This window comes from Xiphophorus couchianus, chromosome 2 (genome assembly GCF_001444195.1).
Source record: "Xiphophorus couchianus chromosome 2, X_couchianus-1.0, whole genome shotgun sequence".
NCBI lineage: Eukaryota > Metazoa > Chordata > Actinopteri > Cyprinodontiformes > Poeciliidae > Xiphophorus > Xiphophorus couchianus.
In genome coordinates this window covers 33,154,511-33,395,074 of record NC_040229.1, presented here as the reverse complement: position 1 = coordinate 33,395,074, position 240,564 = coordinate 33,154,511, and the positions used below count along the sequence as shown (strand labels likewise).

Here is a 240,564-nt window from a genome sequence, read left to right as displayed (position 1 = left end):
GCCCAAAACGTTCGCTGGAGATAGGCACCAGCTGACCTCTCCTGACCCCACTGGGGACAAGAGTGTAAGAAAATGGATGGATGGAAAGTCGGCTCTCTGAAAAGAGTCGAACTTCCTTTCACTAGAAAAGCTGTGGTGGCGTACACCTGCTCAACTCACCTCCAAAAAGCCCACCAGCGCCCTCTAGGGAGGAACACCTAGAGCAGGGGTGCCCAAAGTGGGTCCTCGAGGGCCGGCATCCTGCATGCTTTAGTTCTCTCCCTGGTATAACGCACTTGGATCCAATGATGGCTAGTCAGAACACCTAAGAAGAACATTGACATGCTGAAAAGCTTGTTACTACCACCAGGGAGAGAATTAAAACATGCAGGATGGCCCCTCAAGGACCAACTTTGGGCACCCCTGACCTAGAGGAACACCCAGGACATGCTGGAGGAACATCAGGCTGAGGAACAAGACGCTGGGACAGTGAGGTCTGGGCCCCCCTACTTGGGGCGCCTGTGACCTGACCTGGATAAGCATAAGAAATTGGATGGTTGGATAAACTTTGTTTATCTTTATAATCATGCAAAGTGAAATGATCCCAGAGAAACAGTATGTTGTATGTTGAATGCTATTTGCTGAACAATGAAATGAGAAGAACTGATTAAATAACTGCTTAGGTTTTCTGTGATCTATGCAAAGATGACAACATTCTTTAAAATAAAACCTTTATTATATAAAAATGCTTTTGATACAAAAAAATTCAGGACTGTAAATCACACAAAGCATTCAAAGCTGAGACAGCATGTACAGAATTTTACTGGCAGTGGTTTTTAGCCCTTGAAGGAAATGAGTTGTGCTGCTGACATGGAGCAGCAGCTAGAAACTGATACCAGGTCAGTCGGCGCCTGGCAGCAGCTTCAATGTTTCTGGGTAGGGAAGGATTAGCATCAAGCTCATGCTAAGGCGCGGACGTTGCTTTATTCAGAAATGCTGGTGAAATTCCTTATTGTATTAAAGTATTTGCCCCTTATCAGTTTTTTTTTCACATTAAAAATTTTAAGATCATGAAGGAGCTTAAATATCAGATAAAAATAAGCTGAGCAAATACAAAATTGATTTAAATGGTAATTTTATTTATTAGGAGGAAAACACTATGAGGAGAGCGTGTTGTTTAGGGATAAATGAACAATGATGGAGGCTAAAAGATATAAAACCCCAACATTATGCCCTGAGCTGATCTGATCTGAGGCAACTCAAGAGCAGATGTAATGCAAACAGACCAGATACGGATCTGAATAAGCACACCAACTAGACTACAAAAGCTGAAATAATGGTCTTAGAGTGGCCTGAACAACGTTTGGACATAAATCTGACCTTGAACAGACTGGTCATGGTCAAGCACCCTCCAGTGTGGCTGAATTAAAACTCTTCAAAGACAAGGGGGCCAAGATTTTTTAACAGTGATGAGGATGAAAGACTTGACTCACCAACACCTGACAGGCGTTTAGGGAGCAACTACTCTTCCCACAGAGCCAGGTTGGTTTAGACCAGGTTGGTTTATCTTTGTCTGACATTAAAATTGTTTCATTATGTAAATCATTTTAGTGGGACAAAAAAAAAGCAAAAACAGAAGAAATCTGTGAGGGAGTAACTGATGTCTGAATGTGTCCAATGTAGCTAAACTATTAGACTGAGGCTGATGTTTTCCATGAAGAAAACAAAATGAATTAGAGGATTTCTTCCAAAATAACTTCTTTTTTACAAAAAGTAACAAAAGTAAAGGTCACTGTGAAGCTAACTGTTAGCGGTGAAGCGTACTTTGGTTGTTGCAGGATGTTTTGTGAGGAGTCACCGCAGGATTCTCACAGCTGCACTCTGAGATGCTGATTCTGAGATCTGTGTGTGATGAGACAAACATAAAGACACCAACATGGCAACGCTAATGTCCTCAGAGCAAACACTGACAGACAGGCTAATACATACTGAGCTAACATACAGATATACTAATGAGACAAAATGCTATAGGAATAATTAGTTTTTAGGTGTAAAATAGCTTCATAATCTATTGTCAGGATGACAATATGATCAGGTGGATCATTTTGGCATTTCTGTGTAATTACATATCATAGTATCTGATTGATTCTGTACATAATAGCAGCAAAAATACTTTTGGTAAACAGGACAATGAGGAGAGGGACAGACAGGTTCACTGACTTCATTCCACATTATGTACAAAAGCTGAAGCTGTTCCTGCTATGATGGTGGTGATGCTGCCTCCGTCTCCCGCTGCCACCATTCACTCCTTCCTCCACCCATCATGTGATGACATCCACCTGCTTCCATCCATCCAGCAAACATTCACAGAAGCTCCTAAACAGGTCTCGTCTACATGTTGCAGACTTAACGATAGCAGTTCTTCAGGTTCATTTTAAAATAGTAAATTCTCAAGTTCACCTTGAATTTAGGACAGATTTCCACCGTGATTAGATTTATATATGGAATTCACAAAAACAAGAAAGTAAGAAAGGACCGGAGGAAAGAAGATGCAAAGAAGGAAGGAAGGAAGGAAAGTATGGAAAGATGAAAAGAAGGAAACATACAGTACAGACTAAAAGTTTGGACACTCCTTTAAATTGAATGAGTTTCCTTTATTTTCATGACTATTGACATTGTAGATTCACACTGAAGGCATCAAAACTATGAATAACACATGTGGAAATATGCACTAAACAAAAAAGTGTAAAACAACTGAAAATAGCCCTTATATTCTAGTTTCTTCAAAGTAGCAACCTTTTGCTGTGATTACTGCTTTGCACACACTCTGCATTTTCTTGATGAGCTTCAAGAGGTCGTCACCTGAAATGGTTTTCACTTCATAGGTCAACCTGCCCTGTCAGGTTAATAAGTGGGATTTATTGCCTTATAAATAGTCATGAAAATAAAGAAAACCCATTGAATTAGAAAGGTGTGTCCAAACTTTTGGTCTGTACTGTACATGGAAAGACAGAAGGATGAACACAAGGGAGAAAAGGAGGAGAGAAAGAATAGAACAGAGGGATATGAGGAAGGAACGGGGGAGCACAAAAGATTGAAGAATAGAAGAAAGGAATGAAAAACACAAGGGACAATGTTTGTGTTCCATCAGTAAAATATGACTCAGGTGAACTTCCTGTTAGCAGCCTAATGCTTCCTGCTGCTGCCGTGTCTGCCAACACTGACAGAGGAGCAGGACAGTGGTGAAATGCTGGGGCCAGAGGGCCAGGGGGGCAGGAAGAGCAGGGGGGCAGAGGCCCTGGCCAGTGGCTTGGCTTCAGTCTCAGTGACCTTTTCTCTTCAGCTGCTCAGTTCAGATTTTCACACTGAAGAGTTAAAGGAAGAAATGGCTAGGTCAGGGTTTGTCAGGAAAAACAGGTCCAGGGACCAGAGGAAGGAGCTGCAGGCTGAATTCTCTCTTTTCTGAGGCTTGAGGCAAAGCAGGCATCACCTCAAAACTCCAACAGCTCCTCAACAGTTCTCCTCAGGCCATGGGCTCAACAGGAGCCTTCCTGAGGACGATTGGAATATCAGATGGAGGATGGGCGGAGCTTGAGGAAGGCACTTCACCTAGTTTGTAGTTCATATAAAGTGGCAGGTATGAGACAGCCCTCGCACCCCTCCACCTGTCAGGCTGACTGTTGGCACATTAGTTTATTTCAGAACAAAGAAGTGAGTCCACTTCATCCCTTTGATTCCCCCGGGCAGTTGGAGGGTCATGATGAGTCGGTGCAGGGGGAGGGAGGAGGGGGGCACAGGTGGAAGTAGGAACGTTCAGTGGAAGGGGACGGGGGGCAGCTTTCCTCAGCAGACATGTACTGAGAGCGTGGGGTAGGGGGTGGAGGGTAGGGGTCTGAGTCTGAGTTAAGGTCCATGTAGTATTTAGTAGGTTTGCCGTGAGCGGCGTGGCCCGGGGCCTTCCAGCGCCCCCCCGACAGCGGCATGCCCGCAGGGGGATGATGGGGGGTGTAGTCGCTGTCACAGACGTCTGTGCTGCAGGGGGTCGTAGGAGGGGCCCCTCCATGGACTGGATGGTAGGGCCTGTGGAGGAAAACATAGAAAGGTAATTCATAACAGAATGGATGGATGGATGGATGGATGGATAAAAAGCTCTCTGCACAGGTGAAGACTCTCATCAAGTATTGTGAATATTTGGAGCGGCTCCAACTGACAACATTCTGATCTAAATTCAGATTTATTATTTATTTAATTCATGGAAAACTGAACTGTCATCCCAAAATGGCCTGTTGCTACTTTGTTATGGGAAAAAAACAAGATGGTGATTCCAGGATAAACAATGCAGTTTGTCCTAACAAGACAAACATGAGTTTCCTCAAAATGTGCCCCCTTTCCTCACCATTAGTGCTATAACTAGTGTTTATAGCACTGGTAAGATATGGAACGGTGAAAACTAAACACTGAATTGTGAGTAGGTTACCTGTATGATCTGGTTGTAGATGGACTGTTGGAGGAATAGAAGATCTCTGTGTTGTAAAGAGACCGATCTGTGGCCGGAGATGGAGGAGGGTTCAGGATCTGCAATCATAAAACAGACATGTTAACTAAGTTAAGTAAGTGAGGCATGGAGTGCAGACTCACAGTGCTGCTGTGTGTACCTTTGGGTAGAAGGCTCCTTTGGTAGATGAGGAGCTGCTGGATGAAGCTCCAGTCACATGGTTCCTGTCGTAGAGAGGGGCTCCACTGCTGCTGCTGCCCATCAGGCTGACTGAGCTCAGGGTGGACTTTCCACAGGAGATCCCTGCACACACGCATCATTTATTAAGACCCAACATAACTGCTGATGGAGCACAAGTCATAGCACTGCAGCTGACAGACTGATCCCACCTTGGTAGGTGCCATGTTGGGAGCTGCTGGGGCTGATGAAGTTGAGAGGCACGTGGGGCGTCCCACTGATGTACTCATGAGGAAAGCTCCCATTAGGACCCTTGTAGCGCCGACACACCACACGCTGACAGACGAAGCACGCTCCTCCCATCACAAACATGAGCAGAATGATGGCAATGACTGGTCCAATGGGGTTGGTGGTTTCATTACTGGGAATGAAGCTTGAGGAGGGAGAAATATAATCTGCACAAGAAAAAAGAGGGAAATGTACATTGCAGGAGTGAATATGATGTGAATAAAGTGATGAGGGAAACTGCTGCTGCAATGTAGAAATATTTACCACAAGCCAGCTCATCAGAGCCATCCAGACAGTCTGAGTAATTGTCACACTGCTGTTTCTTAGTGATGCAATGGTTGTCCCCACAGCGGAACTGGTTGGGAGGGCAGACAGCTGAAAGACAGGAGGACAGGTGGGTCCAAAGGAGAACTGGATCCAGACACTCAGAACCACAAAGTCCACACTTCAAAGTTATTTCAGGTGTGGAAGGTAAATCCCTACTACAGGCAAAATGTTTGGACAAATACTTAAGACCTAAAAAGTGTACATGTCTGCATGAAGTGTGTCTGAACATGTGACATTTCACAGAAAGTTTCTCCTACAATTGTCCAGCAGGGGGCGCCCCGCCCATCCAATGAGACCGTCCGCCTCAATATAGTAATACAGTATATAGTAAGTGAAGATGTTCACAGTTAATATTGTTGATTATCCTGTCTAAGTGCCACCAGATCCCTTCATCTGCTGTTTCTGTCTCTACATGGTTGTTCATCTACTTTCAGCTCTCAAGCTCAGTTCATAGTCGGCACATTGAACTGAGCGCAAGGGTGAGCTCACCAAGTCACACCGCTTATTGTTACCGGCGTTCTTATAAGCATGCTCTGCTGCTTATATGCAGCAGAGCATGAAACCTTTTGACTGTATCAGATTGAACTTGGTAAGGAAAAACTTACATGATAGTTAGAGGGACAGAGATAGACATAGATTTATTGAAGAGATATATAAATACAATTCGTGGAAGATGAATAGAAAACATTTTTGACCTATACTGATTTGTTTCTGTATTAAATGTACCGAAAAAGTTGTAAAGTTGGTAACACCAGGCAGGCTGTTGTTGAACACGACCCTCTATCAGAGTGTTGGTGGTAGAATAGATTAGTGGTTACCATCGGTTTCACAGGTAGGTGTTGACTGATTGTCCATCACCCAAAATGAATGAAATAAGGTGGAACAATCTGTGCAACCGTGTCACACACCACACTGTTACATCATGGTGTTGTGTATTCCTTTCTCATTTTTAGGATTTAGGCAGGAAGTGGTTTAATGTCTACATTTACTTAAATTGTCATATTACATTTATAGTCTTTACATGTAGAAGTAGTACTACACCACAAGTCTAAAATAATTTTGTTTTGAGCAAAAGCTAAACTAATTTGATGAAAAACTAACAATAATAAAAATGAGGTTAGAGAAGAACGTTTTGGAACAACACAGGACAGGTACTACAGGTCAGCTGCAGGTGATGAGTGTTAGAGTGTGAACGTACTGTCACATTCATGCTCATCAGACTTATCAGGACAGTCAGGTTCTCCATCACATCGTTTCTGAGCATCGATGCAGTTTCCTTCATCACACTGGTACTGGAAGGCAGAGCAGATGGGGCAGTGCATTTCATCGCTGCCGTCATCACACTCTGGGAAGCCATCACAACGCCAGGCCATGGGGATACAGCCAATTTCTCCCGTGGAGCAGGTGAACTGCTCTGTGGAGCAGGTGGGGGGCTCTGAGGCGGATGAAGAGGCAGCAGGAGATGAAATTAGTAAAACTAAAAGCTAAGAGAAGACACTGAACATGCACAAGATACATTTTGTCCAGAGTCTGTGTTTTAAGACATCTTGGATTTTTTTCCCGTTGTTACAACTGCAAACCAAACCAACACAATGTAGTGTGTAGTGTGTGATTAATGAGAATGATGCAGAGTTTTCACTACTTTTTATTAATAAGTATCTGAACAAAATGTTTTTGTGTTCAGATAAAAAATAATTTTTTGTTCAGACGCTGAAACTCTTGCCCATTCTTTTTTGCTAAATAGCTTCAGCCTACACAGGCACACCGGTGTGCAGAGCTGACAGAGGAGGAGAGATGGAGAAGTTTGACAGAGAAAACAGGAAAACGTCAACAGAGGAAAGTAAGTGACAGCAACCAGCAGAAAAACACCAGCAAAAACAACAAAGCCATTGTAGCCTTTGGGCTTATTGTGAATGGAAAAAGGTTTGGCACTTTTACTCTCTTCTGATTAACTATAAGATGTTGAAAATTTGAGTAAATAATGTTAATAAGTTACATGCTTTTTGGGCAGGAAAGAAGCTGACAAGGCTGGCAAGTAACTAATGTTTACAGTTTAAGCTTTGAATGTTACTGTTCAGTCTGCAGTAAATGTTACAAAGTAAGTTCGTACACTGCTGTAGCTCATTTTATCAATCTTTTGATAATCAAGTATGCAGAATGCTGGCGCCAGTGTTTTGCACATATAAATAAATATCATCAGGCTCTCAAAAGTATTTCAAATGTGGGTGGAGGAGGATGCATGGCCATCCGATGCAACCTTCCTCAATTGGTTGCATTGGATTATATTTAGAGGCATCAGTGTCATAATCCTTTCTTACTTTCTATTTATTTCAGTTATGCACAAAGTTGTGTTGGTCTGTCACATAAAATCACAATGAGATACAGATATATTAATGGTGGTACTGTAATAAAATGTGGAAAAATTCAATAAGCATCAACTCTTTTCCAGGGCAGTATAACAGTGAATTTCCTCAGTATGGCCAATATTTCTCTCCACATTCTAATCAACACCGGTACTTATTTTGTCCTTCAGTACGGCTGTGGTTATGTGAGGTTTACCTCCACAGTGCAGCAGGTCTTGCAGTAAAACCAGATGCATGGGACAGGAGCAGGTTGATGTTCCATCACCCTTTGCAATGCAGATATGAGAACAGCCTCCATTGTCTCGGGAACAAGGGTGGGATGCTGGGTAGAAGAAACAACAAAGACATTTATCATAACATCGGTCTGATGAAGTGTGCAACAAGAAGTTGATGATAATGTCAAAGAGCATTAGATCTCTACCAAACTCTGATGGGTCCATCTCCCATGCTGCGTGGATAGATGTCAGGTATGATATCCGTCCCTGAATGCGTGTGCGGAACTCTCCAGTCAGTTTATCTACCCTTTCGATCATCTGCTGCTGCCGGTCAATCCAGTAGAGATGATCCCCCAGAACTGTCAGCCCCATCGGCTGAAGGATGTTGGAATCCTGCAGGACAATGCGATTGGCCCCTGAGAGAAAACAAGAAATGGACTTCAGTGATGGTTTCTTTTCTCACTCTGAACAGTTTATTTATATAGATCATTTCAGCAATAAGGAACTTCAAAGTGATGAAAACATAAAATAACAAACAGGCAAAAAACATTACCTCATAGTGTTATAATAAGTTTTGATTTTTTTTTTACATATTTGTGAAAACTGTCATGCGACAGACTGGCGACCTGTCCGGGGTGTACCCCGCCTCTCGCCCGGAACGTAGCTGGAGATAGGCACCAGCAACCCTCCCGGCCCCATTAGGGACAAGGGTGACCAGAAAATGGATGGATGGATGGATGAAAACTGTCACTATGTCTTAATTGTATAATATGAGACAAATGATCATATGCTGATGTGGATCATCCCTTGCTTGTTTTTACATTAAATAGGTTTTTTAGTAACAGTAACTAGTAATTATCTTGAATTCAATAAAAACATGTGAAAATAATACTCTATGCAAATGATTACTCACCTGTCAGGTCGCTGCTCTCGATGCGTTTGAGATCAGCATCAACCCAGAACAGCTTTCCCAGCTTGTTGTCCAGAGCCAGAGCTACAGGTCTAATCAGACCAGTGGAGAACAAGGACTCTCTCTCTGTTCCATCCAGACTCGCTCCTTCAATCTTAGCAGAGTGCTCCTGTACAGTAGTGAAGTACATGTACCTGTGGAGAGGGGTAAACCTTAGACTCTTGTGACTCTCCGTCACTCTGACGTGCTGCGGTGTGTTCACTACAACAAACGTTACCCTTTTTCTGCGTTGACCACGATGGCTCTTGGCTTATCAGTATCATCCTTGACAACCACACCGACGATGCGACCGTCCATCTTCTGAACTGTGATGGTATTGGTGGTCTCACAGGTCCAGTAAATGTGGCGACTGTAGGGGTCAAGGCTAAGGTCATGAAGCTGGTTGTCCACTTGTTGAGCAGGACTGCTAACTATGATTGAAGACTAAAGGTGACCACAGAGAGAACACAACACCAACATTTTAGTCATATGAAACTTCAGCAACTGTTTCATTGTCAGGGTTGTTAACAGCTCTTCATTTAAGTGTGTTACCATGGTGCCATCATCTCTGGCCCTTCGTATGTTCTGCCGTCCATCCAGCCAATAGACCAGGCGCTCCAGCGGATCGTAGCTCACAGCTCGGACGTTCCTCGTGACATGAATGGGAAGGATTATGTCCGGACTCTGGTCTCCTAACACCATCCTGCTAATGCTGGCCCTCTGGCTGAAGAGCAAGAAACTTGAAGGTGCTGCAGACAGAGACGGAAAGGAGGGCTTTGTCAAGAGATGAACAGCAGTTAGGGTCCATCTTTGAAAACAAGAGTTGGACTTTGCTCAGTGCGAATCGGTTAAAACAACAAATAGAGGCTGATCACATTACATGTCAATTACATTACATACATACATACTTGATAGCAACATAAAAAATGATTTAAAAAAAAAATTCACATCTTTAAAAAACTTAGAAGTTTTAAAAAGTACATTTTGGCCATAAATTAAAATTGACAATCATTCTTCTTCTCTAAGTGCTGCAGTTAAACCATTTGGCTTCATTTCAAAGAATTCTTATGCAAAACCCATTTTTCTATGAACTTGTTTTTGCTCAACAATCTTCAGCTTGGAGCACCAGAAAGTCTAAGGAATATTATATACATATTATTATTATTATTATTATTATTATTACATACTATCATTTGCAAAAAATGTTTTGCACTATTTAAGATGAAGCCACACTGCTGTGTGGAGTTTACCGTTTATTATTTTAAATCCTTGCCTCCTTGTACTTACAACTACAGTTTTTCCCGTCAGGGTTCAGGGTGTAGTGGAAGGCGCAGCGGCACTGAGCCCCAGCAGGAGTGGCCAGGCAGAGATGGCCACAGTTCCCATTGTTCTGTGAGCATTCATTGGTTCCATCCTGACGGGAGGAGTGGAACACCAGGATGTCCAGCATCAGCTCCAGCTGACCCTGAGATGGAAACAAGTGTGATGGAAACAAGGTCAGCAACTCCGCGTAGAATTCTAGTTAATTATAACATTTAAAATTTTAGAACTCTCCAAAATGGCTTCCAACTTGTTCAGTACCTGCAGGACCACGGTGCGGTTCAGCCCGCTGCGTTTGTCAGCCCGCTCAATGCTGCGCAGGTTGAAGTCTGTCCAGTAGATGAAGTCCCTATACTGAGTGAGTCCGAAGGGGTGAGGAAGGTCATCCACGATAATCTCCCTCTGAAGGCCTGGAGGACCAATCATACATTAATGCTGTCAGCCCGGTTCTGGGAGTAAGCAGTGGATCTGGCTACCGAAGCACATCTCAGTTTTCCAAAAATGTGGTTAATGATGTTTATGGAGGAATTTTTCTGCCATAATCTAGGTGCACGTACTTTCAGTCTGAAAGCAGGATTTCATGTCTTTTGTTCTCAATGCTTGTACTCAAAACTTCTCCTCGCGCTCAGACATAGTCTCCGCTCGGATTCTCTGCTTGCTTACGAAACATATTCTGCTTGCTTCTGGAACAAAAAATGCACCGTTGCCTGGGAGAAACCACGGCCTCAGCTTTCTGCTCCATGGTACACTCAGCCAGCAGTGTGCTACTGATATTAGGCAGGAGTTTGTTCACCCAACCAACTCAACCAGAGAATGTTTCATAAGGGAACAGAGCTCTGCAAGAGTGCGAGGAGAAAGGTTTGAATAAATATTACAAGTTTTCAGAAGAAAGACATGAAGCCCTGCTTTCAAAATGAAAATGGAAGCAAAAGTATTAAAAGTTTTGATAACAAAAGACATGTAATCCTGCTTTCAGACTGAAAATGTGTGCTCTCGAATTATGACAGAAAAATTCCCCCATAGACGAATTCTTTTTTTCACAAAGAGCCAGGTTGGTTTTGCATAACTTTTATTCCTTTCATGAATGAAATCATCACATGAAAACCGCGTCTTGTTTTTACTTTATCTTAGTCTGATATTCACGTTCACTGGGTAATGTAAAACATTTAAATCTGACAAACTTTTTGCCAGCTCTGTATGCTGCTTGCAGAGTTCAATTGTGTTACAGAGGAATGGGCCGAGCTCAGATGCTCCATTAATGATGACTGATGTGTGAAAACAAACCTTGCATGTTGGTGCATTCAATCATACATGTGTCCAAATCAGTCCAGTAGAGTCGATGCTCCACATAATCAATAGTCAGTCCGTTGGCACGGCCCACCTTATCCACTAACGTACTGATGGTGCTGCCGTCCATGTAGGCTCTGGCTATGCGGGGACGACCACCCCACTCTGTCCAGTACATGTAGCTGTGGAGATAGCACACAGCTTTAGGACTCGGCCTCAGACAGGGCAGTACAAAACACACCGGAAAGGAAGGACAGAAAACAGACCAAGACTATCATCAGATTTTGTGGAATGTATTGCCATAATGATAAAAGTGTTTGTTAAAGTATTTTTAAAAATTGCAGCCGTCTTGTTGCAGCCACATATGTCACTATGTACAGTCAGAGCCTGTACATAGTGACCATCCAGTATTCGATGATGATTACACTTGATTTTGATGATGGCATTTGATAAAATGAAAAAAGGATAAGGGTGGAAACATGAAAATAAAATATTAAGGAAAGAATTTAGAACATTAGAAAAAGAGAAAAGTAAGAAGAAAAAGGGACACAACAAAGTATACGTAAGGAAGAAAGGCCAGAAGGACATATTTACACTACTATAAAATGTATAAATATAAATATTTTCCAAACTCTTTTTTTTCTTTTTCCATATTTCATGAGACCTTGAAAAAACTGAACTTGTGTTCCATAGTTTCTATACTTAACTAGACTTAGCAGGAACACTTCCAGGTGACTTTCTCTGGATCATGTCAGGCAGCTCAGTAGGTTTCACTGATTTGGGCAGGTTTTTTTTTTTTGGTACTGAAGCTCACTTGGTTCGGCAAATATGTCAAGTAGTTATTAAATATTGGATTCCTACCCATTGGCAGGATCCAGAGCTAGAGATCGTGGGTTATCCAGCAGGCGTGGGTTATCCAGGTCTTTACAGACCAAAACTTGTCTGTACTGGCCATCCAAGCGGGCCACCTCAATGCGGTTAGTGCCAGTATCCGCCCAGTAGATGTTACGACCCATCCAGTCAATGGCCATGCCTTCAGGGTAGTCAAGTCCAAACTCTAGGACGTGTTCCACGGAGCTGCCATTCATGTATGCTCTGCTGATGGTCTGGTAGAGAGAATGGAGGGAGGATGAGACAAGTGTTTGCTTTTCTCTTCATCAAACATAACCTATATATAAGTGGAACCATGTCTGGTACCTTGGCCTGTATGTCTGTCCAGTAAATTCTCCTTTCTGAAACATCAAAATCAAGAGCCGAGGCCTCTTTGACTCCTGTCAGAGGGATGGCCACATCATTGCTGTTTGTGCCCAAAGAAATGCTCCTGATGCTGTCCCTTTGGAGAACATATATTCACAGCAGTCAAATAAAACCAAAGCTGTTGCTGAGACACTCACATGTTTTGTGGGACATTAAACTCACTTCTTCATTACTGCACATTAGAATCATCTGAATCATATTTAATATCTTCTCAAAAGTAAAAAGGGAAAACATGAAGTTTAAGTGAGTACAGAAACACAGAGGTTGTTACTTTAAGCTCAGCAGAAGCACAAGTTAGAAGAAAAAAACATTTTACAAATAAAAAAAGTCAAAACAAACAGCGAGCATGAGCCGAGTCAAAATCCTTTATTTATTGTATAGCTGGGATACCAGAATATTGCATTACATTAACGATATTTTTTTTACCTTACACCTTACTGACGTGTTTCTTCATTTTCTTTCATCGCATGAACTAAAGTTTTAGCATCTCAGTCACTTAACTGATAAAGTATGGGCATCAACAGAAGGGAAAGGTCTACACTAAAGGTCAAAAGCTCTTATCAAATATTACACCAAAGCAGTCATTTGTGAAATTAACAAATCCCCAAACTTTTTTGCGCTAATGCATAATTGTGAGTTTACTGCAAATGTTCCAAAGAAAATCACTTAAAATATTGGTTAAGTGATGCTAACTCCCACCTGCAGGTGGTAGTAGAAGTTTCTCACTTCTACTACACTGCTGCCTCTGACTTACTTCATGTGAAATTGTACAGTAAATTTGAATATGCGATCGAGTCATGCCCATTTGTCAGATTAAAAGTGTCTTTTGAATATAATAATTTCAAAGCAGGTGTTAAACATCCCATTTATTAAACCCATAATTCCATATAACTAAATAGGTTTTTTATTGGTTTGATGTAATATTCTAATTTATTGAATGTAGTCTGGAATCAATTAGACCAATAGTTTGCCGTTTTGTCCTACCTGTTGGTAAACAGCAGGAAGGCCTCCGGCACCACGCAGGTCCGGAGGTCTGAGAGGAGCTCCAGCCCCATGGGACAAGCACAGCGGACCGCCTGCTCACACCAAAAACACAGATGGCTGCACCCACCATTATTCTCTGCACAGTCGTTTGTACCTGAGCAGAGCAAAAACACAAGCGTTCATGTACGCTCAGTTTATCATTTTCTTTTGTATTCACTCTTCAAAAATCTCCCAAAATCTGCAAATCCTACCGTGGGTCTCTGTGACTTTGGTAGCCTTTAACCCCATTAAATCTGGCAGCTGATCGATGATGATCTCTCGCACGGCGGTGGCCTTGTGGATCCTCTCAATGCTGCGGCTCTGCCAGTCGGTCCAGTAGATGTATTCACCCAGCAGACTAAAGCCAAAGATATGAGGCAGCTTGTCCTCCAGCAGGGTCTGCCTGTTACTGCCGTCCACATTGATCACCTGAGGTAGAGACAGAAGAAGACTGTATTATAGTTTCTACATGCAGGTTCAGACAGAAGCCATAGACCCTACGCCAGTGGAGTCCTTAAACTGAAATACAAGTCACTATCATGTCACTGCTACTATTACAATATGCTTACTGATATGTTACAATGTGCAAGTTGGTGAAGAATGACTTCAGTAAGTTTAAAAGGATGTTTGGATCAAATTAAAGACAGACACTTGTATTGCTGAGGAGACAGCAATACAAGTGTCAACAGGTGAAGCAGGTACAAGAACACACAAAATCCATTCACTGCCTATACGGGCATATCACTGCAGGGTCAAGAGGTGAGACCAGAGCCCATCTCCAAGGTTACTGAACCCCAGCATGTAAATTCCATGCAGAATGACCCCGCACGCCTCAAACCCAAGACCCGACTGAGGACTGAGGATTCAGAAATCACAGAACGGTTCACAGCAGCTACAGACTAAGTTCACCAGCAACTTGGTGGAAATGTGCAGCTTTAACACATTTGAAATGAACCAGGCTGATACACACTTCCATGAAGGCCTGTAGTAGCAGAGAGAAAGAGAAAACTAACATCTGGAAAGCAATGGGCTGAGTCAGACCCATTAACGGTTGGTAAAACCCTTACTTCTTACATTTCAAGTCACAAGTAAAACTAATCAACAAAGAATCTCCATCATTAAGAAGTTTAAAAATTAAGAAGTGAGGAGGAGTGTCTCCTCTTCAGCATCCAATGGAGTGCTTCTTCACCAGATGGTGTTAGGAGTTCAGGAGGGTTAGTTCCCACCAAGACTGCCCATCCAGCATCATACTCTTTTGAGTGCAAACACACCAAAAAATAAATTGTTGTTTTCTTTTCTTGATTAGACATCATATTTGATTCTATTTTTTCCTTGCTGTAGAGATCATGCTATTGCACATTTTAATTAATTTTTGAGTTCTGCTAACCGGTAAACATTGAAGGTTACACAGTATGGTTGAAAACCTTTCATTCTAAACTGACTCTATTCTGATGGTCAGGTTAAGAAATAGAACCATATTCTATCTTAGAGTCTGAAGGATTAAGATAATGTACTTTGATTGCGACAGCAGTTCATCGTTTATTCATCTCCAGTTTATTTGTATAGCACATTTCAGTCATCATCAAAACCATCGAGCAAATATACATCAAATATATTGATCAATGTTCTGATTATTATGAAGCAAAGGCAACTCTAAGCAGTTTAAAGTAGACTGATTAATAACACCTGCAACATTGATTAGTATATTTGATGATGATTATTCTTGATGATTTTGATTATGGTATTTGATCAAATGTAATGTTTACTATTGTTTCATAATTGGTTGCTGTACTCTATTTTTATGGTGCAAAGCACTTTGAAGTGTCTTGTTGCTTGAATTAAATGCTGAATCCCCAGTGAAGTCTAGTTCTCCAGAGTTTTTCTAATTTGTTTAATTGAATTTGTTAATTTTTATTTGTTTTCTAATTTGTTTTTTCTAATTAGTTTTTCATTATATGTCTCAGGTGTGTTGAAGCTGCAGGACACCAGCCTTGTAGGCCTGGAGCTGAAGACCCCTGCTCTGGGGAAGGCTTGTAAATCCCTCCTGACATACTGAATTTTCAAGCTTTTGTGTCTCAGTATTTTTGTGTGCTGGACAAAGTCTAAGAAATCTGAACTGTCTGAGATGTGGATAAGGTGCTGTTTTGTAAGATTCTTGCTGCAGATCCCGTGATTCATTTGCTCTAGCTAAAAATGAACAAGTCTGCATGTCTGAAATCTCCACAAACAGCAGTAAATCTGTCATGATAAACCATTTAAAACTCACTGGTGGCATCAAAGAGTCGCCTGAGCTTCCAAGGTGTTAGCACTGGGAGGAATCTACAGCCACCCCCAGAAAGGCTGCAAATCCTCCTGGGTTCTCATGGCTGATATCTTACAAATGTATTTTTTCATTAGCTATGAACAATATTATTGAACAAAAACAATATACAAACATAATCTGTTATGTTGAATTTTTTTCTGAGCTCTGTTTTTTTTTTTTTTTTGCCTGCTGTTTGCCTCTAACCAGTCAGCTGATTCAGAGAAATCACTGGAGAGTTTTCAGTTAAAACCAAAACACTGCAGTCTCTCACTTCATGCTGACTGTGTGATTGCAGCCATAAATAATTCATGTCATCTTCCCAGAAACATACACTGGCAAGCAATAGCTGTGGTATGTCGGTCTGGGTGGTTTAGATTTAACCATGTCCGAATGTTTTTCACTTTCCCGTTACCTTGCACAATACTTGGTGTGCATGCTCTCTAGGTTAACGGCCTGCCCACTCAGCACTTCTCTCTTAACGGTTTCCGTCATAACACAGAGCTCTACAGTCTTCTACGCATTTTATTGAGTAGCACTTTAAATTCAAAATAACATTTAATTAATTGAAATTTAACAGTAGTAACACAAAATGTTGTGTTTTTATGACTTATGTAGCAATATTGGACTTTAAGAGAGTGGTGGTGTAGTGGTAGATCTTTTTGAGTTAGGCAACAGCTTGAGACATTGTGTACTTTAAGCATACATATCAGTTATGCTTGATAGAAGGTGACAGAATTGTGCCACAAATACTGTAAATAATTTGCTGAGAAATTTTCTTTCATCTTTTAATGTAGCTGAAAAGTGATAAAATCATCATGTAACATTTTAGCTGCCCCAACTGCAAAACAAGCAAAATGCAAACTATGTCACTTCTTGAACAAAAATACCACACAACTCCAGAAAATCTGCTTTTCAGGAGTTGTGTGGCATTTGATTCCATTAAGAACCGAAGATATGTGTGAAAACACAGCCTGTCTCAATAGAAAGTGGTAAAAGAACTGGAAATGCTCTGATCAAAAACAATTTCTCACACTTTCCCACAACCGGTCTTTCATTTTATGTAGTCATCAAGTATTGACTTTGACATTCACAACATCACATGGTTCTGCTTCTTCAAGAATAACCTCTAAACTAAGAAATGCGCCCTAATGGAGTTAATGTTGTGATAGGCAGCTGTGGACCCGGCTTTATGTTTAGTGAATGCTCATTTAAATATCCATTCACAGGCTATGAGTGAGCAAACAGAAAAAAACAACAGTCACTTTGATGGACCTCTGAACCAAAGGGGTTCTTGACCCTTCCACAAAAAATCCATTCATTTATCTATTGGACAAAATTAGACATGGCCATCTCAGTTAAAAGATGGGAGAGGGACTCTCTTTTTATTTCCTCTCCTCATTCTTTCTCTGTTCTGGCTTTTTTCAGGGAGAATTAGGCGCTGGCAGGGTAATTTTCACTCCCCCCCTTTCTGATTCAATTTTGGGAGATAGAATGCTTCGTTTCTTGATGGACACGAGGGAAAGGACAAAATGGCAGAGAAAATAGGCAAAGAGAAAAGTAACAAAGGTCTCATCAGACACGCAGAGAGATGTCAGCTCATCACAGAACACTTCACATATGGTAGCACATGGAGATTATCTGATGCACACAATAAAACAACAAGAATCCAAAGAAAAACAGATCCTACAGAGCCCAGAACCGTTAACCCCATAACACCACTTCATTCTTAGTACAAGTATCTCTCAGATTTTTAACTCCTTACCAGAGGTATTTTCCTTTAAAGCCTGCTGTATGAAGGAAATATGTAGCGAAATATAGCATACATATGAACATTTCTGTGTATGATGATCTTATTGATGCAAGAGGCAAAAAAAGTTAGAAAAATTCAACAAAATTTAAAAATGTTTTAAAAATGTGTTTTATTAAATGCATCCAATATTGTTCAGTTTTTAAAATTGTAAACTATCAGAAAATGATTTACTGTGTCAAACTTTAAAGGGTTAAACCAAGCACCAGTCAGACATTCATTAAAAGGCTTCCAACTGAGCTGTGTGTATGTGTGTGTGTGAACCAGGTTTTTACATCCTTGTGGGGACCTATTTCTCTCTACATTGTGAGGTTGTGTGTAGGCGTGTGTGTGTGTGTGTGTGTGCGTGTGTGTGTGCAATAAGCCTACTTTTACTCAGCCGCTCTTATTCCCGTTCTAGGTGCGCAGAGATCACAATTAATGTTTGTATTTTCTGCGACATGCTAACATAGTAAATACCTCATGGAAAAATAAGTCATTACAGTAGAGAGTGAAAAAGGCAGAGCCACTTTCACTAAGTGACACATCTGTTTATCTAGAATTTATAGACATATATACTCTTCTAATGTATGCTAATAATTTTTTGTGAGGCAAAAGTAGAATAATCATTGAAGATTTTTTCTTACATGAAATACTTGAACAGTTTAGTTTTCAGTTAATGCAAGTGGGAAGTATGGATCCTGTGGAAGGAGAGGAAATTCCACAGTACACACCACCCTCTTTAAACCTCATAGACAAACACACATCTACACACTGAATGGCCTTAACCATATGGCTCAGTGGTGTGGCTGAATAGAGCTACACATTCTCAATTTGCATAACCACAACAAAGCTGGTGCTTCACATGCATCTGGGTGAGTGTGTGAACACACAAAGAAAGCAACACATTGGGCAAACAACCTACACACACAATCTCTTTTTAAAAGAACGGTGCCTGTTCCAGAAGTTTATGACAAGGAGGTGGAGGGGGAGTTTCACTTTTAAAGAGAGGGGCCAGGGTGGGGAGGGGGGCAATGAGAGAAGCAGACAAAGTTAGAGCATTCCAGGCTTTATTATTCACTCCCCTCACTTTCAGAGCCAAACATGTTGAATGCTGTTCAATTTTCTTCTTGCTTGTGCATTCACACAAACACATGCATGAACACATACACATCAGAGAACAAAACACAGAGTAGCAAGTTTCTGAAACTTTATCTCAGCCACACAACCAGGACACAACCGTACCCTGACCTTTGTCCTTTAAGACGTGACACAACAAAAAAAAAAAAAACACCCCAAAAACGTTTACATTTTTGGGGTGTTTTCTTTCGTCCCTATCAGCCAGTCTAAGGCTTTCCAATTTAAATTTCCTTTAAATTTAAATCAGTTCTTGTCATGGCACAATCTGTTCTGGAAGCAAGATCAATGACATCAGATCCAAGATATACTTCCAGATTATTCTTAAAAAATACATCCACAAGGGTAGCCTATTTATTTATATTAATTAAAATACTACTTGTTTTTAGAGGACCTATTTTCATAGACAATGTTATAATTCTTTTAATGAATAATGTCTCCGATCTCATACTACAATATAGATGGAGTGTGTACACCATGTAGGCTCTAAGCAGCCTGAAATCCATAGACTCATACAATCAGTGTTTCAACAGCTTTGCAAAGGACGTCCAAACTCTTCACGTGAATAACAAGGTTCTAATTACTGGCACAGTGAGTACATGTGGTAACATCCACATCTTAGTTTGCAGATAAAAACTACATTAGTTAATTTTGCTAGTTTAAAAGTAAACACTAAAGTAAATGTCACTGATATTTGTCTTAGTATTACACAGAGGTGGGTAGAGTACTCAAAAACTGTAATCGAGTAACAGTTGTAATGTACTGATATTGTTTATAAGTTAGATGGGAATGAGGCAAGAGCTGTTTCTAATAGGACAGCACCGATTGCAGTTTTCTGGCAGATCACTGATTACTCATCTTTAAAAAGCCTGACCTGCGGATTTCGATGTTGATGAATACCAATTTTTTTTATCTGAAATGTCGTTAAATAAAGCACGAAAGTCATGGAGTTTGTAACAGTGGGATGATTGTTGTTAACTAAAAACATGCAGACATGACCTGGGTGTAATCTTGTCCTGATTACACCCAGTGCTTTACTCCCTCCGCTCATCCCCACCCTTGGTCACGGCCCTCAGTGTCTCTTGACACCACCCACTTTGGTGGAATTTAAAATAAAATTGTTTGTGTTCAGGGTTATGCGTTTACATCAGTTTTAGTTACACTTAAAAGGTGTACACATACAGTACAAAACAACAAGGGTAAGTTGCTCAAAAGTTATTGGTTTCAGCTGAGAGGCTTTGATCCATGACTTTTGTGTTCTGATCAGGATATCTCATTTTTAAATATCTGGCGTTATTGATATTTCTTGATCCAGGGTGTTTTTATTTAAACTGACACAATTTACACCCATATCATGTTTTTTAATATTTTTTTATTTAAAACACTTCACTATCAGGAGGATTCCAGTGTCCTCAAGGACACATCTAAGTGTTTTAAGGATGACTGTTAAAGGGTTAAGATTGATCACTAAATAATAAGCCTTAGAACTGTCCTTTCACACTCATGTCAACACTATAACATTTTGGCAGCATAGCACCAAAAATCTTGCTACACTCCTACAATGAATTGTAAGATTTGTTCCAGATTTTAAAATGTTTTTTAACATAAACTAGTATTTATGAACTCCAGATACTCGCTCTGCTGTATTTTAGTACCCTGGCCATTGCGTTCTGGTGCAATTCCACTTGAAAAAAAGGTCTCACTTCCAGCACAGTCTGGATTTTCTCCCCTTGACTTGGATTCTCTCCAGTCGATTTCCTACCAGGCCAGTCAGCAAACAGAAGAAGAATTTGTGTACAATGACATTGTTTTTCTGCGTTGATTAAGAATGTAGTCTGCTTGTAGTTCTAGCAATGGCAGCGGAGGACTCAACAAAATATTGAACTAACATTAACAGCTGCCTTGTTTGGATCAGCACTTCTCTCTTTGCAGTGTAGGACAGTTCCTGTAAGCTTCTTAGCGTTGAACTGGCATGCTACACATGTCACGCCAACATCACGTTAGAAATTTGGTAAAATTTAAAACCTCAACACAGCCCACGCCTCCAGGAAGTAATTGTTTTTCAATAGGAAGTGAAAATTTTATTAAACCACAAGTATCCTTCTTCAGCAGGACTGTAAACAAATCACACCTTGGGGTTTTAGTGCATAAACCTTAACAAAAATCAGAGAAACCCATAAACACCCACAAGAGTCAAAGAGTGAAAATATCGTCACCTTTATCAGCTATTTCATTTCAGCAAGATAAAACAGGGTTAAAATGTGGGAAAAATGGCTTTGAAGTGGCTCCTTTCACCCTGACAGAGGATGGGAGGAAGGGTGAGACGGAGCAGCCGCCCCTTTTCAATTGGTAAGCATTCAGCCAGAAACTTGGCTATTCACTGTTTTGTTGCACTCTTCTCCCTTCCTCTCTCTGCTGCTATGCAAGTAGCAAACATTAACACAAGCAAACATTGAGAATTATGGTCACAGAGTTACAGGGACACCACAGCCAAAGTCTGGGTAAATGAGAGAAAATGCAGGGGGAAAAAACGCTCCAACAGGAACAGGAGTAAAGCGAAAAACAAATAGACAAACGAAGTGTAAAACATGTTGTAAAAGAAGAGAAGATGCAGTGATGTTGGCAGAATGAAGGAGAACAGAGATCACTTGCTCAAAGGGATCTAGAAGCTTTGGAGCAGGAGGGGGAGGGCACTATAAAAAACTCCCCAAACCCCACCTCAATTTATTGTTCTCTATTTTCCAAACCCCTTTCCCTATAGTTAACAATCCCACTAACATCTGGCTTTTAGTGCTGTGGGAAAGTTTTCAGTTGGCATTTAGTCCTGCATCAATCAGCCCTGCTATATCTGCAGGTATTTGGCTACTGCTAACGTTGTGACATAGCAAACAGCACATTTTCTTCACAATTATCCAACTGTTAACTCAACACACACAATAGGTGCAACAAAGAGACATAAATAGCTTACACATTTGTTACCAACATTGCTGGGATTCAAATTTCAAATAAGGCATGATATTACTTCATATTTGCACCTACTAAAAATACTTTTCAAAACACATCAACTTAAGTGGCAAAATAATCAGTTTGACACTGTCATCCCACCGTGTGTCAGAATTTTATTTCTGCTTAACATCTCAGTGTGTGTTATCAAGATCAGATTGAGAAAGAGTTGAAAGTGATGAGAAATGGTTCAAACTTAAACTCAAATTGTTTAGTAAATGCTCGTACATTTTCTGCAAAAACAGAGAAATGTCTTCTCTCTCTGTGGCTCCAGGAACATTTGCTTTTTATTTATTTTGATAGTTTGTTAACAACTTATCCTTGACACATTTTCTGGCCAGCACTGTCTTCTTGTGCAGTGTCTGACAAATACTGTGATTAGAAAGAATTTTTAAATGGATATGTTTACCACTAATAAATCAGTTATAAATGGGTTTCTATGGCTGAAAACCATAAAAATGTGCATACCGCTCCAATGGTATAAACCCTTTAATGTCAGAGAAAGTTCAGGAGTAGAAATAGTTGGCAGTGAATTCTCAGAAAAAAGAAAGTGCAAATGATTCACTGGAATGTACATTTCAGACTATGCAGTAACATTCAAAACTTTTTAAAACTGTAAACTTGGTTACTTGTCAGCTTAAATTGTTTATTCCTTTTCAAAAAGGCATATAACTTTTTAACATTTCAGTGCAAAAATTGCAAAATTGCACTGCTCATATTCTAGCTAATCAGAAGAGATGAAAAGTGCAGACATTTTTTCACTCACAGTAAACCCAAGGACTGTGCAAGCTTCGTCATATGTCCTGGTCTGTTCTTGCTGACTACTGTTGCCTTATTTGCTTCTGCTGCGTTTTTTCTGTTCACTCTCACAAACTTCTCCACCTCTGTCAGCTCTGCACACCAGTGTGCCTGTGTAGGCTACTTCTTCTACTGTGTTCAACAGTTTTTGTTCAGCCATGAATAAAGCAACTGGCACAGAAAAATTCTCCTGCCTCTCATCCCGCCTTTCTCTCGTGAACTTTCTCAGTTCCTGTGGAATACTTCTGGAGCATTTTAGTCGTTTCTACTTTTTGTCCTGGGATTCTCTGAAAGGCTCTGCATTGGTTTAGAGCTTTCTAAGAAATCAGTTAAATAAAAACATTTGTATTTATCGGACTCATGTTGAGAGAGTGATGACATTCTCTAGAGCACAGGTGTCAAACTCCAGTCCTAGAGGGCCACTCCCCTGCAACTTTTAGATGTGTTTCTGCTGCACCACACCTGAATAGAATAATTAGGTCATTAGCAAGGCTCTGGAGAACTGATCTATACAAGGAGGAGGTAATTAAGCCATTTCATTCCAGTGTTTTGTACCTGTGGCACATCTAAAAACTGCAGAACACCGGACCTTGAGGACTGGAGTTTGACACCTGTGCTCTAGAGTGATGTTCGCATTTCATGGGTATGTGGCAAATTTCATAAGCACTTTTCTGGAATCTCACTGACCAGTCAGAGCACCTCAACACTACAAGGCTTTCACAGATCAGTGGTCAGTGTAAACTTCAATGCCTGGCTGAGGACATTTACCAGGGACAGCTGGATTTGATCTTGAATCTTCCCAAGTGCCAGACAATTACTTTTCTCAGCTGGTCCTGGTCACTGTGGTACACTAATATACTCAACGCCTGCTGTGAAGGGTATTTGTAATTTTGAGTGTGCAGTAGGCTGACAGCAGTAAATCACTGCAGTTTATTTGAGTCACTCAACTGTTTTGCCATTTCCTCTCATTCAGTTGGAGTTAATGACAATCAAGTTGAAATTCAGCTTTCTTTCCTCTTGTGCTACATATATTTCTTGACCAGCTAAGCAACTGAAAGAGGCTACATGCTGATGGACTTACCTCTATCTTGTCAGTTTTAGCATCTCCCCAGTAAAGCTTCCCTGCTGTGTAGTCTATGGCTAATCCATTGGGCCAGCCAAGAGAACTGTTGAGCAGAACCACCCGAGCTGTTCCATCCAGGTTTGCTCTCTCAATCTTAGGATGCTGACCCCAATCTGTCCAGTACATAAAACTGAAAAAAAAAAAGAGTCAATGTGAGAAGACAGACATCAGTTAAAGATATCAGCAAATATGCAAACAAGAAAGCCATGTTTTTATTTTGTTATTTTACTGACTTATTTCTGTCATTCATCTTGTTAGTGTATTTTAAATCTGCTTCAACAGGCAATGAATGGCATTTTTGCAGGAACTTTTAGTGTTAGGATAAGGAATTATTTGGAAAGGGATCAAATCAGAGCTGTTTTACTTAAATAAAGATAGAGAGAACCAGCTGTGACAAATTCAGACAAACAACACCTACCCATTAACAGGATCCACAACAATGGCTCTGGGTTCCTCCAGGTCATCCGAAATCAAAATTTTTCGTGATGTTCCATTTAGTCTGGTAACCTAAAACAGCATACAGCAATAATAAAAAGAAGTGCAATGACATGTTTACTGTCACATGAAGTGTCATCTCTGTCCAGTTGTAAAGAACAGAGATAAGAAATTGTTCTGTACCTCAATCCGATCAGTGCCGGTGTCAGTCCAGTAAAGGTTTCTGGCCACCCAGTCAACAGCAATGCCATCTGGGTGGTTGATGTCCATGGTAACCAGTATCATGGCATTGCTGCCATCAATGTAAGATCGTCGTATGGCCCGAACCTCATCATCTGTCCAGTAGACAAAACCTTCAACTGGGTCATAGTCTATAGCTATAGCATGTCGAATGTCATGAACCTGCATGAGAAGAGTGATAAAAACCTCAGAGCCTCATTCTTATAACAAAGTCCAACAGTTTTGTTGGTGTGTGTGTGTGTGTGTGTGTGTGTGTGTGTGTAAGTGAGTGTATTCACCTGTAGCACTATGTCAGTGAAATCTGGCAGATCAAGTGAGATTCTCCTCAGGTCTGTCCTTCTAGCCAGCAGCAAAACCTGCTCTGCACCTGATCAAGATACAAACGATCTTCATGTTGAGGACCATCAATGTGTAACCAGCTCATTCAGTTCAAACAGTCACCCTACATTACATTTGCTTTTTATTTATTTTGATAGTTTGTTAACAAGTTCAATCTTTATATGGGCAATAAGTCCTAATTAATAACAGTAACAATAATAATACGACATAAAATGTAGAAAGTCTTTTTTGAAATGCATTTTAGAAAGGAGACCTCTGGAGGCAAGTTTGAATTTATTGTGGATTTCAGATTCTGTCAAAACACCCTGTTACTTCAAACAGCACCTTGATCACATGCTGTTTGTAGTTGTCACTTACCCTGTAAAGCTTACACAGTTTTATATTCTTCTGTTCAAATCACTGAAAATCAATAATTTGCAACAAAACTTTATGTCTGTGTCTTCAAAACATTAAATAGCTCTAAGCCACAGTATACACAGCATTTCTGCAAATTAAAGGGTTTTTCTTGTTCTGACTGGCCTTTCATAACTAATTAAATGTAGGCCAACAAGATCCCAATCACAGTCCACACAGAGAGGTGAACGATTCGGCCTAAATGAGGAAAACCAGCCAGGAAATATCATGGGAGACAGTGAATAGAGGAGGAAAAGCTTCTGCACTTCAGCCCTCATCTTCGCTTCACTTCCTTTTAAGACCCTTCAAGACCACTGACTAAGAGTCAAATAAACACGCACGCACACGCACACGCGCTCTGTCTCTGCTGCCAGAACACTAACAAACACTTCAATTTAACCAGCCAAGCAAAACAAATTAGAGGCACATACGCAACAGACGTTCGCCCAAACTACAGGCTTACACAATAAAGCATTGTTGTTTTTATTGTTAACAGTGGCCAGGCGATTGGTTGGCATGCTTCATTCAGATTTATTGCCTAGCCTCAGAGACACACACACACACACACACAAACCTTTACTCAGTATTTACTTTTTGCATAATAAGGCTCCATTGTTTTAACATCGTGGGAATCAATATGGCAGCTGGTCAGTTAGAGATTCCATGTGTCTTCTGAGATGTCTCTGTACAGATTTTCAGGATGATGGTCCCGGTGCCGCATCACATTCCAACACCAAAGACACCTCTAAGTTCAGCGATACCACACACTTACACACCGATTATTTCAGTCATCTCCACCTACGGCTAAAATCAATTTTATTCCTTCAAAGAAGAATAATCTTGTTCCCAGAGCTTTTCAGCTACTTCATTATAAAGTTCATATGTTAAAATAAGTTTGGGAGCCAGATGACACAAACACACACTCTTTTAGAGCTTTAGAAGTGGCAGCAACTACAAATATAGTCTGCATAGACAATCCTTCAGTCATTTTCGTTTCTAAAAATGAAAACATTATAATATGCAAGAGCAGCTGCATTGGGTGTTAGACCATGCTAACATACACTTAAAATCATAGAAAAATATTAAAATAGTGCAAAAAAGCTGGCAAAAGCAAGGTGGCATATACTGAGCAATGACGTCATCGGCATGCTTATTTCTGGATGACACCATGATATACACTGGATGCGAACTTGAAATGTTTAATTTTTTATCCTGGGAGAGCTTAACTTGCAAATAATTCTTATTCAGGGAAAATAGCTACAGAACTGCACAGAAACAACCCATCATCATCGATGGCCTTCAGGAAGCAGCTCCTGTTCAAATGCCACTTTATCCCCGCAGGAGTTACAGCAGGAGAACCTTCTCTGCTCCCAAACAAGCCTAACTGTGTTTCTATCCAGCAGTCCAGAGTTAGAGCAACACTGTGCTCAGGTCTCTCCCACATGGTGGTCGGATGAGCCTCAGCCAAACACGTCACCCAGCACCGAGGCAGAATCAGTAACACTGTAAAGGACTAAAATCTCACAGATTGTTGGATAAACCATTAGTTATGCAATCAAATGAACGAGAAATGAACAGGGCCCTCCAAACGCTCTGAGAACACTCCCTCCCAACTCATCTCTGCTGAACTATCCTCATTGTTGATCATCCTCCAACCCCTTCTTCATACTCCTTCAGTCTTTATCATCCCTCACTGTGAAACTACTACAGAGTCAATAAGCCATTTAGCTCTTATCAACATCATTTTATCCATTCTTCCCCGTTCCTCATTTTCTTTTCCTAAATGTTTTAGGAAACACAGATCTAATAAGTGGAATGTTTTAGTCAAACTGCCCTTTTGAAGATTTATCTGATTACTATCGTGGTATATAAATAGTTTTTGCTCTTATAATCCCGTCATGTTTTTTAAGCTTAGTGCATTCATTGCCTCTGCCATATCTGTAGCAACCACTTTTTTAAATGCAATAAAGCAACTCTAAAATAACAAAGTTACTACTGAAGTGAGTGGACTTGCAGTTTAGGTTTGTACTAATGGACATCAGACACATACCTGGCTTGCATGTTTTTCCATCTGCTTTAAGCTGGACTCCCGTCGGACAGGCGCAGCTGTAGAAAGGCTGGAGCGGAGAGAGCAGGCAGAGGTGACTGCAGCCTCCGTTATCGTTGCTGCATGGGGTCTGGACTGAAAGAATACAAAAGAAAACACAGAACTTAACGACTAAGAAAGATTAGGCTTGATAATGTGAATATATAAACTAGGGTGCAATATGTTTTTTTATAATGTGAATAGTCATTTATAGATAAATGATGAACTTCTGTTGTTTTTTGTCAAAAATCTGGAAAACTTAGATTTCATCAGAATTTCAATACATAATTTATGTCCAAAGAAAAATCTAATAATCCAGACCAATGGTCACGGCTACTCCTGAATCCCAATTAGTGCCAAAAAACTGAACATCAGAATAGTTTCTGAGGAGGAGGCTCTTGACACACTAAAAGTAAAAAGCAGGGAGGTTTCTGGTTTGGTTTTAAAAAGAGTGTTTAACTTTACTTAAAAATAACAGAGACATTCTCCGGCCTGACTTTGTACAAAATTCAAATATAAACATTAATTTTGTGTTAGAAAAACTGCTTCACTCCTCAGTCCTATACTGCAAACAACCAGACCAACCACAGCAGCTGTCTTTTCTTCCTAATCACAGCAGGAGGCTGACCCAAACACAAAATAACAGCTCATCTATCATCTCTAATCATTAATATAAGTTAGGATCAATAGCAACATTTCTCATTTAGAAAATAATTAATCAAGTACTTAATATGTTCAAACACTATTACTCGATTCAGTGTTATATTGATCGTTAAACATAGGTATTACAATCCACTTACTGTAAGGCTGTCGATAAGGCTCCAGAACCTGGATGTCCATTGGAGAATAAATCCCACCGAGGATCTCTCTGGTTTTGTCTCCACTGTGTTTGTTACAGGCATGGATGGAGCGAGTCTGCCAGTCAGTCCAGTATAACGTCTCCTTAGACAATGTTAGTGCAAAAGGATGGGTCAGGGTGCCCTCCACCACTGCTTCTCTGTAAGATGAAAAAAATAAATAACACTTGATGACAACAGAAATTTTTGTGGTGGAATCTACCTAAACTACTTAGAAATATGGAAACATTTCCTTAATTTGGAGAATAAAAATCTCTACAGATGTTAGGATTCTGAGTCGTTTTGTGGATTGTTTATGTTGTTTTCCTTAGTTTTTTCTATTAGTTCTGCCTTGTTTCTATTTTTACTTCAGCATCTTAGTGACTCTATGTTTATTTCTTGCGTCTAGTCCTTTTCTTAGTTAATCAAATTTTTATTATGTTTCTTATGTCTAGTTATTTTGTTAGATTCATTTCCTAGTCCCCAGTGTATTCTCCATCAACCCCATGTGTCACCTCCTCTTCCTCTCTCTCTCTCTCCTCAGCCTGCCTTCTCCTCTCTCCCCTCACACCTGCAACCCGTTAGTTCATTAGCCCAGGTCTTTTGTCCAGCATTCAACCTCCCAGTACGTAAGCACCTCATTCTCAGTCATTCCTTGCTACTCTTCTTCTTGTCTACACCCGTTATTTTTCCCATCTGTTCCCTGCCCTCTCTTCCAACCCCCCCGCCCCCCCCAGATCTTATAAGGCTTGTTTTTTTTTTTTTCTTATAAGCTTTTGTTCTTAGTTTTTTTTGTTTGTTTTTTTTTCAACACTATCTGACGTCTCAAGTCTGCTGTATTTGATATTTATGAAACCTTTACTTTATGGAAACAAAACAATAGGGATTGTTTGTATTTCTAAAATGTTATCTTGTCTCCTTGATGTGAGCCAATATGATTGCTTCATTTATAAGGGTAATTCATCATCACAACCCTTGTAATAACAGACGTTTTCACACTTCTTGATGGTGGGTGATGATCCTGGCTAATAGTTAGCTAATACAAGCAGAAAGGTCCTCTGTTTAACCACACAGTCTCATAAATAATGATGGTGTTGAATATCTGGCATATATATTAGATATAAATAATGCTTGGATGGATAAAGATCAAATATTATATCACGGTACATAAAACACTAGAACTGAAAGTAGGTATATTTCACTTTTAGAATAACTGTGTAGTGAAAATAATAATGCAATAACATTACAAGTGGATTTATGTTTCCTTCTCAGTAGAACTAAAAGTGCATCATTAATGAGAAAGTACACAGTGATAGAAAAAAGTAACAAGTAGCTAAACAGACAAGTAAAAGCTATGCAAAATCAACTATGTAACATCACTGTGAAATATGTTTTGTTGCTACGCAGAAAATGCTGATGCCGCCATAAAGGCTGGAAAGCCCAGATTTGAGCAACACGATTTTCTGTAACCAGAACTTGCTATTGCTCACTAATAGTATAAACAGTGGTTGTGGAACTACTGCTGTGCCTCTAAAGGAACAGAGGCTAACTTGGTCAGACAGCTCCAATATATTGGTTTGGACTCAAAACACCTCCACCACATTCCAACATAATTTACAGGCAGAAATCAGTTCCACAGAACAGATGCTTTATGCCTGACTCTGCAGTATAAACACATTAAAGACTTCAAAAAAGGAATCAAAGCTTTAAGTGCAGGAGATTTTTTGCCTTTATGTATGCCTTTTTACTGACAGCAGATATCACATAAAAGGCGAAAACAGACATGGTGAATGATGTATGCCAAGCAGATAACAAAGGTTCCAGGCTAGATATGGAAATCTTACCTGATCGCAACAGATCAAAGCAAGCCTAAATTTTCACTGTTTTCATTTTCTTATTTGAAAACTGTTGACCTCAGCAAAATCATGTGCTTTGATATGCTGTGGCATCATTGATCTTATTAATTTGGTGAAGAGAGATAGAGAAATATGTCAAGATTTAGAAAAACAGATGTGAACGATGCACTGGAGAAAGGAAACTAAATCCAGAGATGAGTGTGTGGAGCTGTGTTGGTTTTAACTGAGGCCTTCATTCCACAGCTCTGTTTGTCTTGGACTTTTCTTTATTTTTCTTTAAATCTGTCAGTATAGCTATTCTGTTTCTTACTCCATTACCATTATTATTTTTTTATTTATTGTTTTTTAAAAAGCAGCTCACAGAGGAATATTAAATATGGGTTTTCTAGAATTTAAGGTTTTAAACCATAAAAACTGTGTATCTTGAAATTCATCTTTTAAACCAAATGCACAAGTTAACTTTGCCCTTCATGTTGAGATAACACCATGTGAAAACCCTCAGTACACAGTGTACTACACAGAAGACTATAATGTTGTCCCATATTACAACAGCTTCAAACATGAGTAATGCAAGAGTAGTTCACTGGTGAAAGCAGCCATAATTTAGGATGAATCTTCTCTGGCTGGATTGTATTAGAATGAACTTGTATGAACTAAATTAACCAAATGGAATCGTATTACAAGTGCAGCAAAAGCTCCGTATTCAAACTCAATCTGGAGGAATAGGTCTTTTGCATCTTGAATATTTCTATGTGAAAACAAGTTTGTCCAATGAAAATAAAGGGAATTGAAATAATCCACAACAACTCTACCAAATGCAGTCCATAAATTGACAATAATTTAGTCATTCATTTTATATAAAATATGACTACAGGCATTGTTTGTTGAAATATTAATAGAAAATGAAATGATAAATTCAATGTACGCAGGTTTTATAAGACACCTACTTGTTTGACATGATTGGAATAAATGCTAGGTGTATATAGATATTTTTTAAGTAGAAACCACTTCCAGAGTAGAGGGTCTGATGTGGTGGTGATGTACACTATATTGCCAAAAGTATTTGCTCATCTGCCTTGACTCACATATGAGTTTAAGTGACATCCCCTTCCTGATCCACAGAGTTCAATATGACGTTGGTCCACCCTTTGCTGCTAGATCAGCTTCTACTCTTCTGTGAAGGTTGTCCACAAGGTTTAGGAGTGTTGATGGGGATCTTTACCATTCTACCAGAAGCGCATAATGAGGTCACATACTGATGTTGTACGAGAAGGCCTGGCTCTCAGTCTCTGTTCTAATTCACCCCAAAGATGTTCCATCAGGTTGAGGTCAGGACTCTTTGCAGGCCAGTCAAGTTCATCCACACCAGACTCTCCATCCATGTCTTTATGGACTTTGCTTTATGCTCTGGTGCACAGTCATGTTGTAAGAGGAAGGGGCCAGCTCCAAACTGTTCCCACAAAGTTGGGAGCATGGAATTGTTCAAAATGTCTTGGTATGCTGAACTTTCACTGGAACTAAGGGGCCTGAATAACAACCCCACACCATAATCCCCCCTCCACCAAACTTTACACTTGGTACAATGCAGTCAGACAAGTACCGTTGTCCTGGCAACCACCAAATCCAGACTCGTCCATCAGATTGACAGATGAAGAAGTGCAATTAGTCACTCCAACGAATGCCTCCACTGCTCTAGAGTCTAGAGTGCTTTACACCACTGCACCCAACGCTTTCCAATGCACTTGATGATGTTTGACTAGGATGCACCTGCTCCACCAAGGAAACCCATTCCATGAAGCTCTCTGAACACTGTTCAGAGAGCTGTGTTCAGAGATCTGAAGGTCACATGAAGTTTGGAGGTCTGTAGTGATTGAATCTGCAGAGAGTTGCCGACCTCGTCGCACTATGTGCTTCAGCATTCGCTGACCTCGCTCCGTTAGGTTACGTGGCCTACCACTTCATGGTTGAGTTGCTCTCTTTCCCAAACACTTCCATTTTCTTATAATACAGCTGACATTTGACTGTGGAATATTTAGGAGAGAGGACATTTCACAACTGGATTTGTTGCACAGGTGGCATCCAATCACAGTTCCACAGTGGAATTCAGTGAGCTCCTGAGAGTGAACCACTCTTTGACAAATGTTTATAAAAACAGTCTGCATGCCTAGGTGCTTCATTTTATACACATGTGGCCATGGAAGTGATTGGAACACCTGATTTTGATCATTTGGATGGGTGAGCAAATACCCATTTGCTCACCCATCCAAATGTGGATATTTTGTGTGATATTTTGTGGAATCAGCCCTCTACAGGGTTTATTGATATGCCTCGGCTGTGAGGGATATCACCAACTCCAGTTGGGATTATTGGCTAGCTGTGACTTAGCTTGTCTTTGAAGGTTTAAGATATAATTGTTTTATGAAAAAGACTAGTGAAGTGAATCGGAGCTCCATATCTGTGCTACACTAAGGGGCTGCTTCCACTTTAATCTGATAGAACTGCATTTATTTATCTCTGGTCGAACATCTAATCTACGTCAAGTGATCAAAACTGACTTAAATTATTTTACATGAAACACAGATTCATTAAAACACTAATTTATATTATTAAAACTTTTATTCTATTTATGAAAACACAAAAGGGCAAATTTTAAATGTTTTTCACCCTCAAATTGGATTATTCTAAGGTATCCAAATTCATGAAATACATAGATATATACAGCCTTCAGTATGGGAAAGTCAAACCTGTACTAGATGATACATTAATTACACATTATTTAAAACGCATTTTGTGATTTTAAAAAACGTTTTCTATATTTATGTCAATGAAACAGAATTCTTACGTTTCCCAAAATCTTATAAAATGTTGGTTTCTTCTAATAATTATGAACCAAATATCATCTTGTCTTATGAGCTATTCCCATGTCCCAATTAGCTACTGTTCTAAATAGATACTGGAATCTCTAAGGGATCTGACTAAGTACTGCATACATTGGTGAAAAGAATTTCTCAAACATGCATGAACGAGTCAAAGCAACACTCTGGGTATGTTTATGACAAGACAAAGACATCATAAGATGATATAGTATATATAGTATTCCATTTTAATATAGATATATTTAATATAGATATAGTATTCACTGATTAGGAGTTTGAAAAATTTATAGATCAAGTCAAATCAGTTCAGTCATTAATAAACAAAAAAACACTGACAATTTTATCTTTAAACACTCACCCCACTCATTTGTATGTTAAGATATCTGGTCATAATTCAGATATCTGAATTTTAACTATTATTGAGACTTTCATTTTCATCCAGCCTTATGTTACATAAAGCGTACCGTACAGATCCATCCAGGTTGGCTCTGTGAATGAAGCTGAGCTTGGCATCGGCCCAGTACAACTTCTCCTCCACCAGGTCTATGGTGAGACCATTGGGCCAGTGTATGTTCTTATTCACTATGACTTTCCTGTTAGGAGACAGCAGAGCACAAGTAAAGTTAGTGTCCTTAGCTTATTTTCATACATTTGCGGAGTATATTTGTATGTAAATGCATTTTGTTTGCCTTTCAGCTTGGTCATTTAGACATCATTTTTATTTTAGTCATGTGATGTCGCCGCCACAGCTGGCTGCCTGCAGACGCAGCTCCCGTCGTGTGTGTTAATCTGTGTATATTTGCTGTAACCGATTAAGAATCCGTGCTTAAAGAACCCATAGATCATCAGTTAAGCTTTCCACAATGGCTGGATGTGGTTCTGTCGCTGTTCTCCGCGTTCTTCTGCTACTTTTTCTACTCTTTGTTACGGAGAACCTCGCGGAACGGAGTAGCGGCATTGTTTACTCGCGTGAACAGCTGATTGCGCTGTGTAAGCCTCTGCTGCTGCCCGGAGACAGGCCTGTGGTCCCAGAGGAGTTACGGAGGAGACGACGGGGCTGCAGGTCTGGAGTTAAACGGAGGGAGAAGAGGAGACGGCACAAACCAGCGGTACCGGCGATTATTGTGGGGAACGTGAGTTCTTTAGGAAATAGGACAGACGAACTCACGGCGCTGGTTAAGACCCAGAAGGAGTACTGGCAGTGCAGTATCTTCTGCTTCACGGAAACCTGGCTGCACTCGCTTATTCCGGACTACAGCGTGGAGGTCCCTGGATTTTCCTTGGTGCGGGGGACAGGGACTTTTCCAAGAGTCAGAAGAAGAGGGGCGGCGGGATTGCACTTTATGTGAGTGAGAGGTGGTGTAATCCCGGTCATGTTAACGTGAAGGAACAGATTTGTAGCCCGGACATTGAACTTCTGGCTGTGGGAATGCGGCCGTATTATTTACCGAGGGAGTTTACATCCGCCATTTTGATCGCTCTTTACATTCCCCCATCAGCTGATGCAGCGGTGGCCTGTGACGTCATCAGCTCCACCGCAGCCAAACTCCAGACTCAACACCCGGACGTTGTTATTGTGTCTTGTCTCTATGCTGTAACTGCGAAGTAATTTCCCTGCTGGGATGAATAAAGTACTTCTATTCTATTCTATTCTAGTCTATTCTATGTCCAACATTCTAGCTTCAGTTTGGTAAATTGCCCCAGGGCAAGCATCTTATTTACATGCATGAGTTATTTACATGTATGTGTTCTCTAGCTTGTTCTACAGTCAATAGTCTGGATCTGTCAGGACTCAGACTGATCAGCATGAGAGTACAGGACCACAATGAGAGGAGCCAGTGGCCATTTTTGATATGGGCAACATACCCCCCCCCCTCCCCCCACGCTGTTGACAACTTCTTGGAGGGGAGGGGGGAGAGTGCTGGAAAGGGGGTTCACCCAGGGCACCAAACAGGCTAGGACCGCCCCTCAGAGGAGTGCAGAAAGAGATCTTGTACATTTAAGTTTCAACCCCAGCATGAAGGCTCAGATCTGCCTGTTATTCTACACTTTGTGGTACCTGCTGCTGCCATCCATGCCAGCGCGTTCTATCCGAGGTTCCTCTCCCCAGTCTGTCCAATACATGTATCTGGAAGAAAACAGTTTAATAACATGGTAATATACAGTTGCATAATGACGTCCACCATACCTTTATTTTATACCCGCAACTGCTTTTCTTTAAGTGTTAACTAATAAAATGTTTTAATTGTCTCTGATTGAAAATCAGAGATAATAGTGATGTGTGCCATCTCAGCATTTACTCTGCCATTCTCCAAGAGGGGTGGGGCGCTCTGCCCTGCCAACAAGATAGCCCACCCTCCCTCAAGGAGATCATGGCATGTAATAATTGTGTTAATACATGATACGTGTTCACAGTTAATGATATTAATGATATTAACTGTGAACTCCTCTACTTTTAGCTCTCTTGTGAAACACCAAACTTTACAAATGCTGGCTAAACACATGCGCTTTATATGCTGTCACCAATGCTGGAACATGAGCTCACACGAAGGTGACACACGCTCTGAGCAGCAAACAGAGAGAGTATAAAAAACATGTCACACAAAGTTGTAAAATCAGCCAATGATATCTAGTTTTTTTAAACACACCAAATCTTGTTTTGATAGCAGGATTTGCGTTCCTGGGAATAGCAGCAGAAAGAATTCTCCTCCTGGTAAATGTGGCAAAGGTACAAGTTTATGAAATAACCCAAATGCTTCATGCCCTGACCCTGACCCTTACACAAAGCAAAAATCACTGAAAAAAATGTTTTCACATTTCCCATCAACTTAATGTCTTTTAATACAAAAATACAGTGAACCGCCTTGGAGCATCGACCACCGGGCTTAACAGGTTTTCTGAGGGAAACCCTGAATGATGGATAGATAATAATATGTTATCTATTGATAGAAGTTGAATGAAGAACATTTTCAAGATTTTTTTCCCCTAAAATATTGGAATAGGAATATTCCGAGCAGTATGTAGACATATTCAAAGCATGCTCATGTTCTTTTTCAATAAAAGACCAAATCCCTGAGAGAAGCACTGCATCTTATTACATTTTGACAAAAAATAACCGAGTCACCATAAACAGAGTCACTGGAAAACTTCCTCCATAAAACAGAAACTGTATAATATCATATACAGTCCCACAAAAAAGGGTTCTGAAAAAAGTTTCTGATCAAACAGCTACTGACACCTTCTGACACTGCACACAGCAGCCTCTAGTAGTATGTGTGTGCATTGCTTTATGGGGTTTAAAATAGTAAATAGCATACACATGTACATTGTTTTATCAAGTCCAGAGGACTCCAAAGCACTTTACACTATATTCAGTCAGTGGGACCCTCTGACCACCAGCATCAGGCAAAACGGATGAAGTGTCTTAGCCAAAACAACAACAGAGGCAGACAGAGTAGGTATTCAAACCAGCAACCCACAGATTGAGGGACAAACTCCTACCACCTCCGCCATCTAGACATTGTGATTAACTTGATTACCTTTGTCCAGGATTAAGGGCAATAGCCCTGGGCTGGTCCAAGTCCATCCAAACTAGGACTTTCCTGGAGGTGCCGTCCAGGTTGGCGACTTCAATCCGATTGGTCTCTGAGTCTGTCCAGTAGAGCTTCTTCCCCAGCCAGTCACAGGCTAATCCATCAGGACTGTTCAGCCCAGACACAACCACTGCTTGGCCAGTTCCCAAAGCCTCCTTAAGAGCTGCAAGAACAACACACTCTTAGGAGTAATGTTACCAGGAGATAATACATTTCCAGTTAAATCAAAGACATGTAGCCCACAGAACAGGAAGTACAAGTTACTGGGGCTCAATTTTCAACTTGAACTGTGAGCAGCAGATCAGACACTTTCACATCTGATTTCTTTCTTCCAAGTCAGAGAATTAACACCAACAGGTAGAAACTGTTGGCACTAGATGTTATCTGTTTATTTGTCAGGTGTTAAAAATTATGGCAATAATAATTACTAATTAAATTTTCTGTGGATCTGCTTCTATGTGACATACATGTAAAAGTTCCTTATCTGAAGCACAAACCGGAGCTTAAACATCCAGATAGTATGAAATCTGTTCATTTTGTCTGATCTGTAATAGGAAGCAAAGGAAAACCCACAAATATTGATGGTAGTGTAAATTATCATTAGTAATTTGCGATTTACAATGGATCCTGTTCCATTCTGTATTGAACTCCGACTGAATACAAATGAAGATTGGTTTAATATTATACACAGTCATGAAAAAAAACCTAATTAAATAAATATGCATTACCTCCTTAAGAAATGTCCGCCTATTAATGTCTAATTTTGTTTTATTTTGCATTAGTATTACTTCCTGTCAAAAATAAAATGTTGGATATGTTAAAAAAAAAGTATTTTAAACCTGAATCTTTCAGTTGTATGAATAATTTTGGATCAAACTCTCCTGGTTTAAAAAACAGATATGCTTTCATTTCAGGTATACAGAAATTAGTAAATTAACCCTTACTTTAATTTACTCTTATTGCAATATAAATAACAGTAAAAACTATTACAGATCAACACAATCTTTTTTGAACAAATCTATCACTGAACAGTCTGGAGGCACATTACACATTTATATTAAATGTTGACATGTGAGCACAAGTTTAACTTATTCTTGTCTGGAAGTAAGCAATACTGTCATACTGTTCTAACCAGTTCTTGATAGTTGTACATCTCATTAATTTGAGTTTATCAATATTATGGCAGAATGATGAATTATTATCAAGGTAAAATGTTTTCCAGGTAAACACTGGGAACCCATCCCAACGTTTTAGCTGGGTCTGGTTTGGAAAATATCACTGCTTAGTAACTAGAAGCTTTTTATAGATGTAGTTCTTTCAGAACAAGAAGAGAAGTATCAGACTCTAGCAAACAAAACTGTGAAAATGACAGTTTTTTATTAGAAAAGTCTAAATGAACCAAAATGAAATGAGGAGGTTATGGTTTTAGAAAATAATGCATCTCAAATGGGCAAAGAACACTGTGACACCTGTTATCCTGCTCCAAGGCTTCAGAGAGAATGTGCTTACATGAGAACATTTTGTCTGAACCGGTAAAAAAACAACCCAGTGCCTTACAGTTGAACGACTGATTCCAGTGGGTTTGTTTGATGGCCTCCTCACTGACGTCAGTCCAAAAGATCAGGCTCTCATCAAACAAGAAGTCCACTGCGGCTGCATCTTCAAGTTCACTGACAACAATGGCTGACTCGCCCCGCACACCATCACCATCAACCAATCTCACGTCTCTTCGGTTGGCAAAGAGAAGGAGGGGGGAGCCTGAAAAAGACAAAATTATTATGAGTTCACAGCACTGATGGAGTTTTCTACATCAGGTCAGCTAAGAGACAAAATGTTCAAAAATGTTGTATGAAGTGGCTGCTAAGTGTACGCAGAGTTTTTATTTAATCTTAGATTTTATCCAGACTCTCCTTTGAATTTCAGCTTTATTTTCCATTACTGGTCAACTGCTAGACATGACTAACTCAGTGTCATTGTGCCTAAACCTAGAAAATGAAAAGACTGGAACTGAATTAACAATGTGATGAATTGTAATTGTAATCAGTTTCTGCAATATCACAATTGTAAAGAACAGCTTGGATCTGATATTTACTGTAGTAGGATATCTTATTAAGTGCTTTACAAACTCTATCTGCCAACAATACATATCTGGCTTGTTGGTCACTGCAATATTCAAGTAATTTTGCAATTACACGTTTCCTGATATTGTGCAACCCAAGAAATGACAAAAGTGCTTTAAACCAGCTTTTAAAATATACTAAGAATATAAACGTTACCCTTTAAGTTACATTATTCAAAGTCCTTTTAACGAAATGGTTACTGTTTGAAAGATGAAAAAGCACACCATCCCCCACACCTTTATCTTTTTTATTTGTATGTATCAGCAGGTTTATTCAAACAAGACTATGAGGCTCTTTAGGAAACATTTTGGTGATAAATGTGATGGTGTAGAAATGAAAGGAGCACCTGTCACTCTCATTACGGTGACGCTGTAGAATGTGACATGGGAAGGAACGAGGGGATGTCTGTGAGGCAGCTGACCTGAGCAGACAGCCAGACTAACTAACCAGCTTCATATACTGCCAGGGTTATTCTATAATCAACTAGAATGTATTATAAACTGCACATTAACTCACAAAATGTAGTGTCTGTTTATTTTATGTTTTTGGTTAAGTCTTTGTGTCAAAATCAAAATAATCATCTATTACAAAGTTTGATAATGTTAGAATAACTGTTATAATAAATACTTATAAAAATATGTGTACCCTGTACCACTAAATAGAGATGATTTTACTCGAGGCTGTCACACTACGAGTCTCATAGCAGCCCTTTCTAAGATTGGAATACAACTGAAGTTATTCTTGGTCAAGTCGTTCTCTCAGACTTTTCTGCTTTACCGCCATACTCTACCAAGTTCCCATAGAAGAATACAAGATTTTACTGAACAAATTCTGTGGTATTACATCACTAAACTTTTCAGTTGATCGTTCAAGGATCAAAGGTCAAAGGGTGAAGTAAATAATTAATGCACACAAACTACTAAAACATAGCTCCAACACACCAAATAACCTGAATTGATTTAGGAAGACAAAATAATAGCTGCTAATTAACAAACAAAAATGTGTCTCCAATTTTATCACTTTCATTTCCTACTACTCTCTGATTTGCATTATTTGCTTTTATTTCAACTGTTAGCTTTTTGTTTCCTCTCAGTTTTTCTCTCTGTAGAAGCTACACCTGGTCTAGTGTTCAGGTTGGATGTGATTCATTCCTGCAGGAGGTCATCAGCTGAGATGATGCTGCTGCCAACTAAATGTTCTCCCTCTTCAGCAAATCACTTTTTACTTTCTTGAACATCAAAAATGATGACGGTCAGTAGTGGCCAGTGGCTGATCCGTGTTCTGGTTCTCCTGGAGGTTTCTTCCTGCTAAAGAGGAGATTTTCCTCTCCTCTGTCGTTACATGTATGCTCAGTATGAGGGATTGCTGCAAAGTCAACAATAAAATGCAAGTGATTGTTTGTCCAGGAGGAGGGAATCCTGGAAGTCAATGACTTGGTGCTCTGCTGGGTTTCCTTAGATAGAAACTTTCTAAACTATTTTGAATAACATAATAAACTTACTGTACTGTTTGATGACAAGGATCAATTGGAATGTATGTATGACTGTATTGAGAAGATTTTTTGTAAAGTTCCTTCTGACAATATTTTTGTTAATTGGTGCTACATAAATTAACTGAACTGAATTGAAATTAAAACACATCAGAAATCATATTGACGACAATATGATTCCAGAGTCTAAACTTTTTGTCAGCGTTAATTTAGTTCAGTAACTCGGAGAGGTTGACCTCTTTCTGCTGGGACCACTTCAGCTGCAGCTTGTGGTGCCAGCATCACTATGCACAAGCATGCAGGTCTAGTATGTCTCCTGCTACACTAGAACACAACCAAAAACAATAACTCATGTTTAAGGGAAAAAAGGAGATTCTCAGGCAGATAAAACAGAGACCAGTTCTCAACATGTGACGACGTGACGTCTTTATTTGAAATATGGCTACAGACGACAACAAGAGCACATTGGTCACATGTCTTTATCTGAGAGATTCAGCAGTGAGTTTTACAGACTTCTTGTGACATTTAGATAAATTAATAAAAGAGAAAGTCAAAGTGTGGAGTTAAGCAGCTGTGGGGAAAGCAGACAAACTGATTAGTGCAGAGAACTCATCCTAATAGTTATTTGCTTTGAAAGCTTTTGTAAAATGTTAGACTCCATGCCTCCAGCAAGCGGATGTTTCTCAAAAGTCGAGGGTCCTCCAGACTCTATGTACAAAGTGAAGTGTAGAGGGGCTGGTTATTACCATACTAGAAAAATACAGGCAACTAATCCAAATAATTTTAAACTTTTGACCAATGTTGAAGCCATAATCAAGATCATCATTTCACCATGATAAAGCAGCAATAGGAATAAATAATCAGAGTTGTTCAAGAAACTCTGACAGAGTTTCACAAAGAGCTGGAAACAGCAGCTCCAGTGTTTTCAATGAAAACAAGTGAAGTAATCAACTGCAACTACCTCTATTGATATTCACAGTACAAGACTCCACTGTTGAAGAAATTACATGTTGATGCTTGATTGACCTTTTCTGCATAAGGTTTTAACAATCCATTAACATGCTATTTAGTATAAAGTCTTGTCAAATGAGGTCAACGTTGGTTCTGCATACAACCTCAAAGCACCATGACAAAAGAGGGAAGATCAGTGTTTGGGTTGTCTTATAGCATATGGTGCTGACTTCATATGATTGAAAGAAAGATGAATGGAGAAATATACAAGGGAATTCTTGATAGGAATCTGATGATGAAATGAGCAAGACAAGTGTCCTAAATACAAAGTCGGGGAAACTCTTACTCTGTTTCAGAGAAAGAAAGTAAACCTCTAGAATTGGCCACTTTATCACTTGACTTGAATCCAAATGAAAATCTGTGGAACTGATCATAGTGTATAAAAAGAATCCTCAGAATGTTTGTGTGGAAGAATAGGTCAATCTCACACCAGAGCAATGCATGGGATTAGCTGCTCCACACAAGAAAGGGGATGAAGTTGTCATTACCCAGAAAGGCTTTTCCACAAAGTGTTTCATACCTTTCTGTAAGTGTTCAATAATTATTCCCTTTGACATTCCATTTTTTTGCCCATAACTTTATGTTTGCTGTGATTTATTTGACATCTACTAACATCTGGTGTCAATTTTATGTCAATAAAATCATCAGACCTATTTAAACTGAGAAATATGTTTGTGTGTTAAATACTTATTTTACCTACTGTATGAATTACAACATAAGGTATACTGTAATACATAAGGAGAAACTGGCACAGGCCAAAATTGGTGTCAGCAGGTCAATGCTTTAAAATACCAGGAGAGGAGAGATTGGCTACAACATTAGGATTGGTGCATCTCTACTTAGTTTGTCATTTTTGAGGCATGCTAGAATTAGAATCCCATTAGGACTGGAGTCAGACATTCTGTCAGGGAACTAACAATCATTAAACACTAACTGTGACCTTTGGCCATTTGGAAGCATGAGGTTTTATGGCAGATCTATGCAATCTGTGTAAACAGAAATAACCTTTCATAAAGCACAACTCTACACTATTTCTCAAGGATAAAACAAAAACAAAATCTGGTTAAACTTAGGGCCTTCACCTTCACAGAGCTTCAACGTACTGTATATACTTAAAAGGCTTGCTCTAACACAGGACAATAATCTAAGCAAATTAAGATTTTAATTGAATAAAATAAAGAAGTCTGATGTTTGTATAAAAAGGAACTTTAGATTATTGTAGATCCAAAACTAAAAAAGGAGTTTTGCACATTTGTCTTCATAAAAGAAAGACACCACTTTGCAAATTTAGGCTTGATGGAAAAAATAATAAAGGTTTAGTCAGTTGTCAGCAATAGAAATAGGATTTGGGTACCTATTTTGAATCACATATGTTGCATATAGCCAAATTTAATAAATTAATTAAAAGCAGATTGGATGAACCAAAATCTGCTTTTGAGTAAAAGTCGGTGGATAGATTATTGCCCTCCTTACTATAAAATTCTTGTGCAAATAAAGGGTTATGAAAAGAGTAATAAGAATAAAAGTGTTACACTTAACATGTTCCCTTTTAAGAAGATTTCATTTGCACGGTAATAATATTTCCCTAATTAAAAATAAAGCATCCTTATCTGCATCAACCACACGTGAACAGAAACTTCTGATTATGGGTTAGGAATGCTAACAGCCCTAGTCAAACCAAAAATATACAGTTTGTAATAACTTGTTCCTTTTTACAAAAATAATAGAAAAATTCTGTTTTCCAGCAACTTGTTAGGATCCTGAGTTTGAGGTTTTGTCATTTTGTGCTCCTTAGTCTCTTTCTTTGATCAATCATGTTTCCATTTCTTTTTGGTTCAGTCCTTCTTAGTGTTTCCTAGGTGTAGTTATTCTTCAGTATTTTATTTCCTAGTCCCCAGTGTGCTCTCCCTCGCCCCCTGTGCCACATTCTCTTACTCTCTCCTCACACCTGCAACTTGTTAGCCAATCAGCCCAGGTCTTCAGCATTCATCCTCACAGTATTTAAACCCTTCTTCTGCTCACACTCCTTGCTGGTTCCTCCTGTTAATCCCATTATATCCTGGTTACTTCCGCTTTGGTATTCAGCTTGATTTTTGTTCCTGGTTCCTGTTTTTGTTCTGCCCTGGCTCCCTGAATTTCCTGTGATTTTTGTAAGATTTCAGTTTTTTTCATTAAAGAACAGCCAATATAATCTGTGCTCCCAGCTCCCAGGAGTTTGGCCAATCTCCTCCTGAAATCAGCTAAACTCGGCAGTTTTGCCAATCAGTAATCGACAAAACTGCAATCGGTGCACCCCTAGTTTTTATGACAATTGTTCACATCCAGCCAACTCTAGCAAGTCACTTTTCACCACAACTTTCTTCAACATCTTTATTAATTTATAATATTTTACCATTTGCTACAGCACTGAACAACTGTATCATTATAAACTAATGACAAGAAAGAAAATGGTTCATCATTTAGGAACTAGTGTAAAATTCAGTCTTCAATTGGAAGAACTGTGATTGAAAATTGAAGAGTATCAAGTGACCAAAACAGTTCAAATATGTGAATTTTGTTCTGTATCTGCATAAGTTTCAGAAAATGAATGATGAAGAAAATGATTATGTATCTATATTGCCTTATGTGTTTGTTGCTTTAGTATGAATCTGAGGCAGACATAACCAAAACATAAGAGGCAAAAGGGGGAAAAAAATCATAGATGGGAAGTCATGTACACATGTAAGCTAACACAGATGGTAATATAACAAAAGGAAGCCTGTGGCAGTCTCCTTTGATTTCTCCGGGTTCAGATCACACATAAACTGAAATATGCTCACACATATTTACGGGTCCCAGTTGGAAAGGCGTGAAGGAAATCTCTTCCTTCCTTTCAGCCAATACGCCCCATCCCCCCTTGCAGGGGCATCTACATGCATAAACTAGTCCTCCCAGTTTCAGGTTCTACATCAGTCACATTATACATTATATATCTCTTCACCAGTGTGAAGAGGAATGAGTGACATTTGGGAACAAGTCTGTTCCCAAAACAACTCAAAATCTGTTATGACTGGATGCTTTCACAGCTATACAACAATTCACTGGGATTATTTACAAAGACATGGTTTGCACTTTGCAGCATTGTGTTATGCAGATGACTATTCACAGAGATTAGAGGCGCAGACATATGTTTATGAATGGAAAATGTTAATTATATTATAATCATATATTATATGATATTATCTACAGTTCAGTGTGTGTGTGCGCGTGTGGGTGTGTGTGTGTGTGTGTGTGTGTTCTGGGCTTATGCTTTGCTGCTTAAATATGGAATACATTGTTATCAAATCAATTTCCAACATGCTCAAAAAGACTACTTCTGTCATGGAGTGGATAATTCATCATATGAATTAAATGAGCATAAGTGATGTATGTTTATCAGAATGAAATTTTAAATAAAAACACCAAGAACATCTATCACACAAAGGTTTGACAAGTTATATTCTAATTTAGGATAATTGTTTGCAACAATATCAGTCACTCTTCAATTGAAGAGAGGGTTATATATTCAAATTGAAACAAATTATTTGACTTATTTCAACTGTCTGTGTTTTGTTCTTATTTGTTGGTCAGGCTGTAATTTACATACATATATGAAACGAGGCATACACAAGCACAATATTAGTGGTAGAGCTGCCTTTCAGTGAGGTTGATGGAGAAGCTTTGCTGCTAAATCAGCCACAGAATTTAGCTTGAGACTAATCAAACTTACCAGTTCTTCACATTTTCAAGCACATATGAACTGATGAGGCTGCAGACTGTCTACCATTTGCATTTACAGCTACATGAGCATGCAGAGATTAACAGCAACAAAGCATTAGTGGCTGATCGTATCAATATGCACTGCAGTGTACGCTTTCTATGCTAATTCTACAACAGATTATTGTTTTCAAAATAGTTATGCAATTAATAACTAAAGCACGGAGACAGTCAGCTTTCTTTGTTTAATAATCCCCTTAACTGTCAGGAGGTCACTGGTTTTCTCATTGATGGAAGTTTGATGTTTGTTTGGTTAAAACAATCTAAATTTATTCTTTGTGTTACTTGCCTTATATTTATTCCCTTAGACAAAAACAATTTCATATTTTGTTCTGTACCTGGCATTTATTGGAAATGCTGTACAAAGGTGTTTCTAGATTTGTCATGTGCATCAGTGTCTTTAATGACAAAAAATAGCTTCAAAAATGACTAAGCTTCACATTTGCTGTGTTACAATTGCCATCCCAATCAATACTCATCAGAGAAAAATTTATAATAATAATCTTTATTGTTATTATAGAAATCATGCAATAAAATTACACGAATTATAACGTTAATAAATTTTATAATAAATCATAAAAAACAAAGCAGTGAATCAATTCTGCAAACCTCTATTTCCAGATTGTCAGTTTAGAGAACCAAAAGAAGCCAGTACCCTGCAGCGAGCCGCCATCGTGTCATAGTATCAGACTGACAGGTGGATTATAAAAAACTGTTTTAAAGCACATTGCAGTTAATGCCTTCATTCCATCGGGTTTCTTGGATAGAAAATATGTTCTTATCGAGATCCCCAAGGAAATATTATATATTAGCAAAATGTTGGGATTTATTTTTTCTATACAAACCATTCTCAACCTGAATTTCCACCATACAAACCTTTTAATTACTGGAATGTTTCGCCTCTTCAATGCCAGTCTTATTAGAGCTTGTTAGAACTTAATATACGCGAGTTATTAAAATACCTCAATCACTACAACTGTAAAGATAACGTTTAATGTGCAAGCGACAATTAAATGAAAAATGGATCTAATCTGAAGAAAATCTAACCTCTGCATACGGTTTCACTGATTGAAAAGTAAAACCGCAAATCAGACTCAGTCGGGAAAAAAAGGATAATATAGGAACAGATCCTGGGAGATAGCTTTGCTGTGCCTAACAGCGTTTTCTTTTCCAAATAAACACGCCGAGTTCTTTTCATCTTTAACGCAAAAAGGCTGTCTGACACCCGACACCGAGCAGCAATGGCTGGAAGCTGAGAGGCCCGAGAAAACAGCCAAGCTGCCTTTAAACTTCAGATTCACTAAGACAGAAAGTCCTCCACCGACCGCGCCAAGTACCACGACAGGTTATCTCCACAAAAACACTGCTTCCAGTGTGTGAAAAAACAGCAAAGTAAAGTTTGGGTTGGACCAGTGGAACTACAGTAGCCCACCTTGGTGTTGTACCCTTGGGACACGAAAACCTCAACTTTCTTACAAGGTATGGCTGAGGACGGTGCCGTGTACCAGTTAAGGGGACACAGCAAGAGTGCAGAGCGCACTGCAGCCCAACTAAGAACAGATATCGCCTTACAAAGTTCAGATCTACAACCCCAGAACAGCAAAAACAGCACAAAAAAACTCTACGTACCATCAACCGCCATCAGCAGGCAATTCCAGAGCAGCAGCTCTGCCAGCAGACCACCCATTTCAAGTCCTCTCTGCTTTAAATCCATAATTCCCACTCCATTTTAAGATGGTTACTCCTGAAGTTGGAAAGAGGTCCGTTTATCCTGATGGACATGTAGTTCAGTATCACAAGCGACAGATAGCTAGGAGGAAGCTTGCTTCTGTCCGCGCGCGGCAGGTCATACAGAATCTACTTTTTTTCCACTGATAATAACGCTCGCGCTTCTTTATACTTTGGACTGTCGAGCTCGCGCACGGAGAAGAAGGCAGGCCGTTGTGGGCGGCACTTTTTACTACGTCACTTATTTGAGGCGGATACGGTTTTTTTTACAAGTTTCACTTACGTGTTACTGGTGTCTGTTATGAACCCTGCATAGCTTTCAGAATTCAGTCAGATTTTAATATTAGAAAAATAATAATTTTTTGACTTTAGATGAAATACGGGCTATGTCAACCCAAGATTGTTTGCGAACCAAGACAAAATTTTATTTGGAGGCCCACTTCTGTTTAATGCCATGGATTCTTAAAACTGTGCAATTTAATTATTTCAGAGTTTACCAGTTATTCAACAATAAAATAACCATATCACTGAATACGTTTAGCCTGAGTCTGACTGTTATGGATGCTTAATTCTGTGTCCTTCCACTCTGTCTTCTTTCTGCTTATGCACACTGCTGCATCATGATAATAACCATAACATGTAAGGCTGGCAACAGCCACCCAAAGATAAAACTAATAGCAACAGCTTAATACCCCTTAGCGAGGGTACAAAGCAAGGAATAGATGAAAGCAGAATGTGCGCTCCATTCCTTGCTTTGCTCCATGTCATCCTTGAGGTGTGCTGAGTGGAACCCAGTGCTGGACAGTGACTGACTCCTTGTATTAACTGTATCTCTGTCCCAAAATGAGTTTGTACTGTACACTTCATCATTGCAGTGTACAATACAAACTACACTGCACCTAAGGTTTAATGACAAATACAAGATCTTGGGGTTACGCAGACTAAAATATAATAATTCAGTAAATAGTTGAAAAGTCATACAACTATTGTTGAAAAATATTGAGTTATTTCTCTGACTTGTAGAGCTAATCATTAAAGACTTGGTGGAGCAGGTGCAGGGGGAAGGCGCTTCGCCCATGTACGGAGGGAGACCTCCGTCCTCAACGCAGCCATCATGAGTTCGAGTCCTGGCCCAATGACCCTTACCACCTGTCTATCTCCTCTCTCACAACCACTTTCCAGTCTGACATCTGTCGAATAAAGGCAGCTAGAGCCAACAAAACCTTTTTTTAAAAAAAAAAAAGAAGAATTGGTGGAGCCAGGAAAGTCTTGGCCATGTTTATTTGGTTATATATGATCCCAGCAAAGATACAGGTAGCAGAAATGAACCATGATAATAATCCAATAATATGGGTTATTATTGGATCTGATAACTAATTATTACCACTGGCTTACTATTCATTACTAATCATCAAATCAGTAGCACATATAGTTTGGCACATGCAGTTCCTGTTTTAGAGTTTGAACCCAGTAAGTATTTAGCTTATAGTTTAGTTCAACTCACAAAAACATAATCACAAAGCACTTCACTAGAAAAAATAGACACAATTTTGTTGAGAAATCAAATAAATTCAATCATATAGACAGATTCAAAACAGATATTATACAATGCAGTCAAATTCAGTTCATAAATCCAATCAAGAAGATTGTTATTTAAGGATACTGTGCATCTATTGCATTGATGCACAGTAATCCCTCCTCTTCACAATGCATAGGGTGACAGTGGAGAGGAATATTCCTTTGCCACACCAAGAAACCAGAAGCAAGAACTAAACAGGATGAACAGCTTTCTCTCATCACTGATTGGTGGTTTGACAGGAAAGAACACACACAAAAAACACAGAAACACTCCTTTATTGAGTTTATGCACAAAACAGACCGGTCTCGACATAGAACAGGGCCAAGTGTATTATGTCTAAAAAGCAGTGAAGAATACATTATTGTCAACTTTGTTGCAAGCAATAGTTAGCTGAGTCAGTGAGCTGATTATTTACCAAATCCCACAGCTTCTCCAAGTAAGGCAAAGCAATGCATATCTTTCAAGTAACATGCAATGTAAATATTGTGTATCTATTCATTTTACTATCTAGTGAACATAGCACAAAACACCCTGTTTGTGTGTTTGTGTGTTAAAACATTGCCTATCGTTGTGTGGACTTACTCTTGACAAAAAAAACAACATTGACATTTTGACATGTCCACACAATGCAAAAGCAAAGTTTTTAGGTTGGGGGTTAGGTTTAGGACGAAGGTGTGAATTGAGTTTAGGTTAAGGTTAGGTATATACTCAAGGTTTTTAGGTTTAGGGAAAAGGTAATGGTTAGGCTATAGTATGAAATATAATGAAAGTCAATGCAAGTCCACACACGTATGGTGAGACGGGGGTGTGTTTGAGTCTGTATGTGAGGGTGTGCATGTGTGTGTCTGTTTCTGGAGATGTAACCATGTTGGAGAAGGAAGAAAACAGTTTATTCATCTATCATCTTATCATCCAAATCCATTGGACCGCTGCTTGACACCACATCTGCATCACATACTAATAAAATTTCCATTCCAACAGCAAAGAAAATCATGAGTGTAAAATATGGCAGTTTGAAAGAAAGTGATTATATGGAACAACAACTCTGGGTCCATCCATTCGTCCATCCGTCCATCCATCCGTCCGTCCGTCCATCCGTCCGTCCGTCCGTCCACTTTTTACTGTGGAGAACACTTCACACAGGCAACCACACATTAAACAAATATGGGATTCCTGTTACTGTATGGTAACAGGAATCCCATACACTAACTGTAATAGTGCAGTTACTATTACTGTTGCCTTTCCACAGCAGGTCCCGCATTCCGGCCTGATCTTTCTGCATGGAGTTTGCATGTTCTCCATTTGCGTGCTTTGGTTCTCCCCGGTTTCCTCCCATAGTCAAAAAACATAACTGTGAGTTTAATTAGTCTGCCTAGTTGTTACAGGGCATGAATTTATGTGCATGATTGTGTCTCCTTTTGTCCCAGACAGACAGAAGGGACAAACTCTCCCCATGACTCTGTGAGGATAAGCAGGTACAGACTATGGATAGTGCTTCTATGATTAAGATAGACATGTAGTGTTGCCTCTGATGAAAACAAACTTTTAAAATCACAGATCTCTGTCCTCACACACACCTACAGCTAAGCCAGTTATTTCTTTTCTCCTTTTTAAAGGCATTTCTTTTCTTCTCCAATTGGCCTCCACTTTAAAGGCCCTGTAAACTCAAAGCACATGTTTTCCCCTTCTGATTCTCTCTGTACGTGAAGAGAGCCAGGCAGCTGTTCCTCACCACAATCCAACACAGAGCAGGTATTATTGTTTTTGTTACAACACTAGCTGTGAGTGTAATTTACTTAACTCGAGAAAAGCTTTTGTCCTGTGGTTTTTATTTGATAAATTATTCCCATATGAAACAATCTGTGCAAAACGAGAACATACTGCAGTATATGGAGAATTTCATGATTACCAGATTACTAGTTTGGGTTTTGTTTCTCAGTTCTGCATTTTTTCAGTTTAAGTAAAGTCTCCAGAATATTTCAGATTTCACTTATCGGCTTGTCTGAAAAGTGTCCTATGTTGACCAGTTCTATTGTTCATGAATAGGTTAAGAGTGAAGCTGGGCTAGCAGTGAACCAACGGGGCAGGGGAACGACTTGTTAATAGTGCATCAAATCAACATTAAGGACCTAGAAGGGATCCAACGATTTGTACTGCAGCTGATGGTGTATAGTTAACCTGAAGAAGCCTGATGCAGCCATTCTACTCCTCCAGTTTCCACCCTTCCAGCCTCAGCCTGTTTCTGGAATGCTGCTATGAAACATGTTTTCTTTCAGCAGTCGCCACAGCCACTGGCCTTGCTTTGATCTCTACAAATATCAAACCCGTCTCTGCGTTGGTCTGCGTTCCTCAGTCTGTCCAAGTCCAGGCTCAGGAGTAATATAGCTGTGTGGGAGAAATACCTTCATCCATGATTAACAAGGAACAGGTGGGTCTTCCAGATGTTTTCACGCACAGAGAATCATTTCTGAGAAGAACTCAGTTTGAACATTTCAAAGTCCAGATTTTAAATTTCACAGGTGGAATATTTATTCCAGTTTGTGTCTTCATAAATATTGAAAAAATGTCTTTGCTTTGATCTCTTTGTCTGACATCAGAATGTGTCAGAAAAACAGTGCAATTTTAGTGTCAAAGATCATCTGAATAAAAACAAAAAGCTGTTTTCAAATGAGGATTTTTATTTACTAAGTGAAAAACAAAAACAGCCCAACATGAAAACGCAACTACCCTTAATCCACATAACTAGTTGTTCCTAATAAGGGGAAGTTTGGCTCTTTTGGCTCCCAAACAGCTCTTATTTTATCAACTTAAGTACAGCCTTGTACTTAAACATGATTTTACAAATATCAATGCCTTATATTTACATAATTTATGTATTCTGTCATGCCTATGATATGATGCATATGTTCATCATATGTCTCTGATGAACTAGTGACCTGTCCAGGGTCCAGGGTGACCCCGCCTCTCACCTGTTGATTGCTGGAGATAGGCAGCAGCACTCCTCCCAAGCCCACTAGGGATAAGTATGTTAGATGATGGATCAAATGATAATCAAACTAAGAAACAGAAACAAACTGGATTACTGTTTGGTTAATACAATTTACCAAACTGGATAATAGGTGTCAGTGTAGAACACCTATACTTAGTGTCCTCAGTGTCATTCAAATAAATGTAATGCTTAATTTGGACAGGTTGAGTCAGTTCCTTTTCTTAGTATTTTTAAGAAGACAAGTTGCTCTTAGAGTCCATTCTGTAACTCTGGGAGGCCGGCAACTCTTGCTCCATGTTTTCTCCATTTGTGCATAATGGTTCTCACTATAGGTTTCCAAAGTTCAAAAGCCTTTAAAATGATGTTGTAACCTTCTCTGAATAATAGATGTTACTGACTTTATTCTTATCTGTTCTTACATTTCTTTAGATTGAAGTATGATGTGTTGTTTTTCTTTTAGATCTTTGAATGCACATCATGTAGACAGGTTATACTGTATATGTAATTTTTGTCTCGACAAGTTTGGAAGTAATTCATTAAATTCAAAACTACCTCATCTCAAAAAGAAATGAAATATTGTATTCATTATTAAAGAATTTTCAGAGTTGTGGACGTTGATGCAGAGGGCAGAAAGTATAGCAGTCAGAGGTCTCTTACTGAGGACTGTTGCTCAAAGGGGTTGTGGGTGGGGTATTCTTGGTTGACAACAAAGCTTAAGATTTCTCCCACCTCCAATTTAGTGGATAGCTTTAGTAACTGGTCCTGAGACTCAAGATGAAGCAGACAGAAGTTCCTGAGATGTTAGATAACTAAGACATATGGGAAGGATGCCTCAGAAAAAATACATAATCTAACTGACTAACTATCCATCTATCTATGTGTGTCTCTTTAAGTGTTAGCCCCTTATCCACTGTTCATCAGTTTTCAGTTATGTTCAATGCACCATCAGCAGGAAGACCCTTAACCTTAAGAGGATGTCAAGCTAAATTCATTCCAGAAGAGCCACCACACAGACAAATGCTAAACATGGGCTACAAACATGGCTTTCCCCGTGTCAAACCACTCCTGACCCAGAGACAATGTCAGAGGTGTTTTACCTAGGCTGAAAAGAAAAAGAAACCAGACTAGGGGTCTTCAGCCCCAGGTGTCCTGCAACCTTCACATATGTCTCTGCTTAAACACACACGAGTCAAATATTGACTCTTGTGTGTCTGGAGAACTTGACTGAATGCTGAGGAGGTAATTCAGGCTTTTGATTCAGTACTGAGTAACTAATCACAATGTCAGATTTCTTTTTTTTTTAAATATGTAATCAGAGAAACAAAAAATTATAAATTACTATATTCAAATCATGGTATTTTAAAGACTATAATAAAAAACAGTTTAGACTCTATATTCACTTGGGTTCAAAATGACAAAACAGATGGAAAATAATATTAGAACCATGAAGCCCTAATACAAGCAAGAAGTCTCACTTTAACATTATTAATATTGTGTTTATGACTGTGTTTGGTGCAGTTTTGGTTGAACCATGCCTGGTTTTCTCTCAGTGAAGTAACTCAACTTGTACAGAATAGCCAGAAATCATCCTCAAGTAAGAGTAGCGTTGCTTTAAAATGACATTTCTCAAGTAAAAGTAAAAAAAATAGTAAAACTATTCCTAGAAGTATATTTTTCCAAAACATTACTTAAGGTGAGTGCCATTAAGATTCATGGTCTTTGTTTACAACAACACACAACAGAAAACACTGTCATGTCAGGATGGAGCAGCTGCTGACCAACCAGGACATGGACGTCCATCTAGACTGACAGGCATTCATCAGTAATAATGACCTAGTCAAACAACATAAAGATTTCTATTAAGTTCTTTATTATTCATTTTCTACAAAGTAAAAATATATCTGAAAAGTGCATCAGTACAATATTTGCTTGGCACATAGCAGGTGACATCATTCCTCATTTCTCGACATCAGTTTTTGCAAACACAGATCAATCCAACACACAACTGTTTCCAACCGACATCAGAAACATAAACATCACTTTATTACAATCCTACTGACATGACAAACACACTGATCTGAAACCTTGAACACAGACTGGCACGACAGATAACTCAGTCTTAAATATGGCTAATGGAGGTTCTCTGCTTCCATGAACAATTTACTGAGAAAACAGTTTTTCGTGCAAAAAACCCGGAAATTATTCAACTCAAAGGCATCTCACATGCACAACAAAAATATTCTGTCACACCAATAACATTCCAGGGTGTGAGCTGTGAGCACCGCTCAAATGTTACATTGGTCACAAACTCATTATGGCTTTAAATTTCCCTTGGCTTTATCAGAAAACAATGTGCTTTAAGCAACTATTTGGCAAACGTTTCTAAAAATCACTCTAAACCATACATACTGCCTTTTTTGGTCATGAAAAAAATATATCAAACAGAATTTGGCACCAGAAAAAGAAGATGCAAAAGTGCTGCATTGTGGATTCTTGATAAGAAAACAATATCTCCAGACAACTAATAGATGTATTAAAAAAGTCAACATTATTGGAAGCACACTCAGTTAAAGAGAAAATAAAAAGGAACAAAAAACAACAATTTCCAAAAATGATAAGGTGTTTTCAAAATCTTTACAACCATGGACCTCTAAACACACACACACACTAATTACAATTAGGTACCTCCAAGACCATGTAAATCTGAACCGTAGTAAGGAACAGAATGAGGTCATTAACACGTATCATATGGAAGAATGAAGATTAAGTACATTCAAAAGCTTCCAGTGAAGTCAAACTCAAAATAAACACAGTTGTGAAGGAACGCATCATCTACTTCAATTAAGTTTAATGGAATTTTACAAAATTTAACAAACATTTTGGAGCTTTGTTTCAAAAAAACTCCTGTGCTTTCATAGACAATTAAACCAGAATGAGATATGTAATCATCTAACAGGTCAAGTAAGACTTAAGGAGACTTTAAGACAAGCTGAAATGTAAAAATTACATGAGGCCAGCAGACGAAACTATGATCCGCTGGCTGAGAAAAGGTTGTAGGAGTGACTTTAACGCCTCCACTGGTCTGCTCCCCCAAACTTCATCTGCCAGGTCCAAACAGCTCCAGGCTTCTACCTGGGACGTACTCTGGGCCTCAAACCATACAGATGGTTCTCACACATTCAGTCATTTCATGCAGATCTAGATTTAAAACAAAACAAACTGTGTCCTTTGATAACAGTTGCATTCTTCCCAGTGAGCGCCTTGCTGGAACTCTGAGTCAGTGGGTCAGCGGGCTGGAACTGAAAATGTTTGTTTCAATCTGTGATGCTGAACCTCTTCAGTGCAGTTAGTCAGATCAACAAGCCACCTCTGCTACAGGCAACATGCACACAAGAAATGACTAAATTAATATGTGTGAAAAAGAGTGTAGAAAACCAAACTGAAAATGTAAGGGGTATGGAAGGAATGATTTGTCCGAGTCCTGGTATGGACACTGAGCTTCATCATGTAGAATACATGAACAGAAGCTTTCAATGTCGTACCAGCCCTGCTTCCCTTTCTATCAGAATATAATGTGTGGAAAACTATGTGAACCAACCCATAAAACATCTGTAGTATTATATGATTTGTTCATAGTTCGTGATATAGTGATCTTCTTGATGTATCAACTTGTTCTGAGAAGAGATTCTGATTTACAATGAAACTTTTTGAAGAGTTATTCTGCTGAGAGGTTATGAGTTATTAAAACTGTCCTGCACTCAAACACCTCCAGACTTTTACAGAGTGAATGTTTGATCTTCTGCTTGTCAACATGATCAGTTATGGTGGTGAGAAGCTCCGGCTCAGTTCGCCCCGTAGCCTGCTGGCAGCTGCATGCATGCAAAATGCATCATGGCGTTCCATGTGGCTCCCTTCAGCTGACCTTCTGTCAATACTTGGTACTAACTGGAGGGTAAGTTTCCTAACAGCAGTTTATAGCAGATAATCTACTGCTAGAGTAAAATTTGTCATTTGTAATTAGTAATTAAAGTTAGTTTCCTAACAAAAATAGCCCGACTGAAAACAACCAAAGTTGTACAAAATGCCAAAGGGGAAAACTGTCCAGAGCTCTTTGTGGTCATGCCACATCAAATACAACAAAATGGACCATGTTAGTATATCCAGCCAGTCACTTTAATACAATTAAGAAATCTAAACACTTTCAAATTCAGGTAAATATTGTATAATGACAATATGATAATACAGACTGATGTTATAAATATCAGTCTTCATTACAACTGACCACATGCTTCCACTTTTATAATCATTTATTAAAAATGGGAAAGTTGTATGATGGTTCATAAAAAAATAAATCTAATGAATTGGTCTAAATTTCTTTAAAATGGAGATTGTTTGATACTGTAGGAATGCTTTGGTTTTAGATTAGCTGTTAGCTTCAGCCTCTGGGAAAAAAATGATATCTGTACTAAAAGGACACCAAGTTTTCTCCTGAAGATAGGATATTACTACTTATAACCTCTCAACAGAATCCTATAAAAAATAAATGCTACTAGATTTAGGTGTTTTTAAAGAGAAACTGTTATCAGTATTAAAGCAGGAGCATTTCAGATGTTATATTTATAGACACATTCAAGTCAATTTTCAGTTTGAAAAGAAATGATGGTTTATGAAATGTTAGAAAATTCATTCAAGACAGCATTTAACAATTGGCTGCCATGCTGGAAAGAGCTGATAGTTTTTTCCCCACATATTTCAGTTCAGTCTGAAAAGGTATTAGAAATATTATGGTCAAAATGATCATACTGATCAACAGAAATGTGATGTGGACAGGATGAATATCGTGTGCCTTCAGCACTGACAGCTGATCTACACATGAACTCATTAAGGCTGCTCTTCATCCTCAAAGTTCAGGCTCGAGTGTTAGAAACAAAACGCTACACAAGCCAAAGGAAAACATGAAGAAAAGAATAAAATAGTCCAGGTTGTTTTCCCATCTGTTCCATTTGCTACTTTATTCCAACTTCTTCAACAAACAGCAGCCACTGTGGTCATATTGTGCAAGATCAAGGTCCAGAACCACGTGTCTTCCTGCATCACACTCCAGAGTCGCTGTACATGCCATTGATCAGGTAGTCGACTTGGGTGTAATCCTTCCTCCTGTAGCTCTCATATGCCTGCGTGACAAACACCGCCACCGTGACCAGGAAGAAGAGCAGGCCAAACAACAGGACAGCTAGTAAAGAAGCTGTGTCCACCAGCTGCTGGGTCAGAGCTGCTCCAGCCACTTCCACCACCGGAACCCTTGTTGCAGAAGCAGCGGACTTACTGCGGCCGCCAGAAGTAGTGGTTCTGCTAGGAGGCATGGCTGTGGCTTCTGTGCTTAAAGATGTGGGTGAAAGAGTTGATTTCCTGGTAGTTAACTTCTGTGTGGGTACCACAGAGGGTGATGATGAACTTTTCTTGCCTGTGGGCAAAATGGTGATCATAGCATTCGTATTTGGAGGGTTTTCAACTGTTTTTGATGTTGTAGGTGCCTTGGTAGGCAGAGATGTTAACGTAGGAGTTGCAGACGACGTTTTGGTGGGTGGTAGAGTTGAAGTTTGAGTTGCAAACGACGTTTTGGTGGGTGGTAGAGTTGAAGTTTGAGTTGCAGACGGTGGTTTGGTGGACATAGGTGTTGTCGTAGATAGTACTTTTTTTGCTAGTGTTTTGGTGGACAGAGGTGTCGTTGGGGCTTCAGAAGTTGTTTTAGTCGATTGTAAAACAGTCTGAGAAGTCCCAACAGGCTCTGCAGGTGATGATGGAAGGGGGTTCTTAGCTAAACCATTACCTACAGACTGAGCATGTATAGCAGTCGTGGGTGAAGAGATGGATGACAACTGCTGAGATTGGTCTACGGTTGTTTCATTGAAGAGGATTTTAGTCAATGTATTATTTGTTTTGCCCTTTTCCACAGTATCCACTGCAACACTGGAGTTTGGGAAGCCTTCAGCTGTTCCATTCTTGCTCGTCATTTTATTACCTTGGAAACAAAGAAAAAGACTGTATACAATCTGCTAGGAGGGAATACCAGCAGCTCACCTGACAGCTCCTGCATCCTGTGGTGCAGTTGGAGTCTGCTGCATTGAACTGGACTTGATGATGCTTACCTGACTCAGACGCAACTAGCGCTGTGAGGCAGATGTTGGAGAGGAGCAGCAGGATGCAAAGGAAGTGAACACCCACCCATGGCCTGAGCTGGAGCATCAAGGAACAAAGGTTCATGGTCGGCTAGAGGAGTGAGCCCAGACAGACACACACATAAAAGATGTTCATTAACTTGACTAGAATAGCTTCAAAGTGACGTTAGCATCTCATCTCTCTTTCTCAAGTTAAAAGCTGTTGTTTTGTTAGATTTTGTAATTTATATAGACTGCTAACTTATGGACCGCCCACTTTAATAGCTTCAACGAAGAACCCAGTCAGTGTGAGGTGTGATGTCACCGTATGATGATTTTTATCATTCGATGTCTGTGTGTGGGGTTTTCTGTGAGAACAACTGTTTGGGGTCAGGGGAGTTGACTGGTTGGCCATCTATTTTTGGCCAAAATAGATGGCCAATTTAGCCATCTATTTTGGCTATTGTGTCCTGATAATCAGGTGGTCCTCCTGACTTAGTAATTTTTATGTAAATGACTAATTTTGTTAATAATCACCTTTGGCACTAAATACTAATTGATAGCCAAATCCAAACCTAGTGTTGTAAATATATAAAAGATCTGTTTCCCCGGTGCTGCTGTGATCTTTAGCATCTCGGTCACCAACGTCTGCATCAGGTATGAGCATCGACTCCAAGAAGAATCCATCCAACAGGATGAATATTAAACTGTTATGAGATAAAAGGGTGAATTCATAGCACTTGCAATAAATTAGCCAACACTATACTGTGCACACTGATGTTGTAATAAAGATATGTTTGCTATACATTGTGCAGCCAAGGAAGCAACTTGTGTTATTTTTACGAATCGTTTACAAAACACAAAGTCTGTTTTCAAGTGACCTAGTTTCTAATAACGTCTGGGAGTACTGAACCAATATCTGCTAACAGTTCTATATGATGTTAGCAGCAGATGTACCACGAAGCAGGCTCACCAAAGCCAACAATGGAGACTGTGAATGGTACTTATCTTGGTAAGTACAGGAAGACGTTTCTAAGATCAGAAAAAAAGTCAGTCATGAAGCAAGTTAATCAATATATAAATTAAAATGTTTAGCAATATCAGTGTAAGTTGATTTGATAGTGATCACAGTGTATTCAGTAGAAAAAAAGCAATGACGTGACATCAATTGAGAAAAAAAAACTAACATGTTAACTTAATATGTTGATTTGATCAGAAAAACTTAAGATTTGATGAACAACTTTTAAGATTTCACAACGACGTTCACAGTGAAGGAGACAGGAGGTACTAGGGGTGTCTCAGTTTGAAGAAATATATCAGAATAATGTTGACACTGCAAAAAATATTTGGAATACCATATTTGTTGGCTATTATACTGGAAGTGTTAGGAATGGGCACTTTGCATGCCAATAGATATTTTGGCTCAGTAAATATTTCCATCTGACCCAGATGACAGCACTTCAGATGCTAAAAGTTGCAGAGTATTGGAGACATCGGAATGTCAACGCAGAAGAGAAGTGTGAGAAAATGTGCATTTCTTCCAAATGATGTCACATCATCTCTGGAATTATTTGTCAACCAACATCATGCAATTCTGGTCTTAATTGAGGGCTTTTCCCTGATGAGTGTCTGAACCACTGACTCATCTCAGCTCCTGTTCTCGGTTCAATGACTTCTGTCTGGAGTATGTGATTTTAGCGATGGTGGATAAATGTGTTTATCTGTATGGAAGAACACCCAGGGGAAGCTACAGGTCCCGAGTCCAAAGGCTGGAGAGGGAACAGCAGGGCAAGTACAGCATGTCACTAATGTCTCTCCAGCCTCTTTAAGCCTCCAACAGGATTTCTATCTTCTTCCAGCTATGGATGAGCAATGATTACAATGATGGTAATGATTACAAAGGTAAAATATCCTAGGATTAGTAATACTGTTTTAAGAATGAAATTACAATTAAAATCATACTAGTATTACTACTACTATTATAATTAACAACCACAACAATAATAACAGACGACTGTAAATGCTGATAAGCATATTTTGCTGCTGGCTTCCCCATTAATGAATGACCTTCATCCTCAAACAACACTTTTTGTATATATTTAACAAAGCCATGATAATATTGATAAATGTGATCAATTGGCACACAATAATCACGACAATTTTCATATGCCTTTTTAACTTTGGAACAGACTCCTGGTCCCCAAAAGAAGGCTCCCGGCAACACTATGCAGCCACCACCATGTTTCACTCAGTGCCAATAAAATGTATTCACCCCTTTGAATGTTTAACCACTTTTGTTGCTTTTATAAATCCATCATGATCAACAAAATTTGGTGAAAATGTTTAATGGGTAAACATTAAACATTTCCCTAACATGCACATGACACTGTACATGTTGGGCATCAGACAACTGAAACTTTGTTACAGTAGCCAAATAAAAACTATAGTAATCATCCCAGAGAGTCCACTGACTTCAGAATCACTGTAACAGACTGGGAAATGACAGGAGAGGCAGTTCTCTGTGACAGAGGAAGACCGAAGCTCAGCTGTAATCTTCTGCTTCAGTGAGGCTGTACAGTAGAGGCAGTCTGCCCCAGCCTAACAAAGCGACCTGCCCTCACGGCAAACTAACAGTGTGGGAGCCTCCCTGTCCACGCGGGCAGCCAACGCGGATACTAAACTCTCTTTTTATTTTGAATACGGGATAGAACTATAAAACAGCAACTCACAGGACTGGACCTCAGCTAACATCCTCACTGTTAGTTAGCTCATGCTAACGACACCGTTTAAAAGAATATTATCTAGAATTCAAATAAATTCAGACACTTACCAGCGAGGGCATAAAGTTGGTTTCCAGAAGACAAAACCTCCCATAAGCTTCAGCTAACAACAGGGAGCAGGAAACACCTGGTGTCTCGTCAAATTCCGTCACTCTTGCTTTCTGGGAACCAAATACTGCAGGAATGTCTAGCGACTGCCCGTACAAAGAAGACAAAAAAACAAAAACAAACTTTAAGTGTTGAAATGTGACAGAGGTGTGTCTGGGAGCAAAAGGGGCGCAACAATATGTAAATTAAGTGATACGGGGAAGAAAAATGGTCATAATCAACTCACAAACACTGACTGGACAGAGCCCACTGGTCTCTTCTTCGTTACTTTTGTTCCGGGGTGCTCAGTCAACTGCTGCATTCTACTGCCCTCTGCTGTTTGTGTAATAATCAAGCAAATAAATAAATAAATTCACATCCCCTAGAACTGGGAAACTGGATCATGCAGAGGCCCTATTAATTCTCATTTGATTTGATTATGTTCTAATTTTGCTTTTGATTTTTCTGTAAAGCACTTTGTGGCCAAAATCTTGAAAAATGCTATATAAATGCAGTCTTACTAACTAACTAACTAACTAACTAACTAACTAACTAACTAACTAACTAACTAACTAACTAACTAAACGGAGATCATCAGCCAAATTTATAAATAGGCCAGGAGAAAAATAAATATACTAAGCATGTTAAACTTGAGCATACTTGAAGCCAGACTAATCATCAGTATACTTGTAGTATGTTATTTTGGAACAACTATTTTTAAGTGTATTTTAATCGAAATTTTAATAGTAATTAAATTGTAGAAAATGACAATTTAAAGTGTACCAAATGTACTATCATACTTTTTTGGAACAACTAAAGTTATAATTTGTTTAGCTTAAGTATATGACTTTTTATGTCATATAAACATGCTTGATTAGTATATCTTAAGTGTACTATTTTGTGATCAAATTGCATTTAAAATAAATTTAGAATGCTTCTAAGTATATAAGCATTACATGTTTTATATATTAGTAGTGTGATCACAATACACTCCAATTACACTTTTGGTTTACTATAATTGCTAATGAAGTACACTTTTCAGTTACTTAATGTCTTTTATTCTTCTTCTTAGCCATAGTACATTACATGCTTCATACACACTACAGTACTGCAAACACATCAGGCTACCAGAACACAGAAGGACCAATTACAACACACTTTCCAGGTGAAAAAACTTACATTGTGCTTTCAATATATTCACATTTTTATGTGAGAAGTAGAAAAAGAGACAGCAATATCATAGAATCAGTTGATGTTGGCATTAACTATGAAGTTATTTTAAGTTTGTAGGGAGACAAACTACCTTCATCATGGGTGGATCAAGGTTTCCATCCATGATCTGAACACGCTGATCCCTGCAGGGTGGGGAGGGGGGCTGGTGGTGCTCGTCTCCAGCAGTCAGGAAAAAAGAAAGCACAGATTCTCTACATTCTAAGGTCTTATGCCTCAGGACATAAAAATCATCAGTCAAAAATATTAACCTCATTTAACTTGTGTACAAAAACTCAAAAGATTCTACATTGCTATTAATTAGCAAATGAACTCAAAGACATATGGAAAAACTGAGTGTAAAAAATTATGTAAATCTTTGCTGCTTCTATAAAAGACAAAGCAGATAGATGCTGCTAACCGAACTCATTGGATTAACCCTCCTGTTATGTTGCGTGTCAAATTGATCCATTTTAAAGTTTCAAAATCTAAAAAGATTGTTAAAAGTATTTTTTATGTTTCTTCCCCTTTCCTCTTTACCTCACTAGTAAACTGTGAGAAGGCAGGTGTTGTGAAGACTTGATGGGGACCTTTTCTATTCCCATGGGCAAACCAGGTCCTGGTTGAGTGGACACAGCAGAGGAGGGGTAAACATATAAGTATCCTCTGTATTAAAGTCCTAAAACACACTGTATTCTATAGTTGTTTTCAGACTTTCAGTAAGTGACTAGCAGAAATAAAAAGGTGATAGCCTTGGATGTGCTGGGATGTTTGATAATGACAGTGAAATACAGAAGGATATGTATGAAGTGTGAGCAGCCATCGGCATACAGGTCAATTCTACATTTGGTGATTCTGATTATGAAACAATTTATGAAAACACTAGAAGAGCAAAGTCCCAGGAACAGCTGAGTCACTGCAAAGAACCTTCAAGGTCCCAGGCCTCTGGTAGAGGACCTGAGCTTCAGATGAAGAGCCACCAACCACGTCAAGAGGAACGACAGCTGTCATCACTTCCATGTTTGCAACCTACAACCTACTGCTGCTGTTAACAAGCTGGTAATTCACTGACTGGAATCAGTACAGCTAACATGTATGTTTTCTGAGTAAGATGTATATATGTATATATATATATATATATATATATATATATAGATAGATAGATAGATAGATAGATAGATAGATAGATAGATAGATAGATAGATAGATAGATAGATAGATATAATATGTATAGAATAGCCTATATATATAATTATTATTTATTTTTTTATTTTATTGTATTTTTTTGTAACCAATTAGACTTAAATACCTTCATGGAGGCATTTTCAATCATGAGTCAGCTGGGTTATTTGGACAAAAGGAAAAGTCGTCTATTCGTCTTTTTAGAGAGAGAGAGAGAGAGAGAGAGAGAGAGAGAGAGCAGAGAGAGAGAGAGAGAAATTAAATGCTTGGAGATTATTTAGAAGGCCCCGACTGGCTCCCTGCCTGCCCGAATGTACTCTCTCCTCTCGGCCATTTATTTCAGACTGGATGGAGAGATACCATTTTAGATTTTAACCTAACAATAAAACTACTTAAAACGACAGATTAATTAATTAATTATCATTGTGTTTTTTTTGTTTTTGTTTTATTTACTAATTCATTATCATTGTGAAAATCCATCATTTGAAGACGTCCACTATTCCTGCCTTGGTACAGAGGCGACATGAAGTGGTTTGATTAGTTGTTGCGCTCCTGCAGCTTGCGGACTGAAATGGGGACACGTCAGTCAGACCAGCCTCCGTTCTGAAGGTGACACAGCCAATTACATACCATCGTTGTAGTGCTGGGGGGAGGAGGAGGGGAGGAGGGGGGAGGAGAGGATGTCCTGCACGTACGCAGACACGCGCGCGCCCACACCCACTTCATCGCACGAGCAGATAAAGTGAAAGGCAGCAGACTTACGGGAGTCAGAATCTGTCACTTGTAGCTGCAGACTGCCTGGTAAGAGCTGTCCCTCCTGTCTCTGTGACCACAAGCGTCCTCTACGCCTCATCATGTCGCTGCCCGCCGTCTCCAGGCTGTTCAGGACTGCTCTAAGGAGCAGAGTCATTCCTGCGGCCAATGTGGCGACCAAACCTGCCAAAGTAAAACTCTCTGCTGGGGTAAGTTTAGAGCCGCGGCACCTGCAGTCTCCATGGGGCCCACACCCCACATCTCTTCCTTCCGCAGGCCGTTGTTAATCTTTGGCATATAGCTTGATTTAAAAGGTGTCTGGGTCATGTGAATGTAGGCTCAGGGGCTTTACTTTAACTGCGCCAAACTTCTCAATTCTTTATTTTTCCCTCTCAGAATTCCTTTTAGCTAAGCTTATATATAGGCCCATTACTGGATTGTTATCTTTGTTCCCGGGAGAAAGACTCGTTGTGTCCCGACTAAATGTTTATCTATATTTAGCCGTTTTGTTTAAAAAAGTGCGTCATTATCTCGCCATTGTTCCGCCCAAATCCATCACGTACACTATCAAATAAATAGCACGCGCCACTGAGTGTGGCGGCTACACTTCAGAATGTCCACTAAACTGCGGAACTTTCACGTTCTGTAAGGAGTCTGTAAATCTAGCAGTAATGTTCTAGCGGAACCGGCCTACCTAACAGGTGGTAACAACGATCTTGATCCCGGACATGTAGCTCTGACCGGCTAGGTTGAAGAGTTATGACCGCTTGTTTTCAACTGCTGCGTGATTAAAAATTCACAGCCTTAACTATTCCTCCCCAGGAGTGAACTTTCAACGACGAATCTCATCTTTATACAGTAATAAAGTTAACAGTTGAGTTGTGCCAGCTTTCAGATGGAGAGCAGAAACTTCTGTTGCAAAATGATATGATCTCATATTCTGTTGTTTTAATGTATTATTGCATATAGTTAGTGTGTGCTACAGCCTCAGAATACTCCTGGGATTTGTTCTTCCAGTCTTTCCAGTTTCCTTCCATCTTGTTGATTTGTATGACTTGAAACAATATTGATAATAAAACAACAGTATGACTGTGTCTCCCCATCCAGGAGCAAGCAATAGGGATGTCAGCCTTTTTCGCCGTCATCCTGGTTCCCTCTTTCTGGATAATGGCTCACCTGGAAGACTACAAAAAGAAGGAATAGGGGAACTGAAAGATGTAGGAGGATGGAGTTCCAGTCAATTTTTCTCCAGCATCTGATGAAACCAGATGATGGTCTTCTTTGTACCCGTTCCAAAATTTGAGTGGTGATAACATTCACCAGTGCTCCAACCAAAAAACATACACATTTAACCACAAGCATTGTTCCGTTCTTGTTGCTGATGGTGATGTAGATGGATTAGATTGTTATAGTGTGCCTTATGATAAATAAAAAATAATCACCAGAGGTTCCCAGAGTCCAGAGTAGTTATTCTTGAAGTGTTTATTTGGATGAGAGCAACCTCACACAGAGACGCTGAAACACTGACTCTTGCATATTTGAAATTATGTTCAAATTTAACAGATTTGTGTGATTTAGTTGGAAGTAAGCAGCTTAGTACAGCTCCTATTTTTTAACGATGGAAAGTGTGGATGTGATAGGCTAACAAACAAAAAAAAAAAATCAAAAACACAATTTTCTTTTATCAAAATAGTCCACATTTAGGCCTCTCCATGTCTGTTCCACACTGCTATATGCTGACTGCACAGCACAGGATCAACTTTCAAATTTAAAATGTAAAAAGTCACTTGATCCTTTAAACCTTAGAAATAAAACACTGATATTTGCCTCGACTGCAGCCCATTCATACACACCCACAACATGGTGTACTGATTAACCAATAACTGATAAAGTTTCAGGATTTCTTCTTGGATCTGTAGGCAAAAAAGTTACTGTAAAAATCCATGTTTACATTTCCTGGATAAAAATAAGAAAGGAGAATATTTAAGATGTTTGCTATCTGTGTTATTAGCCTGTTGGTAAAATCCCGTTCCACATAAAGCACTCTGTGGTTCAGTAAACCTGGACCTCTTGACTGAGTTATGTAATTTCAGTACATGAAACCTGTTCATCTGAAGGGAATAAATAACTGCACAAACTTCACTTAATGAAACATAAACTACATGGCCCACAGAGAAGGAAGGGAATACATGTTGACACTACTTCCTGGTTCTGCGTCAGTCAGTTATAGTTTCAGAATGGACCTTGTTCCAATAAAGTTGTAATTATTAACTAATGTGAAAAAAAACCATTCTCACTGAACTTTGGCAATTAAGCACTGATCTCAGCATTGCATTATTTTTTTGTTCCAAGAATTGTAGTAAATATTTTAATTACTGCTGAATATAATGATGAATTATTTCATTTCAAAAGAATGAATGGAAAAAACTCTATTAGCCTTTCTTCATTATGGCTACTGTTACCGAATCAGTCCTGCGGGTGGCAGCAGAGGCCTGCTGATTGTACATGTATTTGACCACAACTGTTTATGAGTCTTGGCACTTTTGCTCTTTTCTGGATGCAGAAGCTAGATTAAGGGTGTGCAACCAAATTGATGCTCCTTAATTTTTTGTTTTACATTTTCATTATTATATGAAAATACATAATTTTGATGTTATACATGTCATTTTTTGTTGGTCTCAGTTATTCTGGACATTCAAATCCTAAGTGGTTAAATAAAAGGCAACTCAATAATTGAGCAAGTCCAGCTGCTCTTTTTAAATAATATATTTTTTTAAATATTTAATATTAAACATGTAAAATGTTTTAAAATCTTTCCCTTTTTATGTTCTTATTCTTTTATGTCAACAACTGGCCGCCAGGTTGTGCTTCACTTGTTTGCATGATATCCTATAAACAGGTGATGTTTAAAGGTAAAAAAAACAACCATAAAATTACTAGCTAAGTTTTGCTCCAAGAATCTGCTTAACCCATCATCTCTCTGTTGTAGAATCATTTATTTATGTAAGTATATTTTCTACCCTACATTGGTGATGAGAAATTACCATTACTAATCAATCTTTAAATGACCCCCATCATTAAATGTAAGGACCATGATAGTTTTTTTTTTCTTTTTCCAATAAAGAAAATCTGAAGTCGGGAACCTTTATATGTATTAAGCTCCCTTTATTATAATACTGCAAAATAGAATCTAACGCAATCAATTCCCTTTGCACGTGAACTCATCAGTAATCAGTCCAGTAAATAAGTCAGATGTTTGGCACAGGCCTGTGGTAAGACTGGAGGAGAGCTGCAGGGATCCACAACTTAGGAAGGAGAAACTGCTGACATGGCAATTATTTGTTCACAAATTCAGTCTTAAAGGAAAAGTGGACAGAAGGAAGAAATCCATCAAAACACATTTTTACAGGTCACCAAAGGTCACATGGGGAAACCTGTGGAAGAAGCTGCTCTCATCAGATCTAAATCAAACATTCTGGTCTAGAAGTGAAACAAGGGTCACAGGTCGTGTAGCCAAGTTCATATCTAGCACTGCATCAGAAAACATGTAGGAAAATTATTGGTCATGGTGACAAATTATTTTTATTTAAAGCTTAGATTTCCTGGAAAAACTACTAATTTTGAAAAAGGGACACATATTTAGAAATCTGTGACTGAGCTGAGGTGTTCTCAGCAGGATGACTGCTTTTAGATTTCTGAACTACATGTGAACCATATTTACAGAGCTTTCAATAACCTTACCATAAAATAACAAGCATCTGGGATCTAAAGATTTAAGACTGAGTGCTAAGTCTATTTCACCTTCTGAGGCGTGCCATAAAATTCCCTCAAAGTCTAGAAGCCGTTTGAAAGGAAGGGAACCTGTTGGGTTGGTATCACAGCAGCAGCTTTCAGTACATCTGGGAAACGCAGCTGCAGTGGAGCTGCTTCAGGCAGCTACCACTGGACCAACTGGATGAGTGGCAGAAATTGTGACAGCATTTCAATCTGTGCAGCTCTGCAGTGAGACGAGTTTGCAGTTGCCATTATTTGGTTATTATGAAGTATTCTAATAAGCAGAATACATATTTGTATAAAAATGTCCCAAAACAAGCATTTATTCATCAATACAGAGACAACAGCAAATGAGAAAAATATTTTTAACAAAAGCAGATTTCTTTAAGTTACAATAACAACAACAACAAAAAATTGCAAATACTTATTTTCTGTAACAAATTACATAAAATACATTTGTTCAATTGTTAACTCATGTACCTTGATTCACAATTATCAAAAAGCAACATAACATCAATAACACACATGGGGCAGATTTAATAAGCTCTGAAAGGCAAAAGATATTTCTACCAAGCAAAAATATACACAGAAAAATAGAATCTGCAGAAAAATAGAGCCATTTAGATCTTTGTCAGAAAACCTAAAAATGTACAATTAATTTAAACCATTTAGAAAAAGGTTCATTGAAAATCACCAAATATATCAAATACTTGCTTAGTAAAAGAAATATTAAAAATAAAACTAATCACACTCCCAGACCTTCCAACACTAACTGACCTCCTGAAACCGGGCAATACGTGGCAGTCTGCAAAAATCCCCTTATTTCTGTCTGAATGGAACAGCAGGGAGAAAACACTCCAACATACGGAGAAATATTAGCAGACATGAATAAGAACAGAATGGAGAGCAGTGTGTGTGTGTGTGTGTGACGTCACACCCGGAGCTGCTGGTTCTCCACTCTGGAAGACAACCAAGGCCTTACGACTGGTTATACATGGACTCATGGAAGAAAGAGCAAATATGTGTATTAATACCACAGACGCATCTTTAGCCTGCATGCAGAGTGGTTTGTTCAGATTCAGATCCGTAGTCTTACGGATCTGTGAGACGGTGAGAGAGAGCAGGACTTTGAGCAGATAAAAGGAAGGCTGAACAGAGAGCAGATCAGCTGCTACTTTGCTTTGAGCTGTGATGGAACATGCTGGATTTGGCAACGTAATGTCTACTTGATTATGTTGACTGCTCTATGACTAATGTTAAAGATGTTAGGATTTTGTCTGAAATAACATTAAATCCCTAAATGACAGCAACTGTTCTCACACAACTCGGCCTCCGTTATAATCACAGGACATAATTTTCAACCTTATTCTCTATACTGTTATGTCATAGTTCGCCTAGAGAAATATGAATTAGGTAAAAGAAAGTATCCGCAGGTCAAAGCTGTACAAAGTAATCAAGATTAAAAATCTGTCACAAAACTCTGTTAAGTGTTATTTCTAAACTTCAGCTTCTAACAGGAACCAGAATAATCAGTTGATGTCAGTTCTGCTTACATCCAGCAGAGGTTACCATGGTAATAAGCCCAGTTAAAAGGTGAACCAGCTTGGTAGTGCTGAAACATTTTGAACTGAACCTAAACATTGTTTGATAAGCCAACAATCATGCCTCATAGTCCAAACCTCTGGTCACATCTGTCAGGTTACTGATGGACAACTTCAGGATCTAGGGTTAAAGGTCATCTAAACCACTGGAGTCTGTTTATTGTTCAAGCTTGTCTTGCATAGCAAACCCGGAGGCTTCAGTGTGCAACCTGCTGCTCACTGAAGCTTCAGAGAGACGCCTTCAGATGCCAAACAAACAGGAACCAGAAAACACAAAATAAGGCCTCAAGAAATAAAGCAAGTCTTTGATCTGACCACCACATTTTGGTTTAACAGTGAAGCAGCCTGTCAGTCAGATTCATGTTTTACCTGCAATGTCTCACACACACACAGAAACACACACACACACCCTGAGGAAAGAAAAGTGTCATACTACTGCAAAGCCGTAACCCCTCACATCCTGCATAGAGAACGTAAACATTTGTTCGACACCCCCCTGCAGTTTTCCTTTCACTTTGGAATAACGCAATCACTGATGCTGATACACACAGCACTGTGTTATGATCAATAATCCACACTAATGACAAAACGTAACATGGTGCATACTCAAGCTCACACACTTGTACCTTTGACGGTTCAGAAAAGTCTGGCCTGTTGAGATTACAACAAAATGACATCATAGCCTAAAAGCTGGATTTGTTTGGTCCAACTCTGTCCCACTTCCAGCTCAGCTCCGGTTGGGAACCAGCAGCAGGACAGACTCGGCTCTGCTAAAGGGTGGCGAGGATCCTGAGGAAAGAGATGAGGACGACGCAGAATGACTGTCCTACTCCAAAAACAAACGCTTCAAAGGACATCATGGTCTTCCCCGCTGCCTTGTACACCCCAGCTATGGCTGCACCTGAGGGACACAAACAGGTTCATGACTTTATGTAGACCTGCCAACATGAAAATGTGAAACAGAAGATGATGGTGTGAATGAATGTATTGCAGGAATTTCTAAATAATGAGTTTATGTTCTGAAAAACAGACAAGATAAGAATCTACTTGTTTCAGTGAAAATGTATATAAGTTAAAGATTTCTCCTACTTCTTTTATCCAGACAAAATTAGATAATCTTGACTAAAACATCATAAGAGAAGTGCAAACACACACTGAGGTGGAAGGCTTACTGGTGAGAACCCCTCCACAAACTGGTCCCAGAATGCCCATGAGGAGGATGGCGATGGGCGTGAACCGGGCGATCTTATGCTGCCGCAGAGAGGCCAGGGAGATCAGGGCTGCAGGCAGGTGGAAGATGATGGAGGACACGGCGGCCCACAGGAACACACCATACCACATCTCTGCCGGAGCAAGCAAGCACCATTCAATCTGTGGGACATGGCTCACACAATGCTGGCTTTCTGGTGAGACTTTCTTCTGCTTGGAACAGTAAGTGCTTGGAACTATAGCAACAATCCATGGATACATTTTTAAAAAGTGCAGGTACATCAAGAATGAATATATATTATGAGCAAAATTGGTGTTTGGTTATGTTTCCTGGCAATAAGCCGTATATCTGCAGAGACCTGTCTATTTTCCCTCAAATGCTACTTTTGTAAGAACACTGCCTTCCTCACTGTGATAGTTCTCCCACTGCTGTGATCCAACATAAACAGGTATAGAAATTAGCTTGTGAGAGCAAATGTTAACTTTCTAATGTGTTTATTATGTTACAGTTGAACTAAATACTATTAGCAAGTTGATTTTATCATTGTTACAAACTGAAGCTAGCATTGCTACTTACTGATTTGTTTCACTGTGTTTCCCATCTAAAACTATTAAGAACAGATCAACTTATTAGTTCAACAGAATCTTGGTTTTTGGCACCATTTACATACAAATAGTTGCAGATTAAATTACTGGACTGTCTCTACTGCTGGTGAGCAGCTCTACGTGTTTCGTTGGAATATCTTCCTCTGTCAGGTTATCTGTACTAATATGATTTAGAATATGTTGCAGCTCTGCTCTTGTTGCATGTAAAGGGGCTAATTTTTATCAGGCTAAGTTCAGATTTGGCCGCTGTAGAAACTAAACATCCATAGTGAAAGAAAACATGAAATATAGGTTCCACATGAAAGTTTTACAACATATTTGACCTCCACTAAAATGACTTTGGAAAACTGTTACGAACATGATATATATATATTCTTATTATGGTAAAAGTTGTGAAATAATCTAGATTTGAGGGTAAATAGAGTTTACTCAGGTAACAGCCATGAAAACGTATCAACCTTTCAGTTTAAATAGCTCGTGGGAACCTTTAATTACTGCAGGATTCGGGCGCACGAGCGGCTTCTGTACAGCTGACAGAAAATCAACACAAGTTTACTGGAAATAAAAAGTTAGCTAGCATCACCATCCACACTAATGGCGCTAGCGTCCATGAAGCAACATTTAGTCATCAACTCTTTAACACTTGCTTGATAAAGTACTTAACGTATCTTAAAGCCGGCTGTTTTCTTGATGAAATCGGGGACTTTTGCGCCCTGGCACGTAAACACAGCCAGGGCGGCTAGCTGGCTAGCTAGCACACATTAGCTCACCTGAGAAGTCGCTGAGAGATGTGTCGTTGCCATTTGTCCTCGGTACTAAATTCCAGCTGAATATCTGCTTGGCAAAGCCTATGTCACTGTACCTATTTTGCATATTTTACATGGGTATCAATACATATGTGAATATGGCGAAAAGACGTTATAACCCGCAACTTAGAGTAAATTGTGACGCAACAGCAGCGCTCCAAGCACCGCCCCCTGTTTTTCAAAACAAGAGCTCAACCTCCAATTAAAATATCATTCACTTTCCTCTGAGCAGTTTATGACAAACAGTTCTAGGAGCTTGAACAGAAAACAGATAGAGGTCTTGTGACAAATTATGTCCACCTGAGAAAATTTTCAAATTCAAATGTACTTCAATGTGTGTGGAAGAAAGGTCTCCAGTAGCAGACAATATTGAAACAAATTTGAAGAGGCCTTTGTCTAAAGACTGTTACTGTATGACATGCTAACAGCTAACATCTGGTCAGCAGAGACAATATTCCGCAGTAACATCTCCTGCATTACACCAAACTCTTCTAATCCAGTACATTTGCTTTTGCTGGTCCCTTCTATATTTCCATCAGGCTGTAGAAAAATGCCTCAGAGAGATGTTGGAGTTGGGAATATGATCCTTGTCCTGTGTGATGGGTGGAAGACATGATTTGAACTTCCTCCTCTCTCTGCTCCATGAAGCCTCCTTTTCAGCTCATCTGAGATCTGGGGTTGTAGTTTAGATATTTGACAGACATCTATTTTTATATATTATATATTTAGAAAATCACTCAGCAGCAATCAAATTTGCATTAATGTATAGAATTAAAAATGTCTGAACTAACAATTTTGTGTTTGTAGATGGTGATGGCTGAACAGGACAGAACTGTCCTCTAACACAGAGGTTGTTTTCACCATCACTTCAGATATTTTCCCCTTGAAATAAACATCAAGTTTTATTCATCAGTGTTTTAACAAATACTATGTTATGATGCTCAGGAAAGATATACACATCTTTGACATATAAAGTGAAATATCCTCCCCCTATTTGAGATGTTTAATTCATGTAATGTAGAAAATATGTCAAACTAGTGATTAACTGAAGAAAAAAACCAACAAAAATACAGACTCATTTATAATCATTGATTTGAAGAGTAGCTGAATTAAAATGTGCTGTTCAGTAGTCACCTTCAGACATAACATGCTTTGTTTAGTCATATTGATATCTGAGCAGTCAAGTTCTGTCTTAAGCTGAGCCAGGTTTCACTGGAGGTTTCCTCCCGTTAAAGGACGTTTTTCCTCTCCACTGTCGCCACATGTATTCTCGGTAAGAGGGATTGTTGAAAAGTCAACGACACAAAATAAGCTATTTTCTGCTGTCACTACATGCTCCTCCAGAACGGAACACTGCAACCCAATGACTCCATGCTCTGCTGGAAACATTAATTTCAAAAATAAACTGAGCTTAATGTATTTTGATAACTAGGATTATTTGGGATGTATGCAAGATTGAGCTAAAATTATTATTTTTGGTAATGTTTCTCAAGACAACAATTGTTTTAAATTGGCCCTGCATTAATAAACTCAACTGAACTGATTGTATACAAAATAGACCATAATGTATTTGCAAATTTATTAAGAGGGAATGCAAAGGAAAAATAAAACCCATCTGTAGGGGGCAGCACCAGCCACGCTGTGACCCTGTCAGGACCAATAGTGATCAGTGGATGGGCCAGAAATATCAATCAGTTCAAGAGCAGAGGAAGCAGAAAGAAAGTGGATGTAGAAATGTCTGGATTTAAGTTTTTTTTCAGGTATCGGGTTGATAAAAATACTTTTGGCCAAACTCAAGAATAACAGACCGGGATTGGTATGGGCTTGTTTTACAAAGTAGTTCAAAGAACAAAAACATTTCCTTAACACTGCTAAATCCAAAAAGTTACTGAGGAGCCAAATAAAGTTCTGCAGGATTCTTCAGAACGGCGTTCTGATTTGTTCATGTTTTTGGTTGAGGCATTTCATGTTTGGGCAATTACTCCATCTGGTTTTGGATGCTGTGAAGCTAAAGAATTTTTTAACAGTGATGCGCAATCATGGCAATATATACAGTTTTTTGATTTTACAACTGGGAGCAGCTGATTAGAATCACAATAGTTCAAATACCTGAACTATGAGCCCAAATCCCAGATGAGTTGAAAAGGAGGCTTCATGGAGCAGAGAGAGGAAGAAGTTCAAACCATCTCTTGCATCCATCACACAGGACAAGGATCATATCCCCAACTCCAACATGTCTCTGCCTGGCTTCACAACAATACAGCCTGATATAGAGAGGAGCAGCAAAAGCAAACGAGCTGGATTAGCAGAGCTTGATGTTATCCAGGCTCTGCTGGAATATTTTGGAATATTGTCTCTGCTGACTAGATGTTAACATGTCATACAGTAAGTGTTTAGTCAGAGGCCGCTTCAAATTAGTTGCATGACAGACAGCTATCAGATCCTTCTTACTCACACCATCAGAACTCTGAAGATACCCGAGTGAAAACTTTTGTCTTCACAACAAATAAAATATTTTTAAACTGAATTGGGAGAATGAGGTTTTCTCACACTATCTGGATCATAGATTACAGCAGTACTGCCCCTCCCCAGCTGATGCTGTACACCGCTGGTCACTTGGTTGAAATAAGGTCACAATTATGTCATCATAAAGCATGAGCACAAAGACCTGAAGAGTTCAGGACTGAGGTGTCAAAGTGTGTATTAAACACAGGACCAACAAAATGATTCTGTTCATTTCAAAAACTCTTACCAAGAATCCAGCTTCCTTGGATACAAACTAAGTCTTTTGCAACACAACACAACCCTCCTGCTAATCTTACAAAAAAACAACAAAAACATAACTCACCAATGAAATAATTAGGAACATGTGTAGAAAATAAGAGTCGGTGCAGCATCTCTTCTGATTCCTCTGTGATTCAGCATGGTTCAGGATACATTTTCTTTTCATAAAATATTTTATTCATACAATCATGTCTTTAACTATAGCAACATTACTATTTCATTTTGAGTGTCAAGATATCAGTCGCACATCACCTCATAGGAACAACGGTATATAAACAAATGCAGAAAAAAATTATTCTCTATGCGCCTGAGTCCGTCTCTCATTTTGTCGTTTGGGGATCATTCTGTACACCTGTCGGCCTTTCCATCAATAATGACCCAATGGGAGTATTGCTGGTCCTGTCGGGACATGTGATTGGTTGCGCTCTGAGCAGCAGCCGGTCCGTCCTCACGCCGGCCCGTTCACAGCTTGCTCCGAGGAGGCAGAGTTCCTGTCCAGCCTAGGAGGAGGACACACGTCGGTTACCTGGACAACTTGGTTCACAACACTAGTAATTGCAGCAATGGAAAATAAAAAACAAAAAACAAATACAAAATACCCTATTCAATTCTTTCCACATGACATTATCAGTATTTAGTTAAAATCCTTTATGGTCAACCCTGAACAGAGTAATGTGCTGCAGATGCTGATCCTCACCATAGGGTCCACTCTCACTTCAAAAGCCAGAGCACCAAACCAGAACCAGAACCAGGCTGAGTAATGATGTGTCACTATCTCCTCCTGATGCCATAAACCTATGTGAGTTTAGCCATTTTAAATGGGAATGAATGAGGGTGTGATCTGATTTATTCTTCACCAGAAATATCCTTTTTCAAATGACAATTTTCAAAAAGTTTTTTTTTTGGTTTTGCATAGTTCCATCACTCGAGTCTCTCAAAGCTAAAATTTAATGTTACTTAATCCAAAATACCCAAAAATGTCATAAAAACACTCAGGCAGTTGCAGGGCATCCTAACTGTCCTTCATCAAGCAGAGCAGCTAAAACCAGACAGATCGTGAGGTAAGTCTTACTTGGCGTCCTCCATGTTGGACATTTCTTTTAGAGGTCCATTGGGAAGCTCCACCGCGGGCCGACACTTCTCACTGCCGACAAGAACACAAGTGAAGTCAGTGGGATTAAACGACTGCTGAATGTGAACACCTAATGGTCGAGTCAAACGATAGCAGCTGAAAAGAGCCCAACGACTTTAGAGGTTCTGTTAGGATGTTATTAGCAGGCAGTATTCTACCTATTGTGGAGAACTGCAGGAACAAGCAACTTTCTCCTGTGGTAGCAGGTTGGAGTAGCTCTGTTCATTTCATTCTGAAACATTGCTTTTTGGACACTTATCCCCTGTGGTTGGGATGCTGTGCAGCTGGATGGATTTTTGCTGAGAGTTTTTTTCCTTTTGGTTTGTTCTAATGCATAAACAGGATAAAGAACGCTGGTTCTGCTCTAGTACTAGAAGCTCTGGACAAAAAAGATTCTTCATTAAATGATGAACGTTATGGAGAACCTGGAATCCTCTTCATCAGACTGTTATACAACAACAAAGTGTCTGCAGCCAGAGGTGTCTTTAGGACTGTCGTAATACAAACTGCTGCAGGAGACCCTTCCTGCTCACAGCCATCACCATCTACAAGCTGGAACCTTTGTACTGCAAAGTGTTTCAGGTACACCCATAGATCTTACGCACAAGTGACATCAGCAAAAATCAGCGATGGACGACCAAGTCGCTTCTCTTGGCCAGCTGGATTCATTCTTGCCTCAAAAACAGATCGGCTTGAATGCTGGAAAGGATTGTGGTGTTCCAGTTGTGCTAAAAGGAGTTAGCCCATCAGTGAAGCTATTTAGGCCTAAATTAGCATCTCAATGCTAAACATGTAGTAGCAGCACAGACATCCCCAATGCTAACATAAGCAACCACAGTCACATTCAATGAACAGATTCAAAATAATATCTTTGTTGTTGAGCTTATACAACTATTTATTTAATAACTTAGCGACAAAAAGGGTTTTTGGTTTTCAATTAAAATGAAATAAATCAATTACAGAGCCCGCAATTAATTTGATTAAAATTTTGAATTAAGTCTCACTGCTAGTCAAACTTTCTGTTTTTGTGGATTTTATTTATTATTTTTCCAACAAACCCCGACTACCCCATAAGAAGAGGTGCAGTTTTTGGTTATGTGTCAGGTTTAGGACTAAGTAAGGTTAGGCATGCACAATACAAAGTCCCTGTGAAGATAGAAAGACATTGTGTGTGTGTGTGTGTATGTGTATGTGTGTGTGTGAGTGTGGTCTGACCCTGTGTTTGGAGAGCCGGCTGAAGCTACGCTGTTCCCAGTCGATTCGGTGCGCTCCAGCAGCAGGAAGGCCTCTGAAGGACCCAGCTTCTCTTCATCACTGAAACAGACAGGTAGCAGCGTAAGACACACCCACCATGCAGCTCCAGCACAGAAACACACAACACAGCCACATGTGAAACCAGATGCATGCTGAACTGACAGAACACAGTAAAACAAAGGATGATGTATGGAGATGGAAAGACTCTAGGGACATTCAAATGTACAGCAAATGGAGAAAGTAGATCGTTTTGAAACGTTTGGTTCTGATACTCTGTTCATTTGTGAAGCTCCATAGCAAATAGCACACATGGAGATCGTTTTAGACACGGATTGGACCGAAACAGATTGGATCAGCCGTCAGTCTTGCTTCATCTCAGAGAACCACCAAAGATCTTGATGAGGACTCAATCAAAGCAAAACACTAACAAACATCCAGATCTAAAGCAGCGTTAGCGGTAGAAGATGAGCAGTGCTGGGCGGACGGAGCACCAGGCTGAAGCGGGAATGTTCCAGATGGAACCGGAAGTTCATCCATCCCTCTGCTTACAGCCACACTGACACAACATCTGGTAATAGATATTAATAACATCCATAAAAGTAATTTCTAAAACCTAAATTTATGCTTCTTTGCCAACTCCAACAACTGTTTATTTAATGTGATGGTGACCATGGCAACCTGCAGCTCCAGAGCCAGAAGTAGCTATTTGGACCTTCTACAATGGCTATAAGGCTACTGCAGCCTGAAGTGACCCAATTCCGATTTTTTTTTTTTTTTGCCTTAATGTGACCTGTATCTGATCTTTTCATGACAGTCTGAACAACACAGGTCAGATTTTTTTCGAATGTGACCCAGGCCACTTGGGTATCCGATAGGTATCCGACCTTTTCAAATGTGACCTAACGACCAGGTCGCATTCATCTGACCTGAACGGCACTGATACTCGACAAATGTCTCTATTCTGCACCCTGATACACACAAGCAGGAAGATAAACAACAAGCTGTGCTCCATCGTTAGCATCCATGTTTACTTCCGCAAACACTGAGCACTACTTCTTTTTATGGCGGTTGGCAAAACACTCAGGCTCTCTATGTGTGATGTTATTGCGCCCTTTACTGCACATGCGGGACACTTCCAGGTTGTTTGCAGTTCACACTGGAGATCACATACAGGTTGCATATATCTGGAAGTGTGAATGACCACACCAAAAAATTCCGATTTGACAAAAAAGAAAAATCGGAATTGGGTCACTTTGGCCTGCAGTGTGAACGTAGCCTAAGTAACTTTGTAATGTTTTCACATGTGGACAGCGACTGACCGTCAGCAGACCTACAGCTACCTCTCTAACTAACGAGGTCACAGTATCAGCATGGGTCACCAGCTGCAGAGCAGACAGACCCAGAATGGGAGAAACCAAGAAACCATGTTAAAGGTCTTCCACCTATCAGGACTAGCTACTGGTGCTCCTGCTTCCCTCGGCTGCTGAACGAAAAGCCAACAAAAAAAAAATAGAACCAAAACACTTGGACACAGCTTTAGTAGAAAAACATGCAGAATGGAGATAATGAGAAAACAGAGTTCAAAGCAAAAGTAAAGACTGGGAAAGACAAGTTGGTGGTTGACGTGACAACAAGACTACATTACGGCTGCAGGCTCGTCTCTGATTGGCTGTACATACCGATAAGATTTCAACACTCTGAAGACCACACCCACAACGCACAGCAAGAGAGAGAGGGGAAGCTCAGACTGTGAGTGTTGTTCATTAAATTACATCACACTGTGGTTTACTGAGACAGAAGACAACTTCAACAACAGGACAGTGGGACAGAGGACTGGCAGCTGGATAACTACTAACTGGCCCTCATCCGTGTGCAGCAGGCTTTCCACTACCAGAGGGTGTTTTAATAATTCACTTCCGTTTCCAATTACTAGAGATGCATCCAGAGTCTGACCTGACCGGCCCTCACTGGAAAGATAAACCTCTTTCTGATTTTTGGACGGTCCACAGTGACGCTCCAACACTACTCTTCAGTGTTGATGTTGTCACTGTGGGGAAAAAAAACACGCAGTAACGGCGAGACGTTTCACAATGAAGCCACTGAACCTCAGCAGGAAGGACCATCAGACTGAACTTGTCATTTTACTAACACAAAGAGTCAAAGGTCATGTGTCGGGGAACATGCAGTTTACCTTTTGCAATACTTTTGAGGAACTTGTTTTGCTTTCCAATAAGCATTTTGTGATTACAAGTTAATTTTGAATTTTGCCAGAAAGAGAAAATATATTTTGAATCGAATCAATATCTGTGGGGCGTAGTCTAATAACCAGAGAGAGGAAATCCGTCAAAAAATATCTTTGATTGGTGCATCTCTATTAATTTAGATGGATTAGAAAAATAAAATGTGTTCATGGTGGAAGAAATTCAAACACTGGGACACATTCCTAAATAATAAGCCTCTTTCATGATTTGTTGGCAGACTGTGCTTAATGACAACATAATCCTGATAATTGTCAAGAAGAACTGGGAAATGCAGTTAGAATTATATGTGCAGACACAGCAGATAAATTTCCCCTTTATTGAATAAAAAGTGAAAACGTTGATTGACGGTTTTAATAATGGAAAAAGGACATGTAGCTAAACCAGCTGAGCAGTATTAGTGTGTTGTAGTGGGTCAATATATTTAAAGAGGCTTGATTTCTCCTGATGAGGAGGCTGATAACATGACATCCCATCAGTTCAGCCTCTGTCACCAGAACAAGCTGCTGCAGTATTCCCAGAAAACACTGCAGTGTTTCTGGAATCTTCTGTCAGCAACATGTTGGACTTGTTTGACAAGCATCAACAAAATAATTCCACTGTTGTGAATGTTCTCCCTGTCATTTCATCAGGTATTAGAAGATGTAATGGTTGTGTGTGTGGGTGTGTGTCTGGAAGGCGGACCTCTTGAAAACGGCCGTCTCAGTCTTGGCATCGACAGTGAGGCTGACTGTTTCCTTCATGGAGCCGTTGATGACCGTCTCTGTGATGCTGCGCTGCTCCGAGCACGATGACTCGTCCGCCACCGCCGCGCTGCCGCAGTCTGTAGACGAAGAGGACGAGGGCGGAGCCACGTCAGCGCCCAACCAACCATCACATTCTGGAGACTTGGCTGCCAACTTGGCTGGTTCCAATATCAGCTAAAGAAGCAGGAGCAAACACTCTCTCTTATCCACAACTCACCGTCAGGACGCATTGGTGCATTGACCCCCAGAGGGTCTATCGTTTCCATGCTAGTTTCCATAGCAACGGGAGAGTTGCACCTTAGAGGGTCTTTGGGACTGAAAAACAGACATTTCTGTTAAGAACTCTTTCATATTTAAGGTGGTAAAGTGAGCGCTGCAGCCAGATGTGGAGCACAGCTGTCAGGCTGCCGTACCAGACCGGAGAGAAGCTGGAGAAGTCTGCCCAGCCCGTCTCCACGCCAGGCGCTGCTGCGGCAGGAGACGAGTTCCAGGCCGCCTCTGCGGGAGCTGCTGTGGTAGAAGACAAAGGAGAGGATGCATCAGGGGTGCTGGGGCTGGAGGCTGCAGCTGCACCCGAACCCGTCTCCATGGGAACGTCGTCAAAGCTGGCTGTCCACACTGGCGCTTCAAACGGAAACACACTCAGTCAGACAGAGCAGGATGTGTCAGTGTAGCACTGCTGCTAGCTAAACCCAACAGGAAGTCGCTGTTTACATTCTATCATAAACGAAGGGAACAGGGCCAAATAACCCAGCTCTGTGTGTGTGCTGCTACACCAACCTGTGTCCACCTCCATGCGGTCATCAGAGGCGGGGTTGCAGGGTTCAAACGGATCTCTCTTTGAGTCCTCATCCTCTGAGTCTGTGCTCTCCTCGCTGTCGGTGCTGCCTGAACTCCTGAACACACACACACAGTCAGAAAACCACTGACTGTTTACAGGCCGCTATTTGCTGGATCATCTGGAGGTGAACTGATGAATGCTTCAACCATCACATTGTGATCAGAAACTGAACAATCACTCTTTCCTTCTGTTTAATCATAAAGTTGTTGCTTTTGAAGCTTAACTATAACCATTTTTAGACCAATGTCCCCCTGCCGGATCACCTCGGACGTCTCTGTGCCTCTGGAGCGAAGGTGACATCCTTTTCATTCCAGATGTCCTCTTCATCTGAACCAGCATCTTCAAATTGCTGGATTTTCTCCTTACAGCGCGCCTCAAACAAGGCTATATTCGCCTGGAGACACACACACACACACACTGCAGGGTTAGAAACACTGCAGATGCTCAGAAAGCTTTACCAACAGAACAGCATCAGGGCTTAAAGATGGCGACTGTGACTGAGCTGCTGTACTTTAGTTTTCTTTAACTGGACAAACTCAGCCAGGTTAAAGGTGTTTCATGAATGAACCACCAGGTTGAATTAGATCTTTTCCTGACACCAATATTGCTTTAGTGGTTTTCATTCATAACTTCCGATCAGACTCCAGTACAACCAGTCTGCAGCACTGAAGTACATTAGTTGTCACAACAACACACAACACTTATTTCCACATGCTGCTGCCTGTGGAAATAAGACGCTGCACTTCAGTGAGCACATCCATTCTCAGGTAATCAAAAACATTTTTATTCCTTGGCCTTTGAAATGGTGTGAGATTAATATGAAGTGTGTATGTGTTTATAGAATTGTTTTCCTATGTTGCGTTTTAAAAGTGCTTTATAAATGAATTTGTTTTGGTAAAATTATCAGCATTGGTGTTTGCTGTAGTGAAGCAAGACTTGACTGGAAGGAGTCAGACTCCAGTGACTGGACGCAGCATGCTAATGTTAACATGACACTCATGCAATAAGGTGAGCATGCCATTATTAAATAGAGCAGCATTCCAGTCATCAGTCGTGCTGGTTTCTGTCTCATACAGAAAGAGGAAACACTCATAAGCCTCCAGCTGCTCTGAAACATGACATATGTCTGTAATTTGGAATCGTAATTTTAGAAAAAACTGACAGAGATGGGTCACATATGGACTCGTGGTGTAAACATAGAATAAGACATGTAGAAAAAAGAAAACAAAAGCTTTTTTCTCTCAGACTCATTATAGACTTTACATATTTAGGATCAATATTTAGTACTTACACTTTCATTTGTATTCAAGGAAAAGTTGATGTCTGATATTCTATCAAATGGAATACTGCAAGATGAAGAAAAACATGAGTTTATATAATGCAAAGTGTGTAAACAGAAGTTCAGGTTCAACATATGTGGATAAACTTGTTTCATGCAGAACACCACCAGACGAAGACACTTCCTGAATCACACAAGTGACTGAACCAGGCAGCAGTAACTACAGAACTACTGCTGCTTCCACTGATCACTGATAACCAATCAGTCTCACAGAAACATGAACCTCCGGCTGCGCCACAATTAAAGGGAGAGGGAAAAAAAATCACTTTACATGCAGACCTAAATAATAATAGTGATTAAGGCTGCAAGTTATCGCAGAAACAAAGCTGCAAAAACTCCATAACTGAAGTAGTCATTTAATAAACTAGAAATATTTTTTTTTATAAACTGCAGAACACCACCAGTTGTTCTGGGACTTTCTCCCTGTGGAAAGACAGTCTTGTTCTGTAGCAGTAAAAGCAGAGGCGTAAAGTTTAAGAGGTTCCAACTGCCTGGAATGGAGACTTTGTGCCAATCTTCAATGTGTCAGGATTTAGGTTTCTGTGGAACCTATAAGCAACATGTCTGACTCTGTTCTCAAACACTTATTTGGATCAAATCTGCTTCAAACTGTGTGGGGTACGTGGTTTCCAGAGCTCCTGATACATGATCAGAAATCAGCTGATCTGGGTTGTCAGAGACATCCTGTGATGTTAGGCTGGTTATAACAGGACATTCAGGTTTGGTGGAACGCAGAAATAAAACATTTTTTGTATCTCTCCACAAAGATTCTGAATTAAACAGAAAAGATGACCCAACATTTATTAAAGTGACAAACTGACATGATTGAGTTGGATCGATGGCTGTGGAAAATCAGCCAGCCATCAGCGTGTAAGAATCAACATAAGTCAGAAACTAAATTCACTAAAACATTGATGCCATGAACGGTGCAGTAACAAACTGCTTCCTCCACACGCTGAAGTTTTTACAGCTGGATGTTTGTTTTCACAGGAACTCACTTTTTAGAAGCTTGCAAATATATTGAGCAATATTTCGATGAAAAACTCACAAGATCTGAACTTGGTTTCTGACATATTTCTATTAATCTGGAGAGCATTTCACCAAATCGTCATTCACTTCTAAAACCCCCACCAGCTTTTGGACTGTTGATTATGCTGAGCAGAAGGCAGAAACGGGCTTCGGGCAGATCTTCCCCGTCTGAAGAGAAGCAAGTATTCTTAAAGCACCAATCAGCTGCCAGCTCTCCCCACAAGCCTTTATACAACTGCTTAGAATTACATGGACCCAAAGCAACTACCCCTGATATGGGAAAATCAGGCTACAGACGGCAAAAGACAACAAGCTGAAGTGGATATGATTGGTTTTCCATGAACAGCTGGAGCTGCTGCCTTGTTACAGAGGAAGGAGAAATGGATGCTTTTCAACCTCCATTTTCCTAATTCAAATCCAAAATAAGTTAAAATGTTTTGTACTTGTAACAAATAAATTAATGCAATACTTAACAGCACAGGAAACAATCTAATCCACCAGCTTTATATTGCCTCTTGTGTCACAGACAGTTATATTAATGCAGGATGCATACTTACTCCACAACATCATCCTGGTCAGCAAACTCTTCGTCATTGAAGCCGAACTGCTCAATAAAATTGGACGTCATTTGTTGCATCTGATAATCAGAAAAGGCCTGGCAAGACCCAGGACCAACGATAATGATATAGTCTTGGCTCTACACACAGCTAGGCATTAGTTGCAATACAAAACGTTACAAATGTATCACAATTCTGGTTAAAACACAAATGCACAATTCAACTATCTATTCCACCTGAAGTTGTTATTCTGAGTGAAGTGACTGGAAAGGCAGGTGATGGTTTGGAAATTATCTCAGCTCTGCAATCAGGGGCTTCCTGATGCTGCAGTGTGCAGGCTGTTTTCTGATCAGACCTCAAGAATGGCAACTTGCTTCCAAACAGATTTAAAAAAGATTTTAAAAAGGATCTGATATTTGAGGCTTCAGGCTGCATGAGTTTAGGATGGACAGAAAATAAATGGGGTCTAGTTTCCATGGATGTGAAGGGTCAGTGTTTACCATGTTCAGCCAGTCAGAGCTTAGATGATTTCACGACAGAGAGCATCACCTTGTGTTTTCTGTTAGACATCACACACAGTCCCAAACCGGTGAGCATGTGACAGTCCACTTAGAAGTGAAGGACTTCTGGATGACATCACCAGCCTGGGCTTCATTTCAATATGTCTGAAATATCGGAATGTTTGAAATTTCTTCCTGATCACCAGGATTCGGTTTAATCCTTTCCTACAGCATCTTTCAACAGCAGGACAGGAGCTACAAACCTCACTGCTGTCCTTTCAACAGTGGAAGGGACTTTTGATCCAAAACCAAAGCTCAACAAGAGCCGCGCTCATTCCAGCTGTTTCACTTGGAAGTAGAACATTAGCCTGGTGAACAGATCGGGAATAATCAGCTAAAAATCAAACACCAACGACCTGAGCAAGCAGCGGCACTGCTGAGGTGGTAGAAAGAGAGCCGGGCAGTAACAACCCCGCTGAGCTAGAAAACCCGTTTCCAACATCAAGATCTGATATTCATATTGCTGTTATTTCAGATAACCAATATTTATCATTATAATGTATTTCACTACTCTTTCAACAAATTGGAAAAAAAAAAAAAACTTTCACAACGCTGACTTCACTACAGCTTCTCTGCTTCAGGTAAACTTCCCACAACCCTCACTATTACCATCACATGACCACACTCCTCTCTCCAAAAACAAATAGCAACAAGAAGGAAACGGTTTTATTCATCGGACTGACACCGATTTTTTAGAACGTGACTAATTTTGTGCATCTTTATTTCAGGACGATTAAGAAAAACTAAATTCCCTCGTGAATTTGACGAAGATGTGGAATCATTTCTAAGGGAATTCATAATAAGCAAAATCTGTCATTTTGATCTCAAATATGGTCTGAACTTCCATACAGCGTATGCAACATGCAGGTCTGTGTCGGCACCACAAGTCTGATTAACACTACTGGAAGAAAAGCCTGTCGATAAAACATAATGTGATCCGAAAATATTTCATCCAGAAACGTCACTGTTGTGACTAAACAATGAGGCGCCTGCATATATTTGATAATAAATCATTTCTAAATGAAATGTGAAAAACAGTTCCCACAATTTCCCACTATGGTGCTGCCTCTCACGCGGAGCCAGAGAGGAATGTCTGAAGCGGTCGGAAGTGATGCTGTGCTGCAGGGAATGTCACAGGCTCAGCTGGTTGGTACTGTTCACAAATCTGTTTCACTCAACTGAAGAGGTCACATTCACACAATTGGTGGAAGCTTAGTTTCATTCAGTTCTAACCAATTTAAAGCAAAGTTAATAGTGATTGAATTGTTATTGTTTTAAATTATTTGTGAAGGATTCAATCATCCAGGTCTGCATTGTGGCTACATCTGAGTGTCTTACTTGTTGAAGTGAAGAGTCCTGGTGAAAGCCACCATCTTTAAAGTCCACCTCATCATCGCTAGAAGAATGGATGTGATGAGTGTTCACCTAAAAACACAAAATAATAAGGCTCTGGTCACTTTATGACTGGAGACATGAAGGTTGAAGTAAAATCCCTCAACAGGGAGGCAGACTTTATCTAGTAGCTCACCAGGTCAACAGTGTTTCTTTTGTTTGTGTCAGCAAGCTGCCCAGAAATGAAAGCCTCCCAGTTCTCTCTGTCCTCTGTGGGAAGCTCTGGAACACACATCATAAGCAATACTCTGTAGGCTACTGTCCCAAACAAAGTAAAGTCAATCCCATCACCTCCATCAGATTTTTTAAAATTTATCTAATTCTCATGATGTCTGAGAACTACAAATTAAAATGACACTATAATATCTGTTGCTTAAGCCTGTTTTCAATAAAAAGTCAACATTTACACCCAATCACATTTAATAACACCAAATTTGTGTGTAGTGTGGTGTAACAGTACAGCAGCACTCCATATATGGAGGTAATGGCCCTCCACCTGACAGTCCTGAGACATTTTCTGGTTGTCTTCGTCTTTCTCTCTCTGCCCATTTTCCTGTCTGCTAGCTATCAATAAAAGCTCGAGTGCCAAAAAATTCTTTAAAAATCTCCAGATGAACCTAAGAGAACAAAGTAAAGTCCTGGTCCAACTGTAAGTTACAATTGCTCACAAGACTTCAAGTAACTCTTCATCATTTTTACTCTTCAAGTAAAAATTATGTTAAATAATTTTTGCTCGATTTAATAAGTAAAGCTGAAAGGTTTCAGCTGTATGAAGACTGTACAGCCATATTTAAATGTAGTATTATTGCTAGTCATAAACATCACAACTAAAACCACTCCTTACCAGACATGAGGCCCTGTATCTGTGGGCCATTAGGACCTTTGTCACTGTTATGAACAATGGAATTGGCTATTCTGGTCAGATGGCCCATGTAGCCTCGTCGTCGACCGCCCTCATATCTGAAACACACAAACAGCAGCAGAGTTATCCAACACCAACAGATCATCATGTAAGCAGAACGTCTGTGGTATCAAACAGGAAAAACCTACTGCTCTTTCTCATTGGAGCGCCAGGCATCTACGATTCTTTGGATCAGCTGACAGGCTTGAAACAGCTGGAGAGAGAAAAAAAAAAACAGACATGGAAAAGAAATGATGGAAAAACAACAACAAACTCACAGAGTGCATCCAACAAGCAGGAAAATCCCAGGAAAGGAGCCCTGAACCAGGACTGGTGTTACAAGTCACACTAACTAATCAAGTTGTTAAAAGTAGCCTCTCTGAAAAAACACAGAACTTTTACTGGGGATATTAATGATATTTTTTTTTCTAGACTTTCTGGACATGTAAAAGTGACCACACCGCCTACATCGCTTTTCTGCTTCAGGTAAACATCCCATAATTATCACTGGGACAACGGTGGCAGGAGTTTGTCCCAGAATCAGTGGGTCTCTGGTTCAATTCCAGCTCCACCTGCCTCTGTCGTCGTGTCCCACCTGCACAACACCTGCCTGCTGGTGTTGGTCACAATCCAGTAGTGATTTCATTTAAAGCGTCTGGCAAGTTTGTTAAAAAGACCGATTTGTTAAAACATGTCTAACATCGGCTGATACTGATGCAGACATATTATGCATCGCTACTTTACTTCATGCATTATTAAAGATCTCCATCATAAGTTTCACTGTACCTAATCTGAACTGGCCCATTAGTTTGGTGGAAAATGCGTAAAGAAACTAAACCCAATAAAAAATTAGTTGGACACATCTACACACACCTCTGAAAGTGTAAAATCTCTGCTTATGTTTTCCTTATTTAAGATATATATCATGTGAAACAATAGGAGACAAACAAGTGTATTCGGGATAGTAATCAGCTGAAGGCTCCCTGTCAGTAAGTGAGCCTTACATGTCTGATGAGGGCGCTCTCTACTGTGCCACCCGGCTCCCCATCTGGCTGCGGCTCTACCGGAGCTGGAGGCATAGCCAGAATCATCGCTGTGCAGATTTCCACCTGAATATGGAGGAAGTTGTTCCAAATGTATTTGAAATACATATCCTGTTTAAAAGAAGAAAGAGAAAAAGACAAGCCGTTCAGCAGTGAACATATGAAGCCACTGTTTTATAAAGCGCTAAACGAAGTGATGGAAACTTCACTGAAGACAACAAAGCTGCTGCTGGGTAAGCTCTCCTAATGCTGAGAGCTTAACACCTGCACTCTGCAGTCAAATGTTGTAGTCTGTACTCAAACATGATTCCATCTGGAATGAGGTTCATAATAATGAGTGCATTAAATAAACTAACAGAGAATGGAATGGCCTGCCACAATAAACAATAAATCAATTAATCACATGATAAACTAAAACAAACTCAATAATTTTCATTTACTTGGTTTATTGTTTTTCTTGTTTCTCTCTCTTTCTACCAAAACTGGTCTTCAGTCTGCTGCTTTGGTTTCAACTATCCCTTTTTTGACAGACAATTCTGTCTACAGAGACTTCATAATTCATTTTATTTGTTGTTTCTATTGTTTTGTTTATTTATTTTGGATATCTAAAACATTCCAGTTTCAATGTTTAAATGTTCATTAGAATTTAAGTGTGCTGATCTTTGAGAAAGTGTTCTTGCATCGTTCTTTGATTATTACTATTATATTACTTGAAGATTGTCTCAAAACAACATTATCGTTTATCGCAAAAGATTCTGGGACAATTTATCGTCTGGCAATTTGATATTGTGACAGGCCTATGTGTAATAACTGGTACTCACTAGTATGACTCCCAGTGTGTTGAGGTTTATGAGTTCTGCATTGATGCTGTGAGTGTTGCACTGCAGCAGACTGGCCACCAGTCTGACCACATTGAGCCTGGTGTTGCCCACTGGTGGGTCCAGGACCCCCCACGTTGTCTTCAGCACATTCTTCTAATGATGGAGAGCAAACACTGTTCAGCATGCACAACTCAACAGCATGATCAACCTGATAGTATAAACCTTTCAAGGTGAGGAAAAGGTTTTACCTTTGGGGGTTCAAGCAGCAGCTGGTGGAAATCTTTGAGGCGGGGTCTCACAGCCTCCAGGATACTGTGGTTGACTGAGAATGAGGGGTGGGACATCCCAGGAGGGCATTCCATGTGACCCTCGAACCTACGGTGTGCAGTGGCAGATTTTAATCAACTGGCTGTCACACGACCATCCCCTACCCAAAGTCAACTTGAACATATTGAACAGAACATACGCTGGTCTCCTGGTCTCAAACAACGTGAGCAGGATCTGGATGACGCTGACTATAGCAGACTCATTTTTGTCCTTCTCAAAAATATTTGAGAGCAGCTGCTCCACCGTTTCCTGCCTAAGAAAGAGGAGGACCAACAGGGAGATGTGAGAAAAGGTCTTGAACATCACAAGGAACTGAAAGCCTAAAACAGAGTCAAATAAGAACAAAGAAGAAAACATCTACCAAGAAGCAAATAAATACATTTTAGATCTTAAAACTTTACATGGCGATATAAACAATGTAAGGATGAACTGGAACCAATCTGGGTTTCCCTAGCAACCTAAAAGTCCTTTCATATCATAGTGAAACAAACAAGCAGCTACAAACTCCCAGTTTGGATCACTTCATCCTTTTAGAAACTACTGAGAGCACAGGCCCGGCTGTGATGACATCATCAGAGGGGCGTGGCTTACAGCTAGCCTTACCCTGCTGGGAACTTCCCCAGGGATGAGCTCTACATATTTAAACATTAAAAGATTAGATTCATGAACTAGAAGAAAATGATAAAAACTCTGGCTCTGATGATCTGGGGCCTGAACACCAACTTTCATTAGGAGTGAAACTGGCGACCAAGTTAGTTGGTTGAACAGTCTGCAGTCATATGAGAAAAGAATCAGAGATTCTGATCCCATTTTTTTTAAATTCAAGTTTCACTTCAGCCTTTAATGTCATATTCACAGATCCATAAAGAATTGTCAACCAATAAAACAAGTTCAGCTTTATAAGATGCAAATGCAGAGGTATACTTCTCTAGCGTAGCCAGAAGAGGATCGGGCTCGGAGCAGCCCTGGACCTGAAACATCTGGTCTCTGCTCAATCTGATGATTTCACATAAAGACTGAGAGGCGTTGGAGTGTCTCTGTGTCAAAAAAAAAATCTGGTCAATGCAAAGAAGAGTTCAGGTAAAGGCAAGGCCAAATGACTCTTAAAACACTCACATCTTCATCTTGAGAAGGCTGGACCATGTCAACCAACCTCTGAATCACTTTCTCCTCATTCAGCCACTGGAAGGTAAGACGGTAAACAGGGTGTTGCATTATTACACAAAAAATATTTTAAGAGTCACCTTCAGAGAAACAGATTAATATTACAGATGATTATTGGAAAATATACCACCTTAGGAAAAAAAGCATAGAGACAAAAATGTGCAGAGACTGAAATCTGCTCTGAACGACCAGAACAAACAGAAATAATCTGATAAGACTCTACACCCTTCCACATTGTCCATGCTCTTCTAAAATTTCCTAGTTAGCCAGTTTTGGTCCTAGCTAAAGCCGAAGTGCTCAGTGAGAACCTGCAGCTGTGCATTGTGGGTATTAATTTAGTAAAGTGCTAAAGGCCACATCTAAATGTCTTCCAGGTCTTGTGACCGCTGGGCTAATTGGTAATAAAAACTAGACACTATCAAAAAGCTCAGGATGTGTTAGGGAGTTAAAAGTAACGCCTGCACCAGAGAAAAGTGAAAAAGAATCATTATCAGGAGGCACCTGAACAACCTTTCAACAGGCTTTTACAAAATCCAAGGAAAAGAAGAAGAGCCTTCAGATCCTCCTTCCAACCTGATATCAGTATGAATATTATATTGAACTGGGAGGGTCAGATGGGCCACAGTGGCCCCCTGGTCCCTGTCTGGTCTGAGGAATACCAGACGTGCATCTGGAGAACCTGATGCACATCACATGTTGAGGATGACTGTGCAAAAAATATTCATTAGTTAACATCATAACAATTACAGATGTGCTAGAGTTGGCTTTAATGCTTGGTGCGAGTTCCAGGCCTTTTCCTCCTGAGGATATCAGGAACCAGAAGGACTGGTGTTTAGAAGAAGATGAGCAGTCTTTTCTAATAAATAGTTGTTTTCACATTGAAAGGTTTTACAGGAACATATCAGTGAATGACAGCAGAGGAAATTAGTTGCAAACATTTAAAATCCAACTGTAACTTTATGAATAAAGTAAGACTTTTGGTTGTTTTTTGCTCGTAAAAAGCGCAATAAAACAGAGTTAACCTTTCCATGTTTACTTCAGATTGATCTTTCCTTCGTGTTTTTTAAATAAAGCTTGTAGCAGATTTAGAAAACCACACAGTAAGTGATGACTCCTTGGTTAAATAAAAGAACTAAAACAATCCTTTAGTCTACATTCTGACATGAATGAGAAAGACAGTGATGAATGTCAGCAAAGCTTGGTGAGCATGGTGCCGTTACCCACATTAAGAACATCATGCCGTAGTTGCTGGGGTTCAATGCATGTGAGCATTCTGAGCAGCAGGTCCATGATGGCAGACGTCCCGATGTGTTTAATCATCAGATCAACAAAGTCGTCCCTCTTCCTTAGAAAATTCACTATCTGTTAAAAACAGAAGAGAAACCCACACAGATACCATCAGCAGTCTGGAACTCTAAACAGAAAAGAGACATTCAGAGGATTTCTTTCAGTTATTTATTTATCTTAGTGTTACTTCTAGAATAGCCACTGCTGTAACGAGGTACAGTATTTCATCCTGACTCAGACCTCATGTGTTTTTCTCAGAAAGCATTGGGGCCACTGCTACCGTAAAGCTGGGATTTTTCTTTTACACAGAAAGTACTCCAGGTCCAGAGTTGCCATCGCATGGTCTGGTTCTGCTGGATGTCACTTCCTGATAGAATGACTGAGTTCTTTCCACTCTCACCACATGCTTGTTCAGAATGAAGGACTGCTGACAGCCGGTGACTCTATGCAATCAACTGAGCTTCCTTTTACTAACTGGTACTACTGGTACAACTGGCACTACTAGAGATGCTTCAGTCAGGTTTTATGCTGCCAATACAGATACTGATCACCGATACCAATCACATGTATTGGCTGTTCATTGTTCCATTTTGTCATAAACACCCCTGGCTATGTGATTTAGCAAAAGGTCTTTAATTTACCACGCTATGTTAAATATTTGTTTTTGAAATATCGTATTAAATTTGTTGTGCTGATGCATTTTGACATCGAGGTATTTTTCCATCTCAATGTACAGCTTCACATCACTCTCAGGGACAGCACAAAAGTTTCACACCACTTTGCTGCCACTCTTGCACAGCATGAAGGAAAGAGGAGATCTGCTGCAGATGGGGCGTCTGCAGGTCGCCAAGCAGGACAGACATGTGGTCGGCAACAAAAGACAGTGATTGGCAAATACTCATCATATACTTTTTCACGGAGATTGGCCGATAATGCCGACTGATTGGCACACCCCTAACAACTACTACTACTAATTTCCACTGAGTATTTTCCCAGACATACCTGTTCAGGCTTGCGTCCTATAAGAATAGACAGCACTTTGGAGAAAAAACTGGCTAAAAGGGGGTTCAGCGGTGGGTCGTTCTTCAGGAAACCATACAGTTTCATCAGCAACATCTCATCTTCTCCCAATCTGTCATTGATTTGGCTCACGTCTGATGTCAGCAGCTCACATGATATGTTGGGATACCTGTGGGACAAATGTTGCCCTTTAGACTCATGACAAAGTTTTCTTTACTGATCGACTCATGCTGACAGTATTTCACTCCAGGAACAGCAACCCACAATCTCTATTGTCGACTTCATTCACTTGTTTAAAATTATGTCTTCTGCATTATAAACTTTACGATGTTTTCAACAGGAAGATTACAAAACATCAGAAACAGTGTTATTCTTTTTCCAGAAGGCAGTTCTTACTTGTATTTAACCTTTTCTTCTACATCAGCACTAGGCTCCTGGGTGATGAAGGTGACCAGGTCCTCCATGCACTGCGCTCTCAGGAGGAAATCCACCAGCTTGTGGTTCTGAGCCTTGCACTCCTGCAGGACATCATCCTCATCCATGACCTCTGTCAGGGTCACGTCCTCCTTCTCCAGGAGTGTGTCAATGTGGGATGTGGTGTGGAGGTCAAATTTCCAAAACATGGTGGATCTAAAGACAGAGCAGACTAAATTAGCTGAAAGCATCTCCATAGTTGGCAGGTGTGTTTCTGTGTGTGACGAAGGTGCCAAAGATCCGCACAGACACAAAAAGCTATAAATGGTCTTACAAAGGATGTAATCATATATTAAGTTGACTGAAAATGATTATGGAAACTGAAGACCAGGGTATTTTTAAGTATCTATGTCAGTCTGCTGCTTTATTATCTTTACTATTAAATTTAATATAATTTCAGATTTTTGTGTGATTATTTTTCCAGGTTACCTTAAAAACTTGCTATTTTTGTTACAGGATAACAGAAAATTGGGTAACACTATTTGAAAGGAGCGTGCATAAGACTGAGACGTCACTGTCATAAATATGACATGACAGCTGTCATTAACACAAAGAAGACTTTATGAATGTTTATGACTGTTGTCATGAAGTATCATTTACTTTACACTTTTAATGCAAAGCTGCTTTAAAAGTCGCATTAAAAGTCAATTAAAAGTGAAAACTTTGCATTGCAGTGTCATTTACCAGTCTGTGTCAGTGTTATTTACCAATTAATGCAAAGTTTCACTACAAATAAAGTGTTACCAAAAATTGTTAGGGATTCACAAATATGAAAATTTGAGCCAATACTGATCTCCGATCATAACTTTGATGTTATGGAAGAATTTCCCAAAGTTTTATTTTATTAGATTTTTTTTTTATTCGATCACTGGATTATAAGAATAATAAATAGATTACTAAAATAATCATCTACAACAGCCTATACTGAACAAAAGAATGATATTAAAACTGAGCGTGGCCCTCCTGAGAACAAAGGCTCTTTCTTTGATGATTTTAAACCTCTGTCATTTTTCTCCTGAGCAGATTTACTTCAGACTAAATCTGACAGAAGGCTGGGGAAGCTGTCAAATAAACAGCTGCATGACTTCTGTGATGGAACATCCACACTCCTTTAAAGGGAAAAAATAAATACCCAATATCCATGGAAACACATGACACTTTGCCTGCCTTTTGGCCCTCGTGTGACCTTTCTCCAGGTTTGTACTCCAATCAGCCTATAATGTTTCATTCCAGAAGTCTGAGTGATTATATCCAAGAGAACATCACTTTACCGTTTCTACAAAGTTGCCTCTGTACTTCAGTTTCTAATTCTTAAAATCTTTTGAACAACTATGAATTCTGACGGCCTCTTTGTAGTTCAAGTGGATTTTTGTTTTTTTTTTGGTGCCAGCTTACCAAAAATAAAGAAGCTACTTTAAATTAGTCAGGTTTTCATAACTAACTAAAAGATTCGAGAGGTTTGTTAACCTCTCTATCAGCCAAGGTTGACAGTTCTCAAACTTAGAACCACGCACATGAAATGCTGCATGTCTGACCGCTCCCTGTGCGTGTTAGCTGTCTGTCAGCACACGGTGCAGATGGAAAGTCATTGCTGTAGATCAGGGATCCTGAAAGGCCGGTGTCCTGCAGCTTTAAATGGGTCTCTGCGTCAACACACCGGAGTCAAATAATCAGATGACTAGCAGGCCTCTGGAGAACTTGACTTCACTGAGGACATAATTCAGCCATTAGATTGAGGTGTATTGAAGCACATGTAAAAGTTGCACCGGCCCTGGAGGCCTGGATTTGAGGATCTCTGCTGTAGACGGTGCATCAGTGCGTCCTTCAGTGAAAGTTACCACATATCCACACGTAAATGATTCCAAATGCAACCATAAATGTGATTTAAAGGTTTAGAAAATGACATAAATCTGATTTAGTCTTCATTGCATTGAGTCGAGCTATTACCTTCATCCTTCAAGGAAAGCATCTATAAAAGAATATTTAACTGATCATCAGCTCAAAAACCTTGCAACAACCCCTTTTACTGACCTGCTGTGTGTCAGGTCAGAAAAGGCAGACAGTCTGAGTTGACTACAAACCCTGATGTTCTGTCACTATACTGATGCACAATCTTTTGTCTTCACTAAGCAACATCTTAGACTGAGTCTTGTCTCACTCTACTCATTCGTCATCATTATAAGGCTTTGGTCTAACTCTTGACTGTAACTATGTGAAACACAGCAGAAACTGAAGAGTCTGTCAGCTTGACTATACCATCCCACATCCACCAATAAAATGTTCGTAAATAAATCTGAGCAGCTTTACAAGCGCATGCATCCTAGTAAGCTAGCAGGTTCCATGGTAACAACAAGACCTTATGGTGTGGATGCCCTTATTGTGAGGTAAGCTATGTTCAAATGGAGGCAGACGGAAGGAGATGTTTAACAGATATTTCTGTTTTCTACCACATGGTTTACATGTAGCAGTGAACAGCTATTAGCTGAGGCAATCAGCCACTCTAAACTGCCTTCAGGTATCAGCGCATGCATGAAGCTGCCTGTCCTGTGTTGCCTGGTGATGGAGCGGCCACCCATCCAGTGCACTGCCCTCTGACCCAGTGACCGCTGGAGATGTGAACCAATCCACACAGTGACTGCTGTTTCTTTAATGCTAGCCAAGTTAGTCCCCAACATTAGAAGCTAAAGCCGGTTTAAAATATCAACCCCATAAAACATTTTCTCTGTTTTAAAATAAAAGCAAAAACATGTTTTACAGCGAGTACCTTTTCATACACATGATGTGACAATACCTCTGCACCCAGGAACAAACAGCCACTCATAAAACAAAAGGTAGAAAATACTAACTGACTGCTACTTTTATCATCCTTAAATTATAACTCCTAAATAATACCAGAATTTGCTAAAAACTGCTATCTTCATATTAAAATTTCCCCACATTTTAAAGTGGGAAAACTGAATGCAGCTGTTTCTGTTCTTTTGTAGAACTTTAAGGTTTTCTCAGGAAATACAAAGTGCAACACAAATAAAATGCATATATTATTATTTATTAAATAAATAGGCAAAAAAGGAACAAAATTCCAACTGGTGCATCTCTAAGAAGCATTAACTAGCACAGAGGTCACGTAACAGTAAGCAGTTCTGCCCACCTGTAAATATATCAGAGTCCAGACTATGGAGCTCAGGTTAAAAAGAGATTTGTCCTAGTCTTTGGAGGTTGTGGCCCATTCCAGGAGAGCCGGCTGGACGGGCAGAAGGACAGATGCTGGACAGGCCTAGCAAAACAATTCAGAAAAGAAGATATGGAATCAGAGTCAGATGGTAGACTCTGATTGTTACTTCAACAAAATGATAAATTGGTTTTTATGCATCATATACAATTAATTACTAATTAATTAGTAATGGAAATTGATCATTAATTTTCTCCGCCACCTACAGCATCTGGAAATCTTAAAAATACAAGGATACATCTCCACAGTCTTTAAATTAACAGGAATGTAAACATGTTCGCAATAAATATAACACCCACATACTCTCAACCACATAAGGTTACTGGGCTAAAACAGACTATAAACAAAGCATCAAACACCACACAGCAGGACAATAACAGCCAACACATTTCTAACACACAAGTCCACATTTCTAATGTCTTATATCCCATAAAACAGTATCTTATATGTTACTCTTGTAATGGGTAAAATAAAAGATTTTACCGGGTCCAATGCACTCAACAGAACAAAACCTCTCAGACAGACAATTCTTTCAATGGTTTTATGAAGTGAACCAAAGCAAACCTAGACCTCTAAACCCCGCCGTGTTCTAATCAAATTTGAACCAAACCTGTTTACCGGTTAACATGTTCTCAATCTGACCTGAAGCGAACAACATCCGCTTCACGTTAATTACCTACACCTAAACGGATCATCTCATTTCCCTTTTCAACCCCGAGTAGAAGAATCAGCAGGATGATAACGCCGATATGTACATACAGGCAACAGCAGTCACAAATGAAGACCATTACTTCCACTTCGCTGACGCTAACACAGTAGGAAGAGCAGCCAGTCATAGCAACGAGCTTATATTTCCTATTAGTTTTGCTACATATTTCCGACATCTAGTATACGGTGCTAATCTAGTATACGGTGCTAATGACAGAGTAACTTGCTGTAAAGCTAAATGAACCCATTCGGTACAGTGAAAGTAAAACCGGCTCGGGCTAACAAGCTAGTGAAACCGACTACAGTATGCTAGCCTCTCCTAAATAAGGTAGAGGAAGAATGTCCAGTTAGCCGATATCAGAGAGCTATGGGGCTTCCAAGTTAAAACATTTAATCTAATTACGTTTTCCGTATGCATGTTAATATTACTATGTGATGACGCTACATCTGCATTTGTTAGAGCTGTGAAACATGATCTAATAATCAATAAGGTGATAAGACTGCAAAATATGTTTTGTGTTAGCCAGCCAACGATAGCCGGTTTTATGAAGGCTGCTGGCTAATCGTCTGTAAGGCAGCAAGTATACCTACCGACTGGCAGCTGGAAACGACAAATCTTGAGCATGTAGCTTATCCCACCATTAGCCTTTGACCTTACCGGTACGAATCTAGAAATAATATTGTATTCCAGAAAGGAAAATAATGTGTTCAAAAGTGATTCTAGCAGGCGCGAAAAGGTAGATCTTCGGACTGTACTTTTCAAGATGGCGGTTCCGCCAACTTCGACGACCCCCTCCCCCACTACAGCTGCAACGTTTGTCAGTATGTCAACCAACACAGCGACACGATTGGCCACATCCCTCATCACTCAAAGCAGGTCCCGATCTTTCATTGGACGTGAATCTCGTTGCTTCCGGGCGTCATTTTATCGCAGTGTTTAGATTCGGTGGCCATGAAAATCGGTTTGTAAAGCTACTGTTTTCTGAATAGCAGAAGTAATGAAAGAACATAAGTAAAAAACATAAATTATAAGCGTATTTCATGACTGATGATCATTATTTGGAAAGGTTAGTTTCTATCTAAATTATGGCTCCGCCCATAGGTTTGTTTTGAATTTTTAATCAAACTGCACACCAAAGCTTCTAGTTAAAATCCCCTTGTAAATTAAATAAATAAGTGATATAAAAGGGCTTCTTAAGCAATTTAAAGTCATTAAGCTTTTATATATATATATATATATATATATATATATATATATATATATATATATATATATATATATATATATATATATGTTTATTTATTTGATTATTATGGCTTTTGATAATATCTTGAAGAAATTATTTGTGTTTTATATCCATCCATCCATCCATCCATTCATCCATCCATCCATTTTCTTCCTCTTATCCAGGTTCGGGTCACGGGGCTAGCAGTTTAAGAAGGGAGGCCCAGACTTCCCTCCCCAGCCACTTGTTCCAGCTCCTCCGGGGGAATCCCAAGGCGTTCCCAGGCCAGCCGAGAGACATAGTCCCTCGAGCGTGTCCTGGGTCTTCCCCGGGGCCTCCTCCCGGTGGGACGTGCCCGGAACACCTCACCAGGGAGGCGTCCAGGAGGCATCCTGACCAGATGCCCGAGCCACCTCAACTGGCTCCTCTCGACGTGAAGGACCAGCGGCTCTACTCTGAGTCCCTCCCGGATGACTGAGCTTCTCGCCCTATGATGAGGTGAGATGCTCAGCCTTAGAACTCAGCCATAGACACCCTATGGAGAAAACCCATTTCGGCCGCTTGTATCCGTGATCTCTACTTTCTATCATGACCCAAAGCTCATGACCATAGATGAGAGTAGGAACGTATATCGACCGGTAAATCGAGAGCTTCGCTTTTTGACTCAGCTCTCTCTTCACCACGACAGACCGGTACAGCGCCCGCTTCACTGCAGACGCTGCACCAATCCGCCTCTCGATCTCCCGCTCCCTTCTTCCCTCATACGTGAACAAGATCCCGAGATACTTAAACTCCTCCACTTGGGGCAGGACAGCCCCCCCTGAGCCGGAGAAGGCACTCTACCCCTTTCCGGCTCAAGACCATGGCCTCGGATTTGGAGGCACTGATCCTCATCCCGGCCGCTTCACCCTCGGCTGCGAACCGTTCCAGCAAAAGCTGCAGATCACGACCTGATGAAGCCAATAGAACCACATCATCCGCAAAAAGCAGAGATGCGATTCTAAGGCCACCATCAAGCCATCAGCAAACTCCCTGGACTCTGAGCTCCTCTAATAGATCTGTAGAGACTCTGACATGACATCCCCCGTAGATCGTTGACCTTCGTTTCAGTTTTGAAATATATGTTTAATATTTCATATAAACAATTATATGTTCTATATATATATATATATATATATATATATATATATATATATATATATATATGTTTATTTATTTGATTATTATGGCTTTCGATAATATCTTGAAGAAATTATTTGTGTTTTATATCCATCCATCCATCCATCCATCCATATATATATATAAATGCGCCTGTTTTATATGTTCAACATAAAATAATTTGGTCGGAGTGAACTGAGTAAGCTACCTCTGTTTATTAACTACCGTTGAATGTATGCTTTTATTTTGGTAACTTTCTTGTGAACGTATCTATGGTAACGGAACGCAGTTCTACCTGTAAAGGTTAACCCCCAATACACAGAAAAAGTTAACTAACATCAAAACAGAAAAAAATATAGAAATCAACTTAAGTTAACTTCAGTCCACGAGGGAACAAGGTTAGTAACTGGGATTGATGTGTAAAAGTAACTTGACGTATTTATGAAAAAATCTGTGCTTGCTTGAATTAACGCTAAAATTGTAATAGGCTATACATAACGACGTATGAAAACGGCTCCAACTGCTGTTCTTTTTCTTATCAAGCTCTTTATGTTGGTTAGTGACACGGATGGCTTTGATGATAATCACGCATCATCAACTAAATGATGACTTTCTTAACATAAAGCACAAACTGACTTTTTACCAATCGATCAAGAAGAATGTAAATCTTAAAAAAAGTCTTTGTAGAACAGAGTATTTTGAACATTTGAACATATGTCAAGTGTTTGTAGTCTATATTTGTATTTTTTTTAATATGTGAAAAAATACATTCGCTTACTTGTTGGTGAAATTGTTTATGTTTAGTGAAAATTAAGAGACAGATTGATATTTAAGACCAATGTAGCGCATGAATATGGTGAAGTGATTGATATTTGATTTATAAATCTTTTTCTATTTAAGGTGGATCATAAACTATTGCTGAAATTGCCCATTTTTCTTTTATCCCAGGGACATTAAACGCAACACTTGACTTGAGCAAATCCTATTCCTTGTAATCGTCTCTGCTCCGCTCTGAGGGATACGGGGATACTGACATCATTCTGTCATTGGTCAGCGGTGACAGCGTGTAGGGTGGAATAAAACATTCAGCCTCACTGATCAAGCCAGATTGCATCTTCCTCTGACGGCGAAACCAGGACAAAGCAGCGAGCGGCCGTTTTCTCCACCACAACACCGTCATGGATTTACGTGTTATTATAGAGCAAATGGAGACCGGAGAGCAAGACAAGGCGCTGGCGGTGTTACAGAGCTTCAATATAGAGGTAAACACAAGTCCAGCTGGCAGTAGGGTATCACGCAGCAGTATGTCAGGCCGTCTGCTTTTCTGTCTGTTCAGATTGATCATGGCTTATTCATCTCCAATGTTTGCTTGCTTGTTAGTGGCTTTTTGACTGGGCAATTCCCTTTCCTTTCCCAACTCTGAGCTAGTTTCAAAAGTTCCACCAATGATCATTTCTGACCATCAGCGAAAATAAACCATAGTACATAAAATCAACTGTACAAAGTTAGCACAACTTGGTTTGTAATTCGCTGTTTTTTTGTTTCTTTTGTTGTTGTTGTTGTTTTTTTTTACATGAGGTTGAAGGTTCAAGGGCCAGTTTGTTCAGCAGTCCTTTACTTTCTTCATGGGCTTGTCCTCATATATTGTGCTATTATTTACCAATCAGTAAGACACAGGCCCTAGGACTGTTTTACAATAAGGAGCTGAGATATGCAGAGTACACAAAAACTGTACTCAAGCAATAGAGTACTTAAGTACTTTTTACTTTTACTTTTTATTAAAGTAAAAGTAAAAACTCCAAAAAATTACTCAATTAAGAGTAAAAATGGTAAAAAGGCGACTCAAGTACTGATAAAAAATATCGATCATTTCATATTTAAAAACGATCTCATCACACGAACCAAAATATAAAGTTAAGTGTAAATTTTGGTATTTCAAAGATCAAAATGATTAATATAAATATCATAATTATAAAATAGCAAAATCAAACCAAAAAAACATTTTTCCTAATCAATATCTTTCAATATGAAACCTCTGAAATAAAAACTGCAGGTGTATGTCTGGTGAATTGGTTAAATTATGTTTGTTCTTCATGCAGGGAAGTTAGAGGACCCAGAAATCTTACTCAAGTGAAAGTAGCAAGCAATGCTTCATAATAAAATTACTCAAGTAAAAATAAAAACTACAGCGTAAGATAAGGTAATTTTATTTATATAGCACATTTTCGGCAACAAGGCAATTCAAAGTGCCAGAGAAAATACCCTTAAACTAAACTTTTCCAAAAAGTAAATGCAACTAGTTATTACCCCACTCTGATAAGGAGCATTAACAAAAGTCACATTTGTGGGTTCTGTTGGCACGATGAAGCATAAGGGAGTAACATGATGAGTGGATTGTTAGTAGAACAAGCTGTTCCTATATGGAAAAAGATGCCTTGCTTAAAAAAAATGAAAAAAACAAAAAAACAAAACAACAAAACATGTAGAACACATGGAGCCAAAATGGAACAAAAATAACAGGAACAACAGGGAGGTAATGGGATATACAGGATTTAACAGGAGGAACCAGCAAGGGATGTAAGTAGGAGAAGGGTTTAAATACTGTGAGGATGAATGAGGGAACAAAAGACCTGGGCTGATGAGCTACCAGGTTGCAGGTGTGAGGGGAGAGAGAGATAGCGGAAGTGACGCAGGGGGCAAGGGAGAGTACACAGGGGACTGGAAAATAAATCTAATACTAAAGAATAACTAGATCTAAGAAACATTATTAAACTAAAATAGCAAAGAATAACTAGAGACAAGAAACAAACTAGAATCTCTAAGAAGAACTTGACTAAGAACAGAAACAAGGCTGATCTAATCACAGAAAGAGAGGAATACAAAACAATAAACCTGAAAATAACTCAGAATCCTAACAGTATCATGCAACAGCCTATCGTACTCGTTAAATCCCAGATTTGTGGTTTTCCTTTCTGAACTACTTTTCAATTATTCCCTAGACATTCTGGAATGTCTAGAATGTTATTCTAGACATTCCAGATCCTTTCAAGTTGAACCATATACCTCTCTGCATCTGTACCAAATTACATTTAAATTAAACCTTTCTTTCTGGATGCTTAACTGAATTCAAAGCCATGCACATGCTGTAAACTTTAGTGTCAGTGTCAGTGCTAATATTATTTAAATTAATTCAACTTTGGCCCTTGAAGAACAGAGCATATGTCACACACAAGACGAAACCTCGTGGGAAAATGGCTTACTAATTTAACCAGCATACAAATTTGTATAGTATTATTACAACTCAGTAAATTAGAATGCATGTTCAGATGAGGCTTATTTGTCAGATTAAAAGTGCCATTTGAAAATAACAACTTTTAAGCAGGTAATAAACATGCATTTCCTAAAGCCCACAATTTTGTATTTTTTTTATTGTCAATTTGATATATTTAAATTTCCTAAAAAAATTTTTTTTTTCTTAGCTGTAAGTGAAAAATCATGATTAACAGGAATAAAGGCTTGAAAACAATAGTCTGTGTGGAATTACATCCATCCATTTTCTTACACCCTTGTCCCTTGTGGGGCCAGGAGGGGTGCTGGTTCCTACCTCCAGCGAACGTTTCGGGCATCTTGAAACTGAGGGCAATTTAAAGTGGCCAATAACCCTCTAAGCCTGTTAGAGAGAATGTGAAAACGTCATGCAAAAAGAGCCCATGCTGGCATTTGCACCAGGACCTTCTTGCAGAGCAGCAGTGCTATCAACTGTGCCACATATTAGTCATGTCTTCATATCTGTTTAGCAGTGTCTTGAAGCTCTGCTTCCTCTGCCTGCATTTTAATCGAGACAAATAATCACAGATTCCCAACTAAGCAGATGTTCTCTATAAAGTCAAAGTTGATGTGGGCTACATGGATACAGTATATTTTACCTGTTGGACTAAATTGATAGTTTCAAAGTTGGTGCACACTCCACTGGACCTGTGCAGCTGATCAACAAGGAGAGCTATTTGGTGTGGTTCTATAAGCCAACGTCTGTGTGAGAGTTGATCTTGACAGCAATTGGATTAGACTCTCAGTTACACAAATAGAGTCACACAGCCAAGCCAAATCCCACTCCATTAAGGAGCTCTTAGGTTTGAGGGGCTTAAAGGTGAAGAAACTTCTGCCAAATTAATTAAACTGTGTGTTATATATTTACTCTAGGTTCAGTTTTTCCTCTGTTTCCTTCAAATTGCATTTTCTAATACATTGATGGCAGGCAATTTAAAGACAATACTTGTAAAACTTACATTAGTGTAAGAAAAAGAATCCCATAAAATACATATTACAGTATATAATATGACAGACGAACCAATAAAATGGCAAACAAAATTTATTGCTGAAATAAAATATGATTTTAAAGTTACAAAGTTGTGGTCCATCCACATAAGTACAGATAAATATAATGTAATTCTCTTTAACCTGAGCTATAGAGGGTTAGACATTCTGTAAGCAGATACCCAAGAATGGAGCCCTGAGGAGCCCCAGACATGATTTTTGTTTTGTTTGTTTTTGTTTTAATTGTACAAGGAAAGAAATTTGAAATGAAATCAGTGTAGCATCACTATTGTTTCATGAAGCTAATGGAGAAAAACAAGAACATGAAACAAATTTAAAATAATGAAGGCTCAAGTGCTACTGGAGACTTTGTTTCTAATATATTATTGATTTCTACTTATCTTCTACCTTCAGCAGTGGTTAATTGTCCTGTGTGCCTTCAGCTCTATTTATTTTTTGCAGATGAGCCAGTGCTTTACATTCAACAGAGAAGAAGGTCAGGAGAGAAAGGTACTTGTAACATTTTCAACATAAATTCTATATTTATTTGCTTTTCGGTTTATAAGAGTCCAACACGGATTCAAAGTTTTCTGGATGTAACCTACAAGAACAACACAACTGAAAACCTGATAAGCTTTGTGTCTTTATGTCATTTGCTTTTTTCTTTTTTGTTTGCTTGGCTGGTGAGTTAGGAAGCAAAACAACAAAAGGTATTAAGAAACGATAGTGTCCATAAGTTACCTACGAACCTTTAACTTCAACATATTGCCTTCAGAAGTCACCTACGTAGTAATTAGTTGTTTTGTGAGTAAATTAGAGTCATCTACCTGTTAACATTTGTTAACACTTTGCAATTAGTTGTCAGAGCAGCCTATGTTTATGCAAAGAAAATAACCTTTTTAAATGTACACTGGCTGCAAATGTACCAGGCTAAAAACCCTTATTGATACAATTTTGGACCATTTGTAAAAATACTAATAGACAAAAATCAGTTGTACATAGCAACCTGTATCTCTTCCCACAAATGCAAATATTTATATTCTGCTTTTCCCAATATGCCCAAATATTTCCTTTGTCTGGATCATATTCACTGAGGGTCTCTCGTGGCCCAAAACCTTAGAAATGTATTCACAACCCTATCTTGATAGATAGATGTCCATGTCTCTGTTTTTTATCTGTTCTTAGATTTCTTTAGATTGCAGCATCACGTGTAGCTTTTTGAGATTTTTTATCCTACTTCATGTTGTCAGACAGGTTCTCCTTGAGTTATTTCTTGATCCTATAGATTTGACAATAATCATGCCTAGGTGTGGCTAGTGAAATTGAAGTCAGGCCACAAAAAAAGTGGTTCGTCATAGTTAAAGCACGCATGATTTAAAATAGGGGCCAGTAGGTTGGGTTGGATTGTGTTTCTCCTTTAGTTGCCTGGTTTTTGGATTGGTCAGCGTGTCGTTTTCTGTAAATAAGATTAGTTTAAGGATCTGAAGCAGGTTATTTAAAACAATTTAAATAATTTTCAATAGAATACAATATCCCTGACAAAGGTTATGTTTTAAAATTCAATAATAAATGGGGTCACCATTTAACTATTGGAGCTGGAGAAGTGACTGCAATCTAAAGTTCACAAACTGACAGGTGTTGTACATTAATATAATGCTTGTTGAGAAGGTGTAATTGTTGGTAACACTTTATCTGTAATCCATTATTTCACACTTTCCATAAGTCTTTGAAAATAAATGTAATTAGTTTTTAATAATATTTATCAAAGCTGCAGTATGTAACATTTGTAAACATAATCTATTTTTCACATATTTTTTTTAAATTGCCCCTATCAGTATGGTAGAGCCTGATTGTTTTATGGAGGCAGATAATCCATAAAACAATCTAACTCCTGTGCCTCCTCCCAATGCTCCCAGAGGGTCTTAGCACTGTGAGTCATAATAGTGTATGTGTTTCTCACAAGCTCGGCCCTTTCTCTTTGCTACGCTACAGCTGGTTCACCACAATGGTACCTGCCAAGAATACTCAGGCTAGTTAAAATGGCACTGATGACAGCAGGTAAACAGTTTTCCTGGAATGGTAAGTTGTTTCTCTTCCATTAGCATATTGAGCAGCGCTTACGTGAGTTGATTGACAGTGCTAAGGCATTCCTCCAGGCTCTGATTGTTTTTCAAACATTTTTCACAAAAGTTACATGCTGCTGCTTTAATTGTTTTTTTAAGTTTATACTAGAGCAGAACTAGATTTTTTAATACAAGAAAAGATATTGACAATATTTTTCTTCATATCTTCATATACAGTACAGACCAAAAGTTTGGACACACCTTTTAATTCAATGAGTTTCCTTTATTTTCATGACTATTGACATTGTAGATTCACACTGAAGGCATCAAAACTATGAATAACACATGTGGAAATATGCACTAAACAAAAAAGTGTAAAACAACTGAAAATACCCCTTATATTCTAGTTTCTTCAAAGTAGCAACCTTTAGCTGTGATTACTGCTTTGCACACACTCTGCATTTTCTTGATGAGCTTCAAGAGGTCGTCACCTGAAATGGTTTTCACTTCATAGGTCAACCTGTCCTGTCAGGTTAATAAGTGGGATTTCTTGCCTTATAAATAGTCATGAAAATAAAGAAAACCCATTGAATTAGAAGGTGTGTCCAAACTTTTGGTCTGTACTGTATATATGTGGTTTGTGTGATATAAAAAGTGAAAACTTGAATCAATGTGTAATAACATGATGGCAAATTACTTTTTCACGGTACTGCGGCATTTTGTTTAACTTTGTTTTTCCTTTTGAAGTTTTACATTGCAATGAGGATTACATTTCCAGCTTTTCTTTTGACCTACAAGAATGAAATCTCTGTGGCCAATTACTGCTCCTAACATCCAGTTTTATTAACTGTGTCTGTGAAACAGCGTCTGGGGGAGCTGGTGCTCAGTTTCCTGAGCAGGGAGTTGCAACCATCCTGTCTGCTGGCATGTCTAGAGACGGTTCGAATCTTGACCAGAGACAAACAATGTTTGGATCCATTCATCAGCCGCTCAGCTATGCTCACACTTGCCCACTATTCTGGTATTGCCCATCTTGCTGCACCTTCCCAAGGCCCATTGGAGGAGAGCAAAGGTAACTAATCTGCTACACTCAAAGAAATTAATCATTGACTTAACATAATTTTTTTATGTCAACAAGTTCCACATAATTGTATTATGTTAGTTGAAAGCAAAACAGACATAGCAATTTAACATTATGACTTATATTTAACCAAGATAAAATGAATGAATTAACCCAACTACTTCGAATCACTTTAGATTGACAAACTGGAAGTTAAACTAACTTAACTTTTTGTGTTAGTCTGACAAAGCAAACACTCTTTCAGTAAACTTATGTTTTATTTGTTCACTAAACATGAACAAATTATGTTACTGTGACAAATACAATTAGCTTTCCATCAACCAATATGTTTTTTAAGTTAAGTAATTATTTTCTAGTTTCTAACTAAATTCAAGTTTGTCGACAGGTTCCACACAAATGAATTAAGTAGGCTTTACTTAATTTTGTTATGTTCTTTATTTAACACCAAAAACCTTATACATTACAATATTTTAACTTAGTTAACAGTGACAAGAACATAAACTGACAAACAATAACAAATTTTCAACTTCAAATTTGTTGTATTTGACAACATCAGGCTTAGGCCTGATGTTTTTTGACCTTGCTTAGGCAAGGTCAAAGAAATAGGATCTCAAAGGACAATTCACAGTATAAACTTCAGTAAATGCTAATGTAGAACAGTGTAATAACACTCTGAGGATTCACACACGACTTGACAATGGCTGGCTTTAATCTAAATTATCATCCGTGAATTAGGAACTTAAAAGTGCATTTAAAAAACATTTTCTTTCATTAAATCATTCTGAAAATAATCCCACAATAATAATGTTTTTGATCATCTTGTTGGTTGTATAGACACTACATGACTTGGAACTGATTTACACCATTTTTTAAACTTGCTGCTTAATACTGTGGGAATTACTCTCAATAGTTGTGAAATAACAGTACACACAAAACAGAAAGAACTGTTATGTTCTCAAAACGCCAGAAAGATTAAGCCACTGAGGATAAATGATCAAAATAACTTTAAAGAACAACAACAAAAAAGAAAAATACACTTCACTCAACTGAAATTTGAGCGTGAGTGGGAATAAAAATAGCAATAGGTATTTTGTTCCATATAACACAGCAGGAGTGTAACAGGTAAACCTTTTATGGACGCAAACTTGACTAAAAACCCACCTGTTTAGGATTGTATTTTAAACGTAATCAATTACAAATTTATTGATGGAACCTGACTTAATGTTGTGTTTTGATTGTTGATTCTATGTTGCATTGTGTTTCTGTGTTTGATATGATATAAAGCACTTTGAAATGCCTTGCTGCTGAAATGTGCTATACAAAATTTGATTGATTGATTGATTGAAAAATGCTAAACAAAACCATGCAATCATGTATCTACATTCTGCCAGTATGGTGAACTGAAACTATTATCTACCATATTAAGACATGTACAATGATGGATCATTGTAATCATGCCCTCACATCTAAAGATTTTCCAGCTACATTTTCTCTATAATCAAAATGGTAAACAGTAGTGCTACACTCAAACTCAAAATTCAGTTATGTCTATTTCAGCTTCAATATAATATTCAAATAATCACAGCAAATTATTCTCTAGATGTTATTTCAGGATTACTACATCTCTTGTTATATTGTAAAATCAAGCAGTTTTTTGTAATTACTTTTGCTAGTGCAAATATACTGTAAAACACAAAATCTTACCAAGTATTTGTTTAGTTTCTAGAACAAATATCTTAGTACACTTGAAATTGTACAAAACTAATTATGAGTAGATGTTCATCAAGAAATATCAAGTTATCTTGGATGTAAGCTTGTAATAGGTTGTGCTGCAGATGTCTTTGCTGGTTGTTGGCTGTCTTCTGGGCTGTGGGTGGATGGACTGACCGGGCTTTCAGTTTTCTCCTGACGTTGGGGAGCGCTGTTGGAGCTACCTCTCTAGTCTTGAGCTGCTGTCTGTCTGAACAGAGCGACCAGGGATAGAAGTCAGGAAGGTGACGAAGAACCCGATGGTCACTCTGTCAGAGCTTCAGTATTCCTCTGTGGAGAGAGGAGAAACAGCTGAGTAGCAACAATCCTATGATAATAACTACAAATACTTAGCAAAGAGGATAAGCGTAGAAGTACATTTAGCAGAATCTTAAAAGTAGTTTTTAAGCACAAAAAAACTCAAGAGTTACAAACGTCCCAAAAACAGAAAGCTCACATATTAAATTTTTTAAAAATTGATTTATAAGCAGTGGTTCTTTATTTTATGTCATGCCACCCTAGTGAACACATTTTTCACCCCCAAACCCTATTTAAATATTCATTTGTACTCACCACTGGCACTGGGATTCTGTATTCAATTACCTGGTTATCACAGCTGATTAATAAAATTAGCTACCATGAGTTAAAAATTTAGTTGCTACTGCTTTTACTATTTATTATTAAACCAACGTCCACCAAACGTTCGCCTTGAGCTGATCAAGCACTGTGGCTTGAAGCAAATTAGCTTCATAGAGGAATAATATAAATTCCGGTACAGGCAAACCCTCAAATGACGTCACTGGATTCGTCATTGGAAGGGTCACACGTCCGTAATTATAATTTAAGATATCTCGAACGTAATTATGACTAGCCAGAATTACAACTTTAGATATCTGAAGTAAAAGATTGCGTGCATGTATGCCCCTCTTTGGCTGTACTGGGCTGTCCAAACAATTGCCTGAACATTCAATGGCGCTGGCAGTTTTGGACAAAATTGTAAGAAAATATATAGATATAGAAAGAACTCTATAGTATGGGATACGCGGAGAGCGCGAAAATTGTGTACTTGAAGAATGGTTAAGAAATTTGCAAAGAATTTCTGATTTACTTTCTTACTGTCTGACACACACAAAAACGGCTTAGGGGAGCTGAAAGTGCTACTATCGACCCATGTCCAAGCTGGAAATGGGGAATATTCCGCACCCTGGGCCAGTAATAACCAGATGTAGGTTTTATACTGTGGTAAAGCTATCTGCCTCTTCCGAAATTATAGTAAAGCCAGCCAGCTCTTGATTTTGACATGCACCCGTCCTTTAGCTCCTCTGAAAATAAAAGCGCACCCCCGGTTCATGTCTGATTCACACTTTAAGTTGCTTTCCAGCGTCTATAAAAGTTTAAAGCTTTGTGTTCATGCATTTGCGACAGGGAATTATGTATATCAAAATAAATTACACTGTGTGAAATGCATAGTGTCACCCTTAGGAGACACAGGGACACATCTAGAGGATAGACAGATATAGACAGACAGAAAAACAGATGTATAAAGCATTGGATGAGGCATTGGAATATGATTCTATTTTAGGTGGTCGAGGTAGACCAGCTATTCATATTATTAAAGAGCAGATCGACTTTCTTTTGGCCCAAGGACACACGGTCAAGAGGATGGCAAACATCTTTGGATGCTCAACATAATTTCTTTATAAGAAGTCCAAAGCACTTGGTGTACCAATCAGGGGAAGGTTGGCTGCACTGACTGGCTTCAACTTCAATATGGAACATCCACTTACCTTTGTGGTCCATGGTGGCATCGATGGATGTTCTCGCTTAATAACTTACTTGAACTGCAGCACACTTGAATTGCACCTCAACAGTGCTATTTCATTTTCTCAAGGCAATAGGCCTCTATGGCTTACCTTCTAGAGTGAGGTCAGATCATGGTGGCGAGAATGTGCAAGTGGGACTGGTGATGAACCTCCTTCAGGGCATTGAATGTGGGCGTCATCTAACTGGGGAATCCATCCATAATCAGAGAATTGAGCGTCTTTGGAGGGATGTGTTTTTACATGTTCTGGAACCATTTTATAGCACGTTTTATAACCTTGAAGATTCAGCCCTCTTGGATCCCAGCAACAATGTGCACAAACTTTCTCTTCACATAGTTTTTCTTCCTGAGATTCAAAGCCGACTAGAACAATTCAGAAAGGCATGGAACCACCATTCCTTGGATACAGAAAACAATAAAACACCAACACAAATCTGGACTGAACAGATGTTGGCAAACATGGGTGCCAACAGCACATCAACTAACAACGTGTTTGGTGAAAATTCCAACGCACCAGAGACTCTTAAAGAACTTCTGCAACAGCATGGCCTTTGGCCACTACCAACCACTGATGCTGAAGAGGTTCCTAGTGTAGTTGTAGAATCAACCCAAACCAGGCTCAGTCAGCAGCAACTTCAGTCAGTTAATTTTGCAGTCAATCATATTTCAGAGCTGAAGGAGAAATACCAGGCCTGTTGTGCAGAAATTCCAAATGCTGTATTGATTTAAGTACATGTCACTGTTTGCGGAGTGACAAACATCAATAACCCATCCATCCATCCATTTTCTGTTCACCCTTGTCCCTAATGGGGTCGGGAGGGTTGCTGGTGCCTATCTCCAGCTACGTTCCGGGCGGGAGGCGGGGTTCACCCTGGACAGGTCGCCAGTCTGTCACCGGGCAACACAAAGACATACAGGACAAACAACCATTCACACACACACTGACACCTAGGGAGAATTTAGATAGACCAATTAACCTAACAGTCATGTTTTTGGACTGTGGGAGGAAGCTGGAGTACCCGGAGAACAATGCATTTGATAAAATGCATTGTTCTAAAGATACAATTACTACAAATAAAACTCGGAATTGACATGAGTAGGCAACCTTATAAATTTAATTATAAAATGTTAAGACATGACAAATTAAATACACATTCTGGAGAGGGAAACAACAATAAAAATTCTACTTTTGAAAATGTCCATGTAGAAATGACTAGTATATCCCAACCCCCTTTTCTAATGCATCTTTTGGACCTTTTGAGTGTCTTTAGAATTTGATTTTGTTTTTAATCCAAATGAGCAGTGTTCATTACATGAACTAGAACAATCATTACAAAAGATTAAACTACAATGCCCATTTACACAGCAAAAAAAAAATTATAAAAAATTTTTCAGTGCAAAAATCTTTCTACACTTCAAATAAGACACAAGTAAGATATATGTAACTTTTCATCAAGATATGAGCTTGTTTTAAGTCACATTTTCCTTAATATCGATGAAGAAGAACTTATTACATTGTCAGATTATTTCACTTATAGCAAGGGAAAGATGTCCAGTTATAAGTGAAATTAATATGACAATGCAAATACTACTTTTTCAACAATACTAAAGAATTATTATTATTATTATTATTAAGCTCATATCTTAATGAAAAGTTACATGTAAGTTAGTTTTATCTTTAGTGTACTAAGATATTTGCACTAGAAAGTATTCCAAAAATACTTAATAAGACCTTTTGTCTTTGCAGTGTGGCTCAAACATCCACCTTTAAATTGTGAAACCAAATAATGGTTAATAAGACATCTATTCTTTGCAAAAAAAAAAAAAAAAGCAGATATTGTATTTTCATTTGAATATTTTCCAAGTTTGGTCATTACATTACCTTTACTATAACTTGCTTTAAAACACTTAACTTTTCAAAGCATTCCAACTCCTTTTTAAAAGAACTGCTTACTATACTTATTAGCTGATTATGCAACACCAAAGGTAGGTGCCTGCAGCACCCCACCCCGTCTGTCATGTAATCTGGGTGTACAGGAAGGCGGAGTAATATAGGCAAGTATTTGCTTCTGGGAAGACTTTGTTAGCCTCATGGAGGAATTCAATTTGTGGACGATGGGGAAAGCCCAGTGGAGGTACCGTGGATGCTCCCGAAGCGAACTCCAGTATCATTTCAAGGGTAATGGGACTGCATTCTCCTTCTGAAAGACAAAATGTTGAAAATATGACCTTTGTTATAAGGTATCCCGTATGTACTCTTAAAGACATGGAAGACAATGTGTTAAATGTCTGTCCTTGTTCCTCCTCAATCTTGTTATATTGGTGATGACAATGCATTTCTTGTTAGTAAATATAAATCAAACATTTTGAAGACGAACCATGACTAAGCATGATCATTGTAAATAGTATGTAAAAGTATACATTTATGCAACAAATTACCCAATATATATTCACTGGTAAAAGACAGACAATTTCTATGGCAGCTTAACAAAAAGACTTTCCAGGAAATAGATTTTTCTAGTAATTTAACTGTTTTTGGTCCTGTCACTAGTCATTTAGAAAGTCTTCCTCTATGCTCAAACTATGATTACTTCTTTTTGGACAGGGGTAATAAGTCGGTCACAAAATGTAATTGATACCGGTTGTGCTTACAGTATCACAATAATTGTACCTTCAATATCCACCAATCAGTCTCTCCAGTAGCATATGGTTTGATTTTCTATCCTACTTTTATTGCTGCCTTGCACAGAAAAACACACTTGGAAAAGTGTGTACAGGTCCTGTGCCAAGAGTGGCTTCTCCTCACCGACAAACAATTCATGAAAGACTGCAGGGTTTTTCTGAATCTCGTCTAGCACATTAAGAGTCTTCAAACCTTCCACAAACCTTTAAGAAATGAGAATATGGTCTTACTTTTAGAATCCAACAAAATTTCTAATAGAAAAAATTAGGATCTTGCTTACTGTTGCAATGCAGTGCACACTCGGCCATTTACAGAGAAGTCTGCAGCAGATTGCACAAGGGAGTCCCTCTCTTCCAGAGTAGTTACATGCCTTAATGCTCCAACAATGCTCAGGGTATCTGCTGCCTGCATAATGGCTTCGTTTGCCTCCACGATTGTGTTTGTATCCTGAATCTAAAAAGAAAAGAAATGCTGTGAAACTGAATTTAAGCTTATGATCAATATCCAAAATGCTTAAAATTGCTACTTACTTTGATCAACTGCTGTCTGAATGAATGGTTAACAACTTCCTCAACCAGGGTAGGGTGAGGCAATGTGCCACAAATGTGGTCATACAGCCTTTGAGAGAAGAAATGTGGTCCAATGCCTCCATGCACCAAACAGACTGATATCATTTTTCCAATACAGTTGTACATTTTTGACTCCAGCGCTAAAGAAAAAAAATGTTACTTGACAATTTTCCATCCTTAAGAATTGGGGGGGGAGAATACTGACCACTAGTGTCCAAAGCTAAGATGGCGGTCATTCCATGCCCCTCAAAGACATTAGAATGATGAATGGCCCTCATTAACAGTCTTAGATGCTCTCGTGTGGGACCACCTTCATCAACTGCCCCTTCAGCGTTGTCCTCTTCATCCACAAAAATAACATCCAGTTTTGCTGCTGGATAAAACGGCGTCTTCTGGAGGCATACAGGCTACATTCTAAAATCCTGTCCCTGCACACATTTATTTGGTTGCTGGTAGGACAGAAAGTCATATCAACCTTGCTGTATAGTTTTGCTAATATAGTCTGAAGATCTGTTCTGTAAAAAGAAAATCTATTTTATTGTGTATTGTTGGAGTAAACAATGGTTTGCAACTATCATAATTAATTACATAAGACACTGCCAGAATATGCAATTTTGACTCACTCATCCAAAGGCAACTCTGGTGGATGTTGTAGAGCAGGGGTCTCAAACTCCAGTCCTCGAGGGCCACTGTTCTGCAGTTTTTAGATGTACCACAGGTACAAAACACTGGAAACGGCTTAATTACCTCCTCCTTGAATAGATCAGTTCTTCGAGCCTTGCTAATGACCTAATTATTCTATTCAGGTGTGGTGCAGCAGAGGCACATCTAAAAGTTGCAGGACTGCGGGCCTTGAGGACTGGAGTTTGACACCCCTGTTGTAGAGACTCTGGTGGCTCTGCTTGGTCTTCCAGTAGATTTATAGGTTGCTCAGTAAATGGAGAGCTGGTGCCTGGTCCTCAATGGTCATCACCTGTGGAGTCAGGTTAGAGTGGGAGGAGAGGGGCAGCCTTGAGGTTGCAACCAAAGAAACTTTAGAAGACGGCAAAATTGGTTGTACTTGAGTATAGAGCTGGGACACAGTTGCCCGGGAGGAGAACGAAGTTGATGTTTCTGGGGAGTTGAACATGGTCGACAGGACTTGAGGAAATGTTGGGGCCAGTGGTGACTGGGCTGACAAAGATGTCAGTGCTTGGTCAGAAAGCGATGTCTGTAGACTTCGGACAGAAGACAGTGACTGCTCCAGCACTACATTCGCCTGAACTGGACACCTTTCCTAAACAAAATAAAACAAAAACCTAATCATGTCAATTTTATTTATGAAGCACTTTCAAAACAGATACTAATTATACCAAAGGTCTGTACAGTATTCATGAAGCTCAGACAAAAACACATAAGAATAAAACACAAATTAAAACAGACAAGTAAATTACAATGTCAGGCCTTACAAAAAGCCAAAGAATAAAAATGAGTTTTAAGGAGCGATATGAAGTGTTCCAGACTATGGGCAGATCTAACATTAAAAGGTAGGTTGTTCCAAAGATTAGGAGCAGTGACAGCGAATGCTGCTCCTATTTGCTGTCACTCAGTCTGGTCCAAGGAATATGTAAGAGCAATTTATTATTTGACCAAAGTGTTCTAGAACTGGAATGGTTGTGAAGAAGGTCTTGAAGATGAGCTGGAGCTAGGCCATGTAAAGTTTTAAAAACCAATAAAAGACTTAAAATCAATCCGATAATGAACTGGTAACCAATGCAGAGAAGCCGATACTGGTGTTAAATGCTCTCGTTTCTGGGATCCAATAAAAAGTCTAGTTGCAGCATTCTGAAACATTTTGGGGAAAAAACAAAAAATACTGAGACGACACTGTATGGAATTTGGACTTAATTACTTTACCTGAATATCTAGAGTTGAAATCCAAAGCACGTACAGAGTTGCAGATGTTGTTATGCCAGGATCCATAAGTGAGCCTGATGAGGTACTCTCAATTGGTTTGGATGATGTTGCTTGTTGAACACTGAATATTTCACTTGCCATTTCATCTTGTCCGACAAAGTCAAACAAGACCTTTAAAAAAAGGGCAATGCAATTTCAGTTACGGTACTTGAAAATAAATAATATACATTCTCTGAATGAACACATTACCAGAATTGGGTCCGACACATTGAAAGTTCTCTTTCTGATAAATCCATTCGGATATTTGAACTTCAACAGCAGTCCACTTGACGGTTCTTTATATACCGCCAGTCGTTGAAGGCGTTCTTCAATTGCCTAAAACATGAGCACTAAGGCCTTTAGGTAATCCATAAACCACTATCATCCTAGCAATGTAATAGTTCTTACTTTTATGCATCTTTCCTCCCAGGCCTTGTAACACTGTTTTCTCCTTTCCTGGTAGAAAAAAAAGTGAGTAACAATAACAACAACAGCAGCAACAACAAATGATGATAACAAAAATGTTAAGTCACTTTTTCTTGGTCTGCTAACAAAGACTCTTCAGACTTTTCGTCTTGCTGGGACCGCAGAGATCGCCAATCTAGCAGTGTCTATTGTGAATACAGCACAGAGATTGTTAAAGTCAACATCAGAAATAAGATATAAAACTAAAATGCATATATTGTTCTTGAAATGAATGACCTGCTCTTCCCCTAAATGTTGTCTGTTGGTACTCTCAGCATCTGGAGAGATATCCTGTACTTCTGGTGCAGTTGAGGGTTCTGGAAACAAACTCCTGGACATTGCTTAGGTTTCCTAGACATGGCCAAGACATTTCAAATTATAGTGGAAGATATTACTCTGGATATACCATACTACATGAAATTATTTTTGTGTACAAAACAATCATACCTGTGTCTGCTCGTGGTAGAATGTAGAGTCTGCTTTTGCCAACCTTTTCCTTCAGCTCCCTCACAGAATTCACTTGTAATTTGTTTTTACCTTTCGTCCTTTTCCACATCTTGCCAGTTCAAAGCCAACCAGATTTAGGCTGATGTGTGGGTAGCTTTGACACACAAAGTTATTCAGTTCAGACAAGCTCCAATTCAGGTTAATTTTGGAGCTCCTGGTTTCTGTCCCCTCATGCACAGGATTACCTGAATAATCAATGGTGACAAAGCAATGTAAAACACAATAACAAAGAACACGCCATTTAAGTTTAAACTCATCATCCCGCCAGATGACTCTGGTGAAAGAGTAAAATTATCATGAAGTGGTGAATTAAAACCCAAATGGAGATGTTAAAAGCAAAAGTCTGGAATGTAAGGGCGGCAAAACCGAATTTATGCTAAAACGGCTTGTCATAGTTGGCATAGTTTGGCAAGCCGTTTTAACATAAATTCGGTTTTGCCGCCCTTACATTCCAGATATCTCAAATTGTCTTATGACTAGACGTTTTAGCGATCTAAGATATCTCTAATTGTATTTTGACTAGACAAAATACCTATTTGAGATATCTTTAATTACATTCTGACTAGTCGAAATGACATCAGATTTACCATAGTGTTATATGGAGATTCAATTCAAGATATCTACAATGAATTACTGACTATCTGAAATACACATTTCAGATATCTACAATTAAATTATGACTAATCATAAAGTAAATTCAAGATATCTCGATTGTAGTTTTGACTAGTCATCATTCTAATTGAAGATATCTCGAATGACAACATAATTCAAGATATCTTAAATTTATTTTTGGATAGGAGATATGTAGTTTTGACTAGTGAAAACTAAATTATATATATCTTAAAAGCAAATAATGACTAGACAAAACTAAATTAGAGATATCTTAAATTGTAATTTTGACTAGTCAGAATTCCTTTTAAGCTACGTATCTCTAAATGAATTAGAGATATCTTCAATTACACAGCTTTTCTATTTAAGATTACCACTCCGGATAGTCAAAATGTAGTGTTGTCTAGTCAAAATGCATTTTTAGATATCTAGAAGGTAATTACGGACAGTCAGACGAAACCGAATTTATGTTAAAACGGCTCGCCAAAGCCTCACGACTGCTGTCTTCGGATGAACATCCAGACTAATCCGGTTTAAACTGGATTTTCTGTTCGCGCAGTTTTATTGTTGCATTACTGCCCCCTTATGGCCAAAAGAGGTATTGGTGTGCTAATTCACTTAACTAAATTTGGTTGTTTTCACACAAAATAAAATTATTTATTTAGGTTAACATGTGACAAAATCATGTTATCTTTACTAGAATTAATTAATTAAACACAACAAGCACAATTTTTATGTGTTAACTTGAAATGAAATATTAACATAATGTGAACAACTTCCATGTTTCACTTTTTTGAAAATTTTAAAAAGAACAAAACTGTAACAGTTTGATAAAGGACTGAAGTTAATTATGTTTTTATATTTTTGTGGTATCTTTCCTGTGTCTATGATCTATTTTTTTCTTGAAGTGGGTGTTGTGGAGAAGGATGGGAAAGAGGAAGCAGAGGACTCCAGTGCGATGGTAAAGGAATCCTCCCCTCCTTCAGAAAACCCTGATCAAGAAGTGATTATAGAGGCTCTCAAGTCCATCTGTAACATCCTGTTCCACAGTCAGACAGCGCAGGTCAGTCTGCTGCACTTTTAATGACGTTTTATTTATTTATTTTAACCTGTAAAAGCTCACTATCACTTGTTGAATGGATGGCAGGTCATAGCAGCTGATCTGCACTTTATTGATGGTGTAGCAGAGAGACTGAAGCAATGTAATCATCCCACCTGGAACCCTGAGGTAAGGGAGTAAATTAAATACATGCTTCAATTTTAATGTAATATATTTCAAATAAAAATATTTTGCTTTTAGGTCATATAATATATGATCATTTTAAACCTGTAAACTCCTGACTGGTTCTGGTTCTGCTCTGCAAACCAGCCAAAACACTGAGTTCCTTTAACTCAAGTCCTGTTGTTTTTGATTGATAATAAATCAAACATTGATTAATATATTTGACGTACATTTGATGATGATTATTCAAGAAGACTTTGATGTAATTTGACAAAATGTAATGTTCATTGGTTGTTTCATAATTACTGTATTATGTTTTCATGCTGTAAAACCCTTTGAACTTCCTCGTTTCTGCAATGTTCCATACAAAAACTTGACATAACTTAAGTGTTTTTCCAGTTTCACAACCAGCTCTATTCTAAGAAGAAAACAAGTTTAGTGAGTTGTCTTTTTCTGCCCAGGTCCGTTTCTTTGACCTGCGACTGACCTTCCTGCTGACTGCCCTGAGGGTGGATGTCAGGGTACAGCTGGCCCAGGAGCTCCATGGAATCAAACTCCTAGGTAACTGCATTGCAAGTGCCTTGGAAAACAAGTGTTTCTGTTATTTTTATTCTCTCATCCAAACTCGTATTTTTGTACCATTACCTACACCAGTTTTAGAGATGAGTTACAGTTTTAGCATAATTAAAGAAATTGTACCTGAACAAGATCCTGAACCCTGAACACTCATAGAGAAAAGATGTTTATTCTGTGTTTGCTCAAATGCACATAATTCTTTAAGAGTTGTGTGCCTTCTGAATCCCCTATTTGTGACCCCCTAACACTATATGAAGGTGAGATGAAAGATGAAGAAATGTGATTTGATCTATAATGAAATATTGTTTTTTGCAACCATCATGGTTTCAGTTTTTGTGGTAAAGTTGTTGGATTATTGAGCAGATTCATATTAAATCATTTCATCTTACAGGCTTTAAAAAATTGCCCTGACAAAAAACAACCAGCTGACTTTATTTAAATATAGTCATATTGAGAGCATATATGGAAGCTGACTGATTATGCAAATAAAAAGCAGCAGATGTGTTTGTATTAGCAATGGTTATCTCCACAGAAAAGTGTTCATCAGTATACATTAAATGTCACATGCAGGAACCACTGCTTAGAATATTGCAACTGAAAAGAGCACATTTCTAGATCCTCAACAACTGCAGGAGGTTCAGTTGCAGCAAAGACATTTACTGGACTAAGGAGTATATAGAACAGAGTCATGTTACCACCAGTGCAAATGCTGAGCTTACTGAACATCAGAAGCAAGTGACCTTTAGTAAATCGAAATACACAGGGAGATAAAAACCTTTGGCCTAAGGTTTCATGAAAAACACAAAGAACGGACAAATATGATGCTAAGTAACAAGGATAGACACAAGAAGATGGATGTCCATCCTACATTGTCCTCACAGATGAGTTCTGTTTTCTATTGTTTAGGACATCTGAAACATCACTGATCTTGAGAAGAAAAGATGTTCGCTACCATAAATTCCAGGCTTTTTATCTCAATTCAGTTCATTGTTTTAGGTCATATAGCTTCTCATCTTAGTGAGATTAGTCACAATTCGTACAAGAACACTGCCATTTATGAAGAATGGGATCAAGATGTCGTCCAAGAGAAAATTCTTCCAGGAGTGCAAGCACAATTTTATGCCAGACTATATTTTCCAGTATGTTGAATGGGGAAATTCAGGTGTCACAGAAGCAAGATCTAGACATAAAATCTTTGTCCCTATGGTGATGAAATTCTCCAGATGCTAACCTCACTATGAACCTATTACCACTTGACACAAAGCAGAAGACAACAAACTAGGATCAACTCCATAAACTAGGAAGACAAGAATGGCTCATGATCCTTCAAAATTAAACTCAGACATTGATATTGAGTATGTCAGCTAATAAAGGCCTCATGAAACCTGTAAAGATGTTTTACTTAATTCCATAGAAAGATGAAAAATAAAATAAAAATATCTACATATCCTGTAGCCATGACACTTATTTGTGTGACTGACAATACTTTCATCCATGACTGTACTGCTGAGAATAATTTGTAATGAAACAGTTGTGCTATGGTAAAGATGAAGAGACCATTTGCTGTCCTTTGTGTGTCCTAGGCAACCAGTTGGAAGCAACTCTTTGTCTGTGTTGGCCAGAGCCGATGGTGACAGCCAGAGTGGGGTATGAAGGTTTTCCACCCGAAGAACTTCCCCCACTGAGCAGGCAGCAGGCAGAGTTAGCTATGGAAATACTGAAAATACTTTTCAATATCACATTTAACACAAACCGACGCAAGGTCGATGAGGTAAGAAGAAACATTTCATGTGAAGTTTCAATTTGCTGTTAATTGGTCAGTTTGATCACTAGAGGAGTTAGGATGCATCTCAGTCGTTTTGTTCCTCCTTTTTGTCGTTGCTTCTCTGATGAGTTACTGGACAGAAAAGGAAATGGTGGCTATCAGAAGAGCATCTGTTCTATTGATTTGTCATTGTAATATTGCATTGTGCTAAACATGGACTGCCAGAGAGCAGCTTTCTGTTGCTACAGAAACACTGAGCTAATGAGATGAGCGCACTCTTCTGAACACTCAGTGTGTGTGCGTGTGATGTGTGTGTGTGTGTGTGTGTGTGTGAGAAGGAAGAGGCAGTAGAGTACAGACACTTGGGCGCTCTCCTGAGACACTGTTTGATGAGCCGAGCAGACGGAGAGGAGCGGACTGAGGAGTTCCACAGGTTTGATAACACACTCTTCACTTCAATTATACACTCATGGCTTCCCTTTGAGGCCAACCTCTTACTGCATTTCTCCTTGTATTTTCAGCCATACTGTGAATTTACTGGGGAATCTCCCGCTGCCTTGTTTGGATGTGCTGCTATTGCCCAAGGTGGAAAATGGCTCGATTGAGTACATGGGGGTCAACATGGATGCTGTGAACATGCTGCTGGAATTCATGGAGAAAAAACTTGATCGTGTAGGATAACACTGTAGATGTAGAAGTTATCTCTCTTAGCCTCTAGTACAATTGTTTCAAAGGGTTGATGAGAACAAAAGCTTGTCCAAGTTAACACAAAGAAAGGCAACCACCTATATGAATAATTACTCATTTCCGATCATATGGTTTTACAAAGGGAAGATTAACTGCTTTAGCAATAGAAGTATGCAACTTTGTTGGACTACCTTTCCTCAACCACTGGACAATCAATCTGAATGCTCCAGGATGTTCTAATGCTTGGTAAATGCCTATTTAACATAATAGGCTTTTTCTGAACAGCCTTCACACTCTCAATAAGTCACCTAACCAAGGAGCTTTCAAAGTTGTCTTCATCTGGTATGTTCTGAATTCTTTACCAGGGTGGATTTTTCTATGTTGCTTGGAAAGCTTAAGTATAAATTTGAAGATAATTTGTGTAGTGATGGAAAAAGGCAAAGTTGTTAAAGCATGACAGAATATGGTTAGATCTTGAAATGTTTTCAAGATTTACATTTCGAGGTATTTCAAATTTGTGAGCTTTGTCATTATTTTAAAACCATGACTATACTGCTCCCCTAACTTGAGATTTGAAGCACAAATCAAATTTAAGTATACTCACTCATTGAGACTAGATACAATAGGAAGAAGAGAAATATCCTTTGTTGCTCTACTTTGGGGAAATTCAGATGTCACAGCAGCAACAAAAATGAAAAATATATTTAAATAAGATAAAAGGATTGTACGGGAAGAACACATTTACAATATAAAAACATTAATGCTGTGCAGGTTTTAAAGGGGGTTATTATGTAAAATCAACTTTTTGAGCTTTACATCATGTTATAATGTTATTCACTCATAAAACACATACCTGAAGTGTTGCTTTGATTCGTTCTTACATGTTTGAAAAATCCATTAATCTCCCATAGCAACCATTCAGGGTGCACAAGGTGGAGTTTTGCTCTCAAAGTTCCACCTTCCTCATTCATTTTTTTTAGACTAGCGGCAGCAGCAATTAGCAAACACCTGGTGGAACTGCCCTTCTGCTTTGTAATTAAACCTTAGGACGCTCAAGTGATAAATAAGTAGTACAATTTTTTATGATTACATGACACCACATTGACTGTAGATAACTTCTGTTACATATATGTCTGTTACAAGGCAGACTGACAGCTGATTAATAGATAAATGTTTGTCTTTTCACCAGGGCCATAAGCTGAAAGAGGCTCTTCTCCCATCTCTAAACTTACTGACTGAGAGTTCCCGCATCCACCGAGAGACCAGGAAATTCCTCAGGTCAAAAGTCCGTATGGAGTGGAGCCACAAAGCTGATAGATGAGCAAGTTTGCTGCCAATGGCTTTGGAACTGTCTTCTGCTTTTGCTTTGTTAAGGTGCTGCCCCCTCTTCGCGATGTGAAAAACAGGCCAGAAGTCGGCAGTGCTCTCAGGAACAAATTAGTCCGTCTCATGACACACATCGACACTGATGTCAAGGACTGTACTGCTGAATTCCTCTTTGTGCTCTGCAAAGAAAGTGGTGAGAGAAATATCCATTGATTTATAACGATGCAAAAATATATAACTCATCTCTAATGATTAACAAAATCTGACTTTAAACAGTGGTACACAACAAAGATTAGCAAGGCTGAGGTGAACCTGCAGGTTTTGCGGAAGAACTTATGAAGCTAAGCAAAAAGAGTTGAATTTAGAAACCAAGACACACAAAGACAAATCAAAACCAGAACGCACTAATGACAGCAGGATGTGAATGTAACCACAGGCTAAGGCTGGAGGCTCACTAGATGACTTATGGTCATCACAGATAATAAAAAGACTGGTTTATGTTTTTCAATTGAAAGACTAAAGATCACATTAACTGCTTGAAGATCAAAGACTACAGGATCTTTCAGACCAGCTAAAGCCAACTGAGTACATTAAACTCTCAAAAGGGCAGCAGTTTGAAGGAAGAAATATTCCAGTAGGTGGCAAACAAGTAATGTGGTTTGTCTCCAGCTTAAGTCAGTACTAAAATCTTCTCTTTCATCAGGAGAGATACAACCATGTTAATGTTGACATGTCTGTGTCCAGTTTCAAGGTTCATCAAGTACACTGGATACGGTAACGCTGCAGGTCTGCTGGCTGCCAGGGGCCTGCTCAGAGGGGGCCGAGACTCTGGGATCTACTCTGAAGATGAAGACTCAGAGACTGAAGAGTACAGAGAGGCAAAGCCACAGTCAGTACCTTCAATACAGTCAGTGTAGCTGAGTCAGAAGAGTAGCTCACACACAAGCAGTGAAACCCTTACAAACCTTAAAGATCAGATAAGAACCACTGCAGAAATGTAAAACAACGTCAGATAGCATCTACCTGTAAATTTACTAGATTGGTTGAAAGTCTACCTTATGTTCAAGGTGTGAAGGTCTTCATCCCTGTAAAGCTGGTCCAGTTATGTCAACCATAGACTAGTCTATTACTGGTCTATCTCTAGTCTATCACTGGTCTATTACTGGTCTATCTCTGGTCTATCTCTGGGTCTATCTCTGGGTCTATCTCTGGTCTATCACTGGTCTATTACTGGTCTATCTCTGGGTCTATCTCTGGTCTATCACTGGTCTATCTCTGGGTCTATCTCTGGTCTATCACTGGTCTATTACTGGTCTATCTCTGGGTCTATCTCTGGTCTATCACTGGTCTATCTCTGGTCTATCTCTGGTCTATCTCTGGGTCTATCTCTGGTCTATCACTGGTCTATTACTGGTCTATCTCTGGTCTATCTCTGGGTCTATCTCTGGTCTATCACTGGTCTATCTCTGGTCTATCTCTGGTCTATCTCTGGGTCTATCTCTGGTCTATCACTGGTCTATTACTGGTCTATCTCTGGGTCTATCTCTGGTCTACCACTCTGTCTATCTCTGGGTCTATTGGCTCAAACATAAGTCAAGACCTTCCACCTACTGGCTGGTATTTACTGACTGAGATGTGGTCACATTCAGTGTGATCACATCTCCCCCTGGGGATTCATTCATTCATTCATTCATTCATTCATTCATGTTGCTTTTTCAAAATCCCAAATAAGTTATGCTGAGAGGTATAACTTACATGAAGAAAACTATTTCTGCTTGTGTAAATGTTTTTAACAAGTTTACTTTATAGAATTTCAAAAGGTAACAAAGAAAACATCTGACAATCTTTTCATAGATACACAGTTCTCACATTATGAATTTTAAATTGAACCTATGTTTATTTCTCAGAGAAAGTATTTATCAAGTTAAACAGGAGAAATATTTTTTGTTTGTAGCTGAGCTTCAACAGTAAACTCAAAGGTTTTCTATGGTTGGAAATTCTAATTTTGAAGGCAGAATATAACATTTCCTCCCTACACAGATTATAAAGTCATCTATTTTTAATGTGAAGGTAGCAGTCTGAGAAAATCACTGAAGTATCACAGTAAAATGATCTATGGTATTAACTAAATAAAAATATGTTCCTTAACAAATGACTTCTGGAGTTCAGCACCACAATTTCCACATTCCTTAACATGATAAAAAAATGTAGAAATTACTTGGATGGATGAATTTTTTACTCATTAAGTGCATAATTTTTAAATGACAGTTTCCAGTGTTTTTCTTTTGTTTTTTCTGTTTCCCCTCTGTGTTAATGTTGTTCCAGTATAAACCTGATCACAGGAGTTGTTGAAGAGGAGCAGCCCAACCCAATGGAGGGAATGACAGATGAGCAGAAGGAGTATGAGGCCATGAAGCTGGTCAACATGTTTGACAGACTGTCAAGGTCACACACCGCTATTCTTCAGAGCATTTGTTGCTATCAGATATTCTCACTAGTCACTTTATTAGGTACACCTTGCTCATGGGTGGTTCTAGACAGTGGCTAACAGGTGACTGTACCCCTGTTATGAATAGATAATGCTTAATCAGTTTCCTATGATAAAAAGCGCTGGCACACAAACCATAATTCATTGGTCCAATCAATCAATTTTGGATCAATTTGCCAATGTGGTATGTGTTGTGCATATCCTGGTTGTAGCAAGTTGCTATTTGAACTCCTGTTATCTTCCTGTCATTTCTTTCCTACGATCAGATCAATAGTTTCTGAATGTGGAAACCACCCTGTTAGGCACCAACAGCCGTGCCATGTTCAAAGTCACTTAAATCCCCTTTCTTCTTCCATCTGATGATCACTTGGAACTTCAGAAAGTCATATCCACCTTGTCTAGTGACCATGTAATTGGCTGAATCACTCTTTGTATTAAAAAACAATTAATCGTGTACTTAAAGTGGTGGGTGCATTTATATGGAGCATTGTCCTGTTTATCGCTATCAACTATTTACACTAGAAAAGATAAGTAAGAAAGTACATAAACTGAGATACTGTCTTGAACAGCTGCCATATTTTAACAGTTACAGTATTTAATGTGCTAACACACAGTAAAAATGTGTTGGGTCTATGCTAACACACTTTTCCTGCTTTGTGTAGGATCAATTTGATCCAGCCCATGCAGCTTAATTCGGATGGGAAGATGACAGAGATGACCACAGAGGATCTGAATAAACTGGCCACCAATCCGTTGCTCCAGTCACAAGAGCCATCTGATCCAGACAGCGAGGATGAAACCTAGTTAACACACAAGCGTGACAGCAGATTGAATCACCTTTCAACCTTTGTGACAACACTGCAGAAAATTATATCATACAACTTTTACCATGCTGATCCACTTAATTTGATTGGAAGACAGGTAAAAACATTTGGCATTAGTTTAGCAAACATAAGAATGCAGCATGGAGTGTACAGGAGAAAGTTGAATAAAAACATTTATTCAGTTTCAATAATAACTGACTACCTACCAAATAGCACTGGCGTTCTGAAGATACATACGTTTACATTGTTCTACAAATTTGATTTAGTTTCATTATCAATTGACTTCTGGCTTAAAACCTTCAACCGCTGTTGATTTTCCAGAATAAGCATTCCAGTGACTGTAAATCAGGATAATCCTGCTTCTGGAAAACGCTTTGGTCTTGATGAAAGCTCTTATTCACAGAGAAGCATTTTTCAGAATGCAATGCTTTTTATCAAACAATGTATGATCTTACTTTTAGAGAAAATGTATTTAAAAAATGCTATTTAGTTTTTTGATGCGAGAGTCAGCTTTATTTTTGAAATGGAATTTAATAAAAATAGGTGGATGTTATTTTTCATGACGCCCCATAAATGTTTTATTTTAAGAAGTGAAAGACCATTTACTGATGAATACGTTTCTGTGTTAGACTTTAATTGACATATTAAGCTATGAGTATAATCCAAGAAAATCTCTGTTTCTTCTTTGTATTGTAGTTGAATAGCTGTTTGGACTGTAAAGTACACTGAATGCATCTGAATAAACTCTCTGTCACCAGTATTTAGAAGCTGCTTGATTTTCCTTTAAATGCCCATTAGTTGTCTAAAAGTGAAACAGGGATACAAAGAAGACATCTTTAACTTTAAGCTATAGAAAAATAACCTCCACAGTTTTATTTATTTAAATATTTTACCTACGAATATATTCACACAAAGATGCTTATAAACGATTGTTCTTGGTGTAGATGTTGGGATCCATGTGAGTGTTTTTGTTTTGGTGTGTGAATGTTTGGTGTCTCCTGACAGAGGATCTTCACATTCTTACCTTAATATTTATAATTTTGTTTCTGAGTCTGATTTCCACATGTGGGTCAGGAAGCTATTGGAGATCATGTCAGTGGCTTTACATAGTTTTCTCCCTTCTGTAACAGTGGTTTTACTCAAATCTCTTATTTTAAACTGCTGTGTTTTTTTGTCTCACTGGGTTGATAACCCAGAGCATGCGCCAACTTTTCAGTAATTTGTCAGCCTATCTTATGTCCTGGAGCACTGTCACAAGAACTGCTACATGCCACCATTCCTAAAAATCCCCTGGAACTTACCCCAGTGGCTGTAAATTAAGTTATCCACTATTCTCACAGAATACTGAGTTAATCTCAAGTAAGACTTCAACAAAAAGTTAACTCTGTCTCTCTACCACCTCATTGTCCCTAAGATTAAGAGGGTCCCCCTACCTTCAGGTCAACTTCACAATCTGTCAAAATCCAAAGAGCTATAGAAAAAGTTACCAATGTCTTTCTCAGTCCCAGTATCATTTGCTCTTTGTTCTCTCCAGTGGGGGTTGGATTTTTTTTTTTGCCACTGAACATAAAAAATCCCTCACACTGCATTAACTATTGAGGGTTGAATCAGAATCAGATCACCATAAAGAATACTTACTCACTCCCTCTGATATCATCTGCTTTTGAGTGGGTCCAGAAAGCAACAACTTGTCTTGCATATCACCTGGTCTGTTTCTACAGAGAACACCACATTCAAGACTCACTTTGGACATTTTGAGTAGTTCGTCATGGCTTTTGGGGTTTTCAGGTCCTGAATAGCATTCTCCATGACTATCTTAACATCTTTGTGTATCTGAATGACCTCCTGATCTTCTCCAACATCTTGGACGAACACCGGGTCCATGTTAAAAAAGTCCTCTAATGCCTTCTAGAAAATAACTTCTTTGTGAAAGCAGAAAAATGTGAGCTCCATGTGTCTTCTATAACTTTTTTGGGTTACATCTCTGCAGGTGGGCAGGTGAAGATAGATTCAGTAAAGGTCTGTGCAGTCCAGGAGTGGCCCATCCCTGACTCCAGGAAATAGACGTAGAGTCTCCTGGGGTTCACAAACTTCTGCAGTAGATTCATTAGCGACTTCGGACTGATTGTTGCTCTCCTCACTGAACTCATCTCCACAAAGAAAGTCTTCATCAGGACCCCCTAAAGCAGACCAAGTCTTCTCCTCATTTCTCTGACTCCTCATTCCAGCTCATTCTGCAGGTAGATGCTTCCAACAGTGAAGTTTGGGTCTAGTTTACCCTTCTCTGTCAATGACCTCCTGCAGTACTGACCTCACTGGTGAGTAGTGCAGCACTAACCAGTGTCTTATACCTGAACACCCGCAGAATGTTTATGTTCCAAACATAAACATTCTGCATAAACGTTTATGCTGTATAGCTGCATAAATCAAGCAATTTGATTTATGCAGTTTTGTAACTGACCTCACTGGGACCACCACAATCAGCCCACATCACTCCTTCAGTCTGTCACCTGCTTCTCTGACTCCCCACCTCTGTCTATCTCAAGCCACTGTTCAGATCACCTCCTGGTTCTGTTGCTCTGGATTCCATTTTGCAACGCCGTTCCACTGTGACAAGCTGCTGGAAACACCTGTAAGAAACCAGCATCATCAGAACCGCTCACCCGTTCTCATCTTCAGAGAATATATGCACTTCTCTCCAGATCGCCACATTCACCATCAGCGGTGTGAGCAACCCATCTCCTTCCTCTGCACGCATCATTTTTATAATTCTGCATATCTGAATTAATCACTCAGCTCTTCCCCCACACCGGTTTCCCTTGCCTGCTGCTGCTCCAGACAGTTCAAAATGAATTATTTTCACTTACCTCATCCATGTGGCAGTAATTGTGGCCTGCATCAGGGTCAAACTGGGGAATCATGACTCTGGATAAACCAAAGCTGCTCTAGTTCGATAAAAACGGAAAAGTTGAAGCCAAATTTCTCATGTAAACCTAGAGTTTACCTACCCAGAAAATTAAATAGACCATTTGATACATTTTGATAGTTAACAGCAACGAAAATAATAGTTTGATTGGAACTGTTTGTAACATTTCAAACATTTAGAAACAGTTTAACATGTTTTAAAGCTGATTGCTGTAAAAACTTCTGAGTCCAAAAGTTATCACTTATCAAGATGTTCAATGTCTAGAGTACAAATTCATTCCTTTAGCTTCTTATTAGATTATTAGTAACAAAAAAGGCAGCAATACCAGAATAATGGCAACAAAATGAAGTAGAACACATGTCAATACTTTTTTTATTAATTGATAACAAGTATAGGTATAGATTTACACTCTGTTCAAACTAATTTGATTTATGCAGTTTTGTAAATATTCTGTACGTGCAAGTTAAAGAGAACATAACAGTTTAGAAAAATCCCACGTCGTTTCTCACAGCTGCCCTGAGAGTTTCAAAGCTAAATCACAATGTGGTGTTGGTATCTGACATAGCATCAGATGACACATAAAGACCAGGTGAACTACTGAGCTGGTGAAAAATGATCCCTCATAAAGTAACGACAATATGACTGGTGACAAAAAATAAATTACAAATCTGACAGCATTTATGTAAAAATGTGTTCCCATATAGGAACTGTAACAGGAACTTCATTTTAGATTCTTTTGACTTTGAAGGAAATTACATGATATAATCAACTTTTAACCACTGCTGCAAGGGGACACTGCTAGCAGTGTCCCAATGATCACTATCAAACTACGAGCATTTTTTTTTATCCATTATGAATCCGTTGTGTAAGTGCTGGAGCATAATTGTACTAATAAGTTTTGAAGTGCTCACATGTTTCAGAAATAGAGTTTAATTAGTTTAAAACAATATTTTATACATGTTTACCTGAACTTAGCATGTAGCTTTTTATGTAAGGTTCTGCTGTGCAGACATAAGAAACCCTACCTTTGAAAAGGTAACTGTCTCAATGTCTTGTTTCAGAGCTAACAGCTAAATAAAATAAGAAATTTTAAAACAACTCCATTCTCCATATGTCTATGTGTTCAGTGTGAACATGTTCTGGTGAATTCATTTTTTGTTTTGTGGATCTTTGAATTTTACAATGCTGTTCTAAGATGAAGATGAACAGAGAGCATTTCTCTTTTTGCGATATTTAAACCTATTAAGAGAGAAAACTGAGAGACATTTGAAACCAATGCTTGATACTTCATGTGGAAAAGAGTTGCAACATTCCTTCATAGGCAAGCGCTTGGTGACTTTAGGCAGTTAAACAACACATTAGTCTTCAACCGGAGCCACTATAGATAATGTCTGCCTTTCCGTTCACTCTTACATTGACAACAGTACCTGCTTTCTCAGCTTAAACTTAACATCGGCTGCAGGTTGGTGCTCCAGCCACACTGTGTTGTGTTTGCACTCCATCTCTGTGATTAGCATGCACACAGAGAGTGTAGGTTTGCATTTACAAAACACCAACTGAGTAATAAGGCTTCAGCTTAATGGACTCTGTTACTTTGACCTTTTCTCTATCATGTTTAAACAGAACCAGGACATTATATTAAATAAGCTTATCAGGCTTAAAGTGCTGTTGAAGTCATGATCAAAACAATAGTTTTACGTTTTGCTTCCTTTAGTAATACGTTTCTTTTTCACAACTAAAGCAATAAGAGAGGTGAAAGTGAGATTTACTCTGCAACATGGACTTGATGCAGAGTCTGTACAACAAATACTAAAGAGATGTCAAATAGCACATTTTGAATAATAACAAAAAGTCAAATGAACAGCTTTGAATCAAAAAGAATTATGAACACAAATGTTCATTGTTCACTTTGTGTAAGGATTGTTATTTGTTCAGAATATAATGGTAGTAAGCAATGTACATGCATAATTTCCGTTCTAATCAATGTGAGGTGAACTTGGAACTAATTCTCATGAAGGATGAACTTCCACATGACTAAATATCCAGGTCTACTGACAATGACCTTTCATACAAACACAGAACTGTGAAACAGCAGGTGGAATGTAGCTATTCTGTGTTCAGAATATTCATTGTTTTAAACTTTTCTTTCTCCAATTAATAGTTTTGCAAGGTTATTGTTAAACCTGCCCTCACTGTTTTTTAGTTCTTCAGACATGCTGCCGTATCAAATATATATGTAGTTTATTTTTAGAAAGCTTTATAAAACTCTACTCCAAAAAAAAAATGCTGGTTCAAACCATTGAGAAAAAAATGCCTGAATCTCTATTTTATTAACGTTGTTGAGACTGGAGTTGTTTTAACATAACAAAATAAAATAAAAATAATAATAATGAAAAATAAATAAATAAAAACAGTAACATTAGTTTGAAAACTATTTTTTTGTTTCATCAGAGATAAAGGAGTTATTTACTGCAGCCAATATTGTGATGGGTCATAATCAGAATTCCCTGAACTACTGCATAAAAAAAAAAATCTAAGTAACAAAGTAACTTCATTGCTCATTTCCAGAAGATTAAAAACTAAAAACAAACAAAATACTATAACCATCAAGTTCACTGTGTGAAGCATACTTTTAAATGTATAACAAGAAAGTGTGGGTAAAATGTGTAAATAAATATTTTTGACATATGCTGAAATGTTGAAACATAAATATGTTGAATGAGTCTTTCTTAACAGTACATAAATCCATATTTAATGTTAAAGGTGAGGTGACATAAAACCCAACATGCTAGTGGTTAAAAACTCTAAGTTTGATAACAAAATAATAGTACCAAAACAATTATCCTATGTCAGAAGACGACCTGTCAGCTTCATCAACCCATTCAGCAGACACACATTGGTGCATGCTAACTAGCTCCAGCTAACATTTTGGCCTTTTGGTAAGAACAAGCAAAGACCACATAAATCAAATCAGCATAAACTTGAATTCAATAACAGAAATTAGCATAATCTATGTTAGATTCATCCCTCCAGTGAAAAGCGTGCAAGAAGATTATTCATCTCAAGAATTAACTGTGAAGCTGGCCTTGCCCACACTATGATGAGAAACACAACGATGCTGCTGAAAAACAAAAACAAAAGAGTAGGACATTCACATTACATGAGATTCCTACCCCCGTACTTCCTGACCTCAGTGGTGTGACAGAGCTCTTCCAGGTCAGACTGTTGTGTGCATCAGTCAAACAGACAGGGCTCAGTTCTGTGCTCTGCTGGCTCAGCCATCTTTGTGTGCTGTGGGGACAGTGCCTCTCCTTTCCCTTGTGGGTTATTACCCTGATCCAAAGCGACAGATCTGTTTTTCTGGGAGGATGGGCTTATGCGGGATATCTCTGTGGATTTAGAGCCAACTGGCAACGTGTTGTGGACTTTTTCTTGCAATGGTGAGGAAGCTGAGATTCTGGTCGGACTCTTTCTCTCAGATGCAAGGTTTACAGATAACTTTTCCACTTTCCTGGGTAGAACAGGAGGTCTCTCTATCACAGTAGAAGTCTTGTCAGATGAAGTGCATCTGGGTACTTCTACCTCTTGTGAAAGTAGCTGCTTGGTTGGAGGCACTGTATCTCCACAGCTTGCTTGTCCTCTCTCTGCCTCCTGTTCATCCATCTGACTCTTGACCTTCTTTTCATCATCCGGCTTGCTTTCTGTGGCGCAGGCTGTGGGGATGAACACCAGGCACACAGATGAAAACATTAAATGACTGATTAGAAGAAAAAAACAAACAAAATGGCTAACGTTATTCTCATCAACTGTACCATGAGCTTCATCTTCTTTGCAGGAGGGCAGGTCCCAGCGGTTGCCCCGGAAACGGATGGGTGACTTCTGTAATACAGCCTTGAGTTCTAAAAGAGATCAAAATTCAAAGCTAATTTGTGATGTAACTAATGTGGAATGTCAAACAAGGATGTAATATTTATGTTATGAAAACCATAACTCTACCTTGCGTCATGGTCAGTGCCTCCTCATGGACAGATACAGCTCTGCGCTGTGGGAGGGGCTTCAAGTGTTGGCGTAGTTTAGGAAGACTCTCTGAAAGAACACAACAATAAAAACTTTAGGTTACTTTCGTAACCCCGGTTCTCTGAGTAGCATGAGACACGAAACGAATGCTATGAAAGAGAACCATCCAAAAATGATCTTCCTCTTTGATAGAGTCGAAATAATAAACAAAAGAGCTGGAGGTGAGCCAAGGAGCTCTTACAGGAGTCTTCCAGGAGGATCTGGAAATAGCAGGTACAGTTTTCCCATGAGAAAATGAGAAATCAACTCAACCACAACGGCTTTTATGTACAGTCACTGAGCAGAACTCCAGTGCTGATGAAAAGGCATATTGATGCTTATTTAATATTTGCAGCAGGGCACTTGGACAACCACATTAAATTTTAGAAGTATAAAGTCTTGTCAGATGAGGTCAAAGTTGAATTCTTTGGTTGCCAATGCACAGACCATGTTTGGGGGAATATTGAAAGAAGGATGAAAGGAGAAATGTCCATGGGCATTTATGTTAGGAATCTTAAGGTGAAACTAGTGTGAATTTCTAAGCAGGACAAATGACCCAAACAAAAGCCACCACAAAGCCAGTGAAACTCTTATTGGTTCATGATAAACAAAGTAAAACTGACAGAAAATTTCTGTTGGTATGTTCAGTACTTATTCTCTTTGTTACTCCATTTCAGTACCCATAATTTAATTTGTGGACTAATTACGCTTTGATTTTCCTGCATGTGTGAATTGCTTGAATTGTTTCAATATTTAATGTGACTAGTTTGGTTAGGTTAAACTTTATTAATCCCATAGGGAAATTGGGATTATCTGTTGCTCACACATTAATTCACATCCACACAGCATTAAAATAGTATATGAACAGTAACATAAGTAATATGTTTATCATAAAAAAAATAAAAAACACTTTCATATTTTGAAACTTTATATAATCCTCTGTGTGTATTTAAGCATACCCTCAGTGACAGATTGTACTTTCTCGTTGCGATCTGGTGCGCCGTCACCTCTGCGAGATTTTGGGACTGAAGAATGAAGTTCCTTCCTTGGAGACAGGGGAGGGATTTCACCCTGCAACCCATCCCTGCTGCCGTTCTAGGGATGAGGATCAAAATAAATGGACTGTAGTACATTTAGACAACAGTTTCAAGTAGTTGCAGGGGAATTAAACAATTTAAATATGTTCAGAAAATATCAATAATAATATCGATAAAATTCAATGGGACTTGTAATACACACAATACAGGCCTAACAGTCAGGTGGGGGTCACTATTATTTAAACATGTTCACAAGATTGAGAAAACACTGAGACCAGTCGTGTAAACTTGTTGTCTTGTTTTAAGTTGTAAAATGCAATAACAATGAAAAACGGTTAGTTTTTTTTAGTTAGTTCTAGTTGTTTATTCCTGTCGTTTCTGCTTCCTTGTGTCAGACACTCTCTCCACTCTCTCTGCTATTTGCCTCCCATTTCCAGGATTACTCCATTTGCATATATATTCTTCTCTTCTGCTTCCCACGTTCCTTGTCAAATTTCATGCTAGCCCCTGAGTTCTGCATCACTCATTCATTTTGTGTTACTAATGTTTAAATTTATACACAATAAACTTTCATTTTCCTGTCAGCATTTCAGTCAAATCCCTGCTGAATTCATGACATTAATTGGTTGGAATCCGTAGAGGTTTATGAAAAAAAGTCATATTGGGAAAGTCATATTTAACAATCTATTTAATTAGCAAACAGGAGTTTCAGAAATGCATGGAGGAACCAGAGGCAACCACAACAGCTTGGTACCTACTCCTCACCTTGCCACCAGCTTAGGTACTTGATCAAATACTGCTTTGGGATGGCATCCCATTCCTTAACCAGCCAGTAAGGAATGAGAGAGGTTGTTCACAGGCCGGGCCTATATTCAGCCTTTCTACCACCATATTCTAATAAAGCCTGGTCCATGAGGAAGAGTTCTGACATCTTGGAGGACAGAGTTCAGTTACTGTACATAAGAGTGAAAGTGATTACCATTGGTTGCAGGATCTTATCTTGAGTACATTCCACATTGTCTCCAAATATCACAAGTCTTGTTTTTTTCAGTGAAGGAGATGTTATCTCAAATAGTAATAGAAGCAAAAGCTGTTTTGTTGTTTGGCATTCTCAACTCTATTGACAGCCCACCCCTCCAGACCACCTGCGGCAGTTGCAGCAGGTTCCAGTCCCTCCCTCTGTCTCAGTCATTGTGTGTCGGGCAAGACACTTCACCCACCCTGCCTGCTTGTCAGTGGCACTGGTGTATGGTAGCCTTGCCTGGGTCAGACTGCCTCAGGGCAATTGTGGCTACTATCAGTAGTGTGAAGCTCTTCCTCTTCCAAGTCCAGGTCCTCTGGACTTGGAAGAGGTACAGACCGTTTTATCATTTACAAGTACAGACCGTTTTATCATTAATTGTATATCTATTCTATGTGCTAATGAACAATTTCTGTCTAATTTAGAATATGTTTGACAACAAAAACACTTTTTTCTATAACTGTAAAAACAATATCAGTCAAGATCCATACAAACTTGTATTTCCTTTTCATTAAGTGATCAAACAAATGCTAACTCAGTCGTATCACTGTGCATCTGCCTTATATTTGAGGTGCATAGAGAAGTGCTGCTTTTGGTAAATAAGGCTAGAGAACATGTGAAACTTTGACCCAGCCTTACTCATAGTTACACAACTACTACTCAGATGTTGCAGCAATGAGACAATGACATTACCTAATGTCCTGTGATGTTCTGCAGACTCTCTGTCACTTCCCCATTGTCACTTCCTCTCTCCCTCTCTGTCTCTCTTTCTCTGTCTCTCTCTCTGTCTCTCCCTCTCCTCATGTTTTCTGCTCTCTCCCCTCACACCGGTAACCCATTAACTCATCAGCCCAGGTCTTTTGTTCCAGCATTCACCCTCACAGTATTTAATGTTATGCTATGTGTGAGGATCTTGAATCTTGATAGAATATAGGTTTCCATTTGGTCTATTTTTGTAATGATATAAATTGTCCGTTCTGACTGGTGTGTTACCTGCTCTGTTTCCATTGGCCTGCCATCATGTGTGTGAGCTGTAAGTTGGACTTGCTCTGATGAGCTGGTAAAAGCAGGAGCAGAGGAGGGGCGAGCAGCTGGGATGGGTGGAGGGAGTTTGGCTGAGAGAGGTTTAGGGGGCAGAGGACCCATGATGCACTCAGGAAGGGAAGGCTTTGGGTAAAGCGGTTCTGGTCGGTTGGGGTCTTGCACTCTCAGAGGATGCCTGGACTCAGCTAAAAACAAAAGTTGAAAGTGAAATGATACAGAATCACTGAATGGATAAATGTTTAGCAGTCATTGTGACTGCTAAAGGAAAGCAGTAAACCTGCTCAAGATTTTTGCCCTGACTATCCAGTGCAACATAAAGGCTCCAAACAGAATGAAACTGATTGAACTCTGTCATTTGTACCTGATGAAGTGGACATTATTCTGGACTTGATGTCTTTGGGAGGTAGTTCAGGTTTGTTTAGGATAGCACCTTAGGGACAGAAAAAGAAGACAATGCAACATATGACAAGGTAATCTAAACATGACATTGAGAAACAATTCATCTAACCTAAATCTGTACCTTCTAAGTTACTGTCATTCAGTGTTAGCCCACAAGCATAATGCTTATGTTGCTTATAAATAAAATCATTCTATTCACAGTCAGACAGCAATAAAAAAGGGTGGACAAATGAAAACAGTACGTGAGGCTATTTCAATTTATCTGCTCACAGAAGCTGAAGTGCTGAATTTGTCCAGCTTCATCCATGTTGAAAGTAGTGGGATATGACCTGAAACTTTACACTGTGGAAATGAAACTAGGTGTACTGACACACAGTCACGGCTAAATCATGGAGCATAGAGGACCCTTAGGACAGAGGACAACTGGCTTAGATCAAAGCAGAGTAATGTGTTAGAATAGCCTAGTCAAAGTCAAGTTTGACACCCAATTCTGAATCTGAGGGAAAATTACTGTTCATTGACAATCTCCATCTAAAATGCCAAACTATTTTGCTATGAGAGACCTGGTTCATAAAAGTGCCGGAGTCAGAGTATCCGATCAGTTCGATAAAAAAAAAAAATGTTACGGTTCCACTGAAACCCAGCTCAGTGTAAACAGGGCCTAAATGTCCAACACTGGTAAGAAATGCAGCAAAAGAAGGGTAGCTCAACAAGTAATGACTCCGAAGGGCAGTTTAGTCTGGAGCTCATAGCCAAAGAGAAATCATCTAAATACTAATGTAGACATGCAAAAGGCAAACAATAAATTTTTGAAGTGACATTTTTTCTTAAAATATAAATATGTAGAAATACTTTTTTTTATATTCTGAGTCTGATTTTCCATCAGAAATGGAATCTACCGGTGATGTTGTAAATTTACCTTCAGAGGTGGCTTTTCTCATCTCCTCGTCTTTACTCTGTAACAGACACATTAAACAACATCATTTTAACACTAGGACTTCTCTACAGAACATTCTCATCAGAACTCTGCAATCTGTAAGATACTAAATTAGACCAAGGTCTGCTTCTCTCACTGTACAATTGCAGGAGCTGATGAAGGAGCCGTGCACAATTAGCTTAAAGAACTGAGCATTCTTTCAAGGTCATGTGAACCAGAAATTTTAATCAAGCAATCTGTGGGTATTCTTCAGGGGTCAAAAATAATCACAGGAACAGTGTAATGAGTGTTTCTTTACAACTTGTGGAACTGACAGCTCTTCTCAACATTTAAATGACAACTTTAGGCCGAATAATCACAAGCATCATGTAAATAAAGTTGTTATAGTTTTACATATAACTATGGAACCTTGAAATCAGAAGAACCATTTAATTTAAGCTAAATTAAGTTTTGGAAAACTAAATTAAAGGAAAACAAAAACGTGCCAGAGGTTGTGTCCACATTAGGGGTGTGCCATATCGCCTTGTTTATGGTAATACTAGTGGCTTGTTTGACCCTGGTGAAAAAATTTAACTGAGCCTTACCTGTCCAATACCCAAGAGCCCAGACCCTCTGTATGAAGCAAACAGCAAACAAGGGGCTGTTTTTTACCAGGCTAGTCCTTCCCTTATTGTAAATATCAACAAACTTCAATCCAGTTAGATGACCAGGTGACTAGCTTCTTCTTTGTTTTAATGGCGGTTGGAGGAGTTACCACAGCGCCTGGCACTAGGGTAGTCTGCTTCCCAGTCCAGCCTCAGTTAAAGGATGTCATCATTTGATATAGCAATATAAATATTTTCACCAGTGTCAAAAAAATCTACTGGTATTACCGTAAACAAGATGATATGGCACACCCCTGGGTCCACACACTGACACACACTCCTACCCTGTCTACCTGGCACATCTTGGTTTCAACAGGTGGAGTTTTGGACACTCCCATTCTGTGCAGCATCACCTGAAGCCTCTGTTCAAAGCCAGGTGTGCCATCGGATGCATGTTTCTGAAAAGCGAAGAGCACAGATGTGTTCATACGAATGTTATTGCACAAAAGCATCACATGCACCAAACTGGCAACACACAGAAGAGGTGCTTCAAAACTAGCAGTAATTCCATCTGACTTAAGTAGATTCATTGCATAAAACCTACATGTTTAGATGTTCTTGCATTTCTTATTTGCTGCAAATCAGTGTGATCCCCTATAGCTCTGCAGTGTAGAGTAGAACATAGGGGTATTGCATTGGAGAAGAATTAAGTAATTGAGAATATGAAAAGAAAGCCAATCATCATCAAGCTTAGTTTGGTTTTAGTAAATCTAACTAAGTTCAGCCAAGTCAAGCCAAGTTTAACTAATCCTTGTCAAGTGCATGCTCACCTCTCTTGGTAGACCACATGGTTGATCACAGATTCCCTGATGCAAACAGTGAGTTCTTACCTAACTTTGTTGCACTTAAGTTAAATAATAGCGGACATTTCTGGAGCCTTGCAACCCTAATGAGTATGAAACTGTTTACAAGCCAGGTTTAATCTGCCATGTCTGCTGATAAGTGGAACTGTACAAAACTGAAACATCTTGTTGATGAACACATCAACAGACACATATACACTGGAGACTGCAGCCAGGTTCTTCACACAGCAATAAAACAGATACATTCATGAAAAATATTCCTTGATGTCAACTAGTTAAAGGGTGAAATTCCACTTCAAAATCCTTTTGATTGATTTAAATTACTCTTGCTTTTTGTTGTGCATCTTTTATAAATGTGAATCATCGTGCTTGTGCTCCAATAAATATTCATGGCATTGGTGACCTTAGTGTATTGTCAGACTGACCTTATTGGGTGTATTATCCTTGTCGTCTGGCTCTATTCCTGTCAGCAGTATGAGACTCTGGCTCTTGTTTTCTCTCAGTCTTTTGGTCACCCTCAGTCTCCTCTCCACATATGATGGAGCTTCTGGCTCAGCTGGTGTTGTAATGAATGCAGGAGTGGTGCTGAGGTGTGGTATTGCAGGAACTGCTGCTTGCTCCGGTTCAGAAAGTACAGAGGTGGTGAGTTCAGGGCTTGTTGTGATGGTGGGGTAGGAAGGAGTCATCTCACTGGATTGCGTTGTGCTCAATGACTCAGCGGGGGTTACTGTTTCCCTCACAACGTCGGCAAGATAGCGGCCGGGGGCGGCAGTTCCTTCTGCAGTAGTGGCATCATTATAAATGTTAGCATCCTCCTCTGACTCCTTCTCTCTTTCCTTCTCCCTCTCGTTGTCTCTTTCCCTGCCTCTGTCCCTGTCTTTGGCCTCCCGTAGGGGTCGAATGAGATCTGCAATGGAGGTCCTTTTGACCTTGACCCCTTCAGCTCCATGTCCTCCATCTCCACTGCCTGTCTTGGCAGCTCGGCCTGCTCGAGCCCTCTTGAAGGCGAAGAAATCACCAAACTTTTTCTTTATATTTTTTGTAGGAATTGTGGTGGTGGTGGAGCAAGTTGTGGATGGGAAGGTGGTAGATGAGGAAAGGGAGCGAACATCAATGGATGGAAGGGAAGTGTCAGTAGATGTGGCAGAGGGAGAGGTGGTGGGAGTGGTGGTAGATGAAGGGATGTCAGATGGAGAGGAAAAAGGGGTGGAGCTTGGCACTGTGGGAAGGATTTGGGCAGGGTTTGACTCCTCCCATCGGCCTTTTCTGCAGTGGGGAGACAGCAGAAAGAGCAACAGAAGAAAGGAGACACTCAGTACTACAACTACTGGTACAAAACCAAGTAACATGCTCTACTCTGGTTCACAAAACTAACACTCATGCAAATGGCAGACAAAGCAAAATCAACTCTCAGAGATTAGGATGTTTTGTCCCAGAAAAAGCAAAACTTGTAGTGTGTGACGTCTAGAAGCCACTGAACAGATTGGCCATTTGGACCAACTATTTATTGTTAGTGTCACATGTAAGGACTTTAAATTTACCTGCTTTCTTGAATAGAACCAACTGTGCATGACTACAGCATGTACACAATAATGGAAGGAACCTACATGTGGTCCATGGTATAATCATGAGTAAGGATATTCTAATGACTAGGTGTCATTTAGAAATGTACTGTGAAATTGGCTGGTCAACACTAACTGATGGCTGGGCAGTCGGAAATTAAACAAATCCAGCTTTTTTCCGATCATTGAACACACCATATACAAGCTCCATCACATCAAGCAGAAAACGCTCTTTGGTGTGGAGGCTGTTGCTGATGGATGAAGATTCAGTTTAGCTGTTTTCAGCATCATGGAGGTACAGGAGAGCTGATTGGAGCACAGTAAAACAGCTGCTTTCCCTTTTTAACTTTCTAACCTCTGCATTAGGCTGTTTTTGAAAATCAGTGCATCTCTATGTTTGTTATCTAAAAACTAGATTAATGCTTCTCTCATTGAAAGAATCTGTCAATATCACATCTATCTCCAATATCCAATTTTTAAAAACTTGTTATATTTTTCTAGGCTTTTAATTCATGTATTAATGCTGTCAGAACTGCCATGCTATATTTCATCATAAAATCATGATTTAGTAGTTTTAAAAAACTAGAATCCTTTAACATAGGGACATTCACATCACAAACATCAAATGTGATCAATGACTGAAATCAATGACAAAATCCTCTGAGAGGAGATTAGAGGGTAGTGACCAGGGGTTAGGGTTAGGGGGTGACAGGAGGACAATGGAAGACATTCAGATCAACAGAAGGGGAGCTAACCAACAAGCAGCCACCTGTCACCTTAAACATCCTTCCTGGTCATGACAGTAATATCCACATTCAGAAACCCTGAATATCCCACTGAGGAACACGCTTAGCCATTTTGGAATGAACCATGCAAACATCACTAACACAGTTGGAGCATCAACTAGAAATGATCAACTAATTGATTGCATTCACACGTAAAAACTACAGATCAGTTTGATATATGTTATACTGAATAATGAGTATAACTCCTTTATATCTGCCTTCAAAGTCAAAGTCACATATACATTAAATTTAGGGTGGTTGCAACAACTTTTGACCCACATTGAACTAAAGAACAATTTAGTTCAATTTGTTTTATACGAACAAATTGAACTAAATTGTTTAATAAAACTTCAAAAACCTGCAAGTTTTTGAGGTTTTATCAATAAACAGATTCAAGTGAAGAGTATTTACCGCATTGATTTGTTTTCTCTGACTTGCAGGTTATCAACTTCTGAAGTAAATCTTAACTGATGGTGACCCATTCTTGTCTTACTGATGCTTAGATTTTATCTCTGTTTCTGAAATTATGTTTCCCCATTTTCCTTTTGAGAAACCAACTTAAGGTTCTCAATAGAGCATTCTTCTGATCTTTTAGCTACTTTGCCATTAGTTTTGGCTTGCAACAAACTGTATAGTCATATACAGATAAAAAAACAAAAAGGTCCTGGATTGTTATGAAAAATTAGAGATTTTGGTCTCACTCTTCATTTAGGGCAGAGGAAGCCAACAACCTGGATGAAAAGCAATCCCCCACATTGGTTGTATTCACCATTGTTGGAACTAATAGTATCCAAATTTTCTTCTCCAGGTTACAAAATTCCTCACATTCTTAACAACCACAGAATATTTCATTAGAGAAAATAAGTTTGCACCAGCCTTCTGCTGTCCTGCAGTGTTTCAGTCTGGCCTCTATGTTTTTGTTGTAGAGAAGTACATTCTTTGTTGTCTTTCTTGCCCTTTGTCAAAAGTCTTGGCCAGTGCAGATGCACTTTGACTCTCCAACTGCCCATGCCAAACAACCTTTGCCCCTGGTGGCAAAATGGGTTTAAAGTCCTCAATAGGAGACAGTTCTGGTGTAAGTTAATTTGAGTCTGGGCAAAAGTTTGTCCAAAGAGGCTAATAAACCTATGAGCATAAAATAAAAAATACACCTTGTTTCTACATAGTGTTCTAGAATGAAACAAAAATGGTAAGTAAAGCCACAAAGTTATCAAAACACAGTATTTATGTCACAGCAAAAGCTCTGCAATAAACTGCACTCCTGAAATAAAACGCTCCTCTTTTGTGTTTAATGCAGAGTTTCAGAGTTGGGAAAATACTTGAACATAGAGAAGCATTGCTTGTATGCATTATTGTTGCAAATATAAATATGTCATTGTGCTTTCTTAAACAATGTTAATAAAGGAATTCTACAGAGTTGCTTTTAAAATGCAATCATTCAACCACATAAAGTTTGATATTGTAAATAAAAGCAATTGAGTTTTAAACAAAAGAGGCTCATTAGTTCTAAAATGTATCTGAATGCTTAAACTGAAAACAATTCAGATAGTTTGCTCATGTGCTAAAAGGCTGAGCAAGCAGTTAGTAATAGGAAAAGATTGGAAAGTAAACATTTCTCCCACTTCACCAACATTTTCTGTATATAGCTACAGTATATCACTGTTTCTCAACTCAGTCACCCACCATGATAACAAGATGTGGAAAAATACATGTCAAAAATAGGAGACACCCATTAAATGTTCAGGTCTTTAAAAAAAATCATAAATCAATGTCTGTTCTTTTATTTATCTCTGAAGAAGAAAGTGATTAATTACAGGTACACATTAAAACAAATATTGTATTACTCACTAAAAAAAGATTACTACAAAAATGTGTCTCTCTAAACTGAGAAGTTAGGACACCCTGCACTCTAAATATCTCGTCTTTCTCCTTTTTGCTTAAAATAAGCATCTACCAGTCTCTAGATGCTCTAATGCATAATTATGTATGCAGTAATTATGCACTGCATACATAATTACTGCGCAAGTTGTAGTTTTGACCATATCATATTTTTTTTGCATATTTTCTAATTCCAAACTGTATAAACTTGAATACTTACTGGATATAAACATATTAGCGGATGTGTATGTGTTTAATGAGGGAGAGTGGGGCCTGCAGAAATCAACACTCTATATCAAGGTGTGCATAATTATGAGGCAACTCTTTTTCCTCAGGAAAAATGGGCCAAAAAGAGATTTAATTAATTAAATTAAGTTTATCCAACCTAATGTAATAAGTTGTTTTAACTTGACAAGTTTAAATCAGTCTTACTCAAATCATTTAGTTTACTTAAAATAAAGAAGTAACTATTAAAGGATCTATTTTTTGGCTCAGGCGGCCTTCATTTGAGAGTAGTTAGACAGGAAAGTGGGTAATGAAAGAGGGGTAAGACATATGGCAAAGGTCATCAGGCCAGGAATCGAACGTGTGACAGCCACGTCGAGGACTAAGGTCTGCTTATGTGAGTTGAGCACATAAGCAGACCTGCACCACCACAGCAACACGGTCAGTACAGGATCTGTCCCGAGTTAAGTTTGAGTCATGACGTCAGACGTAGGATACAAATGTGGCATTGAATTTAATTGTTTCAAGAAAGTCAAAGTAAAAAGTTCCTTTAAGTTAAAAATTAGTAACTTTTAAGTTAATTCAACACAAAAGAACTAAGTTGTCATCACTAAACCAAAAGAATTAAGTGATATTAATGTATATAAGTCCATAACCCTAGCCCAAATAGACTTTTCACAGTGTGGTAAACTTCTGTCTGGCTTCCATGGGTTTTCTTCTTGTTATGTTACTTGTCTTAAAATTTAACATTTCTTTTGTAACACACTGTTGCTTTAACTGATATAGTAACATTGTGTGTTTTCTACTGTTTTATAATAACTCACAATGCATAGTCAGGAATGATTTTCTTGGTGAAGAACTCTTCTACTCCCTCATCCACTCTGCCCATTGCCTCATTATCTTCCTTCTTTTCCTCGGACACCGGTTCCTGTGAAGAAAAAAATCAAATAAAGAGGGATAAAAATCTGTGTCATCAGTATTAAAGTACCATTCTGAAGATTAAAGCAGTGATTGACCTCCTAGCATTCAGTTCCAGTCACAATGTCTGATGTGATTGCCATTATATAGTTTGTGATAATAAACTGCCTACTTGCATTTCTGAGTGTTTATTTCTAAATATGTCATTGGTACACTTAGCCACACTTATTGTTAAACATGCCCTTAGTGTTTGAATGCATAAGATACAGAGAAATACATTCTTACTGCTTTGTACTTCTATCAGGACTTAGCCTGATCAGTGAGCACAACATTTTTTATTTTTTATTTTAACACAATTAATTTGCTTTTCATGCATTCCCAACTTTGTAGGGCAGTATAATGCAGTAAAGATTTATGGAGCAATTTATTTGAAATACGCCAATTCTCACTTACTAGGCAGTAGCCAAGAGTAACACCTGTGCTTTAACTGTGGGTGTTGTAGAGCTCTGTGATGTCGCCACCACAGGCCACTGAAAACACTCAAGTAAAATAAGAGACTAAAATATATACTAGTGTCTGAATGATCACAAATGCTAATATATGTCATGTTTTCAGGTTCACAAAGATATTATTCTAAGATTTGGGGGTATTTACATTTTTCTTTATTGTCTAATGAAATGACTTTGCTTCTGTTTTGTTTCATGCCTCCTGTCTGACAGCCACCTGTCTCTCTGTGCCTCATGCCAACATGCTTTTTGGTCACACCACTGCAGCTCTTCATTTCATTGTCTCTCACACATATAATCCCATGAATAAATGTGATAACCTTTGAGATATCCATATATAAATTTAAGAATATTTATTCTCTATATTAACAACTCTGAGAAATGCAAGTGATGACTGAGCTTCTCACCCTATCTCTAAGGGAGATCCCAGACACACTACAGAGAAAACTCATTTTGGTAGCTTGTATCCATGACCTCATTCTTTTGGTCATGACCCAAAGCTCATGACCATAGATGAGGGGAGGAACATAGATCGACCGGTAAATCAAGAGCTTCGCTCTTTGACTCAGCTGTCTTCTTTAAATGACAGACCGGTACAGTGACCGGTTCACTGCAGACTCTGTGCCAATTCGCCTGTCATTCTCCCGCTCCATTTTCCCTCATTCCTGAACAAGATCTTGAGATACTGAAACTCCTCCTCTTTGGACAGGACATCCTCCCTGATCTGGAGAAGGCACTCTACCTGTTTCCGGCTCAAGACCATGGCCTCGGATTTGGAGGCACTGATCCTCATCCTGGCCGTTTCACACTCTGCTGCTCTAGTGAGAGCTGTAGATCACGACCTGATGAAGCTAGTAGGACCACATCATCAGCAAAAAGCAGAGACGCAATCCTAAGGCCACCAAAACCAATCCCCTCAACTCTTTGGCTTAGCCTAGAAATTCTATCCATAAAAGTAATGAACAGAATTGGTGACTAAGGGCACCCCATACCTTACCACTGAGGAGCTCTTTAAACACCTCAGTGACCTCATCACCAGAGATAGGAGAACTATATCCAGAGTCCCCAGGCTCCGCTTCCTCAATGGAAGGCATGTTGTTGGGATTGCGGAGGTCTTGGAAGTATTTTTCCCACAACGTCCCAAGTAAAGGTCAGCAGCACACCATCCCCACTATAAACAGGGTTGTGTTCTACTGCTTCCCCCTCCTGAGACGTCTGATGGTGGACCAGAGTTGCCGTAAGTCATGCGGAAGTCCTTCTCCATGGCCTCTCTGAACTCCTCCCATGCGTGAGTTTTTACCTCAGCAACCACTCAAGTCGCATGCTGTTTGGACTGCCAGTACCCATCAGCTGCTTCCCACTCCTGCTTGGTGCCTCTCGCCAGATGCAAATCCAGAGTGAAAGAGTGTCCAACCCCTCTCAAGAAGACTGGTTCCAGAATTAGAGCCATGCATTGAAGTGAGACCGACTATTTCTAGCTTGTACCTCTCAACCTCACACACCAACTCAGGATCTTTCCCCACCAGAGAGGTGGCATTCCACGTCCCAAGAGTCAGAGCTTCTGTAGCCAAGGATCGGATTGCCAAGGATCCTGCCCTCGGCTACAACCCATCCCACACTACACTCGACCTCTTTGGCCCCTCCCATAGGTGGTGGTCATAGCATCTGATCTGATTCCAATAGTAAACTCATCCCTCTCATCAGGTGTTTCCCCCCAGGCTTTAAAAACCAGTTATCAAACCATTGATAAAAAAGAACAATCTGGATAAGTCACTACTGCAGAACTACAGGCCGATCTCCAACCTCCCTCCCAGAAAAATTACTGAAAAAGTTGTTCAACAGGTAAATAGTTTCTTAATAATTGACATCCGCTTTGACATCTTCCAATCAGGTTGCTGTGATTACTACAGTGCTGAGACTGCCCTCAAAGCGTTCAATGACATTCACATAAATACAGACTGTGGAAGCACCACAGTGTTGGTTCTGTTGGACCTTAGTGTAACTTTTGACATTGTTGACTATAACATTGTTAAAGCAACTGTAGAGCTGGGTTGGACTTTCTGGTCCGGTACTCAAGAAAAGGATTTCAGTAGGTAATTTCTCATCGGTGCAGAGAGAAGTCACATTTGGAGTACCCCAAGGTTCAATGGTAGGATACCTCCTATTTAATATCAACATGCTCTCGCTAGCTCAGGCTATAACAAGTAATACAATTAACTTCCATAACTTTGCAGATGATATGCAGCTCTACATTACAATGTCATCAGGACAGGAGATCCATCCAGGCATTGAACAAATACTTAGAACAAATCAGTGCTTGTATGTGTGATAACTTTTTCCAGCTGAACAGAAACCAAACTGAAGTTATCTTTGAACCAAAAGCAGAATGATCTAGAATCAGCATACAGCTTTTGCTATTACAGATACAAACTGGCAATCAGGCCCGAAATCTGGGTGTAGCAATGGTCTCTGACCTGAACCTTCAGAGACACATAAATTAGAAAGTCTGCCTTGGATCATATGAAAAATATTTCGAGGTTTAAAGGAGTAATGTTCCATCAAGATCTATTCTAGAGAAACGTATCTTTTGTCACATTGATAACAGTGTCTTCACAGGTCTGCCTAAAAAGCCGATCAGACAGTTGCAGCTGATCCAGAACACTGATCACATTCTCACTTAGACCAGGCAGTTCTGAAGTCCTTCTACTGGCACTGTGTAGGTGCCAACAGAAAATAGACTTAAAAAAAATTTGTTAGTTTATAAATCACTAAAGGTTCAGCACCAGTGCATTGCAATAGAATTGTTGTTTCTAAATGAATATGAACTTATTTTCTTTGCGTTATTTGAGGTCTGAAAGCACTACTTTTTTTTTGTTTGTTATTTTGACCATTTTTCATTTTACTCAAACAAGAACCAACCGTCTCAGAGACAGTTTTTACCCGATAGCAATAACAAAACTAAATGCAATCAAAAACAACCATTAATCATCATGAACGATGTATGTGAGAATGTGGCTATTCTTATTTACTAGTTTGCTTTTTCCAGTTATTTGTTATTTCTTACATTGTGTGTGAATTGTGAGACAGTTATTTTTTTTGTTTTTAAGAATATGCACTGACTGATGGCCCTTTTTAAATTTCGTTGTTCTTGTGACAATGACAATAAAGATTTATCTTTAAATCAAATACCTATAAAAAGTAAAATCAGAGACACCAATAATTTTAAGTGGTCTCTTAATTTTTCCAGAGCTGTATATGGGTGTACAGACATGACTTGTTGGGCAGTGCAGACACACAGACTTCCAGTAATATGAAAACATGAATAATTGAAATAAAAATGCTTTTTCAAGAGAGAAATTGAGCAAGAGTGGTTGAGCCTCCAGCTTTGAGAACAGTTGGAACGTATGAGAATCTTAGTACAGGCAAACACCTACACACACGATCACACATACAGTAGGTAGATAGATAGATAGATAGATAGATAGATAGATAGATAGATAGATAGATAGATAGATAGATAGATAGATAGATAGATAGATAGATAGATAGATAGATAGATAGATAGATAGATAGATAGATAGATAGAATCATGCTGCTGTATGTGCTAATTTGCGTGTTTTTGATGTGTGGATGCCTGTGATCTCACCTGAGGCCTGGAGGAGGGGGGTTGCGTGTGTGTGCGCCGTGGCCGTGGTCGGGCGGCAGTGTAGTGCCTTAGAGTCTGTCCCTGACTTGGTAGAGGCTCCATGGGAGAAACAGAGAATCCAGAGCCAGGGTGGGGGCCTGTGCTGGGGCTGCAGCCAGGGAAGCGAGCCTGTCGTCCGTTTAGGCCTCCACCACCAGCTGCCTCCTGTTTTGGAGCTTTATAAGGGATGGAGTAGATAGGGGGGCGGCTGGAAGGAGGGCTGAGCGATGCTCTACTATCTCCTGATACTGCTTCTGCAGCATCCACTGATGCCACCTCCCCCTCCATCAACCTCCTCCTTCTCTGTTGTTGGGGGGAGGGGGACAAGGAAGTAGAAGGGGAAAGGGAGGGACTTGAGGTTGAGAGTGGCAACTGTGGGAGCGCACACCTTCCTCCTCCATCATCCTCTCTGGCAGCTCCTCCCCTCTCTCTCTCCGTTCTTCTCTCCCTGGTGTGTTGATCACAGTCTGCATCCAAGAGACCTGAAAATAAAGCAACATCACTGAGGAGAGGCACACAGAGAAATGGATGTAGGAAAAAAGGAAAGAAGGAAAGACTGGCACCTTAGCATTAGCCTAAGCCTAAGCATTTGATATCCTACATATATATTTCAACCTGAAAAAGCTGCATACAGAGGGAATGTGGAGAACAGTGCAGCAAGAAAAACAGAAAAAGGTGGAGGAGGGGTTAGCATGGATATAAAGGGGGTGGGAGGATGAGTGTGGGGAGCTGAGAACAGAAAGGGAGTAAACAGAGCAGCAGATGGATGTTGTGGTAATACTGTACTAAAGAGAGCAACACAGTTTTAGCATAGAGCCAAGAGATAACATAGTAAAGGATTGATGCTATCAATCCTTTACTTTCACTGTGTGAAAAACAAAATGTCTAAATTGAATAACACTTAATTAAATATCTAAATCAGTCAAACCAGGAGATTATTAATAAAATCCATATAAAAATGAGTATTACTTTAACTTTTACAGTAATGAGGCTTTCACAAAACAGAAGTGGGAACTGAGAGCTGTGTCCAAAATCTGCCCGTGTTTCCTTCACTTCCCTTCAACACTCCCTCCTCCATTTTCTGGTCTCTCTTTTCTCTCCACAGCTGAAAGTCAGTGGTGTGAAAGTAAGTAAGCAAGCCATGCTCCAATTAGTCAGACAAAGCTGAGTGTAAGCCAGAGATTGGCTACACATGGCACAAAATACATGAAGAAAACAGCTGGGGACCACAAACTGTCCTGGTAACACACACTATCATGATGAATTTGGTAGGACAACAGTTTGAACTGGTTAGTCGACTTAAAATTTAATTAATGAATAAAACATCTCATCATATTACACTTGCATAGAGGATTCACCAAGGTACTCATGGGATTTAGTCATACTAAGGCCTGCTGCTCATCCCACTGATGCATTTTCCTTGCAAGTGTGGAGTATTTAAATTGTGGCCCATATAGGACTGACACATGAAAACACCGATGGTGATGTTCTGAGGTAGAGTTCAGAACATCATCATTTTGTTTTTGGTTTTGGCAGCTCTAGTGGAGTTTATTTAGCAGTTGTCAGACAGGAAAGTGGGTAATGAAAGAGGGGAAGACATGCGGCAAAAGTCATCAGGCTGCAAATGTGGAACATTTCAAAGTGACCAATTATTATCTGGGAATGCAACAACTCTGCATCTCAGTGAGCTGTTAGTTCTCACTCTTCCCATGTCAGATGTTGCTAATAGTTGTTTTGTCTTACTTTTGATTGAAGCAGCAGGCCTTAGGCTCTTAGAAAGCAAACTGCTTCTCCAGAATGCTGGACTGTACTGTAGATGTAGAGGAAAATAACATGGAACAAAGTTAAAACTTCACCTCATAAATATGTGTTTATGTTTTCTAAACAGCACAATAAATATGAGGAAGAATTAGCGTGTGTCTCTCACATCATCAGTTGGAAAATCACTGTCAGTCAGCCGAAGCTCTGGGACATTGATTCTTTGTGCACTGGAAGGATTTTCACTTATTATGGAGTCCTAAACATTAAGTGAGAGAAATGTCAATGTTTACAACTGAATATTTACACACAGCAAGAATTTTCAGTCCAGATCAACACAATGCTGAATATATAATCGTGTTCATCATCCAATAAACTGATGGAGGTAAATAACTGCTAACGGTTTTGTGCCTCTGCATATTCTCAGTCACTCGAGTCATGTCTACTGCAACAGAACTAAATGTAAAACAAACAGACTTCTACTCAGGTTTTCCTGATGACGTTTTGATAGCTGTTACTTGCTACGGTTTTAGAAATGCAGAATACAGGGTAATGCCCACGTTTTCCTGATTATTTGGGGATTTTTGTTGCACAGGATCTGAAAGTTTAAGAACTGCAACAATTTCAGTATTGTATGCAAAACAATTCTCATGTTTAACAAAATGAGAATGTTTAGTTGCTTGTTAAGAATGCTTTGTTTTGACCAGTAATAGCTTATCAGCTGAAAGATCCATATTTGCACATTTGTAGTTTTATTCTCAGTGGAGAGTTAATGGTTGTTTCTCAGGGGTTAAATTGTGTCCGCTGTACTAAATTAGACAATCTTAGTTTCAAACACAATGTTTAGTGCAAAACCAGTCAGAGTTACCATCTTGTCCTGTGCTTCAGTCAGATCTTGTAGAATTTGTTCTACAATGTTTTCCACCAGAGTCACACCCAATGTTTGTCTCAATTCACTGGAAAGATACAAAACAGAGAAGTTCTTCACTATCACCTGCTAAGAGCACCACTGTACAAAGGTAATAGCTTCTCTTTTGGTTTATGACAGCAGTCTTTCTGATATGTACAGCAAAAATGAAAGCAATGTAAACAAATAAGTAATGTGCACAGCTCAGCCAGTTCAGCCATCTTACTACTTTGTTTTCCTAATGCTCAGTGTAACAAACCCTGTTAACAGAGAATGCGTGGCTCCCAAAAAAGGAGGCGATGGTTGTTGTTCAACAGAACAGTGAAGTTTGAAGGCCTGAACTGAATCAGTTTAAGAACTAGAGTTCTTTCGATGGAAAAGTTCTGGTAGTGGCAGGTTTAGAAGCTGTAGCTGGTTAGGTTCACTGTGACTTCAACAGTATAAAGTATGTGCAAATGTTTACAAAGTATAGATAACTTAGAATGAAATAACTGACTATATGCTAGACAAGACAAGACCAGACAAGATAAGATAATCCTTTATTTGCCCCACAAGTGGGAAATTAAAGCTAGTGAACTATTATGAAAATGACAAAAAAAATAAAAATAAAAAATACACATTTAAGTATTTAAACATGAGCTTACATGAGCTTAGTTCAAAAACAAAGTGCCCTTGTTTCATGAAACGGTTTTTACCTCAATCTGGTGCTGATGATTTGCCCTGCGGTTTCCACCAGGGTGCTTCTTAGGAATATTTCCGCCTGCTTGCTTCTTTTAGACACACACTCTTCTAGACTCTTGCAGACACTGGAGCGCTGCACCACCCTTGGACACACTGTTTCTGCATATCCCATCAGATCTTGACCCAGCTCCTAAAGCAATCAAGACCATAAGTTTAGATCAAGAGTCCAGAGTATGACAGGAAGCACAAAGACCTCTCTCACAATTAAACCTATAATGTATCTTTGATGAGGCACTGTGCTAAAAAACATGTTCTAAGTCCAGCACTTTAATAAACTAAATTTTACTAAACTAGTCAATACATATCAAATCTGTGACTATCAGATAATTTAATATATGTGTACCTGAAAGTCTCTTTTGATTTCCTGAGTCAGTACTGAGGCAGCATCAGACAAGATATCCATCACCCAGTCTCCATCAGATGAACACTTCCTGCTCTCATCACACAGAGATGGAAGCAGCTGCATGTAAAAAACCCCGAAAGACAAGAAAGCAAAAGTGAGAATGACTAACTGACAGAAGGTTGAAACTTGATTATTCTCCATACAGAATATTTTAAAACTGTTTGCACTGGCCTAATTTTTTGTAAGTTATGATAAAATATCAGCTTATAATACACAGAGACTGTGTGAAATTACTTGATACAGTGACATAATTCTTTATTTTTCAAAAAAAGAAACTGAAACGTTTACCTTCAGAGATTCTCTGGCGTTTTGGAGCACTTCATGGGCAGCCATGATATCAGTCTGGACCGCCTGGGTATTACAGTGGCTTACACGCTGCAGGGTGTCTTCCAGCTGTCGACACATACCTTGGATCATCTGAATTTAAGGACAAAAGGGAATAATGGAGAAAAACATACAGATGAAAACTGGGGAGCCTGGCCTGAGCTGAGCTGACCTGACAGAACTGCATCAAAGTCAAATCATTTTAAAATAATTATTCCAAATGTGTCTTGCTTTTTCCTGACTGTTTCCAGTGAAGACTGACTTTAAGCTAAAGAAGTCTGATGAAAAAAGAATCGCTCACACTGTCACGCCTTGCTGCCGCAGCCCCCCACAGAGTTATATGGCAATTCTGCTGCTGGTCTATAAAGCAACTTGCTTTTCAAGTGAGAACCCCTCAGATCTTCATAGATTTGTTTACTCAGTATTATCAGTTTTTATTTGTCCATTTAATCAGCCTCTGTTCAGTAACATTCATGCTGTGCTGAAAATGAGAAGTAGAACATTCCTAATCTCTTTATTTTTGCCTCCTCCTGAGAAAGAGAAGGTAATAAAGCATTTTTGATTAGAATCCAAGACACCATGTGCACATACATTTTTGTTGTTGAGAAAAATGTTTTAGTTCTAAAAACCGTCAGTGTGTGTGGGTAGAACCTAATACAGTGTCCTAGTTATATAGTAAATTCAGCTGTAAGCGCAGCCATGGTTATCTGTTTCATACCTTCTCAGATTGTTGACTCCTGAACACCTGCTGTCGCTCCAAACTGCCAGGATGTCTCATGTTGTTTCTGGACAGACACTGCTGAATCTGGACACACAAAACGGATTAACATGAAAACCACAACTTTATCCCTCATTTCCAGAATAAATCCTACAACACTGAAAAACAGAGCCAGTTCATTTCATATATTCCATCCTTATTCAATTATATATTTTTATGCACACTCACATGCAAACACACTTAAATGAATAAACAACCTTGTTCAGGGCTTCTTTTGTTTGCTCTGGGTTGCTGCGGTAACTCTGTGTGATATCAGCCAAGGGGGGAGACATCTTCTGTAGAGTAAAGTTCCTACAAAACACAGAAAACCTCCATCAACATGCATTTACGACTGAATACGAAAAGTTGTTTATTACACATGCCTGTACAGAAACCTAGTCTACTCAGAAATGTGAGGTAAAGGTTTACAAACACATTCCTAAAAAGTAATTTTTCCCACTTAGAGATTACGGAAATTATTAACCCTGTTAAGTCTTGATGCCAAAAGTTTCCCTGTGGGTTATTTTTAGGTTTAATGAAGATTTGCCATGCAATTCAGCATCTAAAACAAGGGTGTCAAACTCATCTTCACTCAAATACTAAATTATCAATTACTGATATGTAAATTTTGGAACGTTCCAAACTTTATGCATAATTGATCTCCTCTATCTTTTTCGTCTGATCCCATTATCCGAAAAAGAAAGAGACACTAATTAGATGCCAGCATAAATACACTAATCAGGTGCAAAATGTATTCTTTTCTCATGTCACATTTTATTTACTGCACAATCTGAATAGGATCTCAGGCTGAGGGGCGCAGAGAGACTGATTAAAAATTTCTGTTTTGTGTTTGTACACCCAAAATAAAAAAGACAAAAATTATCTCAGAATTTGTTTTTTATGAATGTTCCACCTTCATACTTTATATTGCTAATGGCAAATGCCACCCCCAATTGACGAGCTTGTATTTCTTGAAGTCTGTAAATGTGTGTTGGTCTGGGATGGACAGTAGAACCAGAGGTGAACACTGAAAATGACTGAAATCCACTTTTGCTTTTGCCTGCTCCTGCTAGCAGTTAGCTGCAAAGGTTATCTCTGTTTCATCAACATCTAAGATAGTTAACTACTGTAGAAAATAACATTTTATTCAGTTTATCACCAATATATTAGATACTGAGCAATCATAACTTGCACACTTCCAAACAATTCAGACAAAGCCAGTCATGAAACATCCCCTTCTCTTGCACTAATCAGGTCTCTTATTGTGTGTGTGTTTGCGTGTGTGTGTGTGGCCTTGTATTTGATACATTGTATTCTAACACACTCTACATTGTGGGGCCCCTGCTCCTTGTGGGGACCAAAGCCAAAGTACTGTTTATGAGTTAGGTGTTAGGTTTAGGACTATGGTGTGAACTGAGTTTAAGTTAGGTTTTTGGTTAGGCATGTACTGGCAATGGTTAGGTTTGGAGTATGGGTGAGGGTTAGGCTACAGAAATGATTGAAAGATGAATGGAAGTTAATGCAAAGTCTTTGTGAAGATAGAAAGACATAGTAAGTGTGTGTATAAGAGCAATACCTTTCCAAGGCATCTGCCACATCCTGGAAACCTCTGGCAGTGACGTTGTTTCTGTCCCATGTTAGAGACCTAGAAGGACAAAGACAGAGCTGCTGCAACCTTCTTAAGACTCCAGAAAGAAAAAGCAGTTGTCTATATGGCTCTTGTCACAATCCAGAGGAAGGACTCACACACTATTTTTATTGTCTTTATTCGTTGAATTATATAAATTTGAGTTTGTTTTTGTTGTCACTGTTAGGAGAACAACTGAAGAAACAGTTTGGCTCTTCTCAGTAGCAACCTGATGAATTAAATAATTCCAAGGAAGAACTGATCACTTTACAAACATGTTAGGTCATGTTTGCAGTTGAGAACTGGTTCTCCTGGTTAAATTGAAGGTTAAATAAATAAACATTTTTTTAACTTGTTGACTTCATGTTGTAGATGTTCTTTAGAATGGGTCATTTTCTGTTATATTAAAATAAAACTAAGGGTTACCTTATTTAAACACAATTTGACCACAATTCTTTCAGTGCCCCACTTCAAGTCCATAATATTACAAAATGAAACAAATCTGACAATTTACAAATTTCTTGGCTCCCAATATCTTGGCTAACAGTCCCTCTCTCATGCTGCTGCATATCTTGGCTCTCATTGTCATAGGAAGATATGTTGCCTTAGGTAACAATGCTCCACCACCTTTCAAACACCAGCCAGGTCAGGCCGCAACAAATCAATGAATGAATGTATGACCATGACAACTTTGGATGCCATAAAAACACAATGTACAGTAGTTATACATGTATACTATATGGGGCTACTGTTTTGAACATGGTATAAATGCCATCCTAATATTGCAGCATAGATACAATATCAACATTATTTCAAATCATATGCAGCACAGGGACAGAATGCTGAATGCATGGCACGGCTCTACTCAGAGGAGTTCAACCGACTTTCTGATTAATTCAGCCAATAACTGTTTGACCAAGAAGACATTTAGAGAGCATTTAAGTTTTGTCTCCTGACTGTCAGTTGATCCTTAAAGACAGAAAAAAATGAATAAAAGCTTTAACATCGTGGTCACATTTCTCATGTTTGGACCCATGTCACATGCATTATGTGACACACTGACGTACTCAGCGAGACGGGAAACAGCACGACATCAGATCAAGTGTTTCTGCTTCTTTCTGTACCTCAGCATGGTGTTGGTCATCAGGGCTTTTGCCAGCATTTTGGCTCCAGTGTCTCCAATATTATTCCCACTGATGTCCAGCTCAGATAGAGTAGCATGACCCCCTAGAGCGCTGAGCAGAATGTGCATCCCTGTTTTCAGCTTCGAGTCTGACACTGAGAGAGACTGCAGGGGCTGCAGACATTCACACAGCATTGGTAAGAAGAAATAAAAATGGAATTAAAAATCATCTAGAACCCTTTACATTGCATTACATTAGTGGAGGCCTCAGAAAAGCCTCCACTAAGTAGTACATCTATATTAACAATAATCTTAAATACTACAGTCTGGTGAGGGTCTATGGAGGCTTTCACATAGAAGTTCTGGGCACTGCATTTGTGGATGTGTTGCTCGATGGCAGAGCAGAGCTTTGCGGTGCACAGAGTGCTTCTAATCAGAGACAACCTGATGCATGTCTACAAAAACCGATACGCACATGAAGCAAGCAATGTTTCAGTATCTGGAGTTTTGACACAAGATCAAAGACATATAGATCAACACTGTCTGGCAATTTAGGACTCAAAAGTGAGATTAAAAAGCGACAGAACTTAGATTTTTATATTTTATACTTGAAACAATTGTCCTTTCTTATTATGAGGTCACTCTGGTAACAGAGTGACTGACACATCTTTTTTCAACAACTGATATCCTGTAAAGCATTTGTGTGACTTTTCCTGCCCTGCAATAAGCTCAGTGCATGCTGCTTCCTATGTGAAAGCTGCCTTCCACACCTTTGGCACCGTGGACCTGAATATGGTTCTAAATATGAATTATGATTCAAGAAGGCAATTCAATTTAAAATTTTCTAAAATTGTGCTAAAATGAGGGAATAATGTTAATAATTTACATATAAATGAGAGGAAAATAACAATATTACTCACACACTCTTCATCCTGAATGAGCTGCGCTATACGATGAAGAAGGTCGGTGAGAGCTCTGCTCCAAATTAAGAAGAAAGCATGCAAACACATAGCAACATATCAGTAACATTTGACAATAATTTACTAGTATGTTTGTAAAATATAAAATCTATTCCCAGGGCCCAAATCTAATTGAGCTTCGATACTTGCTGCAGGTCTGATCTTTTAAGCTGCACCCCCAGCAACCATCATATAACATGTCCAGTTTATCTCCATGTACTTGGCTTGGTAAACTGTAATCAGTGACCAGGTCAGTGGATTTAACTAGATATAAATTGCATTCTTGCGGTGTAGGTGAGGGAGCTGCCCAGAGTGCAGCTCAAATAGAAATATATTTTCTGTAATTTAAAACAAAGCACATCTGTGAAGCAGGAGCAATAGTTTTGTTAACTGGAGAACCACTGAAATTTACTACAAACCAATTATCAACAAGTCCTATTAAAACAGAGCGTAAACATAAATGTGTTTGTATGTGTTGAGTCTGATATACTGTCAGAAACATGTAGGGACACTATGAGTATCTTAGTTAATATGTGTCCTGATATTACTGCTTTTTTTCTTTTAACCTTGTTAGCCAGTGTCAGAGCAGCATTTTAAAACTGAACTGCAAAATCTCAAGTAGAGACAAAGTATGTATTACTGCTGGCAGGAGGAGGAGGAATGGAGAGCATGCACTATCCAGAACATCATTGGTTTGTTGTGATAAGTACACTTAGTATAATTTTACTGCAAATCTAGATTTTCAATCATATAATCAGCATTGTTTTTGTTAACTTTAACAAAGTTCCTGGATGTCTGTGACCCGGGTTTTTATCTCCGCCTCCATCAAGTGCTGAGGGATGGGGCTGTGGTCCCCACAGTCACTACTGAAACCTACCATGGAGCAACAAGCATACTGTTTGTATGTAACAGAAGCATACTTATGTGACGCTTTTCTCACAGACTTGGAAATTTACTCACCCAAACTATTAGCTGATTTCAAAAGTTCTTATTGCAAGTATAATAAACACAAATAAATTTATTCTGAAGTGTTGGTGGGGTCTAAGGTATGTGACGATGTGGGGAAATGTTGAGTGTTTTGCAAACTCATTAAAGATAAAACAGTTTTTAAAAATTATGTTTACATAAATATTTTCTTATTTCAGCAAGTTTGCAAAACTGAAAAAAAGATTTCCAACATTGTCATAATGAGGTATTTGTGTGAAGAATTGAGGAAAAAATATTAATTTAGCACAGTACAATAAGGCTGTATCATAGCTACATTTGAAAAAAAGTGAAGTGTGAATAATTTCCAGATGCATTGAATGCTTGACCTTCACTCATAGGTCAGCATACTCTGACATAAAGGGGCTGTACCCAACAGCAACCAGCAGGTCACACATGTCTTAGTGTCTGATCCAACTAACCCCTTAATCAGTCAGAGCTGTTTGGCAACATGGGGATGATGCATACATCATTGTGTAGATGATTTGTTTATCTCAGTTGCTCACACTAAATTAGCAAGCAGCAGATCTAACAGCTGTAGAGTAAAATAATCTGTGTGTCTTCTTCACCAGACCTGGACTTCATGGCAAAGTTCCTTCCAAGAGCAAGGTGATGAAGAGACTGGCATCGACCCACAGACAGAACCAGAGTCACCATATCATTCTCAAAACCTGTAATTACACAGCAGTTGATGAAACACAGGAGACACAGTCCCAAAGCTGATAACTAACCAGATGGACCCCCCCTTCTCCCCAAATGAGCTTCTAAATCATTTCAGATACTTTTACTGTCCCTTAAAGGAGAAATTTGTTTTTAGGTTGTAAAAACACACAGTTGTGAAGTTATTAATGGCAATAGTTTCCTTACCTGTGATAGAAAGGTGTCACGTCACCATTAGCTTTCTTAATATTAAAGAGTACAACCATCATTTAGTCAACCCTCTTTTCTTGACATGGTTCTCCTAGACTTTTCTTCCTGTTACAAGGAAGCTGTTCCTCCCCACTGCCACCCTGTGCTTTCAAATAATAGGGGATTGTAGTGAAGTGAACCAAAGATGCAATCTGCTGGTTTCACATATAGAGAGTTTTGTACTAATTGGTAATTGATGATCAACTGAATCTCACTGTATTGTTCTATAACTGGCTGCAGTTGAACTGTTTGTAACTGACTGTGAACTTCAGCCTAAATATACTAATTGAAATGTATTGGAATTATTTCTATTTAATTAGATATATTTGATTATAAATTGGATCAGTGTATAATGCAACTTGCTAATGTATAACATTTTTTGTTTAATCAGCTTTATTTAAGTAAAGTGAAGTGCGTTAAATTGAAAATAATAATAACTGTGGCTGATCACTGGAGTGCAATATTGTTATTTTTTTATCAGAAAGTATAAAGAAATTGTTACACTGTAAATTCAATAATTTCACAGCCCCCTATAGCTCGCCGTACGCTTCACCCCACTTTGTCCAATACAGAGCTGTGTGTGGTGCACACAGTGTGGTTTTGCATACTGTTGTCAGAAATATCCAAACTTCTGATCGCTGTAGCCTCAGAGATGTGCTCCTGTATCACCTGGGCCCCTGCTGAACACAGCTACACACACACACACAGTTACAAATATAAAAAACTCATTATGTTTATTACTGCTGCTTAAGATCATAACTTAAAAACCATGAAATTTACATGAGAGCTTGTTAGTGTGGTGTCTCACCTCACAGCTGCTGAGATCTAACTCCAAACCAAAGAGATGAGTGTTGGTGGCAAGACCTTGCAGCAATAACCTGTTTGCAAAACAAGAAAATGATCCATATGTTAGTTAATTGTGCAGAATAACTGCTTCAGACAAACCTCCAGTTACAAGTAAAAATGCCTCAATAACTGACCCACTATCATCAGAAGGAATTTACAGATTTGGAATATAACTTGATGTCATGCCATTTTATTACACACAAGTTCAACTGCATTGATTTGTGTTCATTTCTTTATTGGGTCTTCTTCCTCATGCCCAACATTAAAAACACCCCTGCCAGTATCTATCATTCATTCATTCATTCATTCATTCATTCATTCATTCATTCATTCATTCATTCATCCATCCATCCATCCATCCTTTAATCCATCCATCCATCCGCTCTCCTCCCACTGCATGTGGGAGGAGAGCATGTGCACCTTCAGTTCACGTTTTGTTGTTGCTTTTTAAAAAAAAAAAAGTTAATTATTGGTTTTGTGACTTCAGAATTCTGTGTTCTGATGTTTATGAATTATTTGTCAAATTAAATAGGTTCCAATATAGAGTGTAGTGGTGTAATAAAGTGTAGGTTTAACAGTAAACAGACCTGAGAGCTTGTGGAGGTAGTTTGGTTGCAGACAGGCCAACGTATCTGAGCTCACAGCTCTGACTGAAGAACTCCTGGACACTCCTGGTCACCTCCCGCACTTTCCTTCACACATGTAGAAAGTTGATCACCTCAGAACACTTATTCTGACAATGGACTGAGGCACAAAATGCATGTTTAATGTCCATATATTATACTTCACTACATTTATTTTTGTCTTATGGTTATTTTGGTTATTTCATCATCAGTTCGGAAAAGCTGTACTGTTCATATTGATGTCATGGGTGAATAGGAAATATCCTAAGATTCTCACTACAGTAAAAAACGCAGTGATTTTTTTGTCATCCATCCATTAGTCCCAGCTAGGCATGATGGGTTGTAGGAGATGGCAACAACACACTGGACACTGTTATTGTCCTCCCATTTAAAATAATTTTGACCTATCTGTGTGCAAACTGAGACTGCCCTCTGTTGGATTTGTGAAGTATTGCATATTTACACCGTTTGTGACGTTTACAGTAAATATACCTTGATTAAATTCATAGATACATACAATTTGGGAAAATATACAAGCTTTTAAATAATATTGTATCTATCTAAGGCTCTTACCCATGGTCCTCAGGGCCCAATGTCCCTCGTGTTTTAGATGCGTTTCTGTTCCAGCACACCTGATTTAAATTACATTATTACCCCATCATGTGCTGCCCCTGTTGATTTAAGTCAGATGTGTGTTGGGAGGAAAAGCCTTAAAACTTGAAGCACAGTAGGTCCTGAGGACCAGGACTGAAAACCTCTGGTTTAAGGTTGTCACATGTTGGGTTCCTTTTTCATTTATTAATCATGAATCTGATAAATCTATGGCAAATGACTTTGCACTTGAGATAAAATTTGCAATAATTTTTAACCTTGTAAATACAAGATCATTTTTACATTAAACCCATCAAAACTACATGGCATTTACTGCTTTTAAATAAAAATAGTACCATCAGGGTACCATCATGATTTAATTGTCTACAGTAAAATGATCAAAATGTCTCTTTGTAAGCCTACAATATTTATTAGTGGATCAGTCAGCATCCGGTCTCAGATGTGTTGGAAAGGGTCTGAAACGGACACGGTACCTAACTGCAGTTCCTGGAGAGTGGAACTGACCTGTGGCTGAAGGGGTTTCTGGCCAGGTTCAGGTGAGTCAACTTGTAACAACATCCAGCAGACAGTGAAACAAATAGCTGCACAACACATTGGAATGAACAGTTGTTACTGAAAGAAGAGGATGCGGAATTATTTCAGGACAAAATAAAAAATTTAAAAATATGAGCAACGTTTGATCAAGTGCTGGATGTCAATTTACATTTACATCTTAACATGGTTTTGTAGTGACCTGTAAACACCAATACATTATAAGAGAAAACTTGACAATTTGTCTGATTATTGGAATATTGTTTACTGACGTCCATGAGCACAAGAGCATAAAACAGGATTGCAGCATTTGTCTTAAAACCAAAGATTTTGGGATTTTCTGTTCAGGACATTCAAGCTGATTGCACAAAATATCTGACTGTCTTCTAAAGCAAGGAAAAGATTTCCCCTCACTGTGTCCAGAGGGCAGTTGGTGTCACTGAGGTCCAAATGTGACAGGGAGTTTGTACCAGACAAGAACTTGAAGAGAAACTGCAAAAAACACAATCAAACTATTAAGTATGTATTTACTTACCTGCAGTTGCAAAATATTTACATACATTGTGAGAAAGAACCATCAAAATTTTCTCTCAAAAAACAATTTCTTTTCTCTTGGGTTACATGCCCGAAAAATAAGAGAGAACACTTTTTAGCGCTATTGTTTAAAATGTTCTGTATGATCAAAACAAACACAGAAAAATCCCGTAAAGGGACAAAACAAAAATATAAAAGTAAATTCAAGCATATTGTTTTGTAATGAAACTTTCAACACTCAGATAAGATTGTTTGGCATGACAGGCAGACAAAGAACAGAGGTTACCGTGGCGTCCTCAGTCACCAGACTTCCTGGGTTGCCAGCCAGGTTAAGATGAGTCAGAGAGGTAGAAAACTGCTGACAGGAGGACAGCACCTGACCCAGACAGCCAAGACCTACAAACAAAGGAAATACAAAATAAAGACTGCAGTGTCAGCAAGCTTATTACTTATAAGCATCACAAGTTAAACAGTATTAATCATTTCAGGTCATAGATCCCTCAAATAGCTTTAGGAATGTTGATCAGTTTAAACACTGTTCTTCAAAAACATCAAGAGGCAATGTTTTCTATCTTCTAGGTGCATGTCCCATAAAATACATGGTTGGTTCTGATTTCCTGCTCTCTGTTCACTGAGTTTAATATATTAATATTTGTACCTTTGGCGCTCATTGACACACGACTCAGGGAGAGGAACCTCAGTCCCTCATTTAGATGCTTGATCTCCTGACTGAGGGCGATTACACCTATATAGAAAATGATCAATTAGAATATATTTATCAAATGCAGAACTAATGCAAAAAAAATAAAAATAAACATTGACTGTAAATATAAAGTAAAATAATATCTGACAGACAAAATATTACATTTTGTGTATTTAGGTCACAACAACAATTCTATTTTATATCTTAGATGAATAAATGAGATGATAAAGGACCACCTTTATCTTCAATGGAGTTGCCTGACAGATTGAGGGCTTTCAGGGCAGAAGATGTGTGCTCTTGGAGGGCAGCAGCCATTTTCATAGCAAAGTCTCTGCAGCAGAATAAATAACTTGTCAATATATCACTTCCTATACTCTGCGAAGAAGTGATATAAAAAGTGAAAAGCGGCAGTACTTTTACTTTCCACCTTTAAAGTATGATGTAGAAAGTAAATACAGCATGTGGCTCATCATGAATTGAGACACATCTTAAGATGAAAAACAGTAGATGACATGTTGAATAAAGTTCATAATTTATCTTGTAAAGCAAGATCCAGAAACAATTTCTGGAACCTGAGGTGAACTATATTGCGTTGCTGGTGCTTTTGGTTCCTTATTATCATGTGTCAAACTATACTCTGTTCTGTTATTGTATCATGCAATATATCTGTTTTCCAACTTGTCAAGGGACTGCAGGTGTGTGTTAGCTTATGCTGTAATCTGGTACGGTGCATCAAGTGGTGACATTTATGTCTATAGAAATATAAATAATATTCATATTATTATAATTATCAATAATATAAAAATCACAGATAATTAGCTTAATAATAATAATAATAACAATAATAACAATTATTATTATTATTAGTAGTAGTAGTAATTTCAATTATTAGTATTATTAGGAACCTTAGTGTAATGTATGCTGGCAGTTTCTGGCAGATCAGTTCAGTGGTAAAGAAAAGCTTTTGTTAGCTAAGTCTTCTGAGTAAGGTAAAGGTTTGTCTGTGGACTGAGACACAATTCAAGCTTTTATTACAACTCACTTTGATCGCTGTAACACTGTGGATGCTGATCTTGATAAATCGTTTATTCAGAGGCTGCAAGCTGTACAAAATGCTGCTGCACTACAGAATTACAGGCCATGATCACATCGTGTCAGTGTTGGCCTAATGCTATAGCGTAATGCACTGACTAATGAACCTGTTTTGTATTTCATCTTCAACATTTGCTGAAAGACAACACATTCATGCGTCCTGCAGAGCACCCATTTATACAAAAAAACTCACACTTTCAATCCACAGTCCTCCAGCGAGAGTTCCTCCAGACTTGAAGATTTGGACAGCAGGAAAGTGAGCTGCTGCTGGATGTCAGCTGACTGGGGGAAAGAAGCATTCATTGTCAAGTTCCAACAAAGGATTTTAGAAAACAATGATTGTTTTCACCTGCTTAGTGCCATAAATTTATTTTTCCCCCCCTTCTGATTATCCTGTGGAATCAGAAGGGGGAGTTTGAAACAATCCATTAATACAAACCATATGCCAATGTAGGAAATTATTTCCTTGATAACTATATCTTAGGACAATAATACTGATCTAACTATTATATTGTTATTTTGATAATAATAATCAAAATAAGACTTTTGAAAATGATCAATGCATTGGTAATGTTTGCCTCCCATTTCCTGTAGTCAGTATCAGGTGTAAAACCACTGAGAGCTACTTACTCACTTATCATGGGAAACAAATACATGTGCATGAATGTGCACTATAGTAAGTAACAAGAGTTTGTCTCTGAAGGTTTTTTTATATATATATTTGAGTGCATCTGATGACCAATCATGTTCCTTCTAGATAAACAATTAAAAAAACTTTAACCAAAGGACAATCTAAAGCTACTATTTGTTTTCAGAAAACTTAGCATGATGTAAGATGTTTCTGAATAACAGTGTTCAAACAAACATCAAAACTAAACTATTGATCTTTGTATCATATATTTTGGTGCTGACCCAGTACTCCCTGAGCCTAGAGCCTAAAGTTGCTATTGGTTGTGAAGACCTTCTCCTAAATATGCAAGGGTTCCACAGGGATGTGTACTAAGTTGTATGCAATTTATTTATGGAACTCATGAGAATGCTGTTAACTTAGGCTCAAATCTGCTGATTAGGCTGCCATTTACTGAAAGGTGATGAAAGGTGAAACACTACTCCACTGGATTTCTTGTACATGCTCGTATTTTGAAATTGAGATCAAAACAGACAAAAGACAGACTGTACCAGTTTGAGTTCTTTGCAGTAGATCTTAGTAAACCATCGGTTGAAGGACAAAGCTGCTACTGCCAATGCCAAGTCTCTGTGGAAAAAAGAAACAGTAAAACTTTGTAAAACAAAGATACAGAAAAACTGGCCTTGAAAAAGTTGCCCACTTTATTACCTGCTTTCTAAATGGCTAAAGTCCAGCAGGTTGAACCTTCTCCAGTTATGTATGTAGTAGATATTGTCCACGTCCTACACACAGCGGGGCTTCATTTAGATGTTAAGCTTGGCTTTGTTTAGGACAAAATCAGTTGTCTGTAGACAGACTTACTTCACTAAGTTACATCACTTACCCACTGAATTTCTTCTCTGAATGGCATTTCATTCCAATCACAAAGAGCAGCATAGGTATCAGAGAATCCTCCTGAAAAACAACATTAAAACACACTATCCATAACTGGTGCTCATTTACCAATGATCTTATAATGTATGTAATCTAATATTTAGAAATCATACCAAATGAATCGCCTTGAAAAATGTTCACATCACAAAATATGGAGAAATGATGATCAGCAACAAGGAATACAACAATCCTCAGCGTTGTCAGAGTGTCACAAGTCCAATGACGTTTGAACCGACCACATAATGGAATAAAGACAGAAACTTACCACAGGGGCCTGGCTGGCTGTTCAGCTGCTCCTCTATGATACCAGTCAGAGTGAGCAGCTTTTCCTGGAGGTCCTGGGGAACTCTCTTCAACAGCTTACTGAAGTTGACAGAGTCAGAAATAAGCAACTAAGCTGCAATGTATCAAGAACAAGTAAGCTGCAGACTCTCAGTGTAGTGGCTCAGTCTAGGTTACATCAATGACAAACTAAATGCCACCATTACCACATAAGGCAGGTGATGTTTTTGCATATATGCTAATGCTAAGCACAACCTGAACGTGATATAAGATTGTTCTGATGAGTGATCAAGTGGATTATTAATAAGGTTCATTAGCTTGAGAAGTTTACCTTGAAGCAAAAAGCCATTTTCATTGTAGTTTTTGGCCTGGCTCTAAATAATCAACCATTATCATTAGGTAGTCGTAACATCATCAGGTTTATAGTTTTACTTTGTTTGAGTTCATCATTTAATCCATTCCATAGATCTACCTCACACACTGATTACAAAAACATTTTGGTTGTTCCAATACATGTTTTTTTTTTTTTAATGTCCTTCTCCTCATATAATTATAAATTCTAACCCCCCTCTCTGTCACAAAACATTTTTTGAACATTGTGTGGAATTTGACAGGTTCTTACTTTAAACATAAATTGTACAGTTTTGAATTTTACACGATCCCAGAATTTCATTGCCTTTTGATTCAGCTTTTATGCACCACAAATCTGGAACAATGTAAAGCACTTTGAAATGACTTGAAGCTGAAAGGTGCTATAGAAATAAAAAATTAACACTGATATTCCAGTAATGTGAACATGGTTTCCCTTCCTCTCCTTTTATCAATTTACATAAAATATGTCCACTTAGTCCTAAACAGGCTAAGTTGTGTCTCCACTATCTCAACTCTTAATGATTTAGTTGCATGTCAATAGTCTAGTAAAAGAGCTTAACTATGTATTTTAACTAAAAGTTGAAGAGTTTCATTAATAAATTATTTTGTGAAGTTATTGGTTGTTGTCTAAGAGTGCCTGTCAGTGTGTGTGGAGCTGGGTGGTCAGGTGGTGGAGCCTGTCTTCCTCTTCTCTCCTCCATATTTCCTGTTGGCTAATTCACTCTATTGCTCTATAACGTCTCACCACACCAGGAATTTATTTAATAAACTATAACTGACAGAGATCGGTGAACACATTTGTACAATAGTGATTAATCACCCCTACAAATGCACACACACATGCAAATCTGCAAACAATAATGAGAGTTTTTTCCTCTCCACTGTCACTACATGCATCCTCAGTATGAGGGATTGCTGCAGTCAATTACTCTAATCTGGAACCAACTTCCATAAAACTGCAAAAGAGCTGAAACACTGAGTTCCTTCGAATAAAAACCAAACCCTCCCTGTTTTGAGCAGCCTTGTATTAATAATGACTATATGATTAATTAATATATTTTCTGCATATTTGATGATAATTATTCTAGATGATGGCATTTGGCCAAATCTTGTGTTTGTAGTTTGTTTAATTTGTTTTTATCATGTAAAGCTCTGTAAACTGCCTTTTTTCTGAAATGTGTGACTTGACTCCAGGCTCTCAGTTAATCTTAAACATTAATGTTTAAGATTACAGATACACATCACTTGCTATGCTTAAATACATTAAGGATTTAAGTTGATCTAATTTTGAGTTAGAAAATTATGTCTAGAAATGATGATATGGTCAAAACACTCACTCGCCTGATAATTGTACTCACCGTGTATTAGTTTAGTTATCAGCATGTTTTACTTTTATCATACACATGTTGTAGAAGTGAACTCACCCTGGAGAAGAATCTGGGAAGATTCTCTTCAGTGACGTGGTCATGTGGCTGATCATGGCTACAAGATCTTCATCATGCAAGACACTGAAAGACAGGCTCTGCCTGTCTGTCTCCAACTCAATCTGTAATCCATGTATGTCATGAGTGATGAATATTTGCACAAGTTAACAATGAATTATTACGTCTTTAACACACTTGTAATGAGGATTTTGCTCAGGTCCATTAGGAAGCACAGATGATTATTAATCCCTCTCTTCTGCTTTTGTATTAATTAAATCAACAGGTGCAGTGAAGGGCGAGCTTTAAAACCATCAAATAAGATGGGCTACATGCACTGAGTATTATTTTATTATTATTACTATGATTGATATCATTTTTGTTGCTGTTGTAATTATTATTGTTGTCTCTGCATCTACTATCAAAAACCTTTAAATAAAACATATCACTGAATTATTAGTTTCCCAGGAATCATAAAAGCCAGGTGAATAGAAATCATTTGTACAGGTGTACAAGAAAAATGCAGCCACCAGCATTCAACTTGAATTAGGTTAACAGTGTATTCTTGGCATAGGTACTGTGCATTTTATTTGGCATTTCCAAATTATTGAAAAAAAAAAAATTAAATCCAATATATATTTTTTAAAGAATCTGAAATATAAGAAAGTTAAAACTGTTGTACCTGAGTGAGACTGTGAATGTTGATGGAAGAAATCTCCAGGTAGCTAAATGCACTCTCCACCTGTGCACAACAACAGTTCAATCATTGGCACTGCAAACTGTAATGAGAAAACTGAGCTGCATATGTATTGGACCAGTTTTTAAAGTATCTTTAGGTAAGAATTTGGGGTCATATTATTAAAATCAAACTCAAACTGAAAAGAAAGTTTGTAATATTTTGAAAAACTGCAGTTTATAGATAAAATTAAATGTATAAAGAAAATGGGCTGAATGGATGTAGCTGTTGATTAGTCATACTGATCACTCAAAGCACTTTCACTCAGTCACACTTATTCCTAAACTAACTCACATATCAATAGCCAACATGAGATGAAGAGCCTCGTCCAGGATTGTGTGAAATATACGTAATAATAATCTATTTTATTTATAAGAAAAGAAAAACGGAAGCAAAGCTGCAAATTTTGCACCATCAGCCCTGCTGACCAACAAGGTGGGTGAAGTGAAGTGTTTTGCCCAGGAGGGCAGGTGTACCAGGAATCGAACCAGCGATCCACCGACTGCAGGGAGAACTCCTACCACCGAAGAAGGAAGCTGGATTTGAGGCTACAAATCTGACACTGTTATACAAGTGAGCCACATTCACTCTGCAGCTTTTTAGCTTTCACCCAGTCCAATCATGGATAACATTACATTTTTAAACTAGTAACTACATACCCAGAGATGCAAAGAATAAGTCATTACATTAAAAAAAAAAGTCAGGGAAGAAAATACATTCCTTCTTCATTTCACTTTCTTAACCTACATTGTTGAAACAGAGATTTTTGTGAGCTTTGCTTCACCTTGAGTGGCTGCTTGTTCGTGACCACATAGCCTCTCCACAGACTCAGCACCTGAGACAGACACATGAAAACAGATTTGATGGAGTCAAACTAAGTCTAGAAAGGAATGAGCTAGATTCTAGAATCACATAGTGGCATAAGCCTGGCCTGATTTCTGACAGGACCTGAACTCAACTGGACAATATCAAGCTGTTGAAAAGTGTCAGTGCTGTCCTGGGTGCCAGCGCAGAATGAATACTTCTCCAAGAGCAAGTTTAAAAGGGCAGAAACATATGAAAAATGAGCTGCACTAATTAGTTCACCTTACATAAAAAAATATACAAACTCAGAAAAATTGAGCAAAGTAAGCTTAAGATTAGTAAGTAAGAGAACTTCATTTATTTTAAGAAGCAGTATTAAATCCAGTAATACACCCAACAAAATTAAGTACATGTAACTTATTTGTCATGCATTGTTAACTTCATTTTTTAGGTATGTTGACTGCTTGATAAAAATTGAACCCCACTTGAAATGACTAAATACTTACAACGTACTACTTATACTTACTCATTTTTCAAGTTCACATAAATTAAACAAACCAATCGAACCTGTGACAGCTGGTTGTGCTTTACCCCTGTGTCAACAGAACCCGTCTGTCCCACCTCACAGAATTACTAGTTACACCAAATATTTGAAATACATAATGCATACAAAAAACATTCTGTCTGATAAAACGTTGCAAGCTTGTGAGTCAGATTTACAGGATTACCAGAAACACAAAACAAAGGTTCCAGTTTGGGATTTTGCACATAAAAAATCCAATTAATTACTTTATGGCCCTTCAAAAAAGACAAAAATAACATTAAATTAGTTGACTTTGGTGTTATTCCTAATCATAGGTTGACACACAGTGGCAGTCCTGTCTTTGACAAGCACAGACTGTTATTGTTGGCAACTAAAGTTAGCATAGTGCTAACAGCCTAGTTTAAGATAAAATGATACATGGAGGCTTGTTCTGATGTTGTGCTACATGAATACACTCCTGTTTATGGAAACGCCGGGATTAGTCTCTTTTCACAAGTCAGATTAGATAAATTATTGGCTCCAGAAAAGATAAAAACTAAAGTAAAGCATTTGTACTTGGATGTAGTATTGAGTCAAAGTACTCTCCAATACAGAAAAAAAGCACAATTATAGAAAACATACATGTTTCTAAATTAATCCAGCTCAAGTAGTGTGAGTTGGAGAAACCTTTCAACCATAAATTCCAAGTAATTTACTAAAAGTGAGTGTTGATAGCAATTTGATAGTAAGTCAACTTACTATTTTTAATTAAATACAATGTTTGCATTTACAGTGTGTGACTCTGTGGTTTAGATAATTCCAGCCAGATGGGTCAGACTGGACATTTGACAGAAAAGACACTGGGCTGTATGAATATGTTTTCTGTAGACTACTATGTACTTGTTAATGTAAGTAAACATTTGCAATTCCAAATGAAAACAGAGTCCCATTTATAAATTCTAAAGGAATCATCAATGAATTCGATCTGGCTCAAAATTATATTTTGCAGTAATTTGTGATAAAATAAAGGTAAATGCCTGAAACAGATATCTGCAAGAACTGATGTGTTCTTACAGACAGTCACACACATATTCATGAAATGATGAGGATGATGAGCACACAGGCATTTTTTTAGTTAGTATAGAACTGAAGATTAAAAATAAAGGTGAAATAATTTAGAAAACTTTGGATAAATAAATATTTTATGTTCCTGTTTAAATTTTTTTTATGTAGAACATTAAGAAAACTTAAGCTTGAAGGAAAAAGCAGGAAAATACAAACTTTCCTACTTTTTGTGTGTTCTTTATTCATTTACTCCAATAAAGAACACACATCTCTGCATTAAGGCCCCTGATCTAACTCTTGAGTCATTCTCTCCATGCTGGCCATGTTCCTGTTTATGTTCTGATTATTGTCATAAAATGTGCAATAATCAGACAACTGCTCAAAAACCAACTCATGACCCAGATATTTGACCACACTTCAAGCTGGTCTCCCACTCATATCTGGAACTCTGAGAAAAGTAGCCAGCCTTCAGGGCCGCCAACAGAACCAGGTTTTGAAGACTGCAGTTAGGTTTCCGTTGTGCCGTCGTGCCGTTGTGCCGTTGTTATAGAGACAGAACAGGTCAGACACTGCCACAGAAATATGCCTTTGGCTCATTTTGCTAATAGAATAGAATAGAATAGAATTCAACTTTACTGTCATTGCACTGTCACAAGATGTAGCACCACAACCATAAGCAAATCACTGCATTTTTCTGAGTTTTAGCTACACTAAGCAAATGTTTATTAATGTGTTTTTGATCATTTATTTTGAACCCTTTTCTAACAGCATGTGTAAAACTGTGTATACTGAATGGTGATGTTAATTGATCATTAGCTTAGCTCATTTTCCAACATCAGTTAAGGAGCAAAGCAATGTTTTCTGCTAAGTTTAGATTTGCCTGATGTGTCTGTCAACTACAAATGTAGTTGTGTTCACATAATTAAACTATAACTATGATATACAGTAAGTTTTTCCGTTGTAGCTTAAAGGTGTATCTTCACAGGTTTCTCCTACAACATTAATTTGTGAAGGTTCAACAGTGAGTGTGACATCTGTGGTTTTATTTTTTGACATATCATGAGGAGAAGGAAGTCTGGGCCTCTTTACTTAGACTGCTTTAAACACACACTTTCTTTTGTTTTTAATCTGAAGTAAATAATGTTTATGAAAAGTACAACAGATGAACTCATGCGACCAAACCTTGGCTGTATGCAGCCTTTTTCCAGAAACGACTTTTTTTTATTTTTAACAAATATTCAAATATTTACTCAACAATCTCAGAAGCAGTCTTTATCTTCACTATAATTCATTTATAATAAATAAAAGCCCTTTTAAAATCAGTATGGAGCTTATATGCTACTTACCACAAACTTGCTTCCTGATCTCCCACATGACTGGTTTGACTGGTGCAGAAGAACTGGTGTCACTAGGCAGGCTCTGTGAGGCTTCAGCAGATCAGAGACCTGATCTGCAAACACACACAACATGCCATGTTAGAGACAGACTGGCAGATTCTTTTCTAAGCACAGGTAAGGTGAATGTTGTGTGGGTCCTGCAGTCATGGGCTCTGTCTCAGTCTCAGAGCAGAGACAGTTAACACTAACTGTTTTCTGCCCACTGTGTCAGCCCACATCTTCCTTCCACCATTTACTCACTTCATTATGGGAGTGGGCGAATGTTGAACAAATGACTTTAAAAGACAATTCATCCTTCTCTTCTTTTATCAGGATTCAAACAAAATCATGGGGAATACTAAAAGTCTATGCTTAGAAATCTTACTGTAAAAGTCAGCTGTGAAAGTTTTGGGAAAGCAACTTCACAGAAACACTTGTTAAAAAAATGACAAATTGTTTAGAATTTTATTGAAACCTTGGCTGGGTTTAGTGTTGGGGATGATACAGACTGGAGCAAAGTGAATCCCATTAAAGCTATCCCAATCATTTTATCTTTTGATTAGAGAAACAAGAGAAGAAGTCCAGTTGCCCTGTAGGGGTCAGGAGAACAGCACAAGGCTGCTTTACATCTCTGGAGTATCAGAAGTGATGCTGACAAACCAGCTGTCATGTTCTGGGTTATTTTGAGTTGCTTTTGAGGTTTGATTATTCTGTGTTCTTTGCTCTTTTTCTTTGATATGATCAGTCTTGTTTCTGTTTCATTTAGTTCAGTCCTTCTTAGTGATTCTAGTTTATTTCTTGTATCTATTATTATTAACTATTATTGTGCAGAATTATTACAAAACTAACTGAAAAACACACATTTTCTCTACTCAGTATTTTATTTACACTTGTTTAGGGGAGAATTATAAACAAACTGCTAGAAAAAAAACAAAACCCTTCCCGATAAACATTTCTGACATTTCATTTAAAAAAAAGGAAAAAAATCAGTGACCAGTATAGCCACCCTTCTTTTCAATAACAGTGATTAGCTGTCATTAATGGAGGTTGTTAGTTTCTTGATGTGTTGATGACCAACTTTCTGTGCAGCAGCATCTACAGCCTCCCAGACACAGATCAGAGCTGGACGACTTTCACCCACTGGAAACCTCTTGTTTAAGAACTGCATACAAGTTCTCAGCTGGGTTCAGATCAGGTAAGAAAGCTGTCCATACCATAAGTACTTCATCTTTAACACCTTTAGTACACAGAGTGGTATTTGGATGCATGTGATGGAGCATAAAAATAATTTTTGAAAGATGCAGACATCTTCCTGTCTTCTAAAATCCAGAAGATTTTAAATCCATCTTCAACCTGAAAATGTTCAACCACCCAGATCTCATATAATACCAGCCCTACCAGTACCCCACCTCCACCTTGCTGGCATGGGATTCAAAGTGGACTCATGTGTGTCTCTTTACTGATCCACCAAAGGACCATCCACCTGCTCCACCCAGAGTCACTCAGTTCATCAGTCCAGAAAGCCTTTGAAGGATTTGTCAGCAGGTTTTTCTTGGCTCAGTCCAGTGGGCCTCAAGTCTCATCCTTTCTAACCTCGGCCATGTCTCTCAGCTCTTTCATTATACATACATACATCACCTTCTATAATTTAATCCATTAAGCATTGAAGTGTAACCAGCTTGGAGCTAGAAAATCTGCCCAAAAATGATCAATATCAACCAACGGTCAAATTACTCAATGGCTTCAAAACTGTGCTCATGTTGAACTCCACTGACTGTTGATCAGATGCAGTTTACTTCAAGGCCCAGAGACATTACTGATCCTGATTCCTAAACAACAGGAGAACGGCTCTTATTTGACTTTCTCTGCTTTCAACACGATTCAGTCGAATGGCTTGATCAAATAATAATTGAAAATAAATTAATTAATTAAAAATAACTAAAAAAGGAGAACAATTGAAACTAAATTCTGACCTTACAGGACAGTTTTGAAGTGTTCCCTTCAAATGGCTCACCACAAGGTTCCAACCCTCCTTCTCCATTTTAGGTGTGTTTCCTCTGCAGGACCTGTTTCAGGAACCAGGCCAGTTTTCTGGGCTTGTTATGTCCCATGTGTGTTTCTGCTCCAGGAACTTTGGTCAAGTCAGTCAAACAAAAACAGGTATAAATCTGCACCCAAAATGGTCCTGGTATACCTATAGGAAGGAAGTGCTTTTGTGACCTGCTCTGAGCATAGCTCAACCCATGGAGATCAGAGCTATGCTCACCACTTATTACATTTACAGATGTTCAAAGCAAAGCTCCGAGTTTAGGAAGCAGGAGAACAAGTGTTGTCCACACAAAGCTGAAGTAGAACTTCAGAGTTATCAACCTGTCATATCAAAACAAAGAGCAAACATGCTAACAGTAATGTTAGCATGTAGCATGTAGTGTGCCACAGGCTCACATTGAAGCCTGAATAAATTCATTATGAACCAGAGTAAGGCTAGAAATTATCCATATATAAGGCAAATCACATCCTGCATATACAAGCTCTTATGTGTTTATGCCCCCATCTTTGTGATGCATGAAAGTTTAGGCCATGCTATAAAATTTGTTTTATATTTCATAAATATTCATAAATATTATTCCAAATTTACTCTGAAAATTTTAAAAACTGTTAGAATGGAAAAATTACAGAATGTGTTTTCAGGTGTTTTGTATATTTTGACGTTTCATTGTACCCAACAAATAAAATCCTTCTTCACAACAAGCTTCTAAAAAGATGCCTCAGCATCTCTTTCCTGTTTGCATACATCTCTCTGTGAGTCTTGATGAAATAATCACGGTTTCAAAATGCCTCTTTGGTCTCAGTAGTCCTGACATTTATCCACCAGCTATGCTGAGTCCTGCTTTTTTCAGGCAGTTGCTGTCATTGTTGAGGTGGAACTAAAGGTGGAGGCACATAACACCAACCGTCCTTTAATAAAACAATAAAGGCTGACTCAACTCTGAAGTTCAACTCACGCATCACATATGCATGTAATGAGTGGGTACATCATGTATGCATATTTTTCAGATAAGCAGAACCTGTTCTACTTCACAAACTTTATTTTACTCACTTGAAGCCTTTTTGTGCTTGTAGTTGAAATAACCTTAGACATGATTACAAAGAAGTACATTGCAAAGCCAGAGATCATTGTCTAACATTTACTTTGTCCCCAGTAATGTCAGTTTTGAGGAGTAAAGACATGCTTGATTGTGCACAGAGAATAACATGAGTCTTTTCCATCCAGTTTGTATCCTACTGTAGAACAACAATGAATAGTGCTAGATGTTACCTCGCAAAGTCTGAGAGATGGAGTCCATGCTGTCAAACTCTGAGATGTGATGAATTCAAGCAGAAATGTCCAAGCTTCTCTGTTGAGCCACATAAGGAGTCCAAAACACAGAGCACCTGGGTGTTGATCTGAGCTTAGCATCCGCCTAGATGAGAATCAGATCAGAGTACAAGAACGATCCAGTCCTGGACTGGAGGACAGCGGATCTGCTCTCTGCCTGAGGCGGCCATCTGAAGAAGAGCTGCTTTCTGTTTCTCACCCTGCATCACGACAAACACACTTCACTTTTTGCTCAGCATGCAGGCACTTTTTGCACATGAACTTAGACACACATCCTGTTCCATTTAGCAAGCAGTAAACCACAATCAGGAAATGTGCACTTTCGTACAGGTATAAAAAACAGTAAAAAGGTGAGGGAAATTTCAAGCTTCTTTGGATAACATCGCAACAGAAACATGATCCAAAAGTCAGTGGGAGCCAAGAGGAAAGAGTAAAGTTGAGAGATTTCCTGGATAGGAATGAAATAAATAAATCTTGAGTCCATCTGCAGACATGGAGTCATCTGTAACTCTGTGGTTCTGTGGAGACTGCAGAGCGTTGGGCTTCACACAGATTTTCTATATTAGATCTACATTATATTGCCTTACAAATCATGTGACAGGTTAGAAGTGGGTGATACCACAGTTCATGAGTTTTCTTACTCTAGAATGCAGATAGATTAAAGTTTTCAAACCATCCATGTTGGTATTGTCCAAAAAGTTCATTATTACAGAATATTGTGCATATTTTGATGTCCTTGTTTTATAAAGGGGCAATATTATGTAAAATTGACTTTCGTTTTAGTTTTGCATTATGTTATAATATTATTCTATTATCAAAAACATATCTGAAGTGTTGCCTTGATTATTTCATGCATGTTTGAAAAATCCTTTCAGCTGCCATGGCAACCATTCAGCTGTGCAGAACGGCTGGGCCAACCAAGCAGCACCTTCGATGATAAAACTCCTTGGAGTTTCAGTTTCCAAGCTTCTGAGCCTCCCCCCTCTCAGAGCAGACCTCCCTCTGCCACTGCCCCACTAAGCTCCTTCAGACTAGCTAGCAGCAAATAGCAAACACCTGGTGGAACGGCGCACCTGCTGAGCTCATTATAGGAGCTACTTCTCAGTGAAACGCTGGTAAAACCTTTGTTAAAGGGTTAATAGAGGAGCCATGTTGTGAGTGTCACAAAGAGCAGAAGTTTTTAGAAACAGAGATCCAATTTTAAGGTGATAAATTACTAGTCAAATTTATTTAAATTATATTTGATATATATAGCAATTTTGTAACGGAAGGTAACAGTTACTTAATTGTGCGATAAAATGGTATTATGTGGCTGGACAAAGCGTAGCACTGCCCCTTTAAGTGAAGTTTTTGCACAAATAATAATATTCATCCACCTTCACATTTATGGTCTACTGACAGTACTCCCTCCCTCCACCATCCAGGTGCAGCAGGTAGATGACAGCGTCTTCAGCTGCTAAGAGGGAAGATATTATTAATTTTATTAATATCATTCAGACAACATCCACTCCATGACATGATCTATGGATGAAGAACTTTCAGCCTGAGGCAGACGACACCAAAATGCAGCTCAGCAAAATCATTCCTGCCTGAAGACATCAGACTTCACTACAACTCTTAATGTATTTAATTCTAAGTTTAATCTACACTCATAGATTTATTTATAGGTTAACACATGCTTATTGTAATTTTATTTTTATTAAAAAAATTCTGGTCATGTTTAAATCACTTAAAATATTACACATATGTAATGTAATTTATATACCTATTTTTATCAATGTTATATCACATGGTTATATTTGTATTTACTAATATTTAACACTTTGGAGTAGCTTGTCAACAAATGAGCATTTTCGCCTCTGGGATCAATAAAATATATTCCTTTCTAACATTTCAATAACTTGAAGCATTGAAGTTGGACAACAGAGGGAGCCCTTCTCCCAACCACTGTGCTGGTTTGCTTCTGATTTCATTTAGTCAGTGCTAAATATAACTTTGCTTCTTTAAGTTCTAAATAAATAAATATGACATGAATCCAAACAAATGCATGATGGGACAGAAGTGTGCAGCAGCCAAAGGTCCACTATAGTGATTTTATTGTTCAGTATTATCTGTACAGAGTGGTAACTAAAGAAATAGCATGGTCAACATTTCTGGTTCTGTTGGACTTAGACCAGGCAGATTCTCTGCCAAGGACATGATCAAATAAATCAGAGCTGTGTCCAACAGCAACACAGCAGATTAGCTTTCATTTTATAGGAGCAGATCTCAGATTACAGCAGAAAAGCTGGGAGCAAACAGGTACCAGACGTAGCTGGAACTGAACAGCTGCAGGACAGGACAGATATCTGGAGCGATTCATACAACTAACATTCCTGGAGATACAGCAGATGCTGACATTATGGAAGCCTATCATCCGAGATTTTTGATTTGCATGAAGCTGACATGCAAACACATCCAATCAGGCTTCATCTCACCACAGGACAGCTGACCAATCAGGAAACAGCTCATGGCAAACAGAACCTGTGGAAAACAGGAAAACTCAAACAGGGCTTCACCGCCTAAACAGGTCCGGACACTGTTTTACAGATGGAGGAATAACCAAATGAAAGGAGAAACAGTAAAGTGGCAACTAGAAAATAAAAAGTGTAAAGCAATAAAATAACACACAGGAAATGACAAAGTGGCTTATCTGGTTTAGTTTGGGCTGATCTTTGGCTGGAAATCACAAGTGACCACCAGGATCCAGTCAGAGCACCAGAACCACATTTACTGAATCAGGAAACAAAGTCCAGTTGCTTTTTAAAACATTATCAAAATCAGAAAGGAAAGGCTTTCTTCCAAGAAGGTTTAAAACATTTATGTACATGGAAGCCAGCAGACGTGTCTGGGTCCAGTTTTATGTCCAGGTCTGGGTTTGGATCCAGTTTCGGGTCCAGGTCTGGGTCCAAGTCAGCTGGTCTGTGTGATGACTGATGGCAGGAGAGCAGAAAGTGAGACTGAAAAGTTAGAAGTTAGAAAACCTCACCACCTAAAAACACATGGAATGTTCACAAACACCACCATGCTGGTACTGGTTGATCAGGCCCAGTGGGTTCTTCACACTGCAGAGCAGAGCAGAGGAAGAACCTTCCTAACATGATGGATCGCTTCAATCAGGGAAAACATCAACTTCACACAGCGTGACATCACAGTCCGCCGGGGAACATCAGGACTCTGAATGATGGCGGCGAGGAACACGCTTCTGAAGAAGAAGAAAACCTTTTGGGAGAAGTTTGTTCCAATGATTTCTGAAACTTTCTGGCCTTAAATCATTTTCTCTTTTCTTTTTTTCCTCCAATTTGGAGTAAATGCTTCACCAACCGGTGCACTGTCCCCACCTGTGAGGCAGCAGTGAACATTGTGGTTCAAGTAGCTCTAAGGAGTGGCGTGTGTGTCAGCAGGGTGTAAGCTGACACACACACTGCTTACAGGTGTATAGTACCTGTGTCCACTGCTGCAGTGGACACAGGTACGAGGAGAGCTAAACATGGGGGATAAAGAAGCAGTCTATTCCAGGTTCCCCAGCCTCGTTTGTCTCTAAGTAAATGAAATGGACCAAACTAACAGACCAACAGCTGCAATGAGCCACCGGCCATGGAGACACTAAAGACCACAGCGAAGGAAAGGATAAGAAATGACAAACTCTTGGTTTCAGACAAAAACTGTTTGAATGACTGGAAAAGTGTTGCTATGTTACACCGCACCCTGAAAGAGAAGTCAGAGCAGCACAGAGAACCGTACCATGGCTCCTGGTTCGGAAGGTTCTGCTCTTTAGATGGCGGCCCTCAAAAAGAGTCAGTTGTTAATGACATGCTGGAGAAACAGCCAGTGCAACTGAAAACTCTAATTCTGTTACTTGATGTTTTCGGATGTGGGTGCACACACACAGGGGGATTGTGTGTGCACATGAAGTGAAATGTGTGTGGGCACAGGCAGACAGGATGTGGCTATGAGTGGGATGAAGTAGCAAAACATGCAGATTCATTCAGTGGAGAAAAGTCTTAACGGTCAGAGAGCAGCTCAGCCTGGACCAGGGTGGAGCTGGAGGGTTGCAGGTGGAGCACAGGGTGGAGCCTCCATCCTCTGCTGCTCAGCGGTCCATCATGCTGAGGATCATCTCTGGTGTGAGATCTCCATTAGCAGCAGTAGCTGCTGTTGTTTCCTGGTTCACAGTCAGCTCCACCTCCTCCACCCCCTCACCACCACCCACCCCTCCTTCCACTGCCAGGTCCGCTCCCTGCTTCACAGAAGTCGCTGCGTCGCCCCCCTCCTTCTTCACTATGATGTTCTCTACTGCACCCGTCAGCTCGTCCTCCACCTGAATCATGGCAGCCACTGAAACACACACACACACACACACACACACACAGAGAGTGAGTATTAAGACATGCAGTCACACGGGCCAGAAGAAGCATAATTTCCCCCAGAAAACCGGCTGAATCTAGTGCTAGGGGCAGTAAGCAAATAATAAGCAATTCTTTCTGCGCAGCAAATTCTAAGCCATGTCATGTGGAATTTTATCGCTCTGAGAGTGAATGGGGAAGTTTGCGTCTTGCGATGGAAGAATAAGCAAGTCAAAATGCGTCAACACAACAAATTTAAAGTGACATTTAAAAAACAAGCACTTGGCAGAGTTTGGCTACTGACTTCTGCAGGCTGCCAAGTCTGAGATACAGGTGATCAGTCTTTGTGATCAGCAACAAAAGACAATGATCAGAGATCATCAATCATATACTTTTTCACAAAAATTGGCTGATTATGATCGGTGGCCAATTATATAGCCCAGTCCTACTGTCTCCATGTTGCTGACATCATTCTAAGTTTTTTCATCCGGTCGTTTCAGTGTGTGTTGCTCACCAGAAGAAGCAGTCCCAGCTCTGCTGGGGGTTTGAGGTTTGGGGTTCTTGGGGGGTCGGCCTCGTTTCCTCTTCACTGGAGGCTCATCTGGGGCCACAACTGGGATAACAGCAGGAGCCTGATCCAGCTCCATGCCCTCCAGGTCTTCCTCCTCCTGCAGCAGTGCTGCTTCTTCCTCACCCTCCTCTTCACCCTCGTCTTGTTCGGGGATGTCGTCTTCTGAAGACATATAGGAATCAGAGAGGTGAACACAGCATCCTGCTGCTACTTACATGCACCTTTGAAAATGACTCACCGCTATCATCCTCATCCCTCCTGCTCCTCATCTTCCTCTTCCTTCCTCTCCTGCCTTTCTTTGGAGTGGCAGCGCCGTTCTCAAACTCCTCCACCTCCCCGTTACAGTTCTCAGAATGACGAGCCATGGTATTCTACAGAAGAAGAGAACATTTGACCAGGTTGTTCTTTATCTTCAGTCAGTCAGCAGGAGAGGATGAGGAGGAGCAGTCTCACCCTGCGGGTGAACGTCTTGCTACACTTGGGGCAAACAAAAGCTGTGGGAACAAAGTTGGGGTCGTGGTAGCGTTTGAAGTGCATGTCCAGCAGCTGCTTCTGCCTGAAGGTCTTTTCACACTGGCTGCACGCGAACGGCTTCTCTCCTGTGTGGGTCCGTCGGTGCATGACCATATGGCGCTCCTGAAACCGCAGCAGCACAGTTACACATCACAGCTTTACAGGGAGCCGGCTGGCATTCAAAGGGGGCGTGGCCTAATCTGAGTCATCAGACTCACAATATGGAGGTCAAAGGCTGACAAAAGCATAAATATATAAAACATAAATAACTCTGACTAATATAGAAGCTGCAGCTTCCATGTTTTTGGTCAAACATCGTAGGCATTGTTTGACCAAAGGGGGCAGCACTGAGACGGTTTTAGACAAAATATTATTGACCTACACAAATTTACACAAAAATGTCGAAATTCACATAGAAACATAAAGATAGAACCCAAAATTTAAACACTTAATCAACAAAAAACATTGACTTGGGGGTGAGTTACACTTCACATTATTAGTCCATAAAAAGTATTCTCCACATACGACTGTCTCATGACTAAAACTTTGGTTATCCATGTTTTAGAAATTTTAAGCATCAAACTTACATTTGAAGAATTATTTTAATTTGTGGGAGTTTGTGTAACAACATAGGCATCTTAATAAATTCAGAACAAAAGATGCTACAGTTAGACTGATTTCCTGACAACTAAATAATTATTAGCTCCAACTCCGGAATGTAATAAGTACTGTTAAGAGAATTATCTTGACTAATAATTTAAGTTGCTAAAATCTTACATGTTCAGCAGGAAACACACTACACATGTAAGAAAATACATACAAGCAAACATGTAAAGGCTACAGCACACCTGGAGCCAAACATCCCTGATTTAAGATCTTATTAAGGATTTCTGGTAAAAAAAAAACAGGAATGCTTCTAAAGGATGAGACTAAATGTAGCAAAAAGTAAAAATCTACAGGAAACTGAAACTAAATGAAAATAACACATAGTGACTTTGTTTTGCTCCAGCTTCCAACCTGGAAACAAGCCAGCAGCTACCTGCTGATCATTCCCTGGGTTTTCCTCTGAACAGCGAGCAGCAGAGCAGACCAACCTGACGGCAGCAGTAGTCACACAGGTCACACTTGAACCTCTTCTCATTCTTGTGGGACTTTTGATGCTGGATTAGAGCGTAGCGCTCATGGAAAACAGCATCACAATAGCGACACTTCTTCCCGGTCTCAATAAACGAGTGCTGCTTCCGCAGATGAACCCCTGCATGCAGGCAGACAGACAGACAGACAGACAGAGTGAGCCCCGGGAAGAGAAGCTGGTCTGGCTCCCTCAGGTTGGCCGTTCTTACCCAGGTCACTCTTGCGTGCGATGACAGTGTCGCAGTGTGGACAGTGGAACTTGGCCACATTCTCTGTGTGTTTCTGCAGGATGTGCATCTTCATGGTTCCGCTCTGGGTGAATCGGGCGTGGCAGATGTAGCACTCATAAGGTTTTTCTCCTGACAACGACAAGCAGCAGGTTCACTCTTCAGTACTGTCACCTAATGGAGCTCAGCACAGATCAAGTACTGCAATTGGTTCACATAATAAACTAGGGAGAACTTTCTAACATTCTTCATTAGACTAAATATTTCTTTATTATTAGAAATAAAGACAGAAAACTATGCTGTACAATGACAGTGACTAAAACCCCTTCCTCCTCCATCGTCTTGATGTGTGAGTCAGATTTACCTGAGTGTGTCCTCATGTGTCTCTTCAGCTTGTATGTGTCTCTGCTGGCGTAGCTGCACAGACTGCACTGGAAGGGACGTTCCCCAGTATGGGAGCGAATGTGCCGCTTCAGTTTGCTCACCTAGAAAACATACACACACACAGTGTGTATTTGTTTCCCTCCCTATAATGTCCAGTAGACATTAGCTGGTCCTACCTCCACACTGGCGTAGTCACACATGGAGCATTTGAATGGCTTCTCGTGTGTGTGTTTGTAGCGACGATGACGCACCAGTTCTCCACTGGTGACGAAGGCCATGTCGCAGTCTGTGCACTTGTGTGGTCGAGTCCCTGCATCAACATGCGGAGAACATGTGAGTGTTAAACCTCCACTCAGACATGATCATCACCCGTTAGAGGCACCTGCACTCAAATTCATCTACTGTCATGAATATAAACAAAAACAGCCAACACTCAAACAAATACTATTAGAAAAAGACGTCAATCAAATTGAAATAAGAAAGAAAAAAAAGAAAGCAAAAAAAATGGTCCCAGAATGACTAGCAGCTCCATCCTGCCATGGTCTGAAACAACACATTCAATCAGACATTCAATGTTGAAAACTTCCCATAACAAAGTTAATCAAGGAGCTTGATCACTTTTTTCAGCAGGGGCAAGAAACATGTTGCTAATAGCAACGGGAGCTAAATCTGAAGGAAAATGTCTGTTTGGAAGAGGAGGAGGACAACAAAACTTCCTGTTCCTCTCTGCTTCCTGTGTCACTAAATAAAACTAAATATCTGAAATACTCATCAACATGATGAGTTTTTTTTCATGATGATTTCTGATCATATCAGCTTTATATCCTCTTGACTGTAATGTCTAGCTGCTACCACTAGGTGGCAGAAATAGGAAAAACTTTGTAATTCTAGCTGGTTTAGCACATAATTATTACTAATTCTGCTGTGTTTGAGTGTCTTCTGCTGTTAACATTTTATTTTTCTTTAACTGACAAACTAATCCTGAATCAGTTCTTTCTTTCTTTTTTGTGTCTTTGCTCCGTCTCCTCAAACTCCCAGTCGATGGTGGCAGACAGCCGCTGGTACTGAGCCAGGTTCTGGTTCTGTTCTGCTGGAGGTCTCTTCTGGTTAAAGGGGAACTTTTCCTCTCCACTGTCACTACATGCTGGTCCAGGAGGAGAGAATGTTGAAAGTCAATGACTGGCTGCAATCTGCTGGGTTTCCTTAGACAGAAAACTTTTTAAACTAATTTGAATAATGAACTGAACTTGATCTATAGTTTGATAACTATGATTAGTTGGAATGGATGTATGATTAGACAGAAATTGTATTTTTTGTAAAGTGCCTTAAGCTGAACTAAATTCCCAGTTTGTCTTGCTTCTGTCTAGGCATCTCTAGTAGTTTTTTAAGGATTTTCTTACATGTTAAAAATAGATGTTAGACTTAGTTTTAGTTGTTGATTAAAATTGAGCATTTAATAAACAGCAGCAATATTTGTATGGTGACTGGTGGCCAGTCAAGGATGGACTCTCCCTATGTCTCAGTGTGGTCACTGTCTGAGGCTGTTTCCATGGAAGCATCAAATGTTTTCTGTTTGAATATTAAAACACTTTAACACTGAGATATTAATCCAATTGGATTTTTTTTAAAGAAGCAATGACTGCTATTGTTTCCTTCCAGTGAAGGAGTGATAGCTGAGCCAGGTTGAGCTGGTGATGCTAGCAGCAGGCAGTGGAGTATGTGCTGGCTGGTGGAGCAGGGCGGGCTCAGGCAGGCGAGGCTTTGACTGGACCGCTTCATCCAACTGTTGGACAGGCAAAAAAACAACAATAGCTAAATCCATTTCTGGAGCGTGTTTATAACCTGTATGTGTGTTGAGATGATTTCTCAGCAGCGTCACCGTCCTGAAGGCTCTTCCACAGAGGTGACATTTGTGGGGTCTCTCATCGGTGTGGCTCTTCATGTGCCGGTCAAGGTTGGAGCGACGAGGACATGTGTAGCTGCACAGCTCGCACTGGAAAGTCTTCTTCACCCCTAAAACACACACACACACACCCCTTTCAGGGACACCATCTTCCCACAGCTTTCAACTCTGAACAACAAGTTGTCTATTAGCTGTAAAGCCCTTTATAAACTGTTAATGTTTGAAATAATAACACTAGTATATTTGAAAATTAAGTCAAGTTCCACTTCTAAACCAGCTGAAAGCTACTAGAGCTGTGCTGTAGAGGCCCTGCTGGAAGAGAGCAATGAAAGGGCATTAAAGGACCATTCCTTTGACATCAGTAACAAAAATGAAAGAATGAGGAAACATTAGCTTTCCTGTCAGGTACCTTTCTTCTTGATCTTTGTGGGCTTTGGAGGCTTCATGTTGCCGACTACTTTCTCTGCATTGACCTCAGACAGAAGGCCCTCCTGCTGCTCCTCTTCAAAGTCGTACACGCTGACGTCCATGTCCTTGTCTCCTTCAGCGTAGCGCAGGCGGCTCTTCTTCCCCTGCACAGCAGCAGCTTTAGTTGAGGGACAGAGGGACTTTTTGGTCTGTTATCATGGGAACGCTGTTACCTTCTTGGCCTTTTTGATCCCCCCAGATGGAGGCTGATAGTCTGGGTCTTTAGCCCAGTTTTGGTGATGGTTTGGAGGCTGGGCAGCCTCCTCTCCTTCCTCCAGCAGCTGCTGTCCCACATCTGCATCGTCCTCATCCTCTTCAGAATGTGCCTCTACTCCCTCTTCTTGCTCCACAGTCTCCACCTCCCCATTAGCACCAACTTTGACCACCTAGAAAACATTACACTAAGTAAATTTTTAAGGAGTCTTCATGAATGTTCATGACTGTTGTCATGAAGTGTCATTTGGTAAATAATGACACACAGTTGACACTTTTAAAGGACTTTTAATGCAACATTTAATGGAACTTTCCATTAAAAGTGTCACTATTTACCGAACAGTCGTAAACATTTATGAAGACTGCTTCATCTTCATGACAGTGTCATGTCAGTCTTATGCACACCCCATCAAATAAAGTGTTACCACCATTTTTTATTACATTAAGTAAAATCTAAGAATTTTGACCATTTTCTGGCCATAAAAACATCAGCAGTCTGTACTTCGATGCACTTCTTATGATGTAAGAAGGACAAAGTGGATCATGGATGGATGGAGTGTGTCAATTGTTAGTGGCTTTCTAGGGAGCCTAGTGGCTCCCTAGTTTCTCGGGCATTTCTCGCCTGGAAACGGGCGAGAGGCAGGGTCACCCTGGACAGGTTGTCAGTCCATCACAGAGACAGACAGGACAAGCAACCATACACACCTAAGAAGAATTTAGAGAGACCACTCAAACTAACAGTCATGTTTTGGACTGTGGGTGGAAGCCGAGAACCTGCAGAGATTCTGCAGTCTCCCTATTCACTTTGCATGAACAGGGAGAACATGCAAACTCCATGCAGAACGACCCAATCAAGCTGCACCACTGTGTAGCCCTATGTTATATATTGAAGATGTAAGTTGCGCAGAGTATTATTAACCATTGCAGTTCCACGTCAGTGCCTTTGTTGTGTGCATGCGTGTGTGTACCTGAAAGCCCTCAGGCAGTGGAAGTGTGTGACAGATGACAGGGTCTCCAGACTTCGGCATTGCTGTGGTATCCACAAATGTGCCTTGCTGCAGAGCGTCAACGGCGGCGGCAGAAACCGGCACCTGAACCAGCTGCAGCTCGCCCAGACCCAGAGCTGCCTGCTCCTCCATGTTGACCACCTGCAGCCCGGCACAGGACAGAGGGACATGAGCCTCCCCGGCCGACACTGAAGGAACACTTTAAGAGAGAACAGAAGGTGAAGAGGCACCTGCAGGGTGATGATCTGAGTCTGGTCCACTGTTGCCACGGCAGCCTGATGAGCTGCTCCTGCAACCACGCCAACTGTGGCTGATGACCCCCTAACTGCAGCATCGATCACCTGAAAAATAAACACTTTTATTGGGGTTTTTGTAGAAGCTTCTTTGATACTTTCAGTGTCAAAAAAACAAACAAAAACAATCAGATAAAAGATATGACATGTCTTGTTGTCCTGCTGCTACCTCAGTCTTCATCTGCATCAGGGTGGGATCCAGGGAATCCATGACCATCATTTCTACTTCTCCACGTTGCACGCTCACCCCGACCCCAGCTTCCAGCAGCGCCTGCTGGGATTGGGCAGCTGCTACCATTCCTTCCACATGACCTGGAGACACCAGAGAGGTAGTCGCTTCTAACATCAACCATGTTTAAACTCCTGGTAGAACCAAGGCAGAACAAGCTCAGACAGAACCTTGCTCCAGTATGACAGCCGCCGGTCCCTGCACCACGCCCCCGGCCTCTGCTGCCTGCTGGAGGAGATCCACCACCAGGGCCTCCTGGCTGTGGACGGCCTGGATGGATGGGAAGTCTTTAGGGGGGGCGTCCACCTCCCCCACAGCTTCTACTGAGCTGCCATCCATGTCTAGCAACAACTAAAACACAGAGAAGAGAGGAAAACTACTTGGAGATGGTTGCAACACAAGTTGCTAAAAACACCAAAGAAGAACATTGTTATCTGTGCTGGGAGGGTAGGGGGAGGGGGGCAAGTGGATGCAGGAATCCTGATCTGCTTCTGTTAATAGCAGCATCATTATCAGCTATAACATATATCAGCATAACGTTCACCATGTCCAGCCTAGGAAGATGAACCAATCTGCAGGAGTGGAAGTGCATTTCTGACAGAAACTATATATTCATATGACATCGCAAAAGATTTTCATATTCAGAATTTAGAAAAAAACAGTGCAACGTCAGAAATTAATAATTTAATTAATATAAGTTAATTGGGAAGAAGCTGTTTTTGAGTCCGTTTGTTTTTGTTTTGATGCACCTGTAGCGCCTCCCAGAGGGCAGCAGGTCGATCAGGTTGAAGCCATGATGGGTTCTGTCCTTAGCGATGACTTTGGCTCTGGTGAGGCAGCGAGATGTGGAAATGTCCACCAGAGGAGAGAATACAGTCAATGATCCCCTGAGCTGCCTCTACGACCCTCTGCTGCCTCACCTGTCTGTAACAGCTGCTGTACTATACTGTGATCCAGTACGTCAGCAGGTTCTGCATGGCGGAGGGTCGGTGTGGAGCTTCCTGAAGTCCTTGATAACCTCCTTGGTTTTCTTGGTGTTCAGAATGAGGACGGCTTCAGGACTTCCTCATCACCCTGTGAGATGAGTCTGACCACTGTGACATCGTCAGCAAACTTGACGAGTTGCTGTTGTGGCCAGACTGTAGAGACAATACAGGAAGGGGCTCAGCACACAGCCCTGTGGGGAGGTGATGCTCAGTGTATGGGAGGAGAGTCTGGGGTCGGTTGATGTCCTTTATCCAGGCCCACGTGAGAGTAGTCAACATCAACAGAAGTAATAGAAAGGTAAACCAGTGGATCACAGTGCAGAGCACTTCACCAGCCACAGCCTGTTGGCAAGTTGCCTTTCAGATTCAGTCAAACTTTGATTGTCTACATTAGCGGTCATAATACTCATCTGGGTTTCAGGCTGTGTTTGGTTTTCTTCCTGAGGCTCCTGATAACTTTACTCTACACTGAACCATTCTTTAAATTCTCTATAGACAGTAGAAGCTTACAGGCAACAAGCAAACGGCTAAAGAAAACCATGTTGCAAGTCAGACCTCAGAACACTGAAAAAATACCATACAAAAATATATAAAACCCACAGTATTCATTCTGAACACGAACAAAAAGCATATATTTGTCTGATTTGAATAAGTATGGATCTATTAATACTCTATGACCGTATAGCAGTCATAGAGTATTAAAACTGCACAAACATGTGAGTTTATGTAAACTTCATGGCCATCTGTGAGGTTGCTGCCTTAGAGCAGCAGGCTGGACAGGTTGTGGTGTGTGGGCCTTCACAGCTGCTTTTATTGCAGGTAGAAATTTAGCCCAAAACGACCCCGATCCAGGCTGGGACAGCTGTTGCCTCCAAGTGGTGCTTTTAAACAGCGGTATTTTTGTAGCTCTCCGAGCCGAGTCGTAGAGGGAGCTCTCTGCTGTAACATAGATCTGTGGCCATGAGGCTCTAGGTGGGCTCAGAATAAGAGACAAGCGGGCGGCTGGTGCGTTAGCAACCGAGGCAGACAGAGCTCGTCACACATGGACAGAAAACAACCAGGGGTCCAAGTCTGGATGCAGGAAGATGGGAGATTTTAGGAAACGCTAAGTTGTGCAATCGATCGGAGTAACAGTGGGAGGATTCTCCAGCAGGGAGAGCGTCGCCATTCCGTGCTCCGCTCGGATCTCACCGTGACCGTGAGCGGATGCTGCCGTCGGGGAGGCGCGCTAAGCTGGGCGTAACTTCAACATTGCTTCTTTTTAAAATGACATGTTCGATCAAATTAAAGTGCTTTGGCTCACTGGGAGTTCTTGCATATTTTAAGACTCGGAAGGACGAGGGGGGCCTTCACTCTGAGCTAACACAACAAGCTAACAGCAGCTAAAGACATCGAAGTTAGCGTCTGATTCGGCCCTTTCCTCGCTTTTATGAACTGGACTAACTAGTGGCTAAACCTGAAGGAATTTACTCTGAACCAACCAGCAGATTCTTCCAGACACAATTTGTGATTTCTTTAAAGCTATTTGTTTAAACATGTTTATTTGGCAGGTACACAATGGGCCCTAAACTGAATAATTCTACAATGATAAAGAAAAACTAAAATCCAATTTGTAATGGATATAACCTTTGTCCACCTTGTCAATGCTTACCCTTACTAGAATTATATGCCGATAACATAGATTAAATATATAACATATGTCATATAAATGACCTTGTTACAAAAACAAAATAATAATGTCAAAAATCCTTGAGTGTGATTTAATGTTTTTAATCTGTAACTGCGTTAGAATTACTAAGCCAGTGTCTGGTCATTCTAAGTATTTTAGATCGTGAAATATAAGTGATCAGAGGAGAAATACATAAAGAAGGTAAATAGCCCTTGTGCAGCAGTGGCAAATCCGTAGCTTCAATTAAGACACTAGCTTCAACGTCGTTGGAGATCTGTACAGCTCCGAGACAAAGAGGCTAGAAAATGGACGCCCTGGCCTGAACTCTTCAATGAACTCGACAAATTATCCGCTTTCTCGTGCTGGAAAAATACAACTACACATAGAATAGATTTGATCGTCTGTACATTTATAACATCCACGGGCGTTTTATCATATTTCGACAGATCTTTTAAAAACGATAGAGGGAGACAAACACCATTCCACGAGTTGCCAGGATCCAGAGCCCCATCGTGACACCTAGAGGCCGGTTAAAGATCCTGCAAACTCCCCCCCTTGTCAGAAAAGTAGTGGTACTCTACCTGTTTCTGAGTGTTTCTCCTCCCGGTGGTCCCGCCTGGAAGCAGAGAGGCAGTGCTAAAAAGTTTAACCAGCTCGGAATAAACTACACGCTTCTTCGCAGTTAGTTTTAATTCCTCACCCGCTTTGGCAGAGTAGCTTCTGCCACAAAATGGCAGTTGAGCGCTCAGTGCGCCTGTGCGGCCGCTGGGGGGTGGTGTCGGAACTGATGCAGCACCCTGATTGGCCAGGAGGGGCGCAACGTTAAAACGCATTGAAGCTCATTTCCCAATGTGAGGAGAATGAAGGCTTTCTTCCTCAGATGAGTTATGCTCTCAGAGAAAATTCCAGTTTTTAGCTTAGAATTTATGAAGCCACAAATAGGCATAGAATATACATCTGAACAGAGATTGTAAAAAAAGAAATCCAATAAATATAACTTTATAGCTTTGAATTCATTTGACTATATTACTATATATTTGTTACCATCTCTGTCATTACCATTATTTTTAAAGTAGCAATTCAAAGGTTGGACTTTCTTATTGAAAAAAAAAGTGCAGGCACGTGCAGAAGGGGGAGTGGGAGGGGGCTTAAGCCCCTGCCCCTTTTATCCTTGATGCCCTTAGTGCCCTTTTTGAGTTAAAAAAAAAAAAAATCTATTTTTTTAAAATCTGTATGTCAGAAAGCCTGCTTGTGCCCCTCAGCAATAATGTTTCGCTAAATATAATAATTTAGCAAAATAAACTAGTCTGGCTGCCCTCAGTCTAATGACTCTCAGTTTCTCTGCCTCCATGTTGTTCAGACTCCGAGTCCATGGTGAGGAGGAGTGGGGCAGATCTGTGTCCTCTAACTATCAAATTATGGGCAAGAATATTTTTTCCATACATTGGTTTGTGAATAAAAACGTAGGTCTGATGTTGACCTTAGAAAAACTGTTTCTATTTATATTTTCATAATTGTCCTCGCAATAACGGGATAAAACCCGCCTCGCCCCTAAACACAGAAATGCTTCGGCTGCAGAGAAAACTTCTGACTTTAACTTAATCATTCTGCTAAATGCCCGGTTCCCTACATGCAGTCTGAGTCGGTACCACCGACAGATATAAAGAATGTCTGTCTTTATTTCAGATATCCTGATATAAGACACGGTACTGCGACTGTCACCTTGAGTCACGACGCTGCACAAAGCCCCGGTACCACCTGGTACCAGGGGTACTGTTAATGCAGAGCCGGCCGGAGGTAATATGGGGCCTTAGACGGAACCCCACTGCAAAAATCCTTCCTACTAAGAACCTCAGCATCGCTAACATGTTTAAATCTAGATCAGGTGAATCTGTGAGAGGGAGACCAAGTTTATTAGCCGAGTTTAAAATCAATCGCTGATTATTGGTTATTTGCTGTGATGTATTTGTGAACAAACACCAAGATTACACCATATTGTAGCCATGGTAACACACTATTAAACTATCAAGATGATTCTTTAAACTTTTACAAAGTAAACTTCCTAATTAAATCCTAAATGTATTTTTTTTTCTCAGCTGAATGCATTAAACAAAATTTAATAACATTCTGTATAAATGATGCTACAGCTTTAGATCTATGGTCTGTGTTACAATTAAACCATTTCTAGGGGCCCCTGAATGTCTGGAGGGCCCCTACCAGCAGCTACTTTGTTTTCTTTGCCTTGATATCTCAGTCCTATAATTCTAGATCTCAGAGGTGCTAACATCAAAACATTACAGTATATAGGGAACCCCTTTGAGCTTTTTTGATCTATATATCAGTCTGCAGTCAAGTTGTTCTAGAGGTTAAATAGATATTATTAGGCCTTAATTAGTAAAATGGCAGCAAATTAGCTTATTTCATTACTTCATAACCAGAGACTTTCTCTCCTCTGGTCTGTTTAACAGCTACAGTCTCAGATCAGCTCAGCCCTCCAGGACTGTCAGCAGCAGAAACAGCAACTTTATACCTGTTGGGGAAAATATACTACATTTGCTTTGCATTGTCCCCACAAGATGGCAATTATATAGTAGGATCCAATTAAATCCTTGATTAATATGGGTTGTTGCTATGTTGTTGTACGGTGTTTTAAGATCTTGTTCTATGTGCCCCTTTTTAACTTTGAGCCCCTGCTCCTCCAAAGGTCTCTGCACGGCCCTGAGAAAGTGGGCAGACTTTTGATTGCTGTTACATCCAAATATCTGAATTTAGATCGGTATCCTCGCCTTAATGTGATATTCAGGTTTTTATGACTCAAAATCCACCAAATCCAAATGTCTCAAAAAGTTAGAATATCATGAAACTGCAACTCTGTTTTTGGAACTTAGGATCAAGAAATATACCTCAAATAGATTTATTCCTGACAGTGTGTTCAGATCATATTTCAGGTTATTTGGTTGATTCCAGGAGAAAAAAAAGACTTCCTCATCTCCAGTCCAAAAACATGACTGTTAGGTTAAGTGGTGCTCTCTCTAAATCATGGGATTTTAAACCCAGGCCTGCAGGGTTGGCCACTTTTAGACTTGTCCCTGGTTGAACATATTTGAATCAAATGGCTGAATTACTTCATGAGTATACAGGGAAGTTCTTCAAAGTCCTCTAATGACCTCATTATTTGACTGAGATGTGTTGAAGCAGAGACACATTTGACAGCTGCAGGACACCGGCCCTTGACGCCTGGAGCTGGTAGGAGTGTGTGTACATGATTTATGGACTGGCGACCTGTCCAGGTTGTATGCTGCTTCTACGTGGGGTTTTCATGGACTTTTTGTAAATGAAAACCCCAAAGTATCACATAAGAGCAATAGAAAATATTTCTATTATAGAAATGTGTCCCTACTAAAACATACAAACATGAGTACCAAGTATATGTACTTTCTTTTCTGAATTACAGCATCAATGCAGCATGGCATGGACAAAACCAGCCTGGGGTTCAGATGAAGAGTTCACAAAGCTGAAGTTATTTTAATAGTAGCCTTCAGGTCACTTGTATTGTTAGTACTTCTTCCTCTTGACAACAGTCCATGGTGTAGCCCAGGACACCTTGCTGATGTTGTCATGGTGATTAACATGATATTGGTACATTTGGAAGTGTGTGGGGGAGAGATTGGGGGAGGTAGAGTCCGGCAGGAAAATGAATCCATATCTTAAATTTGTCAGCAGAAAAAAAACATGAAGCGCTCACGTTTCAAGATGCAGGAGTACCTGACAAAACTCAGTGGTCCAGCTCCAGCAGATGACATGGCGCCACAAATGTAAGTTTGATTTCCAACAAGCCAGCCAGCCAGAGACACACAGGACAAACAGCCATCCATGAACACACCCTCACTCACCCCTGCATGCATGGACCAACACACTCATGCCTAAGGGCAAGCTACTGAAGCCATTTAACTTAGCAGTCATGTGGGAGGAAGCTGGAGTACCCAGGGAGACCCCTGTGGACAAGGAGAAAACACAAAGTCCAGAAAGACCCCAGGCCAGGATTTGAACCTACGACCTTGCTCCAAGACAACAATGCTACCTACTGCATCAGCCTGCAAACCCATGATTTTCTTTTCATATTTTAATTAGTAAAAGTATAAAATCACTATTAAAGAAAAATAGAGAATTGTCTAATATTTTGACACCTTCCACAATTCAGCATACACGAGCAAAGTAATTGTTTCATCCTGTGATGTTACTGCCCATAAATAGTAGAGGTGATTATTGACTTTAGTCAAAACATACAAAGGAATACGTAAAACTAGGTTTATTTTTTACTTTTAATCACACCAAATCTAATGTTCTCCTTGCAAATTTTTGACATAAAAAAGACATTTGACATTAAAAAAAGTCATTTCTCAATTTAACATTTTAAAACAAAAATCTGAATTTTTTTTACTACTTGTTGAGAGATTACTGGTTCTGATGAGAAACTCTAATTGCTAAAGCATGCATGAACCCATAGCCTAAACAGTGTCCAGTTGGGTCCTAGGGGGATTAGCTGGCTGTTGTGTTCAGTGACCCATGTATATTATAATGAATTTGATTTATTTTCTATGCATTTTATAAATCAAATGATCATAGGATGTGGAATTTATTGAAGTAAAAATCTCCAAGTGCAAATAAGCAAATTCTTTATTTCAGCCTTCATTGTTTTACAGTATGTGGGTGGCAGACATATTGGATTTTGAGATGTGTGAGCTTCAGCTTTACTGACCATAAGCTTGAGGATTAGATTTTTCCACTGAGAGACCCCGACTTTTAGGAAGACATGAAAGCAACATGAGGCACTGCACTCTTCTGATTCAGTTGTTAACAAAACTATGGTGGCAACAGTAATGAGCAATTTGCACTAACATTTTGGGAAACTGTTTCATGTTATTTATTACAGTAATGATAAAAAGGGGAAAAAAAGATTGAAAATAAATTGCAGCGTGTTTTGGCAACAGATTATAGGCTAGCATCAACACACCGATTACTTTAAGTAGCAAAACTAAACAGGTGAACAGTACACACAAACTGTATTTATCATGTTTTGAAATAATTTATTCATGGAATCAGTTTTACTGTGTGAATATATTCTGTTATGAACTTGATGAAAGTGCTCATAAAATGAGGGAGTTCCATAATCCATAAATGTTTTCACGTTATCAGAACCATTTCAGCAGAAACAAAACAGGCAAAGTGAGAACAGTCTTTTCTTATATAATTTATCAAAAATATTAACAATATACTTTACAGTGCAGTGATATTGCAGAGGAAAAGGCAGAGTAACACTACTATTAGATTAACAAAACAAATTGCACTTAGGATAAGCAACTGAGTTGACTGGTGCTCCACAGTTTGGCATTTTCAGTGAGTCTGTTGTTACAAAGTTCGTCAAGGTGCAATAATCTGTGTGGTCCAATCCTGTTCATATACAGCCAGTCTGACAGTGTGTGACAGATACAATATTCAGACTTAAAAGAAAACAATCATTACTCTGTAACTTATAGCAATTTGTCAACATTCAGAATGGAAAGAAATCCCAGTTTCCAAAATAAAAAGAAATAATTCCTTATCATTTAATGAAAATAAGAAAATATTTACAAATACTTAGATAAAAACACCTCACAGGAAAGAAGCACCCTTATATTTTTGCAGTTATTCTGATTAAATGTCATTACTCATGTAATGACTGACATGTCTTTTTTTATTTGCTTAATTTAATGAACCCACGTTAGAAAATGGCAGAATTTATAAATGCCAAATTGATATTGCAGAAGAAAATGATAAAAGCTAAATATATAATTTTCACACAAACCTTTAAAACTGGTTGTAAAACACTAGTGTGGACCAGTAATACAGTTTTGGTGTGTTTCGGTAGGCTCCTTCAAGGACAATTATTCCTATAACATTTAGCTAACAGGAAGCAACAAAGAAGCTTTTCTTTGCAGATGGCAGTAATCTGGGACAGTTAATATTCAGTAGACCATTTACAGGAAATTGGTCAAATAAAGCTCAACTCAAATCAAAAACATGTATTCACAGAACAATAAACTTCAATATAAACTTCTATTGTAGCTTCATTCAAATGTACAATTTAAAACTTTATGGCATCCTGCAACAGCAGAAACTACTGCACTCTCTCCTTCACTCTGTTTCAAATATAGCAACATTCAACATAAAGGCCTCCTTGGCAGGATGAGTTATTTGTATTACAATTCTGAAATGGAGGATAATTCACATCATTATAAGCCACACACCACATGTCTGGATGAAAACACATTATACATTCAGTTTATTTGCTGGGCAAACCTGCAGCTGGATGATGTTAACCAGTCAAATGAAAATGGGTCACAAATAGTGGCTGGGGGAGTCACGTAAAAAAAAATCTAGTCATAAGAGAGTTGAGGAATATGGATGTGAAGAAAGGCGTATAAAAAATGGTGATAAGAAGGAGTTGGATTAAAAGGGGTCATAATGACGACTACTGGTGATGTAACTTGGTTAACTCACCGGCTTCATTTTAAACATTCTGCCTTAGGCCACTACTGACCTGAATATTGGGAATATGTTATATGTGCAATAAAAAGCATAATTAAATTGTACTTATTTAATTATCTGCATCTTAAGAATCAAATAAATATATTTGATTCAACTACTGGTTCCCACAGTCCAGTTCTCAGTCCTGGCTCCTACTGAACAAGATATGACAAGTCTTGTGTTTTTGCACTAGTCTTCTTTATTCCTTACTGCCTGCTAGCTGACAGCTGTCAGTCAGATCTCAGACACTAACTGTGACTCAGACATTCTGATGTTGCACATGCCAGTTAGTATACCTTTGCTGCACTAAAGCTTTCTACCAGTATTAATCATCTTTTCCTGAGAGACATTATAGCAAAAATTAAGGCAACCCCACAAGAAACAGTATAAAAAGTATTTCTCAATAACTCTTTTAATACCCAGTGATTATTCTGTGTGTAATTTTCCTCAGAAATGCCTGTAGTTTGACTTTAGCACTAGAAGTGGAATGAAGACCTGCTGTTTTCTGCAGACTACAGAAGTTCTGTTTCAAATGTTCACTCCAGATAGCAGATGATGCAGGTTCCATGGAGAAGGCATAAGAGCAGAGTCAGTTCTCGTCATGGCTACGTTCTGTCTGTAGGCATCAGTCACTATGGCTACAGAAATCTGCAGCCTGCTGTGGCCACAACTGGTTTCCTACAGATGTGGATCGTTTGGTGACAAAAGGAGCAGCAACAGCTTACTGAATGGAGCCTTTACTGGACTCCATTTAGTTCCAGCGCTGGCTGATAAGCCAGCGCTGGAACTCTCTGTTTGGGTAACACTAAAAGTTCTTCATATTGTATAATAATGAAGGTTGAACTTCATTTCTTTGTTAATTTAGCTAATATTTCAGAAATGTGATCATTTGTGACAAATTTGTTTGAAGTACTCCTAACTATAAATGACTGCTTAATAAAGGTTTAAGTTATAGCTGGTTCTCCACATTAGCAGATGGACACAGTAGATACTGTGGTGCCATGTTGTTGATGTGCTGGGACTGCCAGAAGCTGGGTCCGGTCAGAAGGCTGTGCTGGCCATGCTTCCTGGAGCAAAGAGTCTCGGCAAGCTGTCCTGAGATATTTCCACGTGTCTGTAGGCCATCTTTCCTTCCTCACCTGTTTCACACAATAAATAACATACAACAATGAACAGCAAAGCAAAGAATTTGTGACGAAATTATTGTGTTATCCTTATGAGGATTTTCTGCTAAAGTTAAAAGACAACAAACAAGAGCTGTGCTGAAAGATGCAGACATGTAGGAACCCTGGCAAACTGGCAAATTCTTATGTAAAACTTTGACAAATACAAAGTTTTTTTATAAAGTTTTTTTCCACCTTAAATGTGACATACAACATACCATGTATGGTTCAAACAAAAAAAACTAAATGGGTAAACTACAGACATGAAAACTTTGTAGTTTGTAGAAACCTCTTTGCAGATTCTAAGACTTATTTGATTTGATCCAGTACTGAGATTCAGAAATCTTGAAACCTGTCATCCATTATAGAGAATCACTGTCATTTGATATCATGGAAGAGTGAAAACAGTTCTCAGAAAAGGGACATCATCTAATTTTTTACGTTAGCTACTCTTTCTTTATGATTGTACGTAACTCAAATCTTTCTTGTGCTCAGCAGCTCATCTTTTGTCTATAGAGTTGAAAAGCCTCTTGAGGCAATCATGTAGGAACATAATTAACAAAACAATTTTCTTCCACGGAATATACTGTAGTAGTTCAAATTACCCAGTGTCAGCAGTGCTTGTTTGGCAGCATCTCGGACATCTTCCTTGTCTGTCTGACAAATATACACCAGCTGCTCAATGCTTTCTTTGGCCTGGAGGGAAAAAGAGAGAGAAGGAAGACTGAAATGAAAAGCAGTGGTAATGGAGGATGAGTGGAATGAGTGGGGACAGTGAGGTTTAAAATTGAAGAGAAAGGCCTGTTTCACAAAATACTTCAAGCAGAACTTAGACACCTACTGGTTATCTTTGTGTCATTCTGAAAAGCAGGTTGAGGTCAACTTGCTGGTGCTGCTCATCTGAGTCACCCAGTGAGAGAGTGACAGCGCCACAACAATTGACTTATAGAGCAAGAAGCTGGCTTTGAGACTCCGACATGGGATGTAGTGATTAGAGCTGGTCTACAGTCTAAAAAGTATATGTGGGCTGTAGCTCATATTTTGGACTTATATACAGTACAGACCAAAAGTTTGGACACACCTTCTAATTCAATGGGTTTTCTTTATTTTCATGACTATTTATAAGGCAAGAAATCCCACTTATTAACCAGACAGGGCAGGTTGACCTATGAAGTGAAAACCATTTCAGGTGACGACCTCTTGAAGCTCATCAAGAAAATGCAGAGTGTGTGCAAAGCAGTAATCACAGCAAAAGGTTGCTACTTTGAAGAAACTAGAATATAAGGGGTATTTTCAGTTGTTTTACACTTTTTTGTTTAGTGCATATTTCCACATGTGTTATTCATAGTTTTGATGCCTTCAGTGTGAATCTACAATGTCAATAGTCATGAAAATAAAGGAAACTCATTGAATTAAAAGGTGTGTCGAAACCTTTGGTCTGTACTGTATATTAATCTCACTTAATTCTTTTGGTTTAGTGGTGACAACTTACTTTTTTGTGTTGAATTAACTTAGAAGCAACACATTTTTAACTTAAAGGAACTTTTTACTTTGACTTTACTTGAAACAATTAAGTTAAATGACGTGTTCGTCTGAAGTTATGACTCAAGCTTCACCAGGGACAGATCCTGTACTGATGATGATACTGTGGTTAAACACAAGTCACATTATTCCTCGACGTGTCCGTCGCAGGTTCAATTTCTGGCAGGATCCTTTGCAGGATGCCTTCCCCCTCTTTCATTATCCATTTTCCTGTCTAACTACTCTAAAAAAGGCCACCTAAGCCAAAAAAACCTTAAAATACCTTTTATTAGTTTACTTCTTTATTTGAAGTAAACTAAATGATATCAGTAAGACTGACTTAAATATGTCAAGTTAAACTAACTTAATAAATTAAGTTGAATTAACTTAATTTAAGTATTTGTTATCAATTGAAGTAATTAGTTCAGGGGTGTCATACTCCAGTCCTCAAGGGCCGGTGACCTGCAACTTTTAGATGTGCCTCTATTGTTGTGTCATTGGGAAAAATACTTTACCTGCTAGTGGGGGTCAAAGGGACCTGTGGAGCTGGTGCATGGCAGCCGCTCTATATAAGGTGCTATATGAGTACAAAGCCATTTACCATTCAACTTGATCAAAATTACTGAATTGTTAGTGATTTTCAGATTCTACAATATAAACAGAAATTTGTTTCCTTTATTTCGACTGCTGTTAGTCATTTGCGGAAGCAATGGGTGCAGTATAGCCTTTTGGTTAGAAACAAAGACTTCTGCATGACAGGGTCACTATGCTTGTACCTTGAGACATGCCAAAGCTTTGCATCCACACACTCTGGTGTCTATGTCTTCATCTTCCAGCAGCTCCAAGCAGTGCACCAAAGCCTGAGGACAGAAAGCACAAAAGTGAGAGTTCAGTTTGGGCAATGCTGTCTACAGTCTGTATTAATTTAGACCTTCGCCCATTAGAGTTTGTGGTATATTTCTGTCAAATTTTGACTTTCTCTTTAAGTTCTACACTAAAATACACTAAAATCTCCCACTTCAGAGTTACAGACCATCCATCCATCCATCCATCCATCCATCCATCCATCCATCCATCCATCCACCCATCCATCCATCCATCCATCCATCCATCCATCCATCCATCCATCCATCCATCCATCCATCCATCCATCCATCCATCCATCCATCACCTGTTCTCTCTGTGTGGGCTGAGCAGTCAGGCCTCTCAGTAAAGAGCTGGCAGATGTTGACACTTTGCCTCGTGGATCTTTCAATAACTTGGCAACAGCATGGAGCTCTCCTCTCCTCAGGTTGCGCTCAGGAGGCCGTCTCAAAGTATTTATAATTACATCCAGGTCAGTTGATCTGAGGCTCAGCACCAGGAACACTGTGGAAAGTGTTATACAATTTTACTGTGAAATTTTATTCTAATACAGAACATATAGTGTTTGACAAAGTTACTGGTTCCTCTCAGCTACACACAGAATGAACAAGATATCAGAAAATAGCAGGCAGATACTTTATTTTATGAGCTGTAGGTTATTCCCATAGCAATACTGAGGTAAGTAGGTGTTATCTCAGTTTACTGTGGCAAGAATTAACTTGCCTCAGCCCAAGACAAATGTCGTCTTACCACACGTCTAGAGAGGAACAATAGCATAAAATAAACACTTTTTTCAGAAACTAGTTTCTCTTTCTGATTCACAGTACTTTCACATAGCATCACTATATTTTCAATGAAGCTCCTCTTACTAGCTTCTCGTCTGTTTGTCAGTAAGCATGCATGTGGGTGTGCGCGGGCGTGTGTAGGTGTGTGCCCATACCCTCTTCTGCTAGCTCAGCGATGTGCATCTCAATGTCACTGATCCCGTTAGACTCCAAGTAACTCCACAGCTGAAACACTGTGATAATTCCTTTGCCTGTGTTGCCTCGTCGTGGTAACCTCTGATCCAAAATTTGCTCAACCAGGCATAAGAACACTGAACCCCCCCCCCAAAAACAGCTTTTAGCACATTAACAACATGCACAGAGACACTGAAATAGACTTTTCTGCATGCATTCTGTTGTACCTGCATCAGCCCCTCCATGAGCCATGCTGGAGTATGATGTAGACAAAGTGGAGAGAAAGTTCTCAACAGAGACACAGTACACAGTGCCGCACTCTGTACTCTGCTCCCAGAGGGACAGGGCACCGAAGCAGTGGCCCAGCTCTGGTATCACTGGAACAGAGGAAGCAGGACAGCAGCAGGGCAGTTGGCCAGTTTGATACAATAAGAAACCATTAGGAACTCAGGCTCCTCTGGAAGATCTGGCTAGATGTTATATGTAATCAGATGCTCCTTCTTGTAGAGAGCATGCACTCACTGAAAAAAGAAAGTACACCCTCTTTCTCACTCAATCAATTTTTCCCACTTGTCTGAGATGTTCTAGCCATTCTAGCAATGGTTCTCTTTGGGGATAGAGGTCTTGGAGCCATTGCAGGATCAGGAAATAAGCATATAAACTGTCCATCAATGAACAATTTTAATCTTTAAATGTTTAAACAAACAAAAATAAATTCATTGTTAAAAATGTCTCTGTGTTACTGTTTTTCAGATCTGGATTCATCAGTTAGCCCATTAGCAGCTGAAAAAATTGACTCAACTCAGATATCAGCACAGTTTGCCTCGAGTTTGAGGTAGATCACGTGGCATGAAGTTGCTGTGCGGAATTTTAAAATTAATCCTGGTTTAGACGCTATAACCCATCAGGTCGCACCATAACTTACCTTCAGCAGGCTGCCTGGGCTGGTTGGGGTTGTCCCTAACGATTCGAAGGATGATTTCAAAGACACGTGTCTCTCTCAGCAGTTTGTCTAAGGCGTACATCTCTCCACAGCACAGGGGACCAAACGTGCCAAGACGCTAAATACACAGCCCACCAAGACACCAACCAGGAACAAAACAAGTATTATATTAACTTTGAAGCAAAACCCTCTGGGGTGTTTGAACTGAATCTATTTTTACTAACACAGTGACTTTTAAGCTTGCTTGATCACAAATCCATTCAGAGACATAAACAGTTCAGCCCCAGAAGGAATGATCTGATCTGACCAGCATGGCATGGCCTCAAGTTAAGGACACACCAGTGGGTATAGAGGTTGATAGTGGTCCCATTATCTGATAGCATGAAGCAGGGTGACACTCTACAGTACCTGGCCACATGCAAACCCATAAGAAGACTCATATCAAACTGCTGTTTTAGCATCTATAAGTTTTATTCACCATTTTGACTGACAGTCCAACACTAGAGCACAAGGGCTGAAACATCATTGCTGCACTCATGGAGCCACCACTTGAACCCTTAAGGACCTGTTCTACAATTAGCAGTTCCTTGCAGATCCTTATATACATCTGAGGTATGAATTCCATCCACATTTTGTCCAATAAAAGCCATGTCTTTTGACTGCTTTACTTGATTTAGTAATGGTCTATAAACAAAGCATTGTGTCTTACTCTCCATGATGTAATGACAAGAGTATCTTTGATGGTTAACAATACTCTAGTGTCTCTGCAGGAATACTGTTTCTAAAGCGTAGCCCTGAACATCTAAATGCAGTAAAAACAGAATGTGAAAGGTTCAGAACACATACCAAAAGCTGTGTAGTGCAGTTCTTCAGATGGACCACCAGGGAGGAGTCCAGAGTGGCACAGCTGGTGGTGAGAGGTGAATGGAGGAGGGGAGGACTGTCCCAGTCCCCATGCTCTTGTCTATATGAACAGAAAACACAGAACATTCTAAGAGACATGGTTTTGATAGTACTAAAGAGATATAGTTTACTATAGGTCCAATCTCATATGTTGAGTATTTTTGTGCTTCTTTTTTAAGCTCAATGGTACAGTAAAGATAAGAAACCCTAACAAGACAAAGTAATCGACACATGAATACGTTAGTTTTCAACCAATGTTCCAGAGAGCTTTTAAAGCTGGAGTAGGTCCCACATGTCCTGATATAAATTGACAAACCACTGTTCTGGTTTGTCATTAGAGAAGGACTGGAGTCAAAAAGGTAAGAGCTCTCAATGCACCAGAACATCTACTTTCTGGCTCTCAGCTATGGTCAGTATTTATGGATTCTGATCCAAAGAAGAGATCCTGGATACAAGGGGCTGAAACAGTCCTTATGAAGGGGTCTAGAGTCGAGCTGTTGATCCGCCTCACTGAAACGAGTCAGTTGAGGTGTTTTGGAAATCTGATCAGGATGACTCCTTTAGAGGATTTCCTGAGACTTCCTACTGAAAGGAGACCCCTGGCAGACCCAGAAACCACTGCAGTGAATGTTTATCCCTTGGAGCCTGTAAACGTATAGAATCTTTCTGAATGAGTGGTGCAGGTAAGAGGGATATCTGGATTTCACAGCTATACCTGTTACTCTCACCATCCAATGTATAGATGGATGGAGGTCAAAAATATTGGTAATCTAATATTTCAGCCACATCTACATTGTGACTAATGCTACCATGCTGGTAAATAGAAAAGGACCAAATGGTGCCTGAACAGGAAGTGCCCTTGGAGGAAGTTTTTATATTGCCTTAGTCACTGCACTGTTCTGGGACAGAGTAGTAGGCTCCATTTATAACTCTGACATTATTTTTTCCAGACGATTTTGGAGATATCCCAAACAACAGGAAAACTGTAAACCCTATAACAAATAGTTTGCAACAGCTTCTGCTGCCCATGCATGTTTGTCTTGGACAGAAGGCCCTTGTTTTAAGAGGGCAGTTGTCCAAATGCATTTACCTCACATTGCATCCAGAACAATTCATACCCACATGCATTTGTACTCTTTGCAAATAAGTTCTGATATCAACATATTGCCTTTTATTGTGTCACTTCAGACACACTATCTCTTGTAGTTCTATTTTTAAACACTAGGTGGAGCTACAAAGAGTTAAATGCAACTCTTTGGTATTATAAGCAATAGCTTAAGGAGATTTTTTTCAACTTTATATTTTGCACAAAATAATCCTGCTATGGTTATTTTCAGCTGTGCATGTGGTTGCAAAATGATCACGGTTTCATTTAATCATTCTTGTCCAAGACTTCATCTGCCAGGATAGGAAAGGTGACCTCAAACTGAACATCAGGAAACTCTGTAGAAACAACACAAATCCTGAAGCTTTTATTGAAGTCTGAAGTCTCATTCTGAAGTTCTCTAGATCACATGTGTCAAACTCAGGGCCTGGGGCACAAAAGTGACCTGCCATGACTTATGTGAAAAGATGCTCAAGATTTATTTTTAAGAAGTACTCATCGAATGCAGAGACAGATATTTAATAACGTTTTAATGGGTAGTTTTATTTCTACATTCTCCCACAACCAGCTGCTTTAGAACACTCGTGATCTTGATGTGGCCCGAAATGAAAGTGAATTTATCACTCATGTTCAGATGATCCAAAACAATGTTCTTCCCCTGCAACATTCTTAGCAGCGATTTCCTTGCAACTGGGGCAATTTTAATGTGAAGGGATCATGGCTGAACTCTTGTCTTCTTGGACCATTATTAACACAAAAAGACTGAATATTCATCTACGTAACTGCATCTTTTATAGCAATCTGCTACAAAGATTTGGCACTGAAATGTTTTTCTTTAGGAAGGAGTCAGTAGTATGGAACTGATGATAAGGACGCCATGAGCTCAGTCCAGTACCAGGAACTGAACAGAGCACAATAATGTAACTAACATGAAGAGTCTGCAAACTGAAGACAGAATTTGCTAAACATTTCCAAAGTACTTCTAAACTAAACTGCTTTCATACCACACCTGCTTCAGTTATAATATACCTGAGATCCACTAGGTGGCAGACTAATTCTGCCATAACATTATGTATCAGCCAGCGTAATCAGATTTGTCACATTGTGATGTGTTTACTGACCTGCCATTCCTCATCTTCCTGTTACTCATCTTCTCCTCCTCTTCCTCACAGTCAGATAGAAAGTCAAAGCTGCCCAAAGCTGATTCCACTGAGAGGCTGGCCAAGCTGGCTGAACGGCTGTGACTGGTCCCCTACACACACACACACCCACACACCCACACCCACAAGCATGCACACGCGCACACACGCATGCACACAGAGAGAGTCAGAATCATGACATAAGCTTCCATGTTTCAGTTAGTTTATCAACAAAGCAGGTTCTGATTTTAATCTAACAGTCAGTTCAGCAATAATCAACAACACAGAAATCTTAGACAAAATGTGTGACAGCATTGACAAATGCTAATTTATTTTAAAAGATGACGTAAGCCAAAAGGAAAATGTATGGCTTCTGAAAGCCTCTTTAGTTCTCTTTAGATTGTGCTGTGTTTATAAGAAAAATGCATTAGTGGATTGATCCACGGTGCTGGTCCTGTTGGACCTCAGCGGAGCCTTTGACACTATTGATCAGGATATGTTATTGAAGCGATTGGAGAGTTTGGTAGGACTCTATGGTCCAGGACTTAACTGATTCTAATCTTACCAAAAGGACAGAGATTTCTTTGTGTCAACAGGTAACTTCTCATCGATGCTGAGAGAAGCCACATGAAAGGTATCTGAAGGTTCAGTCCTGGGATCCCTCTTATTTAACATCCATATGCTGCCCCAAGCTCAGGTTATAACAAGTAATAAGATTAGTTACCATGACTACATAGATGGTACACAGCTCTACATTATGATGCTGCTTTAAATATTTAAATATAAAAGTACAGCATAGTAAAAATACACCTAAAAGTAAATTTTGTCAAAAAAGTTATTCAAGTAAATATAACTGAGTAAATGTAGTTAGTTACTACACAACTATGCTTCTTTTATACTGAAGGAATTTGAAAGCATAGCCATGTTTTTGCTACAATCTCACAAAGTGCAGGTGCTCTCATGATGCTTCAGGTGTGGTGATGTCTCCTACAGGAGCTTTCTGCTTTCAGTAAAAAGGTCCCAGTGAAAAAAGAAATGATCTAAGGAACACCATGAATAAAATAAAAACAGATTTTAAATTGTAATTTAGTGTGTTATGACTAAGCCTGCTCGTCATCAGTGACTCTGGTTTATTTCTTTATTCATGTTTCCCTTTTTGACCGTTTTACAAGAAACCAAGACTTGAGAAGTAAAAGTCATGTATAGATTTTTAAATAAAGGGAAGTGCAATTTGATGAAAAAACCCAGAACTTTTTGCTGCATACAGTTCTGAGCTACAGTATCCTATTCGTCTCTACAGACATGTTCAAGTTTTCCATGCTTACCTTCAGAGTTACCTGCAGGAGCCTTAGGTTTTGTTCAAGTGTTTGCAACTCAGGAAACTGTCCTCTATAATCATCCAGAGAGGAAAGAAGAATTTCCAGGGCATCCTCCAGCTCACTGTCCACCACACTGTCACTCCCTCCAGGTAACCAACTTGCTCCCACACATGGCCTGTCCTCTGTCACCAGCACTTTTTGAGCTCTGTAGGTCCCATTTCTGCTGGTTGTGGATGGGTTTGTGTACTCTAAGTCAGGATAAAATCTGTTTGGCTCATCCCTCTCAACCTGGGGAAAAAAGGATTCTTCATGTGGATGAATGAGTGGGTCAGGAATGGGACTGGCATTTGGGATTTCCTCCACAACACAGAGGCTTGGTGGAATGTCAGTGTGCATGAGGGAGGAGCTTGCTGGTTCAGATGTTCTACGGGGGATCTCTATGTCATTTATAGAGATCCCAGACATCAGAGAGGTTACATCTCCTGAATCACCAACTGATGAATCCACAAACCCATCGGTGCTACTCTCACTGATGTGACTCAGAGAGCGAGCGTAAGACTGCCCGTGTACTGGGCTGGGGCTGATGGTTCCCACCAAATCCAGCTCCTCAAGAAGGCCATTTGTTACTGGTTCCTCTTCCATCATCCTGCAAAGTAGTTACTATGTTAGTTTATACTATTATTCAAAGATCACATCGCATCACCCAAATGACTGGTTTATGTAAGGTCAAGTAATAAACATATGAACAACAACAATAACAAAAAACATCAAACATACCTGGGGATGTCGCCTACATATGCAAATTGGATGTTGGAAGCCTTTAAAGTGGAACTCCCATTGGGAATCTCAGTAGGAGGAGGAGAATAGTGAACCTCGGGCTGATGAGAAGAAAATGATGCAGGTTCAGTTCCTGAGGTCCTTAACCCACCCTGGAGCAACAAACAGACATGTGGTTACCAGTCAAAAGACAATACCAGTTATTCATAGAAATGGGCTGTTGGCCGGAATTGTCCTGCAGGTTACCAGCCAGTCGGAAACGTAAAAATCCTATCTTTTTCTGGTCAGTGAACACATAACTAAATGGCAGCACTAAACGATAATTCTCCACAGTACATACACCATAGCTAAGTTAGCAATTTTCACTATTAGAGAGCTGTTTAAATAATTCAGAGGAATCACAGAGATGTAAGAAGCTATTCTAAAAGAACCAGTAGGTTATTATCTGATATTGTCTGCTGTCTATTTAGATGGGAAGAGAGTAAGAGAGAGCAAGACCTCCAGCAGCTAGCAGGAAGGCTAAATAGATTACTGTAAAGTAGTTCCGAGTTAGTGGCAATCTATTGGGAATCGTAGAATGCAGAAGCTGAACTCTGAGAGTTTCCTTCTTCATGCAATACACATCAAGACAGATGTTGTTCAATAAGCAACAGATAACAGTGCTTATCACTAATGTAAGATGCTAAATACAATTTCATAGTCTAACTCAATAGTTATTTTTTTTATTAGGATCTTGAGTTGCTTTGAGGTTTGATTATTCTGTGTTCCTTACTCTCTTTCTTTGATTAGATGAGTCTTGTTTCTGTTTTACTTTAGTTCAGGACTTGCTTAGTGATTCTAGTTTATTATGTTTAGTTATTCGTTGTAACTCTAGTTTAATTGGTTTCCTTATGTCTACTCATGCTTCAGTACTAAATTTATTTCCTTGTTCCCTGTGTACTCTCCCTCACCCAATGTACAAGGAAGAGTACACAGCCCTCACACCTGCAGTCAGTCTATCAGCCCGGGTCCATTGTTGTGCATTCACTCTCCCAGTACTTAAACACTTCTGCTGATTGTTCCCGTTATCCCCCGTTAGATCCTGTTTCCCCGTCATGCTCCTTGTGCTTTTGTTTGTTCTTGTTGTTTGTTGTTCTCCTCCGGCTTTTTGTGCTCCCCTGGCTTTTTGTAAGTCTTTGTTTATGCTTTTTCATAAAATTTTCATAATTTCCTCAATTCCTCAGCCACATGGCATTTGAGTCCTCTATAATTAACAATCATGACAATTTTTCCCTTTGTTATTAAGTAAGATTGAAACATCTCTACTTCTAATAGAAATAAGCAATAACTTCTTAGGCAGGAAGGTTAGGAAAAAATAAGCTGTACTTCTGTATTCCATTTTTTTCCTCCCCTGCAGGGGGTCTTTTTATGGGCTCTAGTGTCCCTTATATAAAAGTAGGCTGACAGGAAAGGGGGAAGGAGAGGGGAGAAGACATGCGGCAAATGTTGCCGGGTCCAGGAATCGAACCCGCAAAGGCCACGTCGAGGACTCAAGGCATCCAAATGTGGGTCGCACTATCCTCTACGCCACCACAGCACGCCCCTGTATTCTTAAAAGATGCCAAATTCAGCTAAAACCACCATCAACAGGTAAAAGCTCCAGATCAACCAGATATTAGCAATCTGCATGCCTTAAATCTGATTGGTTCTTCAGTATTTCTTCCTGCTTTTCTTTGTTACAGTTAGTTTCGTCATAGAAAACATAATTAAAAGTAGTGCAGTACATTTCACTTTGTAACAAAGTAACTTTTAAATCAATCAGAACTAAATCAATTAATGATAATAATGAATTCTTTAATAAAAGAAATGTTAAAACCCTAACACTGCTGTGAAAGCTAACCACAAGCATGACCTGGAAAACTTCAATAAAATCTTCTCTGTGTTACCATGAGAAGTGGAGAGCTGGGTTCCACCGGCACAGACGACTGACGGCCGGCGGAGTCATCAGATGAGTCTGAGATTGACCAGGGCGGCTCTTTTACTTCCCCATCTGGACTGTCGTCAGGAATCTGAAAGAGAAGAGCAGAGTTAGAAAGCTGGTCTGATGTGTGCAGCTTCATCTGTATAGCTGAACTGAGTAGTTCTGCAGTGATGGAGCACATGTCTTCCATCCTGACCTTTATCAACCAGCTCCTGCTAGGTTTATATTTCTGTTTAAATTCTTCTTGTCACCTATAATTCTCTCAATGTTCAAGCACATTAAAACATGTGCTTGAACATGTTTTAACAAGAGGTTTTTGTTCTCTAAAAATCTCTTCATTCACTGGAGGAGACCATTTTTAATCTTAGTTTTTGTTCACTCAGTGTTATATGTAACAAGCAGCCCTCTTGAGCTGGATGTCCTATCCATTTGTCATCTCTCTGTAAAGTGCTGAGCAATCATAACTACAGTTACTGGCAGCATCAGTCTGTACTACAAGGCTACTAGTGTCTGCTCTGAGGGTGGGCTTTCTAAGGACTTACTGCACTGAGTGTTTCTGGTGAATTGTCCCGACAGGGGCAGCTCTGGGTAAGTGTTCCCCTGAAGATGTCCATGAGAGGCCAGTGCTGCTGCCTTGGTGGACACCGTGGCAGAGACTGCACATCCAAGAGGCAGCAGGTGGAGCAAAGAGTGTTGGAACAGTTAGGAGCCAGCTGGTGCTTACTCACAGCAACTTCTGTCTGAACCATGGGATCTTACTTCTGCTGGTGAAGATGATTTAACTAAGAATCATGCTGGTGCTTCTTTAACCTATTTAAAGGGGCCGTATTACGTATTTTCCAGCCACATAGCAACCTTTTTCATATCCAAATCAAGTAACTATGTTACCTTCTAGTTATTATAAAAATGTTGAATAAATCAAATGTATTCAGCATTTTTGTCTAATTAAACATCTTGTAATTAAATATATTGAAATTGGGCCTCTGTCTCTTTAAGAAACTCCTCCTTTTTCTGAAACTCCACCTTCAGGAAGTCATCACAAAATTGCTCCGCTGCCAATCCTTTAGCAAGTTTGTCTAGATGAAATGAGGACCAGAACCAAACCAAATAGAAATTTAAGCCCCAGGATGTTGTTAAAATGTTTTCATTATGACACTTCATTTTCTATAAACTGTTCCAGACAATATTTTGAGACTAACGATTTTTAAAAAAAGGGAAAAACCTACAGGGAAGGGTTGACTGCGTACGGGTGGTGTCCCTGGTTGTCTGAGGATGTTTGATGAAACTGTTGGTGTTTTGTTGACAAGACCAGCCTGGTCATCTTTATCAAATGGACTGAGGAGAACATCATAAGAATTAGAGAGCCAAACAAAACACATAAAAACAAGAAGACGACCTTGTTAAAGAGATTAATAACTGAATCAAATGAATTACCAAATACATCAGTAGTTTTTTTCACTTTTCAACTTACTTCCAGGTAACTTCAAGGCTAAGTTTAAGAGTGCCAAGATCATTTATATCCACAGCAACCACCTGGGTGAGTGGAGCAAACAGGTCTTTCATTTCACAGGAAACATTCCCTACGACCACGTGATTGGCTAAGCTCTTCAGTTCTGTCACCTAGGAAACAAAAGAGATGACTCAGGATTGATCATTCAGGTCTAGATGTATATACTGTAAGAGTAGAGCAGCTAACACCACTGCTACCCAGAGTTGCAACATTAATCTCCAGTCACCAACCTTCACAGAGAGGAACTCATTAATGAGAGGGAGAAACACCGTCTCTTCACTGTCCCACACCTGCTTGCCGTTGATTTCTATCCTTCCCCGCAGTTTCCATCGCTGTCGGCCATACTTCATAAAGATCTAAATGCACACACAGAAAAACATTCCATATGTCACATAAAAGCAGACTTTATTTTAGCCAGACATCTTGTCTACTTTTAAGACTTGGCTTACAAGCCTTCATTTTTGATGAAGTTTATAATTAAACTGGCTTAAATTATCCTGAGCTCTCTTTGTAGTTATGCTATTATGGGCTTATGTTTATTTCCAGCTCTTTCTACCATTAACTTTGAGCTATCATAGAAAGTTCTCCTGACCCTTGAGATGTTTTTTACTCCTTGTCTCCCTTTAGTGGAACAAGGCAGGTAGCTGGTTATCCTGAGCCTGGTTCTGGCGCAGGTTCCTTGGAGTTTTTTCTCCCCACTGTTGCTCCAGGCTTGCTCTAATTTTATAGCAAACTTAACTCTTTTTACTGACTGGCTTTTGATGAAAGATGCAGGTCAACATGATGCAGGTGGTCCAAAGGTCCATATGCTGGCTGTGGTTGTGCTTTTTCTTTTTAACATACTGTTCCAAGGCGCTGTTTCAGGTGTGGTTAGACACACTGATGCAGGAAGTGACATCACACTGTGTCATCAGGATTCCCTCAGCCACTCCCAGAGGCTAACACCTCCTCCCACAGTGCTGCCAGGAGCAGCTCTGATGTTTAGCCAGTGATGCTGCCATACAACAGTCAGCCATGATGCAGCACAAATGAGATTCACTGCTGAATTTGAGGTGAAGCTATTTGTTGTCAGCCACTATGAAGATTTTTACAAGCACACATAGTCTCCATGTGATGTCTAATTTGAACCGTTCCTTTAGCTTAACTTTAATGTCTGTGAAAAAATTTATATATATCAAGTAGAACCTAAAACATGTTTTCTCATTCTATTCTATCTGCATGTAAGCGATACTATAGAAGAAATGTGTGTAAAGAATGTGTGCAAATTTTCTGATTAAACTAAAAAAACAACAGTTACCCTGAAGAACTAAGTTGTTTACCACCTGCCCTGTTCACAATGCAGAGCTAAAGGAAAATGCTTTCCGTGTACAGGAAAACCACCCATTATGACTCAGCAGGAATAACACTAGGCAGACCTCCAATAACAGTACGTTTCCAGAAACAGTCAATGAATTTTGGCTTCATCTAAAACAAAGAGGTCCACACTGCTGGTCCTTAAAAACTTGGCAAAATAAATCATTTCTTACACTCTTAAAACATTTCCAGCTAAAATCAGAGAAAAGTTTTTTATTTATAATTATATAACTATGTAATAATGTAATAGAACTATTGCATTGTTTATCTTCCCCAAACATCAGATTTGAAATAATGAAAGGAAAAGCATAATTTATATCACTGTTTAAACATTAAGTTATTTAGCTGTGACAGACGGAGGTGCAGACTAACCTCATACTGATCCCCTGCACACAACCTGGCAAATCCTGCAAGACCTGAAAAACAAGAAGACATAGAACTTGAAAGAAATTACAAAAACCCCAAAGCATATCTACGAATTAGTGTCATCATTTAAAAAAAAGAATATTACCTGAACATTTCTACACAAACTCTGTGAGCCCCCACCACCCACCCAAAGTCCCTAAATAGCATTAATCTGAATGAATGAAAGCACAGCCATTAGGGCCACTTCAGGCTTTTGCAATGCCTTCATCAGGAATAAGCACTCAAGTAACTCATATAGCAGAGGTGCATGTGTGTGGCATATACTGTAAGTTTTCCTATTGTTGTGATGCTCATGCAGTCAAGATTTTGACATAAAAAGATCTGGCTTAGCTGGAGCTCAAAGTTCATATGCTACAGCAGGGATGCTCAAGTCCAGTCCTGGAGAGCTACCGTCCTGCAACTGTTAGATGCATCCTTACTCCATCAGACCAGGATCAGCTCTGAACAGGCCTGGTAACGAGACATTCATTTGATTCAGGTGTGTTGGAGCAAGGAAGCATCTGAAAGTTGCAGGATGGTTGCTCTGGTGGACCCCGGTGCTACAGTATCAGACCTGCAGGAAGGTCAGTTGCAGTGTTGCAGTGTTATTTACCTGAGTGGACCAGAGAAATGAAGGTAGGTATGCAACAATGTGGTGAAGTTTTTAGTACCTTTCAATCTGATGTGGAATTCTCCAAGCTGGTTCTCAAAGTCATTTTCCATCACACACATATTCTGTAGAGAGAATGCATAATCTATTCATTTCTGCACTATTTGAACAATACACCTGCTACCTTTAATGTGTCACAATTGATTGCACTAATATAGGCCGTATCTGGCTCCTCATATGCAATAAACTCAATTTATCTTACCTCCGTGCATTCCTTGTATCCTTTAGAAGCCTCTCCCAGGCTCTCCTTGGCCTCCTTGCTTCCTGGGTTGGCTGTGTATGCCTTCACTATCTTGTGTGCTCCATCTCTCAGTTTCCTCTGCAGGCAATAGGCTTCATAAAACTCCTCAACCTGAGAAGAGAACACCTGAATTTCAGAAGAGCAGCTCTGTTCTGGCAGAAACATTAGCAATCAGGAGGCTTTGGAGAGCAAGACATTCATTCAGTGTTGCTCATTTTGGGAATTTAGAACTGGTAGAACTGTATGTGTCTAGACTTGTGATCATAAATAAAAGACACATGTAGCATCTGATCACACATGAGAACTTTTTTTGGCAATGTGCAAGAGGATCAGCCAAGAAAAAAGACGATGAGTTCAAAAAGCAGGTTTCATATATGGACTCCAGATGCATTAGCCGCCTTGACTTGTACATGCCTATATCAGGAAGACAGGCATATGATAGTGTAAACTTTGGGGAGAGACTGTGATGGCCAGAACCCTATAAACGAGATGCTGTCCAATGATTGGGAGGATTTCACTATGATTGGGCCAAGATTTCCTCGCAATTCGGTCGTGCTGCAATATTGTAATAAAGCTTTGTTGTTCATCCAAAGTCTGCAGCATGTAGAGTCTTTTTCCTGCTACATCACCACACCATCATCAAGAGAAGACTGACCAGAAAACACAACACTCAGCATTTGTAAGACATGATCTATAAAGGAAACACTATAATTGCAACTCATGATGACAAATGAAGCAATGTTACAAGAAGAAAACCCCATAGATTCACTGACAAAACCAGTAACCCAAGTTAAAGGAATGGATCCATTGAGACACATTTGGTCCACCAAAGACCAGTGATGACAGTTTGTGACCGTCACAGCTGTAAGAACTGTCAGAGAAATGTCCTTCATTTTATTTCCCCTTTTACCGTTAGGCTGTTTGACTGTAGACATGCAGCTGTATGTCACAGTGTCTCCTATATGAGACAAAAGTGACACTGCTGCTAATTTGGTCTAATGCAAGGCCTGCTCTGTGTCTGCAGAGCTATAACTGCAGGCTGAATCGTTTCTATCCCCATCACCAATCTCCATTCAGACCCAATCACATTCAAACTTCTTCTAGGTGCTTAACTTGGTGATGAAGCATGTTTGTCAGTAAATACTATTTACTGACAAAATGGTATTAACTCAATGCCACCTGAATTAATAGGTGGTATTAATTCACCACCTATTATCTATGCTTCTGGTTAGTGTGCATCGGAACACTAGCCAGAAGAATTTAGTTTAACATGTCGTCCCAACTACAACACCTTCAAAAGGAGCTTTAATCTGAGACTAATCAGACTGGATTAACAAAGAGTATCCAAAGAGTATCCAATCATGGGTTTTGTGGCTCTTACCTTACTGAGATGAAACTCCAGCTTTGTGATGTACCGCTCAATCACCCTAACTTGCTGTCAAGGCAAAAGCAGAGGCAAATTCACACCACTTTACTGACTGAACCATTTTGTCACCATTTTACACAATGCAGTTTAGAAAAAGGGGAAGAAAGTATTGTAACTCACCTTATCTAACTCATAAAGGAAACCCTAAAGAAAAGAAAAAAAAACATCAAGTCACCAGAGTTGTATTTAAAGACATGAAGAGTGAATTTTGAGTTTGTGTGCAGAGTGATCAGAACATACCAGTCTGGAGTTTCTCTTAGACATTCTAATCTGTCTGTTGATGTTTTCCAGATCCATTTGGTAAACATGCAGGTAAGATCTTTAACACACACAATCCGTCAGAATGAAAATAAACTCTAGTACAGAAAAGTTTATTGAAATGTGCTTGGCGTTTAATGTGATGGGAACAAGCCTCATGAAAAACAGCTGATTGTTAAAACACAGAGTCTTTATTGCAGCAAATAATGTCACTGAAAATGTTAAAAAAACAGAAAAGGTTGTTTGTTGTAATCACTCCTTTAAACAAGTTCACATTCAGATAGAATCTAATGGTTGCTATGGAGACTTGGGTTAAATTAATACTCTCTGTGTCTCGCAGAAAATTCTAGATTCTCATCTAGGCTTGCAGTTTGTGGCTAAAAGAAATGTGTGTGTGACATCATATAGAGTTAATCCTGTTAGATCTAAATAGAAAAAGATGTTCATTCAACATTCAACCAGGAAGTTTGTTCCTGATGGGACATGAGAAAGGCATGTCTCAAAAGATAATAAAACAATGCTCAAAGAGTACTACTGGTCTGTTTTATTTAATAAAACTAACACACGTGCTCACGCCCACGCGCGCACACACACACACACATATACATATATATATATATATATATATATATACTGTATATAAGCAGTTTTGTGCATGTTTCCAATGGTATTTTGATGATTTATAATGATTTATATATAGCGATGTGCTTCAAGTCTCTGAGGTTGGAATACCTCCTTACCATTACCCTAATAGCTTCCTTTCCAGATTTTCTATCAGATTCAGATCTGAACTCTGGACATTATTATTACTCCCAGTCAGAAGCAACTTGTTGATCAAATCAACATATTACTTTAAACCTAAATTTGTCACAGGAAGGAATAATTTGGGGCTCCACTGCACGTACAGAAAAAGAGCAACTGATATCGAAAGCTTAATAATGATCTCTCTTTTTACTGTAAGGGAGTACATGTAATGTGTCATCAGCGATTTTTTTAAGTATTATATTTTACCAACATGAGATTGAAAGATGGAATTTGTTTATATTTTCCAAAGTGATGTGATGCTCCTGAATACAGAACCAAGAGATTTTTTAAGTCTTTAACAGGTATGCTGATAAACGGGGCAGTTTGATACTTCTACAGGAGCAGCTACTCACTGGAGCCCTCTTTTCAGAGCATTGTAGACCTCATCCAGCCGCTCTGGTTGAGGAACTTTCGGTGGTGGGTTGGCTTTGGTAGACATAGTGAAGAGTCCACTCGCTCGGCTGGACTTCCTGCTGATACCAGGAGTGCTGAACACTGAGAGGTTCCTACAGCATTAGAGAAAGACAACTGTCCATCAACGAGCATCAGTAACATGCCATTATAAATTAAACATAGATTATAGATATAGATGTAAACATAGATAAACATATAGATTAAACATCTCTGACATTTTTACAATATACTTGTAAAAATATCCAAGTATATGTCAAGTATACAAGTAGAAGCCAACATAATGCCAGCATTATGATAGAAAACATCTTTTGATCTTGTCATAAATGTCATCATGTCTTGGAATGTTAGGATAATAACATGTGTGTGTGGCCTTGTATTTGAATACTGTGCAGGTGTGTGGGGGTGCGAGCACGTGTGTGTACCTGTAAGGCCTCTCCTGTGTGTTAACTCCAGTGAAGCTCTGGCTCCTAGTGATGGACCTGGATGTGATGCGTCTGACTGGACGGACAGACAGCGACATGGTGGACAGAGTTCGTGATGGACTCCCTGCATTAAACAAACAAAGCACAAAAACAATCACACACCATTCTCACTTGTTATCAGTTCTTTGCATGCACCTCATGAAGATTCTTAATCCATTCCATTCAAACATGATTTAAATGCATTTTCCTTTTTAATATAATGAACTGGGATTATTGCACAAATATATTAAAAGTACAGAAATAATATAAAAAACTAAGAGTAAAGTAAAAAGGCAAGGCAAGTTTGTTTGTATGTCACAAACAAACAGCAACAAGAAAATTCAGTGTTTTGCATGATATCAGCATTAGTCTCGACATGGAGACTTGTTCTGGTAGGATCAAGTCTCCATGGAGAAATGCACAAACGGTTAGATCTGCCAGACAACTCAGTCAAAGCACATTCATCATGTAAGGATTTGGATTTTTTGTGTATGTTTCTGGTTAATTGAGTCTCTGTGTTGTCCCATCCTCCTCTTGATTGTCTCCAGCTGTCTCTTGTTTCCCCTTGATTATCCTGTATGTATTTAACAACACCTGTGTCTTTGTTTCACTGTCGGGTCCTAGTCTAAAGTCGTGAGTCGTGCCATGTGTTCCTGCGTCTGCCTTCCCAGTGCTACCAGTGTCTGAGTTCCTTGTCTCATTGCTCACCTGTGCTGCATGGACTTTGTACTCATCTGTGAGTTACATTAAAACCATCATTCTGCACCTCAACCCTGAGTCCAATCCTCACCATCAACCCTCAATTCATGACACATTATGAAATCCACACAGAAAGACTCTGTAGCTATCACTCAGCACTAAAACATGCAAGGGAAACGTTCTTTGCAGACATCATAAAAAAAACATTAACAATGCTTGAACTTAATTTGCAATGGTTGACAGGATGAACCAGCTGAACTGCAATCAAACACAGAGTGCAATGGATTTGCCAACTGCTTAGCAGAGGAAAGTAAAAAAAAAAAAAAGCACAGTGCTGGTTCTGTCGGACCTCAGTGTTAGGCATGACATATTACTGGAGCGACTGGAGAGCTGGGTTGGACTCTCTGGTCCAGAACTCAACTGGTTCGAATCTTACATAAAGAACAGGATTTTTTGATTCAATGGAAAAATTCTCATCGAAAAAAACAGAAGTCACATGCGGGGCACCCCAAGGCTCAATCTTAGGAGCCCTCTTATTCAATATCTATATGCTCCAACTGGCTCAGGTTATAACAGGAAATAAGATTAGCTACCATAACTATGCAGGTGATACATAATTCTACATTACGATGTCACCAGATGACTCGAAACCCATTCAAGGTTTCTAAGCATCTGATAAATGTGCGGATGTCCTACAACTTTCTCCAGCTGAACAGAAACAAAACTGAAGTTATTATCTTTGGACCGAAACAGGAACCATCTAGAGTCAACGCACAGCTTCAGTTATCACAGCTGGAAAATAGAGAATAAGCTGAAATCTGGGTGTAGAGATGGACTCTGACCTGAACCTTCAGAGTCACATAAAGACAGTTACAATGTTGGCCTTCTATCACCTGAAGAATATTTCCAGGATTAGAGGACTAATGTCTCAGCTAGATCTAGAACTGTACCTGCCCATTAGTCTCAGATGCTATTATTTCCAAATTATGCTGCCTGCTCGTGCACCTTTGGATTTTTGTAACTTTTATCATTTTTAGCACAAACACAGTGTGGGCCGCTGGTGAACCTGCTAAGCCTGGTGGTGTCCCTACCACCGGGCTAAGCAGGTTTTCTGGGGGAAGGCCCTGCAGAGCCTTCTTTCATATTTTTGCTCTGTTTTCTACATAGTAAACTAAAACAGGACCTCTTATGCCTTTGTCTTACACAGCCTATCGCATGCAATCCCCCCAAAATGTTTTGGTTGTAATGTTACAAAATGTGAAAACGTTCAAGAGGCAAGAGTATTTCTGAGACACTGTATGGTATCATATGTTGCTGTCGATAAACACAACTGATTAGAAAACAATGTAGGTGATCCAGAATGTCTTAATAAGATGACCTATAGGAACCTTATAAGGTTCAATAAGTGTTTTGCTTACATTTCATCCAGCTGTTAATCCTTAATGTATTTTTATTGATGTTCTACCATAGTTGAAACTCTTCATGTGGAACATTGTTCAGTTTCTAACTTTGTTAAGTCAGCAAATATTTTTTCTCAGAGCAAGCACTGTTTTCTGACCTTATCCTTTCCAGTATCCGGTATCCTGTTCTCTTAAAGTGCTCAGAGGGCCTTTACACGCTGTGTGTCAACCAGCACAGGAAACGTCAAAATTCTACAGGAAGTCAGATGTTACAGCTTCCTTTGACAGGAAACCTAGCATAGGAAGATAGTCCTAAAGGCTGACGAGAAAAGGTCAGCTCTGCTCAAACTAAAGGAAAACCTTCTTTATAGCAGAAGAATTTTCATCTGATCCTTTTAGAAAAGTAGTCTGTATTAAACAAGCAGAACAAACTTTCTTCTTAATCCTAACATATATACAATAATGCAGAATGCACCTCCTAACTTGGAAATAATATTGCATATTTTAGATGGACTCAGTTATTTGTTGGTTTGGCATATTTTAACCACTAAAGTGACAGAGGAGGAGAGGAAGTTTAGCGAGGTGAACACATTTAAGTGGAATGAACTGGACCAGCAAGAAGTGTTGATAGAAGGCTTGGTCACACCAGGTTCACCAGGATCTTCCCTCCTTCATTTCCTCATAGTTACGTGTCATAAAAAACTGTTTGCCTGCTCTATGGGAATGTTAGAATAAAAAGTTAGGTCAGAGCTTGGCTTTATTTCAGTTAATACTCCAATCCTATCAGCTTCATTAAGAGCAGAGTAAAGTCATCTCAGGTGAAATATGTTACAAACTGCAGTTACGCACCTGATCAGTTCTATCCATTGATAATAGATTCCAGTCACAGCTCCTGATGATCCCACATCACCACTCGATGTGCCACACTGGAGCCTCTGAGCTGATGGAGCATGTGACACTACAGCTTTTGTTTGAACAGTCTGACCTTTCTCTCCCAGACCTTTCTGGATAACCATTATTTCCTCTGATCACACACACACATACACACCTTTCTACCGCTCACAGTGTTAACCAGCACAATAATGACCCTCCCAGATCTACAGTTTCCATCCACTTAGTTCACTGTGTCTATCCAAACTTCTTGTCTTTGCAAAAAAACAACAAAAAAAACCCCCCACAAAAACTTGCTCCAACCTCTGTTTTCTTTTATTGACAGCCATCTTGTTCTATATAGACCCTCTGTGATAGATCTGGAACCATTAGATCTTCTGAACTAGTTGTTTAAAATAATCAGCAGTTTGTAGCTTGGAATCTGAAATGTGATTAAATTGTAAGAATTTCAGATAGTCATAAAACTCAGCCAATCCTCTTAAACCTGAACAACAACAACAACAAAAAACAAGACACAAAAACAAAAACAAAAAAAAACTTCCTGCATGACCCACTGAAAAAAGATCCTGGAGAGCTTTCATCAAATGACCAAAACTACTGGCTGAAAAAATGAACACTTTCACGTCACTGCCTTTAGGAGAAGGAAATCCCAGGGGGAGTAACATCCTGTGAGGGGCAGGGCCCGGAAACAGATTAGTTCAGTTCAGTTCTGGCTAAACTGAGTCACAGAGACAAACCCTGCAGCATTTTCAGAAAATATGAATCAACCAGATTATGAAATACACTCAGAGTAAGCTTTGTTTGGGTAGCTGTACATCAAACAGATCATTTCAAACCCTAATAAATATTAATTTAAGCAAGTAACTAAAACATAAATACAGTTTTCATAAAGAAAAGTGTATTTTCCTTATGAACATACAGTTTTATAAATAAACTGTACTTTCTTTATGAAACTGTATAAAAAATACAGTGGTAAAAAAAAACTACTGTGGTAAAAATGATCTATCTAAAGATATGAAGAAAATGTGGAGGGCTTTCATTTAATAGCATTAACCCGATGTGGAAGAAAAGGACAAAGAAAGAAAAGTCCCAACATGAGCAGAATAGCAGGTACAGCATAGTGAAGAGCAGCATATCAAGGTCTACCACACCACCCCGGGCCCCAGATCCAGGCCATCCAGGAGGCCCCGAGGCTGTAAGCTGCACAATGAAGGTTGGAAAAATCTACAGAAAACACCAAAGTTGCGATGGTATACAGTAGCATCTGTTGGAGGGTCCAAAGCAAAAACAAAATACCATAATTTAGGACTGGAATGACAAGGTTGGATTTTCAGATCCAGACTGGCAAACAGGTGACAGAGAAGCAGCTGGATGTTCTGGTGGTTGATCAGTTACCAGAGAGCAAAACAACGGTGTGACAAACGTAGCCAACAAGTCAAGAAATACCATCATCATCAAACACCAGAAATCAAATCTTTGTCCAGGCTGAGGGCCGGCTTCGATAGAGTGGAGTGTTGTTACTGGATGAATCATATCTCACAGCTGTGGTGAGATTACCACAATTTACCACAGATTACCACAGATTTAAGATTCTGTAAATCTAGACCTAAACAGAACCAGACTGTGACTATGTGCTGGCAGTGGCGCGGTCATTTACAGCCATGTGACCAGAGTGGGACAACCTATTGAACTGAGTCAATAAATGTAATGTTCTACATTTATTGACTGTAATGTTATAATGTGTTCCATGAGAAGACATTATAAGACAGATGGTCCATTGCTGCCCTCTTTTTAGGCCTGTGAATAATTAGAATTTCAGCTTTTTGGAAGGAACTCACTTCATAAGTTACAGACCTGTAAACCATCAACCTGAAGCCATCCTGCAAACACAGTTAAATATTTCAGACAGTCTCAGTGAGCTGGTCATACCTCCATATCCACTGTACATGGTAGTTGTGATGCCGGACACCGGTGTCTCTCTGTAATGGCTCCACCTGCTTCCTGATAAAGCGCCAGTTCCTCTCTGCTAGCACTGACCCTTATGCCTGAACTTCTTGCCTAATTTTACTTTCTTTTTTTGGTTTCTTCTTCCCACTTGTTGGCATCTGCTGATCTTTAAGTATTGGTCAGTAAACAAGTGTTGTTTCCTTCACTTCTTTGCAGTCAATCCCAGCTTTTTTTTTCATTTTATCTTGTCCCTCAGTGCTAGTTGTTAATCCGTCTACTTCTCCTACTGATCGCCTTTCTCTCTCTGGCACGCTGATAAGAGGAGGAGGGAGGAGGGGGCTGGAGACAGGAAAAAGCAAGGCAGTCCTCCCTTCTCTTCTTCCCTGCTGACATCACTCTTTTTTCCTGTCCCTCCCTCTCTTGACTGGATGTATTGTTTTCAATATAATGACATATTCCCTTATATTTCTGCCTTTGATAGAAATGCTAAAATACACCGTGGACACAAAGTAGAATAGAAAGAAAGATAAATATGATGAACACTTCTGGAGGGATCTTTGTAAAATGCTAATTTACAAATAGCATTTTGCCTACATTTTTAGGCAGGTATTAAATGTATTTCAAAAATATTTAGAAAATAACAGTAACTATTTTTGTGTAGGTAGGGGTTGAAATTAGCTTCAGTGTAGAGCTGCTTAAAGATGGGATGGGGGTTTTAAAATCAAAGGTTTGTGGTGAGTAAAGAGTTTAAAAGAAACAACGGAAAAATAAATAACTAGCTTTCTGTGGAGGACTGGACAGTGGCCCACAGAATGGTCAGTTCTTATCCAACTGGATGGACTCTGTGTGCTTTATGGACAGGCTATAGTAGCTCTCCAAACCAAGATAGAAATGGTTATTCAGGTTAAACACTTAGAGTTTAGTCTACATTTGCTTTGCTTTGCATCTGATCTGGGGCTGGGTTTATCTGCTAAATTCACAACAAAAGTGAATTTTGTTGTGAATTGGGGAAAATAAAACAAAATGATACACAGTTCTCAGAGTGTTTAACAATCTTAAATCTAAAAAGTGTGGCATGTATTTCTACTCAGTCCACCTGAATCAAAACTACCTTTCACTTTAATCGCAGCTATGTATTTTGGGGTATGTCTCTACCAGCTCTTTGCATCTAGAAACATTTTTTTGTAAATATATATGTATAAATATAAACTACTTTTAAGTAACATTTTTTAGGCAGGTATTAAACATATTTTTAACTAAGCCATCTATTAAAACATAGGTGCACCAATATAAAAATTCAAGCTAATATTGATATCTAATATTAATATTGCAGTTATGGCTGATTATACGTACTATATATACTTATAAAATGGCCACACGGGGGACATTGATTTTCTGCTTAAACACTCCGCAGCCCTACACTGCCTCACTATCACTGTCACATCATCAACAGGCAAACGTCACACAGAAAGACTCCAGCCTGAAATTGAACTGAGGACCTTCCTGTGATGAGGCAACCAGTCATGCAATTTTTAAACATTAAACATAGATTTAGCTTGAGAAGTAAAATTATGGAGAAACATTTACTGTATGTTTGACAAAAGTTGCCAACCTTAAAAGTTTGTAACTTATCACCTCCCCATGCCTCGTCTCCTCTTTTCTCTCTAGAAAATACCTGCAGGCAGTGGTTAATAAGCATCAGAGTAATCTTATCTCATCTCACCAAGCATCAATTTGTTTAACAACAAAAACAAAAATGTGTTAATATAGATCTGTTAGGCTTTCCTTTGACTCTGTCATCAGATTTTTATGCAAAGCTAGGAGAATCTGTAAAGGGCCCAAAACGCCAAATGAGGCTGTGGGGCCACAGGTTGCTGAGCCCTGTTCCATTCAATCACTTTATTTATTCTAGAGGAGTAGAAAAAGCTTGATACTGAGCAGATTGTTTCTGCTTTACTAAGCCCTACATGACTGGCTCTGTGCGAGTGTGCATGTGTTGTGTCTGTTTGTGGACCCCTATGAAATGGGGACTTTCCAGTTAAGCTCCAGCTGGCCAGTAAGCGGCTTAGCTGTCGCTGGAGTGCTCTGGGCTACTTACTGACATGTAGTCACTATAACATGGTCAGACAGAGCCACACACCACCTGAAGTAAAGTAGAAAATGAAACATGGTTGCCAGTGAGCCTCCAATAGTACTGGTATTCGGTAATAAACATGTACTTTGCAATGCACTCATTGCAAAGAGCTCAAACTGATAGGTTGTATTCAGCATCATTTTATACTGTATGTCGAACTGTGACTGGAAGTCACTGTATAGTGACTGGTCCTTGGCTCTATGCTGAGAGGTAGTGCATGCAAAGCAGCTGTGTCATTAGGTCAGCCCTGCAGGTTAAGCTGCTCCATGTGAAACAAGAACACAAATCAGAAGCTGCAATAAAAGTTTAATCTGCCACAAGAAAACTGCTCAGAACAACATTTATAAATAAAACTGCAAAACAAAAACAAACTGCAAAGTCTTTTTTAAGTTTTCATAATAGTGAAAGGTCACTCTCTCCTGCAGGGTCCCTGGGATCTCATCATTCCTTTTCACTCTCTACTAGAAATGCATGATATAAACAGTATACGGTAGAAACGATAGAAATTTGGCCTGCGATAAAGATCTGTAGTCTACCGGCTAACCGTGTTGATAATGTAACCTTTGGCATCAAAACAGAGCTTGCAGGAAGCAGGATGGCAGAGAGTGTCAGCGAAGGCAGGTGCAAAACATAAATGATCTGGACCTGGTTCACGCACCAGGGTCACACACCGGTACTTGGCGTGACGCTTAGGAGGAGTGCGGCAGATGTCACGGTCACACAGTGAGGAACCGAGCGGTGTAAATGCACCCCACCCCGCTGGGACACCCATAAGGTACAGTTCGCTGAGTCTAATGGACCCCACTTCTTAACCCTCCCGCGGTCATAGGGGGGTGCTCAGGAGGAGCACAGCAAATGTCACAGCGAGCAACCTGGGATCGGGGTGATGGTGTAACGGTCTTTCCAAAACCACAAAAAAAAACCCTCATAAAAGTGCACACGGGCTCAGTGCGACCCCGCTGGATTGTGCACAGAGTAAAAAACTCATGGAGTCTAAATGGCCCCATCTCTTAAGACTGAAGGAGGGTCAGACCAGGAGCAGAAAAATTTAATCTGCAAAGTGCGTGTAAGATAAGAAATACAAGCCATTTGTTTTACCACCTTCAAATGAAGCATGTGGTTGAATACCAGCAACGCACCTGACTACAAGCCCCAGTCATAACACTAAGGAGAAAAGACAGGATTTGACACAGACGTCCATTACATTAAAGTTAATGTATTTCTATATAGAGATATATTTTTCAGTTATTTATGTAAGTATAATTGAAACACGTAGTCATTATTGAGCCTAAACTGCTGTCATTACCAACGATAAAAAAATTGTTAAACATTATGTACAAATGAGTTTTAACACATACAGATACATTTCACTCAATTAGTGTGATTTTTTTGTTTCTTTTGTAAGTTTCATACAAATCATATTGCGATATATACAGTATTGTTATCACCAACTATCACAATATTATGGTGTGATATAATTTTCAGAATAGGGATATAGCATATCTCTATTCTCTACAGTACACTTCAGACGACTCTGCAGTTGTCAGGTGAATCAGAGACGGACAAGAAGCCGTCTGACTGCAGAGAGCTGGTGGACCGCTTTGTGTCACGGTGTGTGAACAATCATGTGATTTCTATTATTTGCTGTGATGTATTTGTGGACAAACCCAGCTCGAACACAAAGATTGCAGACAGCATCAGATTGTAACCATGGTAACACAATAATCAAGCTATCAAGATTATTTTGTGCACTTTTGCAAAGTAAACTTCTCAATTTAATCCTCAATGTACAATAAATGTTTTTATTTATTTCTGCTGAAACCATTAAATCAGATGTAATAGCATTGTCATTCTCAATAAACAAATGCTGAAGTTTTAGATTTATGGTCTAAAACTTATAATTCACTCATTTAAAGGGGCCCCTGACCTTCAGTAGACCTCTGATAGGTTCTTTTAAGGAGACCTGTGAAGACAGTGTCACAGTAATCGACTAAACTTAAATGCATGGATGTTTCTGAACATCTTGTTGAATGACAAAATATAATGAAAATAATTTATTTTTTAACCTCACAATTCTAGATTTCAGAGGTGCTAAAAATTATGGAGCTAACCCCTCTGAGCTTTTTGATCTTTAAAGCAGTCTGCAGCCAAGTTGCTATGGAGATTAAACAGTCAGATATCATTAGGGTTTATTTAGTAAAATAGCAACAAATTTGCTTATTTCATAACATTCTTCATAACCAGCGACCTTCTCTCCTCTGGTCTGTTTAACAACTACAGTCTCAGATCAGCTCAGCCTTCCAGCTCTGTCAGCAGCAGAAACAGCAACTTTATTCCTGTCGGGAAAATATAGACTATATTTGCTTTGCATTGCCCCCACATGACAATAACATAGTATGATCTGATTAAATATTAGAATCTTCATTAATATGGGTTGTTGTTATGTTGTTGTTTTTCTTGTTTTTCTTGTTCTTTGTGTCTGTTTTTAATTTTAAGCCCCGGGCCCTCCCAAGGTCTCTGCACGCCCCTGTTTTTTACATAGATGGACAGCAATGAACTATGTGCAGTGGACAGCTTTCTGTCGGCAGAGCAGGCCTCAGAGATAACAGCAGCTCTCCCTGTGGGGGAGAGAAACTCCACAGAGAGGAATTCTCTGTAACATTCCACACTCCTTGCCCTGATAGAGCTTCTTCTATCACTAAACCCTACAACAGGACACTGCTTGGCTTACCTATCATAGCCTGAGTACCCATCTTATTCATGGTACTACATTATGTCAGTCAATCCACCAAGAGAGACAATATGGTTATTCTGAAAGACAAAGCCAAACAACAGTCTCTACAGCAGCACACATGAACATCTACAAGTACTAACAAGGATCTCCATTGCTCTTTTCCAATGCATTCAGTAGCAGCTCGACCTGATTCAACTCTACTCTAAGCAGTTTGGGTGGTTTCCCATTACAGCTGAGTTAAAGCTCTAGTGGGTGAGGTCATCACTTAGTTGGGCACTCTCAGAATCTGAAAAGTAGCACAACATGATCTATATGCAACACAAACATCATTTTGGTTCTAAACCAAGGGTGGGCAACTCCGGCCCTTGAGGATTGGTGTCTTTACTTTGAGATGTGTTTATCTTCAGCACACCTGAGTCGAATGTTTAGGTCATTAGCAGGACTCTGGAGAACTTGACTCCATACTGAGGAGGTAATTCAGCCGTTTGAGGAGTGTTGGACCAGGGAACGTTGCAGGACACTGGCCCTGGAGGACTGGAGTTCCAGGCCCCTGCTCTAAATGAACCAACCCACCAAGGGCAACTCTACTAACTGCAAAAAGTTAACCTTTTCAGGAACATGAAGATTCCAGTCTATTAGATACACAGTAAAGGTCAATCAGCTTTACCTGCCAGATCTTTAAGTATTAACTCTGCATAATCACATAAAAACCACATGTTACTACAACAGCCCATTTTTTGGTTGTCCATCATTAAGCTACTGACCCAACAACAAATTATTCCTCAATCTAAGTGCTCCTCTTTTCCCTTGATCAACTTGATCTGGACAGTCATTTTTCTGTGGCTATGAACTTAAATAAACCTTAGAACTTTTCAATCTGTCAATACATTGACAACCAGAGTTTTGATGCTGCTTCTTTTAAGCTTAATAATAATCAAAGATAGGAAAATGATTTGTGCGTTCACTTAGAAATGTACATTTTAACCATGCATTATATCCAAATGCATGGTGTTTTCATGCAGGAATTTGGATTAAAACTCCAAATGCAGGGGATCTGGCATTTCAGGCAGTCTGCAACTGCTTCAGGCATTGCTGGTTTTACGTTGGTATGACTTCACTGACTCTTTCAAAAAGCAGTGAAAGAAATTGTTATGAAGAAAAGCTTTCATTTAATTAACCTGATGTTTTATTTTGTGTCATTGCATTTTATCTGTGTATCTTTGTCTTTCAGCTTGTTTTATCTGTGAAGTACTTTGTAATTTTTATTTGAAAAAGGTGCAATTTACATAAAATTAACTTTTATATTTGTATTCCTTAAAAAGAAGTCAGAACTGAGCTAAAAAAAAAATACAGGAACTAGCGCCGGCCAGCTAAAGCCTCATCTTTCCTCATAATCTTACCAACCAGAATCATCTGCCTAAAAATATCAGAGAAAATTGCATTTGTCGACTGCCAATGAACTGTAATTATGAGAAAAACAAAAACAGGCAGAAGAGACTAAATGAAGGAGGAAGATGAGACCAGATGAGAAAGGTGTTTCCTGTTGGCCAATGCTCAGGTGGAATGATTCAGATACGGTAAAGCAGCTCTGCTGGGAGCAATGCGGTGGAACCAGCCTAACTGTCTGTGAAAAAAATCTGGTCATTATGTAACTTTCCAGGTAACACAGATCAGTATTTCCTGTAAGTATTTTTCAAAGTAAAAGTCTTCCAAGGTGTCCCCCTCTTTGCTATATTTTCTTACATAAAACTACAGAGTTTTTATGTTTCTAAACCCATGAACTAGGGGTTAGAAATGTCAAACATTTTTGTTTCAGTGGGTTGAATGTCTTTTCTTTATTTATCTTTATTTTTTTTTTTTTTTACTTGAAGAATCCCAAGTTCCTCAGTGATTAAAAACACACTGAGTTTGCCTTTTGTTTGATAAACGATCAATAAAAGTCTGACTGGTTAGATCCAGCCGGCTGTCAGCTCTCCAGATAGCAGGGATTCATGCTGCTCAGTGTGGGGAGCAGCGCTTCCTCCGCCTCTCCCATTACTGTACTACTGCTTCTGCGTCCCCTGCTACTACTAATGTACCCACTACTACTGCTGTTTCCTCTGCAGTTAAATCCAGCGTTTTAGTTGGAACTTTACACCGCGGAATAAATGGTAAAGGCAAAATATTGATTTGATTAACGTTGTCTTACTGATTATCTTTTATGGGCGGGGCTATCTATGTGGTGTGCTGATGTATTTGTCTTCTGTCAATTGCATCCTCTCAGTCTCCCATCAGTCTGTCTAAAAATGTATAATTAATCCCAAGAGTTTTGTTTCTTTCTGTAGTACAGTAACATGTAAATATGTTGAACTTGTCATATGTGTTGGTGCGACCAGAAACTTAAACGTGTGTTATTAGGAACACAACATAGAATCAGTGTCTACTTTACTGATCAGGTTTATGAACACACTTCGGCTGGGAAATCGGTGATTCAAAGTTTTAAACTGCACAGTCCGTAAGTTCTCCTCTGTCTACATCATTAACGGAGCAGTAGGCAGACTAGGTAGAGGAGGTACTAATACCTTTTATTTCGAAATATGGACCATTTTTGCACGGAAAATGTGAATTTCAAACCTGTTATGATACATTAACTTCAACATGTGTTTACAGTGGAAGATGCACTTTAAAGAGTTGACTTCAGCTTCACTCTAAAGACTAGATACTTGACTCCAGCTCAAGCAGCAGACCCCGACTCTGATGGATCATGGATAGATCATGAGAGGAGCACATGATCTATTAGCCAATGTCATTTTCAGACTTTGAACTCCTAATGCCTTTTAAAAATATGTTCATGTCTTTTTGTCTCTATAACTTAACACAGTGTTAAATGACAAGGTCATAGAACAAAATAACTTCTCTCAAAATCTTCACCTCTTGCCCAACTACAAACAGGGCTACTTCAGTTTGTCAAGATAAAATCACTTTCTGTTCTGTTCATTAAAAAAAAAAATAGACACGTTGTCTCTTTGCAACAGTACCTATGCTAACTTCCGCTCAGAAGGACATGCAGAACAGAGCAAGGACCAGATAACTGCTAAAGAGGTGGTAACATACAGTTTTTATTTTATGCAAAATTCTATTTCTGAGCTGTTTAAGCTGTGACAATCAGATAATGGCAGTGAGAAGAAATATTTGATCAGCACTCCTAATCACAAAGGAGAATGAGTAAACAGAGAAATTATTAGAACAAAGATGATCTGGTTATAAAAATGCAACTGAGTGTCTCTGCTATTCAACATAAAGTCTTTTCTTTGAAAACCACTCTACTGTCCTTCAACAACTGTTTTTCATAGTTCCCTTTACAGATACTCCTGCATGTATTACACTCATTTGTCTTACAAGATGGCCAGTAGGTACTTTTTGGTACTTCACTGCAACCACCATGTTCACTCATTACACTGATCTCCATTCATTATGTTAGAATTGATGATGCACCATGGAGCAGATTTACTATTTAGACTTGAAAGAAGAGACTTTAAACGTAAATTTAGGTTGACAAAACCAATTTCCATATTATTTTTGCTGAGTGGCAGTGTAATGAAGAGATCTTATTACTGGGACTATTTTTACTTAAGTCACTTTAAGACAGTGGTTCCTAAAGATTTTCTTCGCCCCCCTATGGATTACAATAAAATCCTCCCCAAAAAAGAAAAAAAACATCAACTGGGCACACACATCGTTCAACCAGACATAAACCTATACACACATTTTGTTTTCAAACTCCACTGAAATTTATTTCACACTTCAGGTTGCAACAAAACTACAAACCATCTTTACAGTGAAACACTTGTGTAACTGGTTTTTTTTCATCCATACAGTCCCGCGCCCCTCCTGCAATGGCACGGCGCCACCCTTAGGGGGCGCGCCCCACACTTTGGGAACCACTGCTTTTGCTCTTTATTAAAACCAGCACTTCAACTAGCACTTTATTTTGCACTGCACTTTAGGCATAGATTTGCACATCAATAGCCATTTGTACACAGGACGTTTTAACTATTTATTGAATATTTATTGAGTATTTTAATAATCAGCATGTAGCATTTTGTTCAGGGTTCTGCACAGCTGCTCCGCATTGAGAGGTGAGGTGGTTGTCTGAAGGGAGGATAATCATTACTCAGAGCAAACAAGGGCTACTGTTTAGTAAAACCTAAGGTGAAGGTGCTAAGATAGAATAGCTCACCTGTCTGTACTGTGTCCTCTCCACCATTTACAGGTTCAGGGGGAGGCAAAGAGGAAAGTGGGGGAGGGGGAATATTTTGTGGTGTTTCATAATGGTGCTTATGGTGTAAGGATAAAACATTAAATGTTTATAAAAAGTAAATAAGAATGTATATTTGTATTTGGTAAAATGCATTTTATTCAAATCGGTGTACATTGTAAATTGGTGAAGTCCGCTGTGAATTAAAGGTGGTTTGGTCTTTCACAGCTGAGACTGTTTAAGACTCCAGTTGTGCCTTTAGAGATGTTCCTGATGTTTTCCTAGAGATGAATAAACCTTTAGTGCTTTACTCTGCCTTGACCTTCATCTGTACTGAAAATCCAGCTGCAAAATTGCTACAACCCTAACCTGGAACAAATGGCTACATGCTAAATATTAAAACACTCAATAAATATTAAATAGTTAAAACTTTGTGTGCAAATGGTTACGTGCAAATTTATGCTTAAAGTGCAGTGGTAAATAAAGTGTAAAAGGTTCTCCTAAAGTACTATACAAGTGACTTAAGTAAAAAATGTCCCAGTAATGAAGACCTCTTCATTACAGGCAGCATATGGTCACTTCTGTCCAGGAAACAAATCAAGGAAAAACAAAAAATTCTCAAGGAAGTACAAGCATGGACAACAAAGGATCAGAATCACCTTCAATTGATAAAGAGTGGAATCAAACATACTTCAAAAGGCAATATTGTCCTGTTCATTACTGTGCATTTTCCACGACTGCTGAAAATTATAATTAAGTTTTTTTTATCCAAAGCAGGAAACTCCTCAGATCTTCTGTCCACTGAAAAAAGTGAGTAAAAAGTCAAACTGTTACCAGCTCCATTCACCAGCTGTGGAGACCTGAGTCTGACGCTGAGCTGTAGGAGTTAAGAAGAAGGCTCAAATCTGCAAATATTGTTTTCAAATATGTGTTTCTAGGTCAGTAAAGGATTTTGAAATATGTTTTCAACTATTTAGCCTAACAAGAAAAGGCTAAATATAAATCCACTGACACCGAAGCTACAAAACAGATTTTTCTCACTTAGAAATCTGAACATAGCAGAAAACTACATCAATACTCTGGATGAGACATAAAAAAAGGATTAAAAATCATGGTGGTAAAAATATGTGATTACCTGAACTACCTTGTAATGAAGACCCTTTCCAGACCAGGACGTTCTTTCCCAGCAGCTGCTCTCACTCCCAGGCAACAAGCCACACATGTAAACTAACAGTGTCCTAAAGGTTTCACATGTACAACCAGCAAAAACGCCCAACACAGAAGATGGGTACTGTATATAGCTGGTTACAGCCTATATGTCGGCAAAATCCATGATTCAGGTTGAAATGCTTTTGGAAGGGGTCCTTTAATCTCACAACCTGCTGACTGGCAGAGCAAATATTACCTTAGTCAGACTGGTAAATATTTGTTAGAGAGAGAGCGAGAAAGAGAGAGAAAACTGAAAAACAAAGTGGTCCTACAGGCTGAGCGTTTGGTTCCGATCCTGATAAATAGCTAATCAGTTCACATGTAGCATGAAGTTTGCACATCTGGGAGTGAACCTTCCATGTTCTACCTGATCTACATGGTCTACTGACACATCTGGATCTGATTCAGGCAGTTTGTTAGCTCAGGCCTGATCATTAGCTAAAATAGGTAATCAGACATTACCATTTTCTTTTTTTTCTCAAAAAAGAAAAATGGGCTTCCTGTTCATTTCACAGAGAAAGCAACAGCATGCAGGAGGCTGTGGGGGAGAATTCCCACACTCTGCCCAAGCTAAATATTATCACTTGTTACAGCATCTATCTTTATTGCTGCGATGTTAAACAGGACAGCTTGAAAAGCTGATTTAGAGGTGAGATGCACCAGGTTCAGAATTTCAGGTTGAACAGCTTTGACAGGTGACCAGCCACTCAGAGATTCAAACATCCAGTTTGATAAGATGAACTGATACTATATACATCCTGGATGTTTTTCTAAACAATGATACCAAGATAACTATCTGTTACGACTAAGATAATGACTTCTCATAGATTTTAACTGAACCCTTCTTTTAAAAAAATCCAAACAATCCTTTTAGCATGTTTATTTAGATACACTGAAATCTAAATGCAGATATAAGGAAAGTTTTCCAGACACACTAACATTAATGAGCCAGAACTCTGACAAAGCAGTTCAGCAGACAATAAATAAAAAAAAATAATAACTGATGCCAAAACAACACGATACTTCAGTCTGGGACACATGCAGACTAGTGATGGTTATTTCAATAACAACATGTCAAACACAGGAACCAGAGGCCATGTCGGCAGAGGCACCATAAGCAGGGGAGCCGCCAGGAATCTTGGGCCCCATGACAATAAATGAAATTGCAAGGGTTGAAATTGGAAAATTAACTTATCATTACAGGAAAAATGTTGATCTGCTGTCATTGGTAGCTAACTAGACTGAGCATTCACAACAGGCTGTGCTAGGGATGAGCAGCCACATGAGATTGTGATTGACAGCACTAAAACTCTCCTGTCCTTGATTAGTTGTTTCTAGATAGTACTGGGAGAAGGCAGAGGAAATAGACTTTTCACAGATTATCTCTCATGCCATACTGTCACAATATAATGACAGTTTTAAATATGTAAAAAAAAAAAAAACTTTTATAAAAGTTACATGCTGCAGTTTTAATTTTACTTAGGAGAGGACGGGTCAGGAGGGGACGTGGGTTAAAGCTGCTGCTGTCTGACTCATCTGTTGTTAAGTGTGATAAAAAGGTACAGGGACAAGTTCAATATATGAATATGTTGGTAATTTCTTTCCTTAATTCATTAAATGTTAGTGAAATGCAGGCAAACAGTTTTCTGTAGCTAAGCTAACTATGTTGAATGGTTGATAATCTCACACAGTCTACCCACCTCTTGGAGAAAAACTGGGTTACAAATTGACACTTTTACCTTTTTCTCTCTCTGTCTCTCTATTTTTTGAAAACCTACTTTATTAATTTTCTTAGCAGCATAGTAACTGCAGCAGTCGTTCTTGTCTTGTACTGTCTGCTGCTGAAACACCGTCACAGTCAAACGCTGCAAGCAGGAACCAATCGATTCATGCAGATCCAGGGGGGTTCAGGGCAAATGTGGGCTTTTTGGTCTGGGAGGGGTAACATTTAATTTTTACTGCTAAAAATAATTTCAGAAAACACAATATAATTAATTTTATAATTGACAGGGCCCCATTTTTTTAATTTCTATGAACAACAACAAAAAATAAATAAATAAATTGTGGAGGGCCCCTTGTTGGTCAGGGGCCCTTGGAATTGTCATAACTTTTCCCTTCTATATGGCCCCCTGACCATGAGGGCAGTGATTGTGTTCCAGGCAGCTGCTGAAGCATCTGACAGTGACTGACTTCAGCAGACTGAGGCCTAATCTTCACATAGCCGGTTCTTTTTAAAACAATGTAGTGAAGACATTCATTTCTATAAACTAATCTCATCCACACAAACCCAGTGAATTGCATTACTGAACGCTGTTTTAAACATGTCACACCAATAGAGGACAGTGTAGGGCAAAACTAAAACTTATGTCAGCCAATCACAATCCTTCAAACAACCACACCTGAAGCTGACCAGCCGATTTCACACTTGAAGCTGGCGGTCATATCACGTGGTTTCCATGGCAATACACACAGTAACCTGACTTTGGAAGAGGTGGGTAGGTCAGGGCTCACAAAAAAAAATTCCAGAGATCACATCAAAGCTGCAGTATGTAACATCCATCCATCCATCCATCCATCCATCCATCCATTTTCTTACACCCTTGTCCCTAGTGGGTCGGGAGGTGCTGGTGGCTATCTCCAGCTAACGTTTTGGGCGAGAGGTATGTAACACATGTAAAAAAAAACATTATTATTAATATTATCATTAATATATATATATATATTTTTTTTTTTTACCCCTCCAGGGGGTCTTTTGTGGGCTCTAGTATGACAGTAGGCTGACAGGAAACTGGGAAGGAGAGGGGGGAAGACATGCGGCAAATATCACCGGGTCCGGGAGTCGAACCTGCGACGGCCGCATCGAGGACCCAAGGCCTCCAAATATGGGTCGCGCTAACTGCTACGCCACCACGGCACGCCCCATTATTAATATTTTTTTATGTAAATTTGTTAAAACTACCATGGCTATTTGTATGAGACAAATCTGTAAAAAGAATCAAACTTCTCTGCCTTCTCCCTATGGTCATCTGTCATCTGTGCAAATACACAGCTCGTTTAGAAACAACCAATCAGAGCCAGGAAGAGGCCCTTAGCACTGTCAGTCAAACCTATGTATGCGCAATTCAGATCCTCCCCCTTTCTCCCTACTACGCTGCAGCTGGTTCCCCACCGCAAATCCTGCCATGACAGAGGATAAACAGTTTTCCTGTACCGACAAGTTGTTTCTCCACCATTAGCACATTTAGCAGCATGTACATGCGATTGATTGATAGTAGTAAGACCCTCCTCCTAGCCCTGATTGGTTGTTTTTGGTCTGACAGCACTAGTAGCTCAGGGAGGAGGTGGAAGAGATCAATCTTTTCACAGATGATTTGTCTCAAGTTATACTGTCACAACATGGATATATTTGTTCAGACAGTCTGACCAAAAATATCTTAACACAAGTTACATACTGCAGCTTTAAAACACAAACGGTGGATTTCTTGTAGCTCATTACACAATCATATGACATCTGAACCTGCCATCAAGACACTGACATTGGGCTCATGGCATCTTGGAGTAATGAGCTGCAGCATTAGTTAGGGAGAACTGTCTGCCTTTGTCCACCAGAGTAACATGAGTTTGAGCTTAGATAAAGTAGGTTTCATACAGCAGAGCCACATGTCGGAATCCCAGCAGCAAAGAACAATCACTTACTCCAACTTCTCAAAAGTCTGAATAAGTCGGCATGTAAAGTATTTCAAACATGTGTTGAGGTCATTTGCAATGTTGAAGTCTGTTGCAATATGTTGACATTTCAGGAAGCTTTTCCAGATTGTCAGGAAGTGTTGACTGACACTTTATGATTCACTGAAAAGTTATGAAACCCTTGCAAATTTTAAAAGGTGCTTTAGGCCAATGGGCTTTGTTCTATTGTAAGGTATAAATTAATCACTTCAAAAGAATTGAATTAGATATTCTGTTTGTGCATCTTTATACTGTAGTGTTTAATACAGATAATATTATTATCTACAGTATATTACCTATATTCCAACCATTTCTAAATAAATTAAACCCTATCTTGGAAACCAAATATTTATACTGACCACAACAATCTTAAAGTTTTTATAAATCAAAATTCTAAAATAATATGACTGTCTTTTCTTGCCTCCTCAGGAATAAACAAAACACGGACATATCACTAAAGAAAGGCAAACGGTTTTCTACATTTTCTGAGTTGATTATTTTCGTCTTTCTTGATCCTGAAACAGGGTTTGTCTGTTCTCAGCAACGGAAGAATGAGACAAATCACTCTTTCTTCAAGATCACTTGTTTTGTTTAGCCAAGGTAAGTCAATAGGAGGGTCCAGTCTGGTTTTGAATAAAGTTGCTGGATATTTGTGATCTTGTTTTTCAATAAAATTAAAATGAAAGCAAAAACATGAGTTTTTAATGACAAACATGTTGTAGCTGATATTTTCTATAAAGTGTCCTTCTGCATCAACGGCGTGTGCTGGCGGTCCATATTTCCACCATGCAGAGGACCTACTGTCCACACTTTGCAAACCTAATCTTAGCCTGAGGTCATTCCATGTGGATCATGACTGAAAGATCAACATCCTAAATACATTTGATTGAAATGAACTTCCTAAGATGACAGCATCCAGCCTTAGAGAAAGGATGAGGAGCTCTGTCATCCAATGGGGTTTAGAGTTGAGTTGCTGCTCTTCTTCACTGAAATCAAGATGATCCTCTGGTCAGGACGCCTACTGTTTTGCTTCCCTTTTAGGAATTTCCCCAGAACACCTCACCAGGGAGGCATCCAGGAGGCCCGAGCCACCTCAACTGGCCCCTCTCGATGTAAAGGACCAGCGGCTCTACTCTGAGTCCCTCCTGGTTGACTGAGCTTCTCACCCTGTCTCTAAGGGAGAGCCCAGACACCCTACAGAGGAAGCCTGCAGGGTTCCTGTGTATTCATATTCCATATTCACTGAGCCAGTGAATATGGCTAATCACTGAGCCATATTCATACAGCCAGCTGGATCTGGAATGACTAGAATACCAGTGTGAGTAAACCAGTGGGTCACCATTCTGTAAATGTTCCAGTAATGACAACATTTCTGATTTAAAACTTGCCACACTCCATTTCTCATAATAGGTTATTATGCTGCCAGACTAATAATAGCTGTGGTTTGACTATTCCTGTGTGACATTAAGGGACATCTCAAAAGTTTGATTACTATGAACAACTGAATATATATTTAAAAAAATAAACATCATTATATGTATAAATAAGAATATTTAAATGAAACAGAATTTCAAACTGAAGCACAGTGCTGTCAAACACCAGCTGTTCCCTTGGGTGAGGACCCGCAGCGGGAACGCAGGCTTCTAGTGTTGCTGTCAGGTTTAAACAGCCACATGATGGGCTGAGCTGTCCCTGCAGGACTGGACATGTTGGGCTCCCGGCTCGGGACAACAGGTGGAGCCGCTCCGTCCAGAAACAGAACGTCAGATCCGGTCCATCACACCTGACAGAGAGCTGGGACAGGCTGATGCTTCGGCAGCTTTTATACAAACACTGCCATGAGAATGAATGGTGGAACCTACATGTCTGCAGCGATGACCTGCTGTCTCCTCCTGTCCTGTCCTGTCCTGTCCTGTCCCCGCTGTCCCGGATCTGTCCTGATGCTTCAGATCGCTCCTCTTCTCTCTGCCGCTTTCCAAGTTCCACTGACTAAACACTCACTTCCACGCAATTACCGCTGAATTTAAAACAAAGTAAAGAACACACCCAACATGTCAACTTCCTTTAGGCTCTTTCAAAATAAAACAGCTTCGAGCATTGCCGGGTGCTCCTTTGTTTAATGGTGCCTAAGGTGAACGTCTCTGCCATGTAAAACCAACATTAATCAGCTTCACCTGAAAACATCCGAACAAGAGCTGATCAGTTAGTTTGATCATTGAAATTCATCAGTGGAATGAAAAAAGCTGATTCAAAGTGGTCATTTAATGTTTTTAAAAATAGATTTTATTAAATCCTTGTAAGCTTGTTAAGAAAAACTATGATTTTTTAAATCTAGTTGATCTATTAAAGTATGAAATCTTGAACTAAATAAACACCACCTTCTCCAGCTTTTATGCCCATTTGAACTATTTCTGTCTACCAGCTTTGCAGTGAGTTTACTAGTGCCTGAAATGTCTGACTATTCCTGGTTGCAGGTTAGCTGAAGCTCTGTCAGATTATTGATGGAAAGCATCTCTGAACAATAGTTTTCAAGTCTTGCCATAACAGCTCAGTTGGGTTCAGACTTTGACTAGGCCATTGTAGCACATGAATACATGGTTTGATGTAAAACATCCCACTGTAGTGTATGTTTATGGTTGTTGTCCTGCTGGAAGGTACACGTCTTCCTCCGCTTCAGTCTCAGTCTTTGAGAGCCTCAAACAGTTTGTTTTCTCCAGAATCATCCTGTTTTCATCTCCAACCACTTTCCAATATAAATATATATAAATATAAATATATTCATTGACTTTGTCTCAAAAGTTTTACTTAAATCAATATTTAACTTTTGGGCTTGCTTAATCTGTATTAGGTATTTATTGCTTAATAAATGTACTTAGGTATTTAAGTATGTTTTACAGAGTTGTCATTTATGCATCCCACAGAGGCATATTATAAACAACCCCAGAAAAATATACATGAATATCATCTTACCAGCTCCTGCTGTGTCACCTAAACAACTTGTGGGAAATTCTAAACTGGACTTTTTCCGACTTTTCTCAACAATGTGAGACTGAAGGATTCAAAGAGAAAACAGTATTTTCACGTTATTTCTGATACAGACATCGAATCATGAGGCGAACTTAATTCTTCTAAAGGGCGGCTCCCTCCGTGGCAGCGGCCACAGGCATCCCATCGTCTGGATGGGCTGTACTGAAATAAATTTTGTTGTGCTTCGGTACAATAACAACAATAAAGCATTCATTCATTCATTCATTCATTCATTCATTCATTCATTCTTACATGACTTTCCACTTTATCTTCTTGTATATTCCCTTTATTTATACGTTCAAAGGGACATTTGAATCATTTTAGAACCTGACAAAAACCAGATAATTAAACCAACATTAATGATATTCTTGACAGTTTCATGTTTAAAGAAAACTTAGTTTTACTGACATGTTTCTTGTGACTGGAAGTAATATTAACTTTTTGGAGTCACGCATAGTTCTGACTAGGCATTTATGTATTTTATATATAATTATTTCTAATTGTATTGTTTTGTTTTTCACTGGATTATTTTCTGCTAGAAGCAAACTTAGGTAGAGAAAAATAATTTTAAACATAAATCTGTCAGAGGTCTGAATAAGTTGGTGAATACTTTTCCACAATATTTTTAGTTGACTTTACTAATAGTAGTTTAAACACTGTCACTGGAAAACATTTAGCTCTGTATTTCAGCAAAATATTGACTGCTTTAGAATTATTCTGTCATTTTCTCTCCATCAATGATTTATTTTGGCACAGAGACAAAATCTGCTGTTATACTTCCATGGATTGATGAATTGCGCACAGGATGACTTGCCAGCAGATGGCAGCCAAATACAACTACAGGGAAATTGACTGTAGAGCGTCTGCATGACAAACTGTTTTCGATAGTGACACAATTTCAGATCAATGGAGATTTTACTGTAAGGTCTTTGTTATTTTCTTATATTTTTCTCTAGACAAACTAAAGCATCATCATTTTATTCTCATACTAAAGTGGCATCTGGTGGTTTGTCCATTTTGAAAATGAAGCGTCTTTCTCTAAAAAAAACAACAACAAAAACAACAACAAACAAGAGGTCAAAAACTCAAGTGATCAGTGATCTCTTATTTCTAACTGTTTTCTGGAGCCATGGCTCTTGTGTTTTTTTTTTTTTTTTGCCAGATTACACACTTATTTTCAGCCACTATTTTGAAACTGATAATAAGCAATATTTTTCCACCTCATAGACTGAATCAGGTTTGATACAAAATATTTATTAGTACATAGAACTTAAGATAAACACTCTGGTTCCATGTGTTCTCCATCTTTGGAGAATGGCTGTCACTGTGGTTCTCTAGAGTCCCAAAGCCTTTGAAATGATTTTGTAACCCTGTCCTGACAGACAAATGTCATTGACTTTGTTACTCCTCTGTTGCTGAATTTCTTTAAATTGGTTTGTTTGATGTTTGATGTGTTGCTCATTGAGATTATTCAGCTTACTTCTTGATACCCAGTTTCTATTTAATTGATTTCTTTTTCTATCTTGATTCTAAACAATTTGAATTAATCAGGCCTGTAGTAAGATTTACTCTCCAAAAAAAGTGATTGATCATGATTTATTTATGATTTAAAAAGCGGGTCAATTACTTTTTTCAAATACTGCAAATTGTTTTGGACAGCCTTTTCCTCAATATATGAAATAATTATTTGAAACCACTTTTAGTATTTTTCAGGTTATCTTTGTGTGATATTAACATTTGTTTAATAATCTGACACATTCAGTGAAAAAGAAATCATAAAACAGCAGACATCTACAGGGGGCTAATACTTTTTCACTGTGTTGTACTCACTCGCCCTGGCTGGAGACAAAAATGTCACTGAAGGCCATAATCTGTTTCTCTCTCTGTCTCGGGCAGCAGCCGTATTGATTGTGTGTTGAGGGGTTTTACCCTGTCATTTCTTCTCATTATTCTGACTGCACATTGTTCTTCAGTCAGCGATCTTATTACAGTGTTTGTCTGTGCTCCACCTCACAACAAAGTGCTTTCAACTCCAAGAAAAGCTCCTTCACAGGGATGGCAAATAAAACCATTTATTGACAACGTAATTACTCACTGTTCTCTGTCTGCCATGCACTCATAGACACACATGCACACAAACAGCCTAAAATACAATGGAAGAGGTCATAGTTCACATGGTAGTAATAATGTGTATGATTGGACATCTGTAACGAAGAGGGCGTCACCAATCATCACTTCACAAAGTATTGACCTGAGAAGACACCAGTACTGGACAAGACTGAGATAAGAAAACTGGCAGATAGTAGTGGGGACTGGGAGACATGCACTGCTAAGGTGTGTTGCATATAATGAACACAAATACAATGCTGTAAAACATTTGAGCTGCATTTAAATGTGTCTACTGTCTTCTGCTCTTTAAGTCAAATAAATTTAGCGAGTTTTAAATTTTGAACCTAAATGTGTGAGTTTGTGAAAGACAAACTTACAGCAGTAAATTGTGTTAATTTTGTCAAAATAATAGAGAAATATGTGCTCTTTAAATAGGTGAGGGCAGTTTTTTCTTGCATATTGTGAAATAATTATTTGGTTTAAATTGCAGCCTTAAGTTAAAACTCACAATTCAAAATTAATGAGCTTAAAAACAATGTTTAGACAATTTTTCTCTTGTTGCTAAATCCACTTCATAAACTTTAATTTCTTAGTTAAAACCAATACAATTTTCTTGTTGATTTAAGTTGCATATTCAAGGCAGGAGGTGGACGTTCATTTCCAAGTTAAACCACCTTCAAATGTTTTAAAGTGAAGAAGCCAACTGAAAGCAAAGATGATCAGTGGCTCTCAAACGCATACACAACTTGATCAAAACGTCCTTCAGAGATTTAAGAAATATAACTATTTGCAAATATTTGAACATTTAATTGAGTTAATTGCAGTGTCTATAATTAATCTCAATTAGTTAAGTTTTAATCAAAATCTATATATTGACAAAATAAGCAACATTTTCAATTAAAACCCTTTTGCTGCTAAATTAATGAACGAATAGACAAATGAGCTCAACAACAAAATATTTATGGTTTTTAATCTGTTATTTAGGTAATTGAACCATCAGATTGAAGCAAAGAGTTATTACACCCATTCAGATTT

General features: G+C 39.2%; 8 protein-coding genes and 2 long non-coding RNA genes across 27 annotated transcripts; 1 reads left to right on the top strand and 9 right to left on the bottom strand.

Annotated features, from left to right (window-relative positions):
- Positions 1–2,869: 2,869 nt before the first annotated feature.
- lrp5 (low density lipoprotein receptor-related protein 5) lies at positions 2,870–46,832 on the bottom strand. The gene is made up of 29 exons (XM_028038205.1): positions 46,528–46,832; positions 38,041–38,241; positions 36,430–36,646; positions 34,950–35,018; positions 33,355–33,483; positions 28,123–28,319; positions 27,287–27,418; positions 24,783–24,871; positions 24,448–24,666; positions 24,248–24,336; positions 23,788–23,959; positions 13,893–14,109; positions 13,642–13,795; positions 12,598–12,733; positions 12,262–12,506; positions 11,398–11,582; positions 10,375–10,523; positions 10,081–10,258; positions 9,346–9,542; positions 9,032–9,237; positions 8,758–8,948; positions 8,051–8,260; positions 7,826–7,951; positions 6,465–6,701; positions 5,204–5,314; positions 4,864–5,106; positions 4,635–4,777; positions 4,457–4,554; positions 2,870–4,059 (listed from the first exon to the last, which is right to left on the bottom strand). Exons 1-29 carry the CDS (start codon positions 46,610–46,612, stop codon positions 3,735–3,737), a joined length of 4,950 nt encoding a protein of 1,649 aa, XP_027894006.1. The 5' UTR covers positions 46,613–46,832; the 3' UTR covers positions 2,870–3,734.
- Positions 46,833–53,043: 6,211 nt separating this feature from the next.
- c2h11orf24 (chromosome 2 C11orf24 homolog) lies at positions 53,044–60,541 on the bottom strand. Its single transcript, XM_028044408.1, has 4 exons — positions 60,467–60,541; positions 60,183–60,326; positions 57,344–57,464; positions 53,044–57,216 (listed from the first exon to the last, which is right to left on the bottom strand). The coding sequence occupies exons 1-4, from the start codon at positions 60,539–60,541 to the stop codon at positions 56,288–56,290; spliced, it is 1,269 nt and encodes a 422-aa protein (XP_027900209.1). The 3' UTR covers positions 53,044–56,287.
- A 6,889-nt stretch (positions 60,542–67,430) lies between these two features.
- tmem170a (transmembrane protein 170A) lies at positions 67,431–71,543 on the bottom strand. The gene is made up of 3 exons (XM_028029906.1): positions 71,324–71,543; positions 69,911–70,081; positions 67,431–69,639 (listed from the first exon to the last, which is right to left on the bottom strand). The coding sequence occupies exons 1-3, from the start codon at positions 71,424–71,426 to the stop codon at positions 69,509–69,511; spliced, it is 405 nt and encodes a 134-aa protein (XP_027885707.1). The 5' UTR covers positions 71,427–71,543; the 3' UTR covers positions 67,431–69,508.
- A 2,492-nt stretch (positions 71,544–74,035) lies between these two features.
- On the bottom strand, positions 74,036–97,034 carry ppp6r3 (protein phosphatase 6, regulatory subunit 3). 6 transcript variants are annotated; one of them, XM_028029893.1, is made up of 26 exons: positions 96,817–97,034; positions 95,437–95,562; positions 92,211–92,444; positions 91,797–91,983; positions 90,732–90,869; positions 89,460–89,525; positions 89,268–89,380; positions 88,483–88,596; positions 88,265–88,391; positions 88,017–88,169; positions 87,157–87,306; positions 86,302–86,366; positions 86,096–86,211; positions 85,388–85,473; positions 85,198–85,284; positions 83,300–83,397; positions 81,666–81,720; positions 80,638–80,768; positions 80,314–80,429; positions 79,947–80,043; positions 79,751–79,848; positions 79,472–79,610; positions 78,209–78,226; positions 76,491–76,589; positions 75,216–75,287; positions 74,036–74,643 (listed from the first exon to the last, which is right to left on the bottom strand). In XM_028029893.1, the coding sequence occupies exons 3-26, from the start codon at positions 92,435–92,437 to the stop codon at positions 74,592–74,594; spliced, it is 2,604 nt and encodes an 867-aa protein (XP_027885694.1). In that variant the 5' UTR covers positions 92,438–92,444; positions 95,437–95,562; positions 96,817–97,034; the 3' UTR covers positions 74,036–74,591. The 6 variants fall into 6 exon arrangements, with proteins under 6 accessions (XP_027885694.1, XP_027885676.1, XP_027885655.1 ...); XM_028029875.1 differs by having other exon boundaries at positions 79,947–80,157; positions 83,300–83,379; XM_028029854.1 differs by having other exon boundaries at positions 79,947–80,157; positions 96,817–97,033.
- A 1,836-nt stretch (positions 97,035–98,870) lies between these two features.
- ric8a (RIC8 guanine nucleotide exchange factor A) lies at positions 98,871–126,054 on the top strand. 2 transcript variants are annotated; one of them, XM_028033985.1, is made up of 15 exons: positions 98,871–99,007; positions 99,558–99,871; positions 103,386–103,433; positions 105,851–106,058; positions 117,315–117,469; positions 117,554–117,634; positions 118,090–118,189; positions 119,788–119,975; positions 120,308–120,402; positions 120,491–120,641; positions 121,846–121,941; positions 122,031–122,175; positions 122,727–122,871; positions 124,308–124,427; positions 125,133–126,054. In XM_028033985.1, the coding sequence occupies exons 2-15, from the start codon at positions 99,788–99,790 to the stop codon at positions 125,272–125,274; spliced, it is 1,758 nt and encodes a 585-aa protein (XP_027889786.1). In that variant the 5' UTR covers positions 98,871–99,007; positions 99,558–99,787; the 3' UTR covers positions 125,275–126,054. The 2 variants fall into 2 exon arrangements, with proteins under 2 accessions (XP_027889786.1, XP_027889794.1); XM_028033993.1 differs by lacking the exons at positions 120,308–120,402; positions 120,491–120,641.
- On the bottom strand, positions 112,402–113,572 carry LOC114154680 (uncharacterized). Its single transcript, XR_003597598.1, has 4 exons — positions 113,514–113,572; positions 112,852–113,405; positions 112,602–112,774; positions 112,402–112,524 (listed from the first exon to the last, which is right to left on the bottom strand). It is a non-coding gene; the product is annotated as an uncharacterized LOC114154680 (long non-coding RNA).
- Positions 113,708–117,293, bottom strand: LOC114154686 (uncharacterized). Of its 4 annotated transcripts, none has more exons than XR_003597602.1 (5): positions 115,528–117,293; positions 115,359–115,436; positions 115,036–115,281; positions 114,787–114,957; positions 113,708–114,166 (listed from the first exon to the last, which is right to left on the bottom strand). It is a non-coding gene; the product is annotated as an uncharacterized LOC114154686 (long non-coding RNA). The 4 variants fall into 4 exon arrangements; XR_003597603.1 differs by having other exon boundaries at positions 115,036–115,436; positions 115,528–115,641; positions 115,738–117,293; XR_003597600.1 differs by having other exon boundaries at positions 115,036–115,436.
- Positions 126,055–128,564: 2,510 nt separating the features above from the next.
- carmil2 (capping protein regulator and myosin 1 linker 2) lies at positions 128,565–175,380 on the bottom strand. Of its 2 annotated transcripts, none has more exons than XM_028033963.1 (41): positions 174,613–175,380; positions 171,264–171,367; positions 168,310–168,360; positions 167,472–167,531; positions 166,793–166,914; positions 164,980–165,077; positions 164,665–164,735; positions 164,490–164,563; positions 164,333–164,408; positions 163,347–163,435; positions 162,298–162,392; positions 162,017–162,103; positions 161,645–161,754; positions 161,239–161,316; positions 160,798–160,874; positions 159,646–159,750; positions 159,021–159,090; positions 158,821–158,902; positions 157,878–157,974; positions 156,281–156,335; positions 155,362–155,534; positions 154,187–154,255; positions 152,829–152,922; positions 152,572–152,658; positions 151,818–151,946; positions 151,470–151,586; positions 151,081–151,256; positions 150,347–150,434; positions 149,648–149,737; positions 149,464–149,530; positions 147,682–148,202; positions 143,436–143,539; positions 138,587–139,427; positions 137,643–137,756; positions 136,697–136,733; positions 135,740–135,808; positions 135,328–135,563; positions 133,236–133,371; positions 132,217–132,306; positions 132,033–132,119; positions 128,565–131,933 (listed from the first exon to the last, which is right to left on the bottom strand). In XM_028033963.1, the coding sequence occupies exons 1-41, from the start codon at positions 174,638–174,640 to the stop codon at positions 131,455–131,457; spliced, it is 5,433 nt and encodes a 1,810-aa protein (XP_027889764.1). In that variant the 5' UTR covers positions 174,641–175,380; the 3' UTR covers positions 128,565–131,454. The 2 variants fall into 2 exon arrangements, with proteins under 2 accessions (XP_027889764.1, XP_027889772.1); XM_028033971.1 differs by having other exon boundaries at positions 137,652–137,756.
- Positions 175,381–176,750: 1,370 nt separating this feature from the next.
- Positions 176,751–189,502, bottom strand: ctcf (CCCTC-binding factor (zinc finger protein)). 3 transcript variants are annotated; one of them, XM_028037382.1, is made up of 16 exons: positions 189,236–189,502; positions 186,170–186,350; positions 185,940–186,082; positions 185,708–185,818; positions 185,439–185,618; positions 184,431–184,643; positions 184,199–184,361; positions 183,729–183,899; positions 182,063–182,196; positions 181,867–181,987; positions 181,485–181,634; positions 181,236–181,396; positions 180,082–180,264; positions 179,867–179,999; positions 179,572–179,790; positions 176,751–179,049 (listed from the first exon to the last, which is right to left on the bottom strand). In XM_028037382.1, the coding sequence occupies exons 1-16, from the start codon at positions 189,485–189,487 to the stop codon at positions 178,805–178,807; spliced, it is 2,760 nt and encodes a 919-aa protein (XP_027893183.1). In that variant the 5' UTR covers positions 189,488–189,502; the 3' UTR covers positions 176,751–178,804. The 3 variants fall into 3 exon arrangements, with proteins under 3 accessions (XP_027893183.1, XP_027893191.1, XP_027893195.1); XM_028037390.1 differs by having other exon boundaries at positions 179,572–179,787; XM_028037394.1 differs by lacking the exon at positions 189,236–189,502 and adding an exon at positions 189,088–189,176 and having other exon boundaries at positions 178,805–179,049.
- A 6,418-nt stretch (positions 189,503–195,920) lies between these two features.
- ripor1 (RHO family interacting cell polarization regulator 1) lies at positions 195,921–236,388 on the bottom strand. 6 transcript variants are annotated; one of them, XM_028040612.1, is made up of 24 exons: positions 236,256–236,388; positions 215,378–215,501; positions 214,895–215,047; positions 213,720–213,798; positions 213,600–213,623; positions 213,435–213,488; positions 212,015–212,164; positions 211,814–211,877; positions 211,110–211,153; positions 209,615–209,740; positions 209,346–209,494; positions 209,101–209,209; positions 207,840–207,962; positions 205,915–206,066; positions 205,144–205,783; positions 203,801–203,931; positions 201,518–201,635; positions 200,654–200,789; positions 199,956–200,105; positions 199,710–199,865; positions 199,077–199,273; positions 198,682–198,765; positions 196,990–197,080; positions 195,921–196,360 (listed from the first exon to the last, which is right to left on the bottom strand). In XM_028040612.1, the coding sequence occupies exons 2-24, from the start codon at positions 215,473–215,475 to the stop codon at positions 196,263–196,265; spliced, it is 3,126 nt and encodes a 1,041-aa protein (XP_027896413.1). In that variant the 5' UTR covers positions 215,476–215,501; positions 236,256–236,388; the 3' UTR covers positions 195,921–196,262. The 6 variants fall into 6 exon arrangements, with proteins under 6 accessions (XP_027896413.1, XP_027896423.1, XP_027896439.1 ...); XM_028040622.1 differs by lacking the exon at positions 236,256–236,388 and adding an exon at positions 230,594–230,785; XM_028040638.1 differs by lacking the exon at positions 236,256–236,388 and adding an exon at positions 230,603–230,785.
- Positions 236,389–240,564: the final 4,176 nt, after the last annotated feature.

Coding starts and splice junctions, on each gene's coding strand:
- lrp5 (XM_028038205.1), bottom strand. CDS start 46,612: ATGGATTTAAAGCAGAGAGGACTTGAAATGGGTGGTCTGCTGGCAGAG. Junction 36,647..38,040: donor CTGGAATCAGTCGTTCAACT/GTAAGGCACTGG, acceptor TTGTTCTTGCAG/CTCTTAAGGAGGCTTTGGGA. Junction 24,337..24,447: donor CCGGCACTGATCGGATTGAG/GTACAGAACAAT, acceptor ATGCTGTTTTAG/GTTACCAGACTAAATGGAAC.
- c2h11orf24 (XM_028044408.1), bottom strand. CDS start 60,541: ATGCAGCAGTTGACTGAGCACCCCGGAACAAAAGTAACGAAGAAGAGA. Junction 60,327..60,466: donor GCTCTGTCCAGTCAGTGTTT/GTGAGTTGATTA, acceptor TTGTACGGGCAG/TCGCTAGACATTCCTGCAGT. Junction 57,217..57,343: donor GCTAGTTGCGTCTGAGTCAG/GTAAGCATCATC, acceptor TTTGTTTCCAAG/GTAATAAAATGACGAGCAAG.
- tmem170a (XM_028029906.1), bottom strand. CDS start 71,426: ATGCAAAATAGGTACAGTGACATAGGCTTTGCCAAGCAGATATTCAGC. Junction 70,082..71,323: donor ATCTCTCAGCGACTTCTCAG/GTGAGCTAATGT, acceptor TTGCTCCGGCAG/AGATGTGGTATGGTGTGTTC. Junction 69,640..69,910: donor TTGTGGAGGGGTTCTCACCA/GTAAGCCTTCCA, acceptor TGTGTCCCTCAG/GTGCAGCCATAGCTGGGGTG.
- ppp6r3 (XM_028029854.1), bottom strand. CDS start 92,437: ATGTTTTGGAAATTTGACCTCCACACCACATCCCACATTGACACACTC. Junction 91,984..92,210: donor GAAGAAAAGGTTAAATACAA/GTAAGAACTGCC, acceptor TTTGTCCCACAG/GTATCCCAACATATCATGTG. Junction 89,381..89,459: donor AGCCTTCTCAAGATGAAGAT/GTGAGTGTTTTA, acceptor TTTTTGACACAG/AGACACTCCAACGCCTCTCA.
- ric8a (XM_028033985.1), top strand. CDS start 99,788: ATGGATTTACGTGTTATTATAGAGCAAATGGAGACCGGAGAGCAAGAC. Junction 120,403..120,490: donor CGGACTGAGGAGTTCCACAG/GTTTGATAACAC, acceptor TTGTATTTTCAG/CCATACTGTGAATTTACTGG. Junction 121,942..122,030: donor GGAAATTCCTCAGGTCAAAA/GTCCGTATGGAG, acceptor TGCTTTGTTAAG/GTGCTGCCCCCTCTTCGCGA.
- carmil2 (XM_028033963.1), bottom strand. CDS start 174,640: ATGGACTCCATCTCTCAGACTTTGCGAG. Junction 151,587..151,817: donor ACGCCAGAGAATCTCTGAAG/GTAAACGTTTCA, acceptor TTTTACATGCAG/CTGCTTCCATCTCTGTGTGA. Junction 149,531..149,647: donor GTGATTTTCCAACTGATGAT/GTGAGAGACACA, acceptor CTACATCTACAG/TACAGTCCAGCATTCTGGAG.
- ctcf (XM_028037382.1), bottom strand. CDS start 189,487: ATGCGTTTTAACGTTGCGCCCCTCCTGGCCAATCAGGGTGCTGCATCA. Junction 181,988..182,062: donor GTGACTACGCCAGTGTGGAG/GTAGGACCAGCT, acceptor TATGTTTTCTAG/GTGAGCAAACTGAAGCGGCA. Junction 181,635..181,866: donor ACACATGAGGACACACTCAG/GTAAATCTGACT, acceptor TGTCGTTGTCAG/GAGAAAAACCTTATGAGTGC.
- ripor1 (XM_028040604.1), bottom strand. Junction 209,210..209,345: donor AGCCTTGAAGTTACCTGGAA/GTAAGTTGAAAA, acceptor TGTTCTCCTCAG/TCCATTTGATAAAGATGACC. Junction 203,932..205,143: donor TCCTGCAGGTAACTCTGAAG/GTAAGCATGGAA, acceptor GTGTGTGTGTAG/GGGACCAGTCACAGCCGTTC.